The sequence below is a fragment of the Schistocerca nitens genome, chromosome 4, assembly GCF_023898315.1.
Source record: "Schistocerca nitens isolate TAMUIC-IGC-003100 chromosome 4, iqSchNite1.1, whole genome shotgun sequence".
Lineage (NCBI taxonomy): Eukaryota > Metazoa > Arthropoda > Insecta > Orthoptera > Acrididae > Schistocerca > Schistocerca nitens.
Genome location: NC_064617.1, coordinates 363,973,823 through 364,262,180, shown reverse-complemented (window position 1 = coordinate 364,262,180; position 288,358 = coordinate 363,973,823). Strand labels below are relative to the sequence as shown.

The 288,358-nt window shown below is 42.5% G+C and overlaps 1 non-coding gene across 1 annotated transcript; it reads left to right on the top strand.

Moving 5' to 3' along the window:
* Positions 1–167,031: 167,031 nt before the first annotated feature.
* Positions 167,032–167,106, top strand: Trnap-ugg (transfer RNA proline (anticodon UGG)). Its single transcript has one exon. It is a non-coding gene; the product is annotated as a tRNA-Pro (tRNA).
* Positions 167,107–288,358: the final 121,252 nt, after the last annotated feature.

Here is a 288,358-nt window from a genome sequence, read left to right as displayed (position 1 = left end):
TTCGCAGGGGGTTCCTCATTCTCCATTTACTGTCATTTTGCGTATGTGAGAGCAAGTACTGTGTTGCACCGCTATCGTTAGAACGCACTCTCTCAGAAATTCAACAGTGAACCTCATCGTGATGCACAGTGCCTCTCTGCGAGCGTATACTACTGCAGTATGATAGGCGACTCATAGATGCTAGCCCGAGACGAAATGCGCCGCTGTTTTTCGGATTTTCAATCTATTCCGTGTGGTAATGTTTCCGGACTAAAAGCACTTAACGAGAATCGGATCAACGAGACTTTTTGTAACATACGTCTGTTGTAGACGAATTACATTTCTTCAACATTCTTCTAATGAATCTAATGTATTCTTTTCCTACAACCATGTTTATTGTTTTAAGTCGTTTCGGAAGCAAACTACTGGTTAATTTACTGTTGTTACAGCGTCTCGTTATCGGTTTCATGTATTTCGACTCCCTCATACACTACTTTATTACATATTTGCGAACGGCCTTATAGGCTGGCTCTGAGCACTATGGGACTCAACATCTGAGGTCATCAGTCCCCTTGAACTTAGAACTTCTTAAACCTAACTAACCTAAGGACATCACACACATCCATGCCCGAGGCATGATTCGAACCTGCGACCGTAGCAGTCACGCGGTTCCTGACTGAAGTGCCCAGAACCGCACGGTCACCGCGGCCGGTCCGGTCTTACAGATCTTAAAAGCTATCCACCTCATTGTGTACATATATTTTGAATAGTAACAGTTCTGCAGCACTCGTTTGTTGTACACCTGAAGTTACCTTTACGAGGTGACGATGCATTCCATTTAATGACGACATACTGAGTACTGTCAACTAACAGATCTGAATCCATCACAAATCTCGTCTGATATTTCGTAATCTCGTCCTGTGTTCAAGAGTCTCACTCCCTCCCCAACCACTGCTTCCCTTTCATACCCCTTGACTCTTATAACTACCATCAGGTTTCTGTACAAATTGTAAATAGACTCTCGCTCCCAGTATTTTACCCCTGCCACTTTCAGAATTTGAAAGAGAGTATTCCAGTCAACATTGTCGAAAACTGTCTCTAAGTCTACAAATGATAGAAACATAGGTTTGCCTTTCCTTAATCTATCTTCTAAGATAAGTCTTAGGGTCAGTATTGCCTCACGTGTTCCAACATTTCCACGGAATCCAAACTGATTTTGGCCGAGGTCGTTTCTACCAGTTTTCCATTCGTCTGTAATGAATTCACGTTAGTATTTTGCAGCCGTGACTTATTAAACTGATAGTTCGGTAATTTTCACATCTGTTAACACTTGCTTTCTTTGGATTGGAATTATTATATTCTTCTTGAAGTGTGGGGGTATTTCGCCTGTCTCATACATCTTGCTCACCAGATGGGAGAGTTTTGTCAGGGCTGGCTCTTCCAAGGCTATCAGTAGTTATAATGGAATGTTGTCTACCCCCGCGGCCTTTTTTCTACTTAGGTCTTTCAGTGCTCTGTCAAGCTATTCGCGCACTAACATATCTCGCATTTCATCTTCACCTACATTCTCTTCTCTGTCCGTAATGTTGTCATCAAATACATCCCACTTGTATAGACTCTCTATATACTCCTTCCACCATTTTGCTTTCCCTTCTTTGCTTAGTACTGGGTTTCCATCTGAGCTCTTCATATTCATACAAATGGCTGTCCTTTCTCCAAAGGTCTCTTTAATTTTCCCGTGTGCAGTATCTATCTTACTCCTAATGAGATAAGCCTCTACATCCTTACATTTGTCCTCCAACCATTACTGCTTAGCCATTTTGCACTTCCTGTCTACCTCATCTTTGAGACGTTTGTATTCGTTTTTGCCTGCTTCATTTACTGTATTTTTATATTTTTTCCTTTCATCAATTAAATTTAACATATCTTCTGTTACCCAAGGATTTCTACTAGCCCTCGTCCTTTACCTACTTGATCCTCTGCTGCCTTCACTATTTCATTCCTCAAAGCTACCCATTCTTCTTCTACTGTATTTCTTTCCCCAATTCCTGTCAATCGTTCCCTAGTGCTCTTCCTGAAACTCTCTACAATCTCTGGTTCTGTCAGTTTATACAGGTCCCATCTCCTTAAATTACCACCTTTTTGCTGTTTCTTAAGTTTTAATCTACAGTTCATAACCAATTGACTGTGGTCAGAGTCCACATCTGCCCCTGAAAATGTCTTAGAATTTAAAACCTGGTTCCTAAATCTCTGTCTTCCCATTCTTTGATGATAACAGTCCAAAACTAATAATTTAATCCGTTTGACCGAAAACACACAATACGACTACTTGACGTACACAAAATTGTCCCTACAAAAGGGAAATGCCGAGGCTGTGTTTACCGTCCTTCATGTCTTCCTGGACCCGCGTTTATAGACGTAGAACTTTTCTATAATAACGAAAGCACGTATGTGATGTTGCTCACAGTATCTGCTTTGATACACAATAATTCATTTCTATGGGGAAACTTGAGAACTTACCGACTGCTTCAGAGATGGTTCAGAACTCCAATTAAAGTAATGTTCTTCTGGAATTTCGAATGTATGTAGTTCTAACGCCATGTTAATATTGGTAGCAATGTTATTACATGTAGTTCCTAGCGAAAGAAAAGGCACTGTAAGGTTTAGCTACTATGAAATGACCCATTCCACACGATATGTGGTGAACTACATAGGCCATGTTGTATCATACATCAGAGAGATTTTGTAACTCCAGACGACGCCGGGCATCAGGCTACACCAGCCACTTGTAATATTTCTGGCTCTCGGAGTCTTAATGAGGACTCCCAAGAGTCATCTCATTATTGAGAAAGGCGTTGTTAGCTGAGATATAATATAAGAAGTAGAGTGAGGTCTGGGTAAAGTTTTATTTGTTAAAATTTCTTTAATATATACTTTTAATCATAATTCAAACGAACATGATAGTTCTCATAACCTTATTTCTTTAACAATTTTAATATTAAGACACACAGAGCAAGCATTTCGTGTGTTTTTTATGTTGCTAAGCAACAGTCATACATTACTTTTTAAAGGAACACAGAGCCATTGGACTGTTTCATTGTGTATTTAAAAACAAAAAATGGTTCAAATGGCTCTGAGCACTATGGGACTTAACAGCTATGGTCATCAGTCCCCTAGAACTTAGAACTACTTAAACCTAACTAACCTAAGGACATCACACAACACCCAGCCATCACGAGGCAGAGAAAATCCCTGACCCCGCCGGGAATCGAACCCGGGAACCCGGGCGTGGGAAGCGAGAACGCTACCGCACGACCACGAGATGCGGGCATTTAAGAACAACCCAAGGTTTCGCCTTTTATGCCATTTCCTAGTATATTATTTTATGTCTCTAATATATATTGCAGAGCACTTCACATGTTGTCAACTTCGAACGTGGCAACATGTTAAGTGCCCTGCAATATATGTTAAAGACATAAAATAATATACTTGAAAATGGCATAAAAGCCGGAACCTGGGTGGTACTTAAACAATAAACCTGTCGAATGTTATTAAAAAAACGCTTCATGTGTCTTCGGCTCGCGCAAACGATGTATGTGTTTACTGGGTTAGGTCTTTTGAGGTGACCAGTCAAGTTTGGAGTTGAGTGTAAATGCCTGTGTCCTACAGCTGTATGGTACTAGGCGGGAGGCCACAGGATTTACAACTTAATTGCATCCTTTATATGAAATAGAGTCGATGAATCGTGACACTTGGTGCAATGCAGAACGGAGCAGTGTATACAGGAAGTCCTTTCTGTATGCAATGTAACTTCCGTAAATTACATTATGTACAAAGGTTATCATTGTTATGTACTTTAACTGTGTTACCTGTGACATTTAAGCATATATTATATAATTATTTAGCAGTTTATGGCTTTTTCTGTTACATGATGCGTTACTTATAAGGCATAGGTATATTTTACGCAATCCAAACACTCATTTAGTAGCATAGCGAGCCTTCGCCTACTCAGTAGAAGGCTTCTTACAGCGTCACATCAAAGAAAAGTGCTACGTCAGCATGTGGACGTCTGAAGAAGACACCACATGGGCGTAAAATCTCAGAATCTCTGAGCTCTGCCTTGATGTGGCAGTGCAGGTGTACATGCTTCACACCTTCTGCATTCAGAGAACAAATGTACAAATGTGCGCTTCCGTGGGCAGTCTAGGGTAATAGAGTAGGAAATAGACTGGACGCAAATTACTTTGGACACAGACTCACGAATCAGCATGAAAATCTATTCCTTTGTCGTGTTTTATTGTCGTAAGATGCAATCTAATGCCAGTAGTAAGGTACATTTAAATTGAAAATTGATTAATATAGTCGTAACTAAACATTGCATCATGATAAAACATCACAGGGAGCTTTGTAATGCCAGAAACGACTTTAACATATGTAATACAAGTAAATGATTGGCTCATATAAACTACTTTAATAGTTACATTTTTCAAAGAAAGAAGTTTCCACCAGTTGACTGCAAATTACTATTTATTAATTTGACACAATCATCATTTCTCTTTTACGTCCATTGCCGGCCGGAGTGGCCGTGCGGTTTTAGGCGCTACAGTCTGGAACCGAGCGACCGCTACGGTCGCAGGTTCGAATCCTGCCTCGGGCATGGATGTGTGTGATCTCCTTAGGTTATTTAGATTTAAGTAGTTCTAAGTCCTAGGGGACTGATGACCTCAGATGTTAAATCGCATAGTGCTCAGAGCCATTTTTTTATGTCCATCCTCAAGCGTAAGTTCGAAAGCCACAAAAAGTCCAACCTGCGTAAATCATTTCTTCGTCAAAATAACATTTATCTGGTATTATACATCAATCGTAGATTACAACGTCCCCCGTGAATTATATTTCACTCTTAAGTTCGTTCATTCTAAGGCACAAGCTGTTCAAACTTTTGAGCAGACTGTGTACACGTACTCAAATGGAATAAGGAATCACTTACTCACTAAAACAGTCTTACGTGAATCGCCGTTGAGGATGCAGCACACGCTTCTGTGCACTGTGCCGTTAAGGAACTGAACCTCTGTAGCTACTTACATTCTCATGAATTTCATTGTTAACTATTATCACAAAAAACCGTGATAGTTTTCGTCAAACAAAGAACATTTCAAGGTAAACCATTATGTACGGTTATTTTGTCTGAAGGTTGTTTTTAACCCAAAAGCTCAGACGTGTCTACAGGTCATTGTTTGCAGGCACCACCGTTGTCGACCTGACGCCTTGTATTGGTATTCAGTAATGAAGCGAGACTTTTCCATTACATGTCACCCCTCGAAGGAACTTATGCATTTAAATAAGGTGCAATGTCACATTGAGTTACCAGCTCTGTGTGTCTGGGATCTCCGTATTACGTGATGTGTTTTCGGCAGTCTCCCCAAGTCGGAGGTAACACCTCCCGAGTTCTACACCATGGGCTATTCAACAGTCTGTTTCTTTTCTCTTTCTTAGATGTTTCCAGTGCGTGACTGGTGTGAAAGATTTGTAACATTCCAGATGCGCCAGATATGCATTTAACATGGTACAGGATAATTCAAATTCATACGTAGAAACCGAAATAGCCGCTAATGAGGCAGTAATCCAACTCCGTTTAGGCAGCCTTTTGTTAAAACTGTGCATTACCAAACCCTGAGAGGTATCGGAAATCAAATATAATGCACTAATTTGCCTTTATTGTTTTACCCAATTCGTCCAAACCTACTTTTCATTATATTCAGGAAATGGGGGGGAATAATAATCAGTGTGGTCATGAGAGCTATTTCAGTTTGTCAGTCCTACAGTCCTGCTATTGTACGGAAATTGCATAAGACGTCACTTGAAACATGCGTATAGTCATTTGTATTAACCTTGAAGTCGCATTGCCCCGCAGTCAGGTTTTGTGTGGTTTTGAGAGCCTCTGATCTAAGGTAAGTTCTGACTTCATGTAATTAAAAATTCACGTAACAAACTCGGTTTCTGTGAAACAGGAGTGCAGGAAGAGTGATTCCTTAGCGACAAATACCCAAAACGACGATTACTTCCTTCTGGAAATAAATCTACATGATCGCAAAGGACAGGTAAGGCCAGTATATAACCCTTGAATTAAAATTTTTCTTCCATCTTTAGAGCCATTATATAGGAAAAATGTTAAATACTGACAGAAAGAAGATATTAGGACGGTTTCTGTCATTTTTTGCCCGGGACAAGTATAAGGAAATTTCCGAGCATCTGCTATTTTTGGAGACTAGAGTTTTCGGCATGACGGTTGAGGATAGGAACCGTGCAGTATTTGAACTGTGCGGTACGAATAAACGTACGCACGGTTTTAATAAGGAAAAGCAGAATGGTTTGAGCCGGGGCTGGATTGTTGGTTTCCAGGAAAGGCTTCCTACATTGAGATTGTGGCCAGCTGGCGAGGACATATGATATGGGCACATAACCAGTGCGTGATATTCGTAAGCACAAAAATGAGGGTTTGTGCGAAAACTGTGTTTAAAATATTTTTAATCACTTCACTTTATGTTTTCTCGACAATAATAATGAATTTTTCTTGAAACAAATATATCAGTTAATTAATTTTCTGCTCTCAATATACAAAACTGTTCTAAATGGTTTCCTTCACAAGAAATCTGGTTAGATATTCTAGTGCATGTCGTTACACTGAATTCGGATATGCAGTCAGAATTTTTCCACCAGGCACAGCTACTTTTAAAAACTTGATTTTAGCATTCTCTTTCACCTGTAATAGGAACGTTTACCTCAAATGTAGCGATTCTATTCCCGCCGTATTTAAGGAAACGACGTGTAACATCATTCCGAAGCACTAAACGACAAGACTGTGCAGCCTCATTCAAGTTTTGACATGCGCAGACCTGTTTATCTGGCATTGTGACGTTTCATTATTGAGTTTATTGTGAGCTTGTTAGCACGAATATCACAACCGAAAGATTATGTCCTTCATTTCTGTGTAGAGTGTATTGCATATGTTGTATTTGGTATTTTGTTGCTTCACCATGGTAAGAAAGTGCATAAATAATGCACATAACGTCAGTATATTTGTTGAGATCTGACCTTCAAGTCTAAAAGGCGACATTTAACACGACTCGTGAAAGAGTGTTTCGAACTTTACTTTAGCTGTCATGTGGGTAATTTGAATTCATCTGCACCCCAGATATATGCTGTGTTTCGCTTGTTAAACTCTTGGCTGGGCTTAAAAATGGTGTACATCATTAGCCATTAGCTATTCCCATGATTTGGGGGAAACCTATGAATCATGTAAGGGAAAGTTATTTTTGTTTAACGTAGATTAAATTCATCATATCTAAATCAAAACATACCTTAAGTATCCGAACTTGTCACAGGTAATGAGCCCCGCGGTCTAGGGGTAGCGCCTTTGATTAATAATCAAAATATTCTCGGGCCCGGATTTGAAACCTGTCGCTGCTTTAAATTTTGAATAATAACCAGCATTGGTGCCCAAATACATCCGGCATTAGAAGTCACCTTCATTCTGCCAACGGCCTTGTGAAAGAGGGCGGAGGAACGGACAGAGGCTCGGGGCCCTCTTGTTCTAAGGGTGGGAAGCTGCCCCTTAAGTCGGAAGAATCAGCAATGATCAACGGCATGGGGATGCAGAAGGCAATGGAAACCACTGTATTAACGACATGTAAAGTGTAACCACGTGACACGTGGCCTGTAACTAAAGAAGTGTCACGATGATCTCTACATTGTCAAAAGATTCCGGAGTACACCCCCGTTCGGATCTGCGGGAGAGACTGCCATTGGGAGGGGATCATGAAAAAAAATTAAACAATCAACGGAAGGATAACGTTCTGAGAATCAGGATGTGGAATGTCCGAAGCTTGAACGTGGTAGGGAAACTAGAAATTCTGAAAAGGGAAATGCAAAGGCTCACTTTAGATATAGAAGGGGTCAGTGCAGTGTAATGGGAAGAAGACAAGGATTTCTGGTCAGATGAGTGCAGAGTAATATCAGCAGTAGCAGAAAATGGTATACCGGCAGTAGCGCTTGTTATGAATAGGAAGGTAGAACAAAGGGTCTGTTACAGTGAGAGTTCAGTGATAGAGTTGTTAACGTAATCGAAAGCAAACAAATACCGACAACGATAGTTCATGTATACATTCCGACGTCTCAAGCTGAAGATGAAGAGATAGAGAAAGTAGACGTGGATATTGAAAAGATAATACAGTACGCAAAGGGAGACGAAAATCTAACAGTCATGGGGGACTGACATTCAGTTATAGAGGAAGGAACAGATGAAAATGTTACAGGAGAAAATTAGCTTGGGAAAGGAATGAGAGAGGACAAAGACGAATTGATTTCTGTAAAGAACTTCAGCTAGTAATAGCGAATACTATGTTCAAGAATCACAACAGAAGGAGGTAAACTTGGAAAAGGCCGAGTGATAGGGAAGATTTCATTTAGATTACATCATGGTCACCCAGAGGTTCCGAAGTCAGACACTTGATAAGGAGCAGATTTAGACCCACATCACAATATAGTTGTGATGAAGAGGAGGTTGAAATTTAACACATTAATGAAGATGAATCAGTACGCAGAGAAGTGGGATGCAGAGGTGCTAAGGAGTGACAAGATACGCTTGGAGTTCTTTAAGGCTGTAGATACAGAAATAACGAATAGCACAGTAGGCAATACAGTTGAAGAGGAATGGACATGTCTGAAAACGGCCATCACAGAAGTTGGAAACATTAACAGACGTACAAAGGAGTTAACTGCGAAGAAACTATGGGTAACAGAGGAGATACTCCAGTTGATCGATGAAAGGAAGAAGTACAAAACTGATACGGAAAACTCAGGAATACAGAAATACAAGTCACTGAGGAATGGAATAAATAGGAAGTGCTGGGAAGCTAAGACGAAATGGCTGCGTGAAAAATGTGAATTAGCCAAAAAGAAACGATTGTCGGAGGGACAGACTCAGCATACAGGAAGGTCAAAACAACCTTCGAAGACATTAAAATCAAGGGTGGTAAAATTGAGAGTGCAACCGGAATTCACTGTTAAATGCAGAGGACCGAGCGAGGTGGCGCAGTGGTTAGACACTGGACTCGCATTCGGGAGGACGACGGTTCAATCCCGCGTCCGGCCATCCAGATTTAGGTTTTCCGTGATTTCCCTAAATCACTCCAGGTAAATGCCGGGATGGTTCCTCTGAAAGGGCACGGCCGACTTCCTTCCCCATCCTTCCCTAATCCGATGAGACCGATGACCACGCTGTCTGGTCTCCTTCCCCAAAACCAACCAACCAAATGCAGGGGAGGGACCGGATAGGTGGAAAAAGGCACTGAATACCTCTATGAGAGGGAAGATTTGTCTGCTGTGATAAGAGAAGAAACAGAAGTTGATTGAGAAGAAACGATTTTATATCCCGGCCAACCGCAGCTGTTGAAAGGCTTAATGTCAGGAAGAGGTATCAGAAATTAAAATAGCTTTGGAGGACTTAAGATCAAATGAGGCGTAAGGGATAAATTACATACTATCAGAATTTCTGAAGTAATGGGGGAAAGCGGCAACAAAACGACTATTCGTGTTATGTGTAGAATGTATGAGTCTGGCAACATACCATCTGATTTTAGGAAAAATATCATCCGCACCATTCCGAACACTGCAAGAGCTGACAAGTGCGAGAATTATCGCACAATCAGCTTAACAGCTCATGCATCCAAGTTCCTGACAAGAATAACATACAGAAGAATGGAGAAGAAATTTGAGGATGTGCTATATGACGATCAGTTTGACTTTGGAGATGATAAAGGCACCAGAGAGGCAACGTCGACGTTCTTGTTGATAATGGAAGCAAGACTAAAGAAAATCAAGAAACGTCAAAGGATTTGTCGACCTGGAAAAAGTGTTCGACAATATGAAATGGTGCATGACATTTGAAATTCTTACAAAAGTAGGGGTAAATTATAAGGATAGATGGTAATACACAGTATGTACTAGAGCCAAGAGGGAATAATAAGAGTGGACGACGAAGAACGACGTACTCGTCGTAAAAAGGTTATAAGACAGGGACGTAGTCTTTCGCCTCCACTGTTTAATATGTACTTCGAAGAAGCAATGATGGAAATAAAAGAAAGATTCAACAGTGGATTTAAAATTCAAGGTGAAATGATATCAATGGTACGATTCGCTGAAGTCATTGCCATCCTGAGTGAAAGTGAAGAAGAATTATATGATCTGCTGAGCGGAATATACAATGTAATGTGTACAGAATATGGATTGAGAGTACATCGAAGAGAGACGAATGTAATGAGAAGTAGCAGAGTGAGAACAGGGTGAAACATAACATGAGACTGGTGATCACGAAGTAGATGAAGTTAAGGAATTCTGCTACCTATGCAGCAAAATAACCAATGACGGATAGAGCAAGGAGGACATCAAAAACAGACCGGCACTGGCGAAAAGGGCATTATTTGTAAAGAGAAGTCTACTAGTATCAAATATAGGTCTTAATTTGAGGAGTAAATTTCTGAGAATGTACATTTGGAGTACAGTACTGTATGATAGTGAAACATGGACTGTGTGAAAACTGGAACAGAAGGGAATCGAAGATTTCAAATGTGGTGCTACAGACAAATGTTGAAAACTATGTGTACTGATAAGGTAAGGAATGAGGAGGTTCTGCGAGGAATCGGAGAGGAAAGGAATATGTGGAAATCACTGACAAGGAGAAGGGTCAGGATGACAGGGCTTTTGTTAAGATATGAGGGAATGACCCCCATGGTACTAGAGGGAGCTGTAGAGGGAAAATCTGTTGAGGAAGACACAGACTGGAATACATCCAGCAAATAATTGAGGATGTAGGTTGTAAGTGCTACTGTGAGAGGAATTTGTGGCGAGCCACATCAAACCAAACAGAAGACTGATGACCCCTAGGAAAAAATTAGGTCTGTACTACACAATTAGGAGTTCACGTAGACTACTAGTATATGCAGATACGACGTTAGTCTATAATTCTGATTCTGACCTGTCTCAAAATCAAAATAATCCAGATGAAAATAAAAATCATTCTACATATGACGGCAGTAGCTCTTCGCCAGAAGCATACTTCCCAATCAGTAAGACCTTAATTACCTGATTTGGGACTTAAACTTTTATAAAGAGCAGGCTGAAGTCTTAACTTCCAGACTCAAAGGCTGGAATCTACTCCATCAAGATGCACGAATATGTAGTTGTCGCTGCTGCCATAGTGATTTCAAAGACTGCTTCTCTGAAGTAAACGATATTGTGTTTTGCAATGATACTTGTTCTGTCGTAGAAATTCATGGGCATCAGCACCGGCTAGATGATTGGCGATTGCTCATAGACTCTTCTAAATTTAGTTTGAAGGCTGTGCTGCTACGTATTGGCAATGAACTTCCACCAATACCTGCACCGCATGTCATTTATATGTAAGGGACATCTGCCGATAAGAAACTAGTTTTGGGGAAAATCCAGTGTGATAAACACAAATGCGATATCTTTGGTGACTTAAATGCCATTACTTTAATGGTCGGTTTGCAACTTCATTTCACCAAGTTATGCTGTTTTTTGTGTGAATGGGGCAGCAGAAGTAAGAAGTCTGACTACGTCATAAAACCATTGCCTAAACGTGAGTCTCTATTCATCTAATCGAAAAATGTATCACATTTGCCTTTAGTGAACCCTGAATCCTGTTTTTAACCTCCTTTGCATGTTAAATTAGGGGTAATGAAAAATTTCGTCAAAGCCATGATTAAACTTTCTTACAGGGTCTAGCATGTGTAATCGAAATTACCCTAAGTCAGAAAGAGGGAAGTTTTATCGGACGACAAACAAGGTCATTGGCACCTGATGGACATTTTGAAGGACTGTTACAGATACTGGGAAAACCTGTCTGTTGGTCCGTCAAACCCGTATGCTGCAGTTTCCTTGGAAGCCATAAAGCAGAAAACTATCGTTACATCGTGGCTGATCTGCATTCTATAAAGCTATGGGACGCAATATATCCTTAAAACTCGCTTCTAGGGCTCATACTTCTCCCGAGAAAATATTGGGGCTGTCAGCGATGAGAACGGTGAGTGTTTTAATCAGCAAAAGAATGGGAAAGAGGTACAAAGGCAATTAAAGTACTAATATGCTGGCTGACTACCTCTGGACAAAGAAGAGAAATGTTCCAAAATTAAAATATGTGCGAAAGTCGCTATCTACCACATATTCTAGGTGTCAGAAAGAGTAGTATGGCATTTTGAGCTGGATAGCTACTTATTTATTGTATTACAAATTACCAAAATCTCAAATGAATGTCACACAAAACTCCTGCGCGATGGGGAAGATTTTAAATTATATTTTTCAGATTATCGTTTATCAAGAGGCCTCAGCTTTTGCAACTAGAATGAAATAAAACAGGCAGGTAAGAGGATAGTATGAATGTACATACATCATTTTTAAATGTATGCATACTATGTTTGAAAAGTTGTCTAATCTTAGGGTGGTGGTAATACACGTCCTTCTCCTACACCTGTCTCTTGTAGAATTTACTAGGCCAATATTGGGTACTGTAAAAACTGATGTGAAGTCGCTTAGAGATGATGCTTCACTATGTAATATTGTTTGCAAATCCAGAAACTGGTAATGAAACTTTGAGTGACGTAGAGTGCTGTTGGCATCAGAGACTGGCAGTCAACCCTCAGCATTAGGAAATGGAACGCTTCCATGCAGACAGCATTAAGGACCAATTATACAATCCACGATTACTCATCAAGACTTATAAAGCTAGTTTATTGATTGGTGTGAGTACAGAGCGTCCTACAGTGACACAGTCACTTAAAACCAGTTGTAGAAAAGGTAGATGCCAGACTGACATCACTGAATAAACCCCAGACTATGTGATTCACTAACGAAACAGACCTGTTAATTTTGTTTTTTATTTTATTTATTTTCCTGATCAGCAACACGTGGATCCAGTGTCCATAATTTTTGTCGTGTGTACTCCACTTTTTGTCTTCCCTGACAATTTTGTACTTCTAGAGCTCCCTAAAGTACCAAGTAAGTTATTCCTTGAAGAACTGTTGAGCGGTCAACAGTTCGAGTCGCGTCTCCTGGAACACAATCTTTGGCGTGAAGGAGGGGTGGCACGTTTGCCGTGAATGCCGTTGAGACCATAATTCCAGGAGAGCAATGTGCGTGAAGTTACGTCACTCCTGCGTAAAATCGGGAAAAAATACTTTCACTGTTTTGCTGCTACCATTTACCACAGAATGTCCTTGGTATTTCGAAACCGTCTGCATAGTAAACAAAAAGGGAGAATTTAATCTCTGAAGAAAAAAAAATACATCTATGTTAAGCAGTTCCTTTCAATGTGATGGACAAATTACATGACCTCGTCCCTCGCGTTCCAATGAATGCCCATGCACGTGCACATTATAAACATTTCAGACACGTGAAATAACATTACAGAATGCAGCCTGTCGCACCATTTGCTTTCTAGATGACAAGAAGCTACAGTTCACGGGGACTGTGCTGTTTTGTACACTATGGCAGGTTCTGTTTCAGTAATGCGATGCTACATCACACTGGTATTTACGTAACCACTCGAGAGTACCTGCCTTTTAACACAGCCTCCTATAATTGTCGTGAAAAAAATAGCCTGCACTCGTAATAACCGGATCATAAAGCAGCTGATGTATGGAGGAAAATCGCGTTCCAAAAGATTGCATATGGACAGGGGTTGAACCTGCGTTCTCCTCGATTTTACGTCCAAAAACAAGTTATACTTCAAGAGGACATTTTTGTTTTGTACACTTTTGCAAGTCCCGTTTTACCAATGTGATTCTTGAACACACTGGCGTTTACGAAACAAAGTGTAGAAGCCTTTGTTTTAAATAGGAGCTCCATATAAGATTTTACTACATCTGTCTCTTCTAATACATCGAAACAAGTTACCATGTGCATGCTTACATTTAACATTAAAGGCAATCGATCTCAACAGCAGCAGATCCTTGTGTTCTAGTTTTGTAATCAATTTGATCTCAATCTGTATATTGAGTAGCAGTAATGGAAAAAATAAAAATTTGGATTAGGTAGTAAAATCCACGGTGAAGAAATAAAAACTTTGAGGTTTGTAGATGACAATGTAATTCTGTCGGAGACAGCAAAGGACCTGAAAGGGCAATTGAACAGAACGGACAGTGTCTTGAAAGGGGGATATAAGATGAACATCAACAAAAGCAAAATGAGTATAATGGATTGTAGTCGAACTAAATCAGTTGATGATGAGGAAATTAGATTAGGAATTGAAGTAGTAGATGAGTTTTGCTATTTGGAGAGCAAAATAACTGCTGATGGTAGAAGTAGAGGGGATATAAATTGTAGACTGGCAATGGCAAATAAAGCATATCTGAAGAAGTGAAATTTGTTAACATCCAGTATAGATTTTAGTGTCAGGAAGTCTCTTGTAATAGCATTTGTATGGAGTGCAGACATGTATGGAAGTGAAACATTGATGAGAAATAATTTAGACAAGAAGAGGATAGAAGCTTTCGAAATGTGGTTCTAAGAACAATGCTGAAGAATAGTTGGGTATATCACGTGACTAATGAGGAGGTACCGAGTAGAATTGGGGAGAACAGCAATTTGTGGCACAACTTGACATGAAGAAGGGATCAGTTGATGGGATACGTCCTGAGGCATCAAGGGATCACCAATTTTGCACTGGAGGGGAACGTGGAGGGTAAAAATTGTAGCGGGAGACCAAGAGATAAATACGCTGACTAGATTCAGAAAGATGTAGTTTGCAGTTGTTATTCAGAGATGAAGAGGCCTGCACGGGATACAGTAGCATGGAGAGGTGTATCAAACCAGTCCCTAGACTCAAGACCACGGTAACAACAGCAACAACAAGCAATTTGATCGTAGCCCGTTTCTCTCTATCTACTCACATGTTGGGAAAAACACTACCATTTCCAGGGTTCCACAGTGAGCTATAATTAAAGTGGTGTCTACTTGACAGTTACAGCTACTTTAATCACGAAATTGTGATGATAATAATAACAATAGAAATGATTCTATGGGAATAGATACATTATATTTTTATTAGTTTTGTGAGAGAAATTGGCAGAGTTTTGAGAGGACTTATTGCATCAAAACTTTAACCGTTAAGACGACCATGTAATAGAACCTCCTATAAGATTTGACCACATCCCTCTCTCTTCTGATGTATCAAAAAACAAATATCTTCTGCATGTTGACGTAGAACATAAAACATATACACGTACTGCTCCAATTGGAGTTTGAAGCCAAAGATCGATGTCACTTGCACAGATCTGTTTGAAGTTTTGTCAACTGTACTGGAGGAAGACCATATCTAACAGACTACCAATCACAATAGGGGGTTCCTGTATTGTTCCTTCACAAGCAGTTCATTACATTGTATTTTGTGCTGTAATAATCCAAGAAGTGTATGACTACAGCTTTGTACACCACCATACACTTTGTTTTTCTAACATGACTTTGTGTTCTGTGTCAGGTCCTAAACTGACATTAATAATTGTGCAGTATGCCCATTCTGTCATATACAGTACATACTCGATTGTACATACATTTGCTATACACAGAAGAGCATATCAGTTGTTACACAATTTCGAAGCCAGCCAATGACACAGCAGAATGTCTCCCAATCTCTGTGTCATTGCTAAATCACTCCTCCATTATTTTGCAGGTACTATATACTAGACTGCGAATGAAGATGGATTCGGCCATACACACGAAAATATACCAGACAGAGTCCTATACCGATACAATTAGGTTATCTACATATTTCCAGCCGATATACCATAATGCAGAACTTACATTACGACTGACTGTCCTTCCCTTTGTGGACGGACGTCACAGAGTATTCTTGCATTCGTAGGATGAAGTCAGAAACGGGCAGATCCCTCCCACATTGTAACTGACCAATCCCTCTGCCTTCGCGCAACATGTTTGCCAGTTTAATCTGCAAAAGACCAGAAGTAAGAGAGTCCTACACCCACTATATCCCACCTCTCATAAAGGAACAGGACGAACTGTGTCCGTAGCTGCTGTTCATCAGAGACTGTTCTTCACCAGTCTTACCCACAGCATCCATCCAAATGATCAAGTTGTCTCCAGAAGCATGCATGTCGAGGAGGGTAGCACCTCTCATCGGTGTATAGTAGACATACTAGTGTTGAGGTGATGTTACAGATGGTTAAGAAGAAACACGTGGTTTATACATGATGGAGCTCCAGAATGATGGGTTTTGAAATATTTCACATAAATCAACCGTGCTATGAATTCTGAAACATTATTTCACTCCAGAGTCAGTACCAGGAGAGAAACACGGTTCTGCACCTAAAAATACTGTTAAAGCCATATAGTTTCTCAAGTATTAGTAGTGCAGAATGCAGCATTCTTAATATTCCAATGCAGGATATACTTATCCAACATCAGACATACAGCCACTGCACAAGCTTCCAACCACAGTCACTATGATGACAAACTTAACTATTCGGGTTTCGTAGGAAAGCATCGTCAGTTTATATCTAGCTGCTTATAAAACAATTAAAACGAAGTCAGGAGACTGCTGTACTGTCTCTTAGGATATTAATGGATTTTGTATGTCTTTTTAAGTCGGAAACGTACGAAACCTCAATCACACTTCCCGCGTCAGTAGTGCTTATCATTAGTAGTAGTAGAAGCAGCAGCAGTTTTGATAGATGCAGCTGAGTATCATTGGGAAATAGAGCGAGGAAAAGCTGACAATATTTTCGATACATGATATATTGAGGTACCGCCCATACCCTGCTGCTCGAAAATGCACACAAAGAAGCAGCAACTTCTTACAAGGGAGTAAGTACCATGAATAGTAGCCAAAGGAGATGTAACAGTCTTATTTCTGTCTACAGTAGCATCACCATAGCTCTGGTAGCATTCCTCTTGCACAAAGAAGTCTTGGTCTGATGTTAGGTAGTTTTGCTCATGTGTAGGATAACAGTTTCATCTTACTACTATGTCTGTCAGGTACAACCCCTCGCACTATTAACAGTGATATATATGGCATCGCCGGCCGTTGTGGCCGAGCGGTTCTAGGCGCGTCAGTCCGGAACCGCGCTGCTGCTACGGTCGCAGGTTCGAATCCTGCCTCGGGCATGGATGTGTGTGCTGTCCTTAGGTTAGTTTGGTTTAAGTAACTCTAAGTGTAGGGGACTGATGACATCAGATGTTAAGTTCCATAGTGCTCAGGGCCATTTGAACCATATATGGCATCGGTTCACTCTTGTACAAAACACTCTAGGGAATGACTTCAATGTGATAAACACATTGATTCTTCTCCGTAAAAATTAAAGAATAACATTTTCTGTGAGAACCAACTGTAATTAGGTAATATCGATATTCGACTGCATGTGTGAGAACACAGTTATGGAATGGGTTACTTATGTTTCGCCTGTTTTATTATAGCACCCCTGTGTAATATTTATGTTAACTTTGTTGAAATGTGTTTCGGAAAGGTTCATAGTTTACAGGAGGATGGTTAATAGTTAATGCCGCCAGAGCCTAATTTTGTAAAAAATTTTCTCGTTCTTGAGTGCCCAGGTACATCCAACTAAGTTAACGCATTTCACGGTACTTTTCTCTAACTATATGTATTCTCAGTCAATTTACCTAGTTTTGGAAGTTTTTTCGCGGTTTTACATATTTCTCAATTTCACGTACTTCCCGTCAATTTGTCGTACTTATACCAGGTTTTCTTAGATTTTTACCTATTTTATGTCACTTTTCCATTTTTATCACATTTTTCCGTATGTACATGGTCACACTGCCGGCATACCCATGTGTTGTTTTGATTTTAAATAAGGATATTGACGTGTCCCATACGCCAGCCTACTGAAAATTTCAAAGTATTCCTCTTCCTCACGATCTGCATGCATACATTTTGGATAGGGAGAACATAAAACGTATAAAAACACTCGTCTTGTACCTCTATGAAAATCGACGGGTCGTGCAGATTGGAAATATTTTTTTTTATTCAGAGGTTAAATTATCCCTATTTGTTTACTATGTAGACGGTTTCGAAATACCAAGGACATTCTGTGGTAACTGGTAGTTTTTGCAGTAAAACAGTGAAAGTATTTTTTCCCGATTTTACGCAGGAGTGACATGTATACACCTCTGCGATTTGATCATTTGTCATCGCCGGTGGTGTTGTAGCTTTTTTTCACTTTCTTGGATGTCGCAAAATAACGAGACGTGAATTGTATTCTATATTCGAACGTAAAAACTATACAGATTTTGCTCATAAAACTAATAGAAATAGGACTGCACCTGTTTTTGTGGGAGGAGGACATTAATTATCGTCGTTATTGTGTTTTCATTTGTTACAGATGCTCGTTTGTAAGAGATGCATTTATGTTAAATACAATTGCTGTAGTGCAATGTTTTAATATTCACAACGGCGAGCAGTTGCGGGTGCGATGTTTGTGGTCGCCAGGGGCAACTGTACTCTGACAAGGGGCTGGCGTGTGGGACAGTTCAGATGGCAGCAGAAGAATGGCGATGCGCTCAGTATCAATTGAATGTTCGGAAAGGAAGGGAAGGAGGAAGGGAGGGGGACAGATGAGGGGAGCTAGGAGTGCCTACAATCCCATTAGTTCTCAGTTGTACCTCAAGGGGAACACACGTTCCACGGTCTCCCATCTGCAGTCTTTTGGGATGAAGATTTTCCTCAGTACATGTCTTACATTATGATCCGTCCATTACAAGTGCTGGTCTTTTTTGACGACAAGTTCGATGTGTAATTAGAGGAGTGAAGCATTTTGCATCAGTTGTGGTAGCATGATATGGCTACAGTTGGCTACAGGCTGAGACACCTGTGGTGAACTCTGACATCTAACAGCATCACTGAGCTTACAGATAATTCACTTCTTAAACTCTTCTCTGTCTAACACCAACATCTCATCAGTTGAATCCATTCTCCATCAATAAGATAAAGATAGTATCTCTGACTCCAGCCTTTTTCCCACCAGCTTGTAGGTGAGGGGTAGAGTCTGAGTACGTCTACCACTAGTTTCGAGTCGTTTTGCGGATATTTTTCGCAGCAGGAAAACATCAGTTGTTTCACATCGTCAATTTTGGAGCTGTATTGCGATTTAGGCACTCTATCTGTAGCGCTATGCGTATATTATGTAATTAGGACCGACCTTTATGATTAGTTATATAATTATTACCCATATTCCCATCAAATTCCCTGCCAAAACAGAGTACACTAACATAACCTTCCTCTTTTGCACCTGGGCAGTTTCCATTTGTCACGTTGTGCACTCTGCTTTTCTCTCGAGAAGAACTAAGGTTCGAGTCCCACAATGGGCTATGCCATTTTTAATTACCCGCCAGTTCTCTGGGGGTAGGTGGGGTGAGACGTCAGCGCATCCCTGGGACAAATAAATTCCCACAATTTTTGAAATCCCCTTCAAAATTCGAAATTCCTGCCAAAATTTCAAAATCCCATCAATGTGGTTGGTGAAAGTGGGGAGGGGTCTGGGTTCCAAATGCTGGCAGAGGAAAACACATGTTAGTTGGAGGGTAGCTGGGGGTGGGGTAGCGATGGGTGGTGGTAACTAATTGGAGCCCCAGTACCTGACTACTCCAGAAGTGGCCATAAAGGGAACCCGCAATCCAGTTTTGCTTAATTACCTAATCCCTTTTTGAATGTGTTGCTTGGGATAGAATGCTTTGCTATCGATACTCAACAGGAGCTGTTTAAATTTTAATTGTTACTAATCCCTTAGAACAACAAGTTGAGGTTTTTAAAATGCCTTGGGAAATCGTTTTTCGTTTGATGTATTTCTTGTGCCAAGGTTCCTTAGGCGAAATGGCTATTGGGGTTTTAGCAAGGATGGGCTGTTTAAGGGAATTGTTCACCTACATATTAAGAGAGAGCGTGTCTGCCAGTCTGAAGAGCGACCTCGTAAATCAATATTTATTTAATATCCAACAACATTACAATATTTGATTACGTAGGCTTTCCCGGTGTAATAAGTCTTGAAAGTCTCTTAGGGTTTGCTGCCGGATTCTAAAATCAACTTGACTCATTACAGTAACCTAGTTGAGTATATTCTTGAAGTACACACGGCAGACATAGCCTTTAATCTAGGTTGAGCACGAGAGTGTTGCCATCATTTCGTAAGGGATTAAAACGGATGATCGATCGAAATTCTTGTTTGTCGACAGGCTAACCACCTAACGTGACTTCCGTAATTTAGTGACGCTTGTGAGCGGCTTAAACAAGTCGATCAAAGGAGGGGCTGTGAAAGGGCATCAGCTCAATCCTATGCCAAACCCACCTCTGGCACAGTTCCCTCTAGAAAGATGAGGTTCTAAGATATGGTTATAGCATTCTACCGACCTGTACGATTTCAACGGCAAAAATGAGTTGCGATAGCTCACGCGAAGTCAGCGACGCCTCGGTAATTTTTCACGTTGCCGAGAGCATGTAATGAAGTAAAACACGTGGCCCAAAGTCCTCTTCCGTTTGTGTACACGATCGTGATTCATGAGCTGCTCTGTTGGTTATTAGATTCCAGAAGCTGCCCTTCTTTAATGAGTCATAATTTGTAAGCATCCAAATGTAAAGGACATGTACAGAACTTGTAGAACTGCTACTGGTCAAACTCTTCGTTGAAAGGAGCCACGCACATTTCTCTTTGGATCAGTGAATTTTCTTGGCCCATGGAGATATAGGTGGCGTAGGGCTTCAGCACCGACTTCCTCTTGGGGTATGAATTTGTAAATAAAATGCGATTAGTTTTGCATTACGCCCTCGGGAAATTCTGTTTTGAGGTTTGGCTTGAAGTGAAGTTTCACTCGTGCCACCATTCAAGGAGGGCAGGTCTATGTAATACCAACTTTAGTAGGACGTAGTTCGACGCTTCTCACTTACCTTCTGATCAGGCTGAAGCACTGTTTCCGATATTGCGCAGTTTCCCGGAATTGTTGACCAAGAAATAAAGTGTGACTAACTCTACTGAATTTCTGACTTTACTTTCCGGCCATATACCAAATCACGCAGTGACCCTACCGCCTCTCTCCACCTATAATGAAAATATTGCATGGGTTGATAGGTGAGATGCTCGCCGTATTCGTCGCCTGTACTTTTGGCGCCTAAGAATAAAGGGAGAATTGCACACCCATTGTGGACTATTGTGTCTAATCATAAAATAATCTTGGAGTATGCCCTTTTTTCTGATTTACAAGGGTGGTTTTCATGGTTTTCCGGCATCCAATACTTTTCCGTCTTCATTCTCAACACAGGTGTACTACCAGATTCCCCTTCCCGAACAATCCAAGTTGGCCACTGCCTTTTGCACTGACTGGAACTTACATGAATTGAAGCAGGTGCCTCTCGATTTTCTACCGCGGCGGCAGTTCTTTCTAGGTATATGATTCCGTGCTTGGAGATCTGAAGCTATGGTGTGTGTATGACTAACTGGACGACGTAATTTACAGAGTCACCTTCTCGAGCATTTGTGGCACTTATGACTGGTTTTGGAGTGTCTCAGACAAACGGGGCTACCTATCACACCGTCTAAAGCTACCTTAGCTCGTCGTGAAATATCTTTCCTCGAGCATGTACTCTCGGCCGAGGCTATCAGGATCGATCAGTCTAGGACCCGAGACATTTACTTTCCACTCTCCTAATACTAAAAAAGGGGTATCTCGTTTCATAGGAATGAATAACATCTTCCGAAAATTACTAACCTAGCAGCTCCATTAACCTGTTGCAAAAGAAAGGGCAGCTGTCTGACTGGGCCGGCAGCCAGCAGACTGCGTTTGATGCACTTCAGATTGCTTTGAGTTATGCCCCTGTTCTGGATGTTCCTGACTTCAATCAACTGGTCATGGTCCAAATTGACTCTTCTAACTAAGGGGTTGCCACCGTGTTGCTTCAGGAAGGAAGCGAGTGGAGGCTCTTGGCCTACATCTCCTGGTGCTCGTCTGGAGCTGGGAAGAAGTACTCTGCTTAACAGATGGAAGCGCTGGCTGCCCTCTCCGCTCTAGAGAAATTTAAATACCACCTTGAACATCAGGAATTTACACTGGAGACAAAGAATCATGCCTTTAGATGGGTTATAGCTCGGTCAAGTAAAATTGGTCGTGTTTCGTTGTGGACTGATCAAATTTCCGCCTTCTCCTTCAACGTATGCCACATTAGGGGGTGCGATAACGTTGTAGCGGATATTTTGAGCAGAATGTTCGAAGAAGAGGAGGAGGGTTCTTCCTTCCATAATGCCGTGGTTCCGATATTGTCTGCTAACCTTACATAACAACAAGAGCGGGTCCCCAAGTTGGGCTCCATGAAGAAGCAGTTAAGAGCCAGTCAGCAAGTACCAGGTATCAACTGCAGAATGACATTCTCTGCCAACACGAGCGCCGCAATGAATCATTTAGCCTACTATGCTTGTTCCAATTGTTTCCAAATATTATTGAAACTCTGCTACAGCGGGGGTGTTGGGGAGGGGGGTGGGGCGCACGACATCTCTGCGTATATAAAACCATTCGCAACATCCATGAGTCTCTAACGTGCTCTACTCTGTATAGTTATGTTAGAAAAATGGCTCGTCAGCGTTGAGAATGCAGATGGATAAGCTGAATTCCGACGGATGTCTTTTTAGTGATTATGCCGGTACCCTTCCGCAAATCCAAGATGGGCAGCGCTATATATTTGTGGTGGTTCATGGTATAATTTGGTTTAGCTGGTTGCTTACCAGGACCGCTTTTACAGTCACACAGAGTATTAGGCATGTGAGTAAACTTATCTTTTGGTTCGATCTTCCGAAGGTCATTGTAGCGATAATGCGCCTTGTTCTTTTCTACGAAATTTCGGAACTTCTTTTTGGGATCAAGGGTTAAACACGCCACCACGATACCTTATTACCCCAACCTTCGTTTGCGGGGAGGGTTAATCATAACTCAAAGCACCCTAAGTGTTTTCCACTCTGAGGCTCAAAGAAATTGGGATCTCTCCTTACCATGAGACCCACAGATCTGTCATTACCATGAGACGCATAGAGCTACTCCTGCTATTCTCATGCTTGCCTGTCCCCTTACTTGTCCTCTACGTCATATCTATTCCATGCTTGATTAGTTGCCAAAGAATATTAGTCCCCTAATCAAGGATAACTAGCGCAGAGGCAGAGCAATATTTAGAGCGCCCATAAAAAGGAAGCGGTACAACACAACCAGAGACGACGTCCAAGGAAAATTCAGGTCAGAGGTTTAGTCTATGTGAGACATTATAGGGGTGAAGACTGTGAGCGTAACACGTCCGGAAAACAGTTCCCCTACTTTGTGGGTCCGTGTAAGTCGTTGGAAATACCCACTCTGGTTACGCTTAGATTCCTTAACGAAGGGAGTCGACATGTGTTGCACCAGAACCATGTTAAGAGGAATAATATCAATTAAGATGTCTCTGTGTGCCTGACCCGGCCCCCATAGGGTTCCAGCTTTTGGGGGCGGGGAACGGAAGATGCACCATTGTGCGCCCGACAGCTCACACCATGTCTCCTGGAACACAATCTTTGGCATCAAGGGGGCGTCGCGCGTTTGCCGCGATTGCAGTTGAGGCCGTGATTCCAGGGGAGGCAGCAACATGGACAGCACAGGTCTACGGCGCTACTGGCCGGATATTTGTTCGACCACCCGTGTTACTTCCGAGTAGGTCTGGCCGAGCGTCTCCCGGGTACGAGGGACCTTCACCAGGGTCGGGAGTCCACACATTATTCCCTTGGCCGATCAGGTATGGAGGAGAGTGGTAGGCCGTAGTCATGCACACGTCATCTGGCAGCTACAAGTTTTGTCACTGTTTGCCGTCGTACAGTGGCTTAGTATGCTCAGTGAGCTACTTTCGTTAGTGGCTTCGGTGCTAAGACAACGCGGCGTTCGTAAAGACAGGTCTTGTTCTCCTCTGTGAACGTGATAAATGTGACTGGTTCGCTTCCTCCGCTTGTTCGTTTCTTTCTGATTCTGCGTCCAACTCGGTTTAGCCTCAAATTGTTGTTGTTCCCTATTTCTGTTTCTGACCATGCGACTAGAGGCGCATTTCGCTCGTTTCAAACATAAAGGCTTCTATTTGGTAATGGTCCTAGAGTTGTGATTTGATGGAGCGTTATATATTATTGGATTTCCTAAATTGCTTTAATGTTTAATTCGTCACTATTTAGGGCATTAAAAGTATTTCTTTTTCGTCTGGTACGTTGTGCGCTAAATCGCCAAGTCGCTTTCTTTAGTGATTTGGACCCGGATATCTTATGCGCCTTACTGCGGCGCATCTTGCTGCATGTATCTTGGTGGGTTATATTTCCAAGCCAAGTTTGTGTTTAAATATGTGAGGTTCATCAGACAACCGAAAGCGTCTACCTTCTCGTGGGTTGGTTTGAAGCTGAATGTCAGTTTGCCACTGAATTTCTTCACTGTCGAGTGTAAGTGATTGTTGTCGTCTTCGTAACTTACCTTATTATCGACTCTCCACGAATGTTTTGTATATGCTACGAGCGTGTACTATGATGACTTGTGCTTTTACTCGTCATATGTTTGTGCCTTGGGCCGTTTTCCCACTGGCTGGTTAGAAAAGGAGTTCAGTGACCAAGCTATCGGTCCCTTCGTCCGGACCACATTGACCAACGTGTGGTGGATTAGTATTAAGGAGTTTTTAAGCTCTTTTTGTTCCCTTTTAATGAACTCCTTTTCAGATAAAACTGTCGCGTTTTACTCAAACACACTCTATTGATATTTGTGGCCTGTCTGTTTTACATACATTTCTTAGAACCTCTGAAGAGATTGTTATGTAACTGTGAAATATTATCTTGCTACTCTTATTGAAACTGGCTGTAAATTTGTTTAAGAATAGTAACCAACGGCAAATAAAAATTATATATTTTGAAAAAAGAATAACATTTGTTAACATCAGTTGCAACTTTAAATTTTCATATTTCGTGTTCCTATCAATGACTTTTTGAGAGTTGAGAGCAAGAATTTGAATTAACATTACAATCTTTTTTCATTAATCTCATGAAATATTTAACATTGTTGATCGATTATCAGTAATTTAAAAAAAAATTGTTTTGACGAATTACACTGTTTTGTCTTAATACGTCAAGGTCCTTTTGACCTAATTTTTAAAGCTATATAAACTGAGAAGTGTTAATTAATATCTTGATACGAGTGATGTTCAATCGTTTATTTGCCCAGTCTTCCTAGGCAGCCTTACGCCTGTAGTGCGTACCACTTGACATCTTCAACACACGTCCTACCGTCATATTTTTCTTTCGTGTCAATGTTTTCCACAAGTTTCTCCAGTCACTGACTGCGCATAACCTCCTCAATTCGTACACTATTAGTCCTAATTTTGAATACCCTTCCGCTGCAATACATCTCACACTCCTCAATTCCTTTTTTTCTTAGGTTTTCTCTCAGAAAATAATTCATTTCCATACAATGTAGTGTTCCAAATGTAAATTCTCAGAAATCTCTGTCTTTAAGATCGGTATTTGTCTCTAATGATTTTGTTATGGCGGGGAATGCTTGAGGTAGTTTGCTTTTTATGTCCTTGTTATCACCTGTCAATTTTTTTTTCTTTCTTGGTAGCAGGATTCCGTCTCTTGCTCTTCTTTGTGGTGTCTAACATTAATGTCAAATTTATTGCTAATCTCGTAGTATTCGTTCTTCTTTTCTTCCTGCGGTTTAGTCTCAGTCGTTATACAGTAGTCATTAGATTGCTCAATCTCTTTAGGATGTCCTGCAATTTATCTTTAAAGTCACTGAAGATAGCAATGTCGTCAGCAAACCGTATCATTTATCCCCTTTCAGCCTGCATTTTAATTACACTCCTAAAGCTTCCTTTTATTTTCTTAATTGCTTCTAATATTTAGACTGAACAGCAGTGATTAAAGACTACACCCCCCCCTCCCCCCCCCGTTATAACCTTTCTAATCCATGCAATGTTTTCTTGTTATTCCATTCTTATTGTTCAATTTGGTTTCTGTCCATACTGCGTAGTATCAGTCTTGTAATGTTTTCCCATGAATTTAGAATACTTTTCACCATTCTATATTGTCGAATGGGTCTTAGTGGACAAATGCAACACCTGATCTGTCTCTGTGGTGTCTTTACGTGTCTTAAAGATAAATTGAGCGTCATTTATCAGATTCTTAATTTCCTTTTCCGTCTGTCAATAGGCTCGTATGATTGTTTGTAGCTTTTAACCAAGACCTGCTGTGCTGACTCTGTTATATGTCTCGCACTTAACTGTCCATGCTGCCTTCAGAGTCGTGTAGATGACATTGTCCTGAAAGTCAGATGATATTTCTCCAGACTCATAGGTTCTACGAACTAACTTCAGTAGTAGTCGTTTGGTTGCCACTTCTCAACAATTTCAGAAATTCCGAAAGAATGATATTTTTGCCACTATTCGACATGCTTATTATCATTCACATCCTATCAACCTCAACCCGCACGTGTTGCGAGCTGGGAAGAGGGCAGAGTTTGTGACACTTGCAAAGTGTGGCACTTATGTGGAGAGCGAAAGCATTGACATTGCACGGAGCCCAGGACACTGTAGGTAGTGGACAGACTGTTCTAGTAGTAGGATACACTGGCCTGTCCGTCGCCACCTGCGACGTATTCTGGAGAAGGATAAAGATTCTTCCTGTACAAAGTTCCCTGTTCCCGCACCAGCTCGTAGTGTGCCTGGTTTTCTCCCAGAGTTCAGTACTTCAGCTGACCTCTGACTGGCAAGTAGTGTTCCGTGTTTTAGTGCTGAGATAACCGAGTTCACCAAGACTACAAAAGGGAAGCATTTACTGATTTACAACGGGGATCAGTATATAGTGGACTATACAAAGAAACAGGAAGTGACTTAATGGAGTTGCGTAAACTTTAAAAATAACAAACTAAAAGAAAAGCTATCCACAAAAAGTGATAACGGTTTAGTGGAAGGTAGCTACGGTTGTATTCCAGATGAAGTAGCAAGTGAAGTGGATTTTTTCAGCGCAAAGAAGCGAGCAAAAGAAACACACGCAACAGGTTCATCAGTTTTCGTTGAAGAACTAGGGCTGCTGTTCAATCGAGGCTATGAGTTAATAGCATCGTTACAATCACACAGACGAGCGAAACAATTATTACATTGCAATAGGCGAAAATATGTGGAAACTACAGAAGATCCCACTTTGGATGAATATCCTTCCAAGAAAATAATTTACTGATGAATGATGGTAGCAATTATTTACTTGCAGGTGACATCAGGAGACCGAATGGCAATACTGGCGTTTGCCAGGGAAAAGGGAAAGGCGTGTTTATCAAACTACAAATCATTATTCTGGACGGAATGTTCCAGATTTCTGGTAATCAGTTTCGACAGTTGTTTATACACCTCGCCGATGTTAATAGTCTCATGGAGGAATTAAACACCATTCCAGCTATTTACGCTTTGCTGCCAAATAAAAAGCGGGACACACATGATCGTTTTTAAAGCTATTAAAACTTACATGCGCGGATGGAACACAGCATTTCTAGTGATGGACTTTTGAAGTGGCATCGTCAAAGCAGCTGACAGTTTGTTTTCTGGACCAGAGGTTAGTGGTTGCAATTACCATTTCAATCAATGTTTGTGGAAGCAAGTTCACTGTTGTGGCTTCGTTCCTGTCTATAAGCGAAACGACGAAATACATCATCACATAAGAATTTGTTCTGCTCTAGCACATCATCTCTGGAAACGCTATACGATGGTTGGCTGTGTATTCAGGACAGCACAGCTGGAAAACAGAAGCTACAGGACGTTTATGTCTATTTTTTGAACCAGTGGACCAAATGGCTGAAATGGCTCTGAGCACTATGGGACTTAACATCTGGGGTCATCAGTCCCCTAGAATTTAGAGCTATTTAAGCCTAACTAACCTAAGGACATCACACACATCCATGCCCGAGGCAGGATTCGAACATGGGACCGTAACGGTTGCGCGGTTCCAGACTGTAGCGCCTAGAACCGCTCGGCCACCCCGGACAGCACCAGTGGATCGATAATGAACATATTCCAAGAGAGATGTGAAACTGCAGTGCAAGGCGCCATCTCACCTATAACGTCTCATAAGGATGGAAACGAAGAATGAATACATTAATATCAAAACTTCATCCGAATGTTTGCATCTTTTCGAAGATTTATCACTAATGAGCAAAGTTGCAAGGAGGCCAGTTTCACTGACTAATTTTTATCTTTCATGGTAAAAAGAAGTTACCAATGAAGACTGACGAAACGGTTGCAAGGGCTTTTAATAAACTCAAAACTGATGGAAACTTAATATTATATCTGACTCTTGTAATCTACGTACCGAAGTTACAATGACGAAGAAATCGTCAGCAGCATTAAAAAGTTAGTAAATTGCGAATACTATTTCAATGTAATCATTGGCAATCACATAAATATTGTAAAAAAATTTAATGAGGGACTGAAAGAGACCAGCTCTTCCTGATGTTTCCTGGAAACGACAAACAATGTGGGCTAAATGTCTCTTGAAATAAGCGTGATATTCCCTGATGAATACTAACGAGACTATTTCAAAGGCCAAGCATTTTCTAGGGAATACTGACAGCATTCTCCTTGAGAGGTTCTTACAACCAAAATCTGTTTGGATGGACACCAAATACAGAAACTTTGCAGGTGAAATGAAGGCAATGACATCTAATTAAATCCACACTTTCTCTCTCCGTTAGAATATGAGCAAACCAGCATGAAACTGGTAAAGACATAATAAATTATCGTAAAAGAGTGGACTGTTCGCAGTTTTGCAACGTAATTCCAGGTAACACATGTCATATACTTCAGCAGGCCTGCTGAGAATGCGGCTAGACGAGGAAGAACGCTCACACTCGCTCGCCGCCTGGGTTGTGAGCGCTCACAGTAAAATGGAACGGTCAGACGTCGTTACATAGAGCAGCACGGTCGACTGGTATAGCGGAGGAAAAGTGCAAAGAAGGTACTGCCTTCAGAGTAATGAACAAAAATAGATTCGGCGTAGCCTCAGATAGGAGCATACAGTATATACCACGCAATACTCTAGGGAAGTTTCCATCAAAATCTTTAAATTTATTCTACTTTTCTGATAGCAACAAAACTTTAAAATAGTGTCCGTTATGTAAAGATGTAGCAATACCCAAGTTTTTAACCTCGATGATTTTAGTGTTTCTAATTTGCAATATGATTTTAATGCTATTATTGAAAACCAACTTTTGATACACTACAATTTTCAAATGCCAGATTTTGTAAGTACATTCAGCAGATATAGTTCTACGGTTCAGTGTATTCATTTTATAAGAAATAACAGTAATTTGTTTTCAGCGTTTATTTAAAATTTCAGCTTTAATTATCGGTTCATGACTGTGATGGTAAATGAACAAATTATATTTTCAATAATCTTAATGCACTGAAGTATGAAAACACATCGAGACTACACTTTGCAAAAGCTTCATTCAGGTTGATTAATGTTTACGTTGAAAAAGTTAGCACTGACCTTAGAAAAGCAAACCTTTGGTAAAACGATTTTTAACATTTTATCAATAAATAAAAGTTAGTACAAGACACACACACATTAAAATTCACGGGCACCATAAAGCTTTCCTTCTTGCTTATACGAGGCTACTTCTTGTAATTTCAAGATCAGGGTATTCTTTTTCTTGAATTTTTTAAACAAAAATCTCAGTCTTGTCGAGGAGGTGCAGTGATAGGGATCTCTCATTGTGAGTCCATGACTGTTTCCTTGGAACTTGTTGACTGTACTGAACAGGACTTAAGTGTATTCCCTAAATTTGTATTTATGCAGTAAATATGCAAAGAAATTGGTTTCAGTGACTAGCTGCCAATCGTTTAGCTTCAGTTCTCATGAAAATCTTGCAACCTGTTTCTTTCCGGTTTGAGTTTATGCCTAGTTCGGAGTAAGGACGTTTCTGTCTGATGGTGATAGATATCAAAGATTATCTTTGGCATCTTTCGGTGTGCCGCATCAAATTACGTAATCCGTATTTCAAACATTTCTTATACGTACATGTAATTAGAATACAGCCAAATCGTTTTGGGTTCTAATTATAAACACTCTAAAGATGTGAGCTAGCAATTAATTTTTTGAAAGAGAAATTGGAGTTTTCGGGTGGAGTCTCCCCTTAAAATGGAAAGTAGCTGTTTCGAAATAGATGAAAAGCGCATGACGTTCGGGTTAGGGGCTCAAAAGCGTTGAGACACATCAACTTCAACGTATCAGAGCAGGATAACTGGTCTATATGTTTATTGTATGTGATGGTGTCTTGATACGCTTAGTGCTCTGTTAATGTGCTTCTAACCTTTGAACACAACGAAAAAATTCGGTTAACAACAACATTAAAATAAATTCCATGCAAAAAATTATGGTAACTTGGCAGACGAACAGCGTGAACTTAGTGTGCTGAAAAATAACTATGAAAATGTATTTTTGGTTTCAGGAGGAGCACTTAAAAAATTAATCTGCAGATATCTCAGGTTACCGTATTAGTTTTCAGGTTGAAAAAAGCTGTGCAGTTCCATAGATTCCCTGGTTATGTTGGAACTGTGGAAATTCGGCTACAGTTACAAATTATACACCTAGACTGTATTTGTTTCATAGCAAAATTAGTCCCTCGGACTTCTGTTCCCACAATGTAAAATTTCACTACTTTATAAGTCTGCAGCTACGATTACGCCAATGTTTAGCTTTACATGTACATGCTACTTTTCTTTTGTAATGAAGCGAACCAAATCCATTCACAGAAGCTCGTTGTCAGATTTAAAATTAATAGTTTGTCTTCGAATAAGCATTAATCGAAAAATGGTACCAAACATTGATCCTTTAGTGAAAAGGATAAGTAATATTTATTGACATTCTGTGCTGTTTGTTTAACTTTTAAATAAAGTGGTAACGAAATATAAATTAGTCAATTTACATTTCGTCCTAAAACAGCAGCCATCATAATGCAGCAGCAGTCGTAAGAAATACGATGTTTCTTACTTATCTGGCCCCGTTCCTTGCAAAATCAAAATATTAAAACAGATATTGAATTTTACTGTCAGTTCTCATTAAGTTAAATTTCAATGCAACTTCCCATTTAATACAACAGTCTTCAAAATAAATTTGCCACCCTGAAGCGATGTGTGGTTGCCCACTGCTTTAGTGTGAGCGCGAGGCAGATCACACTAGCAGCTAGGCTGGGCTGCTCGATTTATTGGTATGCCTGTACCAACAAAAAGCCGGCTAGCCCGGCAAGAGATCTTCCCTCAGTGCAAGTCTCGCTCCCTGCAAATGTTACTACGTACAAGTGTCCCAACCCCAAATGGCCGTATCTCTTCCTCGGGGAGTAGACAGCGGTGCGCTGGCGAGAGTGGGAGTGTATTTCTGGCCGGTGCAGTAACAACTATATGTTGGCTCCCATGGTCTGGGCCGACTAAGCAGCTACGACTTAGCGGACGACTGGGGTGTGCTTTGGGTCTGCGTAGGACGGTCGCGCGGAGTAAATGCGAATGGTTCCATCCCGGACAGTGTAGATGGCCTATCGGTTATCACTCGCTACGATGTGTGAGTGGCTGATACCAACCGTCATTCGCACAGTGAAAGTACAGTTGATTCCAACCCGTTTTAGATATATCCTGGTTTATTGTGTTCTTGCTAGATCCTTTCTGGCACCATTTAATTTTATTGCCGCCCCCAAGTATTTGCTAATGTTTATATTGTGATCGGTATTTCTTGTAAATAAAGTTGTCGAATTGCTCACCGAATGTGCTTGGTCATATCTGAACCCAGCCTTCCACTCGCCGTCGTAGCTACATTAAGAGCCAAAACTGCAGGTACACCCTTCTGATATCGTGTAGGGCACACGCTAACGCACAAAAGTGCCACAACACGAATTGGCACGGACTCGACTAATGTTTGAAGTAGTGCTTGAGGGATTTGACACCATGAATCATCCAGAGCTGTCCATAAACCCGTAAGAATATGACGGGGTGAGGATCTCCTCTCAACAGCACGTTGCAAGGCAACCCAGATACGGTCAATAATGTTCACATCTGGGGAGTTTGGTGGCCAGCGGAAAGTTAAACTCAGAAGAGTGTTCCTGGAGCTACTCTGTAGCAATTGTGGACGAGTGGGGTGTCACATTGTCCTGCTGTAATTGCCCGATTCCGTCTGAATGCAGAATGGACATCAATGGACGGGTTCACAGGTAGATGCCGTGTTTCTTGACTTCCGCAAGGCGTTCGATACAGTTCCTCACAGTCGTTTAATGAACAAAGTAAGAGTATATGGACTATCAGACCAATTGTGTGATTGGATTGAGGAGTTCCTAGATAACAGGACGCAGCATGTCATTCTCAATGGAGAGAAGTCTTCCGAAGTAAGAGTGATTTCAGGTGTGCCGCAGGGGAGTGTCGTAGGGCCGTTGCTATTCACAATAGACATAAATGACCTAGTGGATGACATCGGAAGTTCACTGAGGTTTTTTGCAGATGATGCTGTGGTGTGTCGGGAGGTTGTAACAATGGAAAATTGTACTGAAATGCAGGAGGATCTGCAGTGAATTGACGCATGGTGCAGGGAATGGCAATTGAATCTCAATGTAGACAAGTGTAATGTGCTGCGAATACACAGAAAGATAGATCCTTTATCATTTAGCTACAAAATAGCAGGTCAGCAACTGGAAGCAGTTAATACCATAAATTATCTGGGAGTACGCATTAGGAGTGAATTAAAATGGAATGATCATATAATGTTGATCGTCGGTAAAGCGGATGCCAGACTGAGATTCATTGGAAGCATCCTAAGGAAATGCAATCCGAAAACAAAGGAAGCAGGTTACAGTACGCTTGTTCGCCCACTGCTTGAATACTGCTCAACAGTGTGGGATCCGTACCAGATAGGGTTGATAGAAGATATAGAGAACATCCAACGGAGAGCAGCGCTCTTCGTTACAGGATCATTTAGTAATCGCGAAAGCGTTACGAAGATGATAGATAAACTCCAGTGGAAGACTCTGCAGGAGAGACGCTCAGTAGCTCGGTACGGGCTTTTGTCAAAGTTTCGAGAACATACCTTCACCGAAGAGTCAAGAAGTATACTGCTCCCTCCTACGTATATCTCGCGAAGAGACCATGAGGATAAAATCAGAGAGATTAGAGCCCACACAGAGGCATACCGACTATCTTTCTTTCCACGAACAATACGAGACTGGAATAGAAGGGAGAACCGATAGAGGTACTCAAGGTACCCTCCGCCACACACCGTTAGGTGGCTTGCGGAGTATGGATGTAGATGAATGGTTGCAGGTGATGAGATAGGATGCTTACGTACGTGTCGCCCGGCAGAGTCGTATCCAAACGTATCAGGGGTCTGATATCACTCCAACTCCACGGGCCCCACACCATTACAGAGCCTCCAACAGCTTACTTAGTCCCCTGCCGACATGCAGGGTCCACGGATTCATGGGGGTCATCTCCATACGAGTACACGTCCATTTGCTCGATACAATTTGAAACGAGACTCGTCCTACCAGGCAACTTGTATCCGGTCATCAACAGTCCAATGTCGGTGTTGACGGGTCCAGGCGAAGCGTGAAGCTTTGTGTTGTGAAATCATGAAGAGTACACAAGTACGCCTTCGGCCCATAAGTCCATATTGATGTTGTTTCGTTGCATGGTTCGCACGCTGACACTTGTTGATAGCCCAGCACTGGAATCTGCTGCGATTTGCAGAAGGGTTGCACTTCTGTCACGTTGAACGATTCTCTTCCGTCGCCGTTGGTCCCGTTCCAGCAGGATCTATTCCGGCCGCAGAGATGTCGGAGATTTTATGATTTACCGGATGCCTGATAGTCACGGCACACACGGGAAACAGTCGCACGAAAAAAAAAAGCCATTCATCGCCACCTCGGAGTTGCTGTTTCCCACCGCTCGTGCGCCGTCTATAAGACCACGTTCAAACTCATTTAAATCTTGGGAACCTGAATTGTAGCATCAGTATCCGATCTAACAATTGCGCCAGACAGTTCTTGTCTTCTACAGGCGTTGCCGACCGCAGCGTGGTATTCTGCCTTTTTTACATACAGGTACCTCTGTATCCGAATACGCATGCCTATACCAGTTTCTTTGGCGCGTCAGTGTAGTTGCCCTGTTAAACACTGGTAAATATTTCTGGTAGTCCTGCAGACCAGTTAGAGTACCAATACATTTTGCCTTATTAGATCACAAATCTTCCAGTACTCTGTTAGACTGACTCCAATACTCGATCCATAAGAATTCGATAGCCACCAGACACTTCCACGCAATGTAGAGGCCTTATGTGTATTTTCCCATCTACACGCTCTCTTCTCCGTATTTAACAGTGCAGTTTCTCTTGCTCTCTTAAGCTTGACACCTTTGCTTTTAATTTCACAGAATGTTTTTGGATTTGCTATCTGTTGAATCAGTCCTTCCGAGGACCATTTCTTTTCCCATTTCTTTATATTTTTACTGCAGTCATTCTGCTTGGCTTCTCTTCATATCCTATTTACTTCATCTAAACTGTCTAGCATGGCATTCACTATCGTTGCTTCTGCAGTCTTAGAGAACTTCCAATACATCTCGCCATTCTACAGATTTTCACGATTGAGTCTTATGGATGATTATCTTAAACTTCAGTCTACCATTCATCATTAATAAACTCTTGACTGATCCTATATCTATTCCAGGGTACTTGCAATCCTACACCTCATTTTAGAATCTCTATCTGACCCTGATGAGCCGACCGGTGTGGCCGTGCAGTTCTAGGCGCTTCAGTCTGGAACCGCGTGACCGCTACGTTCGCAGGTTCGAATGGTGCCTCGGGCATGGATGTGTGTGATGTCCTTAGGTTAATTAGGTTTAAGTAGTTCTAAGTTCTAGAGGACTGATGACCACAGATGTTAAGTCCCATTGTGCTCAGAGCCATTTGAACCATTTGACTCTGATGAAGTCCATTGGACTGTTCCCGTAGCACCCTGCTTTTACCAAATATACCTGCACCTCTTATGATTCTTGAGCGGTATATTCCCTACTACTAGCTGATTTCATTTTATTTACATTATTTCTTTGCCCTCTGACCAATTGTTCTCTTGTAACTCTGTTTCCTAATCCTTCCTCTCCTGCATAGTTTCAGACACCCACGCTTCCTACATTTTCATCTCATTTTACGTCTTGAATAGGAAGGCAGGGCAGTGAGTGAGAGTGTACTGCACTTGAATAGAGAAATATTAGTATGCCTTTATCACAATATAGAAGAAGTTTATACATGTTATTGACACAGTGTTTATATCGGTACAGTAAACAATATAGCAAACGTCGAAATTTCCTATTTAAAGATTTTGTTCTAGATTTCTACTGCGTTTTATCGCCTTTATGGTGAAACTCTTCTGCCACATACCTGAAACTAAACAGCATTCTTTTTTAATAATAAGTTATCAACACTTCGTTGTGTATGGGTACTATTACAACGTTTAAAATTTTATATTTGTGGGTGTCCAAGGCCTCAACGTGTTTTGAGAATGGAAAACGTTATCCGTGTAAGCAGTATTCCTTTTACTGATCGTGCAGCTGGCCTTTTGAAACCATTGGTCATTTTTAGGTACATATCTTAAGCTTTCAGCTCCGTTACACATTCCATTACTGTGCTGGCGTAAGCTGTTGCTAGCGCGCCGGTCGGTAGAGATGTAGCAACAAGATCGATAGTAGGCGCTGGATCAAGAGCACCTATCAGAAGAGAGGTTGAATACAGACTCATGAGCAATCTAAAGTCAACGCCCTCTCGACCGCAAGTACTTAGAACGCCGCCGATGGCAGAAGGGCTCCGTCTGAGACAGTATCCGCTTCAGACGTCTGTCAGGCCACATCACTGGCTACGAGAGTGTACAGCAACCAGTGTAGTGTTTATAGCGCGACTTTTACTTCACCAGCAGCGAGGCTAACGTGGATTAATATCGAAGAGCTTGTACCACAACCCATGGCCTCAGTTTAAGATAATTAGCCTCCTATTCTTGTAAATAAAGAACCCTGTTAATACATGTGTGCAGTTGTGTTGTAGAAAGAGGATATTGGCCACCAAGCAACATCCTCTTCCTTGATTCCTATGGTACAAGAATCTACAGTGGCAACGAGGATGCTACAATTATATCGCTAGTGCTGGTGGATATGTGGATGAAAATGATTCACAGTTGAAACTGGTCAGTTTAAAAGATAATAAAAGTAATACAGTCTACTTGGGCCACGTTCTCATTCTCAAATCTATTACGAATGTTTAGTTAAATTTTTGGAAATAGTGGTAACTAAATACAGTTTTCTGTAACGGAGAAAGAAAATGCGGATTTATATTCTAGAAGCTGAATAACACAATATTGAACGATGGTGTGCCTCAGGCTACAGAAAAAGAAATAGTAAAAGGTATAAAGGTATTGCTAAGAGTCTCAGTTTTTGAACGCAGTCATAATGTCCATTACTCAGCTGCTTTGTAAGAAATTACAATCGACCAGTGCTGATAATAACGAACATACGGATGAAAATTGTTGCAGGTGATAGAGTTTCTGGGTGTCCTTTGTGGACGACTGCGGTGTTTGGTGAGTGAGGAAGGATTTTGACAACATTTAAATTCCAGTAACTTATTGTTTGGAACCTAATGTTAGTGTAGATACTCGCAATATCTTCATTGTGCATAGCGGGACAAACTTTTTTAGTATCACTGCTATAAATTGCTTCTCCCGCGTTGTTCAATACGACTGTGAAATTTGGTTGGTTAGTTGATTTGGGGGAGGGGACCAAACAGCGAGGTCATCGGTCCCGTCGCAATAGGGAAGGATGGGGAAGGGGCTCGGACGTGCCATTTAAAAGGAACCGTCTCGGCATTAACCTGATGCTATTTAGGGAGAATCACGGGAAACCTAAATCAAGGCCGGCCGCTGGTGGCCGAGCGGTTCTGGCGCTACAGTCTGGAACCGAGCGACCGCTACGGTCGCAAGTTCGAATCCTGCCTCGGGCACGGATGTGTGTGTTGTCCTTAGGTTAGTTAGGTTTAAGTAGTTCTAAGTTCTAGGGGACTTATGACCTCAGCAGTTTAGTCCCATAGTGCTCAGAGCCATTTGAACCATTTGAACCTAAATCAGGATGACAGGACGCGGGTCTGAACCGTCATACTCCCGAATGTGAGTCCAGTGTGCTAACCAATGCGCCACCTCACTTGCTTCTGAATTCTGTATCTACACGTCACGTACACCGAAAAACCTACTTCAAAAGTTGTAGTTCGGATTGTGTTTGTAGTATAGCTTTTGAGATGTTAGGGCACTGTGATCCCGATGAAGTCTGTTGAGATAGTCATCTCGCATCAGGTATTGATTGTAGTAACACCAGTTGTTACTCTTATTCACATTGCTACTAGTTTATGATGTTGTGTTATTTAACAACCGCCGGCCGGGGTGGCCGAGCGGTTCTAGGCGCTACAGTCTGGAACCGCGCGACCGCTACGGTCGCAGGCTCGAATCCTGCCTCGGGCATGGATGTGTGTGATGTCCTTAGGTTAGGTGGGTTTAAGTAGTTCTAAGTTCTAGGGGACTGATGACCTCAGAAGTCCCATAGTGCTCAGAGCCATTTGAGCCATTTACCAATCAACGACAAGAAAATGCATGCTTATTGGACATTTATTCATAGCATTCAGTGTAATGAGGATTTTGGTGCATATATCTGAACGTGTTTAAAATAGCACTGAATCTCTGGAGCGAAGTTCGCTCTAAGATTTACGCTAATTCACGAATGAACCAAATGCGGTATATTCACTCAGCAAGAAGAAGCGATCGAGTTTGTTGGTATACGCGAGGAAAGCGGTGTAATGGGTTTAACGTAGTTGCGCAGTTCGGTATAACGCTGCTGCAACTTCGGCAAAGAGAATTCACTGCCGACGCCGCTGCGAGTTGGCGAAGAGCCGGTAAGCGAGCCTCAGATAAGTGTGAGCCGGAAATTAACAGCACACACACCGCGGCAGCTCCTCAAACTAAGTGGCCACGTATTGGATTCCTGTTCCCAGTACTCCGAGAATATCTGTGAAAGGCTGCAGGTAATTCATTGGAGGTAGGCGGAATTCCTAGTCGCACCTTTTTGCAACTTCGTGAATCGAATCAATTGCGTGTTTAACATTCAGTCGTCAGAGATTTGTTTAGAGAAAAGTTTAGCATATGTGTAGAAGGAAACGATAATAAACACCTCGAAATTATTCAAGGCGAAAAGTGCAGCTTACAGAACTGATTTCAGTTTTAATACTCACTTTCATCACCTCTGAAGCGGAATGCCCAGTGCCTTTACTAACAACAGGTTGGATTGCTGGTAGTGTAAAACACATTTTCTTGATACAAAGACTAAACTGGGGTGGCTTCAACTTCACGAGGACAACTTAAGTACACTAAGGTGAAATAGAGGTTCCGATTTGCAAAAGTCGATGTGCGCACCACACATCACTTTTTTGCTGAGCGAAATGCAGACATAGGATGACATGGCCGGTGGTCAGCATGAGGAGTTTTCAGATGACCACCGTAATTTCAGTTGATTTCACGGCTTACCCTATACACATCTAAACAGACAAATTCAAAAATCTTTTTATGTATTCCCAGTAATATTAATATCCTCTCTGTGATGGAGCGACGTAACATAAAACTGGATAAGGCTTCAAATCCCATCAAGCGCTCCGATTTAAGTTTCCTAAGTTTTTGTCAAATCAATTACGGTAAATACTGTGTTGTTTCCTCTGGATAGGACATGTCCTACTTCACGAATATGATCTTCTGCTTTGTCGATAATGATCTTGCCATTCCTAAGCCAAAACCTAGAAGGTTCTGCAGTCCATGGCCCAGGTTGTTTGTCACTAATGTTAAGAGCCCTTAGCCCAGTTTCTTTCGGCTATAGAGCGATCAAATCGAGACATACTTCATGCATCAGGACATGCCTCAAACTCTTACCTACATAGGCAAATAAAAGGCAAGATTTCTCGATTTACGACGTTTTGAAGCAGTTATCAGTTTAATAATAAACGAAGAGCTTAGTGACAGTTGTCGAGCAGTTACCGTGTTCTTACGTTCGGATAGACCACAGTAACATTTTATGACCTGCACAGCCCAAGGAAAAACTGTGGATATTGTGTTTTGGCTAATGGTAGTGGTGATTGTGGACTCAAAAATGTTTTGCTCTGAGGACGACTACTACCATTTCATCGTATAGGGTATATAGAAAGACATCGTGCATCAATCTAGTTTCTTTTATATGACAGATTTTTCTCTTGAGTTGATCAATTTGGATGAACTGTGGCACCGCGCAGTGAGGCAGTTCAGCGTCAAAGATCAGTTGCCCACTTATACGTCCAGCCATATAGCCCATGGAGTAAGTGGACAGCTTGCGCGGTTTTAGAAATCCCGCTACCTATTTGGCTGGAAAAAGAGAAGTCAACAGCACTCGATGTCTCTTCACTCTTGCTCAATGGTTGCAGGCTTCTTATGCACCTGAACGTGGCCCCCTTTCGTATTAATCGTAGAAAAGTTGATTCGTTCTCTTTAAGTCTTTTAATACGTGGCACCATGAGCAGAGCATCATATATAAATATTTATCACACTTATCCACACGATGGATACAGAACAATCACCAGCTGGAGGAAAGCTTTAATGAATAACTTCGCATAACGTCGCATATTCTATAAAAATTTACGCCAGTCACCTCTCATGGAAACGGAGGAATAATATCAAATTCCTCTTTATCTCTGCTAACGTCTGAACTCCTAGAGCACTATTTTTTTCCTCGATGATATTGCGAGTTGCTTGAATCGTTCAACCAGAATACTATGCAACAAGATGAGAAAAGTGCTCCACTGCAGACACTTTTATCAACATACAATCTCCAGAAGCGTTATTTAGACAAGAGCGCGCAAACATCTCTTATAGTAAGGTCTATTAATTTTTTACTATGAAAGCAAACATCCTCATTGGAAATGAAGTGACACTGTTTCAGGGACTATATTGATCTCGTTCATATATGATTTTATGCACATATTCGTAGACTGAAACGGTGAGTCAATATTTGTGACATGGCCGCTAATCGAAACCGGATTTCCCGCTTGCTAGACATGTGCCTGGACCTAGCGGATCACAAAACTACACCTATTACCCTGGCATGCCTTCCTCCTCAATCAAAATTCTCACTGCCATCCCAGTCTACATTAAATTCCCTCTTACACACGAACAGAATTGCTGAGGCTCTCCATGTTGTGGAATAGCACCTCGGCGTCGAACGTAAACGAGGATCCAGTCTGAAACCCAGGTGCAGGTACTTATACAAATGAAATGACGGGGACAACAGTACGAATTTGTGTCGAGAAGCGAGGCGTGCAGGGTAATCTGTGCAGTTGTGTGAACCGCTGTGCAAAAGTGACTTGATGTCTAACCCACCTGTCTAGTGAACAGGTGACCCACATTCCATTACCGGCCTTGGTACAAAGTTTCACTCACGACTTCAGTCTATACATACATATAACCAGATCTGTATGAGACAAGTAACGCCTCTCAAATTGTCATTGTACCTGCACCTGTGTTTAAGGCGGGACCCACATTTACAATCGATGCTCAGGTGCTTTTCCAGAACACGGAGAGCCTCAGCAATTCGGTTCGTATGTAAGGGTGAATTTGAAGTAAACTGGGGCGGCAGTGAGAATTTGGATTGAGGAAGGTGGCAGGGCAAGGTAATCCGAGCAGCTGTGTGAACCGCTGTGCCAAGATAGCTCAGTGGCTAACACGCCTGCCAAGTGACCAGGAGACCGCTGTTCGATTCCATGCCTTGATACAAATTTTCACCCATCCCTTCAGTCTCATTGTATAAAATCATCAGTGGAGTTTTGATATGACATGTGATATCAAACAGTGAAACTCGTCTCATTAATTAACATCGTCATGTCATATTAGTTACAGACTCAGGATTAACTTGAGTGATGTGACTAACGAAAATTGTACGCAGCAGCTGAAAGTGAATGACTGCTGTATGTTTACCAGGACCAACAGAGTTTCAATACTTGAATGAAACCGATTATCGCTGCTAGAATTTAAAATTACACTGCAATCACTTCGCAGTGAAGCAATGAATTCTTTCTAAGTCTCAGGAAACAAACACTCGAGCAAAGAGCCACAAAGTGCTAACAATATCTTAAGATACCGTTGCAATCTACACAGGCAACATGTCTAAAATACATGATAACAGTAAGTAAGCAGATATAGCTCTCTTCCAAATACTGCGCAGGATATTAGAATGCTATAGCCAAGTACACAGATTCATAGGAAGAATCTTAATAAAATATTACTCATGCACGATGGAAGTGGGTTAAAATGCGCTTTCTCGACCCATTCGTGAGTTTTGTTCATCATTCTGTGACCCTTACCAATTAAGAGCGAGGGGAGGGATAAGGAGGAATAAACGACGAGCAGCGCGTTGCGTCACAAGGTCGTTTACTCCGTGCGAGATGATTACAGATATCCTCAACAAATTGCAGTGGCAGACGCTACAAGAAAGGCGTTGTGCATCACGGAGTGGTCCAGTAGCGAAATTTATAGAGAACTTTCCGGGAAGAGTCGGACAACACATTACTTACTCCCACACACATCTCGCCAAATGACTACGACGAGAAAATCCAAGAAATTAGATCAAAGTAAATGGCTGCTCGCGACGGGTGGGGGTACGGGGGGGGGGGTGGAGTGGGGGGGAGTAGGGGTGGGGGAGGAATTAGTGATACCACTTGTAACCTCCGTCACAGATCGTTATGTGGCTCAGGGAGTATGATGTAGATGTTGCAACAACCAAATCTAATAAAAATATTTCGTTTACACAGACGTCAGATAAGTGCCAGAGACGCTCTTCAGATACCAGAAGATGTGAAATCAGGTGTCGAAATTACCATTAACACTCATAAACTTGTTAAATAGAAAGGAAAAAAGAGTCAGGCCTACAGAAACTGAAAATCTTAACAGAGCTACAAAAATTAGAGACTCTGAAGCAGCACTTGATCTTTTGGAAACACTGTAAATATGCATGAATCACATTTCGAAAGTTATGACTCTTATTACTCATTGTTGATAATATTACTGGTGATGGAATTGCAGTCGAATCTATTGGTTTAGTTCCTGGAAACATGAATCTCAAAAATGAGAATGCGTTACACGTTGAAAACGCCTATAGACATTATCAAAATCCAAGAACATAGTTTCCATTATCTCTTCTCACTGTAGTAGAGAAAATAGCTGGTTGTTATGAATCCCGCCTTAAAATGATAGTAGCTAATGTGTGTGGTGCCTGCACAGAATTAACAGGATTCTCTAGCTGTTTCTTTATTCATGAAGTGTTCAAATAGCGACAGAAATCGTACGTACATATAGCCTAAGAAACATGTAATTGAAGAAAGTGAAAGTGTTCCTCAGAGGAACATACGTCTCATTTCCTTACCCACGAACGTTCTTCCTCGCTAATATATCTCTGTATACATAATGGAAGGACACGCGATATTTCGTGTGCAGAATGTGAACGTGATCTATGCTACTTACTTAGTGTGCGGTTGTAAGGTTTGTGGACCCACTAAAGTAGGTTCCGTGCAAGCTGTAGAAGGTGATCGAGGAATCGAAGTACAACGCCTTTGGAACAGGGACTTGTGGACTTTGAAGTAATGCTGAATTTGTGGAAGTTTTGTAATGTCAGAAGCAACAAGAACAATCAACACACAGACACCTTAAATTTGGCAAAGATAATGTAAAGTTTACAACGTTAAACATTAAACAAGGGGTTAAAAATGGTGACTACCACATTCAGTCTTAACAACCACCACATCTTGATTGTATGTTCTGGCACACTACCAAGTACAATAGGCATCCAGGCATGGCGCGAACACCTGCACTATGTATCCTGGAGAGAAGATGGGAACGTTGTCACGTAAAACACGGCTCTGGATTTGGCTCAAATGGCTCTGAGCACTATGGGACTCAACATCTGAGGTCATCAGTCCCCTAGAACTTAGAACTACTTAAACCTAACTAACCTAAGAACATCACACACATCCATGCCCGAGGCAGGATTCGAACCTGCGACCATAGCAGTCGCGCGGTTCCGGACTGAGCGCCTAGAACCGCTAGTCTTGATTTGGCCTCACAAATCTTTCTCGACCCATTCGTGAGTTTTGTTCATCATTCTGTGACCCTTACCAATTAAGAGCGAGGGGAGAGATAAGGAGGAATCAACGACGAGCAGCGCGTTGCGTCACAAGGTCGTTTACTCCGTGCGAGATGATTACAGATATCCTCAACAAATTGCAGTGGCAGACGCTACAAGAAAGGCGTTGTGCATCACGGAGAGGTCCAGTAGCGAAATTTATAGAGAACTTTCCGGGAAGAGTCGGACAACACATTACTTACTCCCACACACATCTCGCCAAATGACTACGACGAGAAAATCCAAGAAATTAGATCAAAGTAAATGGCTGCTCGCGACGGGTGGGGGTACGGGGGGGGGGTGGAGTGGGGGGGAGTAGGGGGGGGGGAGGAATTAGTGATACCACTTGTAACCTCCGTCACAGATCGTTATGTGGCTCAGGGAGTATGATGTAGATGTTGCAACAACCAAATCTAATAAAAATATTTCGTTTACACAGACGTCAGATAAGTGCCAGAGACGCTCTTCAGATACCAGAAGATGTGAAATCAGGTGTCGAAATTACCATTAACACTCATAAACTTGTTAAATAGAAAGGAAAAAAGAGTCAGGCCTACAGAAACTGAAAATCTCAACAGAGCTACAAAAATTAGAGACTCTGAAGCAGCACTTGATCTTTTGGAAACACTGTAAATATGCATGAATCACATTTCGAAAGTTATGACTCTTATTACTCATTGTTGATAATATTACTGGTGATGGAATTGCAGTCGAATCTATTGGTTTAGTTCCTGGAAACATGAATCTCAAAAATGAGAATGCGTTACACGTTGAAAACGCCTATAGACATTATCAAAATCCAAGAACATAGTTTCCATTATCTCTTCTCACTGTAGTAGAGAAAATAGCTGGTTGTTATGAATCCCGCCTTAAAATGATAGTAGCTAATGTGTGTGGTGCCTGCACAGAATTAACAGGATTCTCTAGCTGTTTCTTTATTCATGAAGTGTTCAAATAGCGACAGAAATCGTACGTACATATAGCCTAAGAAACATGTAATTGAAGAAAGTGAAAGTGTTCCTCAGAGGAACATACGTCTCATTTCCTTACCCACGAACGTTCTTCCTCGCTAATATATCTCTGTATACATAATGGAAGGACACGCGATATTTCGTGTGCAGAATGTGAACGTGATCTATGCTACTTACTTAGTGTGCGGTTGTAAGGTTTGTGGACCCACTAAAGTAGGTTCCGTGCAAGCTGTAGAAGGTGATCGAGGAATCGAAGTACAACGCCTTTGGAACAGGGACTTGTGGACTTTGAAGTAATGCTGAATTTGTGGAAGTTTTGTAATGTCAGAAGCAACAAGAACAATCAACACACAGACACCTTAAATTTGGCAAAGATAATGTAAAGTTTACAACGTTAAACATTAAACAAGGGGTTAAAAATGGTGACTACCACATTCAGTCTTAACAACCACCACATCTTGATTGTATGTTCTGGCACACTACCAAGTACAATAGGCATCCAGGCATGGCGCGAACACCTGCACTATGTATCCTGGAGAGAAGATGGGAACGTTGTCACGTAAAACACGGCTCTGGATTTGGCTCAAATGGCTCTGAGCACTATGGGACTCAACATCTGAGGTCATCAGTCCCCTAGAACTTAGAACTACTTAAACCTAACTAACCTAAGAACATCACACACATCCATGTCCGAGGCAGGATTCGAACCTGCGACCATAGCAGTCGCGCGGTTTCGGACTGAGCGCCTAGAACCGCTAGTCTTGATTTGGCCTCACAAAATAAGAAAAAATTGGAGAGAGAGAGAGAGAGTGAGAGAGAGAGAAGGAGAGACAGAAGGGTCATGTAATTTATAAGCGGACCGCCCTGACCGATCCAAGTGCTTTTGGTATTGAGTACGTCTCGTACTTGCAATTGCTCCATCTAGTTGCAACCTCGTCGCATTTTTATACTAAGAATAGGTTAGACGCCAAAAGTTTCGGGGTATTTGTCGCAGAAAAGTGTTTAATAATATCTACTGAGGTTATCATCAGTTCCGAATGTGAATTAATACGGGCGAAGTTAAGCATCAAAGGTGGGTCAAAAAAGGTAATGAGGTGCTTTTATAGACCGCTTACACCAGGAGCCGTAGCGGCAGAGCGATTCCAAGTTAACATGCAGAATTTCTTGAACTGGTGTTCTGATCATGATACTGTAACAGGCGGTTCCTTCAACTAGCCAGTTACGGAACTGAATGCGTTAAAAGCTGGTGCCAGAGACAGGCATTCGTGTGATATTATTCTGAGCATCGTCAAAAATTAACTTCGAGCAGACAGGAATCGTGCTCATGAAGATAACATCTGAAGCTACCTAGCAAAAACTAGACGTTAACATTTCGAATCAATGTAGTGGGGCTGTCAATGGTCATAAGGTAGTGGAAGCATCTGTGACTACGGATATTACAACATAGATTAAGAAAAGTAGGAAAATATTTTGCTTAGCGTGGCTGACACATAGGAATCGTTCGGTATCTGAGTAGTCAGCGTCACATATTCAGTGCCGAGGACAAAGTAACAGAGCACTAAAGGAAAAAATTCAGTAGCATCCTTCAGTACGCCTTGGAAAAGATGTTCCGAGCACGGTAGATTAAATACGAGGGTCGGTATGCCAGCCGACTACAATCTAGTTTTCAGGCTGTTACCGACATCATTCTAGGTGAATACCGGGCTGTTCCTTAAGCACCGCCTACGTTGCACAACTCACAATCAGTTACAACACTTTCGCTCACTTTCAAATGACTCACTGCACGCCGACTGTTGGGATACAGGAAAGAAATCTGGCCTCCCCTTACATTAACTGGGCGATGCTGGTCTTCTTGTGATGCAGTACAAAGGCACAAGAGAAAGAAGATGGTCGTAAAGTATGGAAAAGCTCATCGTGTTTTAATAACCATGTTGGAAATTTGCCACATAAACAACGAGAGCTAAGTCACAGATTCGAGGGAAATGGAAGCTTAGCTCACCAAAAAAATTGAAAGAAAGGAAAACAAGCGTAAGAAGAGAAATGAGAAAATCATCCAGTGACTTTGAAGCCAAAATTTTGTCAAATAATCTGTCTAAAACCTCTAAGAGGATTTGGTCTTACGTAAAGTCAGTAAGGGGATCAAAATAATTTACTCAGGGACCTTAGTGGCACCGAAACGGAAGGTGACAGAGAGAGGCCCGAAATACTGAATTCGTTCTTTCGAATTTGTTTCGACGCTGAAGATCGTAATATGTTCCCTCCCTTCAGTCATCGTAATAACATCAAAATGGTTGACATAAGTGATCGCGGATTAAAAGAGCATCAAGAATGACTTAGTAGTAGAGAGGCATCGCGACCAGAGGAGATACTACAGAGTTTATGTGAGTGAACTTGCTCCCCCTTCAAGCAGCGGTTTATCACAGGACGGTGGAGCAAAGATGAGTACAAAGCGTCTGGAAAAAAGTGCAGGTCATTCCCGTGGCCGTGAAAGGTTGCACAACATATTTGCACATAATGACAGACTTATACGGCAGACGTCAATATTTTTTGGAATAATGGAACTAGCTTTATGCTCAGCTGTTATGACATCTCTGGAGAACGAAAATCCCCTGTCTACAGAATCTGTATTGATTTTTAAACACGGATCTTGCGAAAATATGCTCGCTCTGTCCACCCATGAGTTCCGCAGTGCCGCAGACATCTGCGATCAGACTGATGCCGCGTTGCGAGACTTTAGGAAGGCATTTGACACCTTTACGCATTGCCGTTTAGAGAAAAGTTACGAGCTTACTGACTATCAACCCAAGATGTCCGACTAGATTTAAAACTTTGTTACAGAGATAGCACGTCTCTCGTAATAGAATACAATTGCCAGACGTAAAGGTAACTTGAGGAATACCTAAACAAAGTGCTATAAGTCCAAGACTTTTTAAATGTATATAAATGCTGTAGTAGAAGAACCCAGAAGCTCCATTAAGCTATTCTCAAATCATGTGGTTGTCTATGAGGAGGTAACAACGCGAGATGACTGTAACAATTAGGAAAAGGACCTGTAGAGACTGATGAATGATATAGGGACTGGCAGTTCTCGTTGTGCTTAAAAAATGTAAGATAATGCTCATTCATAGGTGGAGAAATCCGTTACTTTAATACAACACCGCTGACGACAAATTGCTAACAACAGTGCAGTGACGTGACGTGACAAAAGCCGTGAGGAAGCCATATACACGTAGTTAGATGGCGGGCGTACACAAGGCACATAACTGCAGTGCATTGGCGGGGCAGTGATTTCCGGCTTGATTATAGGAGTACGATGGCAATTAATAGACTTTGAACGCGGAATGGCAGTTGAAGCTAGACTCGGTGGACATTCTATATCGGAAATTTTTAGGGCCGAGAATAGCAGATTTCTGGCACTACCTCTCACCAAGGGCATCGCAGTGGCCGACGGCCTTTACTTACCGACCGAGAGCAGCGGCGTTTGCTTAGAGTTGTCAGTGCGAACTTGCAAGCAACAATGCATGAAATAACCGCAGAAATCAATGTGGGACGGACGACGAACTCATTCGTTAGGACAGTGTGACGAAGTTTGGCTTTAATGGGCTGTGGGAGCAGATGACTGACGACAGTGTCGTTGCTAACAGCACGACGTCGAAGACAGCGTCTTGCCTGCGCTCGTGATCGCGTAGGATAGACCTTATACGACAAGAAAACTTTTGTCTGGTCATATGGGTTCCGATTAAAGTTAGTAAGAGGTGACGGTAGGAATTGAGTGGGGGCGCAGAACCCATGAAGTCATTGACCCAAGTTGTCGACAAGGCACTGAGCAAGATGGTGGCTGTTTCATAATGCCTTGGCTTTTGTTTCCAGGGAATGCACTAAGTCCATTGGTCCTGCTGAATCTGTCATTGACTGGAAATGAAACCATGCTCCCATACCACGAAGGAATTTTTTTATGGATGAGAATGTTCCATGTCACAAGGCCACAGTGGCTCAAAAAAAATGGCTCTGAGCACTATGGGACTTAACTTCTGAGGTCATCAGTTCCCTAGACTTAGAACTACTTAAACCTAACTAACTAAAGGACATCACACACCCCCATGCCCGAGGCAGGATTCGAAACTTCGACCGTAGCGGTCGCGCGGCTCCAGACTGTAGCGCCCAGAACCGCTCGGCCACTCCGACCGGCCACAGTGGTTCGCGTTTCGTCTCAAGAACATTCTGGACAATTCAAATACCGTCTAACATTTGTGAGATATAATCGAGACGTCGGTTCGTGCACAAAATCTGCACCGGAAACGATTTCGAAATTGTGTACAGCTAGAGACGCAACATGGCTCAATATTTCTGCACTGGACCTCCAACGTTTGTTTAGTTGCTGCACTACATCGGGCAAAAGGAGATCCGACACTATTTTAGGAGGTATCCCATGACTTTTTCATCTGAGTGTATCTAGCGTAAACGGTTCTAGGCGCTTCACCCCGAAAGTACGCGGCTGCTACTGTCGCAGTTTCGAATCCTGCCTCGGGCACGGATGTGTGTGATGCCTTAGTTAGGTTTAAGTGGTTCTAAGTCTAGGGGACTGATGACCTCAAATGTTAAGCCCCAAAGTGCTTAGAGCCATTTCAAACATTTTGATTTATCTAGCGTGAACTACCTAGGAGTGATCATCCGGAGCGACCTTAACTACAAATCCTCGTTGATCCATTATGGGTCGTGGGACGACGGCTGGCATGAACTTCTTGATGCAATGATTTACCAACAGCCGTATGATTTTTAGAAGTTTATTTTATTTTATGAACTTCTATGTGCTACCAGTTTCGGCATTACATTGATGCCGTCTTCAGGCCCCACTCGACATAGTCGTAAAATCGATTGATTCACGGATCCAGTTATATGGCTCCTTCCGTGTATAGCGATTTTACGACTCTGACGAGTGGGGCCTGAAGATGGCATCAATGTAATGCCGAAACTGGTAGCACGTAGAAGTTCATAAAATAAGATAAACTTCTACAGATTATACGGCTGTTGGTAAATTATTGCATCAAGAAGTTTTAAGTACAAATAGTAGGAAAGTTAGAGCTAGAGGAGAATCTGAAGTAAATGTAGCTCATCCAAGAAAGAAGTGACTTAGGAAACATTTGTTCGACCCATTGTTGAGTACTGCGTACCACTGTGGGACCCTTACCAGGTAGATGAAGAAATCGAAGGAAGACCAGTTCGTATTGTCACAGGGTCGTTTAGTCAAAGCGCGAGATTTACAGAGATGCCTAACAAACTCCACTGCCAGACGCTACAAGAGAGAAAGTGTTTTACTATTTAAATATCGAAAGAGCGTGTTCCAGGAGGTGTCGGAAAACATATTTCTTCCTGTCTCTTACGTCTCGCAAACTGAAAAAGACGAGAAAATTCGAGAAATTGGTGCTCGTACAGTGGTTTGCCGAGAGTCAATCTTTCCACCGGCCATTCGGGAATGGGACAAGGAACGGGGATCATTTAGTCGTATCAGGAGTAAACTTCGCCACACGCCATCAGGCGGCTTCCAGAGTACTGATGTAGACATAGTTCTTAAAGAACTTGTTCTGTGTTGACCTTGTATCACACTCTCGCTCACTCCATTTCACTGGCTGAAGATTACTTCCGAGAGGTCCGTCCCCGGTAGCTGAGTGGTCAGTGTCATAAAATGTCAATCCTCAGGGCCCGGGTTCGATTCCCGGCTGGGCCTGGGATTTTCTGCGCTCAGGGACTGGGTGTTGTGTTGTCCTACTCATCATCATTTCATCCCCACCGACGCGCAAGTCGTCGAAGTGGTGTCCAATCGAAAGACTTGCACCCGGCGAACGGTCTACCCAACGGAAGGCCCTAGTCACACGACAGTTACTTCCGAGAGTATAAGTTTTTATTCAGACGTATTTCGACTCATCTGTTAGCTCATTCAATTTCTGAGCACTCATTTTAATTACTCTGTTTACAAGTACATAACGTTTTCTTGAAATTTTTATTTTCATGTATTTATCGATGCGAGTGCTTGTCCATACTGACATGTCGTGGCATGTCCTTTCCGTACAAAACCGGTAAGAGTGTGAATATTACACGCTTACTAGGAGACATGCTATACGAAATAACGTCATGATTTACGTTACATTACATTGCAGTTACACGAGTGACAGGGTGCTCTTGTAATAAGAACTGATCTACGATAGCATACAGCTCTCTATGATTCAATCGAACAATATTGTTAAGGTTTCCAAGGCCAGTTAAGTTATTGCCTGTATCCTTTGCTATCAGAACATTCGGCTGACATATTTTATTGATTGTTCCGACGTCTCACCCGCACTACTGGCTGGTATTGTCAAACAGTCACCCTCCATATCAGCCACGTGCGATGGAAGGTGAACCTTCCGCAATGGCAGACGCTGGTGCTGGTGAAACATCAGAAAAAGCGTTAAACAAACATCCGTCGCAGTTCCCGTGAAGACAGCCAATAAGTATTACGTTATATTGACCTAACTCTCAATATTAAAAAAAAAGGGCGAGGTGTGTTGTAAAAACTGTGTATGGAAATGCTTGTCTCACAGTCAAAGCAACGAAGTACTTGTAGTAAGTGGTCCCATTTAATTCCTGGTGCTAAAGATGATTTCGATTACGCTAACATCTTACGTTCGTTAATGCTTGAACGTATAGGACGAAAGATCGTTACTTGTATTACTATGTAACTGTTGTCGGAGTACATTAGTACGCATCGGTTTTTCGATCCTTAACTGTCTTCTTATGATATGACAAGCTTTAACTTCCTTAGTCAGCCAGCATGCCTCAGCGATACTGATAGCCGTACCGTAGGTGCAACCACAACGGAGGGGTGCGAACGGCTGAAAGTTAGGGGAAACTAAAGCCGTAATTTGTCCCCATGGCCTGCAGCTTTACTGTATCATGGAGAGCTGCATCAAACCAGTCTCTGGACTGAAGACCACCGCAACAATAACAACAACAGTCTACTAGTGACAGTCGGTAAGTATCTCACTACAGATGAGTTCTTGTGCTTCACCGGGTGACAAAAATGGAACAGCTCTAACGGTGCTTTGCAGAAAACGAAATTTGGGAATGTTACAATCTGTGGAAGTAAGGGTTGTGTGCGGATTCCGACAAGTCCAGTTGAATGCGGTGATCACTACTGAACCATATTTGGTAACCAAACATTTTGGCCGCAACAGTCCTCATTTTGTATAAAATTCGTGAACGTGTTTTTCTATCTGAAAAGTGATTGTAACCGAAAACTAGGTCGTGTAAAATTAAGTATACTTTTGAGAAACATAGTTAAAAGTATTTCCTTGCCTGATTATTTACTATGTTTCACCAAAACCCTACGGCAGAAAAGTTTACATAAGGTAATATGGTACAATTTTCGCATCCACAGCTCCTAGATCAAAATAGACTCTCTTTCAGTCACACTGTATCCTCATAATAACATATGGCTAGACACCTGATCATATACCCAGCAGGTCGATAGAATAATGCAAGCCGCAGAAATGAAATTCTTACGTACTATGGACCCGAAAATTGAAGGATAGGGTTAGAAATAAAACCAAAGGGAGGAAGAAGAAATAAATCAAAATGGCCGTAGAAAATGGCAGTAGAGTACATATTCTTGAAGAAAAAAAAAGTGACTAGGGAGAGCTTGGGATGTACACTGTATAACTGAGGGAAGGATACGAAACGAGAGGTACGCAGAGATGTGATTGGTAGAAGACCCGTAGGAAGACCAAGGATGAGATGGCAATACCAAATGAAGGAATATATAGGAACAATGGGAGTCAGCGAGAATACAATCCTGATAGAAGAAAGGTGCGACGAGGAGAGACACACATAGAAAGTGTCGTAAGCCAAATCTGGGTAACTCGAGTGGAAACACGGCGACGATGATGACGCCTCCGAGAGTGTGGGCGCTTCTCTATTTTTGAACTAGTAGTCATAAATTCACAGATGTTAGTTGTTACTTAAAATTTTGGTAGTGCAGCGTTGGGATGACGTTTTCCGTGACCTCATTCTGCACTATCAGGCATTAGAATACGCTGCGGTACGTGTACAACTTTAAAAAATGATGTGTGGCTGCGAAGCCAACTCTAATACTTTCTCTTTCAACACAAACTAAATATTTATTTCCAATGTTTCTCTTACGGTCAGTTTTACTAATTACAAAGGATAGACAGCGAATGATAAATTTAAACGGAGCAATTATGCTCGTCACAGGGTTCGAACCTGCAATGTCGATTTCACAGCAGTACAGTATTCCCTAATGGTCGGAATTAGCCACTTCTCAGGCAATAACGTAGGCAGTAACCAATGAAAAGGAATAATCAATCATAATTTTTTTGTAGATATCTAAACTTTGTGAAGAAGAATATCGGTGTGTATAGTTGAATGTCACCTATTTAATTTAGTATGGCGCGCACAGAGAGCGAAACATAGCCTTCGGCAAATGACACCAAGAGAAAAGATGGCTATTGTGATGTACGTTTGTTATTTTTTGTTATTTTCTTGTTGAAATAGCTAAATTTTAATTGATAGGTACACACCTTCAACGACTAGCTCGCCTGAAAAAGCGGTAGACACGTATTCGTTGATTTTATAGTTTTGCACGTAATCGCTTCGTTAAATATTTTGGGGTGCTATAATTTCATCAATAACTAAACTTCGTATAACGGGCCTGGAAATATGTTCGCGTCCTTTGTAAACAGTCTTTAAACCACCATTAACAAGCGTCTTATAAAGTGGCTGAAATCAGGGTATCATAGTAGCCTGCGCTTCAGATTTAGCGTGTTCCCCAGGTTCATTTACAAATGTTTACCCGTTAAGTTTACAAGCGTAGCGCCACACACTCATTTTTTCAGACTTCTGTATTTTCACTACGAAACTGTGACCTTTCAGCAACATTACGTACTTAATTAGACATCTCTATACCACAAATACGGAAAACGAGATCACTGACCGTGTCGGAAAGATCTGCCCACAAACGTGCTGACATTGTCGCAGTATTTCACATTTGACTCAAAACGCATGTAGTTATAAATAACGTTATCTTGGCATGTGTTATTTTTCGAAATCGTTTTGTTCACATGACATCAAGTACAACACCAACAACGTTCCCCATGGTTACTGTTTTCTTAATACTTTCCATATAAGATGATTTGGGGTACGTACCTGCCTATTTCACATCCTTCACGGTCGTCTCTCCATCAACTGGAACGGAGGCCTACAGAGCAAAGCGCAACCACGTGTGGCGCAGAGGCTGAGGCGCCCGGTCGCGGTCACACGCACGATCACGATCGCACACAACTCGCGGGAGAGTCGGGTCGCCGGCTCGGCCGCGCTCGCAAGCGGAGTTGGCGGTACGGTTCGGTACGGGACGTCAGCCGCGCGGGATCGCACTGCCGCCTCGGTGGCCGCGCAGATCGCCGCCGCCCGCCGCCGCGGCGCCACCGCCGCCAGGCAGCCCGGCCGCCGTGGGCCGGCGCGGCCCGGCTGGAACACTGTACGTCGCTGTCTGTGCGGTGGTACACTTACAGAATGTACGAGCAATGACGTTAAGTCAACTTTTCTTGATAAATACTTCGCTATTATACTCATACATTGCTCGGAAGAATCAGGGGAACACATGTATCAACATACGGTACGTTGAATCTGTTTCGATACAGAAGGCACCTGTGGTCTCATTTCACAGCTGGAGATGTTATTTTTCAATGTATAGAATAATTGAAGACATTCCCCGCCTATCGGTTGTGTTATATCAGATGACATCTCAGAAGGAAGTGAGACTTGTATCACAGTGCCCTCTAGTGAGGTAAACAGACAGCAGTTGTCGGTTGGTACGTTGTATTCAACCACGCACATGGAATGCGGCATGACAGCGCAGTGAAAGTTACAACGGCAGCCTTTTCGACCTAAGAAAGATGGATTTTTCCTCGCGTTGCTGCAGTTTCGTACCCCCATCTGTCATCCAGAGGTTGTCAATACGCTACAGTGTGACACGTCAACACACAAAACGATTTGGACAAAGAACATCTTACGAGGAAGGACCTTAAAGTGAGGTAAACACGTGAGAGTTCCTCACTCACAGTCAGCTACTGCAAGTAACACTTGCGTGGACAGAGCCGCACATCAGCTCGCCAGCACCGACAGAGTGGGGCAAGTTTTGAGGTACTCGCACTGTGCCAGTTTAACACTCTCGTACAGATAGCAACCACCAACTCTCGATTGCTGCTCTCCGTAGCTCTGAGGCAAGAAAAACTCTACTGGCATTTTCGGCACAGCTGGAAGTTAGTGGAAAGTGCTGAGCCCCCATATTGTGTCCCAGATTTTTGCCGCATTTCATAGTCTGCGTAATTCCAGAGCTTGGTAATATGTTTTGTCGTGGTTCTACGTTAAAATGTTCGCACTTGAGTAGCAAATGACGATTCTGGTGGAGCGGAGGCAAAATGGGGCAGCGAGTTGATAAATCGAAATATCGTCCGGTTCTTCGATTTTGACAGCATCTGATACTTAGCAACTCTGTTAGGATTATCTAGATGACTTGTCTAGCAGTCTGGATTGACCTAACATTGCTGTACTGTGAGGTGACGGAAGTCAGGGGATAGCGATTTGCAACCATGCACATGGCGGTGGTATAGGTTGCACGAAGTTTAAAAGGGTAGTGTATTGGTTATTTATGCGAAAAGATTTCCGAAATTATTATGGCCGCAGGACAGGGACTAACAAATTTTGAATGTGGAATGATAGTTGGAGCTAGACACATAGGGACGCTCCATTTCTTAAATCTTCAGGGAATTCTATTTTCTGAGATCCACAGTGTCAAGAGTGTGTCGACAGTACCAAATTTCCAGCACCACGGACATCGCAGTGACCGACAACCTACACTTAACGACCGAGAGCAGCAGCGTCTGCCTAGAGTTGCCAGTGCTAAGAGACAAGCAAACTGCCTGAAATAACCGCAGAAATCAATGAGGGGCATACGACGACCGTATCCGTTATTAAAGTGCGGCGAAATTTTGCGTTAACAGGAAATGGCAGCAGACGCCCAAAGCGAGTGCCTTTGCTGACAGTACGGCATCATCATCACTGTATCTCCTGGAGTCGTCACTATATCGGTTGGACCCTAGGTGAGTGGAAGACTGTGGCCTGATCAGAAGAGTCCCAATTTCAGTTGGTAAGAGCTGATAGTAGGGTTCAAATGTGGCGCAGACCCCATGAAGTTAAGAACCCTAGTTGTAAACAGGGCACTGTGCAAGCTGGTGGTCGGTCCATGACATTGTGGACTGTGTTTACTCTGGTTCAGCTGAACCGAACATAGACTGAAAATATTTATGTTCTGCTATTTGGAGACCAAACAATGACGGACTTTTTATCGGTGTGAATTCGCCATGTCACCAGGCAACAGTTGTTTGGAATTGGTTTGGAGAACACTTGACATTCCGAGCGAATGATTTGCCCACTCAGATCGCCCGACATGAACCACATCGAACAGTTGTGAGGCCTAATCGACAGGACATTTCGCGTACAAAATCATGCACCGGCAACACTTTCGCAATTATGGACAACTGTAGAGGCTGCTTGCCTCAGTATTTCTGCAGGGGACTTCCAGCGTATTTTGAGCAGCTACCACGTCGAGTGGCTGCACTACGCCAGACACGATATTACGAAGTATCCCATGACTTTTGTCACCTCAGCGTACATCCGATGCAATTTAAGCAGACGTGACACATGATATTCCACTTCATAAACTGTGCGCTCCTTATTGTTTTGGGTTTTCCTTCGGCGTTTACGGTATGTGCAAAGGGGATTTCAAGGTGTACCATTTTGCAAACAAGTCACAAAAAAGAAAATTACTACGCCACTTTACCTTTTCAGGACGATAATTAAAACTTGATAACTGTACAGCTATCCAAGTTAACTGTTTCGTAAGATCCCCTTTTGCGTACTCGGTATGAGTTCATCTGGACGGATCTAAGATTACAGACGAGATGTAGGAGCACTACACACAACACCAAGGAAAGTATTCATCATTTTCTTTTAAGTGGGCCCCACAGCCTCAATAAATTTGAAAAAGTTAGTACCTCACCAGGCTGTGTTTTACAATATTTGATTTTCACTATTTGTTTCGGATACTGCCCATTCTCAAGTGCACCTAAGAAACTCACCATCATAGAAGAAAAGTGCGAAATTATGAAAGTCACATACCTAGATTCGATGTAGCGTTAATCCAACGTAGTATTTAACAATGGCAACAGATGCGGGTACATGGTTGTCACTTCGTTAAAAAATCGCGATCTATGAATATTTCTGCACAGCATGACTGACAGCTTTCATCTTCCCAGAACAATCACATTACTACGCTATTAAAGTATCACGTCTAGGAGAGTAGCTTCAGTTCCTTAGACTTAAGAAAAGCGAACAGGCATCATAGGCAACAGCTCAGCACGAACTGTATACCAACAACCAACACGATTATCCACAAAACTTAATGTCATCCAGAATTACATTAACAGGCCTTTCTTCCACTCAATGTCAGATAGGCTGATTAAGATGCCAATATGACTGAACAAGCGGAAGATAAAGAATGATCAGTGATTTGAGATAAAGAAAGGGACAACGGATCAGAAAGTGAAATTGTTAACAAAGTTCACCCAAAATATGCAATAAAATAACACGTTTCCAACTGAAATCACACTGGAGAAATGAAATGTAAGCGAGAGGTCGAGATATGCAGTGATGTCGTATATATTGACAATATCAGACAAATCAGCAACAATGTTCAGAAAGATAGCATTCAGATAAGCTTTAGGACTGGTTATTATCTGGAGAAAACATCCAGCCTACTACCAATAGTTCCCTACCACTTTCAATGTTATATATAATTAACTGTAATAGATTCTACAAAGGACAAAGTGGACGGAACTTTGACTTACGATTTCAGGAACAATCAGGGCAGCAATTATTGAACTATATGGAAAACAGATGGAAATAAGTCACAAACTGCGGCGTGCACACACTTTATTTAACGTGTAAATGTCACTACAGATATTAGGATTTAGGTTGTGACATGTTCGATATGCCTGCCATCATTGGCGATGATGTGGCACAGTTTTAACAGGGGATATTCTGCATGACCCGCTGAAGTGTCGGAACATCGATGCTGTCGATGACTTCCTGAATGGCTATTTTCAGCTCAGCAATGGTTTGTGGTTATTGCTTTGCACATGGTCTTTAACATAGCCCCTCAAAAAGGAGTCGCATGTGTTCAGATCCGGAGAATATGGCGGGCAATCGAAGCCCATGCCAGTGGCCTCTGGTAAACCAGAGAGAGAATGAGGTGCCCAGAGTTCTCCTCCAGGACATAAAACACTCTCCTACATCGAGGAGGTCGACCTCCGTCTTGCATAAACCACATCTTGTCGAAATCAGGATCAATTGGAATAGTGGTATGAAATTATTTTCCAAAACGTTCACGTACCATTCGGTAGTCACAGTGCCATCAAGGAATACAGACGGGTTATTCCGCGGCTGGTCGTTGCACACCACACGATCACCGCTTGAGTGTGAAGAAACTTCTCGATCACGAAATACAGATTCTCAGTCCCCCGAATTTGCCAGTTCCGCTTATTTACGAGCCCATCCAAATGCAAGTGGGCTTCGTCGCTAAAACAAACCATACTATTTCTCATTATGTCCCGCGGCCAGCCGTGCAGTTTATACGTCCTAACGCAAACCGTTCAGAAGTTATGACGATTCTACTTCATACAGTTCAATAATTGTCACACTATACTACCCTTAGTTACAATAAAGCATCCGGTTTTAGTGCTCACCTGCACGCTGAAAATCTTATCCCACGTGTCATTAATAGTACACTTTATGTTTTACACAAAATAAGTAAGAGCAGAGTAACGAGTATACTGGAGGGGATCCAGATATGCGGAAATTGACGTAAACATCCTGATAATGTTATTGATGAGGAAACAGCAATAGAGGACAGAAGGTCTACAGAAAACTGATCAAACCCTTTGATCTCAATCCCGTTGGTGCTGATGGTGCTGAGTTTTGTATTCTTACGCTGTGGCACCACATGCGATGATTCCATAGAGTCTGAAATCTCGTATTCTGTGCTCTACACCAGCCACATGTTGAGAGCTAACGTATAAAACCCCAGTAATGTATTTGTCTCTTTTCTTTTAACCTGATGTTTTCTACAGCTCATACTGTATACCCCCTGTGAGCATTTTAACTGTTGATGTGTTACTTCTGGTTTTCACATATTTATCCTGCCCACTATATTTCTTTTTATCTTTTCACTTCTGCACCAGATTATACTATACGAAATAATGTTTTGTTTTCTCATATGAAAGTATTTGTCAGGTGGGAGGCTTCCTGCTCGACGTATAGGTTTATGCTGTTTCCAAGAATAATTCTGAATTGTTTAACAGATTTTCAAAGAACAGTTGTATTGTGCGAGGTGGTTTGTGCTGTGCTATCATCTACACATACCTGCCCATAGACATATACTATGCAGTATAAAGATGTATATCATACATAGCGCCGGCCGAAGTGGCCGTGCGGTTAAAGGCGCTGCAGTCTGGAACCGCAGGACCACTACGGTCGCAGGTTCGAATCCTGCCTCGGGCATGGATGTTTGTGATGTCCTTAGGTTAGTTAGGTTTAACTAGTTCTAAGTTCTAGGGGACTAATGACCTCAGCAGTTGAGTCCCATAGTGCTCAGAGCCATTTGAACCATTTTTTTCATACATAGCATTGTGTACATATTGACTCGGTGATCCACTGTTACTATTTTAACTGAGTTATTTTTTGTGCGGACATTTGATGTATATGAGGCCTAACAAGTTTCTTTTGCTTGTACTTTAATTATAAAGTCTGTTCTCCGTGTTTTGATGTGCTACATTTGTGAACACTTTTGATTTTACAAGAACTTAGGTTTAACTCCACACATTCTTAAACTTAACATCCTTAGATATTTTTTGGGAGGTTGGACACTATATTTCTCACCTATTAGTATTTTACCAAACGTATATGCCACTAATATTTATGCTTTGTACATGAAATACTTCTTGACAATTGTACTAAAAACTTGCACCAGAGCGTATATATGACAACGATTTGTTTTTGTAAGTATCCATGTATCCCACAGACAGCGATATACTCTGAAATCGTATCGATAATACAGGAAGGCTTTTGTATTTTTATTCTCTTGCTTACAATTAACGCAGGTATGCACATGTAACAGTTTCATGAAGAAATGTATGTAGGGTTATTTCACGCAAATATTAGGAGGTTTGGTTTCTTGGTGCTTTTGACTAGATGTGACATTTTAATAGCGTAGTAATGTTACCGTACTCGAAAACACTTCCATATCATGCACCACATATTTGCGAAGATGACGGTTGACTACCATGTTGACCTGTAATAGGCAAGGCACGCAGTTCTTTTGACGATCTGACAACGATGTATCAACATCTGTTACTACAGGTAACTATAATGTTAGTTTAACTCCACATCAACGGTAGCCACATGACTTTCATGTTTTTGCTCCTTTCTCTTATTCTGGCGTGTTATGTTTTTAGATGCACTTGAGAAGCGACAGATTCCGGAACCAGCAGTGGAAATAAAATGTTTTAAAACTAAGATTGGTGGAATAACATCCTCCTCCAGAAAATACTTAGGTTCGATATCGATGACGGAATTATGCTATTAAAACGTATCAAAGTTGAATTCTCAAGTTTGTTAGTACATTACATACACTCGTGGAAATGGAAAAAAGAACACAATGACACCGGTGTGTCAGACCCACCATACTTGCTCCGGACACTGCGAGAGGGCTGTACAAGCAATGATCACACGCACGGCACAGCGGACACACCAGGAACCGCGGTGTTGGCCGTCGAATGGCGCTAGCTGCGCAGCATTTGTGCACCGCCGCCGTCAGTGTCAGCCAGTTTGCCGTGGCATACGGAGCTCCATCGCAGTCTTTAACACTGGTAGCATGCCGCGACAGCGTGGACGTCAACCGTATGTGCAGTTGACGGACTTTGAGCGAGGGCGTATAGTGGGCGTGCGGGAGGCCGGGTGGACGTACCGCCGAATTGCTCAACACGTGGGGCGTGAGGTCTCCACAGTACATCGATGTTGTCGCCAGTGGTCGGCGGAAGGTGCACGTGTCCGTCGACCTGGGACCGGACCGCAGCGACGCACGGATGCACGCCAAGACCGTAGGATCCTACGCAGTGCCGTAGGGGACCGCACCGCCACTTCACAGCAAATTAGGGACACTGTTGCTCCGGGGGTATCGGCGAGGACCATTCGCAACCGTCTCCATGAAGCTGGGCTACGGTCCCGCACACCGTTAGGTCGTCTTCCGCTCACGCCCCAACATCGTGCAGCCCGCCTCCAGTGGTGTCGCGACAGGCGTGAATGGAGGGACGAATGGAGACGTGTCGTCTTCAGCGATGAGAGTCGCTTCTGCCTTGGTGCCAATGATGGTCGTATGCGTGTTTGGCGCCGTGCAGGTGAGCGCCACAATCAGGACTGCATACGACCGAGGCACACAGGGCCAACACCCGGCATCATGGTGTGGGGAGCGATCTCCTACACTGGCCGTACACCACTGGTGATCGTCGAGGGGACACTGAATAGTGCACGGTACATCCAAACCGTCATCGAACCCATCGTTCTACCATTCCTAGACCGGCAAGGGAACTTGCTGTTCCAACAGGACAATGCACGTCCGCATGTATCCCGTGCCACCCAACGTGCTCTAGAAGGTGTAAGTCAACTACCCTGGCCAGCAAGATCTCCGGATCTGTCCCCCATTGAGCATGTTTGGGACTGGATGAAGCGTCGTCTCACGCGGTCTGCACGTCCAGCACGAACGCTGGTCCAACTGAGGCGCCAGGTGGAAATGGCATGGCAAGCCGTTCCACAGGACTACATCCAGCATCTCTACGATCGTCTCCATGGGAGAATAGCAGCCTGCATTGCTGCGAAAGGTGGATATACACTGTACTAGTGCCGACATTGTGCATGCTCTGTTGCCTGTGTCTATGTGCCTGTGGTTCTGTCAATGTGATCATGTGATGTATCTGACCCCAGGAATGTGTCAATAAAGTTTCCCCTTCCTGGGACAATGAATTCACGGTGTTCTTATTTCAATTTCCAAGAGTGTAGCAGGATCAAATTCTAATATCGAACTTCACGAACAGAATATTTCACCGGAAAGAAACACATTTATAATCGTAATTTTCAGTTATGTATGTATTTTCAGAATACTAGGTGGTATAAAGACAGAAGCCAACTAACAAAGTTGCGTGTCTGATTGCGAAGGGGTATCCACCATTAGTGTGTGTGAAAGCTTCCGAGGCCGACGGTGTCAGCCATAAACCGGTAACTACGCATAAGTGCCTGAAACCATTAATTCCTTCGGACTGATTTTATCTTACGTTTTTTCTCCAAAGGGTTACCTGTATAATTCAACATAGCGACGATATACATACGACGTTAAATCTGATTTAAAAATGAAATTTACTGCAGAATGGATGGTGATGACGTAAAAGACAGAGTTAATTTATATCAGTAATCTCGTGTCAATAAAAATATTTGCTCGAAACTCTTACAAGGTAGCAGAAATCGGATTTTTATCTTACCTCTAGCCTTATTTTCACTTGCGACAGAATAGTCGATTTATATCTACAGAGGAGAGAAGAAGGCAGCTTAACTATCACTCTAAAAAGGAAGTCAATTAGATAAATGATATCAGCATTTTTTATTTGTATACATGACATTACGTCCGCTCTCTTATGAACACAACAGCGACAAAGGGTATAGATAAAGTAATTCAAGACAGAAATACGTTCCCCAGGTCTTTCTACAGACGAAGTTGCATTTTTGGTGTACTACAGTCCACCAAGGAAAAGACGTCCCTAATAACGAACAGAACCCAAAACAAAAAGCAGTTCAACCAGTGAGCCTTATAAAAGGAAAGAGTAGTGTTGAAATAGCCAGACATGAACCTAGCAAAATAACGCAGTGGTTAGCACTCAGGATTGGCTTTCGGAAGGACGACGGTTCAGATCGCGGCTGCCATCTAGATTTCCGTGATTTCAGTAAATCGTTCCAGACAAATACCGCGATGGATCCTTTGAAAAGAACACGCCCTTTTTCGTTCCTAATCCCTTCGTAATCCGCTCTTGTGTTCCGTTTCTAGCGACCGTGACCCGACAGGAGGTAGTAAATTTCTGTAATCCACTCACAAACGTACTGCATTACATTACTCAGCTCAGAGTTTAAGTGAGCGATCCTGGCTGACAACGGATCTGCACTAAGTGATAACGGCATAATAATAGTCACGCATATGGAAGAGTCCAGCGAAATCAACATTCCAACTATGTGAAACATACAGGAGAATGTAGATTAGCGTGTAACACAAAAATCTGATGTCCGCTCTGTTCTACGCAAGGAGTCAAATTCTGCAGATCCGTGGAAAAAGAACCGAGCCATATGCCAGACTTTTTCGATGGATGACATAATAGGGCAGTCAATAAATCAAGCAGGCAGAGGTACCAACTGTTTTACGAAAAAGGCTTGTGCTTTTGTTGCTACACCTGACAAGCCATTATCCTGCTTAGAAATCGCCCAAAAAGTAGCCTCAAGTGGTGAAGTTGTAAGGTGTCAGGCAAATCCAACACCTTCCATGAAAACCCTGACATGATAAGCAAATCCAGTAGTATGTCACATAGCTCCGAATAAATCGTGACATTAAATTAACCAAAGTAATACGAGTAACGAGTGAGCAAATGGAATACCACAGACTAACACAAGAATGGCTAAATGCATGTCATACCTTCCCACCGTGAGACGGACGCAGTTCCGAGGGGAGAAACGAGAACAGAAGCCGAGAGGAGAACCGTGTTAAGCTAGAAGGCCCTACGATAAGGGACAGACACCCACGTCGCCAGCTAACTGCTAGGACCACCCCCCCAGCCGATGTTAAAAGCTAGAGCCCTCCAGAAGAACAGTATAGATCATACGATAACACAAAAAGAGCCACACCAGCCGCAAGTTTTAGCGTGAGACTTTTTCGCGTCTCTGTTACGTTGCAAACGTTAAAAACATTGCCCCACCACGAAAAGTAACCGACAGGACCACCCCCCAGCCCATGTTAAAAGATAGAGCCCTCCAGAAGAACAGTATAGATCTGATGATAACACTAAAAGGGCCACACCAGCTGCAAGTTTTAGCGTGAGACTTTTACGCGTCTCTGTTACATTGCAAACTTTAAAAAACATTGCCCCACCACGAAAAGTATAACGTTTCTCATTGGATGGACAGAATTTTTGTAGGCGGAGCTTAAGGTTAACATTGAGACCCTGACTGATCAGATGGAAACACAGCCAGATAGTTTTTCTAAACCAACTTCGGTAAATTGTAGTAAGGAGAAGTTGGAAAAGAGTTGCTTTGGAGACGGCGAGCTGTATGAAGCTGCGCCGGCCGCTGCCCCCTGGCGAACACCGACAAGGTAATAAACGCACGCGATGCCACATTTTTGAGCGCATAAGGCTTCACTCAGAACTGCAGAAGTCTCATCTGTTACATCCCGTTTTTACGTAATACTAGTGTCGATCGTCAATTAAAACTCATGGTATTCACATTTGCTACATAAGTTAAAATCTGAAATGCGATGATTTTTCTGTTATATAATTATTGAGAAGCCACATCAGCCACTGTAATTTACGATAAGTTAGATAAGTAATTAAAGATAATTGAGGGTAACTGTAGACCATTTTGATAGTTTTCTCTTTTGTGAAACTTAATTTAAACCTAGATTATAGATGTGATATGGCATAGGTCATCTTTCGATCCATTGTAGAACTTGGAAACCCATTCAGGGTTATTCGTTCACATTTTTGTTGAACGCAGTTGGTTTTTACCATCCTGTATTAAAACATTTCCTTTTATCAATAGTGCAATTTATATACAATGTTTTGTGAGTAGAATAAAATTTCCAATGGTAAACTTAACTGCTTTTTTGACGTTATTTTACCAGCTAACTAAAAATAGGAAAGCCTTGAACTCCTTCCACTAAATTTAGTTAGTATTAAGATTCTTTTACAGGGAGTGTAATGGAGCTGACGCTGAAATCATTAAGTATTTGGTTATATCATCGCTAGTTGTAGTGTAACGACGTAAGTTTCTTATAAATGATTTTCTTTCCACATATGGCCATGTGTAGACTTCGTCACCTACGTCAGGTACAACCCACTTCAAAAGTATTTATATTCTTTTTAAATTGTCTCAGAATGGTTCTTGACCGAAACTGTAAAACATCATTTGAGTCGTATGCGCAGAATTACGTCACTCGGGCCAATTGGTTTGCGTAAACTTTTTCAATTTTAGATGTCGTTTGTTTCTCTTCAGAAATTATATTGATACACGTTATCTGATTTAATCGATATTAGGACCACATTGAATAAACTTTTTGAGATTCAAAGTCGCGATGAACGCTGTCAAAATTCAATAATCTTGTCAAATATATTATCAATTCATTCACATAATTCTTCATAAATAAATCCTCGGAACACGTATTTCAACTTTAATAGCATCCACTACTTTATTGTCTTCCTACATACAGACGTGAACCTGAGCCTTGACGAGACAAAACTAACATTTTCAATAAGATTAAACTTCCTATGATAACATTGTTGTACAAAACACTACAAATTCTCAATTATTTTATTTTTAGAAGCACGACGCAACAACTCGGTTTCAGGATCTTCTGTTGCTCTTTGGCTGTCGACCCGCGACGTATAGTGGCCAGCAATTTTCTCTCTGGTCCCGGCAGCGAAGATGCTGTCTCCGTTCGTTGCGTCGCCCTCTCCGTACATGAAACATAAAAAATAAATACAAAAACTTTAGACAATTCACAACCATTGCAAATATTACAAAAATACATAAACAAAACTAAATTAAACTATTATTCATCTGCAAACTGGGCTGACACTGGTGGATGGGTGACGCTTCAATTTCGTCACACTACATAGTCTCACTCAACTCTTCTGAACTCTACATGTCATGTGTGTTCTGGCGTCTCCTTACCAGCAACAGGTCCCAGGTTCAAACTAGTCAATTCCCTAAAAAACACGCTCAGAGCGTCGTTGCGCGAAAGTGGTAGGGAGACACGACTTAGAACAAACAGACACCACGCAGAATGTTAGAAAGTACATCACTTTCTGATATCTTTTTATGTAATGGAAGCTGTTCAGATTTTCCTCAGAGCAAAGCTTGACATCTGACATTGGTTAACGACGCTATTCAACAACATAGTCCGATTGATTTCCCTCCCCAATCTAGGGTGCATCACGGACGTGACCATCTATGCAAGAAAGCTTTGAAGTGGGACTGGTTCATGAACACCGCATCGTGTTAGTCAATAAGTATGTGCAAACTGCAGTTGGAGGCATTTTCGGTTTTTAGACGATGGAAACAGACGCAACAACGTGCGAAATCTAACCTCCAACATACGTAGATTCATATCCCATGGAACCTTCTGCATTCGAGGCGACATTCTTACAAAGGCACTCAATAATTATAAGTAACCAAAAAAGCTGCATTAGCGGAAATAGTACCTCAACAATCGAAACTTTCTGCGAGTTAAATTCATAACCTTGTGGGATAAATTTTGTCTGCTGTTCGGGAAAAATACCCTTTGTTCACTGTAAGCTGTCAGGTCCCTTAGAAATGTGTAGTCCAGAAGAACAACTCACAATGATAAAGATGTAGTTGGCGATGTTGGAAATCAAGTTGAATGTTACTCGAAATTACTGAATTAGTCTGATGTAAAAGCGTTTAAAGAAAGTGCGTCAAAATTATGCGAAAAGTCTGAATCATGGGGTGTAAGCGGCACGGAGATTGACCATAAAAACTGTCGGAACTTGCGTTTTTCTCAAAGATAAATATGTTCTTAATTTGTATGATATTAGTGCGGTAATTGTGCATTTAAGCATTTATACAAGGTTTTAAGATTGTTGACACGTTGATAAGGAAGTTAAAAATGGTATTTTAGCTTAACCAGAACAATGGTGCTTATCGGAAGGTAATGACATCATAGGCTGAAAAAAAAAAAGATGGCAGTAAAACATTACTCACTACTGGAATGCAGTAAAATATTGGCACCTTTGACTTGTAGCTACAAGATGATATTAACCGTAATTTGAACTTACAAGACGATTATCTTTGTTAATATTTAAAAGAACAACGTCCTGCGAAAAGTTAATACACACATGAGACGTAACTTTGTGACCGTCTGCTTAGGAGCGTAATGGACTATCTTTGGAAGTAACGTAGTAAAATTTCTGCATCTAATGGATTCGGCAAAGTTTTACGAGATACACGGCCCCAGATGTCTATGGGTAGGTGAGGCATTTCCTACAAATTATGGGCAGGTGATTAATGCGTTCGGAGCTGGAGCTCTATAGCGTCCCAGATGTGTTCCATTGCGTACAGATCAGACATTTGTTGGCCAAGACATCAATACAAGTTCATTGTCCCGCTCCTCAAACTACTGACCACCTGACATGGATAGATATCGCGCTGGAAGGTACCATCGTCGTCGGGGATGAATCAAGCAAGAAGGGACACAGTGTTCACTTAGTCCTCATCTGTTATAGTGTCTTCGACTACTACCAAAGGTCCATGCATGCAGATTTCAAACGACTGTTCACTTGCATAATATTGTATCCAGCCACCATCTGGTGTTGCGAGCAACGCCATTCATCCGAACGAGTGTCATTTTGACATGTATCTACGATCCCTTGTCTATGATCTCGTGCCTACTGATACGTTAATTTACTAAGTTATTCAGTCAAAACGCTAATACATAGCTTTGGTCTGCCCTGTGTTCGATAATGTGTGCTTAATGGCGAACTCTGATATACTTATTCATGCACCAGCATTGTACTCTCTCGTCAGATCTGCGACAGTTAGGCCCATATCCTTCTTCACACAACAGATTAACCTTTGAATTTCACGTTCTGTGATGAGATGTGTTTGTCCAACATCATGTCGTTTACATGGATTCAGGATCGTTCAAGCACATTCCATTGATTCTCACAATAGTATCACATGAACAGCCGACCAGCTTCGGCACTTCCAAGACGCTCGTTCCCAGGAACTGGGCATTCACTATTTTCCACTCGTGAAAGTTAGTTATGTAAGTTTATGTCCATACTTGTAGATCGTATCAACGCTATAGTATTTCCTATTCCTCCATGCCCTACTTACATACTTTCCTTACCGCATCACGTGCCCACGGCGACACCAGGTGGCATACAGTACGCCGATGGGTAGTTGGCATAGGGTTTTGGTGAAAACGTTTACATGCTTCATATCAATGAAGCATGACGTAAGAATCAAATGGGAAGTTAATCTACCAAAATCTGACACGGAAGTGCAACGCTCTCCCCAATACGTCCCAAAGAACATGAGAGAAGATCTACATTCTTGGTTGGGAATTGTTGTTATACGTTTCTCTATATCTTCCAAACTCTCGCTCTTCCCCGTTCTTTTGTTTAACCTATACATATTTTTTACATGACGCTATGTTCAAGGACAACAACATAATCAAGAAGACCGATCAAGAGGATCTCGTTTCACGAATGTCAAGAAATCTTCACCACCAACGGGATTATGATGATGGAATGAATTCATAAATGTTTTTGGAGACTGAAAGAAATTAAAAAAACTTGCGTTACTTTCACAATCAGAATTCTTTGTGGTGTACACATGGCTACACTCCAGCATATTCGGCCACCATACTTATGGTTGTACATCGCAGGCCACGCACGGCCTCCGAATCCTCAGAGCATGTTTATCTGCAGAAGAGTCGTTAAGCCGTTGACGGTGAAACCTCCTGCAGCCGTCACTGCGTCTGAGTGTACAAACCGCGTCACTATATAAGGTGCAATTCGAAGTACATAGTGCGGCAGTCACCATCTGCTCCTGTCCTTGCAGTCACATGTCCACATGGCACCGTGCATGTACTCTCTCACGGACGCCTACGTAGGTGCGCGCTACCCCATCGAGAGCCTCGACTCTCTGACACGGATACAACACCTACCACTGCTGCTGCCCGCCAGGGCGTCTCCTCACCCTCGCTGTAAGCCCCTTATGTCACTGCACTTCCATCAGTCGCTCCCAAGTATGCAGTATCTGCTTATGACTGTCCACCAACTCATCGCTTGCCGAGACCGTGTCGTAATGACACTGTGTTGCTCATCAGTGGACTTACTATGAGTTCCCAGCCTCTTGGGACTTTGTCATTACTTATCCTCCCTACTCCACGCCACTTCAACGTTTCTGGGATTCATCTTAGTGTGAGCTTCGTAGGCACTGTCAAAGATCGACGGTTCTCTTATACAGTTGTGTGGACATTGATTCCCAGAAACTGTACATAGCAATCAGGTTAATACATAGTTGTTTTTGCAAAGTGCGTATATCAGTACTGTCAGTCACACGTCTTGGCTAAAGAAAACCTCACTATTTATCACAGCAAATAGTCTGGATAAGTATTGAACTATGCCTGTGAAACATCTGGCAATGCCTTGGGGCAATACAGTGATCATTTCATGTTGTGATCACATTTCAGTATCTAATATTTGTTTTATTCTGTGCAGCACTGTCGTAACAGAACACCCTACGCCAAGTACAATATCACTCTATGCGAACACATCTAATGTATCCTCCTCAGTTGTGAACTTAAATATTAAGAATACAATGAATTTTATGATATATTGCTGGTGAATGTTCTGGGACGAAGTACGTTTGGAATATTAAATCAATAAAATTGAGATGATTCACTGAAACGTTAGAGCATTTTGAAAATGAATACTATTTGTCTTAGGAAGTAACAAATATGAGAAATACCCAGAAAAATTCAGTATTAAACACTTAAAAATTCGAAAACTTTTATACTGGAATGAGAAAGTGTAGGTTATAGCTGAATGTAGTCCCATTTATACATGAAATAGCAACCCCTTAGTTAAGGGATAGTTTGTATTTTCCACCTTGGCCGTTATATAATTACTGTTATCTACATAACCATGAGTTGATTTTGGCCATTATCCATTTTCTAGTGAATACTCCTATGTTCTTAAAAACACAGTCGAGAACAATCTTCTACGCTTGTCAGCACATTAAGATAGCTAGGTACTGCTGCAACAGCATACATACGAAAAAATGAAACTCATCATACTAGTCTCATATACCATCATCCTCCCTGGGCTAATCGACACAGGCCATTTGCAAGTAAAACATTTGTTCAAGATGTAGGGACATACAGTCAGCATTGTCCAGTTGATCACAGGTATCGATATTTTTTATGCCAGGGATATTGTGCCTCACTGCTATATCCTTTGTCGATATTCTGAAAATTATTGTATGTATGTATTTCATATCGTATATACAAATTCGTTCAAACTTAACATTCTGTTCTATAGTAAGTGATCATAAAACACAGCCCAACTTTGAAATAGACATTATAAAGCACTGAATTTTGGAAAAGCGTCACAATTAACGAAAATGTCAATTGGCAATTTAAGAGGCAGAATCCAGATTAATCAGTTATCATTTACAGCCTGTCAGTAGATGAAAGCAATGCAGAAGAGGACGAAAAGCACACTAAGCACAACAAAAGAGACAGATTTAACTCAAACTATTGAATCCCCCTACTATTTAAAATTAGCAGGTCAGCGTCCCAAACATGTAGATTTGTTGTCATTCTTCAGAGTTGGGGGAAGATCACTACGTCTGTATCAAATAAACGCTCCACCTGTTTTCCAGCCAGTTATCAAAATATATCAGAGCAAAGCATTTTTGTCATAGGTATATCTAATATAATGAGAGGCGATCTAGAAAAGCACCTGATTGATTGCTCTAACCAGGAAGTGATATGTATTGAAATGCCTATCAAAGCAAACAAGTTTATAACAATTTTAAAATGTCCGCCACCAATACCGTTGCCACTTTATCATATAGGCAGATTTCAAATCGCTATTGGCTCCTGTGGCGACTTGTGAAGATGACCCCACTGCCTTTCATACTACATTCACAGAATGACAAGAACCTTATCAGCAGCATATAAAGTTGTTTGCTCATATGGCTCCAACCTCAGTCAATTCGAATCACATGTCAGGGCTAATCCTGCGAGAAGGTTCCTCCCTGCGCTCGAATAGTTTGTGTGTAGTGTTCATTCAACTTATAGAAAACAACGTCCAGTGACTAGCTTACGCGGGAATGATGCCTTATAAAAGCTGGCAGTACACTGTCGTATTTGTGGATAGCCTTTGGACAAATAAACAGAAACTTCAAGTAGAAACCACTGTCAGCTGTAGCTGAAGTTCTGTGGTGCAACTCACAATGCATGAAACTCTAAATACTAAGAAATGCGACATAATTTGAGTGTTCACATTCCTATTGGTCACTTGGATGATTTCAGTTTGAAACGTAAGCCCAGTGTCATACCTGACCATGTTGAAAACTACATTTCACTATCCAAGTAAATCATGCCAAGCGCAGTGCTCTGCTTCCTGAATTCATACACGAGTCTCTTCTTCTAGTTTCTGAGGCAATTCTCAGAATGTTAAGCACGCCACCAGAATTTTATATCCCAATGATGCAAAATTTAAGCTTGTATCAAAGAAGAGGGCGTTTCTTTACAAATTCCTAGATTCAAGGGAAAGCCTCAAAGAATCCACTTTGCGCAACATAACTGCATTAACCAGTAAACTCACAGGCCCTGCCACAACAGGTGATATGGGCATGTAGTGAACTTTTAGCAAGAGTTCAACGTCCTAATTTAAGCGAATACGCTACGTTATACATGAACAACGTCGTGTTGCTGCTCAAAAACATTTTTCAGAAATTGAAGAGTGAATGCATTGATAAATACACTCTGGAACATGCCTTCGGTTTCACCACAGCAACGCTTTTCATTTTTAATTTTTTTGTTTTGGAACCTGTCAGCATAAAAATGTTGACTGACATGGGCATGATGCTCTCTCTGAAACTTGGAATTTATAGCGTACTTCACCAGTGCGTGAATAGTTAAACCAAGAAAAATAACCTGCGAATAATTGTGGAGGAGTACAGGCCAACTGACAGTTTGAGCTACATCCCTTACTTTGATTTAAACAACTTCAGTGATCACACTATGCAACTATATCTGCTAAATGGAAATCACCAGAATGGATAAGTTCTACCATACGACTGCAGATTCTGGGGGAGGATATTTCGTGGAGTCAGACCTGGAATATCCTATTAAATTGCATGACGTGCACAGTGTCTTGCTACTGTCTCTGAAGCACCTAGTCCTACACTAAGGTTCCATCCCGAATCTGATGATGACGCTAGGGAACAAACACAGATTCATTCTGCAATACAGAAATCTCCTACAGTGTCTCAATATGAAGATGAAATACAGAGGTCTCCTGAAGAATTTCCTTCAAACAGTCACGCTGGATGACGTAAATTCATTTAAATACTGAAAAAGTCACGACATGTGGTTTTGAAAAGGATTTTGTAAATTAATGACTAATCCTACTTTTGGCAAAACCATGGAAAAGTACGAAACCACCACGAAATTCATTCAGTTACCCATTATTATGAGCGTTAGGCCGCAAAAGTTTAAAGCGCCAGTCTAAATTGTAAAAATGCCACAATCTCAAATCAAGGACCACTCACTGTGGAGATGGCTACAGTTTGTTGCAGTTCATGAAGCTAGTCTATGTCTGTATGTGCATTTTGGTTCTTCCGAAGTCCATTCTGATTTCAGTGTATGCGTAACCAAGTTCAATGCCGTTCCCAAGTTGGTATAGATGGTTACAGATAGTTTCACGTACTGCATGACTCAGTAAACATAAACGCTCATTCTTTCACGAGCGGGAACAGTTTGATGTTTGCTCTATGCTCCCTCTATTGCTAAGAACTTCAAGTGAGTTAGTAGCTTGGGACGCTGCCAGGGAACAATATACCACACAAGCAGATTACGAGATCGTGATTTGCTTGGAATCAGCAATCTCTTACGAAATCCCACCTATCCAGAGCAGAATGTATTTCGGGTGTGCGTCTCACTTCGGTAATGACGGAATTTTGGCAATACGAGGCGCGCCGCACTTCAGTTCCCCGATTTAAACTTAGTCTACTTTAACAGACTTCAACATTTGTAGTCCTGTCTTCCTCAGCTGCGTGTAATATTACGGTATATTGATAATTTTTACTTATGGACAGTCTGACAGCAACTGAATAAAACACAATTTTAGTGACATACGCGTTTCGCCTTTATTTTCTGCAAGGCATCATCAGTGGCCTGGAATATGTACATATGTTAGCTATTTTATTACATTTTTGTCAATGTGCCTATAGGTTATATACAGTTCTGGTGGTTGGTATTTCCTATTACGTAGTAATGTTTTGAACTGTACTTACAGGTTGCGTGGATAGTTTCTTACATATTACGCTCCTGTTGCATTTTTGGTGTTGTTGTTCTTCTTATGAACGCCAATTTGCTGTTTTTTCCACATTCCACAGCACTATGCGCTGAACGCTTGTTTTAACGCAATGTTTTGGTTTCTGTTGCCGACTGTCAAATGTTTTTGCCAAAGATCGAATGTTATTGCCAAACTTATGAGTGTAACTATTGAAGTATCTGTGGTCTGTTCGTGTATGCATTTGTGTGTGTGTGTGTGTGTGTGTATGTTTTGGTGTGATATTTTTTTTTTTTTGGTGTGTGTGTGTGTGTGTGTGTGTGTGTGTGTGTGTGTCCAGATGGTGTGGGGAAGAGTTTTTTTGTTTTATGTTATCATTTCCTTTATTAACTGTAGTAGGGAGCCTGTGCCGATGTGTGTTTGTTCATTTATCACATGTTTGTTTTCTGCTATGGCTTTCTGGATGTGGAACTTTTCTTGCGTTTGTATAAGATGTTTGTCATGGTTGCTTATTCTCATTATTTTCATTTCTTGTTCCATGTTTGTAGGATGATGGTTGTAGTGTTTTAAATGCTCTGCAAATGTGTAATGGTTTGTTTCATACTTCCAACATCTGATATGTTCTTTGTATCTTGTTTCAAAATTCCTGCATGTCATGCCTATGTATACTGCATCACAACTTTGACTTAGAGAAAGCTTTTGACAATGTTGACTGGAATACTCTCTTTCAAATTCTAAAGGTGGTAGGGGTAAAATACAGGGAGCGAAAGGCTATATACAATTTGTACAGAAACCAGATGACAGTTATAAGAGTCGTGGGACATGAAAGGGAAGCAGTGGTTGGGAAGGGAGTAAGACAGGGATGTAGCCTCTCCCCGATGTTATTCAATCTGTATATTGAGCAAGCAGAGAAGGAAACAAAAGAAAAATTCGGAGTAAGTATTAAAATCCATGCAGAAGAAATAAAAAGTTTGAGGTTCGCCGATGACATTGTAATTCTGTCAGAGACAGCAAATGACTTGGAAGAGCAGTTGAATGGAATGGACAGTGTCTTGAAAGGAGGATATAATATGAACATCAACAAAAGCAAAACGAGGATAATGGAATGTAGTCGAATTAAGTCGGGTGATGCTGAGGGAATTAGATTAGGAAATGAGACACTTAAAGTAGTAAAGGAGTTTTGCTATTTGGGGAGCAAAATAACTGATGATGGTCGAAGTAGAGAGGAAATAAAATGTAGACTGGCAATGGCAAGGAAAGCGTTTCTGAAGAAGAGAAATTTGTTAACATCGAGTATAGACTTAAGTGTCAGGAAGTCATTTCTGAAAGTATTTGTATGGAGTGTAGCCATGTATGGAAGTGAAACATGGACGATAAATAGTTTGGACAAGAAGAGAATAGAAGCTTTAGAAATGTGGTGCTACAGAAGAATGCTGAAGATTAGATGGGTAGATCACATAACTAATGAGGAAGTACTGAATAGGATTAGGGAGAAGAGAAGTTTGTGGCACAACTTGACCAGAAGACGGGATCGGTTGGTAAGACATGTTCTGAGGCATCAAGGGATCACCAATTTAGTATTGGAGGGCAGCGTGGAGGGTAAAAATCGTAGAGGGAGACCAAGAGATGAATACACTAAGCAGATTCAGAAGGATGAAGGTTGCAGTAGGTACTGGGAGATGAAGAAGCTTGCACAGGATAGAGTAGCATGGAGAGCTGCATCAAACCAGTCTCAGGACTGAAGACCACAACAACAACAACAACTTTGACATTCAAGTTTATATATTCCTGATTGTTGGAAATTGTTCCTCTTGGTAGCTGGCTGGCTTAGGTTTGATTGAAGGGTTTGCCCAGGCTTATATGCTGTTTTGAAGCCCTGTCTCTTTAGGATGTTTGCAACTCTGTGTGTTAGTTTATGTGTGTAGGTCATGGTGTACCATCTGGTTCTTTTCTGTGTGGTGTTGTCATTGTGTGTGTTTGTTGAGTGTGTTCGTAATTTTTCAGCTTGTGAGTTCTTTTGTATTCTGGAAATGTTGTGTTTGTTTTTTATTTGTGTTTTTATTTTTTTGATTGAGCATGTGCACCACATGTGTGTCATACCCGTTGTTCTTAGCTATTTGTATGATTGTACTCATTTTTAGTTCATAGTTTCTCTTGCTGAGTGGGATTCTGTTTAATCTATGTACCATGTGTCTTAGTGCTGCACGTTTCTGGCTGTGGGGGTGGTTGGATGTGGAATGTATTATTGTGTCTGTGGCTGTTGGTTTTCTAAAGATGTTAAATGTATGTTTGCCATTTTCTTTTTTAATTGTAATGTCAAGAAAATTTATTTGATTTTTTTTTCTTTTTCAAGTGTGAATTTTATGTTCTGATGAGCTTTGTTATTTCTGAATGGAGTTCATCTATTTTTTCACTTGGCTCATCTACCAGACAAATAATGTCATCCACGTATCTGTACCAATATATGATTTTGAAACTTTCATTTGTGGTTATCTTTTCAAATATCTGATTTTCTAGGTGACTGATGAAAATGTTTGCTAGTGTTCCTGATATTGGGGATCCCATGGGCAGTCCATCAGTTTGTAGATAATATTCTTTCTCAAACTGAAAGTAGTTTTGTTCAGTTGTCAGTCTGAGCATATCTGTTATTTCTTTAATTGCGTCTGTGGTGAGGTTGTTGTGGGATGAGAGATTTTCTTCTATGATTTCTATTGTTTCTGTGATAGGGATGGAGGTATACATATTTTCTATATCGAATGAAATCAGTGATGCTGTGTGTGGTACCTGTATGTTCTGTATGATTTCTATTAGGTTTCGTGTGTTTATCACTGAGTCTGTTGTTTTCTACTTTATAGTGTTTTGTAACTAACTTTTGGAGGTGTTTGGCTATGCGGTATGTTGGGGCTTTCTTGAACTTGATAACAGCTCTAATTGGCATTCCGTCTGTATGTACTTTCGGTTGGCTGTCAGACGGTCCATATGTAAAAATTATCAATATACCTTAACTTTAACATATTTTTTTTTAATTTCACGTAAACTGAGTATATCTGTAGAACGAAATTAGTCTGAATGATGTAATACTCCTCCTCTAGGAAGAGTGAACAGGGTTCAAATGTCAGGTCCGCCACCATCAATAAGGCGGCCAAGTCTCGGAAGGCTGATTATGCGCCTTTCCAATTACCGGCTGCAGAGCGCTCATTCAGCAGTATCGAATAGGACCTGGCTCCAGCTTAATGCCTCTCTCCATCGAAAAGATATACTCAGAGTGAATTTTAGCGGAGTATTACCAACTCTTTCCACAGCGTGAGGTCATACGATGACATGTTGTGACCAGTTGTTGGTCATTTAGTTTGCCGCGCTTTGAAGACTCCAATGAAATCACAAGTCATCGACAAATTGATATAGCCTTTGACTGTCCTGTAAGGGGTCTCCTGCTTCATATTTAACTGTCACGAAGCTGGTGGCTAGCTACTCAGTTGAAATGCGCCTCTTCGTCTTGTAGAAGACCATCTACGTGAGAGACGCGTCAAAAATATAACCAGATACAACGTCGAATATTGGATGATATATTTTTAAAAATCCATTAAGTAGTGACACCATAAGAGCGTCAGAAAAAAAGGAACAACATGCTTTAAATGAAGAATTTACTCCAGAATGAGATTTTCACTCTGCAGCGGAGTGTGTGCAGATATGAAACTTCTTGGCAGATTAAAACTGTGTCCCAGACCGAGACTCGAACTCGGGACCTTTGCCTTTCGCGGGCAAGTGCTCTACCATATGAGCTACCCAAGCACGACTCACGCCAGTCCTCACAGCTCTACTTCCACCAGTACCTCGTCTCCTACTTTCCAAACTTCACAGAAGCTCTCCTGCGATGGTAGAGCACTTGCCCGCGAAAGGCAAAGGTCCCGAGTTCGAGAATCGGTCCAGCACACAGTTTTAATCTGCCAGGAAGTTTCAAGAATTTACTATTAGACAAGTAAGTGTTGCTTTTGTGCAACGCTGAGCAAATGCGCAAACAAAATACCACAGCGATCTTCAAACCATTTTAATAAGTTTCTCAATGTAACAACATGTTATGGTAAATGAGATTTGGTGCATTTCGTAATCCCAGAACGTAAACAGTAGTCCATTTGTGAGCGGAAGCCATTGGTAGTGAACAAAAATGTCGAATATGATTTCTATTTGCTAGAAATCTTTTGGTTTAGGCTGAAAGCATCCTTTTCAGTTATTACTTCGCAAAGCGAATAATTATATCAGAATACTAAGAACGTATTCTACCACTAGTTGATGAAAAATACGTGAGAAGAGACTTGGTTTATATTTAATTAGTACAACGCGACTTCACGCTACGAGGATTTGGAAATTCATTAGTTGTCGAAATTAATACCATATTCATCATATTAGACTTTCTCTATCTTTCAGTGGTAGGGGTGGTGACATCACACAGTGGCTGTTGAAAGCCTAAATTTATTACCATAGCTAAACATTTGATGGTTACCCTTCAAAAACTTGCTTAATTCGTTATTTTGTAGTTAAAAGAGCATAGCTATTATCACCTTCACATTACAAGTTAAAAACGACACCAGTACGCCACCCAGTAATTGGCTATTTTATCATGAATAGGAGGTGAAACAAACAAACCTAAGTTATCTGCCAATTGGTAATGGTGCATGAGGTTTGGGTGAGCTTCATAATAATGTGCCTAAAGGTTAAATATTATACACTCCTAGTTCTACTGCTGAAGGGAGTAGGTCGGTGGGGCTGGAGGGAGTGGCGAGAGCAACGCACAGAATGCTCCCTGTTGTGGATACCTATGGTGTTAGATTGGGCCACAAAGTCTACTGAAAAACTTCATATACACAAAGAAATGTATTGAGAGCGGCATTCAAATCACAATCAGCTTAAGATGCATGGGATTATAAGCCCTATAGCAGATAGAACGGGAAGTTTTTCTAAGAAGACAGAAACCTCACCAACATTTCATTCGGAAGAAAACTCGACGTTTTAATTAGCGTCACAGATAAATCAAAGATGTGTACAACCGCCTGCAAATTCTAAAGTTTCTCTTCCGTTTTTTAAGATTTGATTGGCTGTGTACAAATCATATGGAAGAAACAATGTATCACGGCGGTTTATAGACCCACAAACAAGATTTACGAGTGATGTAGGTCGGCCAGCTGCAAAAGGGCGGATTGTGCAGAGTGCATGTACTCGCAGAAAGACGTACGTCGTTACTAGACCAAAAAGACGAAAAGGAGTAAAAAAGACAGTTTTCCAAGAGGAGAATGTAGATTATCTGTGGTTGAACAATGAATTTGTCTTTGTTACTGGCAGCAGCCACCTGTCGATAAATAGCTGCAGCGGGGACGTAAACCATTCTGTGGATTTTACGAGATCCTAACCAGGAGCAAATTATGTAGTTACATCTTTGTGCTTCTATAGTTTAGTTTTGAATCTCTGCGTGTTCATCTATTAGACACACGTCTTGCATTTTCATCAGTGTCTGCAGTAGAGTTCCACAGAGCGTGTCGGTAGTCCTTTGCTTGTTGGTGTTGCGTAGTTTTCCACGGCCATTAGTACAGATATTGATAGTGATTGCTATTTGCGGAAGCTATCGGAGTTGGTGACACTTCGCTTTCACCTCCAATCTATATTGGGCTCGGTTACACAGCTTGAAGCTCCAGTGGATGTACGTAACTGTTGTGGGCCGTCCGTGGGGTGCTAACAGGCGTCCAGCACCTCTGAATGCGTCGATCGCTCCGCCCAGTTCAAAAATGGTTCAAATGGCTCTGAGCACTATGGGACTTAACTTCTAAGGTCATCAGTCCCCTAGAACATAGAACTACTTAAACGTAACTAACCTAAGGACATCACACACATCCATGCCCGAGGCAGGATTCGAACCTGCGACCGCAGCGGTCGCGCGGTTCCAGACTGTAGCGCCTTTAAACGCTTGGCCACCCCGGCCGGCTCCGCCCAGTTACTGCTCGCACTGAGGTTGACACCTCACCTGGGGTCGAGTGTGAGGTTGCCTTGGGGAGTGGCGAGCTGCGGAAGACTTCCCAGGCAACCGCACGTAGGACCTACCCGGTTAGCTGGCAAACAGATTCCAGGTGCTGCCTGTGGTTGACACTGCTCCTCAGGCAGATGCAGTACCTTGTAATGTTTGAGAGCAAACCTCTCAGCGTGCAAGATCTGGACATTTTCACATTGTGGGATTATTGGTAGCTCGGACCTCCTGTGTTAGGCCCCTGTGGGGCATGCCTGCCAAGGAGGGGAAGAAAGCCAATGTGCACTCCGTGTGCATATCGGGTGGAATCATTCGAGCGTGGAACGGGTATTTCCGGCTGCAATGAAAAGAACAGGGTGCAGCTAACTGCTGGTGGTGGCTTACATTGGTACCAATGGTGTCTGTCGTTTTGCATCGGAAGAGATTATCTGGTTTCGAGCGGCTATTAGAAGTGTTAAAGGCTGCCAGTCTTGCTTGCGAGATAAAAGCAGAGCTCACCTTTTCCAGCATAATCGACAGGACCTGTTTGAATGAGAGGCTGACACGGTTCTTCGACCGTGCGCGCCGTAGATTTGTCGACTAGTGCTATAAGGTGGCGGGGTTTTTGAATCTGCTAAATGGGTCAGGGGTGTATTACATGAAAGTGGCGGCTACACGGGTAGCGGAGGCTGTGTGGAATGGATTAGGCGCGTTTTAGGGTGCGTCGAAAACAGGAAGAACGTAGATCTACAAACCATCGGTATAATAGCTGTAAAGTGTGGTACCTATGTTGGGAAAGTACCAGAGCTCCAAGGGCTAATAGAAAGTACTAATGCTCAAATCGTTGTAGGTACTGAAAGCCGGCTTCATCCGTAGATAAGTTCAGCTGAAACCTTTGAGAAGGATCTAACACTGTTCAGGAAGGACAGACTAAACACAGTTGCAGTGGCGTGTTTGTTGCTGTCAGAAGTAGCGAAATAGAGGTATATGCCATTAACGACCTCGCAACTCACATGACAAAATTGCTGAAAGCTTCAAAGAAAACTGGTTGATAGTGAGTTCGATTTACCTCGATCTGTTGGCGAAAATGCATTTTTAAATACGGAGGTATCCACAAAACACCATCCAAAATTGTGCTAAACGCATTCTCTGAAGATTATTTCTAGCAGTTATTTCATGATACCACTCGAATAGTTAACGGCTGTGAGAACACACTTGGCCTCTTAGCAGTGAATAATCCCGAGCTAATAACAAGAACCAAATGGATACTGGGACCAGTGAATACAGGGTTGTCGTAGAGAGACTGAATACCGTAACTGCGAAATCCTCCAAAAATAAACGAAAAATCAATCTATTAAAAAAATTATATAAAAATTAGCTTGACGCCTACACTCCTTCCAAGTTAACAGTGTAAGTGTAGACCAGATGGGGCTTGAGTTCAAAGAAGTAGTATCAACAGCAATTGACAGATTTATACCAAAAAATTTTGACAAGCGACGGAGCGGATCCCCCATGGTACACAAAACGGATCAGAACACTGTTGCAGAAACAAAGGAAAAAGCATGTCAAATTTAAACGACCTTAAAATCCTTGGGATTTAAGATCTTTTGCAGAAGCTTCAAATTTAGCGCTAACTTAAGAGCGGGATGCTTAAAATACGTAGTTTCCACACTAAAACATTGTCACTAAACCTGACAAAAAATCCAAAGAGTTTCTAGTCGTATGCAAAGTATGCTAGCGGCAAGACACAGTCAATGCCTTCTCTGCGCGATGGCAATGGAAATACTGTCGATGACTGTGATGCGAAAGCAGAGTTACTAAATACAGCCATCCGACATTTCTTCGTCAAAGAAGACGAGATAAGTAAATCCAGAATTCATATGAACAACAGTTCCTTACATGAGAAACTTTGAAATAAATATCCTCAGGGTAGTGAGGCAAATTAAATCGATTAATAGAAGTCCAGAATGTATACTAATTAGGTACCTTTCAGAGTACTTAATAATCATATACAACCGCCCGCACGACGAACTATCTTTACCTAAAGGCTGGAAAGTTGTACAGGTCACAGCATTATTCAAGAATGGCAAAAGGAATAATCCACTAAATTACTGGCCCATATCGTTAACGGCGATATGCAGCAGGAGTTTGGAACATATATTGTGTTCGAACAGAATGAATCACTTCGAAGAGAATGGCCTGTTGACGCACAGTCAACACTGATATAGAAAATATCGTTCTTGTGAAACACAAATAGCTCTTTACTCACATGAATTACTGACTACTATCGACAAGGGATTTCTAATTGATTCTGTATTTCATTATTTCCAGAGGGCTTCTGACACTATACCTTACAAGTGGCCTGTAATAAAATTGCATGCTTATGGAATATCGTCTCAGTTATGCGACTGGACTGTCGCATTCCGTAATAACTGACGGAAAGTAATCTAGTAAAACACAAGCGATAATTGGCGTTAACCAAGGTAGAGTTATAGGCCTTCTGCGGTTTCTTAACTATTTAGGAGACAATCTCAGCACCCGTCTGAGGTTGTTTACAGATGATGATGAGGTCATCAGAAGATCGAAACAGATTACAAAAGGATTTAGAAAAGATATCTATATGGTTGTAAAATCGGCAGTTGACCCAAAATAACGAGAAGTGTGAGGTCATCCACATGAGTGCTAAATGGGATCCGTTAAACTTCGGTTACGCGATAAATGTATCAACTCTAATGGCAGTAGATCATGTGCCAGATCTACTAGAAGTACTACTGTATGGGGTGAGATCCTTACCAGAAAGGTTTAACGGAGTACATTAAGGAAAATCAAAGCAGAGCAGCACGTTTTGCACTATCGAGAAATAGTGGTGAGAGTGTGACATATGATACAAGATTTGGATCGGATATCATTAAAAGGAAAGCGTTTCTCGTTGGTGCAGGAGCTTCTCACGAAATTTTAATCACCAACTTTCTTCCAGTAATACGAAAATATTTTACTAACGAAGACCTACATAGGTAGAAACGGTCATCAAATAAAGTACTGGTAGTCAGAGCTATCACGTAATTGTTCAGGTTTTCCGCGCGCAATCAGACAGTGGAGTAATGGTGAATTATTGTGAACTTGTTTCGATGAACTTTCTGCCACGCACTTGAGTGTGGTCTGCAGAGTATCGATATTGATGCAGATGTAGTATAATAAACGCGTCATCTCTATAGTTATAGTTTATACGAGGTGTGGCTAGAAAAAAACCGGACTAGTACTGGTGAAACAATAAAACGAATGCAATAAGGCTGAAAGTCGCGTGGCCTATCACGTGAATCTCGCTCCGCCTACTGCTCGAGTTTCATCTGCCTCCTGCACTCAGTCTGCCCGTGGCGTCTGTTTTAAGTAGTTGACGTTTTGTCTGTGCGTCGGAAAATGTTGAGTGTACAGAAAGAACAGCGTGTTAACATCAAATTTTGTTTCAAACTAGGAAAATCTGCAAGTGAAACGTTTGTAATGTTACAACAAGTGTACGGCGATGATTGTTTATCGCGAACACAAGCGTTTGAGTGGTTTAAACGATTTAAAGATGGCCGCGAAGACACCAGTGATGACACTCGCACTGGCAGACCATTGTCAGCAAAAACTGATGCAAACATTGAAAAAATCGGTAAACTTGTTCGACAAGATCGCCGTTTAACAATCAGAGCAGTGTCTGAGTTAACAGGAGTTGACAAGGAAAGTGTCGAACAAGTTTACCGATTTTTTCAATGTTTGCATCAGTTTTTGCTGACAATGGTCTGCCAGTGCGAGTGTCATCACTGGTGTCTTCGCGGCCATCTTTAAATCGTTTAAACCACTCAAACACTTGTGTTCGCGATAAACAATCATCGCCGTACACTTGTTGCAACATTACAAACGTTTCACTTGCAGATTTTCCTAGTTTGAAACAAAATTTGATGTTTACACGCTGTTCTTTCTGTACACTCAACATTTTCCGACGCACAGACAAAACGTCAACTACTTAAAACAGACGCCACGGGCAGACTGAGTGCAGGAGGCAGATGAAACTCGAGCAGTAGGCGGAGCGAGATTCACGTGATAGGCCACGCGACTTTCAGCCTTATTGCATTCGTTTTATTGTTTCACCAGTACTAATCCGGTTTTTTCCTAGCCACACCTCGTACACTGAAGCGCCAAAGAAACTGGTATAGGCATGAGTATTCGGATACCGAGATATGTAAAGAGGCAGAATACGGCGGTCTGCAACGCCTTATATAAGACAATTTTCTGTCGCAGTTGTAAGATCGGTTACTGCTGCTACAATGATAGGTAACCAAGATTTAAGTGAGTTTGAACGTGGTGTTAATAGTCAGCGCACGAGCGATGGGACATCGCATCTCCGAGGTAGCGATGAAGTGGGGATTTTTCCGTACGACCATTTCACGACTGTACCGTGAATGTCAGTAATCCGGTAAAACATCAAATCTCAGACATCGGTGCGGTTGGAAAAAGATCCTGTAAGAACGGGACTGACGACGACAGAAGAGAAACGTTCAGCGTGACAGAAGTGCATCCCTTTGTAGTGCCACTCCCTCGGACGAGAAATGAAAATCAAAAATTAGCCCCATAATTCCCACAGATCTCCCCACAACAAGTTCCAAATTCCATGAAAAATGAACAAGAAAACAAATTTCCAGTTAACACTATTATTAGGATATTAACCAGTAGTTGAATTAAAAATCTATTACTTAGTAATTTATTAACATACGAAAGAAAGTTAGGATTCCAGTAAAATCAGACTCAAAATTCAAACTCATAGTAAATCGCAAAATCAATATGATTAAAATTCGCAAAGTAGAACCAACGTTCCCAAAGAGTACTCCGTGCGAGTACTCTTTGAGATTCGTGAGTAATGGCTAAGGATGATTCAATCCATTGTCACTACGTTACGAGAGTCAGCCGAAGCAGGTCATACTGCCGAATGCTCGTATATCTAGGGGCAATTAGATTGTTTTTTCAGTATAGATTATTGCGATCTACTATGACGCAGTGAAACGATACTTTGACTTCAAATATTACGTTATATTGAATTCAGATAGAGGATTTGCATATATTAGACAGAAGTGACTTTTAATTAGATAACCTGAAGTTAACGCTATTTAGGAAGTGAACACAGATAGACAATTTCATTCGTAATAACTAATGGACTACGGAACTTGGCGATAGTTACGAAGCATATAATTTATAATTGCCCCTAACACCTGGAAAGCTTCTTCTTCGCGGATCAGTTAGGAAGTGACTAATATTGTGTAATAAACCAGCATATCGTGTCAATTCAAGCATTTATCATTCAAGTTTTACAATATTATTTATAGAGATAACGTGCTGCGATATTATTTGACTGAAGCGCTCGGCGCTTATACAGGGTGGCCCATTGATCGTGACCGGGCCAAATATCTCACGAAATAAGCGTCAAACGAATAAACTACAAAGAACGAAACTTGTCTAGCTTGAAGAGGGAAACCAGATGGTGCTATGGCTGGCCGGCTAGATGGCGCTGCCATAGGTCAGTAGGATATCAACTGTGTTTTATAAATAGGAACCACCATTTTTTAATTACATATTCGTGTATTACATAAAGAAATATGAATGTTTTAATTGCATCACTTTTTTCGCTTTGTGATAGATGGTGCTGTAATAGTCACAAACATATGGCTCACAATTTTAGACGAACAGTTGGTAACAGGTAGGTTTTTTAAATTAAAATGACAGAACGTAGGTACGTTTGAACACTTTATTTCGGTTGTTCCAATGTGATACATGTACTTTTGTGAACTTATCATTTCTGAGAACGCATGCTGTTACATTGTGATTACCTGTAAATACCACATTAATGCAATAAAGGCTCAAAATCATGTCCGTCAACTTCAATGCATTTGGCGATATGTGTAACGACATTCATCTCAACTGCGAGTAGTTCGCCTTCCGTAATGTTCGCACATGTATTGACAATGCGCTGACGCATGTTGTCAGCCGTTGTCGTTGGATCACGATAGCAAATATCCTTCAACTTTCCCCACAGAAAGAAATCCGGGGACGTCAGATCCGGTGAATGTGCGGGCTTCGACGATCAAGCCACCTGTAATGAAATATGCTACTCAATACCGCTTCAACCGCACGCGAGCTATGTGCCGGACATCCATAATGTTCGAAGTACATCGCCATTCTGTCATGCAGAGAAACATGTTGTAGTAACATCGGTAGAACATTACGTAGGAAATCAGCATACATTGCACCATTTAGATTGCAATCGATAAAATGGGGGCCAATTATCCTTCTTCCCAAAATGCCGCACCATACATAACCCGCCAAGGTCGCTGATGTTCCACTTGTCGCAGCTATCGTTGATTTTCCGTTGCTCAGTAGTGCATATTATGCCGGTTTACGTTACCGCTGTTGGTGATTGACGCTTCGTCGCTAAATAGAACGCGTGCAAAAAATCTGTCATCGTCCTGTAATTTCCCTTGTGCCCAGTGGCAGAACTGTACATGACGTTCAAAGTCATCGCCATGCAATTCCTGGTGCATAGAAATATGGTACGGGTGCAATCGATGTTGATGTAGCATTCTCAACACCGACGTTTTTGAGATTCCCGATTCTCGCGCAATTTGTCTGCTACTGATGTGCGGATTAGCCGCGACAGCACCTAAAACACCTACTTGGGCATCATCATTTGTTGCAGGTCGTGGTTGACGTTTTACATGTGGCTGACAACTTCCTGTTTCCTTAAGTGACGTAACTATCCGGCGACCTGTCCGGACACTTGGATGATGTCGTCCAGGATACCGAGCTGCATACATAGCACACGCCCGTTGGGCGTTGATCACAATAGCCGTACATCAATAAGATATCGACCTTTTCCGCAGTTGGTAAACGGTCCATTTTTACATGGGTAATGTATCACGAAACAAATACCGTCCGCACTGGCGGAATGTTACGTGATACCACGTACTTATACGTTTGTAACTATTACAGTGCCATCTCTCACAAAGCGAAAAAAGTGATCCAACTAAAACATTCATATTTCTTTACGTACTACACGAATAAGTAATAAAAATGGGGGTTCCTATTTAAAAAATCGCAGTTGATATCCGTTTCATCTATGGCAGCGCCATCTAGCGGGCCGACCATAGCGCCATCTGGTTTCCCCCTTCAAGCTAGACAAGTTTCGTTCTTTGTAGTTTTTTTTTTTCGTTTGGTGCTTATTTCGTGAGATATTAGGCCCGGTCACTGTCAATGGACCACCCTGTATAAAAACTCCTTGACGTTAGGGATTAATAACACTGTTACGACTGATTATAGATTTGAGATTACAACCTATGGGGAATTTGGTGTCGCTGGAACTAATTTGAACTTATCATTAATATTTAAATAGCAACTGATAAATCATCGATTTTAAACGATTTAATTACGATATTTGGTGAAGTAAATATCTCGCATAAGTCGCGAGTTCAGTTCATCAATGGTCTGTTTGTAACGTCGATACCGGTACATAAGAAATAACAATCTCATTGCTCAACCGCTGAGTGTTAGCGAAGACCAAAGATATCAAGGACGTTACACCTGCCGCAAATTGCTGTAGATTTCAATGCTGCGCCATCAACAAGTTCAGCGTGCGAACCATTCAACTAAACATCATCGCTATGGGCTTCCGGAGCCGAATGCCCACTCGTGTACGCTTGATTACTACACGACATAATGCCTTATGCCTCGCCTGGGCCCGTCAACACCGTCATTGGACTGTTGATGACGGGAAACATGTTGTCTGGTCGGACGAGCCACTTTCAGTTTGTATCGAGCGGATGGACGTGTACTGGTATGGAGACAGCCTAATGAATCCATGGACCCTGCATGTCAGCAGCGGACTGTTCAAGCTGGTGGAGGCTCTGTAGTGGTGTGGGGCGTGTGCAGATGTCTCAATGACATTTCATCGATAGTAAGTTTGTTTTGTTTGCAGATAATACCAGGATTGTGATAAAAAACATATCTAGAAAAGTTTTAGGAATATCGGTTGGATAAATTTTCATGGACATTAAATACGTCTCTGACAGGTGACATGTACGTAAGCATCCTGTTTCGGCACGACATTGTGAAACCCCATTTGTCCAGAATTGCTACAGACTTGCTTCCAAAACACTCTTGTGGGTTCAAACACTTTCGCTGGCCACCAAATTCCCAAACCAAGAACGTTATTGAGCATATCTGCGTTGCCTTCAAACGTGCTCTTCAGAAGATACCGCCAACACGTGGTACTCTTACGGATTTATGGACGGCGCTACAGGATTCATGGTGTCAATTTGCCTCCAACATAAGTTGAGACATTAGTTGAGTCCATCACACATGGGACACTTCTGCGTGCTCGCGGGGCCCCTACACATTATTAGGCAGGTGTATCAGTTTCTTTGGCTCTTCAGTATAGTTCATATCTGCACTTTTACGAACGGACCACTGCGGGAAGTTCATGAGTTCACATCACAAATAATTAGTATTACATGTTACTGGACACGGAAATTTTTAACCCGTGTGAATGAGTTTCCTTAAATGAACTGATGCCGTATTATAGTAGAATGAAAATAAACGAAGAATTCCAGCTCCTTTACTTTGCATGTCAACTATGTCTGACAACTTCTGCATTGCAAAGAAATAATTGTTTAGGTGCCTTAGCTGTTATACGGACTGCTCCTCTCAACTGAATTTACTGTCGTATAATAATCCCAATAATTTAACACTATCAACCTCTTATATCTGTTTGTCGTCATACTGTAGACATATAATATTGGGAAACCTATGACAAATTTTGAACTGCAAGTAGTTTATTTTTCACAGTTATATAACAAAAAGTTTTCTAATGTCCATGAAAATTTATCCAACCGATATTCCTATAACTTTTCTAGATCTGTTATTTGTTACAATCTTGGTATCATCTGAAAAAAAATACTTACTATCGATAAAATGTCATTGAGATACACAAGACAAACTGAAGGCTCAAAGACTCACCCTTGTGCGACTCCACATGTAATTAGTTTTTAGTTCAATGATGCCTGATACCTCAGCGCAGGGCTCTTCTCTATTGAGATTCTTTGTTTCATGTCAGGGAGATACGATATCAAGAGTTTGGCAGAAATCCCGTTACATTGTAATATTCTACTTCAATTATCAGGATATTGTGATTTACGTAACCAAATACCTTTGTCAGAAAACATGATAGCCTGCAGTTTATTGTGTGAGATTTTAGTACACTCTCACTGTCTGTGTAAATAGCCTTCTCAAGATCGGAACCCTTTACAGGTCCAAACTATGAACTTGACGGTATATATCATTTGTAGTCAGATGGGTAACAAGCCGATTGTATACTGCCTTTCCTAAAAATAAAAAGGTTGCTGAAAATAGTGAAATTTCGGCGGAGATTAATTGGTATTTCATTATATCCTCATTTTATGCAAAGGCCCAACTTCTGAATAGTTCAGTCATTCGGAAAATGATTCACTGCAAATTATTTAATACGTTTTCAGACTCTGAAGAACTTTATCAACCTCGTCTATATTTTATCAAAACAACAATATTCTTTATCCATTTTGCTGAAGTTATGGTAGAGATTACTTCTGCCAGTATAGTGAGTGCCAAATTCATATAATTGAAGTTACTGGTTCTGGCTTGTCTGAAATACACTCCTGGAAATGGAAAAAAGAACACATTGACACCGGTGTGTCAGACCCACCATACTTGCTCCGGACACTGCGAGAGGGCTGTACAAGCAATGATCACACGCACGGCACAGCGGACACACCAGGAACCGCGGTGTTGGCCGTCGAATGGCGCTAGCTGCGCAGCATTTGTGCACCGCCGCCGTCAGTGTCAGCCAGTTTGCCGTGGCATATGGAGCTCCATCGCAGTCTTTAACACTGGTAGCATGCCGCGACAGCGTGGACGTGAACCGTATGTGCAGTTGACGGACTTTGAGCGAGGGCGTATAGTGGGCATGCGGGAGGCCGGGTGGACGTACCACCGAATTGCTCAACACGTGGGGCGTGAGGTCACCACAGTACATCGATGTTGTCGCCAGTGGTCGGCGGAAGGTACACGTGCCCGTCGACCTGGGACCGGACCGCAGCAACGCACGGATGCACGCCAAGACCGTAGGATCCTACGCAGTGCCGTAGGGGACCGCACCGCCACTTCCCAGCAAATTAGGGACACTGTTGCTCCAGGGGTATCGGCGAGGACCATTCGCAACCGTCTCCATGAAGCTGGGCTACGGTCCCGCACACCGTTAGGCCGTCTTCCGCTCACGCCCCAACATCGTGCAGCCCGCCTCCAGTGGTGTCGCGACAGGCGTGAATGGAGGGACGAATGGAGACGTGTCGTCTTCAGCGATGAGAGTCGCTTCTGCCTTGGTGCCAATGATTGTCGTATGCGTGTTTGGCGCCGTGCAGGTGAGCGCCACAATCAGGACTACATACGACCGAGGCACACAGGGCCAACACCCGGCATCATGGTGTGGGGAGCGATCTCCTACACTGGCCGTACACCACTGGTGGTCGTCGAGGGGACACTGAATAGTGCACGGTACATCCAAACCGTCATCGAACCCATCGTTCTACCATTCCTAGACCGGCAAGGGAACTTGCTGTTCCAACAGGACAATGCACGTCCGCATGTATCCCGTGCCACCCAACGTGCTCTAGAAGGTGTAAGTCAACTACCCTGGCCAGCAAGATCTCCGGATCTGTCCCCCATTGAGCATGTTTGGGACTGGATGAAGCGTCGTCTCACGCGGTCTGCACGTCCAGCACGAACGCTGGTCCAACTGAGGCGCCAGGTGGAAATGGCATGGCAAGCCGTTCCACAGGACTACATCCAGCATCTCTACGATCGTCTCCATGGGAGAATAGCAGCCTGCATTGCTGCGAAAGGTGGATATACACTGTACTAGTGCCGACATTGTGCATGCTCTGTTGCCTGTGTCTATGTGCCTGTGGTTCTGTCAGTGTGATCATGTGATGTATCTGACCCCAGGAATGTGTCAATAAAGTTTCCCCTTCCTGGGACAATGAATTCACGGTGTTCTTATTTCAATTTCCAGGAGTGTATGTCTTTCTACTTACGCTGATAATCGCGTATTTTCACTATCAGTTACGAACTGCTTATTAAAAAGCTTTGTAAAAATAGACAAATCCTTTACCACTTAATGCTATCTGCTACCCTTAATCTCTGGTTCTACCTGCCTCCCCCTCGGGTTATCTCATGTTGTCCATTGGGTGATGTCGCTGTCTTTGCCTCGCAATGTTTTTGCTTAAATGTTTGTATTACTTTCTTCACTATTAAGCAGTACCTCTTGTAACGAGCTATAACAGCAACATGAGACCTGCTTCTAACTAAGCTATACAGTTTGCCTTTTGCCTTACGAGACGCTTGCTCTAATCGGTATTAATTTTGAGGGAAACTGATTTCGCCGGCCGAAGTGGCCGTGCGGTTAAAGGCGCTGCAGTCTGGAACCGCGAGACCGCTACGGTCGCAGGTTCGAATCCTGCCTCGGGCATGGATGTTTGTGATGTCCTTAGGTTAGTTAGGTTTAACTAGTTCTAGGGGACTAATGACCTCAGCAGTTGAGTCCCATAGTGCTCAGAGCCATTTGAACCATTTTTGGAAACTGTTTTCAAATAAAATAGAAAACTTTCTTGCGTGATTGTAGATACCACTGTTTGGATTCACATGACATAACATAAAATGGTCTCAACATGACGGGCAGGAGATTGTGTAATTTAGACAGCAGGAAGATGAAAGTCTTGATGCAGTTGCAGAACTAGGCAAAATTAAAGAACACCATTCCCAAAGAGACGAGTAGCGTGTCTGAAGATGGTTTATTTCTATGGCGCAGCTACTGAAGGAATACCATTGAAATATGGCCACATGCGCTGCACAAACCCGAATGCATTCATGCAAGGACTTGAAAATTATTTCCGAATAGAAATAATACCTGAAGTAGATAAGCATCTGATAGTTCAACCAACGCTTGACGTAGAGGAAATCGTGTGGCCGGTAATTTCGTGGCCATAGAAGACGATGGGAATCAAGTTTAGTTAAAGGATATCAGAAACCATTAGGACAAGCCTGAGCTATCGAAAGTAAGCCAAAATATTCAGGGGGGGAATCCATACAGTCATTGATAATGTACGGCACTGGCGTAGCCATTCTGGCTGCTTACTTGGACGTTAAGATGCCAGGAAGTGAATGATCTGGTGCAACGTGAACGCACTTTCTTACAGACGCCCAAAGATTGCTGATAGGGGATTCAGCGAATGAATGCATATGCATTCGCAGTTCCGAATCTCAACTACCATCAGCTGCATACTGGAATGACGACAGTGAAAATTTGCGCTGTACCGTATTTCCCGCTTGTCGTGAGTGGTCTTCTTACTATTATGCTATCCATGCTTTATAGATCTAGAAAAGGCATATGACCGGGTTCCTAGGAGAAAGTTATTGTCTGTTCTACGAGATTATGGAATACGAGGCAAACTTTTGCAAGCAATTAAAGGTCTTTACATAGATAGTCAGGCAGCAGTTAGAGTTGACGGTAAACTGAGTTCATGGTTCAGAGTAGTTTCAGGGGTAAGACAAGGCTGCAACCTGTCTCCACTGTTGTTCATATTATTTGTGGATCATATGTTGAAAACAATAGATTGGCTGGGTGGGATTAAGATATGTGAACACAAAATATGTAGTCTCACATATGCGGATGATTTAGTTGTGATGTTAGATTTGATTGAAAGTTTGCAAAGTAATATTTCAGAGCTAGATCAGAAATGTAAGGACTATGGTATGAAGATTAGCATCTCCAAAACGAAAGTAATGTCAGTGGGAAAGAGATATAAACGGATTGAGTGCCAAATAGGAGGAACGAAGTTAGAACAGGTGGACGGTTTCAAGTACTTAGGATGCATATTCTCACAGGATGGCAACATAGTGAAAGAACTGGAAGCGATTTGTAGCAAAGCCAATGCAGTGAGTGCTCAGCTACGATCTACTACTCTCTTCTGGAAGAAGGAAGTCAGTACCAAGACTATCTGTGCACCGTTCAATCTTTCGACCAACTTTGTTGTATGGGAGCGAAATCTGGGTGGATTCAGGTTATCTTATCAACAAGGTTGAGGTTACGGATATGAAAGTAGCTAGAATGATTGCAGGTACTAATAGATGGGAACAACGGCAGAATGGCAGGAGGGTGTCCACAATGAGGAAATCAAAGAAAAACTGGGAATGAACTCTATAGATGTAGCAGTCAGGGCGAACAGGCTTACATGGTGGGGTCATGTTACACGCATGGGAGAAGAAAGGTTACCCAAGAGACTCATGGGTTCAGCAGTAGAGGGTAGGAGGAGTCGGGGTAGACCAAGTAGAAGGTACCTGGATTCGGTTAAGAATGATTTTGAAGTAATAGGCTTAACGTCAGAAGAGGAACCAATGTAAGCATTGAATAGGGGATCATGGAGGAATTTTATAAGGGGGACTATGCTCCAGACTGAACGCTGAAAGGCATAATCAGTCTTATATGATGATGATGATGATGATGATGACCGTCTTTCCCGCTTGTCGTGAACGTTCGCCTTACCACTACGCTATCCAAACACGACTCACGGCCAGACACAAGCTTCGATATGTCGTCAACGGGTTGTTTACAAACTTATTAGCACATCCATTGAGTACATTCCCGTACAAGCGAGACATTTAGACATTTTACATGGAAGTCGCTTGCCCAGTGTCGGCAGATAAAAGCGATATTGCAGTACCGGTGTTATTCCGAATTACGAAGCAATGTTCAAAAATGGTTGAAATGGCTCTGAGCACTATGGGAATTAACTGCTGCGGTCATCATTCCCCTAGAACTTAGAACTACTTAAACCTAACTAACCTAAGGACATCACAAACACCCATGTTCGAGGCAGGATTCGAACCTGCGACCGCAGCAGTCGCGCGGTTCCAGACTGTAGCGCGTAGAACCGCTCGGCCACTCCGGCCGGCACGAAGCAATGTTCCTAGCATGAACGTCAGAGGAAACATTCCATCGTAATTCGGAATAACAAACACTGTAATATCGTATCAACGAAGGAAATTCGTATTTCAATCTTGACAACGTTAGATGTCGTGGAATGATCCCAAAAAGAAGCCAGGCTAAGTCATGGTTCACACAGTAGTGGTTATGTGCTATTTGAAACGCCTGCACGACACACAGAAAACTCTAGGAGGAGCATGGAATAAAGTAGTTACTAGAGGACTCAGAGGATCTTTCGGTAGTAGAAATTATCTCCCGTAGCGGCATAATATAAGTAGATAATGGGAACTAAATGTTCAGTTAAGTGCACATGTGCGGAGAGATATTAGGACAATGATCAACCCCATTAATACTGAATCAAGAGGAAAAGGTAGTTGTAGCTATTTTGTCGAAGCAGATTTTTCATTCTTCTCCAGGAAATTTTTAATACTGATAACCATAGGAAGATTACATGAACCCTGGATGATGTATTACCGAACCAGCCGGAAGTATAGAGACGGTTCATGCTGTACATTAGTTGCTATGTGAAATGTCCATAACTGCAACCGGGAATTCGCAACCATTCAAGTTTCAAGTAATATACAGGTGAGTCTCAGCTGTAGCTACTAACTTTGTTGCTGGATGTTGCAATAGTTTTGGTGTAAGCTACTATCAGGGCAGCACAAATCAGAAAACGCTGCGTATCTCTCATTGCTGGATCGCCATATTGCTACATATTATAGCTGAACGCTGCATTTGAACAGTCTAATGCGTAACAGAGGCCAGCAAAAATCACAAAACGCTGCGTATCTGTCATTGCTCGATCGCCGTTTTGCTACATGTTATGGCTCAACGCTGCATTTGAACAGTCGAGTTCATGACGAGAGTCGCTTCCTGTGACAAAGCACAAGACTGGACGGGGTTGTCATGACAACAACAACAGAACAGATCTCACAACCGGTCGAGGCGCGCGCTGAGGATCCCGCTACATAGTCCTGTCATCTTGTGCCAAAATACTGTTAGCACGGCATGGCGCCGTATTGGCTAGCTGGCTATCCGTGTAACGTGGTGCAGCGCTGCACTCCCATAGTCACCTGTGTGACTGGAGTCGGGCTCTTGCGTCAATGTAGCTGGCCTAAACGACTGTACTTTGAAGTGCTAAATGCCGTGAGATCCCTTCTAAAATCATGTGCAACAATTTAATGTGGCATGGAGCCAGTAAGTCGTTGGATGTTGCCCGCCGAAATATTGCGCTACACTGCCTCTGTAGTCGCCCATAATTGCGAAAGTGTTGCTGGTGCAGGATTTTGTGCACGAACTGGCCTCTCGATTATGACCATTAATGTTCGATGGGATTCCTGTCGAGTGATCTGGGTGGCCTATCCATCCGCTCGATTTCTCCACAACCGATCGCGAACAATTGCGGCCTGGAGACATGGGTCATTGTCAACTATAAAAATTCCTTCGTTGTTTGAGAACATGGTCTTCAGTGGTTAGAAACGGCCTCTAAGTAGCCAGCCTAACCATTTCCAGTCAATGATCCATTCAGTTCGACCACACGACACAGTACATTCCATGTAAAGCCAGCCCACACTATTATGGAGCCATTCCCAGTTTACATAGTGTTTTATTGGCCACTTGGTGCCATGGCTTCCTGAGTTTTTGCCACACTCGAACGCTAGCATCAGATCTTACCAACTGAAATCGGGGCTCATCTGACTAGGCCATGGTTTCATAGTCGTCTGTGGTCGGACCGATATGATAATGAGCCCGAGAGAGACGTTGCAGGTAAAGTCGTTCTATTAGCAAAGGCACTCACGTCGCTCGTTTGCTGCCATTGCCCATTAACGTCTAATTTTGCCTCGCTGTCCTAACGGATACGTCCGTCGTTGATTTCTGCCCTCATTTCAAGCAATGTAGCTTGTCTATTGTTACTGACACTTGTACGCAAACCCCACTGCTCTCGGTCGTTTGAGTGAATTCCGTCGGAGACTGCCATGTACGTGATGATAGATAGCGCCAAATAATCTCTGCACACTCATGACACTGTGGATATCGGAAAACTGATCTCGGTAACCAATTCCGAAATGGAATGCCCCGTGTGTCTAGCTCCATCTGCCTTTCCGCGTTCAGTCTCTCTTAGTTCCCGTAGTGCAGCCATAATTACGTCGACAACCTTTCAAAATGAATCAATTGAGTACAAACGACAGCTCTGTCAATATGCTGCAGTTTTATACCTTGTGTATATGATACTACCGCCTTCTACGTATGTGCATATCGCTATTCTATGGCTTTTGTCACCTCATTTTCTGTACTTGCTGCTCAGCCATTAACAGCACTTGTACTGAGACTGGTTCCAGCACTTCTGATTACAGCCGACGCTGAGACAGTCTCCACTCAAGCCATCAATGGGCCCAAGCAGTAGAATTTCACCTAGCATCCACAACCTCCGCTAGCTGCCACAACTTCGCTCAGCAGCCCTACCGTCGTCTAGCAGCCTCAACCTCGCCTAGGAGCATCATAAGCTACCTGATGTCCTAAATGCTACTACCAGACGTGATGGTTCTGTGTCTTGAGTCAGTGCCAGGACGTGAAGACCTCCAGCATGCATTCTGGGCAAATCTTAGGATTTTGGGTTCGGTGCAGAGCATCTGTGTACGTAACCTGCTGTTCACATCCGCACCACAATAAGCTTACTCGTTGCCACGGATGCTTTCCTCGTCTAGTGTGTACACCTTACAGTAGAAGGCTGTTCCACTGAGGTTGCACCCCTGCTTAGCGTATACGTGCTCTGCAACAGTGCCAAGCCCGCTGGTTGGACTTATGTTGAGCTACCACTCATCAGGTGGATGGCCACATCAGCCAATTAGACACCTACAAAACCTCTTGTATAGAGTGTTTGTGCAGAAAGACAACTTCTTGTATGGAGTAGTAGTGCAGATGGACATGGTAATCCAAGTTCACGATGGAAAGCGAATTATCACTGACGGAAATAATTTTTATGCATGTGAATGGTGAACCACATACGGAGGTGATGCTGTGAACCACACTACAGCAAACGCTAGTGAACAGGACATCTGGAACGAGTGTTCAGACAAACATCTACCAGAAGCTGTGAAATAAAGGATGCGGGTGGGAGTAACATCCCACCATCGCAGTGTCGCGTGTCGCTCATCTTGAATATAAATACAGTCAAAACATGTGTAGTGGGGGACTTTCGCTTAGATAGTTTAGTGGGCGGAAAGAAACATGTTTGTATACGACGGATGATCGCAGGTCTACGTGGAAGGTTATTTTATGAATTAAGTCATCTAGATTGCTTAATATATTTATTTATTTACATTGACGTCAGATCAATACTTAGAAGTGGTGAAACAACATTAGGCGTCACTATCAATAAAACATATACCTCAAAGAAGTAAAAATTCTTCAAATGGTGGTAGTCACAGTAGATATCTAGAGATGAAGAGACTTTCACAGTAGAGTAGACTAGTATGAAGAAGTGTATCAAATCAATTTCGGACATCTCTGGGTCAATAGCAACACACTGTCGGTAAATTTTACTTGGATTAGGTCATGGTCATTACCATACTGCTGAGGTGAGTCGGCACCTGTTGATATTCAATGGGGCTATTCTCTGACTGTTGCTAGGCAACGACTTAGTACATATCACAACAGAGCGGGTGCACGTCGAGTTACGCATACGGATGTACCAGAATCGAAACTGGAGTCTTGGTCTGGTGGTCAAGAGGCAAGTTTCCGGCTGTCAGCTAGGGGGCCATCTCCACACCTGGCGAACAAGCTCAGCGTTCGCCTACAGACGAGGGCGTGGCTGAGTCCATAGCACACCACCAGTGTCAGTGTGATCTCGCGCACACAAGCCAAGTGGAGAACACATCGGGCGAGAAAATTGCTGCGTCACGGGAGGCAGCCAGAGGACGACTGGTGTACCAGTGGCCACTTGACATAGCACTCGTGCAACCGAAAGAACTATACTCGGGGAGTATGTTTCAGAACTTCGCATGTCGCAGTGAGGTTATGCCACGAAGATGACTTCAATATACTGTAGAGTCTGTTCAGTACAGTTCGCTATATGTTATTTCTTTTAAGCGTAGTCACTTGAAAGAAAAATACTATTTTTCATGTTGAATGGTTTCCGCTCGTTATTTGATCTTGCCATTGCGGATTGGAATTACATGTTTTGTCTTGTGGTTCAAATTGGCCATTTATCAGTTATGTCCCGAGCTAGTCGGTGAGAATAGTTTGATAAAGCTGGTCTGACATTGCTTAGTGAGCACATTCGGCCCGAAGTTTTGGCCATGTGATTTTGGTAAGTTTTATTATTTTACGCTCTTTCAGATTAAATGGAAATTCTTAAGCACCCCGGTGCCGAATAAGGTAGATTACTGAATGATGATAATTCGTTAGCATAAACCAATTTATTTATGATACCCACTATAGTAACGCATTAGTAGTTCTTTATTTTGAATGTGGCATTAGCTTATTCATTCCTTTATCTTCCAAGTAGATTCTTTGTTCTGACTTGTTATGCTTTACTCCCATTTTAACTTTTATTCTTTTATTATGTTTTAATCTCTTTTTAAGTTTCATTCTTTTGTGATGTTTTAATCTCATTTTAAGTTTTATTCTTAGGTAGGGGCCATTTTACCGCTAAACAGACTGTGTCTTTCCACTTATAATATCACTATCCATACTTTCACCTAATGTTACTAATTTTACTGTTTACCTAATTTATTGTTTCCCACATGTATAATTTAGCTGTGTAGACGCTTTTCTTAAGTACGTTGCTTAACCATCACCACCTACCCTCAACGTCTGTTACTATTGTTGTATAGTATTGCATTTACGGCTCTATGTTCGCGTTGCTGGCTGCGAGGTCTAACACATCTTACGTTCTCGACAGCATTATATTTACATTTCGGCCGTTGCACACTACGCCCCATGCTGTGTTTACCGGAACGCTGTTGGCTCCCTATTATGTAAGCACCTTTACACTCTTCTCTTGCTTTGTCATAGATGCTGTAGTTATATTTTGGTATTTTATTCCCGTTTTCAAGTTTCTTATGCTTTTATTTGCCCAATGACGATAGGAGAGTGTGGCCTTGTAAATTTTAACTTAAAGCCATATGCTAGCTTTCAAGGAAGGATTACTTCTTAAATAAGTTTAGTTCTTGTTAGTTGAAGAGAATTCTACACAGCAGAAACTTTGCTTCATGCTACGCCCATTCCCCCATTTTTAATGTCCTAAACATCAAAATGTTATTTTAAACCCCTAGGTTATACTGAAGATGCTGCCTAAAGACGAAAATCACCATTACCAATAAACAAATAAAACTATTTGCAACTATGGCTGACTTGTTTCAAGAAATTCCCATCCGGTTGCTGTACCAAACGCCTAGTGTGATACGGAACGAAATTCAGCTGTATTACCCTTGTACTAGATTTAACGGACTCCTGTTTTTAGTATTCGAGATCTTAAAGCCCCTGCTGTATGTTGTGGCTACCAGTGCTTCAACTTGTTCTTTTTATACATCATCGGTTCAAGTTACTCAAGGAATTGCTTTCATATACAAACGTTGTTTCCATTTGTTCTTGTCTCAATTTGTGGGATTTCAATTATTGAAGAACTTGTTGTTCCTGCTTGACCCTTCAGTGGTTAATAGCTACTCCTTATAACACACAAGCAGTGTTGTTTTAATTTGCTTGTTTTATGCATGGGGGTTAAATTATTTATTAGTACCTTGAAAGAGTACTCTAAAATATTTCTAGCTAGAGGCAATATAATCCATAATTAAACCGAAATTCCCTGTGCAAACTGTGAGCTCCATTAAATTTCGGGTGTGTAGCCGCATAAATTCTATATCTTCCTCTAATTTTTCGCCTTATATCTTCCAGCCATCTTGAGAGTGAACCGAAAGAAATAAAAGCTGAATTTATGCGGCTGCACACTCGAACTCTCATGTAGCAGTCATTGCATCGCGGAAGCATGAGGATGATTCTGTTTATTTGTTAATTGTATATCTATTTTACGTTTTAAAAGTACCAATAACTGCGCTACTTGGCCAGATCCCGTAATACCACATGTTCAGTCTGAGTTCTGCACACATTTCCATTATTGTAAAATGTAATTTATTGGGCATATGCTTGCATTTGATTGCATTGTCATTTATTGTTCTGCGTAGTGCTCGAAACGTAAATAAAATATTCTATTATTGTGCGAACGATGTTTATTTTAGAGCATCGCCCTACCATGTCCCAATCACCTTCCTCTACGCCCTTTTCAGCTAACTTTACTGTTGTTGTTGTTCTTGTTGTGGTCTTCAGTCCTGAGACTGGTTTGATGCATCTCTCCATGCTACTCTATCCTGTGCAAGCTTCTTCATCTCCCAGTACCTACTGCAACCTACATCCTTCTGAATCTGTTTAGTGTATTCATCTCTTGGTCTCCCTCTACGATTTTTACCCTCCACGCTGCCCTCAAATACTAAATTGGTGATCCCTTGATGGCTCAGAACATGTCCTACCAATCGATCACTTCTTCTAGTCAAGTTGTGCCACAAACTTCTCTTTTCCCCAATCCTATTCAATACCTCCTCATTAGTTATATGATCTACCCATCTAATCTTCAGCATTCTTCTGTAGCACCGCATTTCGAAAGCTTCTATTCTCTTCATGTCCAAACTATTTATAGTCCATGTTTCACATTCATACATGGCGACACTCCATACAAATACTTTCAGAAACGACTTCCTGACACTTAAATCTATACTCGATGTTAACAAATTTCTATTCTTCAGAAACGCTTTCCTTGCCAATGCCAGTCTAAATTTGACATACTGTCTACTTCGATCATCATCAGTTATTTTGCTCCCCAAATAGCAAAACTCCTATACTACTTTAAGTGTCTTATTTCCTAATCTAATTCCCTCAGCATCACCTGACTTAATTTGACTACATTCCATTATCCTCGTTTTGCATTTGTTGATGTTCATCTTATATCCTCCTTTCAAGACACTGTCCATTCCGATCAACTGCTCTTCCAAGTCCTTTACTGTCTCTGACAGAATTACAATGTCATCGGCGAACCTCAAAGTTTTTATTTCTTCTGCATGGATTTTAATACCTACTCCGAATTTTTCTTTTGTTTCCTTTACTGCTTGCTCAATATACAGATTGAATAACATCGGGGAGAGGCTCCAACCCTGTCTCACTCCCTTCCCAATCACTGCATTCCTTTCATGCCCGTCGACTCATATAACTGCCATCTGGTTTCTGTACAAATTGTAAATAGCCTTTCGCTCCCTGTATTTTACCCCTGTCACCTTCAGAATTTGAAAGAGGGTATTCCAGTCAACATTGTCAAAAGCTTTCTCTACGTCTACAAATGCTTGAAACGTAGGTTTGCCTATCCTAAACTAGCTTCTAAGAGAAGTCGTAGGGTCAGTATTGCCTCACGTGTTCCAACATTTCTACAGAATCTAAACTGATCTTCCCCAAGGTCGGCTTCTACTAGTTTTTCCATTCGTCTGTAAAAAATTCGCGTTAGTATTTTGCATCCGTGACTTATTAAACTGATAGTTCGGTGATTTTCACATCTGTCAGCACCTGCTTTCTTTGGATTGGAATTATTATATTCTTTTTGAAGTCTGAGGGTATTTCGCCTGTGTCATTAATCTTGCTCACCAGATGGTAGAGTTTTGTCAGGACTGGCTCTCCCATGGCCGTCAGTAGTTCCAATGGAATGTTGTCTACTCCTGGGGCTTGTTTCGACTCAGGTCTTTCAGTGCTCTGCCAAACTCTTCACGCAGTATTGTATCTCCCATTTCTTCTTCATCTACATCCTCTTCCATTTCCATAATATAGTCCTCAAGTACATCGCCCTTGTATAGAACTTCTATATACTCCTTCCACCTTTCTGCTTTCCCTTCTTTGCTTAAAACTGGGTTTCCATCTGAGCTCTTGATATTGATACAATGGTTCTCTTATCTCCAAAGGTCTCTTTAATTTTCCTGTAGGCAGTATCTATCTTACCCCTAGTGAGATAAGCCTCTACATCCTTACATTTGTCCTCTAGCCAACCCTGCTTAGCCATTTTGCACTTCCTGTCGATTTAATTTTTGAGACGTTGGTATTCCTTTTTGGCTGCTTCATTTACTGCATTTTTATATTTTCTCCTTTCATCAATTAAGTTCAATATTTCTTCTGTTACCCAAGGACTTCCACTAGCCCTCGTCTTTTGACCTACTAGATCCTCTGCTGCCTTCACTACTTCATCTCTCAAAGCTACCCATACTTCTTCTACTGTATTCCTGTCAATTGTTCCCTTATGCTCTCCCTGAAACTCTCTACAACCTCTGGTTTAGTCTGTTTATCCAGGTCCCATCTCCCTAAATTACCACCTTTTTGCAGTTTCTTCAGTTTAAATTTACAGTTCATAACCAATAGATTGTGGTCAGAATCCACATCTGCCCCTGGAAATGTCTTACAATTTAAAACCTGGTTCCTAAATCTCCGTCTTACCATTATATAATTTATCTGAAATCTGTCAGTATCTCCAGGATTCTTCCGTGTTTACAACCTTCTTTTATGATTCTTGAACCAAGTGTTAGCTATGATTAAGTTGTGCTCTGTGCAAAATTCTATCAGGCGGCTTCCTCTTTCATTTCTTAGCCCAATCCATATTCACCTACTACCTTTCCATCTCTCCCTTTTCCTACTACCGAATTCCAGTCACCCATGGCTATTAAATTTTAGTCTCCCTTCACTATCTGAATAATTTCTTTTATTTCATCATACATTTCTTCAATTTCTTCGTCATCTGCAGAGCTAGTTGACATATAAACTTGTACTACTGTAGTAGGCATGGGCTTCGTGTCTATCTTGGCCACAATATTGCGTTCACTATGCTGTTTGTAGTAGCTTACCCGCACTCCTATTTTTTTATTCATTATTAAACCGACTCCTGCATTACCCGTATTTGATTCTGTATTTATAACCCTGTATTCGCCTGACCAAAAGTCTCTTTCCTCCTGCCAGCGAACTCCACTAATTCCTACTATTCCCTTTTTAAATTTTCTAACCTACCTGCTCGATTAAGGGATCTACAAATTTTTGGAAATTCAAAGACAGCTAATGTCATCTTTCATCTTCAAGGGACGCCCCCTCTGTAATTAATCAACACTTGAGGCTCTACCCTTTGACACAGAACGAGCAGTTCCAGTCACTATTTCGGTTTTGATAAGAATTTTGGAAACATTGGTTCAATCGTAAATAAGTGGCCTTTCGTGCAACTAAAAACGCTTTGTTGAAACAAACTCAGTTACAGTTAAAGTAGACCACCGTGGTCAAGAAATAAATAGTAATTCTGTTACATGACAAATAGTCTTCTCGTTATTTTTGTTTGTACTATATGAGTAACTGCAAAGTGAGAAAATGGGGCAAGTCGCCATAAACCGGTGAATCGCTGTTCTTCCTGACGGCAACGGATACAAACACAACAAAAGTAAAAATATTTTCCTAACAAGTTCATGTTACAGCAAAGTATATTCCGAAAATTCCTAACAGCCGTTAAAATTGCAGCAAAATACCACTTAAGAAATATATAAAACTTCTCGTACAGCTCACTGAAAGCCATTTATTTGCTAATAAAACAGTTTCAATTAATAAAGGTAAGGCCTCCGGTCCAGGTATACCAGTTAGGTTCCCGTCAGACCTTGCTGGTACAATAGCCCCATACTTAATAACAATACACAATCGCTCGAACAACAAAAGAACCGTAGAACCATACGGAAAAATTGAGAAGCTGCACACATGAAAGCAAATACTGAATTACAGACCCTGATAATTATAGTCGTTTTTCAGTAGGATTTTGGGACATATACTGTCTTCGAACGTTATGAATTATCTCGAAGAAAACGATTTATTAACAGACATCGAACACGGATCCCGAAATGGTCGTTCTTGTTAAACAGAACTAGCTCTTTATTCTCACGAAGTATGCAGTGCTACCGACAGACGATGTCAAATTGATTTGAAAATTTTAAATTTCCGGAAGGCTTTTGGAACCTTTCCTCACAAGCGACTTCTAATTAAACTGCATGCCTACGGAGTATAATCTCAGTAGTGCGACTGCATTTGTGATTTCCTGTCATAAATGTTACACCTCATACTAACTGACGACAAGTCGTCGAGTAAGACTGAAGTAATTACTAGTGTTCCCAAACGAAGTATTGTAGGCCCTGTGCAGTTTTAGCTACATGGAAGATTTGGGAGTCAATCTGAGCAGTCGTCTTCGATTCTTTGCAGATTATGCTGTCATTTAGCATTTTTGAAACTTATCGGGAGTGCACCCGTGGTCTAGGGAGAGCGCCTTTGCTTGGTAATCAAAAGTCTTTGAACCATAGTTCGGTCCCCCCAACGCTTAAATTTTAATTAAAAAGTAAAAATCACCATCAATGGCGATCGAAGGCTTCCAGCATAGGAAGTCACCCTCTGCCAACAGCCTTGTCAAAGACGGCGGAGGAGCAGATAGAGGTCCAGGGCCCTCTCTTGCCCATTCGGTAAGAAACTGCCCCTAAAGGTGGAAGAATAAGCCGTGATCAACTGCAAGACGATGCAGAAGGCAATGTAAACCATTGGATTAAAGCATACAATGGAAAACTAAAATACTAGTGGCCTGTTATTGAAAAGTGACATGATGATCTCACCATTGGCAAAAGATTCCGCAATAGTCCCCTATTTGGGCCTGCGGGAGGGGAATGCTAAGAGTGCGGTGACCATGAGAGAAACTGATGAAAGGGTAATGTTCTACGAGTCGGAACATGGAATTTCAGGAGTTTTAACGTCGTAGGGAAGCAATAAAATCTTAAAAGGGAAATCTAGATACAGTGGGGCTCAGTGTAGTGAAATGGAAACAATGATTCCTGGTCAGATGAGAGTAGTACGGTAATATCAACAGCAGCAGAGAATGCTATAACTGGAGTAGGATTCGGTATGAGTAGGAAAGTAGGTCACAGAGTGAGTTACTGGGAACATCACTGGGATGAGGTTGCTCTCAACAGAATCGACAGCATACACACACGAACAACAATTCTTCGAGTACACATTCCAACGTCGCAAGCTGAAGATGAGGACACAGAAAAGTATACATGAGGATGTTGAACGGGTTGTTCAATACGTAAAGGGAGATGAAAACCTAATGGTCATGGGGACTTTAATGCAGTTGTCAGGGAAAGAGGGAAGGAAATGGGAGAATATGGGCTTCGTGTTAGGGATGTGAGGGGACAAACAGTAATTGAGTTCTCCAATAAATATCATCTAGTAATAGCGAATACTCTGTTCAGGAATCACAAGAGGTGGTGCCATACTTAGAAAAAGGTCGGGAGATAGGGAAAGCCTTTAGTTAGATTTCGTGATACTCAGATAGAAATTCCGAAATCAGGAACTGGATTGTAAGGCCTACCCGGGGGCAGAGATAGATTGAGATTACAACGTAGTAGTGATGAATAGTAGGCTGAAGGTTGAGAGACCAGTCAGGGTGAATCATTACGCAAAGAAGTGGAATGAGGAAGTAGTAAGGAATGACGAGCTAAGCTTAAAGTTCTCTAAGACTGTAGATCCTGCGATAAGGTATAGTTCAGTAGACCGTTCAGTTGAAGAGGAATGGACTCTCTAAAAAGGACGGTAACAGAAGTTGGAAAGAAAACTATAGATACAAACAAGGTAACTGAAGAAATGATAGGTATGAGAAAAAATACTTCAGTTGGTCGATGAAAGAAGGATGTATAAAAATATTCAGAGAAAGTCAGAAATACAGAAAAACAAATTGCTTATAAATGAAATAAACAGGAGTGCAGGGAAGCTAAGACGAAATTGCTGAATAATGTGAAGAAATAGAAAAAAAAAGGAATGATATCGGAATATACTGTAGGAAAGACATAACAGCCTTCGGTAAAATCAAAAGCAAGGGCGGTAACATTAAGAGTGCAATGGCAATTCCACTGTTAAATACAGAGGAGTGAACGGATAGGGGAAAAGCGTACATGGCAAACCTCTATACGGTGAAAGACTTGTCTGATGTGACAGAAGAAGAAACATAATTCCATATGGAAGAGATAGGATATTCCGATATTAGAATCAGAATTTAAAAGTGGTTTGGAAAACCTAAGATCAAATAAGGCAAAAGGGGTACATGGCATTCCATCAGACTTTCTAAAATCGTTGGGAGATGTTGCAACAAAACGACTATATACGTTGGTGTGTAGAACCTTTGACTCTGACGATATACTATCTGACTTTCGGAAAACTGTCATTCACACAATACCAGAGACTGCAACAGGTGACAGGTGCTAGAAATATGGCACAGTCAACTTAACAGCTGATGCATCCAAGCTGCTGACAATAATAGCATTTAGAAGAATGGAAAAACAAAATGATTATGTTTTCGGTGAGGAAAAGGATTGGTATGCATTCACATGGAATGCTACTCCCATTGAACGATACAAAAATTAATTTTCACTACGTTAATTAAAACAGAGCATTGGTAACAACACAACGACTAATTAGCATTTTTAAATTGCGGTGATCTTCACCGATTATTCAATTGTATAAAAGCAATGAGAATAATTCAAAAAGTTTTGATAGAAAAACATCCGTATGGCCTCAACTTTAAATTAATCAAAAAATTACTTTACACAAATATAACTTTATCATAACTGCAGATCTGAGCTCACTAGTTGCGAAATTAAGTCAATTATCACGCCTTGTGAATATGAAAAATAACATTTTATGAAAGCTATTAGGTTTAAAAAAATAATCAAACAGCAATATCTCACAAATACGTGAATTAATTACTATGGAAAACATTCGGCAATATGATATTATGATAGCCTGAAAGATCTACACAGCAATCAGAACATTCTCGACGTTTGGCGTTCACATCGGCCGAGCACAATTTCTGAATCCTGTGCTCGAGAACTCAAGTGACAACAAGAGGCAGTGTGACATGAGCACACCAATAACGGCTTCTAGAACACAAAATCCACGTTTTAATACACAGTTCACTGAAATACTAAAACCAACAGCCATGCACTGCGTAGCGCCAACTGTAGGAAGAGATGTTAAACCTTCTAGTGTGACAACCGCAGTTTATATTAAAGCAGTAATGCATTAAACAATCTCCAATGACGTGAAATTTCGCTAGGTAAATTTATAAGCCACAGATAGCTCACGATTATAATGACCAGACAATCCGCAGACAGCCTTAAATACCAAAGCACCGTTTGACGGCGCAAAATTGTTACTACTATAGTTGTCAACAAGGAACAGGTTTGCAATTCCATTTTAAATTAGTGGCTGAAGTTGTATACAGAAAATACACTTTGATTCATAGAACTGGCCACTTAAGGTATTAACAATAACAATAAAAAAAGGAATCGTCAAATATCTACCACACTTGTAATTCAAGATAAATGCAGCGTAACCATTGCACAGCGCAGTTACATGGACTTGCAATACCAAGTATCCCTGACCTACGTCCAAGTGGTTTAAGGAATTACTTGCGAAAATCAAAGTGGCTACACGGAGCAATCACATCCAACATTTACATCACAAAATGACTCATCATTTAAAGTTAGTCCAGGAGCTCGCAGCTAACATGCACGCCGAGCTAAACTTCCGCGCTCTCCTCGGGATTCGAGATAGACACGACTCGAAAACAGGGCCTATGTTGACCGGTAACTCCTTCCGCACTCCAGTTCTGCTCGCCGCCAGACCCAGACGCCGGAATGTCAACACCGTGCGTCCTCGCAGTACACCAAGCGCCCACTGACTACTCGCAATGCTCCGTGCGCTGTTTTCCCTCTGTTACTGCTGCTTACATCTATTACTTTCCCCTCTTTGGGGAAGTGTGAGGGGGAGTTTGTAGCCTTTCGGCTTTTACTCCCCTGTGAACGTGTGTGTGTGTGATTTTTTTTTTCTATAGTTTTTTTGGTGTCTGTGACTTGAGATGTTTGTTGTGAGTGAGTCTGGTACTTGCCTGAGGTAGGCGAAAAGATTGGTGTTATGTGGGAAGGAACTGGATTAGGGATTGGGTTTTGGGATTTTCTCTTCGACTTAATCGTCGAAGATCGTCATAGGGCGCTTATGCTTATCGCGGGACATGTCATACCGACCTAGGGAGTGGATGAGCGCGTTACCGGATCTGGAAGAACCCTCATAGAATCCCTCTGTTAGTGCCGCCGACCGAGTCTCTGTAACTGCCCCCGACTGAGTCTCACCTCGCGAGCCACGGCCGTCCTAAATAGAGTGTGCTAGCCTACCAGGACGCCGCAAAGCGTGTAACTCCGACAGAGAAACTAATCTGCCAAGAGCATCGCAGGAAGGCATGGCTCAGTATTAGATGACGATCAGTTTGGTTTTAGGAATGGTAAAGGCACCAGAGAGGCATTTCTGATGTTATGGCTGATAATGGAAGCAACACTAAATGAAAATAAAGACACGTCTATGGGATTTGTCGACTTGGAAAAAGCGTTCGTCAGTGTCAACTGGTGCAATCTGTTTGAAATTGTACAGACGAATGTAGAAAATTAGGTAGATTTATAAGGTAAGGAATGAGAATGTTCTCCAGAGAATCGGCTAAGAAAGGAATATAGGGAAAACACTGACAAAAAGTAGGGAGAGGATGATAGGGCGTCTGTTAAGACTACAGGGGAAACTTCCATCGTAATCGAGGGAGCTGTAGAAGATAAAAACTATAGAGGAAGACAGAGACTGGAAAACATCCTGGAAATAATTGAGGATGTAGGTTGCAAGTGCTGCTCTGAAATGAAAAGGTTGGCACAGGAGAGGAATTCATGGCGGCCGCATCAAACGAGTCAGAAGACTAATGATTTATACAAAATGGGTCATCAGATGATCAGAACCCATTGCAGAGTGTTTTAGACAAGATATCTGAATACGATATTGTAGGGCCTATGTTATGCCGAGCCGGCCGCTGAGGCCCAGCGGTTCTAGGCGCTTCAGTCTGGAACAGCGCAACCTCTACGGTCGCTGGTTCGAATCCTGCCTCGGGCATGGATGAGTGTGATGTCCTTAGGTTAGTTACGTTTAAGTAGTTCTAAGTTCCAGGGGACTGATGACCTTAGATGTTAAGTCCCATAGTGATCAGAACCGTTGGAACCATTATTTTTTTTTTTTTTTTGTTATTCCGAAATACGATGCAGTATTTCCTGTCCGAAGATATAGGCACTGCGTCGAATATAGCCGTTTTCTTTAATATGATACACCGATAGAAACCATTCTAATAATTAAGATACTGGTGTTAGGCATTAAATTGAATGTGAATTTGTGATTCAAATCCTGCAGATATTAACTTTAAATTGTAGAATTACGAATAAGAACTGTTGTCAATAATGTAGAAATAACGGTTCATTGTTATCTACTGTCATTTTGGAACTGCTGACAATGAATGTAAACTGAAACTTAGTATGGGTATGTAAATAACACAGCTGGCGTGAATACATGATGAACCTTCTCGGCAGAAAATTATCGCAGTAGCGAATAGTAGCACCGTTCACATTATGACTTTAGGAGCACTGTGGCCCTTTCGACGTCCTAGCAGATTTTGTTTATATCTCTTGACCATGTAGATTTGACTTTATTTTTATATTAAATTATATTAGAAGCAGACGAAATTAAGGATTTCCGCTATCTTGGTAGCAAAATAAAACACAACAGACACAGCGAGGAGCACATAAAAAGCAGCCAAACAAGGGCAAAAACTCATTTCTGTCCAAATTAAGACTGTTCGTATAAAAAGTTGGATTTCGATTGAGGTAGAAGTTTTTGAGAATCTATGTCTGCAGCACGCCTATATATGGTAGCCAATCATGGCGTGTTGGGAAACAATAAAAGAGGAGAATCGAAGAGTTTGAGAAGAACGCCGAAAGAATGGGAGAAAGAATAATGGGACATGGTGCTAAGATTTCAAGAGCTAACTTCTATGGAACTACAGTAGTGGAAATCAGTATAAAATCTGCGTTCCCACGAAAGTAATAGTACAATGTCTGTAGCATACGGTATCTAATTTATTATTAAAGTAGTAGATAAATTTGATCTACCAATCATGACGGAATGTACATATTTTCTTTCATAACACGAGTATTCAGCTAAGGCGTTTGTAGTTCATTTGTGGAAAATTATATAAAGGCATTGTTAAAAATTTTTCCAACCTCCTTTCTTCCTAATTATCTAAAATATTTTCTTCGGCATTGATTTTGTTAGGCTTATGGTTCTTGCAGTGAAAGTGTCGTCCACACATCTCGTACCGCATTTTCAGCTCTAATGTGGGCTTAAATTGCTATCCATTGTGACAAGCACACCTTGTAAGTGTTCCCCAACGGTTTTCCACAGGTTTTATATCAGTGCTACGTGCAGGTCAGGACAAAACATCATTGTTTTTATCTTCAAACGGCTTCTGGTTGCAGCGCAAACATGCAAAAAATACGTAATCTTGTTCAAAATTATGCTTTCATTTCCTGTATCCTCGTACACTCTAATCATTTCTGTCTCTAGTATCTCAGTGTACATGTTAGACATCATAGAGATCATTGTAGTGTTCAGCCAAGAAATGCATGACTTATCTTTAGCGGGAAGTTTGCCCGAATCGTAACATGTACATCACCAAAAATTCTGCTCATTCTTACCAACTGTTCTGCTCTCAGATTATAAAAACAGTGTTAACATCCAGCCCGCCCATTTAAATTAAACATCTTCTCATCACTGATGATCACTTTATCCCATTCTGAAGGCTAAGACATATGTTTCTCAGCGAACTCTAACCCAACCTCTTTATGTTTGGGTGTTAGAGCACGTTTCTGCAGTCGTTTCTTGAATGCAAGATGTTTCCCATTTTAAAAAACTTGCTTTACAGGTCTGGCAGCTACTGGCAGCTGTAGACAAGCAACAAGTAGAGAAGAATAACTGTATGCGTCCGTCGCTTTCTGCAAAAGGAACAGTTTCAACGACTCAAATAATGTTTCACTCGCCAATATTTTAGGTTCTGTCCATATCGTGCACCCAATGTAACGAAATCGCTGTACTTGAAGGGTTCAACGTCTTCGTAATTTGCTGGTTACAGAGTCCCATTCCCTTGTACGCACAAAGTTTTGCGTTTTCATACCTTGATAACTGTTTTCCCGTGACAATGTCACTAATGGGTGTCTGTTTCCAATCTACAGTAGATGCAAATACGAACAGGCTAACACCACACAGAGCCGTCTGCCTTTGTACTGAGTCCCATCCTCTCCCACCTGAGTAGGTGAAAAAAAAACGGCTCTGAGCACTATGGGACTTAACATCTATGGTCATTAGTCCCCTAGAACTTAGAACTACTTAAACCTAACTAACCTAAGGACAGCACACAACACCCAGCCATCACGAGGCAGAGAAAATCACTGACCCCGCCGGGAATCGAACTCGGGAACCCGGGCGTGGGAAGCGAGAACACTACCGCACGACCACGAGATGCGGGCTGAGTAGGTGATTTCCTATATATTGTACTACTGACATAAAATGAGATAACATTTGTCTGTGAATTTGTCAGCAAATTGGATCACATACTACTGTAAATACACTGTTCATAACTATTCCAGCCGACAATGTTAATTGCCCTACAAATATCCATGCCTTTATACCGATTTTCACTACTGTACATGGAACCACAAGGGATACAAATTTTAGAGGAAGACAGAGATAGGAGTATATCCTACAAGTTATTGAGAACGTTGGTCGCAAGTGCTACAACGAGACGAAGAGCTTAGCATAATTTAATAGAGTTCACGATCTGTTACAAAATGATTAAAATGGTGGAAGTAAATCTGAATTTCTGGAATCAAGAGAACAGTGAAGGAAATATTAGTCGCAAAGTTGAGCGTTGTGTCAGCTATGTGAGGATCGTACCTCATTCGAACGAGAATTATTGAAAGTGTGACTTCGTTGAGTAGCGAGATATTATCCATCTGAATGCAGAGCTTTTTCACACATTGTATCGTACTCTACTAAAATTAACTGCATCTACGCTGGATCGCAACAACGAAATTGCTACAGTCAATGAGCATACTGTGGTTTCTGGCAGTAGGTAAATTAGGAAAATAGTTGGAACTGTTTGTAGTTAGGGACCACAACATAAGTTATATTGTCTCTTGGTGCGATTACGTGTTATTATTGGCAAAACGTACTCTATAAAAGCATTCACTAGTTTCTTTAAGTACCTTTACTTCCCGCTACATGTTCTTGGTATAAGAGGCGAGGGAGCTGTTGCAACTTTTCTGTTCGGAACACATCCGGAAACGCGCTTCCCCACCTCGTGCCTTCTCTTCTGTCCCTCCTTCTTTCTGTCTCTGTCTCTCTCTCTCTCTCTCTCTGTCTCTATCTCTCTGTCTCTGAGACTCTTTTCCTGTTTTGCAGAAGCCATTTCTTTTCTTGCTATTACTTTGTTGAAAGTTAAGTGTGATGTATGAAGTCAAAGTTTTATACAGTTTAGCTCCGAGTAAGAAGTCTAAACTCCTCCCTGATGAAGTGAAACAATAATTCAATATAAAGAGCGTATCATTTTTCTTCGCCAGAACTTCAGAAATTAAACAAGTGCACACTTTTCTCTGTTCGTTTTGCTCGCAACTGAAAGTCTGAGCAGAGTACTTGCCACAAATACTTGGACTCATTTCTTAAATAAGTAGGTGTTTAGGTTTTATGTTAAAACCAAGCATGCAAGGAGATCCTTCAACTGTGTGTGTATTTGTGTGTGTGTGTGTGTGTGAGAGAGAGAGAGAGAGAGAGAGAGAGAGAGAGAGAGAGAGAGAGTGTAGCGTTCCCTGGCAAACTCACACTATTAATAAACTAAAATCTAATTGTACCATATACGCCGCTCTGAGCAATTTGTATATACTGTAACTATTTAACAAAAAATATTATTGAATTTTGTGTAAAAGACATTTGTTTGTAATATTTTTTGTAGTAATATTCTCTCTGTATTTAGGATGGTAATATTTCTATATTAATAATGTGATTGCGAAATGTGTCAATATCTGCGATAACAGAGATGTGAAATTCAGCCAGTGGAAAATAATGTCGTGAGATTACAAAGAAATGTTAATAGTCAGCAATACTATAAATACACAATGCACTATGTATTCTTTGGTCTTCCTCCTGTAGAGCTGAAAGCGATAGGAAGCTGTGTCGAAGTATTTGATGAATGGGTAGACGTCATTTGTCTGTATCTAGATTTAGCCGCCATTGAAGGAGAAATTACGAACTAATGTGAGTTGAATATTTGTTGTGGTAAAAATATATTGAAATTTATAAAAAGTGTGTATTATTAATGTAAATTAGCTTGCCCATGTCATCTATAATATTTCTTTAAAGAATTTTCAGCATTTTTAGCGGTGTTGCTGGGCTGTGCCGCGACCGATCGATTTGCAGCGGCGGCACATTTAAAATATTGCTCCGCTAAAGAAAAATTAACCAAACCCGTAAATCGGGAACAGATAAAAAATTAACAGTGAATTGAGAGAATGTTCTTCTTTTACAGCGATCCTGAGACTGACGGATTTTAAAAATAGTTACACATTTGTGCATTCTTAGACGGATAGTTAATGTTGAAATTTAACAATTTTGGTTCTTTCAAATAACTTAAAGGTATAGCGATGTGTGTTTTGTCAGTGATAATTAAACGTCGGCTTGGCAATATTTAACCATTTTCTGCTAATAGAGACAGTCTTGTGTTCCATAGCTAACGCCGGGAAAAAATTCAGTAAATATTATTTAAAAAAACCCACTGCATTTAGAAAATGTGTGCCAAGGCCGAATTATGTAAAGGATTTAATTCTCAGATAAATATTCTTAGTCAGTTAATATGAGCTCACGTAATTTTAAATGTACGTAAATTCTTTTGAAAATGCATTTTTGTATTACCACACGTAAATAAGAGTTAGTGGTTCAACAACAAAGTTCGTTCGTTCGTACGTACAGAAAAGAAAAGAAGGGCAAATTAATTAACTTAAAAGCAAATTTATTCTTTAATGAAATTTCGTTATAATTGTTTTTTAGAAATTTCATTAATCGTTCGTACGTACAGACAGAAGGTAAAGAAAAGAAAATTAACTAAAACCAAAATTAACTAAAAAACAAATTTTTCTTTTTTAATGAAATTTCATTTTAATTAGAAACTTCATTAAAAGAGAGAGAGAGACAGACAGACAGACAGAGAGAGAGAGAGAGGTATCATGTAGCAATTCGCTAACAGTGTACTTCGTAAACCTTGGTACAAAGAAATTTACCACTATGTACAAATAAAAGGCTCATAATGTATTAGACAAAGCATCCACTATTTAATGAAAGGAAAGTTGTGCTCCCTCAATATTTGTGTGAAATCTGTTGCGTGAGCAATGTTTTTTTGGTATACGTGTAGTGTCCCACTTCATTTAAAAACTAGCGAACCCGGAGGCTTTGCAGGTGCTAAATATATGTGTAAGTGGATATATGTCCTAATCCCTTCTTCCCCCTCCCCTGGGCATCTTCTCTTCCCCATTTCTTTTTCCATGTCCTCATCTAAGGAGGTATTGAATAGGATTGGGGAGAAGAGACGTTTGTGGCACAACTTGACTAGAAGAAGGGATCGGTTGGTAGGACATATCCTGAGGCATCAAGGGATCATTAATTTAGCATTGGAGGGCAGTGTGGAGGGTAAAAATCGTAGAGGGAGACCAAGAGATCAGTACACTAAGCAGATTCAGAAGGATGTAGGTTGCAATAGGTACTGGGAGATGAAGGAGCTTGCACAGGATATATTAGCATGGAGAGCTGCATCAAACAAGTCTCAGGACTGAAGACCACAACAACAACAACGACAACATCTACCCACTCTATCTGTGCATCATCACCTCAACCCTCTCTCTGTTCACCTCCTCCTTCCTCTCTATCCGTTTCCTCTTCCGCCTCCCTCTGTCCATCTCCACCATCATCCTCTCTATGTACATTTTCTAACCCTCCCCTCCTCTGTCCATCTACTCATTCCCCTCTCTCTGACCTTGAGATTCGTTTATTGTTACTACAAGGGAAAAATAATTTTTGGAATGGATTAAATTCCCTACTATCGGAGTTTAAACTGCTGTCTGGAAACAAAACAAAGCTACACATATGCACTGCAGAGCAGTTCACAGCATTTTTCTCTCTCACAACACTTTTAACAGGTAACCAGTACGCTTTTATTTTACACAAAAACATGTTAGCTATGAGCATATGAATGCCTATTAGAGTATCCTCTGAAAATATTGAAAAAGTGTTGGTCAATTACGTTTCGAAATATTTTCTAATAACATTTCATTATCATACATTACATAGGTTTAAAAAATGGTTCAAATGGCTCTGAGCGCTATGGGACTAAACGTTTATTAGAGCCATGGGTAAAAAGTTAAAAGTGGTCAAAACTTTTCGAAAAATTATTGGAACAGCGTTTTTCCTTTCTTCATTTAACTTGTATTTGTATATTATAATATGGTGCTCCAGTAGGTACAGAAAACACGCCCATATTCAATTGCAATTTTTTGTCAAAATATCAAAGCAATCGTTGAGAAACTTCCACAAATTTAAGTTTTGAACTGAGGAAGATTATTTATGTAGATACACTTTCCTGTAATACATAGTTCTTTTCAAATATTGGAAACCATATATGCAGGGCATATGCTAGAAAGTTGGTTTTAGAAGCATTTACTGCACATGCTTTAAAGGAAAAAGTTAAGCAGTTATCGATCCGGAACCTGAGTTGGACACCAAAGTGCCTTAATAGGCATGGTCCTGTTGGAGGTGATGCGCCATTGCCTTTCTCCTATTACGTTACTACTCGGCATTTTTTTAATATCAATAAAGGATTATAGTGGTGGAAGAAGTGATGAACGACAGGTAAAAATCCTGTCCAGGAATTGTGCCCAAGAATTCTGGATTTGTAGTCTGGCACTTTACCAAGGATCCACACTACACTTATGTAGTTAAAATGAGTGAAATTTTCGTTTCTTGAATCGCCTGGAATCATAGAAATAGCAACAAAATAAATTGTTCCATTTGTTGCTATATCATTGAACTATTTAACTCATTTCTTATATCTAGGTGATGAACGGGAATCATTAATACTATAGCTGGAAATGAGCCTGCTAAGTATGTAGCGTTCATCTGTTAAGTTATGTATCATTTATCAAGATGTTGAAACTAATATCATTATTCTCATTTCACTTTGTGGTTTGATATCATTCATAGACAAGTGGGATATATTAAAATCTGACTATAAGGATTATCCAAGGATTTCACTCTCCTGCTCGTCGAGATTTTGGTTGCCAGTACCATACATACCTGATTAAAAGACATTGTCTTGTTATTAATTAGATGTAAAATTATAATTGAAAATTTTTTTAGATGTTCTGTCATGTAATTGTGGATATCGTTAACAGCCCCAGCTTCCATTTAAGTGTTTACTTCATCAATCACTCCTAGAATTCTTGATCAATGAAGGAAATAAATATTTCCTATTATTGATCTTAAACTACAAATGGGACCATCTCTCCACCGCCTCCCCTCTCTGCCGCACGAGCAATTGCGGTGATTGAGCCACCGACTGATTTTTGTGTTACTGAACGTTCTCAGGAGATATAGAGTTCTCCGTTGCCATCCCTACAGCACCACTGTCCGTCCTTTCATCATCCCCACCAGTCAATAGTTGAGGATGTATGAATGACAACAGTGTTATATTTAATTTCACAAAAATAATGACAAGTTTTATTACCTTATATATTACTACAATGAGCTGATAAATCTTGAACAAAAACGTGACAAACAAAAATCACAAAAGGGATGGAGCGTAATTTGCAAAGTATTCATTGAGGTTGTAGTTATACGAATACTCCCCTGAATTAACCCCTTTTCCAATACAATCTGACTTTGGTTACCTGAATACACCGTGAGGACCGACTCTGTTCAAAGGGAATCAACTTCCGGCAAGTATACCACAAACTATGGTCCACCAGGAACAGAGTTTGTCAGTAACATTTACGAACCCTATGCGAGTGGAGCAATATTTTGCGCTTTTACATTCTTTCCGGAGACAGTAGATAACGGCGCGCCTGTGGGTGAGAAGCAACGCGATGCGGTATCTGTAATGTTCTGACGCATCGACGAAAAATTTGAAGCTTTGTGGAATGGAGCTCTGATTATCAAACCGTGCGAAACTTCCCTATCAGAGTCCTGAAAACCCAGCAGATTTCAGTGTGCACACGTTCACTGGTCTCCCCAAACCAATCTGACTCACATGCACGATGGTGCGTGGTGGAATTGTCAAACGTCAGACAGTCAACTCATCATTAATAAGTTTACCCTCGTGACACACGATATCTCCGAGATGATAGCCAGTTCCATTGTCGGTACAGTACGAAACTGACACTTCAAACGGCACATTAACAGACTACAAGGTATCATACACGATAAAATACAAACACATAGAACACAACAGTGGAACCAAAAACTCGAAGGGCTGGACACCGCACGACCTGGCGTGTGGCAACTAGCCCGACACTTCACCAGGGAGAAAATATACACTCCAACGCTTCAAGGGCCTGACGGACCTGCATACTCAGCGGAAGAGAAAGCGGAACTAATGGCCCGAACACTCGCAGCGTCATTCACACCGAACCTGGTACCATCAGATCCAGTGTTCACACTTGCTACTGACCAAGAGGTTACACGCATTCTAGCCCAACCATCGCGCGACGACATTCGACATGCTAGCACAGCCGAAGTCTCCTGGGCTATAATGCATTCCGCTGCTAGGAAAGCCCCTGGTCATGATGGCATTCAAAACCGTGTCTTCCAGGAGTTCACGGATAAAGCAACTGAGTACCTAACACACATAACGAATGCCATACTAAAACACCAACACTTCCTCGCCTTTTAGAAGACGGCCAAGGTCCTGATGTTCAGGAAGCCGGGGAAAGATCACAGCCTCCCACAAAATTACCGACCCATCAGCCTTCTGAGCTCGCTCAGTAAGATTGTTGAGAAGGTGATTCTCAAACGCATCACTAGGCACTGCATAACAAATGACATCCTGAGACCGGAGCAATTCGGCTTCAGGAAGAACCACTCCACAACACAACAACTCCTACGGGTCGTTGAACATATAACACATGGCTTCAACATAAACAAAGTTACAGGGGCAGTGTTCCTGGACATCGAAAAGGCTTTCGACCGTCTATGGCACAACGGCCTCATCCGCAAACTCTGCGACGCGGGATTCCCCGACGGGCTGCTGCGTCTAATACACTCATACCTCACAGACAGGAGTTTCAACACTGACGTGCAGGGAAAACAATCAACACGACACGGTATACACGCGGGAGTACCCCAGGGAAGCATCCTAGGGCCCCTACTGTTTAACCTCTACATAAACAATCTCCCAACCACACACAACACAATGATGGAAATCTACGCGGACGACACAGCCATCCTTGCGCAAGATTGGAAACCATCAAACATTACGTCACGCCTACAGACTGCACTCAGAGTGGCCGAGCCTTGGTTGGAGAAATGGCGTGTTAGAGTAAACGTCGACAAGTGCGAAGCCGTTCTGTTCACTAGAAGACCGAAGCAACTGCGCAAACACCACTACTGCAGACCAATAACTCTACATGCACGTCCAATACGTTTCCGCGAGAAAGTCAAATACCTCGGTGTCTGGCTGGACCGGAAATTACTCTGGGGGGACCACATACAACACATGACCAACCGAGCTAGCGCGAGGCTCAAACAGCTCTATCCTATGCTCAACAGGCGTAGCACACTGAACAGAAGGGTGTCGAGGTCCATGTACATGACACTTATCCGACCCCTGATGACGTACGCAGCTCCTGTCTGGGGATACGCTGCGCCTACACGCCTGCGCCGTCTGCAGCTCATACAAAACAAAGGACTCAAAATCATAAGCAATGCTCCACGATACACACGCATCACGGACCTTCACCGGGAATACCGACTTGAGACTGTCACGGAGGTAATCCACAAACTCACCACAAGACTATACAGAAACTCCAGACATTCGCAGAACCCGTTTACTCTGAATCTGGGGAACTACGACCACAACCATAGATGGAAACATAAAAGACCAAAAGACATACTTGTCAGGACATAACATCTATGGCCAAGCATACGCCAACATAACGGCACAGGCGAGCCCCTGTTAATCAGACGCCATTACTGGATATCCAGCTGAAATACACTGCCGAATAACTGGCACCACACAGGGAAGCCGTACCGTAAACTGCATGCAAACAAGCTCCACACATCCCCCACACAGTGAGATGATCTATGGCCGATCTCCCACTACTGTATAACGATCTTGATTGTTCCAGGAATGTAGCAGCTGCAGCAACTGGGACACATCGCCATCGCTTGTCACGGTAATGATGCATGATATCTATACTAACAAATCCAACCTAGCATGAGCTATCGCAGCTAGTAAGCCACTACTGCTCTTACTACCCATCCCACTGTCGCAGAGGTTTTTTTCCCACCGCACGAGCCATGGCACTTTTTTCCCTGTTCTCTCCAAATCGCTACCCTCACTCGCGTTTCGTCCACTATCTATCACCTGATGGACCGTGTTAATGCGTAGCCTTACCCAGACGCACGGACAACATCACAGACCAGCATCCTGTGATCCACTTACTAGATAACTAACATGTTTACGGAGGTGACAGTAGAACTTTTGGTTTGGTCACCACGTTGGTGCGGGCGTGGAGGGGCCCCATCTCTTATACCCACTCTTAGTCCACTACAAGGTACAGAACACAAGTCTCACCCATCAGGGAAACACCTGATGTTCTACATCAAGGGAGGACCAGAAATCAAGAATGCATGAAGCTTCGGTACGGGAGCCAAATTAGCAAAAATGAAATCGCCCCACATTGTACAAACCAATCGAACTATCCTCTACTCTTTGACTCTCCCCTCTTGACTGTTCTGTTAGCATGGTAGCCAATTCAGTCACAGCACTGGGGTTCCGCTCGGGGAGCAAGCCTCCACTTTACAGTCCTGAGAGGAGCCAATCAGCTACTCAAAATTTCTCTTGTCGAAAAAAGAAGATTTCAGATAGGGAGGCGTCGTTCTCTTGGTGAGCATGGCCATGTTTCGGTAAAAAACGTCTGCCTAGATGAGACCACAGTCCTCCATTTACAGAGAGATCTAATCTTTTCAGACCAAACATTTTTCAGTTTCTGGAAGGCGGCTGTTAAGCTTCCCAGACTGTCGTTCCCATGAAATATATTTGTTTTTGCTGCTCGCTGAAAGAACCTAGCGCTTTCTGGCGTCAGGAGAGTTACAGTCTGATCTCCACTAAACACATGCAACAGCCGTTCTATCCATGTTGTCCCAGTTGGTAACATGAGAAAGCACAGAGTTTTATGTTCTTCCCACCATTGGCAAAAAAGCTCAGTTTACCGTTAAATGTAGCACTGGGCAACACCGAGATGGTGATATGAAATATGAATCCGACTGACAATGTCATTAAAGTGAGAGTGCGGCGTGCCGTTTCTCAATCTCACTAGGTGATATAAATAAGTCACCAGCATAACAGAAAGAACTCTGACATAGAGCCGCATTATATTTCAGTGCACTTTCGTTTACTTGTAACTTTCTGTTATAATTGAAGAGGTCTAAGTTGTATACATCTGTTTCTGTCCACACATTTCCTTCATCTAAATACACTCCTATCCAGTATTCATTCAGTTATTCCTTTGCTTTACATCTACTTTATTACAAGTAACATACAATCATGAAATAGCGGAAATTTTCTCGGACCAAAGTAAGGACAATTGCGTTGATATAATAAATGGACTACCTTCAACTTCAAACTATAGTTTGGTGCCAAAAAATACTGCAGCAGGTACACGGGATAGACATGAATATCGACAGCAAATGTGAACATAATCTGTGGGTCGAGGTGCCACATGGGATTTTTCAAAAAGAATAGTGAATAGCTACGCAGTGTCATCTCCTAAATACATGACATATCCTTACTCATTCACTCCAAATTATGTGGGGGTATCGACCTGAGACGCATCAGAATGAAGCAACACAGTTTCATAAAATTATTATGCAAACCAAGGAGTGAAATTAACGAATATAGATGGAATAGTTTTGAAAAGATTTGATGCCTCGATTTGTTTTGGGTCTTCTGAGGGCGTATGGCACAAGGAGTGATGTACAGTACATGAATACAGACGAAACAGTTTTGAAAAGATTTAGTTTGCCGGTTTGTTTTGGCTCTGCTAAAGTCGTCTTACCGTAATATGGCGCGAGCATTTTAAAGTTTAAGATGACTGTAGACGTATACCTCCTGCCAGACAAATGACATAAGTTTCATTTTTCGTGGTGACAATGAAAACCGTATAACTACCCCACATGTGCAGAGGCTTTCGCATGTAGAGGCAAAATGCATGCAAAGGAACAAAGTAACTCTACCAAATGGAAGTGGATGAAGCTCACAGTAGCTATTGACTTAATAGTAGATCATCATCATCAGTTATCTGCTATATTAGCAGGTCCTTTGCCTCTCCATTTTCTGCGGTCCATTGCTTCCTTCTTAAGGCTGCTGTATGCTGTACCGTCCATCATGTCATCCAGTATCTGAAATCTCTTCCTTCCTCGCTTCCTTTTCCCTTCTACATAACCTTCTAAAACTGTTTTTATCAGTCCGTCATTCTTTCTTAATATATGCCCAATCCAATTTCTTTTTCTTCTCTTTATTACATCTAGTAACTGTCTTTTCTCTCCAATTCTTCTCACTACCTCTTCATTTTTTACTCTGTCCATCCAACTTATTCTTTCCATCTTCCGCCATGTCCAGATCTCAAAAGCCTCCAGCCTTTCTCTGTCTTTTTTCCTCATAGTCCATGTTTCAGCGCCATATAGAAGAACACTCCATACAAGACATTTTGTGAGTCTCTTTCTGAGTTCTCTGTCCAGACCGCTGCAGAAGATTCTCCTTTTCTTATAAAACGCCTCTTTTGCCGTTGCTATCCTTGTTTTAATTTCTGTGGTGCACTTCCAGTCGGTGTCTATCCTGCTTCCAAGATACTTAAAATTTTGCACCTGTTCTAGTGTTTCTCCATTCAGCACAATTTTTATTTCCTTATTTCCTCCTATTGCCAATACTTTTGTTTTATTTGTGTTAATTTTCATTCCATATTTTTTCCGTTAGTTGCAATGGTGTCCACCAAATCCTGTAATTCTTTTTCCCCTGTGGCTAGAAGGACCATGTCATCAGCAAATCTCAAGCATCCTACTCTTCTTCCTCCAATTTCTACTCCTTTGTCATCTAATGAGCATTGGTCAATCATATTTTCCAGGTACAGGTTGAAAAGAGTAGGTGATTAACAGCATCCTTGTCTTACTCCTTCCCTAGTCTGATCCAGTTTGTACTTTCTCCTCTCACTTTAACTGTAACTTTTTGATTAAGGTATAATGAGTTTATGAGTGGATACGATTTATTTAATTTTCTTTTTCAAAACTATTACATCGCTCTGCTGTTCTCCATATTTCATTCATATATTTCAGTTTCTCACTTCCAACACAATGTCTAATTATTTATGAACCTTAGGAATAAATTAAATGGTGATATTTCCATTGAAAATAATTGAAACAACTCTAGTATGCAGTACTAAATGGATTTATTTTACAAACATGCTTCATATCGATACACCCTTGTTGCAAGTAAAGGAAATACGTTATAATACAATAAGCGAATAGATGTGCAGTAAGTGTAATGTCTGACTGGGACTCACGAGAACAACACTAACACCATTGACGTACGGCAAGTAATGGTTCTACATACGTATGGCTAACATCTCTAATAGTCAGCCACGCGGGATTAGCCGAGCGGTCTTAGGCGCTGCAGTCATGGACTGTGCGGCTGGTCCAGGCGGAGGTTCGAGTCCTATCTCTGGCATGGGTGTGTGTGTTTGTCCTTAGGATAATTTAGGTTAGGTAGTGTGTAAGCTTAGGGACTGATGACCTTAGCAGTTAAGTCCCATAAGATTTCAGACACATTTGAAATTTTTTTTCTAATTGTCAGAAATATCTGAAATGCAACTCGTCACTGTTATAATATCATCAAATGGTAAGTCTTTGGAAGATATACCTTAGTTTGCCTAAGGTGTGCTTGTTTGTAATTGGCATTAATGTCTTCCTTCTGAAGTCTGTGATCGAAATCTGCTACTTCGAAATACATTTCTCAAGGGAGTTCTGCTTCACCTGCACATCTGCGAACGTCTGAGGGTTAAGATTAAAATGGTACAAAGAATGAATACTAAAATATCCTTTGAAAAGCTCTACAGTTAATAAAAACAATGGCTTAAACGAAACAGGAGCAATCTCTTTCAAAGTTTACACCTTGGCATTTTTGTGTAATAAAACTGTGATGCACCTGAGGTTATCAATTGTATGAGAGGGTTCCGGCGAAGACGTACAGTGTATTTGTACTGGGCCCAAGTGTACTCAGTCCGATTCATGTTAGCAGGAAGCGAAGGTACTTTCATTTCGTTGACCGCTGCATTCAAGAGTACAGCGTTTACGGAGTGGGTGCTTGCACTAGTGCAATATCTTGAAATACAAACCCAAAACCGGGATGTCGACTGCATGCCTGGGCAGTAGTTCTAATTTTCTTGTCCTGTTACTGTACTTTCCTCAAGTTACCGGTTATAACCGTGAGGAGCAGTGTGCATGAATCCCGCCCAAAACCCAACCGCCCGAACTCAATGCCGAACCTGTGGGACAAGAGCCAATAGCGCTCGCCACCACATTCATCTACTACGAGGGACGTTCAACAAGCAATGGAGCACATTTTTTCTGAAAGCAGGTTGGTTGTATTCAGGATTGCTTTACATCGTATTGCAAAACCCTATTTTCTAATACAATCTGCGTTGAGGGCAGCCGCCTTACTCCACGACACTAGGAGGGCCTGTATACCCGCATGGTACCACCCTACTGCTCACGTCAGAGCCTATGTCTTGCATTAATAATACCCCAACCATCCATGTACTGCTTCCCGCAAAGTGTATTCTTCATTGGGAAAAACAGATTGATGTCGGAAGATGCAAGACACTGACTTTAGGGCGATGAGAGAAAATAGACTAATGAAATTTGGTGAGCTGCTGTCGGGTGCGCAGACTTCTGTGAGGCCTAGCGAAGGAGAAGTTCGTTCGCACTTTTTTGGTGAGGGACACTCTGAGCTCACTTCCTCAATTTTCTGAGGATAGCGCATAACACTTCCGACTTGATCGTTGCCACATGTGGGAGGACATCCCCAGAATAACCCCTTCAGAGTCCCAGAAGACCGTCGTCATGACTTTAGCGGCTGAGGGTGTGCAGCTTTTAACTTTTCCTTCGGAGGAGATGTGGCGTGGCACCACTGCGTGTCTTAATGGTGGCTATTTTTTATTTATTATTCGGTTTTGAAATTATTATTTAACTTTATATAATTCTGATTTTTAAAATGTTTACATTCAAATGCAAGTCTGAATCAAGTTAAAATTATCTTTGGCTAAATGAGTCGTCAGTTAATGGAAGAAAATTACGTACTTGAAAAATCATGTAAAAATATTTTGAAATATTGTAGTTTGAATGCAGTTACAACCATAATAATTAATGATTGATATTATTTAGCTAGGCTCCTCTACCGGGGTTGTCTGTTGGCGAGTATAATTTTGAGACGTGATTTACGCCTAAAAGTTATGGGACTTTGTTTTCTGAAAAGTTAAACATTAAATGCAGGTTCTGTCCTGAAAGCAAACCAAACGTATTACACTGATTGGTGCCGTTAATACGCGATCATTCACTAACAGACATCCCCACACAAAGTAGGCCACATTTAATTATCAAATTCATAAAAAAAAGAAAACTGAGGAAAAAAGGTATGATTTGGTGTAACAGCAAACATGATGAGATTAAACAGTTATTATTATGCTAAATCATCACATATAACAAAATCCGTATGTAACGTAGACCGAGCAATATATTTTTTGACCATACCAGACAATGGCTGAAAAGGAAGAGTGCGAACCAAAAGTTTCGAGTCGTTGTTCGCTTAAATTACATAGATAATCCAATTACAGAGGCATTATTTTCATTATATTCTCAGTGTCTATTATCAGCTATAAAATCGTCTCAACACTACTGCTCGAAAACACAGTCACGAAACACTTGGGCAAACATTACACAGACCGCTAAATTTTTAAAAGTTAGTCAAGTCTTTGTAAAAATTTTTAAAAATTTACATCGCTTGATTAACTTTTCGTCTTCCGATTGTCCTTTTTTCGTAATTTTATTTGTTTGAGCTAGAGCCTGTTTTAACTTTGCCAGAAGTGTAATTTGACTTCCCATTCGGGTGCGATCCTGCCGGAACCTGACGAAACGATATGAAAGACATAGGCATCCAGTTACTTTTTCCGCATGCAAAGTTTTCTCATAAAATTTACAAACATTACACATTGACAAACTCAAATTATTTAATACATTAATCAGAATGAAAAAAATTACATCGTTAGAAAAAACATCAAGGTAGGAAATTGCGTTTTTGACAGTTATTTGTCATTTTGACTTGAGTTTGAGTTTTGAAATGTTGATATTGAACATTAAGGAATTATCGTATGATTTTTGATATAAAAATACATTTGGTTTTTGAAACAGTTTACAATAATCACTCAGTTGAATATTATTCATTCTTGCTCGAAGGTTGTAAAGGCGACGCGTTGTAGGCGAAGTCAGTCGTGCAGCAGCATTCGCCGTTGCTGTTGTGTAGAGCGGTGACGGCGGCCTGATCTTGGCAAACATGTTTCTTCGAGTATATAATGTTGTGACAGTTATACACTCACTATGTCGACACAACTTTCAGAGTGGGCTCCAAAATCGCAACGCACAGTTCTGTTACGGTCATCTCGAGGACCTAATAGTCACCAAAGAGCTGATTAACGTTACCCATTGTCATCTGGTGCTGTTGACATAAGGGGTCACTACCAGCCACAGCTACCGTGTTTTGTGTTTCACAATTGAGGTCGGGTGATCGAATGGCGTTACAGCGGTGGACACCAAACTGGAGGGTAAAAGAAGAATGTCCGCAAGATTAGTCATATAGTGCGTTGTACAGAAGAGCAATGAGCATACAGGCTTATTTTTATCTACGCTGCAAGTAACTGTACGTTGAGATCAAAAGATAATTAAGAAAGATGATTCAAAACAAAACGTTTGCCATGCAAATGATAAGGTACACACACACATTAATAAATACACAGATATTTTCTTTTATTTTTGTCTGGGACCAATGGTACTAAGTTACTGTATTAAATTCAGAACGTGTGCAGTCCAAGCGGTTGCGATCGACATTTCGTGAATTCAGCAGACGAATGGAAATGATCTCTTAAATATTCAGTTTCCCACCTGGAACCCTCTCTGCCCTATTCCCAACCAGTGGGCTATTTAGCTGAAAAGAACTGAATTTATTCTACAACAGCTCACCCAATTTGCAGCAAAAGAGCAGGAAATATGTTCAAAAATTTAAAAAATAAGTAAATAAGCGGTGAATAATATTTTTAACCGCATGCTGTGGAAAATCGTCTTAGTCTCTTCGTATAATCACAAATGGAATTATTATAATGGAATAGTAGTTACAGAGCTCTGAAATCCCTTACTGCAGTTGTTAAAATCACCGGATGCAAAACTGTACCCGCGGCTTCAATGCTCCAACAATTTCAGCATTACCTTCGCCTTCGCTCCAACTGGACATAGGGTAAGGGTATTTCTCTGCAGACAATCAAGTAATCACCAATCTTCTAGATCTTCATATGAGATGCAACACAAAATGCCAGTAAGAATTGATATTAATACACGAAATTTACAACAAATTAAACCGTTTTACATAACATTTAATTCATGCGTGAAACGCTCTTGGATGTCACGTGCTTGCAAATGTTGATCCAGGCCTGTTTGTGAAAGAGAAATTAAAACTCATGCCTGTCAAATGTCATTATTTGTATTTTCTGCAGCTAATAATTTAGTATGTTTCGCACCGGTCCTCACACTCAATATCATTTTTAAGTTGAAAGCTTAAAATGTAACTCAATCAGTAAGAATAACATCGCAGTTGATTGAATAATTGTAGTGCAAGGCACACAAAATTTCACAACTGAGTTGTTAAACGATTACTTTTGTGATGATAAGGAGCTGTAGCCTGTAATACGGCGGTATGGCTTATTATCGATGTAGCTTCGACTTTACAATGTTAACCCTCTTAATCCCAATAATATAAAACAATTGATTTTAAAATTCCTCATATAATAGACATTTATCATTGTAGTAGGCAACGGATACTAGAACTAATTGGCAAAGGAAAGGCACTGAATTATTTTAAAAATTGGAATAAAATATGCAATTAAAAGAAATATTTCTTATATGTATAATAATATTGGAAGCACTGGGACATGTTTTCAACCACCCATCTTTCCATGAGATATATTTTCCCATTTTTTTTATTTTTTTTATTTTTTTTTTATTTTTTTTTATTTTTATTTTTTTTTTTTGAGTGATCAGTCATGTGGCTAATTAAATGTGGCCTTCCATGGACACGTCTCCTGTGCCAATCTCATCGTCTCAGAGTAGCACGTGCGACATACGTCCTCAATTATTTGCTGCTTGTATTCCGATCTCTGTCTTCCTCTATAGTTTTAACCTTCTACCGCACCGTTTAGTATCATGAAAGTTATACCGTAATGTCTTAACGGATGTCCTACAACCTGTTCCTTCTTCTTGTCAGTGTTTGCCATATATTCCTTTCCTCGCCAAGTCTGCGGAGACCCTTTTGATTGCATTCTCTATCAGTCCACCTAGTTTTCAACATTCTTCTATAGTTACACATCCCAAATGCCTCGATTCTCTTCTCTTCCGATTTTTTCTCAGTCCATGTTTCACTTTCACACAAGGCTTGCTCCTAACACACATTTTTTGATACTTCATCCTCAAGTCCCACGTTTGATAGTAGTAGACTTCTCTTTGCCAGGATTGCCCTTTCATCACTGCTACTCTGCTATGTCCTCCTTGCTCCGTCTGTCATGGGTTATTTTGCTGCGTAAGTAGCAGAACCCCTTAAGTTGGTCTTCTTCGTGATCACCAATTTCGATGTTAAACTTCTTACTATAATCATTTCTGATACTTCTCATTACTCTTTCTTTGAATTACTCTCAATCGCCGACCATTGTGACCGAGCGGTTCTAGGCGCTTGTCTGAAGAAAACTGATCGTCATCTGAAACATCTTGAGTTTCCTTTTCTATATCACCTAAGGTAAGTTATAGTCCTAAATAATAAGCAAAAATAGGAAAAAGTGTTATAAATATATACTGTAAATACATACTGTCTCAATACTTTCATTCGGATCTATTCATAAAAGCAGTAGTATAAATCAAATGTACGTTATAATAACATTAAACATGCTTGCTTCTATTGGCAACGATTTCCTCTCAAAGTGTTGGAAGTGTTAATCTAGAATAACCAACAGCTGTAAAAAGCTTCACAGATTTCTTCAGTTCGTTTCTGCCCCACTGCAATCTCGCCCATTATGCCTAAAAGTAGCAGTGGCGAAATTATTGAGTACTGATTGCCGCCCTCGCTTCAAAGCCTCCGAGAGAATTTAGCTTCCCACCATTGAGAGAGAAACCAGCGACAACATAATGTGTTCTGAATATAGCGTATAGCTTCTGCCGTGTGAAAACCCTATCTATTTACCGTTACGCGCACACACACACGAGCGTGCGCCCGCGGTGGGTAGAGAACAACGCCAGCCACCACGCGGCTGTGAACAGATCCCGTGGAGTGGAGGGAACGCGATAGCAGGCGCGGGATTTGAATGGAAATAGGCTGCTTGTTTCTGCGATTACCGCCCAATCAGGAGATGGAGCGCGCGCGGCTGGGTTTCGGCCAACGGCGGCTGGCGGGCTCTGAATGGGGAGCCAGCAGATAAGCCGGCGAAAACACAAAGCGCGCCGCGCGACAGCGGCAGCGGGCGTTCCGCGGCCAGGCCGCCGCCTCCTCGCGCCGTCTGCAGGCTGGCAGCCGCCGATGTGGCAGCGACTGCACAGTGGCGGATACGTAACCCGCGTGGGCGCATCTAGTTCCGTGAGGTAAATGGCGTGTAGTGAGCAGAAATCTTTCCAACTTATGTAGCTTCAACTTGAAACGGTACAGTAGTTTCCGCTCTACAAGCAGCAAGTTTCGCTGCTCACTCGCACCGGGAAATAGAAACAGAGGCGGCTCCGCAGCCAATTTTATTACACGACGCGGCCGGCCGCGGGTGCAACAGAACCCATGTGGACGGGTGTCAAGAAATGTGTCAGGCTTCATAATACATGTTTACATGTGTCGTGTATTATGCATTTCTTGTACGTGGATGTGAATCTGCACATGAACTTTCCTAATCCTCCTCACACCTTTCCGTAAAGCGTGGCCAAATCTTTGTTGGGAAGTAGTTCTGTAGTATAGTAGTGCCAACCTTACTCCTGGCTAGGGGATCAGAGAGACAGCACAGGCAGGTAAAAGTCAAAGACTTTCCAGTGTCACAAGATTTGGGGTGCAGAGGTTGGTCACGGCCAAGTGGTTCGACCACCCCCTCCACCGGGGCCCAGGAAGACCTCCGGGTGCCCCCCATATTCTGGGAGTGTTACAGAAGACGGGTAAGTGAGCAGACGTGCCCTCAGTGCGTCTGTCTCAATGTTCACGCATGGAAGAGAGGTATTTGAATATTTGTACTAATTCTTTTCTTTCCAGCTTCGGATTGTGTAAGGAAATGAATGATTTCGTTAAATTAGGAAATTTGACCCCCTGTGTTAATGTATCTGGTCCCCAGTTTGCCCGTTATCTTCCTCACATAGTGGATGTCCTATGTAAAATATTGGGAGACTTTGGTGGTATACATCTGGCCAATGCAATTCCGTCTTACCCGTAGAAATGTGCGTGCAGATTAGTATATAATACACCCGAGCTATAAGTTGTAAAATTGTAATATCTGTAAACCGAAACAATTGCTGCAATCGCTGTATAGTAGAGTGATAATGTTTAAAATAAAGAGGTAAAAAAAACCGAAACAATTGCTGCAATCGCTGTATAGTAGAGTGATAATGTTTAAAATAAAGAGGTAATCAACTGTCTTCAATCTTTAACATACCTTAAAAAACACAAAGAAGTCGAGTTAAAGGAATTTATTCAAAATAAAAGCTATAGAATGCAGGGACCCACACATCAGCGTGTGAGCCCTTCCAGCCCCTTGCCTAGTATCGTACAGAAAGGGCACGCTCTCTAGGTAGCGCTCTCAAGCTCCACTCCCCAGTTATCCATTGCACAATTTTCATTCAGGGCTTGACGACATCAACTTTCATCTGGCGTCCCTAGGCAAGGAGGTTAGACGGTAAACTTTCAAACTACCCACGCATTTATTTTGCTGTTCAGTATTTCAAGCAACAACTTACCAGCTACTTGAGGCTCAGCAAAACCCGTAAGTGTGACACATTCAGCGGAGAGAAAGGAATCAGTTAGGTTCCCCAGCTCAGAAATGTGTATGGGGCCGACACATGAAAACGTAACAGATGTACAAAAAATAGGCCACGTGCTAGTATGGTTCAAATGGCTCTGAGCACTATGGGACTCAACTGCTGAGGTTATTAGTCCCCTACAACTTAGAACTAGTTAAACCTAACTAACCTAAGGACATCACAAACATCCATGCCCGAGGCAGGATTCGAACCTGCGACCGTAGCGGTCTTGCGGTTCCAGACTGCAGCGCCTTTAACCGCACGGCCACTTCGGCCGGCCCACGTGCTAGTAGGGTTCGTTCTCTGAGAGTTCTGTTTTAAAAACTTTATACGGGGTGTTCAAAAAGTATCTCCGCAGTGCCGTATGATTGTTAGCCGCGCGTGCCGTATGATGTTCGCCTGCCTGTGTTACTTTCCTTCAAGTGAACTCTTCCAAAATTCAACTGTTTCGTTTATCTCAGCCAGCATCAGTAGTATCGTTTGTGTGTGTCGTTACGTGTTGACGTGAACGTTTAAGTTTAGTTCCTTTGTTCGTTTGTTTCGTTTTTGTCACTGTTCAACTGCAAACCGTTGGAGAAGGCGTGTTTTTAGTCAAGCAAATGCTCAACTTTGGCGGTAAATACACAGTTTCAGTTCGTCAAACATTTAATTCAGTTTTCCCGCAGACAACACTCCCACATCGCGATACTGTGCGATATTGATTAACAAATTTCGAAATAGGGGTTTAGTGACAGATGCACCGAGAAGTGATTGTCCTAGCGTTTTGTCTGAGGATAAACTACTGGTAATTTCCGATAAAATGTCCACGAGTCCGAAAAAGTCAGTAAGAAAACTCGATGTTAGTGTCGGAATGGCCCACACAGCTGTAAGGGAAAAATTAGAAATTTTCCCATAGAAAGTGACAGTCGACCAAGAACTGAAAAATACCGATCATGGCAGGAGACTGCATTATTGTCAATGGCTCAAAAATTTCTTTCAACAAAATGCAAGGGATATTCTTAATGAAACTTTTTTTCACTGATGAGGCGTGGTTTTATTTATCCGGGTACATGAACTCGCTAAATTCTCGGATATGGAGTACAGCAAATCCATTGTGTATTCATGAGGAACCAATTCATTCTTTGAAAATATTCAACAACAGGGGGACACTTTCTACGTTTAATGTGAAAATTTTTAAGTAAAAATGAATATTCAGTAAATTAATAGCTTCTATTTCACTGAGTTTCATTTCGGTATATTCACTGCGGCATACGGCACGCGCGGCTAACAACCATACGGCACTGCGGAGAGACTTTTTGAACACCCCGTATACATGAAGAAGAGCATCTGTTCCTTTTGTTTTCATACAAATCTACAAGTTTTTTCCGATCTTGATAAAATTTTGCACGCTTTACCATCAAGACAAGTGGAATATCACTCTCTCTGTACGATTTCGTAAACTGACTTGGAACATATGTGTATGTAATACATATATAGAGGGGAAAGTGTGTTACTCAAAAACGCTGAAAGTTCTAGGTCGATTTACTTCAAATTTCTACATGGGCCCTTAACGAACATTTTGGCGAACACTGCCAATGTATTTTTAATATATGTTTTTCCATTTATTGTTATTTAATTCCTTTGTCCCATATGAGCGAGGGTGGGCTGTCAGGTGTACAGTATTTTTTCTTTAAAATAATGACAATTATTAATTAAAAATCCAAGACAAACAATTTTTAAAACGGTAAATGTATACATTTTATAAATACATTGCATGAAGTTGAAATTCTTCTCACAAAAAATCACTGTAGGACTGCATTTTCACTTAAAATCCAAGGGACCTGCATAGGGTGAAAAGTATTGTCAGAGGACAGAGTATGTTCCATAGGGTTCAGGGATTTGTGTAAAAACATAGGAGTCTGTTAGGCAGGAAAATTATGGAGGTGATAGGTAGGTGTTGAGATTGATAATGGGAAATATAGTTGGTGGGAGAGACAGGGAAGTAATGTGGTGTGTGGTTAGGGTGGTAGTTACAAGAGGAAAGAAATGAGAGTAGAATGAGAGGGAAGGAGAGATGAGCCCTGATGAGGGGTGGCATTTGTAAGGGAAGAGTTAAAGTTAGTAGGAAGGACAAATATCATGCACATCTCATTGTCTGGGAGAGGGAGTTGGCTGAAGTTGCGTTGGGATAAGATATGATGTGTGTGTAGATGCAGGGATGGAGGGATGTGTTTATGGAGGCGTGGCAGCAGCATTGGCGCTGCTCTTCAGCCAAGAGAAATTACAAGTAGACAGGAAGACATTTAAAACTATATAAAGAAGAAAACGTGATGGAATATAGAAAAAAGGCGGAACATAAGAGAAGAAAGCAAACAAAAAGGGAAGAGTGTAAAACGGAGTTAAGGATCTACAAAAGCCTTTTACACAAAACAACACACTATAAGTATTAAAAGGCACCGGGATAAGTATTGCCGGAGCATTAAGTGTCGGAGAACGATTAAAACAGCCACACGACAGATGGTATAGCATGGAATAATCATGAACAGCAAACTGTATACAGGTCGAGCACAGAATTAAAACCACATCACTTGGTGACACTATAATAGCACTGAACACAACACTGACGCAGCATACTTGATGATGAATAAAAATGTGGGAGGAGATGCCAGGGGTGGGGGACAAGGGAGAAGGGAAAAGGTTGCGATAAAGATAGGAGACAAAGGGGTATTAGGTGGGTGGTGCACTGAAGGGGACCGGGGAGGGAAGGGCAGGAGAAGAAGATCTGGGAGAAGGAGGGGAGAGGAAAAGGGAGCCCTGAGGAGGGTGGGGGAAATGAGACTAGGCTACAGTTGGTATTAAAGGTAGATGTCATGGTGAATTTCAACATCCAGAAGGGGGAGCTGCTGGAAATTGCCTTGATAAAGGAGATGGAGAGTGTGGAAGTGGAGAGAGGGAGGGATACAGCGGTAGAGGTGCAGCAACAGGTGTGGGGTGGAGAGGAAGGAGGAAAAGAATGGTTCAAATGGCTCTGAACACTATGGGACTTAACATCTATGGTCATCAGTCCCCTAGAACTTAGTACTTAAACCTAACTAACCTAAGGACATAACATACATCCATGCCCGAGGCAGGATTCGAACCTGCGACCGTAGCGGTCACGCGGTTCCAGACTGAGGCGCCTAGAACCGCATGGCCCCACCTGCTGGCGAAGGAGGAAACCACAGAAACCAGGGGGTGGGGGGAAATCAAGCATGAAGACGGTGTAAAGCATGCAGAGATGTTAGAGGGAAAGGAGGAGGTGGGGGAAGGGGATGAGGTCATACAGGAGTCATGTGGGGGAAGGAAGGCAGATATAGAAGGCAAGGCAGTGTGCATGGCATTCTAAGATTTGGTGTGCCTTTTAAAAGGGGGAGAGGGGATGGAGATCCAGGCAATGCTGGCATAAGAAAGGATCGGATGGATGAGGGATTTGTGGGTGTGGAGGATGGTGGAATGATGCAATCAACATGTCCAGCCAGACACGAGTTTCAGGAAGTGCAGGCGGAGTGGGGAATGTACTTTCTGCTGAATAGTCAGAAGATAAGGGGTCCAGGTGAGATAATGGTCGAGGGTGAGGCCAAGGTATCTCAGGGTGGGGGTGAGCTGGATGGGACGACCATAAGTGGTTAGGTGGAAACCATCGTGATGGAAGGAGCAGGTGGTGTGGCCTATGATGATCATCAGTGATCTGTAGGGGGTTGATATGAACGAATCACTGGTTACAACTGGTGAACTGGTCAATGTGGGTTTGGAGGATGCTTTGGGACCATTGAAGGGTGGGATAGAGAGCCAAGAGAGTGGTGTCATTAGCATACAGGAGGATGTGGACAGATAGGGGTGGCTTGGGCGTATCTGCAGTGTACAGGACATAGAGAAGAGGGGAGAGGACGGAGCCCTGGGGGACACCAGCAATGGGATGATAGAGATGGGAGTTGGTGTCGTTGAGGGTGATATAGGAAGGACAGTGTGAGAGGAAGGAAGCGACCAGATGGACAAAATTGATAGGCAGGGCGTAGGTTTAGATTTTAAAGAGCAGACTGGGATGCCATATGTGGTCGTAGGGATTTTGGAGGTCAGGGGGAACGAAAATGGCGAAGCAATGGGAGTTTGAGGGAGAGAAGGTGGACAAGGTTAAGGAGTTGGTCTTCAGTGGAGAAGGAGGATGGGAAGCAACACTGGTAAAGGGGGAAGAGGTGGTGGTGATTGAGATTGTGATGGACTGGAAAACCTTACTGAAGATGGAGGTGAGGCAGATGGGACGACAAGAAGAGGTGACAGAAGGTGATTGGTTGGGTAGGAGGAATAAGAGGATGTGGGAAGTCTTCCACATGTTGGGGTACAAACCAGTAGAGAGGATGACGTTTTATAAATTGGCAAGGACAGTCAGGAAGGAGAAGGGGCATTCTCTGAGGTGGCAGTAGGTGACACAGTCATGACCAAGGACTGTGTCGCATTTCAGCCAAAGGTTTAATGTCCTGTGCTGTGAATGGAGTCTTTATGTCGGAGGTGGCAACTGCCCCAAGTATAAGGCAGGGAGCAAGTGGAGTGGCCAGGGTGTCAGCACATTCCATGATGGTGGGGAAAAGGGAATAATCAATCTGGAGATCATCAGGGATGGAGAAGACTTTGGAAATGTGGGAAGAGAAGAGATTGGAATTAGTGGGGTTTTGAGGAAGGGGGTGATCATTATGGAGAAAGGGATAATGAGGTGCAGAATGGGAAACAGTAAGGTGATGGAGAGCTGACCAGCACTTGCAGGAGTTGATAGGGAGGGTGGCGTTGAGTTGTGTAAAGGCCTGGCGCCAGTCCTGGCGTTTTTCTGCTGTAATGAGATTTTGAAGGTGTCACTATATTTGCCAGCAGTGTTGTGGTGTATCCCTGTCATGATTGCACAGGAAGGAGCGCTAGAGGCGGCGAGATTCATGGATGAGGAGACTAGCCCGCTGAGGGAGAGTAGGATGGTGGGGCTGGATGGTTCTAGTATGAACATGAGCCTCAACGGTGTCAGTAATGGCCTTCTGATGGAAGGATGAGGCATTGATGATGTCATCTGGATCGTGTTGTGGTAAGAGGGTGGCTTTCGACCTGGGTGACGGATTCCCAGTAGGCGTCCCAGTTGTAGGGATGGTAGTCATGGACTGCTTTGGGGTGGGGTGAAGGAAGGGGAGCCGGAAGGTGGTGGTGAGCAGACATTATGGTGAGGAGAACAGGGAGATGGTCGCTACCTGTGGGGTCAACGATGTCGATGGTGATACGCCCAAGGAGGATGGCAGAGGCAATGACAACATTGGGGGTGGTGTTGCTTACAGGACATGTGTGCTGTGGAAGGGGAACAAGGTCACCTTGGACCGTGAGGAGGGCCTGATGCTACACCAAAGGGCGGCAGCAGAGTGGCAATAGATATTGATGTCAGCAGCTATCATATAGATGGAGAAGGTGGTGTCAATGTGGGAGATGAAATCATAGGGAATGGGAGCAGTGAAGTGGATATAGATGATGGCACAGGTAATGGTGAGGGAGGGAAAGAAGACGCTGAGGATAAGGTGTTTGGTGGCGTCATTGAGGAAGGGTTGTGGCAGGACAGGGATGTGCTTAAGGCAGCCGATGACGACTCAACCCTGTGCTCCAGGACAAGGAGTATCAGTTCCGTGGAGGATATAGGGTGAGGGGAGGATAGTATGGTGGGGCTGGAGAAAGGTTTCATTCAGGAGTAAGGTGTCGAGCCGGTGGTGGGAGAGGGTGTTTATGAGTAGGTATTTGTTGATGTGGAAGGACTCTGCCACGCCATGACGGGAAGACAGGGAGGGGGGCGAAGAGAGGGGGTGAAGAGAGCGAAGAGAGGAGGTTTAAACTAGGGTGTCGAGGTGGGTGATGGGAAGTGGGCTTGGTTGTGGAAGTAAGTGGCAAAGGTTTTGAGGTGAGAGACTGAGTGGGCAGCGAGGGAGGTATAAGGACGATGTAGGGGCGTTGGAAAGGGTGAATGTTTAGGATGACTGTTAGTATCCACTCTACCCCTTTTTGCTTGTGATGGGGTTCATTTGACTTCAGTAGGAAAGATAGGAAAGAAGTATGAGCTGTGATTTTCCACTAAAACTACATTCCTGGAAATGGAAAAAAGAACACATTGACACCGGTGTGTCAGACCCACCATACTTGCTCCGGACACTGCGAGAGGGCTGTACAAGCAATGATCACACGCACGGCACAGCGGACACACCAGGAACCGCGGTGTTGGCCGTCGAATGGCGCTAGCTGCGCAGCATTTGTGCACCGCCGCCGTCAGTGTCAGCCAGTTTGCCGTGGCATACAGAGCTCCATCGCAGTCTTTAACGCTGGTAGCATACCGCGACAGCGTGGACGTGAACCGTATGTGCAGTTGACGGACTTTGAGCGAGGGCGTATAGTGGGCATGCGGGAGGCCGGGTGGACGTACCGCCGAATTGCTCAACACGTGGGGCGTGAGGTCTCCACAGTACATCGATGTTGTCGCCAGTGGTCGGCGGAAGGTGCACGTGCCCGTCGACCTGGGACCGGACCGCAGCGACGCACAGATGCACGCCAAGACCGTAGGATCCTACGCAGTGCCGTAGGGGACCGCACCACCACTTCCCAGCAAATTAGGGACACTGTTGCTCCTGGGGTATCGGCGAGGACCATTCGCAACCGTCTCCATGAAGCTGGGCTACGGTCCCGTACACCGTTAGGCCGTCTTCCGCTCACTCCCCAACATCGTGCAGCCCGCCTCCAGTGGTGTCGCGACAGGCGTGAATGGAGGGACGAATGGAGACGTGTCGTCTTCAGCGATGAGAGTCGCTTCTGCCTTGGTGCCAATGATGGTCGTATGCGTGTTTGGCGCCGTGCAGGTGAGCGCCACAATCAGGACTGCATACGACCGAGGCACACAGGGCCAACACCCGGCATCATGGTGTGGGGAGCGATCTCCTACACTGGCCGTACACCACTGGTGATCGTCGAGGGGACACTGAATAGTGCACGGTACATCCAAACCGTCATCGAACCCATCGTTCTACCATTCCTAGACCGGCAAGGGAAGTTGCTGGTCCAACAGGACAATGCACGTCCGCATGTATCCCGTGCCACCCAACGTGCTCTAGAAGGTGTAAGTCAACTACCCTGGCCAGCAAGATCTCCGGATCTGTCCCCCATTGACCATGTGTGGGACTGGATGAAGCGTCGTCTCACGCGGTCTGCACGTCCGGCACGAACGCTGGTCCAACTGAGGCGCCAGGTGGAAATGGCATGGCAAGCCGTTCCACAGGACTACATCCAGCATCTCTACGATCGTCTCCATGGGAGAATAGCAGCCTGCATTGCTGCGAAAGGTGGATATACACTGTACTAGTGCCGACATTATGCATGCTCTGTTGCCTGTGTCTATGTGCCTGTGGTTCTGTCAGTGTGATCATGTGATGTATCTGACCCCAGGAATGTGTCAATAAAGTTTCCCCTTCCTGGGACAATGAATTCACGGTGTTCTTATTTCAATTTCCAGGAGTGTATTTAATTTTGTCTTTAAAAGTAATGTTATCCATTTATATGCGTAATTAGGCTGGCGACCGTATTCTATTTCGTTTGAGCAAGTTCAGTTAGTTAAAATAGTTTCTAAATTGGATCAGTTACCTTCAGTATATTTATGTAATTTCAGTTTCATGTCCGATAAGAAAGACCCATTAGGCATTTCACGGTCAATTCAGCAAAAATCCTTACAGAAGGTAACATTATACTGCATCTAAATACCATAATTGCTTACAATTATAGTATCAATACACACACAGTGCAGTGTATAGCGTTATACGTAGCTTTTCCCGTGACAGGACTAGTTGCTCTGTTGGGGCATAGTGCGTAGTAAACCAAATTTGGTAATTGATAGGAAACACGCGTAGGCAGTTAAAGTTATAAGTTTACTGACTTTTTTCCATCTGACTGCCAGTTAATGGTCATCATCGTCACCGCCGTCATCATCGCCATCCGATTCAGTCACCTGGTCACGTGGCTTTTTGAGTGGGCTTGCAACATGAGGTTCCAGCAAAGTCTTCCATTTTTTGCCCATTTTGGGCTTGCAGTTGCCAATAGAATCCTGCTGTATTTCGTAAGTCTGTGTACTATCTGTCTCGTTGTCTTCCCCGCGGTACCATTTGGCAGTTAAATGTAATTCCACACAACTAATGTTCTCAGCGTCAGAAATTTTTTTTTGTATTTACTTGATAACTTATTCTGAAACAATAGTTTCGTACTGTATATTGATTCTATAAACAATGCAGCGAAATGGCCACTGAATTACAGAATGGATCTAAGGCGTAGGTTATTAGCTGCAAATTTTAACATCTACATCATAGTTCGCAAGCCACTTAACGGTGTGTGGCAGAGGGTACTTCTGGTACCAGTACCTGTTTCCCCATTTCCTGTTCCACTCGAAAATAGCGCGTGCGGAGAACGAGTGACTCTGTATTAGCTCTAATTTATCGAATTTTCTCGTCGGGGTCTTTTCACGAAATGTATTTAGGGGTAGTAATATGCTGTCAGACTTTCCCTCTCGAAATTTTGGTAGTAAATCTCTTCATAATGCCCAGTCCCTCTCTTGTGAAGTCTGCCGCTGGAATTTATTGATGATGTCTGTAACGGTATCGCGCCAACTAAGCGACCCCGTGACGAGACGCACAGCGCTTCGTTGGATCTTCTCTATCTCTTCAGTCAGTCCTGCCTGGTAAGGGAAGATAGATAAGCAATACTCAAGAATAGTTCGGACAAGCGCGCTGTGTGCTTTTTCCTTCGTCGATGAGTTACATTTCAAGAAAATTCTTCCTACGAATCTCAGCCGGCCATGTGCTTTTTCGATAATTTGTTCAATATTGTCATTCCACTTTAGGTCGTTATGGACAGTTACGCTCAGATATTTCACGGTAGATACTGTTTCCAGCAGTTTCTCATCAGTTGTGTAGCTGTACAGTAGTGACTTTATTTTCCTACGTATCCGCAGTATAGTACACTTATTTACCTTCAGAGCCAGCTGCCGGAGCCTGTACCTTTCATCAGGCGTCTGCAGCTCAGCCTGCAAACCGATAACGTCTTCTGCCTTTGCGACTTCCTTATAGAAAACCGCACCATCTGCTAGAAATCTTAAAGCGCTTCCAACTATTTCTCAATGATTATTTAAGCTCATTGTAAAAATTAACGGTCCCCATTAAGGGTGTCTTCTTGAGTTCTATCCTCAAGGAAGCTTTGAATCCAGTTGCCACTGTGACCCGATACGCGATTAGCTCCTGTGTTTATTTTTTCCTTTTTCTGTTGTTGTTAATCCTTAGTTTGGGATGATACCAAATGTCTTCTTGGAGTCAAGGTTTGTTTCGGACGTCATCGATCACGCACTTATTCTTCTCGGATAACTCACTCAGCCGGCTGGTGTGGCTGAGCGGTTCTAGGAGCTTCAGTTTAGAATCGCGCGACCGCTACGGTCGCAGGTTCGAATTCTGCCTCGCGTATGGATGTGTGTGATGTCCTTAGGTTAGTTAGGTTTAAGTAGTTCTAAGTTCTAGGGGATTGATGATCTCAGGTGTTAAGCCGCATAGTGCACAGAGCCATTTGAACCACATTTTCGACAATTCACTCAGTTCTATTGTTGATATTTCCCGCTCGTTATTGAACAACCATCAATAAAATTCCTTCGCCACGGCGGCGGCCGCCCAGTGGCCAGATTTTGTGTCTAATACTATATCTTACAGAATCATATGTTGTTCGATAGGTATGGAAAAAGCGAGGTTAGGATTCGAAGTTCCCTCGACGTAGAGGTCATTACAGATGGAGCATAAACTCGTATACTTTCAAGGACAGGGAAATAAATCTGAAATGTCCTTTGTTAAAGAAATAATCCCTGCCTTTGGGTGCAGCTGTTTAGCGAAGCCATTCATTTTCATTTTACTTTTATTTTAAAACACACATTAGTTCAGTCAAGGTGACACAACTTCTAAATTCCTTGTACACTGCTGGCCACCGTAAATGCAACACCAAGAAAGACAAGAGGTAGCACAACAAAATTTATTTTGTAGATAACATGTTGACCAAGTATCAAATGATTACGTTTACAGACGTCTGTGACATGTGGTTCCTGCCAGAATCAGTAGCCAGAGTAGCCGCCATTGTTGGAGATCACCGCTGCCACACGTCTCGGCATTGAGTCAAAGAGACGTTGGATGTGTTCCTGGGGTACAGCAGCCCAAGCAGCTTCCTCACGTTGCCAAAGATCATCTGGTGTGGCAGCTGGGGATGTAATCTGGGTCACTCGTTTAGCAACCATGGACCACATGTTTTCTATCGGCGAAAGATCCGGAGAGCGAGCCGGCCAGGGAAGCAATTCAATCTGGTTATTGACGAAGAACCTTTGGACAATGCGTGCCACGTGTGGTCGCGCATTTTCCTGTTGAAATATGGCTGTGGCCGAGCACTGAAGGTAAGGAAGGACAACTGGCTCCAGCACCTCGGATATGTAGTGCCGGCTATTTAAAGTACCGGCAATGCGTACTAGAGGCGTGCAAGAGTAATATCCAATACCGCCCCATGCCATACTACCCGGTGCAAGACCAGTGTGGCGGTGCATAATGCAGCTGTCCAGCATCCTCTCCCCACGGTGTCTCCACACTCGAATCCGACCATCGTGGTGCTGCAGACAGAAGCGTGCCTCGTCAGTAAAGACAACGGCATTCCATTCTGCCGTCCACATCCGTCTGTCATCACACCATTGGCGACGGAGACGTCTGTGGTTCTGCGTCAATGGTAGACGAAGCAATGGACGTCTTGCGGACAGACCACTCTGCTGTAAACGGCGTCGAATGGTACGCGCAGACACTGGATGATGCGTTACAGACGCTATGTGCTGTGCTATGGTTCGGGATGTCACTGAGCGATCCGTCACTGCCATGCGCACAATTTGCCTATCAGCACGTGCAGTGGTGCACCGAGGTGAATGCGATCGACCACGTCGGTCCGTCGTACCCTCCTGCATCCAACGGTCACATATCCGCATTACAGTTGTTTGGTTTCGTCCAACACGACTAGCGATTTCTCTGTATGATAATCCACAATCTCGGTAAGCCACTATCCTTCCTCTGTCGAACTCGGATACTTGATCAAAAGATGTTGTCTACGAGGCATAACTGATCGTCTTGTGAAACAACCACAAGGTAAACACACGTACCGAACGTACACTCGTCGAAATCGCCAAGCCTTAAATGGCGCTATGAGGTGGCGCCACAGGCGCGCGTGATGTGCGTCTGCGCTGAAATTCTAATCAGTTGCATATCTCATCGCTGCAAACTCATGGTGTAAATTTCACTCGATTCGGATGCTTCCTTCAGGGTGTTGCATTTACGGTGGCCAGCAGTGTATATAATCTTATGCTTGTTTTCCATAGTACTTTATGACTATTCGGTCATAACAAAAGATTTTGTGATTGGATTAGACAGAAAATAAAATAAATTATGTTGTGTACGAATTACACACAATGGTAAAGAGGGGTAGGCTACAGTGTGGTCTTTCAACTGTCGTCGTAGGTAAGCCTGAGACGAGCAGAAATGACTAGAGAACAAGTTAATACAACAAACAGAAGATTTTATAGCTTGTTTTTCTCGAAGTGTGCGAAGACTCATTATAAATGGTTCAAATTGCTCTAAGCACTATGGTACTCAACATCTGAGGCCATCAGTCCCCTAGACTTAGAACTACTTAAAACTAATTTAACCTAAGGACATCACACACATCCATGACCGAGGCAGGATTCGAACCAGCGACCGTAGGAACAGCGCGATTCCGGACTGACGCGCCTAGAACCGCTCGGCCACAACGGCCGGCATTACAAATAACGCAGCAAGAATTAGAGTTCAGCTCATACAATAGCAACTACAATGACGCTCGCTAATGACGAACAATGATGTCGTAGCCATGAGGTTCATATTGAATGTGGGTTATGTGGCTGCCGCCGGCCATCTTACACCGTGGCGGCAGACGACACTCGTGGTACAGAGCCGCTGGAGCCGTGGCTCAGCAGGCGCACGCCATTGGCTCCACGATATCCTGCATGACCGCTATGGGTGTCAAACGGAAACTTGAAATTCCATCGCGGCCTCCGTGGGGTGGTATCGATACCTGATACTAGAAATTCGGATAACTTTAGAGTGTAAAAGTAATGACATTATAGTTCTTCTTCGAGCATCTCCAATTCTCTTCATCAGTAGTAATGAACTATGTAAGAGCCCTCCGGTCTTCTTCCTGGGGGATGGGGGCAGGAAACGGAGTTTAGGTTAGAGGGTTTGAAGACCTTTCCTCGATTCCCTCTGGGCACAGTTTACTGAACACCGACATTATTTTCTTCAACATAAGGAATATCTCTCCTCTCTCTCTCTCTCCCTCCCTCCCTTTCTCTCTCTACCTCCCTCCCCCCCCCTCTCTCTCTCTCTATCTATCTGCCTCTCTATCTATCTCTATCTCTCTCCCTCGCTGGATCCCTATTCGCCTTTTCGCGTAGCGGGTTCACGAAGCTGCCATCACCGAGAGCCCGAAGGTGATACATTACGAATTTTAGGTGACGCTCCTGTGCGGATGCTCTTGGCGCTCAACGGAATCGATGAGGGATCGCTCGCAGCGGACGGCTCGGTGGGGGCGCTGGCTGCCGGCCAAGGCGCGTGTCCTCTGGCCACGAAACCTGAGCGGCCATGTCGATAGCCGCCTGGCCCTGCGGTTATGAATGGCGAGGCTTAAATAGCGCGCCCCGCATTTATCAGCTTCCATGTCCGGCGGCGGCGGCCGTTATCCCAGATAGCGGAGCCCGCGCCGCGCCTGTTTACCCGCGATCGGCAACCGGCCTCGAAAAATAGCGCACCGCTTGCGGCCTCTCGAATCACATTGTGGAACAGGAGAGGATGCCACGTCCAACGTTGTGCTCAGAGGAATATGTCAAACAAACCTTGAGTTTTACCTCATGCGTGACGTTAGTATTTGCATTGCTGTCCATGCGCGGAGCCGGACTGAGAGGAGAATTAAAAATAGATTTTGTGCTGTTGGTATCACACAGCTCGTAATATTTGAAGAAATACTTAATTAAGAGCGACCAACTGTTCATTATGTACACCTATATTCACTACCTCCCTTTCAGGTAATATAAATTTTCTGCTCTAAAGCTTCTTATCAGATGAACCCATAGCACGCATTAGGTCACTGATAGACGTACTAAGTAATTTTCATAGGTGAGAGAATTAAAATGGGGTGGCAGAACTTTTTTTACAGTAAGAATTTTACAGGCTGATGGAAATAAAGTGACATTACCTCAGGAAGATCGACTGATAGAGACACTGCACATACAACTGCATTTCATCAGCGACTCCTAGTGCTTTATAAACGGTGGCGCAAAAAAGGTGTCTACTGTGATTTAATTGCAAGCAGTAAATAATTCTTATTCTAGTGTTGTTGTATTCTACCGATGAAAATTCTATAGATCACTAACCGATCTGTCAGCTCATATATCACCGATCGAGGTGGCGCAGTGGTATGCACACTAGACTCGCCTTCGGAAGGACGACGTGTCAAACCCGCGTCCGGCCATCGCTATTTAGGTTTCCTGTGATTTCCTTAAATCGCTCCAGGCTAATCCCGAGATGGTTCCTTTGAAAGGGCACGGCCAATTTCGTTCCCCATCCGTCCCTAATTCGAGCTTTTGCTCCGTCTCTAACATCGTTGTCGACGGGTCGTTATACTTTAGTTTCCTCCAGTTCACATTTCAGGATGGGATGGAAACATAAACAACGGAAGAGCGCTCACTAATCGTAAATACATTTGACGCATTTTCTGGACATACCTTTGTGTTGAGACTCGCATGCAGCCGCACTTTGGTCCCACAGTACAATGATACATTCGTCGGGAATGAGCACTTCTCGCTGACGTTCAGTGCAGAGTTGAAGTCAAATTGTGATGACGAATTTTAAGCATTCAGAGATCGAGACTTTGTCTAGTATTTCCCTCTTTTAAATCGGTTGATGAATTGTTTTGAAACTACAGGATTGCTACATGATTCCTGGAAGGGACAGTTAGGACAACCTGCCTCAGTTGTAACCCTGTGAAATGTGGGACGAGTGCCGAACCTTATTGATGAGGAGCCTGCTACATCAAACAGACATGCATCGCAGCAGCTCAGGATGTACGACCATAACTCTACAACATAATAAACGAGAAACTTAATCTGTTCCTTCATAAAAACTCAACGGTGGCAATCTTTGAAGGACAGGGATGTGGACTGGCAATACTCTTTAGGTAATGAGATGACTGATCCCTTTGAAAGTGGAACAGTCGATACGAGTCTGATCTGGTTTGGTGATGAGGCATACTCCTATCTCCATGGGTACGTCAACGAACAGAACTGGCTCCATTAGACTACTGGGAATCCCCACGTTCAAGCAGCTGCTCCTCCTCATCAACAAAAACCCACTCTTCGTGTCGCAATGAGCGCACAGTTCGTTATTGGGCCTATTTGTACTGAGGTACCTCTCACGGCAGACATATACAGGCACACGAATTTTTACCGGCTATAGGACGCTGCCGAATGCTCCGAAACTGCTGGATCATGCACGATGGGGAACGTCCACAACGCAATTTGGTCGTTTTCGTATTTTTCAAGAGATGTTCAGTGATCAAATGGTTCAAATGGCTCTGAGCACTATGGTACTTAACATCTGAGGTCATCAGTTCCTACTCAAACCTAACCAACCTAAGGACATCACACACATCCATGCCCGAGGCAGGATTCCAACCTGCGACCGTAAAAGTAGCTCGGTTCCGGACTGAAGCGCCTAGAACCGCTCGGCCACCGCGGCCGGCGTTCAGTGATCAGATCGTTGCCCTGGATACCTTAGAGTTCACTGAAAGTGGTTGGAATGGCTCACTTATAGTCCTGAACTCAACCTGTGTGATTATCTCCAAAGGGGTAAACTGAAGGACAGGGTCTTCAAAGATGCATCTGGAATACTCGAAAATGTTGGTACTACAGCATCCATAGGTAATCCTTCAGTTTAAATTAATTTTCTTCAGAAATTAATCATGAAATTCAGTTGAAGGCTGTAGACACTCATTGATGCAGAAGGAAAGCACTTCGAAAACCTTCCATATTAAATTTCAAATGGTCTTCTGTAGGACGAATATGATAACAAGAATATCTCACCCCATGTTATGTTGCAGTAAACGGAAACTTTCTAACAATTATTTTGTATTACCGTGTAATATAACTCTCTGAAAAATTTGTCCTAAAATGTAATTTTATAGCTTCATTTTCTGTATCCATAATAATAGCAACGAGGGTGGAGTCAAACCAGAAGACCATTGAAACAAAGCATCCAGCATTTCATAAGCTATTGCATCTGCATTATGTCTCGGAACATCTTGCTGTTTGAATAATTGAAGGCCAATTTAACGCTGAGTTTTTCTCTAAGTCCTTGCACAGGTTCTATAACGTCGAGCTGGACGTATATCGTATTTTATTTGGATGTCCCAAGACGACATGCCCTTACGACAGTTCTTTTACAAGAACATGTGGTTAGCCATAAGGGCTTCGAAGTTTACGAAGAAACTGTTTGGAGAGGTTGGTGTCAGGTTGTAGTTGTCTTTGGCTTAGTGCTCCCCCCCCCCCCCCCCCCTCACTGGCTTACTGAATGTAAGCTGGCCAGTCGAATCACTAAACACCCGTTCGAGCTCTTGGTAAGTTGTCTGTTGCAGTCACTCAGAAATGTGGATACAGGTAGCGGAATGATCTTGGAATATCTTAATTGTTTCATACTGAGATTTGAGACTTGGACTGGTAGAAGAAAATGTATTTTATTCCTCTACAGTGCAACTTCGTATTTTATTTTTTTCCTCTACAGTGCAACTTCGTATTTGTGCGAGTGTTTCTGATTTTTATGTAAGTAGTACTTGGCCTATAGGTTTTTTTCCTACTATGTGGGGTGGTAAGGCACAGGTACCACGATCAGTTAGAACTTTTATCAAGCTGCTTCATCCTACATGCTTCAGATAAAAAAATGGACTCTGTTTGCTCTTAACAAGCTTTTAGAATTCTAAATTTCTCGACTTCTAACAGACTTCATAATGTCATTTTTCTTTCAGCCTCGTTTCCGTATGATACTGACATTGGATCGATGTCTTTTGCTTTGGTACTCTTTCATATGTGCTTGCACATTCATTGCTTGTCTGAAATGTGCCTGATTTTTCATAAATGTGTGGTGATGAGGTTAAATAATCGGCTTTCATACTTCGAGTACTCATCAGTGCTCTACCACATGTTCACTAGATTATGCTGAGGTGCCTATACTTATTCTCCATTGTATTGTGCGAAATTCTCTTCATTATATAAATTCCTGTTCCTGAATGTAAGCTGATATCAAATTTCTAGTCGTTTCATGATTTTCTTACGTGATTGTTCACTGTTGACTTAAGTGTTCTTCTAGTTATGTTGTAAGCTATAACTTCCAACATTTGATTGTTCTGTCTGTCTTTCATAGAATGAATGTCTGTTTTTGCAGCAAAATTTTATCTACTTTTCTGATTTCAGATTTAATGACTTTTCGTGATTTCTTTATGCAGTTGTTTCTATCCTCACACGTGTCAACAGATTGTTCTGAGGCGTGCTATAGCTTTCTGCAATCGATTTCTCTCTTTTCTTTTTTTCCGAACAAGTATCTATAGTTGCAACAGTATTTAAATATTTTTTGCTTTTCTTGATTTAATATACTTTCACAGTTTTTGTAGATCTCTGTTTATTGTAATAACCTGCTTATCAGCCCAGTCTGAAGTAGGTTCAGTACGTATAGTAGTGTAGTAGCTTTTCTCTTGCCAAATCTATTTTTGTATGAATGATAGAGTGTTTGAGTCCATGTTTCATAGTTTTGGTCATTAATCCAATTGCCTATTTCCCCACCCTCAAATTATGTGGTATTTGTCCCAGCTTCTATTTGAAGTACAGGTGAGTATGTTTTCCGTACTTGCATGTATATGATTAATCTTTTCATCAGGACTGATTATACTCTCACGTAGAGTGTTTACTACGTCATGTCGAATTTGTTTTTGTTGAAATTGAAATGAAATTAGATTTGGGAAGACTTAAACAAACTCTATTTTGCAAACCACGTCCAGTTCGGATCCAGTCAATTTCTTTTAATGTGCATGGAGTAGTAACGTGTGGTATAAAAGAACAGAAGTGGTGTCTGTGCATTGGCGGAGCTATCATTTGCAGTCGGGTGATTCATGTGAAAAGGTGTCCGCCACCGGTAGCTGAGTGGTCAGCGCGACAGAATCACAATCCTAAGGGCCCGGGGGTCGGGGATATTCCCCGCTCAGTGACTGGGTGTTGTGTTGTCCTAATCATCATCATTTCATCCCAATCGACGCGCAAATCTCCGAAGTGGCGTCAGATCGAAAGACTTGCACCCGGAGAACGGTCTACCCGACGGGAGGCCGTAGTCACACGACATTTACATTATTTTATGTGAAAAGGTTTCAGGAGTGACTTTGAACGCGGAATGATACTTGGAGCTAGACGCATGGGACATTCGATTTCGGAAATCGTTACAGAATTCAGTATTCCGAGATCGACAGTGTCAAGACTGTGCGAGAACACCAAATTTTAGCCATTACCTATCACCATGAACAACGCAGTAGCCGACGACCTGCATTTACCGACCGAGAGCAGCGAAGTTTGCGTGGGATTGTCAGCGCCAATAGACAAGCAACACTGACAAGGGAACCTCCCCATCGCACCCCCCTCAGATTTAGTTATAAGTTGGTACAGTGGATAGGCCTTGAAAAACTGAACACAGATCAATCGAGAAAACAGGAAGAAGTTATGTGCAACTATGAAAAAAAAGCAAAATATAGAAACTGAGTAGTCCATGTGCAAGATAGGCAATATTATGGAAGCGTGAGCTCAGGAGCACCATGGTCACAGTTCCGTTTCAGCCGCGCTCGCGAGTGGCCGCTGTTAACTGCTGCGCTGCACTTCCGTCTTTACATCGCTGTACTTGTGCTCCGCCGAGTGCCGTCCGTCCGTTAAACTCCGTGTTCGTTCCTGTTCCTTGTGATCTGATCACTCTTTCTGGTCTTGCTGCTGCTACTTGGAATTTCGGTTGTTTAACCGAAATTGCTTCGCTGGATTAACCATGGCTACAAACCTCAGGAAGAATACTCTGGTATTTGCTTTTGACAAGGAATCCCGTCCTGTTCAGCCGACATCCCTGGAAATAGATGACTGGATTACACAGGTAATTGGTCTAAATTCTGAAACCGTTCATACCTGGCAACTGGATCAGGAAAAATACTGTGTTTTTGTCAAGTTAATCAGTGCTTCGACTGTTGATAAAGTGTTACGAAAGTGGGGCTATGAAGTAGATTTTGTGCATAGAAATGGTTATAAAAGTAAGGTTTCCATCTATAGAACGGACATTCATTACAAAACCGTTCGTGTCTTGAATCTTCCCATTGAAATTGAAAATGATAAGATTAAGGAAGCTCTTTCAAACTACGGAGACGTTAAATCAATTGCAAATGAAAGATGGTCGCCTCGCTTTAAACTGCAATGTTTTAACGGGGTCCGCTGTGTAGAGATGGACGTTAAGACGAATATTCCGTCTCACATAACTGTTTGTGGGTATAAGGCACAAATTGTTTATACAGGTCAGGAAGCTACATGTCATATATGTAACGAAACCGGCCACTTCAGACAGGAATGTCCGCGGCGAACTGTTGTTCTTAAAAGTAATTTGATACAGCGTCAGAAGCTTACCTTAAATGATCTGTTACCAAAGAATAGCCCGGAACAACTGGTTGAGGATGTTAACGCAGCGGGCCAAGCTGATGTCTCCCTTCACGATAACAGTCAGTTTCCCCCGTTAACAACAAAAGGAAACCCTGTTGCCACTACTCGTGAAACTGAAACGCAACCGAAAAAACGACCTCTGGAGATAACTGATAGTTGTTCAGAGGACGAGCTGTCTTGTCCCACTCCCTCACTTCGCAAGCAAAAACAGTGCGATGAGGAGGCAGAGGAACCTGAAGGCAAAATGCGAATGGAAACTAATGAACAGAAAGATAATACACATACGGTACCAGAAAATGAAGGGGGTGTAAGCAGCATTAATTTGCAAGAAACATCAGGTGCAGTAGCCGATTGCAAAGATCAGAATCTATCTGTTAATAAACAGATTCAGGGAGAGGTTGCAAAACTTCAGTCTCCACTTGTTTCCCTCGATCAGAAAGTGGGTGAAATTAATAAAGACAGAGGAAGTGGTGGCCAAACTGAAATCACGGTCAACACCTCAGGGCAGGCGCCGCCGGCAACCGAAATTGCGAAAGCGTCTGCTGCTGCTCCAGATAAGCCGCGAAGTAAAATACCAACACAACCAAATGAGAATGTAGTTCGTAACCAAGGGAAGGGAAAATCCGGTAGGGGCGACCCAAGCCCAAAGAATGTTCAGTCCGAAACGGTCGTACACGAATCACTGGAGGAAAAATCAGAAAGTTTACCAGGAAATCAGTCTGCTTGCGTTACAAGAGAAAACATTAGAAGCAGAAAAAAACGGGACAGTAACTAATAAACTGACTGAAGTGTTATTCCATGTTCAGCCTTCCGAGAAAGCTGTTACAGCTTAACTGAACCCTGAACCACATAAAACTATATTAGTTCATCAAAACAACTACATAGTGACAGCACAATGACGCAATCTTATTCTGTCACCACTATAAACATAAATAAAATCACGACCGGTTTGAAATTATCGGCCCTTAAGGAATTTTGGTACGAATCCGCGACTGATATTGCCCTGTTACAAGAAGTTCTAATTTCGGATTTGGTAATTCCCGGTTTTGTCAGTTACATAAATGTGTCTCCCGAAACAAGTGTTGGAACAGCTATTTTGGTGAGGGAAGGGATTGCAGTAAGCGAGGTGGAACGACTGGAATCCGGAAGAGGAATAGGACTAAATATCTATGATGTGACTATCGTCAACTTGTACGCCCCTTCAGGAAGTTCTCATCGAGCTGACAGGGCACGTTTCTTCAAAGATGACCTGATATACTTGTTAAGGAAATCGCCAAGACAGTTATTACTTGGAGGTGATTTTAATTGTGTTTTAAATCGAAAAGATCAGTTACCTAATTTTAATTTCTCAAGTGAACTAAAACAACTAGTTACTGGTTTAGAATTAAAGGATGTATGGGAAATCAAATACCCCTCCAGTGTTGAGTTCACTTATGTCACGGCAATATCACGCAGCAGGATTGATAGACTATATATTTCTAAAAATCTTGAAACTTCCGTGACAAAAGTAGAAACCATTCCTACGTACTTTTCAGACCATTCAAGTGTCTTAGCTTGCATAAATCTAACAAGACAGCCGGTTCGCCGATTCAAGAATCAGTGGAATTTTAACATTTCCTTGTTAGTAAATCATGATTTAGAAGATCTGATTAAAGAAACATGGGCAATATGCCTGCGAGCCCGTAGTAGATATGCCACTGCTATTGACTGGTGGGTTAAAATGGCAAAGCCAAAGTTGAGGAAAGTTCTTATTCAATACAGTGCCCAGAGCGCAAGGGAAATGAAATGCACTATAGAGTATTACTATTCCGTTTTGAGAGATCTATATGATCAAGTGACAGCAGGTTCCTCACTTCGGATAGCAGACATAAAAAAAGTCAAAGCCAAGTTACTTAATATCAAGAGAAGTCAAATGGAAGGGTTGAAAATAAAATCGAAGGCAAATTCGGTGTCAGAAGATGAAACTACTTCCCTATATCATTTAGTGAAGCATACGAAAAACGGGAGAAGGACTTTTATTGATGAAATTCGAACAAAACACGGTACGATTCTCAGAACCCAGCAGGATATCATGGACGAGATTTATCGCTATTATTGCGAGCTATATTCTGTACATCAAAGTAGAGATGCTTCCTTGGAAGAATTCCTTGACATCCTAGCCCCACAGCTGACAGATGATGACAACGAAAATTTTCTCGAGGTTGTCACTGAAGAAGACGTGTATGAGACTCTGTGCGCCTCACCACCAAAAAAATCCCCAGGACCGGATGGTCTGCCAGCAGAGTTTTACATCCGTTGCTGGCCAATAGTAGGTGCAAAAATCACGGACATTGTAAATGAGGTTATTCAGGGGAAAATGATTCCGGCTGAGTTTAAGGAGAGTAAAATTGTTTTGGTGCCAAAAAATAATGGAAACAAAGATTTAAATAATTTTCGTCCAATTTCACTGCTGAATTCTGATTATAAATTAATAGCTAGAATAATAAACAAGAGAATTTCATGCCTTACAGATAAAATTATTAGTCAACATCAGAACTGTGCACAAGGCAGAAAAATTTTTCAAAATCTAGCGGAATTCAGGGATATCATTGCAATAACTTCTGTAACAAACATAAAGTGTGCTTTATTGTTTTTAGATTTTTATAAAGCGTTCGATGTAGTAAATCATGAATATCTTCTACAGACATTGAAGAAAATAGGTTTCAACGATAGGGTCATAAAGTTGATTAAGAACATAGCAACTGGAATAAATGCTAAAATAGCGGTGAATTGTCAACAATCCAGGCCGATGCAAATACAACGAGGTGTTCCTCAAGGAAGTCCTCTCTGTCCATGTCGCTCTTCGCAATTTCGCTGGAACCTTTCCTCCGACATGTCCATGCTACATTAAAAGGCTTAACATTATCAGGAAATAAAACAGTTATAGGAGCCTATGCTGACGATGTAGGGGTCATTATAAGGAATAATGACGAGGTAACCACGCTAGCAACGGTGATTGATTCGTACTGTAGAGCATCTGGAGCCAATGCAAACGAAAAAAAAAGTAAGATGTTAAATCTCAGAGGTTTTGATAATATCAACGTCGAGTGGGCAAAAATAGTCCGACAACATAAAACACTTGGGATCACCCTGACAGCATGTCCTATGAAAATGACGGCTTTAAATTGGAAAGTTGCAGCAGATAAAGTGCAAGGAGCCATTGTAGAGAATTTAACTCGATATATGAACCAAGTTCAAAGAACACAGTATATCAACTCATGCATCCTTGCTAAGGCTTATTATACTGCCCAGCTGTTTCCAATACCGAGAATGATAGCGAGGAGAATAATGTCCAAAATCACCAACTTTTTGTGGAGAGGTGAAGTGTTCAGAGTACCTGCTAAAGTAGCCACTTTAGATCCTAAAAATGGTGGACTAGGATTAACTGATATAACGGATAAAGCCTCTGCTCTTTTTATCAAAAGGCAAGTTAATTTAATAAGAGACTCGCGAGAAAGCATAACCAGCCAACTTTTCGAGATCATTAAACCTCCAAGCCTGCTTCCCCCGATTGACGTGCAGAATATCAACAGTCGCTTACAGCACGTGAGGATTTTCTATGTTGAGTTTAGTTATGTCAGTGTCGAACTCAGGCAGTCACGACACTTAACATCGAGAGCCATAATGCGGGAACGAAAGAAAAGCGAAGGAAGAAACAAAATAGAACGACAGTTTCCAAACGTTGAGTGGACTGAGATTTGGAAAAACATTAGTTCTAATGTGCTCACGTCTAACATAAAAACGGCATGGTACAAGACAGTTAACAACATAGTTAGCACCAATGAAAGACTGTACGCAATCGGACTCTGTGAAACAAATTTATGTCAACAATGCCATCTAGTTGACACAGTAATTCACAGATATACTTGCAGTGGTCACATGAATAGTTGGAAGTGGGTCCGAGAGCAAATAGCTCTGATTACAAGAACATCTCCTGAGTATATATCGCTGTCATTGATACACAGGCCTGACGCACGCTATTTCCCAGAAGCAAAAAATAACGCTGTGCACTGGTTGCTGGGAAATTTTGTTAACTACGTCCTTAACAAATTAGGATCCGATAGCATCATAGAGTTCAAGGTACACATGCTGTGTGAGTTTCACAAAATTAGAAGCTATTCGAATCACAAGAAAAAGTTCGGTAATATGTTAAAAATTGTATTTGAAAGAATAGGCATTGGTTAATATAAAAAAGAAGACTGTGTTGACAGTGATGTATTGTAGTTACCTTAAGGATACTATTTAAGATTTACAGTATATTAATGATGTGTACTTTTTCTACTTTAGAGAGTAGTTTTTGCAACTTATAAGCTAATGTACAGAACTTATGTGACATTGAGATTGTGTGTCGAAATAGTGTCAAAACACAAAACATTAAAGGTGCATTATTGGCTTATACTAGAAATTTGTAAATAGACAGTTTTTATAGAAATGTCCTTATCGATTGTTTAAAACCATAAGATTCTATCTGATAAATGTAATATTCAATGGCTGGCACATTGCCCTGTTCATTTTTGCACTGTGATGTGTAAGTCAGTTTCTCAGTGAAAGACTGATTATACAGATCTGATCCAGTGAAAGACTGATTATATAGATCTGATCACTTCAGATTCAATTAATGTCCAGAAAGTGTAGTTGGAAGGCTAGTCAAATTATTATATATCTCCTTTCCGCCATTCTCAAGTATTTCAGAAATTGTCTAATATGATTAAAAAAAAAAAAATGGTCCCGTGGTTAGCGTGAACAACTACGGAACGAGAGGTCCTTGGTTCAAATCTTTCCTCGTGTGAAAATTTTAATTTTTTATTTTCAGACAATTACTATCCGTCACTCCGATGCGAAGTAGCTGCGCCGTAGTATGGGGACGCTTCACCTAAACAAGAAAACCTAAATCGGGCAAGGTAGAAGAATCTTTTTACCCATTCGCCAAGTTAGGTGGGTCGACAACATATTCCTGTCATGTGACGCACATGCCGTCACCAGTGTCGTATATAATATATCAGACGTGTTTTCCTTTGAAGGAATCGGTTGACCTATGACCTTGCGATCAAATGTTTTCGGTTGCCATTGGAGAGGCACGTCCTTTCGTCTACTAATCGCACGGTTTTGCGGTGCGGTCGGAAAACACATACACTAAACTTCTTACACTGAACAGAGACGTCAATGAACGAACGGACAGATCATAACTTTGCCAAAATAAAGAAAGTAAAATTCTCATGCGATGGGAGACTCTCGTTCCGCAGCTGCTCACGCCAACCACGGGACCACGCTGCTCCTCAGCTCACAGTTCCTTAATGTTGCCTATCTTGCGCATGGACTACTCAGTTTGTATATTTTGCCTTTTTCCCATAGTTGCACACAACTTCTTCCTGTTTTCTCGATTGATCTGTGTTCAGTTTTTCAAGGCCTATCCACTGTGACAACTTATAAGTAAATCTGAGGGGGGTGCGATGGGGAGGTTCCCTTGTGAGTCCAATAACCGCAGAAATCAGTGTGGGGCATTTGACGAACGTATGCAGTAGGACAATGCAGGGAAGTTTGGCGTTAGTGGGCTATGGCAGCAAATCACCGACCTGAGTACCTGTGCTAACAGCATGACATCGCCTGCTGCGACTCTCCTGGACTTTTGACCATATCGGTTGGGCCTCACACGACTGAAAAACCGTGGCCTAGACAGACGAGTCCCAGTTCCAGTTGGTAAGAGCTGATGGCGGAGTTTGCGTGTGGCGTGGACACCACAAAGCAATGGACATAAGTTGACAACAAGACACTATGCAAACTGGCACCTTCCTGAGAGATAATCTCCACTCATTCCAAATTAATAAAATAAGTGAAGACCATATGTGGCTTGAATTCAAAGAAATAGTATCGGCAGCGACTGAGAGATTTATACCAAATAAATTAACAAACGATGGAGCTGATACTCCTCGGTACACAAAACGGGTTAGAACACTGTTGCAAAAACAACGAAACAAACTTGCGAAATTCAAACGAAATCAAAATTCCCAAGAATGGCGATCTTTGGCCGTAGTGGCCGAGCGGTTAAAGGCGCTACACTCTGGAACCGCACGACCGCTACGGTCGCAGGTTCGAATCCTGCCTCGGGCATGGATGTGTGTGATGTCCTTAGGTTAGTTAGGTTTAAGTAGTTCTAAGTTCTAGGGGACTTATGACCACAGCAGTTGAGTCCCATAGTGCTCAGAGCCATTTTTTATTTGAACCAATGGCGATCTTTTACTGAAGCTCAAAACTTAGTGCGGACTTCAATGCGAGATGCTTATAACAGTTTCAACTACGAAACTTTGTGTCAAAACCCGGCAGAAAATCCAAAAAGATTCTGGTCGTATGTGAAGTATGTTAGCGGCAAGAAACAATCAATGCCTTCTCTGCACGATAGCAATTTTGATACTACCGAAGACAGTTCTGCCAAAGTAGAGTTACTAAACATGGCCTTCCGAAATGCCTTCACAAAAAAAGACGAAGTAAATACACTCCTGGAAATGGAAAAAAGAACACATTGACACCGGTGTGTCAGACCCACCATACTTGCTCCGGACACTGCGAGAGGGCTGTACAAGCAATGATCACACGCACGGCACAGCGGACACACCAGGAACCGCGGTGTTGGCCGTCGAATGGCGCTAGCTGCGCAGCAGTTGTGCACCGCCGCCGTCAGTGTCAGCCAGTTTGCCGTGGCATACGGAGCTCCATCGCAGTCTTTAACACTGGTAGCATGCCGCGACAGCGTGGACGTGAACCGTATGTGCAGTTGACGGACTTTGAGCGAGGGCGTATAGTGGGCATGCGGGAGGCCGGGTGGACGTACCGCCGAATTGCTCAACACGTGGGGCGTGAGGTCTCCACAGTACATCGATGTTGTCGCCAGTGGTCGGCGGAAGGTGCACGTGCCCGTCGACCTGGGACCGGACCGCAGCGACGCACGGATGCACGCCAAGACCGTAGGATCCTACGCAGTGCCGTAGGGGACCACACCGCCACTTCCCAGCAAATTAGGGACACTGTTGCTCCTGGGGTATCGGCGAGGACCATTCGCAACCGTCTCCATGAAGCTGGGCTACGGTCCCGCACACCGTTAGGCCGTCTTCCGCTCACGCCCCAACATCGTGCAGCCCGCCTCCAGTGGTGTCGCGACAGGCGTGAATGGAGGGACGAATGGAGACGTGTCGTCTTCAGCGATGAGAGTCGCTTCTGCCTTGGTGCCAATGATGGTCGTATGCGTGTTTGGCGCCGTGCAGGTGAGCGCCACAATCAGGACTGCATACGACCGAGGCACACAGGGCCAACACCCGGCATCATGGTGTGGGGAGCGATCTCCTACACTGGCCGTACACCACTGGTGATCGTCGAGGGGACACTGAATAGTGCACGGTACATCCAAACCGTCATCGAACCCATCGTTCTACCATTCCTAGACCGGCAAGGGAACTTGCTGTTCCAACAGGACAAAGCACGTCCGCATGTATCCCGTGCCACCCAACGTGCTCTAGAAGGTGTAAGTCAACTACCCTGGCCAGCAAAATCTCCGGATCTGTCCCCCATTGAGCATGTTTGGGACTGGATAAAGCGTCGTCTGACGCGGTCTGCACGTCCAGCACGAACGCTGGTCCAACTGAGGCGCCAGGTGGAAATGGCATGGCAAGCCGTTCCACAGGACTACATCCAGCATCTCTACGATCGTCTCCATGGGAGAATAGCAGCCTGCATTGCTGCGAAAGGTGGATATACACTGTACTAGTGCCGACATTGTGCATGCTCTGTTGCCTGTGTCTATGTGCCTGTGGTTCTGTCAGTGTGATCATGTGATGTACCTGACCCCAGGAATGTGTCAATAAAGTTTCCCCTTCCTGGGACAATGAATTCACGGTGTTCTTATTTCAATTTCCAGGAGTGTATTCCAGAATTCGAATCGAGAACAGCTGCCAACATGAGTAACGTATATGTACATATCCTCGGAGAAGTGAAGCAACTTAAATCATTTAATAAAAGCAAGTCTTCTGGTCCAGACTGTATACCACTTAGGTACCTTTCGGAGCATGCTGATGCATTAGCTCCTTACTTAACATTGATATACAGCCGTTAGCCCGACGAAAGATCCGTACCCAAAGACTGGAAAGTTTCACAGGTCACGCCAATATTCAAGAAGATAGTACGAGTAATCCACTAAATTACAGGCCCATATCGTTAACGTCGATATGCAGCAGGATTTGGGAACAAATTGTTTTCGAACATCATGAATTACCTCGAAGAAAACGGTCTACTGACACACAGTCAACATGAGTATAGAAAATATCGTTCCTGTAAAACACCACTTGCTCTTATTCATATGAAGTTTTCAGTGATTTTGACAAGGGATTTCAGATTGATTCCGTATTTCTGGATTTCCGGAAGGCATTTGACACGGTTCCACACAAGCGGCTCGCAGTGAAATTGCGTGCTTATGGAATATATCTCAGTTATGTGACTAGATTTGCCATTTCCTGTCAGAGAGGTCACAGTTCGTAGTAACTGACGGAAAGTCATCGAGTAAAACAGAAGTTACTTCTGGCATCCCCCAAGGTAGTGCTATAGGCCCTTTGTGTGCCTTATCTATATAAACGATATGGGAGATAATCTGGGCAGTTGTCTCGGTTGCTTACAGATGACGTTGTCATCGGAAGATCAAAATAAACTGCAAAACGATTTAGATAAGATGTTAGTAGACCCTAAACAACGAAAAGTATGAGGTCATCCACATGAGTGCTAAGAGGAAGTCGTCAAACTTCGGTTACACGATAGATCAGTCTAATCTAAAAGCCGTAAATTCAACTGAATACCTTGGTATTACATTTAAGAACAACTTACATTGAAAGGAACACACAGAAAACTTTGGGGGGAAGGCTAACCAAAGGCTGCGTTTTATTGGCAGAACATTTAGAAAATGTAACAGACCTACTAAGGAGACTGTCTACACTACGCTTGTCCGTCCTCTTTCAGAATACTGCTGAGGGGTGGGATCCTTACCAGATAGGACTGACGGAGTACATCGAAAAAGTTCAAATAAAGGCAACACGTTTTGTAGTATAGCGAAATGTTGGACACAGTGTCACAGATATGATACAGAATTTGGGCTGGACATCATTAAAAGTCCGCAGCTCGTGGTCGTGCGGTAGCGTTCTCGCTTCCCACGCCCGGGTTCCCGGGTTCGATTCCCGGCGGGGTCAGGGATTTTCTCTGCCTCGTGATTACTGGGTGTTGTGTGATGTCCCTAGGTTAGTTCGGTTTAAGTAGTTCTAAGTTCTAGGGGACTGATGACCATAGATGTTAAGTGCCATAGTGCTCAGAGCCATTTGAGCCATTTGAACCATCGTTAAAAGAAAGGCGTTTTTCGTTGCGACGGAATCTCCTCACGAAATTCCAATCACCGATTTTCTCCTCCCAATGCGAAAATATTTTGTTGACACCGACCATCTTAGGGAGGAACAACCACCACAATAAAATAAGTGAAATCACAGTTCGTACGGAAAGATATAGGTGTACTTTCTTTCCGCGTCCTACACGAGATTGGAACAATAGAGAATTGTGAAGGTGGTTCGATACACCCTCTCCCAGGCACTTAAATGTGATTTGCGGAGTATCCATGCAGATGTAGATAGGCACTGGTCACATAATCGTGTGAGCTGTGTTTGTATAAAACTGGACTGGTTCCTCTGGTCTAAGTGAACCGTTCATTGACTGGAAATGGTGAATTGCGACTACTTAGAGACAGACCATTTGCAGCCATTCATGGACTTTCCGCGCGGAGAGGTCGTGCGGTTTAAAGCGCCATGTCATGGATTGAGCGGCCCCTTCCGCCCGAGATTCGAGTCCTCCCTCGGTCGTGGATATCCGTGTTGTTCTTAGAATAAGTTAGTTTAAGCCGTGTGTAAGTCTAGCGACCGATGACATCAGCAGTTTGGTCCCTTAGAAATTCACACATACATGCTCGTGGACTTCATGTTCCCAAACAACGATGGACTTTTTATGGATGACAATGCGCCATGTCACCAGGCCACCATTGTTCGCGACTGGTTTGAAGAACAGTCTGGACAATTCGTGCCAATGATTTGGCCACCGATGTCGTCCGACGTGAATCCCATCCAACATTTATGAGACATAATCGAGAGGCCAGCTCGTGCACAAAATCCTGCACCGACAACAATTAGGCTATTACGGACCGCTGAGGAGACAGCATGGATCAATATTTCTGCAGGGGGACGTCTAACGACTTGTTGACTCCATGCTACGTCGAGTTCTACAATGGGCAAAAGGAGGTTCGACACGATATTAGTAAATATGCCATGACGTTTGTCACCTGATGGTCTAAATACTTGCTCTACATTTAAATATAAATATTCATCATTTCGATCTGTTGCTCCTGCATTTGCCATGCTTGCAGTTAAAATTAATGTCGCAAGGTCCATTTGTGTTCACTAGCCGCGCGGGATTAGCCGAGCGGTCTAGGGCGCTACAGTCACGGACTGTGCGACTGGTCCCGGCGTAGGTTCGAGTCCTCCCTCGGGCACGGGTGTGTGTGTTAGTCCTTAGGATAATTTAGATTAAGTAGTGTGTAAGTTTACGGACTGATGACCTTAGCAGTTAAAAAAAGCACTCCATCGTGAGGCCCAAGTGGCCCATCGGGATCATCCGACCGCCGTGTCATCCTCAGAGGAGGATGCGGATAGGAGGGGCGTGTGGTCAACACACCGCTCTTCCGGTCGTTATGATGGTTTTCTTTGACCGAAGCCGCTACTATTCGGTCGAGTAGCTCCTCAGTTGGCATCACAAGGCTGAGTGCACCCCGAAAAATGGCAACAGCTCTTGGCGGCCCGGATGGTCACCCATCCAAGTGCCGGTCACGCCCGACAGCGCTTAACTTCGCTGATTTGACGGGAACCGGCGTATCCACTGCGGCAAGGCCGTTGCCACACCTTAGCAGTTAAGTCCCATAAGATTTCACACACATTTTTTTGTGTTCACTAATTAGTGGCGTCGTAGCCAACATAAACATGACGACCTTAGGGAATAAGGTTTTCATGAACATATGTGTGCTGTGCGAGTGGCGGCTGTTCGATATCGATACTTCAACCACGTAGTTCTTGATTTGTTTGCGCGGTGCCTTTCACCTACTCCTGGAAAGTGTAGCGATGGTCGGTGAGAATCGTATTTAGTGGCGTGGCGTGTGCTAGATATGGAGGACGTCGACCCCTGGGTATAGTAGTTGTCGTGGCTCGTGGACGGAGTGTGTTGGAGGACGGTGTTTATACCGAGCAGGCTGGGTTTGTCGAGGAACGGGGCGGCACTGCTGTAAAACGCCTCACGGCCGGAGCCAATGGGTAGTTAGTTGAGGTTCATACAGCAGGACGTAAACCTCTGTGGAATATATTCTTTGTTTAATATCGAGAACACGGTGATAATACTGGTGATTTAAGATGCATCTGTTCGTGAACGAGCATCCCTGCTGTTTTGGTTCTGGCTGCGTGCCGCTCAATTGCGGTAGGGAGTGTGACCGGTGTATTTCAATTAAGATGAAGTCGTTTGTGTAATTGTATCGGCCTACGTGTGTTTACAAGAAGTGCAGCAGATAAATCAGGCCGAATAGTCAATTCAGCTGGTTTTGTTAAGCATGGTTTCTCTAGCTAAGACTGGTAAGTTAATGTCAGCATCATTAAGCTCACGGTTGTAAGCATTGCATTATGGAGCTGAACTTCTAGCAGTCACAGCCGCTTTGGCTGAACCGTCTGGTGCCGGATATCATTTCTTAAGTTATAGTTTTATATAACACTACACTCTTTTGATGCTAGATTCACTTGTAAGGACACATCTTGTATGGCGGATCGTGGACTGTTGCTTCCCATTTTGTGCACGCAGATATAGGTTTCCTTACTGGCTAGTGCGTCGTACTTCTGAAGTGCTCCTGGATCATGATCTCTCACGCCATTTGGTTATGTAAATACTTCGCATGGCATTAGCGATAATACAAGCTCACATAACGGATTCTGAGCTGTGTTACAGCTTTAAAGTACTGGTGCGACGACGATTATTATAGTTATTAGAGTGATTTCATTTGTTTGTCGCCGTTCCTTGATGTGTGTTGTAGTGTTACTGTTTGTGTAATTTTTTTTGTTTCTAATATCTTCTAATTGTCTGTGTAGCTGTCTTGACAGTGCTCTTGATTTTGTTCAATACATTGTTGTTGTTCAGTCAGTTCTTACAACAGTATTTCCCAGAGGAATTTGTTCGGGGTCACTGAAAGCATGATTTTTAACAATTCTGAACAGTTGAAAGTAGCAGGTAATTGTTAATTTTTAAATTATTGAGCTGAGAAACCATGTACAGTCTAAGAAAAAAAGAAGACGCTATCCTAATAGGATGAAAATCGGTAGGTATGGTTTGCATGTACTGAAAAACAAATCATTACAATTACTATATATATGACGGTAGTATCTGTTCCCAAAAGAACAGTTACCGTGGACGACCATGCAGCTTTGCTAGAAATGAAATGATAATTAAATGGACACCCTAGCTGCAAACAGGCGTTGATCTACTTCATTGGGGACATGTTGCAAATGTGTGCCCCGACCGGGACTCAAACCCGGGATCTCCTGCTTACATGGCAGACCCTCTACCCATTTTTTTTTAATCTCATTTTGTTCGTTATTGTTCGTTTCAATTGTTCGTGGCGGACGTCTCCTGACGCCCGTTGAAGTTCGTTATTGATCCATTCACTCAGTTTTTTTATTACAGAGGGCAGCGAACCCTCTGACCGAACACGCTGAGCTACCGTACCGGCTATTTTTTTTCACTCAGTTTATTTATTTTTTTTTTTTTTGTTACAGAGGGTAGCTAACCCTCTGACCGAACACGCTGAGCCACCGTGCCGGCACGATCCATCTGAGCCACCGCGGGCACAGAGGATAGTGCGTCTGCAGGAACTTATCCCTTGCACGTTACCCGTGAGATCCACATTCCCAACATGTCCACACCACTACATTCGTAGTGCGCCTAACAGATGTTTGCCCATCATACTCATTACTCGTGGCAGATTAATCTACCAAGTCCCGTACGAGTTCGGGCATAGCGTGTGCGTTCGGACAAGAAGGTCAATGGCCGGGAAGCCATATTTTTAATTATATATATGACGGTAGTATCTGTTCCCGAAAGAACAGTTACCGTGGATGACCATGCAGCTTTGTTAGAAATGAAATGATAATTAAATGGACACCCTAGCTGCAAACAGGCGTTGATCTACTTCATTGGGGACATGTTGAAAATGTGTGCCCCGACCGCGACTCGAACATGTCCCCAATGAAGTAGATCAACGCCTGTTTGCAGCTAGGGTGTCCATTTAATTATCATTTGATTACAATTACATAAAAATTAAATGATGTATTTCAGAGGAAGAGGTTCACAAATTGAGCAGCTCAATGACTGGCCATTATGCAAGCTATCATTCGGCTCGGCATTCATTGATGGAATTCCCCCTGAGCGATATGGTGCCAATATCTGTGCATTGAGATCATCAAAATCCCGAGCTGTTCACAAGTGGGCTAGATCCGGTAACTTTGTAGGCCAAGGTAGGGTTTGTCCAGCACGGAGACTAGCAGTAGAAACTTTCACCGTGTGGGGGCAGACATAGTCAGGGCTGAAATGTAAATCCAGAATGGCTTGCCTTGAATGGCAGCTAAACGGAGCATAGAATATCGTCGACTCACCACTGTTCTCTAAGGATGCAGTGGATGACGACCAAAGGGGTCCTACTATGAAATTAAAATGAGCACCAGGCTATCACTCGAGGGTGTCGGGCCGCATGGCGTGTGATAATCAGAGCGGTGTCAGACAGATGTCCTGTGCGTCTACTGACACGTCTTCCGCCTGAAACTTCATTGACTGAAGCAGAATTACCACCAGTAACGAGTCACAATTTACTTCTGAGAAGTAATGGATGAATTTACATAATATGCATGTATGTTTTTTTAAATCATGTATACTTTTTTATAACAGCACAACATGGCGTCTGTCCATTTCTAAGCATTGATCTAGAAGTTGGACAACAGCCCACAACTTACTCCGAAATATATATTGTGAAATAATAGACGCTTCAACACTGATTCCAGCTCTTAGATCCTAGAGAATCCTTAACTTCGCTTTGTACACCCATCACCTTATTTACCCCAAAACCAAGGAATCTATGTGTATCAAATCAGGTGAACACGATGGTTGAAGTCTTGATAAGTATCCGTCTACCAATATGTTCGCGAAATTTCAATCTAGGATCCCCATAGTCATGAGAGCAAGATGACTGTGTGCTCCATTCTACAAAATCGCAACAGACCCAGCAATGCCTTTATCCGAAACCTGTGGTTCCAGGAATTTCTCCAGCATGTCAAGGTAAATGTAAGACGTATCTCTATCTCAGACAGAAATGAAGGTTCCATGTGCTACGGTCTCTGTGAATCCAAGTCACCCATTCAGCTCTCGTGCCGTACTGACGTGACCTGTTACACAGTAAGTGGCAATTACTCGTACATTTATAGCTTTTCCGCAGGTGTAAAATATGGCGTCATCAGCAAACAAACTGCCGTGCCTGAGCTGTTCGTTATGTGCAACTTCTGTCAAATTATAACACACAGAATGCGAGTTGCGTGATGTCGGTCATCTAATTTGTGAAGCAACTCAACGTAGTACGCATTTTTATGTAGCGCTGGCTACATTATTTCTTAGAAATTGATCAGGATTTCACTCTGCATAACAGTTTAAATTCTGTAAAATTATCACAAACACAAAATGCTGTATGAGATTTTGCGAGTGTCTACCCTAATGAAATACTATGACGAAACTCTTCACGCATTATGGGCACTCAAAAGGCGGATCTACCGTCTTTTGCTTCAGCTGAAAGCGACTCGAATATCCGTTATCACAAATTGAGAGGTTATAGCCTCACCTATTCAACATTCACCTCTTGCGATAAATATACTCTGCAGCTAGTTGCTCAATAAATTAAACGAGTAAGGAGGATCAAATATTTCAATTGCATTCTGTTAAGGAGAAAATTTATTTGCAAGGTTCTGACGTATCACATAGGTACCGGAGATCTCGGTGGGATCACTAACTGAGAGAAGCCTGGTTTTCTGACTCACGTTTACACGGTTTTCACAATGTCGGTCAGGTATAACATGCGCAGACTCTGACTTGGACTCACTTCGATGATGCGTTGTTTTAGGGAAAGACTCTTTGATTTTCTGCACCGTGATTTAAGAGAGAAATTGTAACTCAAGCTTTCATTCGACCCGATTGCATTTGGCTTCTGTTATTACGTCATACTTTTATGGATCTGCTCTTTCACCAGTTTACCAAACGAACGTTTGTTCTCATGTACTAAGTAGTAAACGGAGACTACATTTTAGAGTCGGAGCAACGTCTACCGAGGACCGCCGCGCTTTATCAACCTATCAGTCTTGTGACCGAGCTGGATGCCGCGCGATATGCGACAACGCCATCTGGAAAAACGAGCATTATCGCAACTAAACGTTACATACACACGGGTGGACAATGAACAAAGCGACCCGTTATAATCGATTCCGACATGGCTTGCAATATCGGAGTAATGAGGAAAATTCCAATTTAACAAACAAAAGCCTTTCATGCTAACCCTCGTATCGCTGCACAAACTGATCAGAACGGTGCGCAAACAATGTAATTAATACGATTAAAATATGATGTCTGATAAAGTAATCTACATTCGTTTTTATAATTAACGAATCCGTTAATGCTCTCAAATCCGATAAATACAAATGACATACTTGTTTTTAGATATCCAGCTTATGAGACGTTTGATGTATGATGCGAGTGTCACTGTTATAACTGTTGCAGATGCAACTATGTGAATTATTTGACGGAACAGAAATGTCACAGGAGTTTCAGGCAGCCACAAAATACGGATTACGACAGACGCTTTGAGTTACAAGTCACAAAATCACGGGAACTGACGGAGGAATTTCCCAAACTCGAATCTGTCCAGTAAAATAAATTGGAGCGTCCTATTCCACCACCTCGAGCCCAAATAATGCCTCCGCTGTCTGTTGTGTCGACGCAGCATACAGGAAAGTTGACAGCAATCAATCCTTTGGTAACTCAGCAGTGTGCCTCATTGCAACGAAGAGAGTACGCCGTGAATCGAACCACAATGTGATGTTTTTATGTTTCGACAGAGAGCCGTTCTGAAGCTCTTGAAAATAGTGTCTTTGTACGTACAGTTAGGTATGTACAGAAATTCATTACATTTTTGTTAGTTAATTTCCATGTCTTTGGGAATATCAAGTTGCATCAGGCTTAAACCACATAATGTGTCACGCGCCATTGCAGAGAAAAAATCATTTCATCACGTCCAATCTAAGAGTACAGCGCAATCACAATTGAACATTTACAAAACCTGCTTAATGACTCTGCTTTTTCGTCCCATATGTAGAACTTTACACCTGTGATTATTGTTTCCATGGCGATTATGGTTGTGTAAACAAAATTATACAAAGAATTTATTTCGAATAAAAAGCCATCTCAAGCAAAACAGTGTTACGTGTACCTATCCTATCTTGACGATGTAGAATATATGTTCAAGGCCTTGGAGCGCAGTCATTACATTTCCTCTCCACATGGCTAAGTACTTCTTTATATTAAGGTATTGACACTGTAGGCCTTAAAGTAAATCCTTAAGATATGAAGATTATGCATCCGACATATGCACTTCCGATGCCGAAAGCCCTCAAAGTCAATAAGACGAGATAATGCTCATAAGCAAAAGAAATATGTCGGTATTATCAGACTGAAGTAATAGTGATACATTTCTGAAGCCTCAATGTTACTTGAATGCAATAACAGATAAAATTCTCGTAACTAAAAATTAATTAATGGGGAGTGCTGATAGTCTGGGAATACATTTGTCTAGCTAACATATTTAAATAATTAAAAATGCAAGATCAGAGATCTATGTAACCGCAAGATAAGCCATTTCAAATGCCAAATCCTGGTGCATTAGCAACCAGTTTAATCATCAGAATGTTGAATGGTAGCTTGCAAACATGCGTGCATTGAATTCTACAGGTGACAGTGGTCAGTTCATGGAATAGGGTTCCATGTCGGCTGCACTTTGTCGGTCGATACTGGAACGGTTAATACTGTTTGTGGATGAAAATGGTTGAAATGGCTCTGAGCGCTATGGGACTTAACTTCTGAGGTCATCAGTCCCCTAGAACTTAGAACTACTTAAACCTAACTAACCTAGGGACTTCACGCATATCCATGCCCACGGCAGGATTCGAACCTGCGACCGTAGCGGTCTCGCTGTTCCAGACTGTAGCGCCTAGAACCGCTCGGCCACTCCGACCAGCGTTTGTGGATGACCCTGGAGTTGTCGTCCGATGATGGCCCATTTGTTCTCGAGTAGAGACAGAGCTGTTTAACGAACAGACCAAGACATCATGTCCACACTCTGTTTAGCATTTGGATTACATCAGTGGTATGTGGGCGAGCCTTACCCTCTTGTAAAATGAGCTCTGGAATCGTGTTCATGAATGCCAGCACAACAGGTTTAATCACCGAATTGACGGACAAATTTTCTGTCAGGGTGCGTGGTATAAATAACCGCGACAGTGCTCGTGCTGTTCTACGAACAACTGACACTCCCCCCGCCCTCCCCCCGTCCGCGATCCTAACTCCTGTAGCAGGTGCAGTGTGGTAGCACGGAGACAGGTTGTTTGCAGTCCCTGAACTGGCCTCTTATAGTCAGCACACGGCCATCACCGGCACCGAAACAAAAGCAGTTTTCATCAAAACACACAGCAGACCGGCACCCTGCCCTCCGAGGAGCTCTCGCATGACACCTCTGAAGTCGTAAATGGCGGTGGTTTGAGGTGAGTGGAATGCAGGCTACAGGACGTCAGGCTGGGAGCCGTCCTTGAAGTAGCTGATTTCTGACAGTCTGTTGTGTGACTGTGGTGCCAACTGCTGTTTAAATTGGTGCAGCAGATGTAGAACGATGCGCCACAACCATACGTCAGCTACGGTGGTCTTCCCTCTCGGTGCGGACACGTGCCAGTCCGGAGCCCGGTCTTCTTGAGGCAGCACATCCTCGTGACCACCGCTGCCGGCAATCACGTACAGTGGCTACACTCCTGCCCAGTCTTCCTGCTACATCGCACAAGGAGCAGTCAGCTTCTCGTAGCCCTACTACACGGCTCCATTCTGACTCCGTGAGGCGCTGATAATGACGTCTTTGTCGGTTTAACGTCATTCTTGACTAGCCTCAGCTCAACCCGTCGAGTCTCAAAGGTAACTAACGCCCACGACCGTTACAGCTGTGTTTAAAGCAAACTGATTTGAATCCTCATAGTGCCTCTCTTATTCGGCTGTCACAAAATCTGAGGAGACATCATCTTTCAGATGTAGACACACGCCTGCCACCTGTGGTATATGTCGCTCAACTCCTTTGCCTGCCTGAGTGGCCGAGCGGTTCTAGGCGCTACAGTCTGGAACCGCGCGGTCGCAGGTTCGAATCCTGCCTCGGGCATGGATGTGTGTGATGTCCTTAGGTTAGTTAGGTTTAAGTAGTTCTAGGTTATAGGGACTGATGACCTCGAAGTTAAGTTCCATAGTTCTCAGAGCCATTTGAACCATTCAGCTCCTTCCTGGTGCAACGATTTTTGTTCCGTGACTGTATGTCAAGTTAAGCGACGAATCAATTTGAAATGGAAGCAATACGTTTGAGGGAACACAACGAAAAGTCAGTACATCGGCAAATGAAGTATTACACAAGAATAACGTAGGCGTCTTTAATATCTGCTGTCCATATTAGGGGAGCAGAGGGCTCCGCACTTTTGGAAGTGTATCTGATGGTTATAAAGCATACAGAAAGGTAACATAGGTCCTCGGCAAACATAAATTGAAACTCTGGTTAGAAATACAACGTTGTTGTCTCGCTTTCTTTGGTAAATCTCCACTAACGACCTAAAACGTCACTACTACGGTTGACTGCGTGACCGAATGGCGTATTTACGGGCAAATGTGTCGGTAAGCAAAACATATAAGTAAAGCAGAGACCAACAGGGAATTATTATAGTGGCTGTAATGGCCGCAGTGGAGTCCAACTACTGACATAAGGCACTTCGATTGTTATCGCCTTGCGTCTGTGACCAGCATGTCGAAAACGACGTAACTCCTTCGTTGCTTGCGTGCTACTGACGTGACTATGTATGGAGAGTGGTTGAAGGTCTGTGAAACCACGAAAAGACCACAAAGATTTGGGCCTTCTCACCCCAACGAGGAACGTGAACGCCAGAGGCTAGTCCCTTCTGTAAAGCTGGGTGTATGGTACATGTGATGACAGAGACCATTGCTGGCGCAGGCAAAAGTACTCCGTAACACACATTTCAGCGCACACCGTTGAACATGGGGCTCCACAGCACACGACCTCTAAGTGTTCCCATGTTGAACCAATGATATCGCCAGTTACGATTGCTGTGGACGTGAGATCATCAAGATTGAACGGTGGATCAACGAAAAGACTGATATGGTGAAGGATATTAACGATGGTTTGCAACTGCATGCGGCAGGCAAGCGGTAGGGACTAGGTTCCAGTATAGTAAGGTTTTAATGCGATAAACGCTTTTATTTTATACAGTGCTCCACAAAGGAAATTTAGCACAATCTTTAAAAAAAACATATTCCAGATAAATTAATACAGTTTAAAGGAAGCACTCTGAACCAGCCATCAACTGAAATAAAGTAAGAGTATTTTTTTTAAGTTCTTGACTATTACGCTTACAGCTTGAATTAGAGCAGTTGTAAAATCAAAAAATGAATAAAGTCACTCACTTCAATTACAGCTTCAAATACTTTGACAGTATCAATAATGACAGACAAAGAGATTTCAAAAGGAATTATCTCCGCTGTATGCTCGGCTGGGCGCAGTATGTGTGTCTGTGTGCGTGTATGTGTGTGCCTTACAAGTTACGAATACTGTCAGGGCCAAGGTGCCACTTGACTACAACATACAGAATGAAGAGGTACACAAATGCTATACACTAGAATACATAAAAATTTGAAAAGCTCGATGGACAACGGAACATGAAATGTTCACAGAGCTGTGCTAGGCAGTACACAGGATTAAAAATAAGAACGCAGAAAACAGCGTGGTCAGAAATAATCTGAAGGCTTTTACGGATGTTGCACGATAGGTTCTGCTCAGAGATAATGGTGAAGGAGAAAATTCGATACGTTGCGCCGTCAAGTTATCCAATCAGGCCGTCTCACATGCAATTTTATGCAGCCCCCAAGAGAGGGTGTCTCAAAACGTGTTCTCCGTTTGGTTTCCCAAAATCGAGCAAGAGAGCGATACATATATGGGTCCAGGGGCGGTAGTACGCATCGAACCAGAGCCAAATTCTGAGTAGTCTCGTGCTGTATCATCTACGCTGTGAGAACAAATGAGAGTAACTATGTGGCGGGCCACTTGAATTTGCACGCACTGCGGCCTGATTGACTAACTTGAATGTTAATTAACTTGGGACTGGGGCAACTTATCGAGTTTTTTCTTAACATTTCTTTCTCAGCACAAACTGTCCTGCAATAACCTTACACGCTTTTCAGACTTTATAATCACCACACATAATTAGTTTGTGTAACATCAGTGCCTAGCTGGCTCGTGCTTTACGTTAACAGACTTCTGGAAACTAACCAGAATACTAACTGGTTTCAGCAAAGAAACTTAAAACAGTGTTCAACGGAAATACTTCTAATATCATCAAAGTGCGATCACCTGTGTTACAATGAAACAGGTCTCTCACAAAACAAGATGCACTAGCTTAAATTAACAAATGGAAGCTCACCATATCCAACACACAACTACTGCGCAGATAGGATGGTTTTAAATTACCAGTGAGAATGAAACTTCCTGGACCGAGACTCTAGCTCGGGAACTTTGCCTTTCGCGGGCAAGTGCTCTACATCTGAGCTACGCAGGCACGACTCACGCCCCGTCCTCACGGATTTCTTCCGCCAGTACGTCGTCTCCTACTTTCCAAACCTCACAGAAGCCTCTCCTGCGAACCTTGCAGAACTAACACTCCTGGAAGAAATGATATTGCGGAGACATTGCTTAGCCACAGCCTGTGGGATGTTTCCAGAAAGAGATTTTCACTCTGCAGCGAGTGTGCGCTGATATGAAACTTCCTGGCAGATTAAAACTGTGTGCCAGACCTAGACTCGATCTCGGGGCCTTTGCCTTTCGCGGGCAAGTACTCTACCATCTGAGCCACCCAACCACGACTCACGCCCCATCCTCACTGCTTTATTTTTCTTCCGCCAGTACCTCTTGCCCGCGAAAGGCAAAGGCCCCGAGTTCGAGTCTCGGTCCAGCACAATGTTTTAATTTGCCAGGAAGTTTCATATCAGCGCACACTCCGCTGCAGAGTGAAAATGTCATTCTGTTAGCAGTGAGAATGTCTAAGTAACCTGCAGCCAAACGACACTGAACCCTAACACCGTCCCCCCTGGTACACTGCACCTCGATAAACAGCCAGTACAACCAGTACACTACAATACGCGGCTCCTCTGCACTCTTCCACACTAGGCGGCGTACCAAACAAGGACTTTGGAGACAAGACAGGCGAGCAGGACTTCTTTCCCTTTGCCGTGCGGCGTAAAATCCTCACTTTTATTCTTCGTACGCCTCCAATAGGGGCACGGTGAAAACCGTAGAACCACGATGCAGCAGCAGGGTCTTTGACCGCTCTCGTCAGGTATTATTAAGCTCCAGCGAACGGCTCAAAGGTATCAGCTGGTTGAGTCAAACACATTTCTTTTATACCAGGTCGATGGTCGTCTCCGGATACGCCATCCAGGCGAAACGCTCCTCTTAACATGCACTCTCCCATGCTTGCATCGCGGTAACCGCGGTGTTATTCAATGGGGCTGATTCACCTTGGAGTCCGTGGGACATGTGGTTATAATAGAAGGCACCGAGACAGCTGAGCACTACGTGAATGTTATTGGTGTTGATCTGTTTTTAGTTGCGGTTCTAGGCGCTTTAGTCCGGAACTGCGCTGCTGCTACGGTCATAGGTTCGAAACCTGCCTCGGGCAGGAATGTGTGTGATGTCCTTAGGTTAGTTAGGTTTAAGTAGTTCTAATTCAAGGGGACTGATGACCTCAGATATTAAGTCCCATAATGCTCAGAGGCATTTGAACCATTTTGTATTTCGTTGATGCTGCCTGTCTTCCACGACAGAGATGCATCTTCTGGGAGGATAACTGTCGATGTAACAAGGCAGGAATCTGCAGTAATTTGAGGAGCGAAATGGTGTACTCACGATGAGATCTTGACCACAAAATTGGACAGATCAGAATCCGAACCTATACTTCTACGATGCAACGATGCAATCGGGCGACAGCTTTTCACCATCAAAGCATCGATCCTTAATTTACTGGAGTTAAGTGACCTGTGCGTAAACAGTTGGGGACAGACACCACCAGGATGCACCAAGCATTTGTCGAATCCTTGCCACACTGAATCGCTACCGTACGGAGTTGACTGGGTGGTACAATACGTACTTAACTAGGTGTTACTACTGTTTTGGCTTATCAGTGTTGTAACAAAGTAGCATGGTAAAATTTCCAACAATTTTTCTGGGTCTAACCTGTGAATCATAAGACATGCTTGTGATTGGGTGGCCCACGGAGATATATGCATCTAATTTTTCCCTCGATACGTAAGTGAACGGGAAGGGATGGTGACTGTCTTTGTCTACATCCATACTCCACAGAACACCTTGCAGGGCGTAGAAAAGGGTTCTTTGGAAACCCGCAGTAGTGTGTTTGTTTCATCCATAAATTGTTCTCGACAAGAACGACTGTTGGTGAATGGAAAGGTCATAGGACGAGATGTATGTGGGATAATGTGATATCTCAGTCGAATCTTCGAGCGACCTGTGTCAGAATTTCAGCAGTAAAACAGCCAGTGATGAACACGGTTTCTCTTGTGGCTCCATCGTAAACTGACAAGAAAACACCGTGGTTTTCTGGCGCTTACTAGATGCATTCGGGGTGAAACGTGCTGCTCTGGTCTGGAATTTTATCTACGCTAACTTACCAAACGTATACGGAGACGCTTATTAATGTGGCACTAATCACTAAATATCACAAGTGGCAGAGCTGCAGTATAAAACAAGGGTGGAGGGGAGAGGGAAGTACATTCTTGCCAAAACAGATGCAATAACAGCAGCACGGTTCGGTCAAGTGGGCTCAATGATTAGTCACTGGATGCCAACTGAGTAACAAGTCCGTGAGGGACGTTTCAGTCCTTCTAAAGCATGACAAAGCGACCGTTGGTAAAATAAGTGTGAAGTGGAAACGCGATATAACAACTACAGATAAACCGGAACCAGTCATGCGTCGTGTACTGACGGCCAGGGACCGTCGAGCATTCCGGAGGGTGGTTGTAAAAAATCACATGAAATCTCGAGAAGGAATCACTCGTGAGTTTCAAAGTGTTTTCAGATATCCAGCTAGCACAATCACAATGGGTAGATAGTTAAAAGATGGGGTACAATCGCAATGATTTCATCAAAAGTTGCACATTTTAGAAGCCAATGCTAAGCGACACTTAAGTTAGTGTAAAGGGTGATACCACTGGAAACGAATGAGTTGGTGACGAACCTCGCTATCCCATGTGCTATCCAGTAGAATGATTTGCTTTGGGAAATGCCTGGAGAACTTTACCTACCATAATATGTAGGGTCAACAGAGACGTATGGAGGACAATGTGTTGCGGGATGAGCGTGTTCTTCGTGGTTAGAGTGTGGTCCCCTTATTGCGTTTAATGAAACGGTAAATGCAGAGGGATATGAACACATTTTACAGCAGCGAGTTCTGTGTCTAATGTAAATTGGAGACGATAAGTGTTCATAATTTTCCATTCGGTTTCTAAACTCACACTTGTATCAGTTTGGTTTAGGTATATATTCAGTCTAATTTGGTATAGACGTTTTATGCTCTCATCCTGTAATAGCTAGACCTCAAAACGTTCTTCCCATCTTGTTTAAACCACTAGTTAATGGTCGGAGTAAATGCCACTACCTCTGGGAACACGAAGATTCTGAACTTGCTTGCTTATTTTGCTGTTGGCCATCATACAATCAATTAGTGATATATGTCCCCTTTCACGCTAAGTGTATTTATGTATACTTCTCTACTTAAAAATGATTAGTTATTTAAAAAGCATTAGTAATTTTCAGTCCATTTCTTAAGGCAAAATTTATAAGACAATTTCCATTATCGTTTGAGTATTGTTCGCTAAAAGTAGCCAAAGGACGCAAATGAGTCACTTCAAAAATAGAATTAGAGGACAAGTAAGAGGGGACTTCAAGTGTGGAACGAAGATATCACAATAGCAGTCGAGGGAAGAAAACGAGCATATCAGAAGTGCTTACAGGCGAAAACAAAATCTAAGGAACAAGAACACAAGGAGAAAAGAAGTAAATTAGTGACTATTGTCAGGAAAACAAATAAAGACTTGTGAAACAATTTTGTAAGCAGAATTGTACACGATATCCATGCAAAAGACTCTGTAGCTTACAAGTACCCGCCAGGATAGTCGAGAGCACTAACGCGCTGCTTCCTGGACTCGGGTAGGCACGCCGGCCCCGGATCGAATCCGCTTGGCGGATTAACGACGGCGGCCGGTGTGCCGGCCAGCCTGGATGTGGATTTTAGGCAGATTTCCACATCCTAATAGGTGAATACCAGGCTGGTCCCCACGTCCCACCTCAGTTACACGACTCGCAGACATCTGAAACACATTCACACTATTTCCGATTTACACTAGACGCAGACAGCTGGGGTACTCTTATTCCGTCCCGGGGGGTATAGGGTGGTGGCAGGAAGGGCATCCGGCCACCCCATAACTTAACCACGCCAACTTCGTACTTAACCCTGCCGACCGTGAACCCAATGCGGGATAAAGGCAGTAGCGAAAGAAAGAAAGAAAGACTCTGTAGCTTACAAGACGATAAATCATTTAAACGAAACTGAAAAGGTACATCAAACCTACATATAATACCAGAATGTAAATGGATTGCGCATTATATAGAGGGTGACCCACCAGAAACGAAGCCCTGAATAAAACATAAACGACAAAGGAATGGGATCTAGCGGCTTAAACACAGACTTATTAAATCTGCGGAGCTAGTTTTGAAGCTTAGACTTAATCATTTATACACCATATGTGTGACAAAAAGTGCCAAATCCCGAAACTACCGATGGTTGAAGATGTCATAGCAATACACGAGACTGACCCCAGACCCTTGCAGTCATCAGGAGAGAGCCAAATGGGATGTGGTGAGGAGAACCTAGCTACGCTTGAGAGCGCCAAGAAAGCATCATTGAAAATAACACATTTCTTAGACAGGAATACAGGATTTTCTCCAAAATAGCTGCTCCACAGTCAGGCCAGCAGAGCAGTGGCCACGTCAGCAGCGAAATGGCGGCCTCAGCTCGACTAGTAGTTTCGTCAGCGCAGGGAAGCATTGGAAGGCAGCTGTTACACCACGGGGGGGGGGGGGGGGGACGCCGACTTGTGGACGATGGCAGCCTCCAGTTCAACATATCGATTTTCAAAGTGCTGTCATTGATGTCGAAGATTTGCAGTTAGGAATCACACCTACAAGTCCACCCGAAGTATTCACTGGCTCGCTGGGGTCAGCTCTCACTCCCCCGAGTAGGACACAAGAGCCGCCAGCATCGTTGTCTGATGTACGAATGGGATGAGCTGCAGCAGTGGCCGCATCCAGGTCACTCAGGTCCAGCCTCCAGCAGACCTGCAGGGTGATGGTGGCCTTAGCGCCCTATCAACGGTGCCTCGGACGTTGTCAGTGCAGCTGGCAGTAGCAGCGTCCTACCAGCCAGACTCGTGGTTCCATAGTCGATAGGAGACACCTTGATGTGCCGAGGGTCGACCTCCGTAGACTTCTCTCTCACTTGACAGCTGAAGTTGACACATGGGCTGAGACTACGCACTGGGCAGTCGGCAATCAGCACTCAACTATCACATATTTGTTAAGAACGATGAGGTACGTTTGTTGGCAGGCGGCAGTTCCTGTGTACTTGGCGGCAGTGGGGATGGCTACAGAATATGACATAATGTGTCTTGGTCGTCCCTCACTGTCAGCTCTCCTAGTGACTTCAGACATCCGAAAAATTCACCTTTCAGAGGCTCTTTCCTGCTGGTTCAGCATCTGAATACCTATTATTGCGTTGCACATAGTCTTTCTTACAACACTCTGCTTTTTCACTAGTATGACGGTATGTCTCGGATTCCGTGATGTCATTATGCTTCGCTTGCAAACTTGGGCATTCGGTCCTTGCCACGTGCTCCAATAGCTTCCATGTTTGCCGTAACTCCCTCAGCGTTTACCCCTAGCTCGCTGTCTCCTGCTCATTAACATAGACTGTTCATTTTTAGTGAGCGGCCAAGGTGGAACTTGGATGAATTTTTAGTGTCCGCCAGTTACACTTTCCTCGGCACAACAGCAATCCATAAAAAAGGTAAACTCAATGAATGCATTAATAACCATGGTACATCAAAACCATCCATAGCGTATAAGATCCACGCCAAGACAACTAATCAACATCTACAAGTTACTGCCGAAAATCTACTGTCTTACGAACTAAATGGTTTCAGAGAGGAGCTAGAAGTGGTAACGTTTTCACGCTTAAACATATTAACGAAAAACAAAGAGAGTTCACTAGGGAAACTTACATCGTATTTATAAACTTGAAGAAAACCTTCGCCATGTAGATAGGAAAATTTTATGGAACAAATTACACTAGAAAGTATGTGCTCAGCAAATAATAAAGGTGACAAACAGCCTACATAGAGGAGGTTTTAAAAAATCAGCCAACCAGATGCAAAACAAATGCTTATTAGTCCTTGACCTAGGCTTCCATATTTCTAAAACTACCTTCTTCAGAAGGAATTGGCCTTGTTATATTACGTGGTACATTAGAAAGGTGAAGCCGAGCGGCTGTTGTCATATGAACCATGTACCATCATGTGATGTAATAAGACCCACTCCTTCTGACGAAGATATTCTTAGAAATATCGAAACCTATTTCAAGGGCTAATAAACCTTTGTTTAGCAACTGGTAGGCTGACTTTCTTCAACCTCTTCAGATTTACACAGTTGCTAATTCGCAGCCATATTTAAGATTTTGTCCTATATAGAGATACTAAAATAAGAATGAAGACTAACCATGGTATATCAGAAGACATACTTACAAACCAAGACGTCTAACGAGGGTACAGCTTATTACCCACATTTTCTGACATATATAAAGTGTGGCAGTTGAGCTATACCATTGTTAGACCCATTTCAGTCATACGTCAATATATTACATACACCACATGTTCTTTAATCACAAGCTGCCACATGGTCGCGAATCGAGCAGTGTTCCTGAAAGCGTACAATAAATTTCTTTCTTTCAGTCTATGATCACAAACTAATTAGGTCCTTAGAGTAACGGTTTCGATAAGTAGTGACCATTCTCAGTCCTGTAAAATCTTCAAAAAATAAACACAAAGCCAGCTCAACATCGTCACACATGACGATGTCGAGCTGGCTTTGTGTTTATCTTCTGACGATGTCACTATGGCCCATTACATTAGGACATGTATTTAAAACAGATCTGAAGACGGTCATTGCTGACCGAAATCGGTAGTCTGACAACCTACACGTTTGTGATCGTAGATGGATAAAGAAATTTGTTCTACATTTTTTTTAATATCGTGATTACTGCAGAGGACGCTGTAGTTGTACAGGGTAGGGAAACTTAGCTAAAAAAGTCCATCTATAAACTTAACCAAATTTCCAAAGAGTATAATACGAAAATAACCATTCCGAAAAGAAAGGTGATGGTTTTGAAAGGGACAAAACCGATAAAATATGATTCATAATAGTAAGGAAAACCACTAGGCAAGTTGCTCATTTCAGTTACAGGGAATATTACATGCTACCAGAATGAACTCAACATTGAAAACAAATCCTTAAACACCAAATGATATGTGGAACAATGAATAGAAACTGGGAAAAGAGACATCAATAGAGTTGCATAAGCTAATGGCCGCCCCACATTGATATTTGGAAGTGAAACGAGGACAACAATTAAAAAACTAGGTAGTGGATTCCAGGAAGCAGAAATGAAATTTCTAAGAGGAGTGACGGGCTGCAGAAGATTAGGTAAACTATGAAACGAGGACGTAAGATCAGAGCTTCTGATGTATGTGGTAGATGAGAAGGTGAAGTCTGTTCGACAACACTAGGTAGAACATCTACAAAGAATGGCGGATTCTAGTCTACCAAAATAAGCCTAAAACGCCGACTGTTGGGTACAAGATCCGTAGGAATACCAAGAAAAAGGTGACTGAATATTTATAAGACGGAAAAGTCCTATGGCCTAGACCATGATTGTAGAAGAAGATTACTGCTTGTACCAACATGACAGTACACCTCATTAAGCAGCATCTGTGAGACGATGCTTGGTGGACGATAGTATTCCTGGAATGGACTCCCCTGTACAGAGTCTGGACCCTAACCCAGTGGAACACCATAGGGGTAATTTAGAATGTCCACCTCGCTCCAAACCTCAGCGTCCAGCATCACTGCTTCCTCCGGTTTAGACCTAAGGAATTATGCACTACCTTTCCCCCACAGACATTCAGATACCTCACTGAAGGTGTCCCCAGCAGAGTTCAAACCATCATGAAGGCGAAGGGCTTACACACCCCATATTAATGGCCATTAATAGGCATCCGGAGAATTTGATCAGATAACGTATCTCCTCCACTACCACTATAAGGAAACGCTCCGAGGCTCACGAACAATACTTATGAATCCTACATTTATCTCTTTCGCAGGTAAATTACATTTCCATACGACCCTTCAGAGTAATCTTTTGGACGTCTTACTTTCCTGCAGATAATTTTATTTGGTCTTTCCACATTACGTCCTTGCGCATATTTGCTCCTAGATATTTTCCGGATGCTTTTGTTTCTAGCAGCTAATACGAATAGAGTAATCGAGAACTAATGGTCCCTACAACTAATGTATGTGGACTTCATCACTTTCTTCCCATACAGAATAAACTACCATTCCTTGCTCTTCTATTTAATGTATGTCTTGCTTGGTTTTGCCAATCTTTTGGCGTTACGATTTTTTAATGGAAAACAAAACTTGGTGAAAGAGCGGAACTGTATTGAATGCCTTCGAGAATTGAAGGTACACGCCAACATCCATAGCACCGTTACCTACGCCCCTCTGAATCTCAAGGATAAGCAGAGTCAACTGCCCTTCTAAGAACGAGGTTTATGGAATTTATATTGATCGCTACGAGGATAATTCCTGTCTTCAAACAAGTCGTAACACGCAAACCCAAAATGTGTTCCGTGATTCCTACGATATAGGCCAAAACGTATGCACGCCCTTTCATACTACTTTTCTTTAACACTGGGATAACCTATTCCATTATCCAAAAGCTTGAAATAAGTCGTTGTTACTATAGTCTGCGATAATTTGCTATTTCGATAGAGAAAATTTTCTCGCGTGACTTGCGTGGAATAGTATATGTGTCCGAAGAGATCCAAATATCTTTTCTCTGTTGACTGATCTCAATTGTACCCCGTGATCAGTGAATTAATTATCTATATTTTCAACGATTTTGTGATGACTGGAAATAAGAATGGTTCAAATGACTCTGAGCACTATGGGACTCAACATCTGATGTGATCAGTCCCCTAGAACTTAGAACTACTCAAACCTAACTAGCCAAAGAGAATGGTTCAAATGACTCTGAGCACTAGGGGACTCAACATCTGATGTGATCAGTCCCCTAGAACTTAGAACTACTTAAACCTAACTAGCCAAAGGACATCACACACATCCATGCCCGAGGCAGGATTCGAACCTGCGACCGTAGCAGTTGTTCGGTTCCGGACTGAAGCGCCTAGAACCGTTCGGCCACCGCGGACGGCTTGGAAATAAGAAGCAAGTAAATTTATTCCGCAGTACACAATTCGAAAGACAGAACTGAGCATTTCGACCTCCTTTGTCACCCTTCGTTGAACTACAAGAATGCATAATAAAGACTATTTTTACCAATTTACTGACTTAAAATATGACAAAATCTCTATACAGTAATGCAGGTTGATTAACAGCACAGAGGTGCTGAAACATGATTGGGAACTTTGAAAAAACGGTGTTTAGTATAACTGGCGAACCTTACATCCAAGAATTTTAACTGCAATCACGGCAAATACAAGATCTGCAATATAAATGATGAATATCTCGTCGCCCAGCCAGTCATTCCCCAGCGACCTCAGCAACAAATACAGGAACGCCTTATGAACCTTCAGAAGACATCCTTCAGTTCAATAAAAATTGCCTACCTCATAATGTAATTTCAGACTGTATAAAAACGTCTGTGAGTAGAATGTCGTATACACCAAAGAAAGTGAAAAAGTATCTGGAGATTATGTTGTTAAAGCAAGAAATTAGGTAATTATACGTTAAAAAGCAGATGCTCAACTTTACCAAACATATTCAGAATTGGCAAACAAATTTACAATTTCAGCTCACTTCAAGGAAATAACGGAGAGAGAAAAAGCATACATACAGAAAGTAATGCAGAAAAACAGAAGAAACAAAACAGAAAACTCAACAGAATAATTAACAGCACAAGAGCATCCACTGAAAACAGTCACAACCAACAATATAAATTCCATGACAGAATCACTAACCGAACTGACATAAATCTTACCATACAAGAAAAATGCGTACAATAAAAAAAAAACTCACTGTTAACACAAATGTATCACACAAAACAATAGAAAATCTCATAACAGAATCTGAAAACATTCTAAAGGAACAAGAAAGACTGAGCACACCAAATTTTATTGCAAACTTCACAACCGAATTAGTAGCTGCGGGAATAATACAGATAATCAGAACACACAAATCCACCATTATCTCTAATAATAGAACAACAGAGGAAATCGCAGCCAACAAGCTAAACAAAAATGAAAACAGGACAATCCCATATTAACAAGAGCAGGCAAAGGGAATATTACTGTAATTATGGATTAAAAGTAATACATAGATAAAACACTAGATTTTCTAAAAGACAACAACATCATTAAACCGACCAGTGAACTAACAGCAAGATACCAGAAAAACAGTCAACAGACACTGAAAACATACAAAATACATTCTCAGAAGATCGGATAAAAAGGATGTAAAGTAGTAATTCGCACGGAGACCCGGAATCAAAGATGAACTGAAACCAGCAGAAAAGACTTCAGTTGAAAATTTGTAATGCAGGTTGCTTTAACCTCACGTAATGAGAGCGGTGTACATATTTTCTGAATATTTTATTCAGATTAAAAGCTCCGTGGTGAACTACGTTTCTTATTCACACAACCAGTTTCGATTAAATTTAGAAAATTTTCAAGTTTACTATTTCTAGTAAGGACAGCGCGGTCACATGAAAAATGTAGAAGGCACAAATTCGGATGAAATTGCGTGCATATGAATATATTAGCAGAAATTTCGTTTCATAGGTACGCTATAATTCCGTTGCAAGCATCTCGTAAACGGCTAACATGTGTGTGCACGTATTCTCGGAAGTGTGTACATTCGTTTGTGCGTGCTTGTGAGTGTGTGTGTGTGTGTGTGTGTGTGTGTGTGTGTGTGTGTGTGTGTGTGTGTTTGTGTGTATGTGCTTTTTTAAATGAAGCTGAACAGGTACTGCACGGGGTTAAGCAGATCTTGTGCAGGGAAACGAATAAAGACATTAATTAGGAGCTGAGTAAATTTTGTTACAATTGTCTTCATGATACGCCATCATGGCTCTACTACAAAGAAGGAAATTTTCTACTTAACTGTCCACATCTGTAATTAGAGACGTAACGACAAGGCATCTGTAGAAGGACAGAAAACTAGTGTTTCTTTGAGACTAGAATCACCTGAAATTTTCTAGAAGTAATTTGGAGAAATCAAGATCAAATATGTTCATGAAATGCTTTCTAATATAAAACACAATATTCCATCTTCGCTACTGTCCCGCCTCGCTCGGTAAGTAAGAATGCTTGTATAGTCAAACGAAGGAGGGAAACATTTTGCATGGCAGCTGAAGAATTGCAGACATATAGGTATGGTATATTTCACGACCTCTGACTGAAGAGTCATAATTAAGTGACAATTGAGAACATTTCACGTAACAAATAACAGGTAATGTACACAGTTATTTTTGGAGAAGAAGTAAGCCTTGTAGCCATTACGGTTACAGTTTAAGAGAGAATAGGTTTAATTATGAACATATTTTCGACCCCCTAAGGAGAACTATCAAAAACATTTGTCTATCAGATGGTTGCTCTGTATCTAAAATAGCAGAAAATATGAACTGTAGAGTAACAACGTTCATATTCACACGATACCTATAACTAGAATTTGGCTAAACTGGACTTTCTGAACAAGAGAAGCTCTGCAATACAAATAAAACTATACATTTACGAGTCAACATACTCTTCTAAAACTTCACCGGCGAAACAAAATAGAAATCAATAAATTAAAGGTGGGCGTCGTGGGGAAAAAATGAAACCATGACAAATCTTAGAATGTGAAGTGCCTTGTGTAGGCCCTAATGGTCCTAGGATGGAAAGCACTGTTAATAACTTCTACGCTTCAAGTCAACACGATCATTCGGCGGCTCAAAACTTCTACTGCCGTTTTCGGTAGCAGCGGCTTGCGTGCCATTCTGACCGATGGGACGACTAAAACCCCTCCTGGGTTGACGAAGCGGCTAATCCGAAAGTCTCAGGGACCCGCCGTTATTCTGATCTTTATAGCCGGAACATAGCCTCGCGAACGGTGTCTCGGCGATCAAACGCATAACAATAGCCCCGTAAAGGCACCTCTTCACTGCTCGTGCCTCCTTAAACACGGGGTTATGGAAGTGTGGAGTACACCTTTACGCTTTTATCCGTGAGAAATATCTCGCCTGAAGCTAATACGCGTGGCTAACACCGCTGTAGTCTTGAGACGTAATCGTAAATATCTACGAAATCCTCAGGCGCCCTCTATTTGCAGCCGACCGGAGTGGCCGTGCGGTTCTAGGCGCGTTAGTTTGGAACCGCGTGACCGCTACGGTCGCAGGTTCGAATCCTGCCTCGGGCATGGATGTGTGTGATGTCCTTAAGTTAGTTTGGTTTAAGTAGTTCTAAGTTCTAGGGGACTGATGACCTCAGATGTTAAGTCCCATAGTGCTCAGAGCTATTTGAACACTCTATTTGCACGAAATACGTAAACTGAACTTAGCCTCGAACTTCAGTCGAAACTGTGCAAGAGAGAAGCATAAATGTTCCGGCAGAAAACTCAGATGATGATTTTCCTCAACAATTTGCCAGATAGTGTCTCGTTTACTGGTTTCCTTAGTTTCCACGGAATTTTGTTGCATTTTTGTGACAGCAAAAAAACTGCATTTCATTTTAATGCTACATGTTTCTAACTGTTCCAAAAAAATTGAATCATGATCAATAGCTTGACATGTTATCTCTTAGGTTTTCTCTGCGCTATCGCTTATCAGTGTGTTTCCGAGTGTCTTGGCAACTATTGTTTCTATTTAATGCACAATATTTTCACAACCGACACAGTCATCTTATTCAGGTTCCGCGAACTTCGTTATTATGTGTACAAGTTGCCTGAATTCCAACCAGACTGTCAAATACTGTTGGCCTCACGCCGCTATTTATGACAAGAGTTCCATTCCCGACACCCACTACGCCATTTCAAAAAATGGTTAGAATGGCTCTGAGCACTATGGGACTTAACATCTGAGGTCATCAGTCTCCTAGAACTTAGAACTACTTAAACCTAACTAACCTAAGGACATCACACACATCCATGCCCGAGGCAGGATTCGAACCTGCGACCGTAGCGGTCGCGCGGTTCCAGACTGAAGCGCCTAGAACCGCTCGGCCACTCCGGCCGTCCACTACGCCATTTGATGCTCTTTTGTTCTTCAGAGCTCGTACTGATATTCCGTGAAACGAAAATTCCCTCAGTAATTTCCAGTTCTGGTGGATGTGTTGACGTGCGAGATTTAATCAAATTGACTATCGTTCGTACAAGAGTTAATTAAATTGAAACTTTCGTCCGTGTTTTAATTTCGATGGACTACTTAATTGTCCTGTCTCAGAAACTTCGCGTGAGCACAATAATCCTCGGTTCATCGAATTTCATTTTATGATCTTTTTCAAGGCAGCGCTCGACGACAGCTGATTTGCTAGGTGGCTTTAGTCGGAAGTAAGGAAGATAGGCTCTAATGTCCCGTCGACATGAAGGTCATTAGAGACGAGTTTTAGTCGGTTATGTCTCCGATGTTCCTTACATCTCTCATCGACTGTTCTGCCCCACGAAAGACGTGCCATATTCGCATGGAATGTAACACACACCCTTCTTTCGGAGACCTAGACAGTCTTTAACATGAGAAAGAATGCTTTTACCTTACGAGGACAAAATGGCAAATTCCATAGCCCGATTTCCCAGAAACTTCGATCAGCGGAAGAGAAGTAAAAATAAGCGAACACGTATTTCGGTTTATCCGTAGATAGTCGACCGTCTCTGACAAAACGAAACTTAAAGTTTGCGACGTATTTTAGACGTCTTTCAGCAGCCGGAAGGAGTGGCCGAGCGGTTCTGGACACTTCAGTCCGGAACCGCGCGACCGCTACGTTCGCAAGTTCGAACCCTTCACCGGTCATGGATGTGTGTGATGTCCTTAGGTTAGTTAGGTTTAAGTAGTTCTAAGTTCTAGGGGACTGATGACCTCCGATGTTAAGTCCCATAGTGCTCAGAGCAATTTGAACCCTTTGTTTCAGCACAAGATAATCTCGGCCAAAATAATGGCACAATGGCTAGCGTCGCACACTCTAACATTTGCGTCCGTGTTTGAAAATCGATGATTGCTGGTAGCGGTGATCACGACCATGTACGGCCTCGAGATGATCCGTCTTTGGGCGCCCACATTGCACTACCGAGAAGGAAGACCACTGTGTTCGACGTATGGCTCCGGCACATCGTATTGCACGTGCAGCAGCATTTTGAGCAGCATTTTGAGCAGAAATTGGCACCACAGTCACACGACTAACTGTTACAAATCGCTTATTTCGAGGAGAGTTCCGAGCCAGACGCCCTGCAGCGTGTATTGCACCGAACTTACACGACCGCAATTTGAGATTTCAGTGGTGTCAAGTGCGAGCTCATTGGAGGGCAGTGTGGAGGTCCGTTGTGTTTTCTGATGAAAGCTAGTTCGGCCTCAGTGCAGTGGCAGCCATGCTTTGATTAGAAGGAGGCCAGTTGAGTTCCTGCAGTCAACATTTCGGCCTACTAGATGCACCTTCACCTGGAGTTGTGGTCTGCGGTGCGATTTCGTATGCCAGTAAGAGCACTCTCATGGCTATCCCACGCACCGTAGTTGCAAATTTTTACGTCAGCGTGGTGGTTGGACTGCCATACATGAACAGCATTACCGTGGATGCTTTCTAACAGCATAACGCTCGGCCACACACCGCTGCCACACACCGCTGTTGTAGCGAAACATGATCTGCGGAGTGTCGACAAGTTGCAGGTGCCTGATCGATCACCAGATCTGTCTCCAATCGAGTATATATGAGACATCATGGGATGACAACTCCAGTGTCATCCACAATCAGAATCAACCGTCCCTGTATTCACCGACCAAATCTACAAGCATGCATTCAACATTTTGACAGTTACATAGGTCATTAATGTACCGGCATTTTAAACTTCCAGGGCTTATGTCACGCTAACGTGAACCAGTGGTGTTGCAATGCGCTGAAATATGACACCTAGACAAATGAATTCCCGAAATTTCAATACTCTACAGTAATCACGTTTTGATGTTGCGATTTTTTTTCCATCAGTGTATGTGTCTCATCTCAGATGTTTTCCCAGTCTCTACCATCATCAGGAAGTTCTCTCCTAGCTTTCTCAGCACCTCCTCATTTCTCACACTGGTTATGAGTTTCGATGTGTGTATTTTTCCCCACAATCATATTTCAAAACTTTGTAAGTGTTTGAGTTCTTCCTGTCTGAGTCTTCACGCTTCAGAACCATAAGACCCCACACTCCACACCAAACGTTTGGCGGACCTCCTCCTATGTGTTATTGGGACGCTTCTGGCGGCCAGCTGCCCTTTCACTCTCCCCAAAACTCTTTGTCCTACGGAGATACTGCGCCTCGCTTCCTCTGTACGATTTCCACTGGAATTTATGAAGCTCCCCAAATACTGGATTGATAGATCCTATTCTCGTACATTCCATGTAGTGATATGTTAATCGTCTTCTTTTCCGATTGTTATCACTTTGGTCTTGTTAAAGTTCAGTGATATTCATACTCTTTACTCTCACTTACACTCCATCATTGCCTGGAACCCATCCTATCTTTCTGCTTGCAAAGTCGTATCACCAGGGTGCTTGATGGTTTTAATTCTTTCCTCTCCCATCGCAAGTGTTCTTGATTTTTCCAAGGTGCTATTGATTAACTTTTCAGAATATGTATTGAGAAGTGTTGGTGACGAACAGTCACTCTGTCTCACGCTTCTGCCAATATCGACCTCTTCAGTTACATCTTCTTCTACTAGTTCTGCCACTGTGTGTCCCATATAGAGTTGCTTCATCAAACTTCTATCTTTCCATTCTATATTAGTGTCTTTCAGAATCTTCAACAATGCCACATAACATCAAATTCTTCCAATCGCTCGTTATCAGTTTCTTTATTCGTTTTCAAAAGTATTTCTGCCACCATCCTCAGATGTCCAGTTGCATCCCTGGTCGATCTCTCTTTTCTAAACTGAACTCACCGTCTCCTACATTTTTCTTTCTTTTCCTTTCTGTTCTTCTCAGTGCTATAATTATCACGGCCTTGTTATCATGACAAACAAAACTAATTGTCCTATGCTCTGAACACTGATTGACATTGCATTTCTTTGTTAAAGGAACCATTACGGTCTTAAGGAGATCTTCTGGCCAGATACCTGTGTCACATATTCTGTTGTTCGTATATGTAATTCTAGCTATAGCTTCATTCTCTAAGGCCGTCAGTGCCTCAGATGGCAAATGATCACAGCCCATCGCTTTCCTTTTCTTAAGATCCTGGAATTTTTAACCGCCTCCCATCACTTTTTACTAGTCACCTTAAATCTCAACAATGACGTCACTTCCTCAGTCTCTAACACATGCATGCACAGTACCACTTGAACTCTGTTGTGCATTTACAGCTAACTGTGCAGCTATATCTTTTAACTGCCTACTTGACTCACCCACAACTTTCTGCACCCGGCCACACCTCTACAGCAGACTAACGAGTCTGTCATCAACTGTAAGGATCCTCTCATTAAATTCACGAGGCAAATGCGAAGAGTACTCCACAGCATTGGCTTCTTACCGACGTTGCATTAACCGTGGATTCCTCACCCTTCGCAAAGTCTCAATCGACTGGAAAAAAGCGTAAGTATATAAGAAGGGCAAAAGAACGGACTCGCAAAATTATAGACCAATATCCCCAGTGTTAGTTTGCTACAGAATCGTTGAACGCATTCTCAGTGTGAATATAATAATGTTTCCTGAGATCGAGAATCTTATGTTCACGAATCAGCATACTTTTAGAAAGCAAGGCTCATGCGAAACTCAGCTTTCCCTTTCTTCACATGATATACAGCAAACTGTGGATGAAAGTCAACTGGCTGTTTCCATAATTCTAGATTTTCGGAAAGCATTTGACATGGTGCCCCACTGCAGGCTGTTAAAGGAGGTACTAGCATATGGAACAGGTTCACAGGTACGTAAGAGACTCGAAGACTTCTCAAGTTGTAGAAACCAGTATGTTGTCATCGACGACGACTGTTTTTCAGAGACAATCGTATCGTCTATATACATAAATGATTTCGCAGACAGAGTAGGCAGCTATCTGCGGTTGTTTGCTGATTGTGCTGTAGTGCATGGTAAGTTATTGAAGTTGAGTGACTGCAGGAGGATTTAGACAAAATTTCTAGATGGTGTGATGAGTGATAACTAGTTCTAAGTGTAGAAAAATGTAAGTTAATGAGGATGAGTGGGGATACAGCATGAATAGTATCCTTCTTTACACAGTCACGTCGTTTAAATATCTGGACCTAACGTTGCAAAGCGATATGTGTGAAATGGTAGGAAAGGCAAATAGTCGACTTCGGTTCATTGGGAAAATTCTAGGAAATTATGGTTCACATGCATAGGAGACCACACAAACGACGCTAGTGCGACCTATTCTCGAGTACTGCTCGAGGTTTCGGGATCTATATCATATCGGATTTAAGGAAGATATCGAAGCAATTCAGAGGCGAGCTCCTACATTTGTTACTGGTAGGTTAGAAGTAAATTCAAGTGTTACAGAGAGGTTTCGGGAACTGAGATGGGAGTCCCTGGTGGGAAGTCGACTCTCTATTCGACGGACTCTAATGAGAAAATTTTAGAGAACCGGCATTTGAAACAGACTGCAGACTATTCTACTGCTTGTGACATACATTGTGCGTCGGGACTACGAAGATAAGATAAGAGAAGTTAGGGCTCATACGGAGTCATGTAGACAGTCTTTTTCCCTCGCTCTCTATGCGAATGGAACAGGAAAGGAAATGCCTAGCACTGGAACGTGTACCCTCCACCTGGCGCCCTTCTGTGGAGTGCGGACTACGTATGTAGACGTAAATGTCAATGTAGACTTAACCGAATGGTAAGTACGCATATCAGCCTCAAACATTTTCCGCAGTGGGCTTCAGTATGTGTTCTACACTCCTGGAAATAGAAAAAAGAACACATTGACACCGGTGTGTCAGACCCACCATACTTGCTCCGGACACTGCGAGAGGGCTGTACAAGCAATGATCACACGCACGGCACAGCGGACACACCAGGAACCGCGGTGTTGGCCGTCGAATGGCGCTAGCTGCGCAGCATTTGTGCACCGCCGCCGTCAGTGTCAGCCAGTTTGCCGTGGCATACGGAGCTCCATCGCAGTCTTTAACACTGGTAGCATGCCGCGACAGCGTGGACGTGAACCGTATGTGCAGTTGACGGACTTTGAGCGAGGGCGTATAGTGGGCATGCGGGAGGCCGGGTGGACGTACCGCCGAATTGCTCAACACGTGGGGCGTGAGGTCTCCACAGTACATCGATGTTGTCGCCAGTGGTCGGCGGAAGGTGCACGTGCCCGTCGACCTGGGACCGGACCGCAGCGACGCACGGATGCACGCCAAGACCGTAGGATCCTACGCAGTGCCATAGGGGACCGCACCGCCACTTCCCAGCAAATTAGGGACACTGTTGCTCCTGGGGTATCGGCGAGGACCATTCGCAACCGTCTCCATGAAGCTGGGCTACGGTCCCGCACACCGTTAGGCCGTCTTCCGCTCACGCCCCAACATCGTGCAGCCCGCCTGCAGTGGTGTCGCGACAGGCGTGAATGGAGGGACGAATGGAGACGTGTCGTCTTCAGCGATGAGAGTCGCTTCTGCCTTGGTGCCAATGATGGTCGTATGCGTGTTTGGCGCCGTGCAGGTGAGCGCCACAATCAGGACTGCATACGACCGAGGCACACAGGGCCAACACCCGGCATCATGGTGTGGGGAGCGATCTCCTACACTGGCCGTACACCACTGGTGATCGTCGAGGGGACACTGAATAGTGCACGGTACATCCAAACCGTCATCGAACCCATCGTTCTACCATTCCTAGACCGGCAAGGGAACTTGCTGTTCCAACAGGACAATGCACGTCCGCATGTATCCCGTGCCACCCAACGTGCTCTAGAAGGTGTAAGTCAACTACCCTGGCCAGCAAGATCTCCGGATCTGTCCCCCATTGAGCATGTTTGGGACTGGATGAAGCGTCGTCTCACGCGGTCTGCACGTCCAGCACGAACGCTGGTCCAACTGAGGCGCCAGGTGGAAATGGCATGGCAAGCCGTTCCACAGGACTGCATCCAGCATCTCTACGATCGTTTCCATGGGAGAATAGCAGCCTGCATTGCTGCGAAAGGTGAATATACACTGTACTAGTGCCGACATTGTGCATGCTCTGTTGCCTGTGTCTATGTGCCTGTGGTTCTGTCAGTGTGATCATGTGATGTATCTGACCCCAGGAATGTGTCAATAAAGTTTCCCCTTCCTGGGACAATGAATTCACGGTGTTCTTATTTCAATTTCCAGGAGTGTATATTACGTATTTGTCTCTGTGAAGTAATAACATGATCTTATTGCTCTCTTAACCTAGCTGCTATTCTGCCAGTCTATTCTCCGGCACTAGTTCCATTCTTTCTCCTAACCTCTCATCTAGTTTTCTGGCTTCAACTCATCTACCACCCTTGATCTGATCCCGTAGTTCTTTAGCATTGGTTCCTTGAACTGCCATGAACGTTTGCAGAAGTGGAATTAAATTAGTCTCCTGTGTATCCTGTGAAGTACGTCTTAATGGTGGACCACAGTCCTGTTTACTCACTTGAGAGTTTCAGCTCAACTGTGGAAAGGGAAAGTGATGGAACATACTGTCAATCAGTTTGAACATTACAACCAGTATGAGTACAGAATCAACCACTAAAACATCATTCACATCACCGTTATTAATCCCTTGAGTTGCAACATCTACACTGCTAATTTCAACGCCCTCCGCTTGACTAACTAACAGACTAGATGAATTACTGCGCTCCACGTATGCATCACCTAAAGTAGCAACAAGAGACAGCACATCATTAGAACCAGACTCCATCCATGATCAAGATTTCTCTCCTCTTTCTAAATTTCTATCAAAACAGCTGCTCCTTGCCACTCTTTCATTTACAGTGGTTTTCTCAGTTATGTGATCAATAATAAAACAACCTTTGAATAAGCAGGCTTCTTAAAACAACACATCAAAATCCACAGCTTCCCAAAAGAATTATAAATCCTAACGCTTGCTAAAAATACAACATTCCTCCAATAAATCTACAGAACTCCTCAGTAGGCCACACTATCTAAAAAGAAATCTAGAAGTTGATCACAAATAAGATGTCATGCGACTAGTGAATGTTCTGTGCAAAAAAATGTGGTACTCATCCGCAAAGGCGTGTTAATATTTATGGACGCACAGGAAGTCTCAGCTCACAGGCTATGATGTCATTACCACCACGCCAGTTCCTGACACTAAATTGTCCAAGACACACCTCAATTTCAGTTATATAAATAACGGAAATAGCCTAATTCTGTTTATTCGCATGAACGAAACGCCTTTTAAGCACCTAAAAATGACTCCACACTCAACCTCCCTCCAAATCTCAACCTGTTCCACCATACTAGTGTGGAGGGAGAGAGGAAAGAGGAGGGTGTTATGGGGTGTTCACTCTACATACCAAGTTCGAAACACTGAATTATGAAGCAAAATGATTCCACTTTCCATACTTAACTGAAGTCATTTGTTGAAGCATAACGTATAAACTCCAGATACAGCTCTCAATAAATGCATTTGCGTCACTGACTTCTATCAAATGTATAACAGAACCACAGCTGTTAAGAGAAACAGCAAATCCAGCTCCTATAGGAAAGAAATAGTATATTGACTTTTAAACAGAAAATAATTAAAACTTATACTTACAGCAAAAATGTTGTTCTTCAGAAGAATAAACAACCCATAATGACAAAATGCTCATACAAACACTCCAACAAACATTTAAAAGAAGCCCTTTTACACTTAACATTGCCTGAAAATCAATGAAAACAATATTTTCTCTATGCAGTAACCTGACATTGAAACACCCCCGCCACCCCCCACCCCCCCACCCCGTCCCCACCGACCCTCCACAGACACACACACACTTTGTATCATAAATCAAACTACAAGCATATGTTTTCATAAAAGAGGAAACATTTCACTGCCCCAGAAAATGTCAACATAATCTTAATCAGTACCAGTTCAGAATCAAATCAGTAGCCCTGAAACACTAAATACCTTCTCCCTTCAATATTCCAGCATAACGTCGCCCACAATATTTCACTGTATTTTCGTATGGCTAATAAGACATAAGCTCTTCTCCCAGAATGGCGAAAAAGAAAGTTTCTGTCACTCCTAATTCAGGAGTAGACCTATAGAACGTTCTTCATGAGTTTTGAGCATATCAGTAAGATAGCCAGACAACAAAATGAAGTTCAGCACAATCCGTTTAACATTTTACTCAGTGGTCAACACCTTTACATCCCCTAAGATATTGATCAACTTTCGTCATCAGCTGCACGGTATCATATGGTACTGGCATACTTTAAAAAATGTATGTGTGGTGGTGTAGGGTGGATTTGGGTGGAGTGGGGTTTAAGCTAGGTGCTGTGCTGGTGTGGCCTTATTTTATAACAGAATTTATTAACAACATAAGTATTTTCACACGAACATAGTGACAGAGTGTGACGCAGCTAATAAGCGAAAATATTTTGCTCGGAGCCAACGCATATAAGAGATGGGCAATAACCCAAAAATAAAAATTTCTTACAGAGTGAAAGATATTTACAGACAACTGAAATATCATCTCATCCCTGCGATACACATATGGGCACCAACTAAGAACAAATAGAAAAACAACATGCACACTACCCATCAACAGCGTGTTAAAATTCGGTAATCACTGCATAAATGCATAAAATCGAAGAGTCCCTAACTCATCTAATAGGACTCGCACCAATAGTAACTTCTACTACAGGCGACAGACCTACAAATTCTACCAAGCCTACAGGAACACGAAGTGCAAGAATTAGAGCTATGTTTATGGTGAACACCCATTCAGCCTCATTTAAAATGGATTGCATAACCTTCTTTTGTACCTCAGTAGGTCTCACCCTCGGTATTGAGGTAAGAAAAAATAAGTACTTCCGTCCCCCAGACCCCATCCGCAAGGACCACACTGTGTAACATCAGACTTTTAACTTTTAATCACTCTTCGCATTCAAAAGAACACGTATACCAGAAACAAGCTGTCGTTACTAAACACAATGCGTGCCGTGTGCTACTCTCACTAACATCGTGCCACTCATCCGCCAACCAGTTGGACGCAAAATTACACTCATAGTGCTCATATGTTCCATAAACAATAAACAACTGTTCTCCATGTGGTGTTGCTGTTACCATCTTTTCTCGCCACCAAGGAAAGACACGTTGGCCCTCCAGGTAGGCTTGGCCACACTCTGCAGTGACCACTGACCGTCCGGCCATTCCAGTTGGACTTCTTTCTCATTGCTGGCCACCAACTGGCCCTCTGCCATCTCCAACTGCTGCCCACTGAAACATCTTAAGACTGCCACACCACATCCAAAGTAGTTTAGCCTACGCACTGCACAGTTCGGCACCGATCAGTAGCTCATGAGCTTGTAGGTAACGCGGCTTCCGGCAGAAGCTGAAGATGTTGATACCTTATAATCCTGTATCCTTTCGAACACCTTCGGCCCAGGCTACTCTCAACGGCAATCTCGCCCGTCGGCGCAAGGCCTGACCACAGGCGGTGCGAAGCATGCTTACCTGCTGCACTGCGGTGTCTGTTGCACAGTCCTTCAGGCTATGTAGATAGTTCGAAGTGGAGCAGACGACTGACCTCTACTGCCTCGCCCTGCCCCAGTACTGCTCAGAGCGTTGCTGATGTAGCTCAAAACGCTGCCAACAGCACCCTCTGGCCAAATACAGCGCCCTATGACCAAATTTCAAGTGCCAGAACAGCGCGTCCGCAGTTAGCTGGATGGGGAAGAAGAGCAACGTACAGCAAAATTCAAATTCATGTCACAGTCTGATAAATGCGGACTTTAGTACAAGGTAGCCTAGAACTGTAAATAAATCATACGAATGAAATAGTAAAAGATGTACACTGAGGTGACAAAAGTCATGTGATGCCGCCTAATATCGAATCTGGCCTACTTTTCTCCGGTGTAGTGGCATGGACTCAAATAATCGTTGGAAGTCCCGTGCAGAAATATTGAGCCATGCTGTCTCTATAGCTTCCCATAACTGCAAAAGGGAAGGTGGCCATGGGAAAAAGATTGAATAGCCTACGAAAGGATAACGTTCTACTAATCGGGATTCGGTTGTCAGACGCTTCAACATGGTAGGGAAACTAACGATCTGAAATTGGAAATGCAAAGGCTCAATCTAGATGTAGAAGGGCTCAGTGAAGTGAAATGGAACGAAGATAAGGATTTCTGGTCAGATGAGTATAGGATAATATCAACAGCATCAGGAAATTGTATTATTGGAGTAGGATTCATTATCAATAGGAAGGTAGAGCAGACGGTGTCACTGAGAACAGTTCAGAAAGAGGGTTTTCCTCATCACAGTCGATAGTAGTCCAACACCGACAACGATAATTCAGGTATAGTTGCTGACACCGCAAGCTGAAGATGAAAATCTAATAGTCATGGGGGATTGAAATATAGGTAGGGAAAGGAGTAGAAGAAAACGTTACAGGAGAATATGGGCTTGGGACAAGGAATGAGAGAGCAGAAATATTGAGTTTTGCGATAAATTTCAGCTAGTAATAGCGGATATTGAGTGCACGAATAACAAGAGGAGGGGTATACTTGAAAAAAAAAAACAATTTTGGTGGTCTAAGACGTTTGAAATACTGAGTACAATAGGGGTAAGCTGTAAGGAGATAAGGGTAATATGCAATATGTACAAAAGCCAAAAGGGAATAATAAGAGTGGGCAACCAAGAACGAAGTCCTCAATTAAAAAGGGTATAAGAGAGGGATGTAGTATTTCACCCCTACTTTTCAATCTACACATCGAAGAAGTAAAGATGGAAATAAAAGAAGGTATCAAGAGTGGAATTAAAATTCAAGGTGGAGGATAACAGTGATACGATTCACTAATGACATTGCTTTCCTGAGTGAAAGGCAAGAAGAATTACATGATCTTCTGAATGGAATGAACAGTCTAATGAGTACAGAATACGGATTAAGAGTAAATTGAAGAAAGGCGAATGTAATGAGAAGTAGCATGAATGAGAACAGCGAGAAGAACTGATGGTTACTAAGTAGATACAGTTAACGAATTCTACCATCTAAGCTGCAAAACAAGCTATGACGGACGGGGCAAGAAGATGAAAACCAGACTAACACTGCCAAAAAAGGTATTTCCTGTCCAAGAGAAGTCTACTAGTAGCAAACATGGACCTTAGTTGAGAAAGAAATATCTGAGAATGTACGTTTGGAGCACAGCATTGTATGGTAGTGGAACATGGACTACGGTAACGTAGGAACAGAAGAGAATCGAAGCATTTGAGATGTGGTGCTATAGACGAAAATTTGGTGGACTGATAAGGAATGGAGACATTCTGCGCAGAATGTCGCGAATACTAGAAGATAGAATTAAAATCATGTAGGCTGTAGGCTGGAAAATTACTGCTACAGATCAAGCGAGGTGGACGTGACCAGACTACCTCATGTGTAATGTGCACTCGACTAACAAGAGCGGAGTATGGAGTATCACGAGGCTCAAGCACAGTTAGTGGCAACCTTTGGACACAGCAAACAGTGGAGAATGGCTAGTTCATCACGTAGGCATCACATGCTGCCGCGTAACTAGCCTACTAAGGGCTCAAAGTTGGCGGGTGCTAGAACCTTCTAGAACAAGTGGTGCCGGGTGCACTACCCCCTATAAAAGCGGATAGCCGCTAGATCGAAGGACAGTGATGGAGTGAGGTACCTAGGACGCCGGTCCACGTTAGTCTGCGTCGGGATGCTGCAAGACTTGCAGGAGAGTATTGAGCACAGCAACAAGTAGGGACTTAGGCTAAATCGACACAGCTGACACTTAGTCTGGTGCGCTCGCCTCTGCTGTATTAGGACTTAGGTCTGGGAAGTTAGGAATGGCAACTGCATAGCCAGACAGACAATCATTAGAGACTGTATATATAATCTTATTTAAATCACAAGTGCCAGGGGTACTTCCAGGATAATCGTTCTATACATCGAGTGTTCATACATGAAAGCTTCCCTAAGATCCTATCCGAGTTCCGTACTCTAGCTCACCTTGCAGCCTTCACTACAACGGAGCAGTGAGGAGTTGGCGGCCCACACCACCGAGACCTCATGCCAAGTAAGTTCTCTGACGCGCACCAACGCAGTCCTTCCACTCCCTCTCAGAACACGTCAGTGGGACACGACAAGAATCTGAGAGGAAAAGAAGAGAAGGGACAGGATGATAGCACATTTATTAAGACATCACGGAATGACTTCCACGATACTAGAGGGAGCAGTAGAGGTCAAAAACTTTAGACGTACGCAGACAATGCGAATACATTTAGCAAATATTTGAGAATGTAGGTTGCATGCCTCTCTGAGGTGCAGAGGTTGGCACGGGAGAGGAATTCGTGGCGGACCTCATCAGACCAGCCAGAAGACCAAAGACTCAAATAAAAATAAGAGAAAGTGCTTCCGATACAGGATGTTTTGAACTGGCCTCTCGATTATGTCCCATAAATATTCATTCCCATAAATGTTCATGTTGGGTGATCTGAGCGGCCAAACCATTCCCTCGAACTGTCAATAATGTTCTTCAAACCAAATCATCCGTAATTATTCCATCATTATTTGGGAACATGAAGTCCAGTAATGACTGCAAATGATGTTTCTATAAGTTGTTGTTGTTGTGGTCTTCAGTCATGAGACTGGTTTGATGCAGCTCTGCATGCTACTCTACCCTGTGCAAGCTTCTTCATCTCCCAGTACCTACTGCAACCTACATCCTTCTGAATCTGCTTAGTGTATTCATCTCTTGTTCTCCCTCTACGATTTTTACCCTCCACGCTGCCCTTCAATACTACAAGTAGCAAAACATAATCATTTTCAGCCAATGGACCAGAGGACGCCGTCCATTGCATGTAGCACAGCTCACACTTTATGGAACCACCACCAACAAGCACAGTGGCTTCTTGACAACTTGGGTCCATGGCTTCGTGCGGTCGGCACCACACTCGAGCACTATCTCAGCTCTCACCAACTGAAATTGGTTCTTAATAGGCCACGGTTTTCCAGTGGTCTTGAGTCCGACCAATGTGGTCATGAGCTCAGAAGGGGCGCGGCAGGTGTTGTCGTGCTGTTAGCACAGTCACTCCTGTTGGTCATTTGCTGCCATAGTCCATTAACGCCAAATTTCGCCGCAAATTTCGGCTAGCGGATACGTTCATCGTACATCCCACATACATTTCTGGGATTATTTGCAGCAGTGTTGCTTGTCTGTTAGCACTGTCACTCCTACCCAAAAGCCGCTGCTCTCGGTCATTATGTGAAGGCCGTCGGAAATTGCGTTCTCCGTGGTGAGAAGTAATGCCTGAAATATTATATTCTTAGCACACTCTTGACACTATGGATCTCGGAGTACTAAATTCCCTACCGATATCCTAAATTGAATGTTCCATCTGTCTGTCTCCTACGACTCAAAAAATGGTTCAAATGGCTCTGAGCACGATGGGACTTAACACCTGAGGTCATCAGTCGCCTAGAAGTTAGAACTACTTAAACCTAACTAACCTAAGGACATCACACACATCCATGCCCGAGGCAGGATTCGAACCTGCGACCGTAGCGGTCGCGCGGTTCCAGACTGAAGCGCCTAGAAACGCTCGGCCACACCGGCCGGCTCTCCTACTTCTATTTCGCACTCAAGAGTTTGTAAATTCCTCCTGTGCGGCCTGAATCACGTCGAAAACCTTTTCAGATGAGTACAAAGTGACAGCTCCGCCAACGCATTGTCCTTTGATACCTTCTGTACTCGATACCACCATCACCTATATATTTGCATGTCGCTATCGCATGACCTTTGCCACCTCAGTGTATGACTCCCAGTGTAAAAAGACGCTCCATTAAAGCACAACGTCCACAAAATTTATTTTTCAGTAGTAAATTAATGACAAAATGTTACTGACAATACACTCAGATTATCTCGCAAACATCCAGAAAACAAAAGGCGTACCAATTTGAGCAAGTAAAATACTATTTGTCCATAGCGTCTCATGTAACAAGGATAGTCTTATAAACAGGTAAGAATCGTAGCCCACTGACGTACAGAAAGAGTAGAATGGTAGTTCAAACACAATAGAATCACTTTCTAAACATCGTAATAATGAGGAATGTAATGACACTGTTCTTTCCAAAATGTCTCAACTGTTAGTAGTAGTAACCGATATATTCTTTGCACGGCGAGCGATTCACAGAACACCAAAATATTATACAAAACTGATAAATTATGACACAGTTTTATATGCTGAAAGATATTTAAAACTTTAAACAGAACAGCAATCAAAAGAATCGTAGTTCTAGATCAAGGCCGCGATCTACAAAAATATAAGTGTCTTACTGTGTAAAGAATGGTCACCTAAGTGAATAGTTCGACTTAATTCTGATTTATTGATGATATGCATTATGATACGTACATATTGATTTCCCAGTAATCAATTTTGTAAGGCAATCATATTTAGATAACAAAAAAGAGTAATAATCACAGTATATCATACTTATAATAAAACACACACCTGGTAACTAACTGAAATACATTGCATAATCGAAAACCAAACCGTGAGAAAATCACTCTTAAGGCCTATCAGTGCTACAGAGTGCAGAAGTGTAAACTTAAGCCAAACACAGCGAAAGATGACAGAACCACTGACTTGTTACCACACTATCTCAGTTTGAAAAACACTAAATTATTGTTGATATCTTACCAAAGCAACTGAATAACAATGTGGTACGATAGACTAGCTTCCCATAGACTGTTAAGGACTGCTAATGGCGTTAATACCATCCTATGCGCAAGTTATCTCCTGGAGACGTGTAAACAGATACAGTATAGAAAATTCGCAACAGCCTGAAAACTAAGATTGAAAGGAAACGGGATATTTATCACTTCTAATGTGGGAGAACTTTGTACAGAGCAAGTTGGTCCCTTACTGCACTGTTTAGTCCCCCTTAAACATCCCAACAACCACCACCACCTTACTGCACACTGTGGAATCATTGGCAAGACAAAAGGGACTGATCACGCTAGGTGTGGCAAGTTGGTGCCACACAAAGAATGAATCACAATAATTTTCGAAAAATTCAATAAACGATTTAGGAAAGCAGACAAGTTTAACGGCAAATATAAACTGATACTCCACATTGAATTCAAATTCGACAGGAATGGTCTAACCAGTAAAACAGACCAAATGGTGATTTTATTATTAACTGATGCTTACACGCGTCCCCCATGAACCATGGACCTTGCCGTTGGTGGGGAGGCTTGCGTGCCTCAGCGATACAGATGTCCGTACCGTAGGTGCAACCACAACGGAGGGGTATCTGTTGAGAGGCCAGACAAACATGTGGTTCCTGAAGAGGGGCAGCAGCCTTTTCAGTAGTTGCAGGGGCAACAGTCTGGATGATTGACTGATCTGGCCTTGTAACATTAACCAAAACGGCCTTGCTGTGCTGGTACTGTGAACGGCTGAAAGCAAGGGGAAACTACAGCCGTAATTTTTCCCGAGGACATGCAGCTTTACTTTATGATTAAATGATGATGGCGTGCTCTTGGGTAAAATATTCCGGAGGTAAAATAGTCCCCCATTCGGATCTCCGGGCGGGGACTACTCATCAGGACGTCGTTATCAGGAGAAAGAAAACTGGCGTTCTACGGATCGGAGCGTGGAATGTCAGATCCCTTAATCGGGCAGGTAGGTTAGAAAATTTAAAAAGGGAAATGGATAGGTTAAAGTTAGATATAGTGGGAATTAGTGAAGTTCGGTGGCAGGAGGAACAAGACTTTTGGTCAGGTGATTACAGGGTTATAATTACAAAATCAAATAGGGGTAATGCAGGAGTAGGTTTAATAATGAATAAAAAATAGGAGTGCGGGTTAGCTACTACAAACAGCATAGTGAACGCATTATTGTGGCCAAGATAGACACAAAGCCCATGCCTAATACAGTAGTAAAAGTTTATATGCCAACTAGCTCTGCAGATGATGAAGAAATTGATGAAATGTATGACGAGATAAAAGAAATTATTCAGGTAGTGAAGGGAGACGAAAATTTAATAGTCATGGGTGACTGGAATTCGTCAGTAGGAAAAGGGAGAGAAGGAAACATAGTAGGTGAATATGGATTGGGGGGAAGAAATGAAAGAGGAAGCCGCCTTGTAGAATTTTGCACAGAGCATAACTTAATCTTAGCTAACACTTGGTTCAAGAATCATAAAAGAAGGTTGTATACCTGGAAGAATCCTGGCGATACTAATAGGTATCAGATTATATAATGGCAAGACAGAGATTTAGGAACCAGGTTTTAAATTGTAAGACATTTCCAGGGGCAGATGTGGATTCTGACCACAATCTATTGGTTATGAACTGCAGATTGAAACTGAAGAAACTGCAAAAAGGTGGGAATTTAAGGAGATGGGACCTGGATAAACTGAAAGAACCAGAGGTTGTAGAGAGTTTGAGGGAGAGCATAAGGGAACAATTGACAGGAATGGGGGAAAGAAATACAGTAGAAGAAGAATGGGTAGCTCAGAGGGATGAAGTAGTGAAGGCAGCAGAGGATCAAGTAGGTAAAAAGACGAGGGCTAATAGAAATCCTTGGGTAACAGAAGAAATATTGAATTCAATTGATGAAAGGAGAAAATATAAAAATGCAGTAAATGAAGCAGGCAAAAGGGAATACAAACGTCTCAAAAATGAGATCGACAGAAAGTGCAAAATGGCTAAGCAGGGATGGCTAGAGGACAAATGTAAGGATGTAGAGGCTTATCTCACTAGGGGTAAGATAGATACTGCCTACAGGAAAATTAAAGAGACCTTTGGAGAGAAGAGAACCACTTGTATGAATATCAAGAGCTCAGATGGCAACCCAGTTCTAAGCAAAGAAGGGAAGGCAGAAAGGTGGAAGGAGTATATAGAGGGTTTATACAAGGGCGATGTACTTGAGGACAGTATTATCGAAATGGAAGAGGATGTAGATGAAGATGAAATGGGAGATAAGATACTGCGTGAAGAGTTTGACAAAGCACTGAAAGACCTGAGTCGAAACAAGGGCCCGGGAGTAGACAACATTCCATTAGAACTGCTGACGGCCTTGGGAGATCCAGTCATGACAAAACTCTACCATCTGGTGAGCAAGATGTATGAGACAGGCGAAATACCCACAGACTTCAAGAAGAATATAATAATTTCAATACCAAAGAAAGCAGGTGTTGACAGATGTGAAAATTACCGAACTGTCAGTTTAATAAGTCACAGCTGCAGAATACTAACGCGAAATCTTTACAGGCGAATGGAAAAACTGGTAGAAGCGGACCTCGGGGAAGATCAGTTTGGATTCCGTAGAAATGTTGGAACACGTGAGGCAATACTAACCTTACGACTTATCTTAGAAGAAAGATTAAGAAAAGGCAAACCTACGTTTCTAGAATTTGTAGACATAGAGAAAGCTTTTGACAACGTTAACTGGAATACTCTCATTCAAATTCTGAAGGTGGCAGGGGTAAAATACAGGGAGCGAAAGGCTATTTACAATTTGTACAGAAACCAGATGGCAGTTATAAGAGTCGAGGGGCATGAAAGGGAAGCAGTGGTTGGGAAAGAAGTGAGACAGGGTTGTAGCCTCTCCCCGACGTTATTCAATCTGTATATTGAGCAAGCAGTAAAGGAAACAAAAGAAAAATTCGGAGTAGGTATTAAAATTCATGGAGAAGAAGTAAAAATTTTGAGGTTCGCCGATGACATTGTAATTCTGTCAGAGACAGCAAAGGACTTGGAAGAGCAGTTGAACGGAATGGACAGTGTCTTGAAAGGAGGATATAAGATGAACATCAACAAAAGCAAATGGAATGTAGTCAAATTAAATCGGGTGATGCTGAGGGGATTAGATTAGGAAATGAGAAACTTAAAGTAGTAAAGGAGCATTGCTATTTAGGGAGTAAAATAACTGATGATGGTCGAAGTAGAGAGGATATAAAATGTAGACTGGCAATGGCAAGTAAATCGTTTCTGAAGAAGAGAAATTTGTTAACATCGAGTAAAGATTTAAGTGTCAGGAAGTCGTTTCTGAAAGTATTTGTATGGAGTGTAGCCATGTATGGAAGTGAAACATGGACGATAACCAGTTTGGACAAGAAGAGAATAGAAGCTTTCGAAATGTGGTGCTACAGAAGAATGCTGAAGATGATGTGGGTAGATCACGTAACTAATGAGGAGGTATTGAATAGGATTGGGGAGAAGAGAAGTTTGTTGCACAACTTGACTAGAAGAAGGGATCGGTTGGTAGGACATGTTTTGAGGCATCAAGGGATCACAAATTTAGCATTGGAGGGCAGCGTGGAGGGTAAAAATCGTAGAGGGAGACCAAGAGATCAATACACTAAGCAGATTCAGAAGGATGTAGGTTGCAGTAGGTACTGGGAGATGAAGAAGCTTGCACAGGATAGAGTAGCATGGAGAGCTGCATCAAACCAGTCTCAGGACTGAAGACCACAACAACAACAACAACATTACACGCTTTGTTCACTATGTACGCGAAGGAACTTGCCCCACTTCTTGCAGCGGTATACCGTAGGTCTCTAGAAGAGCGTAGCGTTCCAAAGGATTGTAAAAGGGCACAGGTCATCCCAGTTTTCAAGAAGGAACGTCGAACAGATGTGCAGAACTATAGACCTATATCTCTAACGTCGATCAGTTGTAGAATTTTGGAACACGTATTATGTTCGAGTATAATGACTTTTGTGGAGACTAGAAATCTTATCTGTAGGAATCAGCATGGGTTTCGAAAAAGACGATAGTGTGAAACCCAGCTCGCGCTATTCGTCCACGAGACTCAGAGGGCCATAGACACAGGTTCCCAGGTAGATGCCGTGTTTCTTGACTTCCGCAAGGCGTTCGATACAGTTCCCCACAGTCGTTTAATGCACAAAGTAAGAGCATATGGACTATCAGAGCAATTGTGTGGTTGAACTGCAGAGTTCCTAGATAACAGAACGCAGCATGTCATTCTCAATGGAAAGAAGTCTTCCGAAGTAGGAGCGATTTCAGGTGTGCCGCAGGGGAGTGTCGTAGGGCCGTTGCTATTCACAATATACATTAATGACCTGGGTGATATCGGAAGTTCACTGAGGCTTTTTGCGGATGATGCTGTGGTGTATCGAGAGGTTGTAACAATGGAAAATTGTACTGAAATGCAGGAGGATCTGCAGCGAATTGACGCATGGTGCAGGGAATGACAATTGAATCTCAATGTAGTCAAGTGTAATATGCTGCGAATACATAGAAAGAAAGATCCCTTATCATTTGGCTACAATATAGCAGGTCAGCAATTGGAAGCAGTTAATTCCATAAATTATCTGAGAGTACGCATTAGGAGTGATTTAAAATGGAATGATCATATAAAGTTGATCGTCGGTAAAGCAGATGCCAGACTGAGATTCATTGGAAGAATCCTAAGGAAAGGCAATCCGAAAACAAAGGAAGTAGGTTACAGTACGCTTGTTCGCCCACTGCTTGAATACTGCTCAGCAGTGTGGGATCCGTACCAGATAGTGTTGATAGGCGAGATAGAGAAGATCCAACGGAGAGCAGCGCGCTTCGTTACAGGATCATTTAGTAATCGCGAAAGCGTTACGGAGATGATACATAAACTCCAGTGGCAGACTCTGCAGGAGAGACGCTCAGTAGCTCGGTACGGGCTTTTGGTGAAGTTTCGAGAACATACCTTGACCGAGGAGTCAAGCAGTATATTGCTCCCTCGTACGTTATCTCGCGAAGAGACCATGAGGATAAAATCAGAGAGTTTAGAGCCCACACAGAGGCATACCGACAATCCTTCTTTCCACGAACAATACGAGACAGGAATAGAAGGGAAAACCGATAGAGGTACTCAAGGTACCCTCCGCCACACACCGTCAGGTGGCATGCGGAGTATGGATGTAGATGTAGATGAGATGCTTCAGAGACGTCAGTGAGATGGCATACAGCGCGCCAGATTTGCACCTGGTGGCCGATATTGGAACTAATTTCTTTTCTCCAGTGCAAAGCATTTCCACATTAACGCATTATTATATCTACCAAGTTCCGCTGCCATACAGTATATTACAGGCCATACTAGATCTCCTGCGAATAGCTGCGCTCTAATCATAACCACGTAGTATTTTCCGAATAATTTACGTCGTGTCTTTTAGTGACGTAGAAGAACCTTGCATTAGGCAACACTGTTGGAACTATAGCCACAATCGTCTACAATAGTGGTGAAACAGTCGACGCTTCCACGCTCTACGGTGAGAGCGGAGAGTCCAGAGAGCGCACGCCGCATGGAGTGCCGGCTTCCTTATGGATGAGGGCCTAACTCGCCGCGAAGGCGGCGGGCACCGGTTTTATTGCGGCCTCGCAGCGCCGCTCAGCGCGGCCCCGGGGTAAACGGGCGCCTTATACGTCCCTCCCGCCTTCCGCCGCCGCTGCGTCCCGTCCTTTTTATGGAGGCGATCTTCCGCATGCCAAACCGGTCGCCGGCCGCCAGCCACCAACGCAGACCGGCACTTGGGTGTCGTGCAGTCGCTGCGGCATCGCGCGTCACACTGCGCCGCTACGATGTCCAATGCGTCGCAAGCCCTTCAAACCGGACAGTCACATACGTACGTCATAGCAGAGTGGAATTCTGTAGGTTTGGCAATACGATGGCCGAGTTCCCAAGAAGGGGCTGTTACAGTCACACATTCAGTTGGGAACGTAATATTACGTAAGGTGGTTCGTACGTCTGAAGAATTATAATTTGCTTAGAACGATCTGGACAATGGTTGGAATTCATGCTTTATAGTCACATGTCATGGATGTGAAACTTAATTTCGTTTATCACATACTTTTCCTGCACGAGCAAAGACATTTTGTTTGATCGGAACGATAAAGACGTACGAATGAGTTGAAAGTCTGAGAGTAGAAGTGATGCCAGTATCTACAGAGTTATGTGATTATTTGTAAATTAGATGAAGATGATATCTGTTCTTTCGGACATGTCCGAAAGAAAAGATACCATTTTCATATAGATAAGGCTTACCGGCCAATGATCTTCTTCAGTGTGGATGTACACACATTGCTCAAACTCTTATGGGAATCGGTAGATTGACTGCCGCGAGTAATGAGCGTAGTCGTTGGGGCACTACAAATGTATCATGTGGACAGGAGGTTTGGAAATGTGGGCCTCTCGGGGAGCGTGCCAGAGGTAAGTCCCTTCGGTTGCACTATCGTGCCGGCCAGTGTAGCCGAGCGGTGCCGGCACGGTTAGCTCGGCGTGTTCGGTCAGAGGGTAACGTGCCCTCTGTAATAAAGAAACTGAGTTAGCAGATGAAAAACTAACATAAATGGATGTCTTACGACGTCCGCCCCAAACAGATGCAACGAACTAAAGCGAACAAAACGAAAATAAAAAAATTAAACAAAAAAAGAAGCGTTTTTAGGCGCTTTAGTCTGGAACCGCGCGACCGCTACGGTCGCAGGTTCGAATCCTGCTCGGGCATGGATGTGTGTGACGTCCTTAGGTCACTTAGGTTTAACTAGTTCTAAGTTCTAGGGGACTGATGACCTCAGATGTTAAGTCCCATAGTGCTCAGAGCCATTTGAACCATTTTTGCACTATCGTCTGTTTCCTCGATGGCTGACACCGGCACAGTAGCTCAGCGTATTCGGTCAGAGGGTTAGCTGCCCTGTGTAATAATACACTGAGTGAATGGATCAACACTGAACCTGAACAAGGGTCATAAGACGTCCGCCTCGAACAAATACAACGATCAATTACGAAAAAAAGAATGAGATAAAAAAAATGTCGGGTAGAGCGTCTGCCATGTAAGCAGGTGATCCCGGGCTCGAGTCCTGGTCGGGGCACACATTTTCAACTGTCCCCGTTGACATTTATCGTCGCCTGCAAGCAGCTTCTGGTCTGTATTTCATTGCAATTTCATTTGTAAATTATGTCAGTTATATGGAAACATTAAATATATATATATTTTTTTTAAACCGACAAGGAAGGATATTAGTGTGGTTGCAGCACATGCGAGAGATTGTTTGTAGTCAATTTCTATTATACCCTTACAGCCAGTGTCTATAGAATCATAATCATTTATTTCTGTGGTATCTCTTGAAGAATGTTCTTCCTGGGCAACGGTTGTAATCCTGCTCCATTGTGTTGTGCGCTTTTTAGTCTTACTCGTCCCCTTCTCTGACTACGTCCTCTTCTGTCTCAACTCCCTCTTCTTACACCCATGGTAAGTGCTCTCTAAGAATGGAATACATCGTTATAGAACTCATAGTAAAGTGGAAGGATGTAGTTCTTCGTCTAAGGAAGATTTTTCTATTTCTATAAGTTTATTTAAAACTCATTTTTATTCAAAGGCTGCAGAGCAGGTATTGGGCATCGTAAAGTATGCTTCTATAAACTCATTATCTCAGTTTACTGAATACCTGTACTGCATTGTTAGAGGAGCTTCTTAGTTGATTCAGATCCACAAGGTATTCCTCTGTTATATGTTATTTCCTTCAGTGTTTTTAGCAATTTCATCTTCTGCAATGGCATCCATGGCTTTAATGAAAAGGAAGCTTCCGGTTTCCGTTCCACTGCAGAAAACTTTCTGCTGACGTTCTTTACTGTCTTTATGCTATTTTGGGGAATGAATATATGTGCGAAGGGTTTCTTCGCATTTTCACACAGACCAAAATCTTTATCACCTTACATACATATATGGCTAGCATGCTTACGATCGATTGTATCAAGGTGCTGAACAAGCAGTATTTCAAAATATGCCCTATTTAAATGTGCATTAAATAACACTGGAAATACTCTTAAAAGCGCACACACTAGGCTATTGCTGAACTTACATAAAAATTCGTAACTGAGCGTTCATTAGAGATAGTAGCAATTGTGCTTCTGTCCACCACTTCATTTACACTACCTGTATTCAAAATTCAGTCTAGGTATTGGCTTACAGCTTAAAATTTATCATCACAGAGTGCAGTACTACGCAGGAAATCGCTTGTAGTTCTTTTACTGAGAAGGGATCCAAATTTTAGCTTACCAAATATGCTCCACCTACATTTTATGAGTGTCCTGGATATCCATGACTGTGTTAACGACGTGATGCCAATTATCTTCAATGAAACAGAGTTGGTGAGTGTAGTGCGTAAGCTAACTCGTGGATACTTTATGTAAAACCAACCCAACACACACGTAGATCTCATATCGGAATGCAGAAATTCCGTCGTTATAGCGTATTATTTTGCTGTTCCAGTGAAGAAGACCAGAGAAGGCAATGTAACGGAGACTCATGGAAGTATTGACATAAGCGAGCTTTGACACAGATGTCGACCAAGAAGTGTTGGACAGCTGTTAACGACGACTAGTCAGCTGAAATCGGTGTTACCCTTAAACACGTTATGTAATCATTACTTGATATAATATTCATAGTTAAAACTCAAGTGCTACTGAAATCCCTTACCAATAAGACGGTAAATGCGGGCGAGAGTATTGTGTCACACTGTCACTGAAGTTAACTATTTAGACATCGCATCAAGTTCTTAAAAGCGCCAACGGACACAAGCGTTAGCTTGAATGCGAGAGGTCTTCCAGCAGCACTTGCGCGCTGTAGTTGGTTTATAGACGGTAGCAAACAGCTGATCGTAGTCAGTATCGGACGTTTATAAATTAGTTATACAAAAGTAATCTTTAAAGGTAAATGACATACAGATATATTTGCTACAGCACTGTATGCATATTTCATTTACAACATGTTCAGTGTGGCTACATTTTGTAATCAGACGAATGTCCCATATGTAATCAATTTCCAGCAAAATCCTATCAAGCAAGTATCACTCTATGGTGCCACTGCTTATGTTATCCATTGTCGAAGCGCGTCGTCGTTTCCTGGAAACGGAGGAACAAACATTCTGTCTTTCATGAAACCGCCATACCGAGAAGTCCATTTGGATCAAATCAAATGATCCTGCTGGCCAGTACATGGTTCCACCAGGACTAGTCCAAGATGACACGTTCCTACGGAAATGCGCAACAGTTTCTCGATGATAATGGAGTAGCGCGGCATCTTGCAGAAAATAAATTCTGTGCCCATACCGCAATACCTTCCACATTGTATCACTAGGCATATTCATTTCTAAGCTGGCGAGTCTCGTTGATTTACTCGGACAACGATTGTAAGACCGCCGAACTTGTACCATAGCTGCGTCGGAGATTGCTGGCCGTCCCAGACCCGTGATACACATCCAGTTTCAGGGAAACGATTGTACCAATTAATAACATTATTTCTGAGGAGGTGGCCGTAGATATATAGTTCTGAATCGTCTCTGCACTGTAATACGGAATCTAAATTCATGAAATCATAAAGAACACTGCGCATACTCTGCACCGATATACGGCTACATAATGACTCATTCGTGAATGTCATCTAGCAGGAAACCAGCAACGAACAGCGTTAGGCGTGAATAAAAGTTGAAGATGTACTACATTCAGTGCTGTATCAAACATTTCTGTAAATTATTTAACTTTTTCACAGTTAAAGATTTGTATGTAGGCAGTATAGGTTTTCTTATTGGTAACGCCACGTAGCGCTCTGTATGAAAATCACTGCCTGTGCTGTGTGCTGTCTGTGGCTAGTTTGCATTTTTGCCTGCCATTGTAGTGTTGGGCAGCTGGATGTCAACAGCGCGTAGCGTTGCGCAGTTGGAGGTGAGCCGCCAGCAGAGGTGGATGTGTGGAAGTGAGATGGCGGATTTTTGAGAGCGGATGATCTGGACGTGTGTCCATCAGAAACAGTACATTTGTAAGAATGGATGTCATGAACTGCTATATATATATTATGACTTTGGAACACTATTAAGTAAATACATTATCTGTTCTCTATCAAAATCTTTCATTTGCTAACTATGCCTATCAGTAGTTAGTGCCTTCAGTAGTTTGAATCTTTTATTTAGCTGTATTGCAATACTTCGAGTAACGAAGATTTTGTGAGGTAAGTGATATGTGAAAGGTATAGGTTAATGTTAGTCAGGGCCATTCTTTTGTAGGGATTATTGAAAGTCAGATTGTGTTGCGCTAAAAAATATTGTGTGTCAGTTTAGTGTTGATCAGAATAGGTAAAGAGCGAAATGTGTGAGTACGTTCAGTTTTGCTCAGCTGTTTGAAAACCAAATAATGTAAGAGGTTTATCAGCACAGTCATTCATTAATTTTTCTAAGGGGACGTTTCAGATTACTTTTGTGTAACAAAATTATAAACGGCTTGTATTTTTTCACTAGAGGTTCTGTCAACGATACGACAAAATTATACCGCCAGGCGTATCATTCGCTGTTTATATATTTGGAGCGTTGCGATAACGGGAAATGAATTCTCTGGTCATAGATCATAATCAGCTTTTCTACCTGGAAGTGGTGAACGAATGCTTACTTCATCGCGTGGAGGCAAGTATGATAAGGTCGTTCCTTGTTTCTCTAGTCTACGAATCACTAACGAAACGTTAGAGTATTGAACAGCAATATTTGAAACCACAACTAAATTGTGAGCAGGCAGTGCCTTTTGAGATGCAGAGGTTGTTCTGCGGTAGTTTTTCGTGAACTTTCAGTGATCATAAGTGGTATCCGCTACAGTCTGATACTTTCGATTCTCGATCGTGCGTTGACAATAAACGCCTTATAGCACGATGAAGCATTGCCTCAGACTGCTCGTGTCAGAGTGATAAAACGAGAACATTTGGGTGGGAAAGTCTTCCACCACATCTCCGCAGACCCTCGTAGGTACCCTCTATCCTTCCAGAAAGGATAGATATAACGCTGTGAGGTACTGGGTAACATCGAGAACGCTGTGTACGTTTTGACAGCCAGAAGAGAATTGTACAGCAACAGAACTTTCCAATTTTGTGAAAAATGCATATACTATTTGAAAAAAGTGGAAACTGTGTTTCAAAGTACCATAACAGTATAAACACTGTGACGAAGTTCTTGGTAAATTTGAAAAGTAAAAATAAATATTCATGATCATGTCTTTACTTCACTATGACTTTCATATTCTGTCAACGAAACCAAAAGAAAATTTAAATTTTCCAATATATATCGGCTTTATGCTATGACAACAACGAATTTATACCTTTTTTTTTTTTTTTTTTTGTCAAGCATACTGTGAAACAATGCTGTTATCGAACACTGTTGCTGTGGGAAAATATGTAGAGGAGCTCATCATTTTGAACCGTACTATAGTTTTTCCTCGAACGATAGGTATAACATTACGTCAAGTCTTTTACTGTAAAGGGTAGTGACGTGACGTTTTTTACTTAATGACCATCTCAGTTTTCAAAGAAATGTTTGGTGATAACTGTTTCAGCCTTAACACCGTTTACGATGTGCCTGTTTCGTTTGATGTAATGCTCTAGGATTCTCAGAACACCAAAATATTTTAATTTGTATGGTGTTGCACTTTTAACATGAAAATAAGCGTCGTAACTTATTCACAAATCTTTCTGTTTTTTGTGTACCTGGTTATGTTAACCGAATAGCGCAATGAAGACACTGCTGAGTGCCACGAGAGATTCAGGATTTTATTTTCTAAGGAAACATTTTGAAATCTAAGTTCAGACTGTTTTGAAGTTACGTTCTTGCAGAACCTTACAGAACACAGCGTCGGCTGTGTAGAAGCTGAATATTATGAAGCACACTTTACCGTATAGGTTTTACGGATTTGTCAGTGCGTAAAGTATTCTGAAGCATGGACCAGGAAAATTGCTCGTAGAGACCCCCCAAGAGGTCCCGAATAAGCTCACTAACCCATGATTAAAGTAAAGAACTAGTTCCAAAACATGAGTTGTACGTGCCTGGATGCATTACGTGTTCCCAACTCTTACCATGTGAGGGTTCGTCCGGCATTGTCGAACATGATCGTTTATGTGACTCAGATGATATTGTGAGGGGAGGCATAATGCTGCATGGGCATAGTGGCTTTCAAATATTTGAACACGGCACACTCACCTGTGAACGGTAGCATAAGCCCGTATTCTTTCCCCAAGTGCGTCTCCTCAGGTATGCAGTTGGTACCGAGTGGAATTAAAATTCAGGTCGAAAGGACATCAGTGATAAGATTCGCTAATAATATTGTAATCCTCAGTGAAAGTGAAGAAGAATTACAGTATCTGTTGAAGCGAATGAACATTCTAATGAGTATAGATATGGGTTGAGAATAAATCAAAGAAAGACGAAAAAAGTTCAAAGTAGGAGAAATCAGAACATCGAGAAACTTGACATCATAATCGGTGATCACAAAGGAGATGAAGTGGAGAAATTCTGTTACTTAGGCAGCAAAATAACCTATGACAGACGGCGCAAGGGGAGCATAAAAGGCAGACTAGAGACTTACCCCGATTGTGTCTTCTTGGAACTCACCGTGCCCATGCAACATTGTGCCTCCCTTCAAAATATCACCTGGGTAAGATAAACGATCATGTTCGACAATGCTCGACGAACCCTCACATGGTAAGAGTTGGGGACACGTAATGCATCCAGGGACATACAACTCATTTTTCAATAACTAGTTCCTTATTTTAATCATGGGTCAATCAGCTTTTTCGGAAACTCTTGGCCCTGTCAAAGAGAAGTTAATTAGCCTCAAACATAGGCCTTAATTCGCTGAAGAAATCTCTGAAAATGTAGACTTGGAGCACAGTATAGTCTGCTAGTGAAGCATGGACTGTGGGAAAACCGAAACGGAAGAGAATCGACGCGTTTGAGGTGTGGTGCTATAGAAGAATGATGAAAATTAGATGGACTGATAAGGTAAGGTGGAGGTTCTCTACAGAATCGGAGGGGGAAGGGAATATATAGAAAACACTGAGAAGAAGGAGGCACAGGATGGTGAGACATCTGTTAAGCCATTGGGGAATTACTGTAATGGTACTGGATGAAGCTGCAGAGTGTAAAAAAAAAAATGGAAAACAGATATTGGAATACATTCAGCAAATAATTGAGGAGTAGGGTTGCAATTGATACTGTGAGATATAAGGAACGGCATATGAGAGAAATTCGTGGTGGGCCGCATCAAACCAGTCAGAAGACTATGTCACAAAGAACAAATAAACAAACCGAAAAAAAGTGAGCTAATTTTTATGGACGACAACGCAAGACCGCATTGAACTGTTCATGAAGGAGCTCTTCGAACGAGAAGATATCTTGGGAAAGGACTGCCATGCCCGTTAACTGTTAAATATCATCGAGCACGTGTGGGATACTTAGGAGAAAAATATTCCAGCACGTCTACGTGCACCACTACCCTCCAGCAGTTACGTACCGCCGGCCGGTGTGGCTGTGCGGTTCTAGGCGCTTCAGTCTGGAACCGCGTGACCGCTACGGTCGCAGGTTCGAATCCTGTCTCGGGCATGGATGTGTGTGATGTCCTTAGGTTAGTCAGGTGTAAGTAGTTCTAGGGGACTGATGGCCACAGATGCTCAGAACCATTTTTTTTTTTTTAGTTACGTACTACGATGGCGGAAGAATGGAACGCTCTACCACAAGGACTCCCTGCGAACCTCGTGGCCAGTGTTGGGTCACACTGCAAAGCAAGCACTGCCGTCTGCCCTGGTCACACACCTTATTAATAATCTGCCGTCCGGCGACAACACAGTGGTGTCGTGCGCGAAATAGCTGTCAATAGCTGGCGACACCACCGTGTCTGCATAGTATCGCTCAGAGGCCAGAGACACCACAGTGGTGTCGTGAGCATAGTATTGCGCAGTGGCTGGCGACAGCACTTTAGTATCTTTTGCATTCTGTTGATGTTTCGTTTAAGTAACAATAAGTTACACACGTCAACAAGTTTTTGTTTTTATAAGTACTTGTGCCCTTTCATCATGAATGCTCGGACGTCTTTTCTGACGTTCCGGACGACGTGGCCGATTGAGAAGAAGACATTGGATATCAAAAAAATGAAAGTGAAGCAGAATCGTCGGAAGATAGTGAAATACGTCAAAGAAGAATTCGGCGAAAGCTGCGGTTGCCAAATGACTCCGATGAATCAGACGAAGAAGATAGTGCACAGTGGTCAGTCTTTGATTTACCAATAATACATTTGAAGGATCTCCGTGTCCTAACATATTTCCCAAAGATACACAGAGCGTCGAGGATATCGTAGAATTATATACTGGGAACGATGTATATATATATTAGTAACGAAACCAACAAGTACTACAGTCGAAATTGCAATAGAACGAAAGTGGATTTTAAAAATGCCAAATTTGTCGACGTTACTGGACCCGAACTTAGAAAATGGTTTGGTCTTGCTACCCTTATGGGAACTGTAAAAAAAGCAAGGATCGATGGTAATAGGCCAACGAATCCGTTGATAGACACTCCGATATTTCGCAAAACGATGTCCCGCAACCGAAGCGACAAATATTGTCATTTTTACATTTTTCCGACAGCAACAATAAAGCGCATAATGCTGTCTGGCTTTGAAAAGCAATTCGTAATGGATTATTTTTCCAAAAATTTTAAATAAATATTTAATCTAAGTTAAAACATCTCAATTGGTGAAGGAATGATACCGTGGCGTGGATGGTTAAATTTCAAAGTTAACAATCCGTCGAAAATTACGAAATACGGCATACTCATTCCGATGCTGTGTGATTCGGGTACGGGATACATTTCCTCATTCAAGATGTATTCCGGCGCTGGAAACTCCTTAGCAAATACAGTGATGGAACTATTGACACATGGAAAGTGGCATCAACTCAGCATGGACAGTTATTATAACAGTGTAGAAATTGCAGAGAAGTTACTTGAAAAGAAAATTCGAGTTTCTGGAACGATGCACCAAAACACATGATTTCTGGAAAATTAAGGCGTGCAAAAGTCAATGTGTTTGAAGCTTGTCATCAACGGAAAGGTGACAAGCGGCCGGCGACAAGCCAAGTAATCCAAATTAGCGCTGGCGGCAGCAAGCGAATAAATTTGTACGAGACGTGCGGACGGCAAAGTGTTAAGAACCGCCGGCCGAAGTGGCCGTGCGGTTAAAGGCGCTGCAGTCTGGAACCGCAAGACCGCTACGGTCGCAGGTTCGAATCCTGCCTGGGGCATGGATGTTTGTGATGTCCTTAGGTTAGTTAGGTTTAACTAGTTCTAAGTTCTAGGGGACTAATGACCTCAGCAGTTGAGACCCATAGTGCTCAGAGCCATTTGAACCATTTTTTTTTTTTTTTTTTTGTTAAGAACCGTGTCTCGCCTTTTGTAATGTCCAGGGGGCTATCGTAAATCATGGTGAGTTCAGTGTAACTATTCTCTTTGAGTAAAAGTTTCGTTTCTATTAGTCTCTTTAGGCATTTCTTTGAGTTTCTTTCAGTGTGCTGTACAATGCTGTACCAGTTCTTTCTACGTAAGATACAAGTTTATAGAATTATGTAAAATATTTGTGGCACATCTAGCGAAACCTACATCGAAACCTTAAGCTTTGCACCCCAGTGAATGTACACTACTGGCCATTAAAATTCCTACACCAAGAAGAAATCCAGATGATAAACGGGTATTCATTGGACAAATATATTATACTAGAACTGACATGTGATTACATCAGCACGCAATTTGGGTGCATGGATCCTGAGAAATCAGTACCCGGAACAACCACCTCTGACCGTAATAACGACCTTGATACGCCTGGGCATTGAGTCAAACAGAGCTTGGATGGCGCGTACAGGTACAGCTGTCCATGAGGCTTCAACACGATACCACAGTTCATCAAGAGTAGTGACTGGCGTATTGTGACGAGCCAGTTGCTCGGCAACCATTGACCAAACGTTTTAAATTGGTGACAGATCTGGAGAATGTACTGGCCAGGGCAGCAGTCGAACATTATCTGTATCCAGAAAGGCCCGTACTGGACGTGCAACATGCGGTCGTGCATTATCCTGCTGAAATGCAGGGTTTCGCAGGGATCGAATGAAGGGTAGAGCCACGGGTCGTAACACATCTGAAATGTAATGTCCACTGTTCGAAGTGCCTTCAATGCGAACATGAGGTTGCGGTGTTCGTCACACAGTACTCGTGAAAGCCTGTGCTATGGTAAGCGAGCGGGATCCACCTTATGAGAAAGGATTTTCGCATAAATATCGACCGTGTGTACCTGAATGGTGACAAATCAGACTTGCATCCACTCTGTAATAACAATGATCCGTCAAGTAAGTTCGAAATGCAATTACGCGTCAGGATGGATCAAAAGCAACCCAGAAGATGCTACCAATGTGATAATAATACGATCGCCAGCCTAATTAGGCATTAACTGAGTTTCTTCCCCGTACAAGTTAGTATATATTCATGCAAAACCACAAGTTGTAACACTGCATAATATAGTAGAATTTTAGAACCAGAAAATCTATTGAACTGATAGTTTCACGATTTGTACTGATATGGAAAACCATTAATACATAACACTACACTATAATGTTTACTACAAAACTTTATACTGTCTATCAATCTGATTAAAATCGGACATAGGCTACCCTAGAAATTGTACTTTCATGTCACACACAAAATGTCAATTTTGATAAAGATAAACACTGATAAATTTTGACTTTTATATTGACTTTAACTTTCGCTGGTCAAACCAATTTAGAACACTTCAAAATTCAAGTGAATTAGGGGGGGGGGGGGGACGCTGAATCTGTTATGATCGCTGTATTTAAAAAAATGATTATTGAATTTATTATTCGTTCAAGATTTCCAGTATATAAGTTATTACTCTTTTCATCTTATTTACTGCTCATTTAAATGCCTTTAAATCTGTCTCGAAATAGCAAACTTCATTACTATATCAATACTAAAGTTATCTTTCGACTTCGTTAGACCTTCGCTATTGATTTACTGGTTCATTTCAAAACATTTCTTTAAACACCATTCTAATATAGCTAGGTCTGCAAATAATTATTAGTAACGCAATTTTAAATTTTCATTTCGGGACATTGCATAACGTTTGGAAAGGACCCTGTCTAGGTTAGTTGTGAGGATAATGAAATGATGGAAAAGTTCTGGTAAAATTTAGGTTATTATTGCACCAAACAAACACACTTCACTCTCTGATCCACACGAATACAGCACTAAAAGTTTCAACCTGCTGGTATCGATGCGGCGGTTGGCGGGCGGCACGATGGCGAAGCACAGAGCACACATACAACCACACCTATGGCTCTTGACGTATCGGCACTTTAATTCTCCTTAGCGTCGCAATACTTTTCCATTTAGTTCCTATGGAATTTTGCCATTCTGTGTGGGCGTTGGAACGGAATACCCGAGGCTCAGTGAAGCTATGTCTTCCAGGAGAGCCTCCTCGCTCCTGAAGGTGTTGCTCAAACCAGTGCCAAACTCCAACTATTACTGAGCCCGTTGTGCCGTGCAGTGGCGGTGCGCATTTTCCCGCGTTCGCCTGCCATCCACCTTTTACCGCTCCCTGACAGATCGGGTATTCACCCGAGGTTTTGCATTCTACATATCCTAACACATTGCCTACGTATGGACTAGACTCACAGTTACAATTTTAAACATCTTCCAACAGTTTCAACATTTGTTGCATTTCAATTTAATTGCAGTATTACTTGACATTTGACATAAACATTAATATTCACATTGAAACTTATTTACAGTTTTCTTAACATAACGGCATGAAACAAAAAGAAGTGAAATCAGAACATCAATGACACGTGTTTACCGTAAAATCAGATGAACAGAATTACTTATATGTACAATAGTACAGAGTCGTTGTTGTTACAAGGTGACCGAGACGTGTAACCAATGGCACCCCATACCATCAAGCCGGATGATACGCCAGCATGACGATGACGAAAACACGCCTCCAATGTACGTTCACCGCGAAGTAGCCAAACACGGATGCGACCATCGTGATGCTGTAAACAGAACCTGGATTCATCCGAAAAACTGGCGTTTTGCCATTCGTGCACCCAGGTTCGTCGTTGAGTACACCATCGCAGGCGCTCCTGCCTGTGATGCGGCGTCAAGGGTAACCGCAGTCATGGTCTCCGAGCTGATAGTCGATGCTGCTGCAAACGTCGTCGAACTGTTCGTGCAGATGGTTATTGTCTTACAAACGTCCCCATCTGTTGACTCAGGGATCGAGGCGTGGCTGCACGATCCGTTACAGCCATGCGTATAAGATGTCTGTCATCTCAACTGCTAGCGATACGAGGCCGTTGGGATCCAGCACGGCGTTCCGTATTGCCCTCTTGAACCAACCGATTTCATATTCTGCTAACAGTCATTGGATCTCGACCAACGCGAGCAGCGATGTCGCGTTACGATAAACCGCAATCGCGTTAGGCTACAATTCGACATTTATCAAAGTCGAAAACATGATGGTACGCATTTCTCCTCCTTACACGAGGCATCACAACAACATTTCACCAGGCAACGCCGGTCAACTGCTGTTTGTGTACGAGAAATCGTTTGGAAACTTTCCTCATGTCAGCACGTTGTAGGTGTCGCCATTGGTGGCAACCGTGTGTGAATGCTCTGAAAAGCTAATAATTTGCATATCACAGCATCTCCTTTCTGTCCGTTAAATTTCGCGTCTGTAGCACGTCATCTTCGTGGTGTGGCAATTTTAATGGCCAGTAGTGTAAATGAGTAGGGCGATGTACAAATTCCAGTAACAAAAAGCCAAATAAACCAAGGTTGTGTGACCGTGGCCCATGAAACATTTATCTTAGTGACGTTTAGCCTAGCGCTGCTCTGGACGAAATTTTAGAAACGGGAATGTTTCATGGACCAGGGCCTCGTAACTCGAAAAGACTCAGCAGCACCCTATACATCCGGTCGTGAAAGCCTTGATTGTACGAGTAAAAGAATGCTTCTCCGTTAAAGCATATATCATATTTTAGCGTAAAAGTGCCGGTAACACAACAAATCTGAACTACCCTAAAAATAAAAATAAATATATAAAGCAAATCACTAAAAGATTAGTTTATTTTGCTGGCCACAGGAAATATCAAAATTAGCAAATGCATAAAAAATGTTAATTGCAGTTGCTGATTTTTATGTACCACATATGTCAATAGCATGAAAGATTGATTATTAAAGCTAATAATTTAAATGGTAATAATAATAATAATAGTAATAATATAGTCTAGCGTAATCAATAATCACGTTGTTACAATTTATGTATTCTATTAGTTGACCCTCCTCTAGCAGCATAACGGTACCTTCATATGAATCTATACTGCAGTATACCCTCATGCCTTGCAGTGACCTGGTAAAACTGGGTCACGTCGTAGTAATTGCATCGTAATTCACACACAATATTTCTTCGGAGTATCTTTTGAAATTTTTTCATTAGCATTCAGATTAAATATCGCAGCTATATGATAAAGGGCCCAATTTAAAAACACAATTTTTGCGCAACAGTACGTGCATTTCATTGGACATTGGAAGTTATGATTGCCATCCGTATCTGTGGTTTCAGTACTTCTGCTACGCACGCGATGCTGTTATGTTATGCATAACATGTTTCTACATTAAAATACAATTACGCTTAATGGGAAAAGCGCCCGCAAATAATTCATGGCCAGCCTGCAGACATTAATTAAAGTTATTGATTTTGTTTGCCGCGTACGGCACGTTTCAAAAACATACAGTCACATCCTCAGAACGAATCTAACGTGCTCTGTACAACATCTTTTACACCCAAGAATACAATTTCGTCCAGTTGTGGCACAATGCGACGTACTAATGTGTGCCCTGGAGGAGTGTTACGACAGTCGCTAGCACACTCACATCCACCATTATTGTGATTATAATCTACTGCTACAGAAAAACGAAAAACAAAAATAAAAGGCTTCGAAATCCCACCTTAGAGCCTTCAGATTTATGCAGTGTGCCGGCCGCGGTAGTCTAGCGGTTCTAGGCGCTCAGTCCGGAACCGCGCGACTGCTACGGTCGCAGGTTCGAATCCTGCCTCGGGCATGGATGTGTGTGATGTCCTTAGGTTAGTTAGGTTTAAGTAGTTCTAAGTTCTAGGGGACTGATGACCACAGATGTTAAGTCCCATAGTGCTCAGAGCCATTTGAACCATTTATGCAGTGTGTATGTAGTGCTAGTATGAAAATTTGTCAGCGTGTGTTCTGGAAGGGTTTAGATTAGGATGATTCACCTAGAAACATGCTTCTCCCAAAAAATGTTTCGTCATTCATGTTTGCCACGCGGGATTAGCCGAGCGGTCTTTGGCGCTGCAGTGATGGACTGTGCGGCTGGTCCCGGCGGAGGTTCGAGTCCTCCCTCGGGTTTGGGTGCGTGGATTTGTCCTTAGGATAATTTAGGTTAAGTAGTGTGTAAGCTTAGGGACTGATGACCCTAGCAGTTAAGTCCCATAAGATTTCACACACTTTTGAACGTTTTTGAAAATTCATTTTCTTGGGTACATGCCTGGGATGCTTTCTTCTCACTTCCATTAATCACTTTAACATTATTTACACGTCTTCCTGTTAGTTCTGGAAAATTCTGACTATCTTTCTCTTCCATATCGGAGTACTCTGAGTATAGTCACGTTTGTGAATTTATCGTCCGAAAATTACAAACGTAATTTAGAGCTGTAAGGCCGTATTCATTACAGACCTTACATCCCTCATTCATGTAAAACTGATAGTGAAGAAGATTCATAAAACAACCCGAGTATTATTTTCGAAATATACTAGGTCACATAAGAATTACATAGATTTTAATCGGATCAGTTATGAAAAAATAAAATAATGCAACAATTAATATCAGTGGTTTGCAGTTTCCAGAGAAGTGTTGTTAGCTAAAAAAGAAAGTGGCCGAAGGGAGCACTGCAGTTTAAGTGAAAAGCTAATCAGTCGAAAGCGTATCAGAATTTGAAAGTACGTGCACCAGCGAAGTCGTGGGGAATCTAATAATTCCCTCAAGACACAGAAAGCAGTTGATACAGGCTGCCAGGTGGATGACGCGTTCCTTGACTTCTGAAGGGCATTCGATACAGTTTCGCACTGCCGTCTAGTAAGCAAAATACGAGTAAATGGAATATCAGACCAACTATGTGACTGGATGAATAATTTCTAGGAATCACAACACAGCATATCATTCTGAACGGAGAGATGTCTACTGACGTAAAAGCACCTTCCGGTGTGCCCAAGGTGAGTGTTTCAGAACAATTATTTTTAACAATCTACGTAAATGACCTAGTAGATAAAGGAAGTTCCATGAGCCTTTTCTTGCGTGGTGCTGTGTACAGAGAAGTCACGACGTTAGAAAATTGTAACGAAGTGCAAGAAGACCTGCGGACGATCGACTCTTGGTGCAGAGAGTGGTAACTGGCCCTCAATATAAACAAATGTAACGTATTTCGAATACAAACACAGAAAGATTCTTTCTTGTCTGATTACAAAATTGCAGAAAAATCATTGGAAGCAGCTGCTTCTATAAAATATCTATGAGTATGTATAGGGAGCTGTTAGATGTGGAACGATCACATATAATTAACCAAGAATAAGGCAGGTGACACACAGATTCATTGGAGGAACCCTTCCATGCCTTCTCGCCATTCACCTTGTCAGTGTTGTAGGAGTGATGACTATTTTAAATCTTGTGATTCTTGAGTTTCTCCCGGCGTATTTGATAATCAAAATATCCACGGGTGTACTGCCGGTCTACAGTGTCCAACGGGCACAATATTTCGGCGATCGTACATGTCGCCAACATCAGGTGAACTGACGGACTGAGCTCCTGTGAACGTGCCGGCACGGAGATCCGTACACTATGGCTGCTCAGGTGGAACTGGGTTCGGTCGCGGCGGCGGCGGATTTAAATACCCTCCGCCCGCGGCGCGCTCACTCCGCCGTCCGCGCCCCGCGCCACGGTCGCGCGGTGGAACAGATTGCGACGGCGTCTGAGATGACGTCGGTGTGATGCCTCCGTCCGCCGTGGTCGTCACAACTATACATTTGCTCGATTTACTCTGCAGCAGCTAAGAGAATCAAGAAACGAGCCAGCCTCGCATTGGTACGTGAGAGAGTGCATTTCACCCGCCGGAGCCTTGAGTTTATCTCACAGGAATTACTCAAACTACATTTGCAACTGGCTAGTAATTTCACTTCTTTTTCCTGGGATTGGATTGATGGTGTCACCTGGGTTGCAGCTGATTCCGCCCATAAGAAGGCAACGGGACGTCAAACAGCTAAGTTCTCACGTCTCCTTGACAAACCATCTCTGCAGGTTCCGGGCAAGACTGTCATCAATTTGAGTGGCATGGTGTTGAGTGATGATGCGGTCTCGGTTTTGCAGAAAGGTCTCAACTTCGCTCCCACCCCCAAGTTCACTCCGGTCGCAGAAATTGTTAGTGCTGTTGAACAGGTTGCAGCTCGACTTCCGCCTGAATCAGCTGAGGAAATACGTCGTGAAACTTGTCGTGCGTTGACGAAATCCAAGCCGATGAAGTCAAATATCACTAGTAAAGTGAGGGCGGCCATTCGTGATCTGAGGGAGCGCTCTGAAATTGTTGTCTTACCGGCTGACAAAGGCAATGCTACAGTTGTTGTCTCCCATAAGGACTACACTGATAAGATGCAGAGCCTGCTAAACGACGATTCCTACCGGAAGATCAGCGTTGACCCTACAAAGAAGGTGGACAACAAGACGAGGTCGCTTCTCAAGGACGCAGAATTACCGGAGGGTGACGCTAAGAAATTGTTACCCCAAGGTCCGGTACCGCCTAGACTATATGGACTCCCGAAGGTTCACAAAGAGGGGGTACCATTACGCCCCATTGTCAGCAACATCAGGGCACCTACATATTTGTTGGCCAAATACCTGACGGGAATATTAAGTCCTTACGTGGGTAAATGCCCTCATCACATCCGTAATTCCGTGGATTTTGTTAAACGCCTTGATAGCTTCACGTTGGGTGAGTCAGATATCATGGTGAGTTTTGACGTCGTTTCCTTGTTCACGAGGGTACCCCTGCGAGAGTCACTAGAATTGATTAGTCAGAAGTTTGACGAGAAGACCACTGAACTTTTTAGGCATGTCTTGACTTCCACGTATTTTCTTTTTAATGGAGAATACTACGAACAGACGGAGGGAGTCGCCATGGGTAGCCCACTCTCACCGGTGGTAGCGATTTTGTACATGGAGAACTTCGAGGAGGAAGCCCTGTCGTCATCCGAATGGAAACCTACTTGCTTTTTCCGTTACGTGGACGACACTTTCGTCATCTGGCCACATGGTATGGATAAACTCCTTGACTTCCTTACACATCTAAACTCCATACACCCCAACATCAAATTCACTATGGAGACTGAAACGGAGGGTAAACTACCTTTCCTTGACGTCTTGGTCAAGAGAAGGCCTGACGGCACCCTAGGTCATGGGGTGTATCGGAAGACAACGCACACTGATCTGATTTGCACGCAGGCAGCTGCCACCACCCTTCACAGAGGAATGGGGTACTTAAAACTCTAGTACATAGGGCGCGCACTATCTCTGACGCAGAGAGTCTACCCCAGGAATTGGAACATCTGAGAACTGTATTTCGAAAAAATGGGTACTCAGAGTGGCAGATTCAACGTGCTCTCCGCCCAACCACTGCAGCACAACCTGTGGATATGGATGAAATCACGAGGGAGGAGGTAGGCACTGCGTTTATCCCATATACAGGCGCACTCTCGGGAAAGATCGCCCGCATTTTGAAGAAACACCGGGTCGGAACGGTGTTTTGTCCTCCGAATAAAACTCGTGCACTGGTGGGGAGCGCCAAAGATGACCTCGGGTTGAGGAAGGCCGGCGTGTACCAGATTCCGTGTCAATGTGGCAAGTCGTATATTGGTCAGACGATGCGTACCGTCGAGGATCGATGCCGTGAACACCAGAGGCACACTCGACTGATGTATCCGAGCAAGTCGGCGGTCGCTGAACATTGTTTGTCGGAAAATCACGCTATGGAGTATGAACGCACGAGGATTCTGGTACAGACGTCGAGATACTGGGACAGCGTTGTTAGAGAGGCCATCGAAATTCGCACCAATGACGACCTCATAAATCGTGACTGTGGCTATAATCTTAGCAAGGCTTGGGAACCAGCGATTGGGTTAATCAAGAGTAAATCGAGCAAATGTACAGTTGTGACGACCACGGCGGACGGAGCCATCACACCGACGTCATCTCAGACGCCGTCGCAATCTGTTCCACCGCGCGACCGTGGCGCGGGGCGCGGACGGCGGAGTGAGCGCGCCGCGGGCGGAGGGTATTTAAATCCGCCGCCGCCGCGACCGAACCCAGTTCCACCTGAGCAGCCATAGTGTACGGATCTCCGTGCCGGCTCGTTCACAGGAGCTCAGTCCGTCAGTTCACCTGATGATGGCGACATGTACGATCGCCGAAATATTGTGCCCGTTGGACACTGTAGACCGGCAGTACACCCGTGGATATTTTGATTTTAAATCTTGTTTCGGGAGTAAAAGCGAGGTTGGCAATACTATTAAGGCCGTTTGACAAATGCCACGCTGCAAAGAATTGGTGTCGGTTAGGCGATAAACATTTATTTAACTAGTCAGCGATAAATTTGGTCGCATAATTTAGCTGGTACATTGCGCGTCATCAGGAGCTCGCGATTTCGAGTTCTACTCCACGTGTGTCTTTGCACTACTCGTAGTGTGTACATTACAAGAAACTAGGGCTCCAATAAAACCGGCAAGAACGGATCACGGCAGCAGAACTTTGTTTGAAAATGCTTCGTCTTGGTTATGAAAATTTTAGTCACTCATTTCTCCTCATTCTGAAATGCTGATCACGTAGGAAGACTAAAGTGGCGTATAACAGAAAGAAGAATGATATTTTTCTTCTACTGGTGTTTTATTATTACAAAGACGTTCTGACGGTTTTCTGCTGGGCGATGTAAAGCAGATAGTCCTGGAAGGGATATTCAGTGAGTTCAGTTTGTAGCACTTCTGTGCTACCATGGCAGATTTTACGTATTTCATCATATTAGACTCAAAACCTAAGGTATTAAATGGTAAAGCACTTGTCTTGAACGAGAAATTAATTTCATTTATCATCACGTGCTTCTCGATCCAATCAAACAGATCTGTCTCTTGAAATGTAACATATTAGACAAAAACGTAGCACATTGGAGAACATGTATACTGAAATCAATAACGGAGTATCTTGTCACTTACCACCTGGTGAGACCACCAGTACCTAGTTGGCATAGGCAGTTCGACAATGTGCAAGGGAAACGATATTACCAGTACGTGGCATTAGTGACAGTGATACCTATGACTTCAGACATACTCGTCACATGACAAAAATTTCTTAAAAATGTATTCACAATTTAGTGTGGATATAAAAGAAAAGAATTATCTACAAAAAGGAAGAAATCTGTACTAACAACGCCGTAGCTATAGACTCCAAGCGGCTAGATTTTAGATGTTTGATAGTAGTGAGCATGAAAACAGCTCACTACATAAACTGCAAAAAAAATTAGAAACAATAATGCGCATCAAAATGAAGGCTATAAAAATCGATAATTACACATCTTCAAAAATGTGGTAGGAAGCAGTTTTCGTTACGACTGAGGGGAAGAACTGATATTTATGACCAATAGCGCGTTACATATTTAACCCTGAGATCATCAGACACTGCATACAAAATACATGTGGGACGGCGTATCCGAACTGCAAGCGAAATGAGTTAGAGCCAAAGCTGTGACTTTACAAAAATCGCAGGTTGTTAAGACCGCAGGGTCGAATATGAAATGTAGATATCTGAAGAAATAATTTAAATAACTTTTCAAGCCATTGTAAGACACACGTGTTATTGGTGGCCTGTCCGGCCCCGGTAGCTGAGTGGTCAGCGTGACGGAATGTCATTCCTAAGGCCCCGGGTTCGATTCACGGCTGGGTCGGAGATTTTCTCCGCTCAGGGACTGGGTGTTGTGTTGTCCTAATCATCATCATTTCATCCCCATCGACGCGCAGGTCGCCGAGGTGACGTCAACTCGAAAGACCTGCACCAGGCGAACGGTCTACCCGACAGGAGGCCCTAGCCACACGACATTTCATTTTTTTCATTGGTGGCCTCGCTCTATGACAAGCGGGTAGTTCATTATGATGTTGTTTACTTTACAGAGGACGAGAGCAGTTCCCTAATCGGCCACCTTTCAGAGTACCTGTGGTCCTCATGTCATACATAAATGACATATTTTACTACACATGTACAGTGTCAAAATGTCAATGTCAGTTGTGCACTGGTGGTGTTCTCAGTCGTAAGTGACAAGGCCGTACTGTTTCAATAGGTACATTGTCCACTGTACTCCGATTTTTCGATTAATTTTGCCCTGTATCCATTATTCAATCCCACATTCTTGTTTAAAGAGTTCCTACAGAAACGCGTCATCTGATGGTAATTGCAGTTAATTGGCGATCAACGGAAATTTGTGCTATATAGAAATTTTTTATGTGGTGGAAAATGTGAGTGCAATGTGAATTAGTAATCGGGTGATTCCATTTACGTCTGATTTGTTTTCAGTGAATGCTGTAGGCACGCTATATGATTCCATAACGACAGTTCATGAGAAAGCACGCGTACCTCTAAGTAACGAAGAGGTCTTCTTGAAGGTGCTCTCAGCCTAATGCCGGCCGGAGAACCAGTGTTTTTCCAGCTGTACTGTGGGTGCTTCCTGTTTGCGGACTGTGAGCGCAGGCTTTTCTTGTTAATCATAGAGATTCCGAAGATGAAATGCTTTTGCAGGTAATGACCTCTTCGACGGAGACTGTAGCTATTTATACAAACATCGAATATTATAGAATGTTGATATTTATACAAACATCGAATAATACAGAATATGCATACATAACAAACGTAAGATTATCGAGAACCTTCCAGAAACTAAAATTTCAAAAAAAAAAAAAACTTGTTGGTAGTCTAATCTTATCTGGTGACTCCTCCACTGCATTTATAAAGTGAAGTCGTGTTATGTACGAAATTTGGCCGTAAGTATACGTCCAATCACTCAGATGTAACAGATCGTCCATGCAATTAGAAAACATACCAAGACCCCACGGGGAAGCGAGGTAAGTCCATTTAATTAGAAAATGAGTTTATGGGAAATTCTGGTGGCAAGCAGTTGTTACTACAAGTCAGTTAAAATGATTTGCAAGTAATGTAGCTGGCCACCGAGATACAAAGGGATTTACTTGCAGTGTTAAGGGAAAGAATGCTCTAAGTTTTTCTCACGGAAAGACTGGGGCAGGTCAAACCTATACTTCAACTGTTCGCAATACACTTATTAGGACATCTCGGTTGCGACTGCAAACATAATCGGTTAAGTTTCTTGCTCTGTGTTGTTTCCTTATAGTGTGATAGCTGGGTGGTCCTCTTAGGATCTTTAAAATGTTGGATCACAACAAGATGAAGGCGAGATGCAATCTGTTTATCAGGTAAAAAGGGAAAAAGTTATGACAAAATTATTAATCTTTGTAGGCACCTTAGAGCAATGTCTCATTAATTAACTAGTGACTGTGAATATTCATTCCTTGCGTGTTTCAAACAAATAAATCCCACGAAATAGGACAGCTTATCAAGTTAGTAGGTGACTGAAATGACAAATCTTCCTATTTAACCAGCTTAATTGCTCGTAGAAGAATTAGGCACGATGATACCATTGCCACCATTGCCACACCATTGTACGACACATTGTACGAAGCAACCAAATGACAATATGAGTGAAATTCCTGTTTGTCAACAGGTCTTCATTGCTTTGCAAGAAATTATGGTTTTGCTGTTGCATTTTTCATCAAATGTTCAACAATGGCGCAATATTTCGTACTTATCAGATTTAGGGACTAAAGGAGACAATGAAGATTTCCTTTCTTTTTTTTTCCCACTATGTGAGTGAAGTCGTTGATCCAAAACTAAGGGTTCTAGTAATATTCTGTGATTCGTGCTCAGGACAGAATAATAACTATGCGTTATACATATACCGTCAGTATCTCTTTCAAACCGTTAAGAGATTAGACAGTGTCAGAATTTCTAATAAAAGAACAATCTGACATGGAATATGAGAAAACCTTTGGTTTGCTGGAAAATTATTTCAGAGTTTCCAGAATCCTTTTTAAAACGCAATAGTGGGTCCAAGGCCTTACAAAGTCATTCCTGTTCAGCAAGAAAGTATACTAAACAGAGCAACCTTACAAACCGAAGTGTTTTTTCAAGATACAACTGCTCAAAGGAGCTCTGATTGTGTTGAAATACAGGTTTACTTACAATGGGGCCGGAACACCAGGATGTTTCGAACATTCTATCGGTCTACGTGCAGACGTCGAACCCTGAGTATAGACCTCGGGGATCTGAAAAATTCTTATGGCCTCATCGAGCATACGAAAATACCTGAAAGCTAAATCACGGATGTTTTGCAAAAAACTAATTCTGGGGTTATATTGTCAGAGCTACTGCCAATAACTTAGAAAAATTAGCAGAGTTTCATGACCTTCAACAGTTTTGCGATAAAAAGTCTATCACATAACGAACCAAAATTCAAGACCAACAAATAGAAACGTCCGATGCTAAACAACACAAATAAGGACGAAAGCTTAGCAAGAAGTGATGGACCTACCACGTACGTTTCTTGTTAAAGATGCACGTCTTTTGCATATATTGTCTTTTTTCTCATATAATTTTTATTGCCATTTTTTCCAACGTAAATCCTCTACGACCACTAAATTTGGACTCACAATTGTATTGGTTATACTCGGTTACAGTTTTTTTTTTAATCCCGGAAGTTTAAATCTCCTCTCCTGAACAAAACGCGACTTACCCCGTTTTCTCCTTGGGCTCCTCATATGTGAGTTGGGTAATACAGTCGCACAGATTACTAATGTACGCAAAGCATACCACCACTGGGTTCCATATTTTTCGCTCACCTGCTTGGTTCTTTCACACGAAGAGGTGGCTGATGAATGCTAAAATGGTTAAGCCCGTCTCACACGGAGCAAGGTTCGCCGCAAGTTTGCGAAAGGGCGTGCATGCCTGCCGGCTTACAGGGAAAGGAGCCGGCTATCTTCCCTGCCGAAGCTCTCCCACGGTGCAAGATCGGCAGCTACTTGTGTTGTGATCGGCTGCATGTTGTATCGAACGAAGATGGCTGCTTCAGGTACAGATGTTCATAGGAAACTGGCGTTATTAGCTGTTTTGGTGCTAAACGATGCAGAAATGCATGCTAATGAGGGAAGAAGAAAGAAAGAATGGACGAAAAACTGGATTAAGAAGAGAAACGCTGGAAAAGGTGTGCTCTCCATGCTTCATAAAGAGCTGAGGTTAATTCGCATAACACCTACTTTTGTTTGAAAAGTACCACCATTTCATTACTGTTTGATTTTATAAATATACCAATAATGACTGTTATATAAGACTTTATCTTATAGGACAGAAGATCGTACATCCTTTGCAAATTTTATACGAATGGATGTGTTAGTATTTGCAACTCTTTCGAGTGCCTCTGCACGCAAGTGTTTATTACAATAGTTTGCGCTTTTCACGACGTACAGACACTGTTCTTCCCTATAAGTACATATCAATGTTTCAATCGCTTCCTTGGACCACTGCGGTGCCATTATTTAATAATTATAAGAACTACCTACCGCACCTCACAACAGCAGAAAAGCGATTATCAACGAAGGCTTCCCGCCCAAGCTTTCCGCGTCTGACGTCACAAACGAAACGCCTCACGATAGGCCAACTCAGGTAGCACGCAGGGAACCTTGCAAGAAAAATAGCACCGGACCTATCTTGGAAATCTTACAAGGTTCCCAGCAAGGTAGCCCGCTAGCAGACGACGGAGCCCGCAAGGTAGCCGCCGCGCGAGCCAGCGAGGAAACTTACAGCGAATCTTGCTCCGTGTGAGACGGGCTTTGTAATCTACCGGCCTGCTTAAATGACTTGGGAATAGCACTGTAGCTGTAACTGCATGGGTATGGATGTTGACTAGTGGTATCTAACGTAGCCGTTTTGATATGAGATACTAAACTATCGCCCTTCAAAATAATGAACAAGGGTTCGTAATCCTCAAAATTAAAGAGGAATCAGAGTTAACATAGTTTATTGCACGAAAAATGCATAATACGTCTACTGACCATTGACAGAGGTAGACTGATATCTTGGCAAGTCTGATTAAGACATCTGGGGTCTGAGTCCGATAAACGTGAATCAGTCAGTAGAAAACAATTATATTTGCGATGTCTTACGCTGATTGCCCAAATGTTACTAATAAAAGGTAGCTAAGCTTCAGAAGAGTATACATTTGCGCCTATGGTCGGAGTTAAAAGGTCGTTGAGAGTAAAAACGGCAAATAAGTCTTCAGAATGAAGCATGAAATTATTGAAACTCAGTAAAATTATTTGGCTCTCTGTACAACTCACCTGGTTGTTGCAGCTCGAACTCACTATGTCACCCTGCAGGTGGAGGCTGAGGTGGTTGCTAAATAAGTCATTGGTTTCGTATGAATAACTTGTATCTGAGGCTAAGCCAAAATTTTCTGAGTGTCCCATTCATCTGGTCGAAGAGGCCGGTAGCTGTAGAGACGATCGGCTGATGACGTGCGGAGATGAAATCTGGTGGAGTACGACCTTGGCGGAGAAGAACTGTTTTTCTGTACTGCCTCCTTCCTAAAAGAAAGACTCGTGTTTTCACGGTTTCCATAGGTCACATTATTTCGAACTGCTGAATAGTGGATATTCCGAGTGCCTTCCATTAAAAATAAAAGAGGGTGATTCTCTTCCTGGCCCTTGCTTCAGATGGTTAATCAGCAACATGCTTCCTAACAGCTGCTGCTGAAAATCTTTGTTCTCCTCTCTTTCTGTCTCTGGTTATGGTAGATGAGGTTGGACTTACATAGCATAGTCCAGTTTCTCTCTCCAGCTTCTAAATTATTTATGCTACGCAGCCTTGGCTGTTCTTGCACTGGTTGAACATTTGGTTTTTGAAGTGCCTGAGTTCGGACGCATCCACCGCCTTCAGAGGCGTTCTAATTCCCGGATCCTAGCCCCACTTTCTGATGTTTCGTATATTAGTCGGCGTATTTCGAAGAAGCTCTGTTTTCTACATTCCGTTCACAAAAACGTTCTTCCGGGCGTCACCAGAAGCAGCACACCGCGTCCTTCGACATACAGTTCGTTAAAACAGTCTCTGCCAGCGGCTGTGAACTACGGGAGATTGTTTCTGCATTTTATGACCCCTAGCGAGTTGCGCTCAGGGTTGGCTCTTCGAAGCAAAGGCCGATCTGACCAAGTGTCATTGGCCTCCACAGCTGCCGTGAGTCCATCCAGCAGTTCTCCTAGATTAGCCTCTCCTTGCCACCTATTGTAGCCTCCTTTATGCCTGCTGGCTTGTAGGGCAGTTCAACATCTTACATAGTCACCTCTTATTTAGATGAACCATGCAATTCTGTATGAAAATGTAACCCGCAATAGCTGCCACCATTACACACCTTATTTATCGATGGGGATTATTTATTGTAATTTGATTGGTATTTTCATTCAGGTTATACATCAGTTAAAGGACAGTTTTGCGAAAAATGGACCCATTAAATAGTGTACTTTAATAAATGGAGAGTGTCTGAATGTCGTTCTATTACGAATACAGATAAATTTAGGAGCGACTTACAGACTGTGACCTGACACTGTCAACATCCACAGTTGAACTGCTATTCACATGTTTGTTAGCGTTTCATCAGAGTAGATAGGTACTAAACAAATGATTTGTCTAAATTTGATCATGGCATATCTTCACTCTACCCTTGGTAATATCACATGATATAATTCTACATACACATGAATATCAATCTTACACAGAACAAATACAAAAATAAAACTATAGTAATACTGAAGGAATTAATTAGACGGTTATGTTACACATCGATTTAGAAAGAAGAACTGTGTGTCGATGTCGTTAAAATGAGTTTTATTGTCTAAAATTCAGAATGTCGCACCTGTTGGACATTAACTCAATAAATTCCATATGGGTTTTACCGATCTGCCAAATATTCGACTGTATGCGAGACTCTCTATTTGAATGTAGCTAATATCTTTAAAATTATAATTATTATGATTACAATGTAAAAGCTGATTTGATCACAACATTCATATTTGAAACCTTTCTTTAATTGAATCTGGCTGCGTAATATTTAGTTTGATGACAAATATTCAGTGATGTGCAGCAAGATGTCTGTCAAGGGAAATACGAATGATTACTCGCCCAAGATGTAGTTTCTGCGGCGAGCGACAATCGCCACATTTGTAGAGCATCAGATGTTCTCTTCTCAGAAGGAAGAAGTACAAACGTTACGTTCTATCACGTAAATAACAAGTTAATTAAAAATATAATAAACCCAACCGCCACGTCTGTACACTGTCTTGTAGTCGAAACTTCTTTAAGTGTTTCGGATGATATATGAAAATAGAATATGTTGGATCAACAGATCTACACAGTATTTTAATCACAAAATGACCACATAATGATTTATTTGAGAAACACACTTATATTTAATACACGCTTTTATTTATCAGAATAAGGGCTTCTAGCAGTCGATCATCAATTTGTCCACAGTCCACGCTCTCAACACAAACCCAACAGACAGTCGCCTTCCATAACAAACGACATGCCTCCACTGCAATTCACAGTCTGTCTCCTTTCGCTTAAAAGGATTAATACTGCTGTCTCCTTAAAACACACTGCTTTCCATTATGAAACTGAACATTCCCTGATGCCTCGTGATATGTGTATCAATTGCACTTCTGTTCGTCAAGCTGCGCAATGAATTTCTATTTTCCAAAGTTGTATTCAATAGTTTATTGCCAACTTAATCTACTCATCTAATCTTCCGCAGAATAACATTTCAAAAACTTTTATTTTCTTCTTGTCGGTACAGCTTGTGGTATAAGATTAATATCCAGAGAAAACTAAAGCCCCAAAAATTTCTTCAGAAATGGCTTCTTAATACTTCAATTTGTATTAGACTTTACCATATTCTTCTTATTGAGAAATGTTCCCTTGATACAGCATATCTGCATTTTACGTCCTCTTTACTTCGACCACTGTAAGTTATTTTGCCGTCCAAATAGCAAATGTTATCTGCTACTTTCAATGCCTCATTTGCTAATCTAATTCCCTCTGCATCATTTAATTTAATTCGACTACATTCATTCACACTTGTTTTACTTTGATTAATGCTCGTCCTATAATATCTTTTCAAGAGAATATAAATTGGTTTCACTGTTGTTCGTAGTACTATGCCGTCTCTGAAAAAAATTACAATGCCATCAGCAAGACTCAGACTCCTTTTTCTTCTTGTTGAACTTTGTTCCTTCTGCCAATTTCATCTAGTTCCTTTCACAGCTTCCTCAGTGTAGAGATTAGATAACATCACAGATAATTTACAAACCTGCCCCACTCCCTTTTCACCCACCGCTTCCATTTCATGTTCATCAACACCTGAACTTGGGCTTCTATCCATGTTCTAAATACCCTTTTGCTTTCTGTATTTCTTCCTGCTACATTTAGAATTTCAAAGAGTGTACTCCACTAAACGTTGTAAAAAGCTATCTCTATATCTACAAATGCACGGCAGGTGGAATAGTTCCGTCTGAACTGGTCTCCCAAGCATTTCAATAATTTTGACCCATTCTCGTTTACTCCAGGACCCTTGTTGCGACTTAGGTCTCTCTCTGCCCTGTGAAATTGCTCTCGCACGATCACACATCCCACTTCATGTGAGTCTGCTTCCTCTTGTCTTCCTACAGTTTCTTCATTCCTCTTTTACAACTGATTTATATAATCCTTCGACCTTTCAAATTTCCCTTCTTTGCATTTCTTTCCCTTTCTTGCCGTAAGACCTCTTTATATTCAAACAGTTGCTTCGCTTTTTTCCGAAAGTACTTTCGGCTTCCCCTTACCCTACCCCATGCATGTTTTCAGAGCTATGCATGTGTCTTCTGTCCACTCTTGTGTACCCATTTTGTATTTTCTGCCACTATCGTTTTTTTAGACGTCTGTATTCCCTATAGGCTGCTTCAGTCGCGAGCATTTTTGAGTTTGCTATATCCATCAGTTAAATTTAGTATGTTGTGTTTTATTCAGGTATTTCGACCAGGCTTTATAATATTGAATCCTCTGCGTCCTTCCCTATTTCTTGCCTCAAAGTGCTCCATTCGCCTTCTATTCTATTGTTTTCCGCTGCTTCAAAACAAAGTTTCCTAATGTTCCATCTGAAACATTCAAGAGACTATTTGTCATTCACTTTTTTCACGTCACATCTCTTTAGTTTCCAAAATTCTGGCGATTTCTTCAGTTTTAATTTGCAGTTCATAACCAATAAATTGTGGTTCAAAAATGGCTCTGAGCACTATGGGACTCAACTGCTGAGGTCATAAGTCCCCTAGAACTTAGAACTACTTAAACCTAACTAACCAAAGGACAACAAACACATCCATGCCCGAGGCAGGATTCGAACCTGCGACCGTAGCGGTCGCGCGGTTCCAGACTGTAGCGCCAGAACCGCTCGGCCACCAGCGGCCGGCAATAAATTGTGGATAGAACCCACATCTGCCTCTGGAAATGTCTTAAAGTTTAAAATCCAGTTTGATATCTCTGGTTTTCCATAGCAAGCACACAATGCCACGGAAAGGCGAACGTTATAGCGTAGAGCATATTAAAAATCTATTAGAAATCTCTTGGTGGTAACTGCGTCTTCAACATTACGTCAACGTGTGGTTCTCCCTTTTAGAAACTCCGTGTCATCGAACGTAAAGCATTTCTTTCCCTAAATGGGTAGAGAAAACTCTCTTTAAATGATACAAAACTTCTCAAACCCAGGAGAGGGAAAATCCGAGAATCATTCATAACTCGTTCATAATCAGCTCTAGTATCGTGATTGCTGAAATTATGTATTAATGTTATTAAATATTAGTTTTAGGAAAGTAATTTTGGAAAACTCGTTATACAACCGTTCCTACGGAACATATACCTTTTCTATATGTGAATCAACTAGGTTTGACGTGAAATCAGCCACTGCCTGCCGCTGGATCCCCTCATACAATAAAAGAAATAAGTAAATTTGTGTGTACATGATCATGACATCTGTGCGTTGGTTGAGTTTGTACAGTAGCTATATAAGATGGGTTTCATGATGCATAAAATGTTTCAGCGAAATTAGCACAGATACGTACTAAGCGCTAAAGTGAGTGTTCGGCCCTGACGTCGATAATGAGGAAAATTTTTGCTCTTCGAAACGCTACAAAGTTGAAATCAAGTTTGAAACGAAAAAGAGAGTGAAATTAAAAATTAAACCTCGTTAGCCAAGTTCCTGGAAGTCAGTTTTATGCTGCTTCGTTTCCACGGACTGCTTAATTCCTGTTCTCTCGCAAGTTACTCCTATGACCGGGGTTGATTTCTAACAAGAACGATAGAAAATTAACATAGAGTCTTAACTGACCTTACATCACACTTTTTCCTCGCGGAGCGGAATAGCAATTTTCTGTCGTCCCTGCAAATCAAGTTCCACTGTTCAATTGAAACGTAAATAGGGTATTAAACGGTTTTATTCCAATACGTATGACAAAAATTAGTTAAGGCTTTACGTGATTCCGTAGCGTCTAGTGATTACTTACCGAAAGTATGGTTCGGGTCCTTTTTGTAAATATTCTAATTCAGTTTCACGAAGTTCTTGGGCAAAAGTGGCAATTAATTAGAAATGGCAGCTATAATGTTGCATATTTACTGTGTAAAAAGGTGACACTAACGGTGACAGGATACCAACAAAAGCATAAGAACAGGCCGTGGCTTCACTACTGTAAAACTGCTCAGTTCCCCGGACACGCTCGCCCAAGCTATTGCTACTTGCTAACCGCCCGCCTTTTGGGGACAAGCACGAACTTGAGACCACACTGGTGCCGAGTCTTCTCTACGAGAAATGCGATAACTTTCTTCCAAAGCAAACATTTCCTGCAGTCTCCATAAAATAACCATGAAACTGTGTCAGAAAATGAAACAATGTAACACACCAATATGTGGTAGCCATGTTATAGTGTATCCATTGTGACAATCAAGCGAAATAAATTGAATGTCTGATGGTCAGAGGAAGGGTTGCCATATTTACAAATATGCTGGGAATGACCACCGTCTGTTACTGCTACACGTTGCATGTGGCGCGAGCATAGACACGATATCTGATCCGTCCATTACTGATTTATGTGTGCCAAACTTGGCAGTATGTCATGAGTTAATCGACTTTGGACATGGGGTAACAACCTGTATTCACGGGTGGGTCATAACACATCGGATATTACGCGATTATTCGAGTTTTCGAAGTCAACAGAGTCAAGTGTTAAGCTGCAGAATGGCGTAGAGAATGTTTCTGCGTGGGTAAAGCGCCTCACAGGATGACGACAGGTGTTTGTTGGACGGACGACACATCAACACCACTGAGTTCGCGGCCCATCGGCGGTGTGTCACATCACCGCCGATGTAAATGTTGGGCGTCGCAAAGGACTCAGCAGCCGCTAGTATCTCAAGAATATGGAGTGTAGCCTACTACGGATTGCGTCAGTATCGATAAATCTCAGCGTTGCATTTGTATCTCTTCTGAGCCACCATAATCCTTCTAACCTTCTTATTCAGGAGAGTAAATTTAGGATGAAATCTGCCACTTACATATGATGCAAATCACACATAGATGTATTTCCTGTTTGCTAAGTGTGACCTTCACCTCATCGGGAAAGATAAGAAAAACTGACGAGACCCACAGACGAAAATTGAAAGGCAGAGTCACTGTCACGAATAGTGGGATAATATTAGGTATAGCCTTCACCTCGACTGGGAAGAGGAACTAGCTGGACTTATAGCAGAAGAAAGACACACTGTCATGACTAGTAAGGTAGCCGTCGTTTTAGATGTCAGAACGATGCATTATTAATGCAGGAAAGACAATAATATTAAAATACATTGAGATTGAAACAAGCATTCGATCTGAAGAAGTATCTAAACATTGCAATTACAACACACAGAACCATATAATATTTCTGCTTTTTCTTAAATTTTTGCAATCGCTAGAATATATTTTTATATTCCCTTATATGTCGGTCACTGTACACTGATAATTATCATTATTTCATCAGAATGTTGGAGCACAGACGGGTAAAATTAATGAACTACGTATTAGCATCAGTGGACCAAGAGACGTCAACTCAGCTGACATTGCCTGCTGTCTGAACTTCGGGCGACCAACGGTACAGCGAGACATGATAGACAGGCGCTAGTAAACGTACGACAGTCTGACAGTTGACGAGATGCATGCGGTTCCCAATACAGGCAGACGCAGCTCATGAGGAGGTATTGGCTGAAACAGTCGGCTTGTCCAGCAGATGACACTTCAGCCTTGGCAGATGGAGAAATGAGAATGCCATGAAAGAAGTCGGTTGTCAGAAGGGCAGCGGTTAGAATGAAGGGTTAGTACGAGCGTTTTATTTGCCTTAGTGCGGCCGATGCTGGGCCGCTTGTGGTATGACGTGCGGACACATCCCAAACTCAGAGGCCGCAAATCGCCTCACGGCCACAGCACAAGTAAAATCCATACCATTGAAGACACAGAATAAGCAATGATACCACAAGAGAGAAAAAAGTGAGGCGACAAATTACGTCGAAGCATTCACTCTTTGGTTCTAATAGTGTCGGGTATATTGAGGACGAAAGAATTTATGTACAGCTCTAATAGTACTTGTGATATTGAGGAGGTAAGAAGAGAATGTACAGAACAAGTTTCAAAAATTAATATCTTCTAACACTTTAAGCGATCATAAAGAATAACGTGTCCACAGGCTGCACTGCAAACGAATGTTTATTAATGTAATAAAATTTGCGTTGTGAGCCATAATGGTGGTTCAGGCTTTAAAAAAGTACGCATTGTAGTGGAAAAATAAATTGCAAAACAATAAATGTGCAGACTGTATTAGAAAGTAAACTGCCATAGCTACCTGTATACGTTTAATTTTCATTATCTTTAATATCAGACAATGGTAATGTTGACTACCTCACCGACAAATGTTGCTAAAACAAAGGGACGCAGCAAAAAGTCGGCGTAGGATACCTGGTGAAGTTTTAAAAAAATTCGAATGTAATACGTTTGGTAGCAGTAAACATTCAACGTAAATTTTATTCTCTGTAAGTACCAGTTGTCCCTAGTAAAAGACATTACTCAGTAAATTTTGATGAATAGGAAAGGAATTTAAAGTCTTTTAGCAATTCAAAGGAATCAACACTCAACTGCAAATGATAGAAAGCATTGGTGCATTTAGATTTCATCATTTATAGAAAAAAAAGTAGATTTATGATTTAATCGACAGTGGGTAATAAAGATAATTAATCCTCCCAGTGTTGTAGTCATGGATTTCATTGTTCTTCTCAAATTGTGAAGGCCTATTTATGAAGAATTTCATTAGCGAAGACATATAATGTGACAGTATAATTATAATGAATAGCTCCTTGAAGAGGTGCCTACATCATGTTCTTCGTTGAATACAGCATATTATTCTTAGTGCTCGCTTTGGTGCGACCAACACATTCTTTGTAAGCGATGAATTACCCAGAAAATCATTCCATAAGGCAGTATTGAGTGTAAGTATATAAATTATGTCAGCAGATTAATGCAGGCGAACTTTTTTGTTTGAGAGGCTCAGCAATACACTTCTTCCAGTTCAAGTTTTCGCAATCTTACTTTCAAAAATCCCTACAAAAGAATGGCCCTGACTAACAATAACCTATACCTTTCATGAATCACTTACCTCACAAAAATCTGCGTTACTCGAACTACTGCAATACAGCGAGCGCCACTACTGCCAGCTAAATAAAAGATTCTAACTACTGAAGGCACTAACTACTGATAGGCATAGTTAGCAAATGAAAGATTTTGATAAAGAACAAACAATGTATTTACCTTAACAGTGTTCAAAAGTCATAATATATATATCAGTGCATGATCTCCAGTCTTACAAATTTACTCTCTCTGATTGACACACGTCCAGATCATCCGCTCTCAAAACTCCGCCATCTCACTCACCACATCCACCACTGCTGGCGGCTCACCTCCAACTGCGCAAAGCTACGCGCTGTTCGCATCCAGCTGCCCAACACTACAATGGCGAATATTCCAACAATGCCAACCAGCCACAGACTGCGCACAGCACAGCCAGAGATTTTCATACAGAGCGCTAGGTGACGTTAGCAACATAAAAACCTAAACAACCTACTTACACAGTCACTTCTTTTTTTTGCTGTGATTTTTAAAGAAATACACCTTCGACTGTTAAACTAAGGTGTTGCACAAGCAGAGAAAGTGAACGAGCGCCTTATCCGGTCGTGAATGAGGACAATCATTGGCTGCCTACACGATATTTTCCCGACCTTTCTGACCTGGTGTTATTCGACTGTGCCACAGCACAACCACAGCAGCGAAGACCCACAAGAGTACTGTTATCCGCTAACACATACAGTGCACCTGTCAGTGATTCTACACTTGAAAATGTATATTTAGCAGCGGACAGTGACGGTAAAGTAGTTGTAGAGGCAGAAAAAGCAGAATGTGGTGGTGATGAGGTGCAGTACTCTTGGTAGGAGTGGGACAGTCTATGCAGTTGATGGAATATCTTGATAGAGAGATGACAGATGACTATGACACACCTACCACACCCCAATTCTCGTTCTCATGTTTGGTCGTAAAATGTCTGTAGTGGAATTTTATGGTGGGACAATGCTATATTTAATCTCATGGGACACAAATATATACCTGACACATCAGAGTGTGGTTCACCTGAAATACTTGTATTGTGCATGCCAATTGCCACTGATATCGTCTGACACTGGCATCAACATCACCAAGAGTATACTACGAATTTGTTGAGTATTTGTACAATAACAGTGTAAATTTTGATCAAGCTGAGCAATGCATCAGTGTCTGTACTCATCTTGTAAAAAAGGGTTTAAGTGTTGAGACTGTAACACATCAGTGAAGGCTGAATTTATTGATTGAATGCCTATATATGTAATTGCACTTCTAGGCTTGAATAAGAGTCAGGCTGAATTCAAAGCAAACAATTAGCAATAATTTTAATCTTCCTGTAAACCTGAATGATTCTGTGTAAAGTAAGAAAAATAGTTCTATAAAGTTGTTCTTATTTACTTCCACCCTATAACAACTTTGACGGTGAACGGATCAAATAATAATAATAATATTAATAATTATAATAATAACACGGATATGGCCGATTAACTCATGATTTATTACACATTTCCTGAAAAAGAGTTTGCATCAGTGCAGAATGACGATTTTCACATAATAGCTACTGATCAGCTACAGAACAAATTTTACAACACTAGATATAGTGCAGCAGTATGAATACTTCTGTCTTTCAAAAAGGAGATTACATAAACACAAAATAATTTTATTTACACAACAGTGACTGATCAACTGGCGGAGACATATCATACTCGAACAATTTTTATTAATTAATTATAACATTTACAGTGTACAGTGACTTGCACGAGCAGATGACAACCTACATATGTACACACAAACACAAGCAAAATTTAGGTGCATATCATAATACACACACACACACACACACCCAAACATATACACATAACTATAACAAATGCATTGTCTATCTATTCCACACACACACACACACGCGTACAAATGTGCAATCTCTTGAGCGACACAACGGAAATACTACTTGTTACACTAAATTAGGAGATTCGTCATCAGCAAATTGACACTCCTTATAGTCTCTGATCATGAGCACCTGTGAGGCCGCACAATGCTCGCTCCAAGCCCTGGTGGCACCTGCATCTACATCCTCGATCTGAACCCTACAATCTCCACAATCTGCCCACTATTTGCTTTGTCCGTCATTAGGCCTATAACCATCTTGTCCTGAATTGTTATGCCTTAAGGATTATCAGCTGTAAACCCAGATATGTCACATTTCTCGGGATTGCATCTAATTACTTTACATGAATCACAGTCTTTTACGCAGAATTCAATTATTAATGGCGGATGTACAATCCAATTGCATGTATGTGTGTGTGATACTAATCAGTTTCGATTCTCCTTCTACTGCAGAAGGAGATGGGCTCACAATGCTGTTGACAAATCCTTCTGAGCTGTTACGTCATAAGGTCAGTGCGTCATAGATCGAGGGTGTCAAATTCCTCAGTACTAAAAATAATTACTTCATTGGGTCATTTCCTTTCAACCAGAACCTCGATATAAGTAGCACAATTTAATTATGAATGGTGGAGGTACATACCTGTTGTTGCATCTGTGTGTGATACTAATCAATTCGTATCTTCTTCTGTTGCAGAAGCACATGGGAAAAGAACACTGTGGCCAGACTCTTCATTGATGTGGCTGTCACTGGCTACATTCGTAAAATGGTAGCAGGGCAGTTCTGTTGAAGTCAATGCCATCTCTGCAGAGACCATGAGGCTACCACCCCAAACCTATCAGTAGTGGAGTAGTACTCTTGATGCCATCAGCATCATCTCAGACAGGGCCTTCAGTTTATTGCCCCCACCCTAGCGGTAGCAGGATGGTGCTGTCAATGTCATCACCATCGCCCCATCCACCGCCTACCTGAGCTACTCCAGCAGCAGCAGGTAAATGAGACTGACACACTAGACTGCTCTGTGGCTACTGGACTTTCAGGGGTAGGATCTGTAAGTCCCACACTGATAATGCCATACTGGATTTCATGATTTCCTTCACGCCTCATCACTGCCCAGCAGTATCCTGTCATCAGATGCAAAGCAATTTTTTTGTGTGAGCTGTTGCAACCCCTAAAGTAGGAAGCAATGATGCTACAGAGACAGTTACCATCACACTGTTAGTGAATGATGGCATGATATCACAGGTCATGTCATTGCAGAGTGTTACTGAAAATTGATCAAGAGTGTCATATCCAAACGTTTGTCTCATATGAAGGGAAAAGTTCAAAATGGTTCAAATGGCTCTGAGCACTATGGGACTTAACTTCTAAGGTCATCAGTCCCCTATAACTTAGAACTAATTAAACCTAACTAACCTAAGGCAGGATTCGAACCTGCGACGATAGCGGTCGCACGGTCCCAGACTGTAGCGCCTAGAACCGCTCGGCCACTCCGACCGGCAAGGGAAAAAGTGTCTGGTAAGGTGCAAGATGCGTACTAAAACATGATGTGTACTGGCACGATTTGGATCCATTTAAAGAGGATTCCAGTTTTATCCTACTCCAAAATGATACTGTCGCTGCAGAGGCATACATTTACCTCCAGAATTTAGATGAGAAAGATGAATACTGTTTCAGATGGTCACTTCTGAATTGTGACAGAAATTACCCAAAAGATACATGTCATACAGATAAATAAAGGAAGTCTAATGTCTTCGGACATTATAACTTTGGAAGACATCTAGTTCTTCCAGCCACCTGTCAAAATTCCAGAGGCTGAACCCTAATTACTCGGTTCACACTGATTATCTACTTGTATATGAGAAGAAAAGCAAGTCAGGAGATGTGAAGCATACGGTAGTTGGGACCATCTGCCTTTCCAAAGTAGCAGGTAGGCATTTCATGCACATAAATCTACTGCTATTCTCCAAAGATGAGAAGCAACATTACGTTTGGATCAAAAATATGTCCCACTACCTTCCATCCAAATCAGTAAATACGAGCATAGATGGCATTTTTCCCATAGATACCTCAACTCTTTTGCTAACTGTGAGTATGTAGAAAGTCATCTGATTTATTGCTTGAGCCAGGAACTGGTATGTGTGGAAATTCGTGGTGAGGAAAAAAGGTTCTTAAAATTTATGAACACCCATCACCACAAACGAAGTCTCTTCATTTTATGCTCTGACTGACTGTTTACAACTTCCTGTGGCACATTGTGAAGGTGAGCCCAACGCCTCTAACACATTTTCCACCCACCGACATGTACTGTATGCGGCGGAGTATCGGATCATATGCTCGTATGATTACAGTCTTAACAAATATGACTAATATTGCAGGGAAAACCTTTCAAGGTTTTGCGCTGAGAGCCTGAAATATTTGCGCTGGATGATGATGGCCTTTATACCAAAAATATTCTAGTGAGTAGCCTGCAGGAGAGTGATGTCTCACACAAGCAGGCAGTTAAGGGGCATATTTTTGAACTGTCTTTATACAGAAAAGCGGATACTTCACATAGAGACCGCTGTAATGTAAAGGGGAATACACACAGTGCAGCGTCCAACACAGGCAACCAGAGGTACTAAAAAATGGTTCAAATGGCTCTGAGCACTATGGGACTTAACATCTGTGGTTATCAGTCCCCTAGAACTTAGAACTACTTAAACCTAACTAACCTAAGGACATCACACACATCCATGCCCGAGGCAGGATTCGAACCTGCGACCGTAGCGGTCACGTGGTTCCAGACTGAAGCGCCTTTAACCGCACGGCCACACCGGCCGGCTCAACCAGAGGTACTAACAGTCGTGGTATATACCCGTCCTTTTCATTAATTTGAGGGGATTTAATACTTATTCTCTAGTCGAACACTTTTGTGATTTTGTGTTGGAGAATCTGATTTAGAGAATTATGCTATATTATTTATGTAGACATATTTGCAACTTCCCACAGACGTTTTTGAGAAATTCCAAAGTGTATGCCTGAGTACATGCACTCTGGATCCTGTCTTCTATTACACCATGCCATGGTTTCAGGAGGCAGAATGTTAAAAAAGACACGCAATAATTTGAAACTGCTTACTGATGTTCATATGTGCTTTTTCTCCGAACGCAGGACTCGCAGGGGACCTTTCCAGTGCATCCACAGGTGGACCCAGCTGAATAACCGACGACTCAGGGGTGTAGAGGGCCATCTGGGTGTTTGAGTAACATAGTTTACTAGGATGTGAAAAATTTCTACAAACAGGTCATGCAATGATCTTCAAGGCCCAGGTGTTTCTGCTGGCTCTTCATAGATGAAATTGACAAATTGGACAGGTGTCTCAATATGACTGCTGATGGTGTAGGGTATATATCCTGAAGGCAGACTTGGAAATACCCATCGATTTACATGATGCTCACAGTGATCCGGCATTGTGTCCTGAACGCCTAGTCCCGCAAAATAATTCTGCATACAAGCTCATGACAACGCTAGGCAATAAGCAGATATACATTCTACAGTTTAGAAACATTCAGAAATATCTCGCATATGGGGTGCAACTTCTGAAAATCAGGTGTGTCATCTCCTTCAAGCAGTGCCCCTGGTTGAAGGGGTGTATTGGATTAGACACTGAATATACGACTTTCGTGACGTGTGATTTTCAAAAATATTTTTATAAATTGATGAATAATTCCATTTTTTTTTCAAAAGCATGGAGAATGTCAGAAACCATCACGATATGTACAGGGTGTCCAGAAAAGGACTCCCTGATTTCAAAATTAAATATCTCGAAAAGAAAGATCGAGATAGGAATGCACTAAACGGTATGTTTATTGTGAAAGCTGTAAGAAGTTTATACAGCAGTTTGAAATAATAGTTACAAAAGCTGCTAACAGATGGCGTTGTAATCGCCATTTGTAATGCCTAGTATAAATAGTGATCCGAAGCCCAGAGCGATCAGTTCCACTATTGAAATGTGGAAGGAGGTTAGCGTACCGAAGGAAGAGATTAAAACCATGTACTCCATTTAACAACGCGTTTTTCTGGTGCTAGAGTACCACAGGTTAGAAGAGAGTCCTACGGCAACAAGGCGAAGTTTTCAAGCACGATTTAATGTTCCAAAAGGACCCGATGCGAAAACCATTCGAACGCTCTTCGGAAAATTTCAACGAACAGGCAGCGTAACTGATGATCTAGTGGGGCATGCTGGCCGCAAGCAAACCGCAGTTAGGGATGAAAATATCGCCACAGTTTCTGGAATTATTCAGCGAAATCCAATGTCATCCGTCCGTAGAATTGCATCTGAGACTGGTTTGAAGCGTTCCAGCACGCAGAAAATACTGAGAAAGAGCCTACACATGTTTCCATTCAAAATTCAAACGCACCAGGCCATACCCGTACGAGCTTTGCAACAGAGGGTTGCCTTTGCTAATCAGATGCTCACAATGATTGATAGTGAAGGATTTGATGTTGGCTTCATCTGGTTTACAGATGAAGCACACTTCCACTTGAATGGATACGTGAATAAGCAGAACTGGCGATTTTGGGGTTCCGAAAAGCCATATTGGTGTGAAGCGAAACCCCTGTATTCTCCTAAAGTAACTGTGTGGGCTGCAGTGTGCAGCAGAGGCATTATTGGCCCTTTTTTCATTCGAGAAACGGTCACTGGTGCACGTTACGTAGCAATTTTGGAACAATTTGTCGCCACACAGCAAGCGTTAGAGGATCGACCAGGTACGGAATGGTTTGTGCAAGATGGAGCCCGACCACATCGGACCGAACAAGTGTTTCGCTTTCTTGAGGAATACTTCGGGAATCGAGTCATTGCTTTTGAATATCCAAAATTTACTGGTGCAGGCATAGATTGGCCTCCATATTCGCCGGATTTGACTCCCTGTGACTTTTTTTTGTGGGGCACAGTGAAAGACATAGTCTACCCGAAGCATCCCGCCACGCTGGACGAGCTTGAATCGGCGATCTCTGTGACATGTGAACCCATTTCGGTTGAGACACTACGAAATGTGATGGCGAACTTCATTCTTCGTTTGCGCCACCTCTGTAGTGCCAATGGTGAACATTTTGAAAACATTGTGATGTTATTGTTTGCAAAGTTTGTTTTCATACTATTATTTCACATACGTATGCTGATATGAGCTGTACAGCGTACAGCGCCATCTGTTAGCAGCTTTTGTAGCTATTATTTCAAACTGCTGTATAAATTTCTTACAGCTTTCACAATAAACATACCGTTTACTGCATTCCTCTCTCGATCTTTGTTTTCGAGATATTTAATTTTGAAATCAGGGAGTCCTTTTCTGGACCCCCTGTACTAGGTCTACCATTGTGATGGGGGTTGTGGTGCAAAAGATTACATGACTAGGCCAAATTTTAAGCGGGCCCCAATCTTCAATGAAGGACTAGTCACTGTAAAAATGGCTAAGGTATCAGTGGAGTTCACAAAACCTGTCTAGATCAGTATGTGTGTCCTTGACATCTCGATTCTTCATATGTACAGGTTTCATTACAAATGCGCAAAATCTAATTTCACTGAAGCTCAAATTACTTTATATGTTTCATGTACTGGATCCCTATGAAGAAATTAGATGGACTCCTAAGAAATTCCACATGTCTGGATTTATGGCTGATAGTCATCATGGCACAACAACTTATATCAACAAGGTTATGACATAGTCAAGGGCAATGCCAATAGTTTGCAGATTGTGGAGTTTGTATTGCTGAGATCACAGATGTGTGCATGTGCCACCCAGAGACAGGCTAAGGTACTGCGTCATGCAGCCTCACAGCCACTCACGATAGAGACTACGAGGAGTGTCTGTTTACTGATGATGAGTCTCCACGTGCGGTGCAGTAAGCAGTGTTTCGTTTATGGCGTCATGAGCTACATACTGCACTGGATCCGAAAGTCTGTCACGTTATGAAAAGAAAAGCTTTGTCTGTTCAGACGCGACGGGACCCTCCCATTCTCACACTTTTTGCTTGAGTGAATGTGTGGTTTTGTTTGTGTGTGTGTGTGTGTGTGTGTGTGTGTGTGTGTGTGTGTGTGTGTGTGTGTATGTGTGTGTGTGAGTATATGTGTGATTATGTGTACTGAGTGTGCTTGTAAAAGAAATTGTTTATAACTGGTGTGTGTTTGTGTGTGCAAAAATGTTAAGAAAGACATGCGTCAAACTCGATCTGTTGACCGATGTTGGTATGTTTCTTTCTTTCGAATGCAGGATTCGCAGGGAACTTTGCCAGTGCGCCTACAGGTACACTAATGTGAGTAACCTGCAACTGAGAAGAGGCCAACCTCACAGTGACGTCAAGAGAAGTAATGGCTCCCGTTCAATACAACAAGCTTATCAGTAGCCACGAGGCCGGCCAGATTGGCCGTGCCGTTCTAGGCGCTGCAGTCTGGAACCGAGCGACCGCTACGGTCGCAGGTTCGAATCATGCCTCGGGCAGGGATGTGTGTGATGTCCTTAGGTTAGTTAGGTTTGATTCGTTCTAAGTTCAAGGTGACTGATGACCTCAGAAGTCGCATAGTGCTCAGAGCCATTTTTGAAGTAGCCAGGAGTACTATTCCCACAAACCACTGACCCAGGAATATTAAATTATAATGATGACATACGAATCATTATTCTGCATCGAGATGGACTGATACTTCCAAATCCGCACGAGGTAGCGGCTCTGTCTAAGGCGTCTTGCCATGGTTAGCGCGGCTCCCTCTGTCGGAGGTTAGAGTCTTGTGTGTTGTCCTTAGCGTAAGTTAGTTTAAGTTAGATTAAGTAGCATGTAAGCCTAGGGACCGATGACCTCAGCAGTTTGGTCCCATAGGAACTTACCACATGTTTCGAAAAAATTTGATACTTTCAAGCAAGGGCTTCCTTTATTTGTAGAAGTTATTCAGCCAAAGAAAGGTAGTGCACAATCAGTAATGTCTTGCCATAAACATAATACATTCACGTTTTTCTTTCAAGAAATAAGATACACTCTCTAAGGGCGGGCCATGCAACAATCTCTCTCGTTTGTAGGGTTTTGATGGCTGTCCAAAGATAAAATCGTGATCTACAGTGTGAGTACTGATACCGGTAGGGGATATGCCCTGGACACAGCACTAAATTATCCCCCCGATTTATATGAGTCACACAGTGACCTGTCATTGTATCCTGTGGACTTTGTCCCACGAAATGGTTCCGTCCCCAACATGAGATATTACTGGAGGTTTCTATGATGCACAATCTACTCGTATCTCAGAAGCCGTAATGAAGGTTCTATCCTTCAATCTGACGATTTCATCATTGGACACAGATGACTGAGATTGCTGCGTGGCCTATCCATAGAGACTGTTATCTTATTTCTTGAAACAGAAAGGCGGATGCATTACGTGTAAGACGCTGTGTTACTGACTGCGCCACGTCTTTTTAGGTGTAAATACCATCTTCTAATATAGTAAGCTCTTGCTAGGAAGTGTCAATCCATTTTAGTGCTGAGCAATTAATCATACCTAATGATAATATTCTTCTCGGGCATGCAGCCGGATCATAACGTCTTCATGACACAATATTTCCGCGGACCATCTGGCCGCCATCTTCAGGTGAGAGTGCTGGTGCCAGCACTCTCACCTGAAGATGGCGGCCAGATGGACCGCGGAAATATTGTGTCATGAAGACGTTATGATCCGGCTGCATGCCCGAGAAGAATATTATCAATTATTACGCCGGGAAAGCCTTCGTAGCCAAATCATACCTAATCATTATTATTATACTTTGCTTGCAGAAATGATTTGTGAGAATAATATTCCTGGATAATGATGTGCTCATTGCATTGAAAATGAGGTGTTCTTCGATTGAAGTCACTATGAAGTTGGCGTGTACTGCCACTCACTCCGTTATGGGTTATACGCCTTAGTGTAGTTGTGGACACACTGGCAATGTTCCCCACGAAATCCGAGTTCTAAAAAGACAACATATTAACATCGGTCAGCTATTTGAGGTTCGCACATGTCTATTTTAATATTGTGTGTACACACAAACACAAACTGAATATATACAATTTGTCTTACAAGCACACACAGTGTGCAGTTATGTACACATTATACATAATAATATATACAGCTCTCTCCCTCTCGCTCTCTCTCTCCCCCCCCCCTCCCGTCTCTCTCTCTCTCTGACACACACACACACACACACACACACACAATCACTCTAGTGAATATTGAGAGAATGGAACTGTCCAATCTAGACAGATGAAGTATATGTTGTCATGACATGACAGACGAACTTCCAGTGCACTGCAGTATGTACATTGTGGCCCCATAAATGAAAGACTACTTGATGTAACACATAATGTGGCTCATCATGAGAAAAATACATGAAGCACTCCTTCAGCCCATCTCTGGTGACACCTGCAGATACGTGTTATGCATACATCTTCGACGGCGATCTCACAATGTGCGAGTCCTGTAAGTCACCTCCCTGAATCGAGGGCTGTTTGATTTGCTGTACCTGTGGAGGCCCTTGCATAGTCCAAAGTGAATCAAGTGTTTGAAAAAAGCAACATACCAACATAGGTCTACAGTTTGAGAGTGATATGTGCCTTATTGAATATTGTGTCCTACGAAAGCCCTGGCGTGGTGTAATAAAAGGCAGTATCTAGGGTGTATATGTCTCAGATAACGCTCCATAATTTCTCAGGAACAGCTGCGAGGAGGTGCAAATTGGCTCTAGGTACAATTTAGCATAACCCTCTAAATCACAGTTTCTGAACTTTTATCAAACTATGACAGTGTGACTATACTCCACATTTGTTATAGCGATGACTGTGAGTTTACTGGTGAATGTGGTTGGACATGGCATCGTTGTTTTGTGGATTCTCTCTATAGAATCCAGGTTCTTGTATGGAAAGAACCCCTTCTTTGATTCAAATTGAATCTATACATCATCGGGGTATGCAGATCAAGTGATAAGCATATCCTCCCAACACAGAGTCTCAGCAAGTTTCTGAAGAGGTGCTAGTATAAATTGTAGTGGATGAAGGAGATGGATAATCTTGGTCTCATTCACTTAGAGAATGAAGCGAATTTTTCCACATTGTCTGGTAAGATACTGAATTTATCATTCTCCGACGCGAAAGCACGAAAGTGCTCAACAAGAAGGTAAGCATGATACCCACTCACATTAGTGAAGAAGTCAGGTATGTGTCATGCCGCTGTGTACTTCAGGTCCATGTGTTGTGAGCTGGACTGTGAAACTTCCCCATTAGATGACAGTGGTCTCTACATGGAGTTTCCGCCTCCATATCAAAAAGCAATTCAGAAATATGACACTAACAGTCCAGCTGTAATAGGACACCACAGATAAGAGCGCAGACAGAGAATGAGTCAGCCTCCAGAACACTTCTTACCCTACTACTGACGGTCGTTTTTCTGTCGCAATATTTGCGAGTGGAACATTAGAGGAAATGGCCAGCAGTGGTACATCGTACACTCTATCACACACTATATGGTGGCTTGCGGAGCACGTATGTATATGTATAAACCATTTTCATATAATATATAAATAGTAGCAGACTTATTGACCGAATGTTGAATTATGCCTACCAGGAAGTTCAAAATTCATTCAAAAAGCTGGTACTATAATCCGTACAGTCGTGTTTTGCACAACTGGCTAGTGTGCAGAACCTTCTTAAACTACCTACCCGAATTAATTAACACGGCATCAATCTAGACACAGTTACGTGCTTCCCTTGCATCTCATAGACGAACAGAGCATATTTAATTAAACCAGAACATTATTTGCCAAATACTTTTTGATTCCTACTAAGAAAATTGTTAGTCTCGAATAAGATCATAAAAATCGAAAACAAAACGATTTCCACAGTTCTAAAACAGACAGATGCCAACGATACCGACCTGCATTTACGCGCATCTCTCTGACTAATCTTGAAAATGCTTCTTTATTCCTACTGGTTCCCTTCGCAACTCGTCTGACCTACCATAAACTGTAGTAAAAACGGCAGCAAGTTCTTTCATATGGTCTATGTACAGTTTCACAAATAACTCATTAGGCCCTCAGGATTAGGTGACTATCTGCTCTTCACGCACATATCTCAATACCTGTCACTTTTTCATCCGTGCAAAGAATTAAAGGAGATAACGTATTATGATCTTCTGTAGTTAAACATTTTCTAAAGGATAAATCAATATTTCAGTCATACGTGCAACATTTTCTGCTTTTAACGAGTATCCGAAGACACGAGATTTATTCAAACACGAAGTGGCAATGCCGTAATTAGACGTCAGCGCTCTGTCATGTTTCGTCCTACGTAATTCTCTGGAACTGATACTTCGCTGTCCAAAAATATTTTTAAGTCATTTTTAATACACGCTGTATTAATCAGAAAACTGGGGAACGTGTTATTCAATTTCGTTAATGTAAACGTAATAATAATTGCCTCTCTAAATCCTATATATGATTTTCAGACTTTCGCAGCTCACTATTTCACTGTAAATTGCAGAATCTGGGATGCAGTAAAATGGACAATATTTTAAATTATATCATGTTCCATCGTGTTGCGTATCAGTTACAGTATGGCTGCGATATGTTCATATTTCGTTGGAATTCTAGTTAATAATTCACTGGCTCCTGCAATACTGTACGGGAACAGAATACTATTTTCACGCCAGTACGCTAGATAATATGTTTATTAAAGTGGTGCAGATCCGTTATTGAAATTGCAATTTATGAAATAAGTACGCTTTTCAATTTTATGCAAATTAATAAACTCATAAACTCTGTACTTGTTTTTTGAACCTAAGAAAACAGTTACAAAATAGCTCACATATTATCTTCATCTATGGAAAGCTATTCATATATTTGCACAGCTGGAAAGTATTTAACCGAACTTTCGTGATAATCGTGAGTATAACTGTTAAATGAGTGGGTTTCACTTCCAGCTCCCGTTTTTATCAACGTACTGTGTTAGCATCCTGGCCCTTTAAATGCTTCGAAACATAGCTTGCTATTGAGTGTTACATGTTTTGTTTTCCCGACTACTTACGTTTTTCAAGGTTCCGATTTAGAGAATTAGCGCTGTTACTATGCTATTCTGCCATTTTCTGAATGCCTTTCTCATTACACTGGTTCAATAGTTATTTTCTAACCTACCTAAGAAGCCGACGATTTATATCAGGTACATATTTTTTAGAATTGTTCTTTGGTGTGGGGTGTTTTTGCGCTACAGTTATTATAACATACAGGAGTAAAAACAATTTTTATGTAATCTGTGGCACTGATTTGAAATATTAGTAAACAAGTAAGCCAGGCCTGGAACCGATAGCTTCACATTAAAAATTCGTACTAATACAAGGATACATTCTTGTACCAATTCCTAGTCGAATGAACAAACTTTAATGTGATATTAGTCTTTAATATTCCTTCTTTTATCTGATGGGTGCTTTTTATCTTCCCAACAGAAAATATAATATGTATAAGTGTAGCATTCACAATCAGTGTAACTTCCCAACAGTTTATTATTCCGTAACCTCGCAATAATAACGTGACTAACCTCTCAATAAAAAATTGTGGCTCATATATAACCTTTCAATAATATGTTGATTGTGAATCTAAACTGGTAAATTTGGACGTCAGCAGTTCTTCGTCATGCCCCTGAAAGATCATTCTGAATAAATTCAAAGTTATTACCTCAATGAAGTCGCCCGATAAAGCGTATATATAGAATTTTTTCTGGCACAGCCCAGTGCAATGCTGGCCGCTAGATTTATCATGTATAAAAGGAAACAACTGATTCTTCTTTACGATAACTGGGATGACCATGGATTGCAGAAATTAGTAAATTCTTTAAATTCAAATGAATGATTGTCAAAAAAGTTAATTTTATAAAAAGGATTGTTATTAAAAGATTTTTTGAAACATTTAAAGGGGACCTGATATAACAACAGTACAAATTTTGTTGTAACAAACTACATATGCGCACAGCTGATTTTACCTTATACTACACTCCTGGAAATGGAAAAAAGAACACATTGACACCGGTGTGTCAGACCCACCATACTTGCTCCGGACACTGCGAGAGGGCTGTACAAGCAATGATCACACGCACGGCACAGCGGACACACCAGGAACCGCGGTGTTGGCCGTCGAATGGCGCTAGCTGCGCAGCATTTGTGCACCGCCGCCGTCAGTGTCAGCCAGTTTGCCGTGGCATACGGAGCTCCATCGCAGTCTTTAACACTGGTAGCATTCCGCGACAGCGTGGACGTGAACCGTATGTGCAGTTGACGGACTTTGAGCGAGGGCGTATAGTGGGCATGCGGGAGGCCGGGTGGACGTACCGCCGAATTGCTCAACACGTGGGGCGTGAGGTCTCCATAGTACATCGATGTTGTCGCCAGTGGTCGGCGGAAGGTGCACGTGCCCGTCGACCTGGGACCGGACCGCAGCGACGCACGGATGCACGCCAAGACCGTAGGATCCTATGCAGTGCCGTAGGGGACCGCACCGCCACTTCCCAGCAAATTAGGGACACTGTTGCTCCAGGGGTATCGGCGAAGACCATTCGCAACCGTCTCCATGAAGCTGGGCTACGGTCCCGCACACCGTTAGGCCGTCTTCCGCTCACGCCCCAACATCGTGCAGCCCGCCTCCAGTGGTGTCGCGACAGGCGTGAATGGAGGGTCGAATGGAGACGTGTCGTCTTCAGCGATGAGAGTCGCTTCTGCCTTGGTGCCAATGATGGTCGTATGCGTGTTTGGCGCCGTGCAGGTGAGCGCCACAATCAGGACTGCATACGACCGAGGCACACAGGGCCAACACCCGGCATCATGGTGTGGGGAGCGATCTCCTACACTGGCCGTACACCACTGGTGATCGTCGAGGGGACACTGAATACTGCACGGTACATCCAAACCGTCATCGAACCCATCGTTCTACCATTCCTAGACCGGCAAGGGAACTTGCTGTTCCAACAGGACAATGCACGTCCGCATGTATCCCGTGCCACCCAACGTGCTCTAGAAGGTGTAAGTCAACTACCCTGGCCAGCAAGATCTCCGGATCTGTCCCCCATTGAGCATGTTTGGGACTGGATGAAGCGTCGTCTCACGCGGTCTGCACGTCCAGCACGAACGCTGGTCCAACTGAGGCGCCAGGTGGAAATGGCATGGCAAGCCGTTCCACAGGACTACATCCAGCATCTCTACGATCGTCTCCATGGGAGAATAGCAGCCTGCATTGCTGCGAAAGGTGGATATACACTGTACTAGTGCCGACATTGTGCATGCTCTGTTGCCTGTGTCTATGTGCCTGTGGTTCTGTCAGTGTGATCATGTGATGTATCTGACCCCAGGAATGTGTCAATAAAGTTTCCCCATCCTGGGACAATGAATTCACGGTGTTCTTATTTCAATTTCCAGGAGTGTATATCGCTCAGGCACCGGCATCGCTCCCTACGACCGGCCCATCCAACTCCATACACCAGACTGCTAGCTGCTGCTTACTCCTACTGCCACACAGTTTCTACTGCAGCCAATACTGCTCTCTGGTCTGAGATTCTCTTATAGCTTACATATCGCAGGCAGCCGGTGAGCAATCCATCGAAATTACATCTGATTAAGTGCGCTTGAAATAAATTCCTTGCCGGCCGAAGTGGCCGTGCGGTTCTAGGCTGGAGCCGCGAGACCGCTGCGGTCGCAGGTTCGAATCCTGCCTCGGGCATTGACGTGTGTGATGTCCTTAGGTTAGTTAGGTTTAACTAGTTCTAAGTTCTAGGGGACTAATGACCTCAGAAGTTGAGTCCCTTAGTGCTCAGAGCCATTTGAACCAATAAATTCCTCAGTCATGGACCTCCTACAGCTTGAATCAATTTTTTTTAGATTACTGAGCTTTTACGCGATGTAAGCTGATCAGTAGCAACTAGTGTTCATGGTACACACTGACTGGACATTAAACACTAATCTTTGATCCTTCCTTGCACTTGTTAACTGTCGAAATTAAGTGAGATAATTTTAATTCATTAACAGTATTTGTCCATTCCGTTAGGATTATTGGTATGAAAAACAAAAGGCATATATTCAAAATATTATTCCCCTGCACCGTGCAGTCCATTTTTGGAGTTGTATTTAGTACAGCAGTACAACTTTCTTGGATATCATTAGTTGCATCATAAAAGTGCTCTTTCATTGCCAGCTTCAATTTGCGAAACAGGCAGAAGTCAGCTGGAGGAAAATCCAGCGAATACTGTGGGTGATCCAGAACTGTGATTCGTTTGCTGCCCTAAAACTCGTGGACAATCTTCGCTTGGTGGGCTGGAGGATCGTGCCGGAGCAGCAGCACCTCTCGGTATTCGGTTCGAATTTTAGCCCTGATGTGACTACTGTGCTAGTGCTTTGACTTTCTACACAGCTGTTTTTGGAACTTCAGTAGTCGTAACGCCGCAGCTCGCTAAGAGATAGCATTGCAGTTTGGAATTTTACACAAGCAGTTCTAAAAATGTTCAAATGTGTGTGAATTCCTAAGGGATCAAACTGCTGAGGTCATCGGTCCCTAGACTTACACACTACTTAAACTAATTTAAACTAACTTATGCTAGGTACAACACACACACCCATGCCTAGCAGTCCTAAGGGAACTAGTACTGACTGTGTATTCGTCAACCACGAAAGATTTCTCATTAACCATGCAGACAAAATAAAATGAAAGATATTGTTACCTGTACTCCAGATGGTTTATTGGAACCGTAAACACATAATACGATCACTTTCAGTAGTGGTCACAAAACTAGTATGCTAATCAAGTTGACAAATACACTACTGGCCATTAAAATTGCTACACCAAGAAGAAATGCAGATGATGAACAGGCTATCATTGGACTAATATATTATACTAGAATTGACATGTGATTACACTTTCGACAATTTGGGTGCATAGATCCTGAGAAATCAGTACCCAGAACAACAGCCTCTAGCCGTAATAACGGCCTTGATTCGTCTGTGCATTGAGGCAAACAAGAGCTTGCATGGCGTGTACAGTTACAGCTGCCCATGCAGCTCCAACACGATACCACAGTTCATAAAGAGTAGTGACTGGCGTATTGTGACGAGCCAGTTGCTCGGCCACCATTGACGAGACGTTTTCAGTTGCTGAGAGACCTGGAGAATGTGCTGGCAAGTGCAGGAGTCGAACGTTTTGTGTATCCAGAAAGGCCTGTACAGGACCTTCAACATGCGGTCGTGCATTATCCTGCTGAAATGTAGGACTTCGCAGGGATCGAATGAAGGGTAGAGCCACGGGTCGTAACACATCTGGAATGTAACGTCCACTGTTCAAAGTGCCGTCAGTGCGAACAAGAGGTGACAGAGACGTGTAACCAATGGCACGCCATACCATCACGGAGGGTGATACGCGAGTATGGCGATGACGAATACACGCTTCCAATGTGCGTTCACCGCGATGTCGCCAAACACTGATGCGACCATCATGATGCTGTAAACAGAACCTGGATTCATCCGGAAAAATGACGTTTTGCCATTCGTGCACCCAGGTTCGTCGTTGAGTGCACCATTGCAGGCGCTCCTGTCTGTGATGCAGCGTCAAAGGTAACCGCAGCCATGGTCTCCGACCTGATAGTCCATGCTGCTGCAAACGTCGTCGAACTGTTCGTGCAGATGGTTGTTGTCTTTCAAACGTCCCCATCTGTTGACTTAGGAATCGAGACGTGGCTGCTCGATCCGTTACAGCCATGCGGATAAGATGCCTGTCATCTCGACTGCTTGTGATACGAGGCCGTTGGCATCCAGCACGGCGTTCCGTATCACCCTCCTGAACCCATTGATTCCATATTCTGCTAACAGTCACTGGGTCTCGACAGACGCGAGCAGCAATGTCGCTATACGATAATCCGCAATCGCGATAGGCTACAATTCGACCTTTACCGAAGTCGGAAACGTGATGGTACGCATTTCTCCTCCTTACTCGAGGCATCACAACAACGTTTCACCAGGCAACGCTGGTCAACTACTGTTTGTGTATGAGAAATCGGTTGGAATCTTTCCTCATGTCAGCACGTTGTAGGTGTCGCCACCGGCGCCAACCTTATGTGAATGCTGTGAAAAGCTAATCATTTGCATATCACAGCATTTTCTTCCTGTCGGTTAAATTTTGCGTTTGTAGCACGTCATCTTCGTGGTGTAGCAATTTTAATGGCCAGTAGTGTAGTTTCCTTGCGTTGCGGCATCACGTCTTGTATCCAACAACGAAGGTTTCACCTTTTCCCCGCACTAGCTGTTCTGTGTGGTCTCTGAAGCAAAGATTAGGACCGATGTCATTGATGCGTTACTTGATCATATTGTCATTTAGATTAGCACGTATTTGTTTAAAATTGCTGTTGCAGCAATGAATTAATATACTGGTGGGGAGGATGAGGTGTAACCCCCTACCCAGTTAGTTGGCAAACCTGCTTGACTCTGTTGGAAGAGTCCTTTATGTAAAGAGAGAGAGAGAGAGGGAGAGAGAGAGAGGGAGAGGGAGAGAGGCAGAGCTGTGTTATACAGTTGGAGCCACCTTTCAGCACTCTGTCAGGCAGACACCGCGCTGCTGTTCCGGCCGCGGCGCTCGGCTGTTTTCCGGTGGCAGATTGCCCTGCTGGCAGGCAGAGTTGGGTTGCCGGCGCGGCTCGGCGTGGCGGTCGACTCAACCAGCCGGGGTGCTGCGGGGAGACAAATGACGAGCGCGATAGCGCGGTTCACCGGCTCCATTAGTCTAGCGACAGCCATCTGCGGGATCGCTTCATCAGCGGTGCCCTGCGATGCTGCAGGCAGCAGGAACGCCCCGGCGCGCCGGACGGCAAAGTGATTCTGCTCTCTGCCCTCCGGCGACCACTGTCGTCGTCTCTCCCTGCTGTTCCGTGCCGTAACCACCCCGACAATCCCTCCAGTTCCACCAAAGAGGCTAGAGATCAAGTCGACTCCTAGTAACGCTCAGGGCACACGCACTGGTTTCCTGGTTAGTTCTGTAATAGGCCATTTAACGCCTAGGTTCTAATCTTAGACAAATGCGTTGTCGTCAATACAAGGATAATAAAAGATAGCTTTCACATTTTTATTCCTAAGCGAAATATGAGGAACTGTGGACGATTAATAGCTTCGTTGGTGGATATGTTGCGTAATTACTCAACTGCCTAAAGTGAGACGAAGATGTCCTACATGAGTGGACCGATCTCAGCCGAACTAGATACGCATATCACTTACTGTTTGGAAAGAATGGCTGTGGGGCTAAGGATCATAAGCCTGTCAATACGATGGGGGTAAGGGAAAAGAAGCAGTGTAGCCAATGGCGCGAAATACCCATAATTTAGTCATCAACTTTTTAAGAAACATTTCCGAAACTTTACCACGCATGAAGCACCACCTTTTATTTTATTACTTGTTTACTACCAATACGTGAAATCGTTCACGATACTTCTTGCAGACAGTATTCCCAAACAGTATTGAATGTGATAGGATTTTACGACAAATAATTCAAGAGATACATCATAAATAATGGGGCGAGGGAAAATTTGTCACATCATGCAAGATGTTTAAATTTATTACCTATTTACAATTAACTCTGTTCACAACACATTTCCCAGACAGTAGCCACGTATACCACAGGAGCCGGCTGCTGTGGCCGTGCGGTTCTAGGCGCTTCAGTCTGGAACCGCGTGACCGCTACGGCCGCAGGTTCGAATCCTATCTCTAGCATGGATGTGTGTGATGTCCTTAGTTAGGTTTAAGTAGTTCTAAGTTCTAGGGGACTGATGACCTCATGTTAAGTCGCATAGTCCTCAGAGCCATTTGAACCATATTTTATACCACTGGATGTACTTGCAAAATAGTACCACTCTACAGCTCATAATTCAGGAGATACGACGTCATAACCATTCAACTGTGTGATAATGAAACTGCAGGCGAAATTTGCTAGACATACAGGTGAGAAACGTGTTACAAACATGTGCGGTGTATGTTCAACCTATGTGAAACGCCTCTGACATGTGCGAAAAGGAGCAAAGTCACTCTTAAACTCCTGGAAGGATTTGAGGCAAATTTAAAATCACGTCAGTCCATGACTACCGCAGTGGTACTGTTGCAGCAACCGTATTAGATAGTTAGAACAGAGAAAAAGTATTAGATACAATAGATAGTTTATCTAATTCTCACATGTCCGCCTGTTCTAGGCATCATCAGACAATCTGGGGAAAGTACAAACAGGTATAAGTATAAATTGCTGGTAATGACAACAATTAATCAATAAATTAAAAATATCTAGAGGTGGCATACACCGACTGTACTATGGAGCACAGAGCCACATTCGTGTTTCAGAGAATGGTAAGGGGTATAAATTTCTACTCATGAAAAGTACTGCACTATAACTGAACTTATCAACAAAAATGCTTGCTAATTGTAATAGAATTGTAACACGTAATTGGAACTCTCATAGAACTGCGAGGTAACAGGCATATAGCCACTGTCCTTGCTTCGTTAGTACACCGATAAAAATCTTCCTACTCGGAACCACGGGTCAAAGATGATTAAGAGTACCAAAGAACTGTGACGCAACATCCAGATAGCCGATATCAATGCTTCATTACATCACCTAAAAGTACCATGGAAAAAGGTAATGAGAACAGGGAAAAGAATCTTACTAAAGCTCACAAGTGGTACCTAACGTAGGAAAATATTCATATTCAGTGCGCAGAAGAAAGTCATGAGTGCAAACTATAATCATATAATGACTGGGCTACGACACCTTTGCCAAATGATTGGACACTAATAAGAAAGAAGAAACACTTGAAATTTTCTAGTCAAATATGTAGCAACGAAGCCAGAAACAACGCTAAACCGGAAAACTAACTCTAACGATGATAACCTATCCATGAAGCAACCGCCCCAGGAACACAAATACAGTCTGTATATAATGCTCGAAGCACGCGCTGTCATATCGGAAACTAGACTTCCACGCAAGTGTTGACGCCCCCCGGAGCCATAGCGAGAAAAGGCTCGCAATGTGGTGCGCTGTAACTTAACTAACCGAGAACTAAGGCTATAAACAAAATAATCAATAAGTAATGTAGGTAGCACCCATCATTTAAAGATATGCATCAAATATCGAAAAATTTTTGATATTTTGAAAAGATTTGTTCATTTAATAGATGCGGATATTTGAAAAAGATATGTTTGGTAATTTCAAACTCTTCCAATAAATTCAGTTTCTTTCCCTTCTTGGCTACATGAAGGATTTTAAGATTTTCTAAATCTGGTTGCCGCTGGCCAGAACATTTGAGGTGCTGGGCAGAGGGGGAAAATTTCTTCATCTGACCTTTTTTTTTTGTAAGCAGATGCTCGCTAAACCTAACAGCGAAAGATCTCCCTGTTTGACCGATATATGACGAACGAAGAAACGCTGCAGTCTCCAATATTAATTCCACTTGCATCCGCAGCGTGCGAAAGCACACATATGGCTATCCCAGTTTTTGGGTCGTTTTCATACGACTTGGCTAAGATATGTCGGATACTAATATCCAAGTTGTTTTTTCTAAGGGCTCTCCAGTGTAATACACCTCCGCTTTAAGGAGCAAACTATCGGAAATTTATTCTCTAAAACAGGTTCTGCAAAATTATGTAGACCGAATGTTCCACTGAGCATATCGATCAAACAGGGTGATTTTTCGCTGTTAGGCTTAGCGAGGGTCTACTACAAGCAAGATCAGCTGATATAATTTTACCCCTTTGCCCAGAAAATCTTCTGAACATCGGCCCCAGATTTAACAAATCTGAAAGTCCTTCAAATCGCCAACAAATGGAAGAAACTGAATTTGTTATAAAAGTTTGAAATATCTAAATTCATCTTCTTTAAATTTCCGAGCCCATCAAATGAACAAGTCTTTTCGAAACATCAAACATTTTTCCATATTATGATGTGGAACTTCAAATGATGGTAGCCACCTGTATCGCGTATCGATGATTTTATTTAAGCCTTAGAAATCAGCTATTTATGTTGGAGCGCGCGATCCTGCGAGCCAGTTCTCGCTTTGGCTCCACGGAGCCATGACACTTGCTTGGCAGTCCAGTTGTCGGCATAACAGCATGTGTAAACAGCATTGTTAACAGACCGTATTTGTGTACCTGCGGCGGCTGCTTCATGGGTAAATTATCATTGCTACAGTTAGTTTCCTGGTTTAGCGTTGCTTCTAACTTCGTTTCTTCATTTTTTTTTTGTTTCTCCTTATTGTAATTATTGCCGAGTGATTTCCCGAAGGTGTAGTAGCATAGTCATTGTATGGGTTTATTTTGCACTCTTGTCATTCCTATTCATTGAATATGCCTATTTGCCTATGTTAGGTACGCTTGCATGCTATAGTTGCTTTCTCTCTTCCACTGTCATTAACTTTGTCCGTGTTGCTTCCACGTGATGTAAAGGTGCATTGACAATGATCATCTGGCTGTTACCTCTCAGTTCTTTGAGACTCTTAAACACTTTTGTTGCCCCTGTTACGAGTAGGAAGAATTTTATCAGTGTTTTAATGAAACCTTGACAATGGCTGTCTGGCTGTTACCTCCCAGTTCTATGAGACTCCCAATGACGTGTTACACTTCTATTGCAATGAAATGCGACGCCTTAACTACGATTAGCAAGAATTTTTATCGGTAAGCTCAGTTCTGGTGCAATATATTTTTATGAGTTGAAATTTATACCTCTTACCACCCTCTGAAACATAAATGTGGCCCCTTGCTCCATAGTCCGATCGGTGTATATATTCCCCTTGTTATTTTATTTTATTGATTTATTATTGTCATTAAGGGGAATTTATACTTATAAGAGCTTGTAATTTACCCAAATTGCTTGATGATACCTCCAACAGGTGAAACGCATCACATGTGAAGATTTAATAAACCATTCTCGGGCACCCAAGACAGTTTTTTCTGTTCTAAACATCAACCAGATTTGGTATACACGTTATTTAGTATCAGCAAAGAAATACTGTGAGCATAATAACTTGGAAAGAGAAGGGGGGAGGTTCAAAAAATTTTTCAAATGGCTCTGAGCACTACAGGATTTAACTGCTGTGGTCATCAGTCCCCTAGAACTTAGAACTACTTAAACCTAACTAACCTAAGGACATCACACACATCCATGCCCCAGGCAGGATTCGAACCTGCGACCGTAGCGAAGTGGGAGGGGGGGGGGGGGAAGTGGATATGGATAACCAGTAAGTGGGGCACAGGAGATTAACACGTAGAATGGAGCTGGATGTGATGGATAGAGAGGGCGAACTTCGCAGAGGGGACAGGAGAAAATGGACAGAGAAAGTAAATAGGAGTTGGACAGAGACCCGGTGGAGGAAGAGATATGCAGAGAGATAGGGAGGAAGAGATCAACAGAGAGTTTCGGTGGAGTAAATGGACTGAGAAAGGGAAAGCAGGGGATGTACGGTGAAGGGAAAGAGGAGGAAGTGAAGAGGGGGCGGGGGGATTAGCAGGTACACAGAGGAGGAAATAGACAAAGACACGGTGAAGGAGTAGGTAAAGAGGGAGGCAGTAGGAGGGGATGGAGAACGTGGACGGAGAAACTGGGTGGAAGATGTGGACAGAGAGGGATGAAGGAGGAGATGGACTGGGAGAGGGGAAGGAGGAACTGGGCTAGTAAAATATCGGAATAAATACATAGTTGGGCAATACCGCGTACTCAGCTAGCAGTAAAGGAAATAAATTTACCGAACGATTCTATGGTCATTGTGGATATTTGGTGCATAATGACGACTGGACTGCTTAATATATTATGTTTATTTGTAACGTCTTCTTCACTGCTGACATCATCAGATGGACTTTTAAAACAACGGTTAGCGAAAATATTAATAAGAGCTGTGCTTAAGTTAACACTCCGCTTAGGCCGAGATGTTATTGATACTGACACTAGCTCCAGTTTTACAAGTTGTAAGTTTTGATCTGGTAAGGGCAGACGCCGAAACGGTGGCTATATTCGAGAAGTAGTTGAATGAGGGGATGTAATTTGGCTATTTTTAGTCACGACGGGAAACATAAGAGGATTTCCAATCAGTTACCACTCCTTAAGTTGGTTCACTTCAATAATGCTAAGAATACCATCAAAGTCAAAGTTCCTACTCAATATAAAAATAAAAGTGCTCTTTCTCAAATAAGGATCGTGCAGAGCTATCGTATTTTGCTCAAGTCGTTGACGATTGACATTTCTCCTCCCGTTACCTCCGGATTAATGTTGCTGAAAATTTATGTCACCGCCACGATACGGTACTCCAGTAGTGTGGCTTAGTTGCCATAAGCCAGGCAGGGATATGAATGTATTATCCGTTAACGAACTGAATAGGGAACCAGGGAGCTGACACAAAATCTGGAAACACCACAGGTATATTACTATGCCTACTACGACGTATGAAAACTGCTTCCATTTAAAACAGCTTCCACTCGTTTCAAAATGGATAAATACAGGTTATGTAGAACTTTCAGGGAAACTTGCTGCAAAAAAGCGGCAAGTTCAGGAAACGATGATGGAGGTGTATAGCAATCACACATACTTCCCTCCAAATATGACCACAGTGGCTCAGTAATGTTGAGATCTGATAGCTGCAGTGGCCATGCGAGATGCGACACTTCATCCTCGTCCTGACGAACCCAGTTCTGGATGACGTGAGATGTGTGAAGGGGTACCTTGGCGTCTTGAAACACAGCATCGCCATAGGGGAACGAGCATTGTACCTTGTTTTGGGTCTGGTCAGCGAGAACGAACACATAATACTTGGCAGTAGTATGACATTGAAGAGTAACAATGAGACGTATGGAATACCACGGTACAACTGCCCAAATCCCGGCAGTGTTTCGCTCTTGAGACGTAAACTCAACCAGAACTTGGAAATAGTGTGTAGGAAGACCTCTCCAAAAAAATGGTTCAAATGGCTCTGAGCACTATGGGACTTGACATCTGAGGTCATCAGTCCCCTAGAACCTAGAACTACTTAAACCTAACTAACCTAAGGAGAGATGGTTCAGATGGCTCTGAGCACTATGGGACTCAACTGCTGAGGTCATTAGTCCCCTAGAACTTAGAACTAGTTAAACCTAACTAACCTAAGGACATCACAAACATCCATGCCCGAGGCAGGATTCGAACCTGCGACCGTAGCGGTCTTGCGGATCCAGACTGTAGCGCCTTTAACTCTTTGATGCACAGATTTTATGTTTAATTAATTTTTTAATAAAACATGCATTTTCTATGTCTGGTGGGGTTGCTAATAAAGGAAAACATGAATTAAAATTTTTTATTGTATTGATTTTGGTTTTAGATGGTGGTATATATAATATACCACCATGCCACTTAGGGCCGTACCTAAAGTTTTTGAGATATCTTGGTTTGTGCTTGTAACTCACCTTTAAATTCTACTCTAAGCAGTAATAATTAGTATAATTAATGTAAAATAATTTTATTTCTGGCAATTGGTCATTTACAATACAAAATCAAATTACAAACCTTACAAATAAAATATGTTTCTTATTCCTTTTTGTGAAAATCTTGAAAGCACCTTTTTGTTTTGCTAAGGCACAAAGGCACTTTGCATTCAGCGCACATCCAGAAAGTGCGCACTTGCTTCTTTTTTGTACTGCATTTCGCACAACGTCTGGCGGTAGTACGCTCTGGCTGGTGGGATGAATTGTCGAGACGCTGGCGTGAGGAAACATATGGCTTGTTTTTCTTTACGTGGACTTGACTCTCATGAAGTCTAGATGGCCTCAATGGTGTTTTCTGGGTTACTAAGCTTTGCAGGATACTCATCCTGAAGACTTTGGCAGTCATTTTTTCTCTATCGCCTAGTTCCTTCCAAATTATATAGCTGTTGACGATACTGACATCAAGCAGGTGAAAGAATATTCGGTGCCACCACTTTTTACTTCTCCGGCTTATTTCATATGATTTTTTCAGTTGGTCGAACTTGTCGACATTGTTCATGTGTGCATTGTAATCCATCACTGCTTGAGGACAAGGTAGCTCTATGCGTGAACCATCTCTTTCACGGCGAGTCACTGTAGTAACTTCAGGACTGTGAAAATTTGAAAGGAGATGAACAGCTCTCTTATCTTTCCACTTCAAGTAGAGGATGCCACAGTTGCTGACCCTCCAGTCAAATTCACCTCTGCTTAATTCTTTGTCTGTTTTTAATTTGGGTAAATGTTTCCTTGTTGGTTGAACTGTCCCACAGGCATATATGTTTCTCTGCTGTAAACCAGCCAACAAGTTATAGCTATTGAAATAGTTGTCGAAATAAAGATAATGGCCTTTATTTACGAGTTCAGAGGACAAACTCAGCACTACATGCTCCCCAAGGCCTGTTTGCACTGTGTCACCTACTTTTCCGGTGTAAATATCAAATTTCAAGTTGTAAGAGGTCTTGTCACACAGCATCCACACTTTGTAACCACGCTTTATGGGTTTATCTCTCATGTATTGTTTCATACTGTTGCGGCCTTTGAATTTGATCATTGACTCATCAATTGCTAGGTGTTTGCTGGGTTGGTAACACTTGGAAAAAGATTCAGATAGTATCTTGATCACTGGTCGCAGCTTGTACAGTTTGTCATAACCTGGGTGTCCTTTTTCTGGATGCAATGTGTTATCATTCAGATGAATGTTCCTCAGTAACCATCCAAACCGATTTACTGCCATCAGAGATGCAATATAACGATCATGAAGTTCTGGGGCACTAGACCAGTAGTCTCTGTATGCTGGCATACGCTTTATACCCATCAAAATGTTGATTCCCAGGAAAGTTCGTATTTCATTGTCAGTTGTTGGAGTGAAAGACTTGCCAGATTGCGTCGCATATAAATTTGTTTGGAAAACGATTAGCTCAACTAGCTCTTTTGGAAATATTTTTTCGAATATATCGATAGGTTCTGGATCATCAATGTCCCTAATAAAAGCACTTGGTCCTGATTCACTGTCGAACTGCATTCCTGAGGTAGCATTGAATTGTTGTCCCCAAGTTGGCGCTGTGTCAGCAGCGCGTTTTGGCGGAGTGGACTCACTTTCTTCCTCGCTCTCTGAAACTTCGCCTTCAGACGACACAATAGCCTCCGCAACAATGCTTGCTTCATAATCAGATTCGTCATCTGTGGTGTCAACAGTGGAATCCTCGTCTGATGGAATTTCACACAATAATCGTTCGATTTCTTCATCTCGTAAGCCTCTTCTTGACATTTTCATTTTCAAACAACAGCCTGAATCCAAGTAAAGAATACGTAAGCAAAACAAAATGGAGAAAGAGCTAAAATAAGTCACAACACAATTAAAAACTAAACTTTGTAGCGGAGGATTTCGAATTTTATACTAGGAAACGAAATGCAATAGAATACTGCTACATGCACGGTGGTACAAATAATATACCACCAAAATAAATTGTATATAAATAACGGAAGATTGTGCATATGAATGTATACATGGGTTCATACCGTAGCTGTGACGTCCAAGATATGGAAAAAACACAGGCGCAACAAGAAATTCGTTATAAACCACTATTCACACGCAAAAACCATGCACAACTCAGCACGCAGCTTTCACAGTTGTAATCTATGCAATTCTTGGCGGGAACTGATTCCTTATAGGCAGTGAGTGCCATCTGTCTGATAAGTAGAGAACTAGGTGAGCATATTAGAGTGGTGGTCGTGCAGTTAAACCACTGTGCAAAGAGCCAAGAAAATTTTCAAAAGGTGGTATACTATGTATACCACCGTGCTCCAAAGAGTTAACCTAAGGACATCACAGACATCCATGCCCGAGGTAGGATTCGAACCTGCGACCGCAGCGGTCACGCGGATCCAGACTGAAACGCCTAGAATCGCACGGCCACCACGGCCGGCTAAGACCTCTCCGATTACATGACTTTTCTTCCATTGCTCCACAGTCCAGGGCATGCGGCACCGGCATCGCCCTTTCCTGTTACAGCCATTTAAATCACCGATGAGTGGTTTTGGAATTTCAACTCGGCCTGTAATTCCCACCTCCTAAGCTCCCTGCGTGATGTTTCTGTACTGTCAGTGTACACGAGTGCTGCATTTAGTTCTGTATTTCCGTCCACTCCATGATACCTTTCCGCATTCCCTGTATGGGTTCAGATATGGAGCCTCATGAAACACCATACTTACGGAAGCATTGGTTATGGAATCACTCAGATACGGCCAAACTATTGTAATTGCTTTCTTTCTATCAACTATACCGAATCTAAATCTATTTCGATCAAAAGCTTAGTGTTTCTTTCCTTACTCTACCAATAAAGAGGTAACAATCTACTGACACGCAGTCAGCACCGATTCCGAAAATATCATTCTTGTGAGACACGACTGCCTCTTTATTCTCAAGAAGAAATTAGAGCTATCGATAGAGGATTTCAAATTGATTCCATATTTATAGTTTTCCAGAAGGCTTTGGACACCATTCTTCACAAGAGGCTTCTAATCAGACTGTGTGCCTGTGGAATATCGCTTGAGTTTTGGGACTAGATTCGTGATTTTCTGTCAGAAATGCCACAGTACGCACCAGTTGACGGAAAATTATGGACAAAAAAAACCATAGGTGATGTCCACCATTCCTCAAGGGAGTGTTATGGGCCATCTGCTCCTCCTACTCTACATAAAAGATTTAGGAGATAATCCGAGAAGCAATCTTACATTGTTTGCAGCTGATGCTATCATTTACTGTCTATTAAAGTCATCAGAAGGTCAAACTCAGTAACAAACTGACTCAGACACGATAGCTGTACGGTGCGAAAAGTAACAATTGTCTTGCAACAAGAAAAAGTTTTTAGGTCACCCACACGAGTTCAAAAAGGAAATCCGTTAAATTTCGGTTATATAATAAATTCCACAAATCTACAGGTTGTCTGTTCTACGAAGTACCCAGGAGTTACACTTACCAACAATTTTAATTGGAAGAATGACATAAATAAAGTTGTGGAGAGCGCTAATTAAAGAATACGTTCAATTCTCAGAGTGATTAGAAGACTGGCTACACGATGATTCTTCGTCCACTGCTAGTGTATCACTTTTCTGTATGCGATCCTTACCAGAAAGGATTGACGGAGGACATCGAAAAAGGTGTAAGAAGGGCAACACGGCTTGTATTTTTACGGAATAAGGGAGAGAGTGTCATGGATATCATATGTATTTTTCGTTGCAGCGAGATCTTTTCACGAAATTTCAATAACTCACTCCACTGAATAAAAAGAATTTTACTGTTTTCGAACTATATGGAGAAATCAAGATAAAATTTGATAAATCAAAGCTTGTACAGAATGATTTAAGTTGTCAGTTGTTCGCTCTTAGAGAGTGGAATGGTAGAGAAACAGTCAGAAGATGATTCCAATAAACCTCTACCAGGCACTTATGTATGAATTGCGGAGCTGTAATGTAGATGTAGATGGGGAAGTCTTCAATAACATGTATTGTAGAAGACATCTGTTGCTTGGTGCGTTTTCTTCTCTTTCCTTGTCAGTGACTGAAATTCTTCCACCTATAACACAAAACTTTCCACATAACTCCTGTGCAGTCACATTACTGTGGCCGTGGAGGTATTGCCATTCTCATCACTTACTGTGGGGGGATGCAGCTGAGCTTTCGACATACCCTTGTGGACGTCAGAATGACCCGTATCTGTGGCACTAGCCGATAGTCAGATCGTTCCCCGTTGACGCTAATGAATTTAATAAAAAGTGTTGTGCTACGGATAACTACTAGGAATGTTGCACCTGACAAAAGAAAACAAATTGCTGATCATCGATGAAATGAGACAGTGGTCCACATTAATCCATGTTTATTACCAAGTTCCCTGCTAACATATATACAAATAAGATAATAGTACGGGATCCATTCGATCTTAAGAAATGTAGAGAATACGAAAATCAAACTGACAGTTATTGCCGAGAGACAGTGTTAACCTAACATCGGAATGGCTCAGCAAGACTAACATACTTCTCTATAAAGAAAAATAGACATCTCTCCACAGCTTTCGGGAAATATTCGAAATTAATTTGCTGACAGCGAATTCTTTTACATCATTGGGTTACGAATAGATCTACTACCATCAGTGACACACGAAAATTTGTGTTTGACCAGAGTTTGAACACGGGTTTACCACTTATCGTTAGCAGTCACATTAACCACTTCAACAATCCATGTACTCTCCCGGCACTGGCCCCGACTTCCTCGTTGTCTCATCCTCCCTTTGGTGGAAGCCCAAGTAATGCCGAGAGCATTAGACGATAAATTCAGTGGACTACAATATAAGGATGTAGACAGACGCATGGAAGTTTGAGTCGGTCCGGTGAGCACATATGGACAGCCAAAGTGATTCCCACAAGTGGGAAATTTGGTCCCAAGTCCCATTCTCATACCAATTATTATTTGGCAGTGTTTTGTAGCAGATCTATACCCAATACAACTGATTCCAAGGATTTCATAGTTTCTGGTGGGTACACAGTGTTTACCAATACCCAGCAGAAAATTAAAAAACTAACACATGCAAGTAACATCACTGGTGGGGTCATTAATGAGCCTAACGTCAGGTGAAAAATAGTGTAAGATTCGGGGAATATGCTTTCTCCTAACTTGCATCTATAAGTGCTTGGTAATTCTCATTCACTGCTCGCACAAGACGCAATTTCCCCTCACACTCAGCACTCATTAGTGTAGAGGGTTGTGAGTGCTCTAATCTGCTGCACGCTGCAACACATCAGCTGCTGATCGTGAGAACGGCCTTTCTCTATATACAGGGTGGTCCATTGATCGTGACCGGACCAATATCTCACGAAATAAGCGTCAAACGAAAAAAACTACAAAGAACGAAACTTGTCTAGCTTGAAGGGGGAAACCAGATGGCGCTATGGTTGGCCATCTAGATTGTGCTGCCATAGCTCAAACGGACATCAACTGCGTTTGTTTAAAAATAGGAACCCCCATTTTTTCTTACATATTCCAGTAGTACGTAAAGAAATGTGAATGTTTTAGTTGGACCACATTTTTCGCTTTGTGATAGATGGCGATGTAATAGTCACAAACATATGGCTCACAATTTTAGAGGAACAGTTGGTATCAGGTAGGTTTTTTAAATTAAAATACAGAACGTTTTATTTCGGTTCTTCCGTCAACCTCAATGCATTTGGCAATACGAGTAACGACATTCCTCTCAACAGCGAGTATTTCGCCTTCCGTAATGTTCGCACACGCATTGACAATGCGCTTACGCATGTTGTCAGGCGTTGTCGGTGGATCACGATAGCAAATATCCTTCAACTTTCCCCACAGAAAGACATCCGGGGACGTCAGATCCGGTGAACGTGCGGGCCATGGTATGGTGCTTCGACGACCAATCCACCTATCATCAAATGTGCTATTCAATACAGCTTCAAACGCACGCGAGCTATGTGTCGGACATCCATCATGTTGGAAGTACAACACCATTCTGTCATGCAGTGAAACATCTTGTGGTAACATCGGTAGAACATTACGTAGGAAATCAGCATACATTGCACCATTTAGGTTGCCATCGATAAAATGGGGTCAATTATCCTTCCTCCCACAATGCCGCACAATACATTAACCCGCAAAGGTCGCTGATGTTCCACTTTTCGCAGCCATCGTGGATTTTCCGTTGTCCAATAGTGTATATTATACCAGTTTACGTTACCACTGTTAGTGAATGACGCTTCGTCGCTAAATACAAAGCGTGCAAAAAATCTGTCATCGTCCCGTTATTTCTCTTGTGCCCAGTTGCAGAACTGTACAGGACGTTCAAAGTCGTCGCCATGCAATTCCTGGTGCATAGAAATATGGTACGGTGCTATCGATGTTGATGTAGCATTCTTAACACCGACGTTTTTGAGATTCCCAATTCTCGCGCAATTTGTCTGCTACTGATGTGCGGATTAGCCGCGACAACAGCTAAAACACCTACTTGGGCATCATCATTTGTTACAGGTCGTGGTTGACGTTTAACATGTGGCTGAGCACATCCTGCTTCCTTAAATAACTTAACTATCTGGCGAACGGTCCGGACACTTGGATGATGTCGTCCAGGATACCGAGCAGCATACATACCACATGCCCTTTGTGCATTTTGATCACAATAGCCATACATCAACCCGATATCGACCTTTTCCGCAATTGGTGAACGGTCCATTTTAACACGGATAATGCATCACGAATCAAATACTGTCCGCACTGGCGGTATGTTATGTGATACCACGTACTTATATGTTTGTGACTATTAAAGCGCCATTTATCACTAAACGAGAAAAGTGGCCCCAGTAAATCATTCATATATCTTTACGTACTAAACGAATATGTAATAAAAAATAGGGGTTCCTATTATTAAAAAAACGCAGTTGATATCCGTTTGACCTACAGCTGCACCATCTAGCAGGCCAACCCAACCATAGCACCTTATGGTTTTCCCTTTCAAGCTAGACGAGTTTCCTTCTTTGTAGGGTTTTTCGTTTGATGCTTATTTCGTGAGATATTTGGCCCGGTCACGATCAATGGATCACCCTGTCTAAGCAGACAGTCCTCTCTGCCGTGTTGTCAACCACGTGCCTTGTTCTGGGACTCCAGTCAAACTGCATGTTGCCACACCTCCAGGAATGCTGTTTTCTACCGAAACAGAGCTACAAATCCGCGCAGTTCCTAGAAACCAACGACAAATGCGCTGGAAGAGGCTGAACAGCGTCATTTATATTTTTGCTACCGAGACGACAGTTTCACCTCCCAGCAAAAAATTTAGTCATATTCAATACTTCCATTCCCGTGTACGCTCTCCTTAATCATTCCGAATATCACTCCACTTCGTATTTCTTGGAAACTGGTTCCTGACTTCCCCTTCTCTGCTATTTTTAAGATTAATCAATGAGGAGCCCTCTTACAACTTTTTAGGTAAGAAGTTGTTCATCGCACGCAAAGTAATGGCAGAAAGACAGGCCATCGCTTCACAGAGAGAAGTGAACAGCGCAGCTCGGTCTCTTCGCACAGAATGTCAAGATCATTATTTCTTACGGAGTATCCCTAGCACAGAGTTCGCGGAAGGCGACTCGTTGCACAAAAAGGTTCCTTTGAAATTTATCTTTATCCTGATGGTGTTGCTCAGACTCCGCACGAGCACAGATGTCCTTTACGCTGTGTTATATGATTTCTGTTAATGTAGGGCCGGGCCCAGTATTGCGCAGGATGCATTATGTGACAAACTGTAGGAATGTGAATCCCAGCCACGAAATGATGCAATACTTCTATCTTAGAAGTAATATAAGGCATGACTGACTAATAAAGGAGAACAAATGGAGCAAACTTGCCTAGTCATAGGAAGCATTTCTCGCCAAAGCAGTATGTTAGGATTCTATGTGGCCCTGAATTAGAGAATGTGGTATCTGAGAATTTACTTGCAGCATTATACGGACAAGAATTTTGGAGAAACCGGAGGAGAATCGAAGTCTTCCCAATGTGGTGTCACACGGGAACACCGAGAATTAATTTGTCGCACAACAAAATAAATCAGGAATACTTTCACAGAATCGGCAAGAATAAAAAATGGCAGAATGAGAGGACTTGTAGTAAGGGTGAGTTACAAGAGCTAACCATAAAGAGCTAATTATGTAGACAAGAACAGAGATTTAACTGTGCACAACAAATATTTGAGGACGTTGTGTGTGAGTGCTGATTTGAGATGGAGAGATTCGTACACCAAATTACGGCTCCCAGCCTCAAACTTCAGAAGACTGATGACTAAAAAAGAATGTCAGTTCAAAATTCAGACGAAGGCGGGGGTACCTGCGATAAAGTCATGCCTAATAAACAACTGGAAGATTCAGAATACATTCATGTTGAGGGCAAATTTAATATTTCAGTTTTATGAAATTTCACTACCAGTATTTATGTTGCCATTTATTTCAACCATAACTTCAAGCTTCACTATGAGAACTTCTTGTAGATGAAACATTAGCTTTGTTGAACTTTCAAGAATGTAAGCCGTATGTCTGCTAAATAAATCAGCCAAGCAGTCGAATAAAGTCTCTACAGCCGTTACGCTGCATTATTTGATAAAATTATATGTGAAGCATGAAACAAAAGTCAACTTTTCGACGCCTCGAAGCAAGCCTTTTCAACTTAACATAACTGAAAAGACAGCTGCAGATCGATCGAAACGTCCATTTTTGATTGATTGTCACTGTTTAGTTTTAAAGAATGACACAGTATAACGGCGATATTAATCTTACTCCGACCGACATTGGCTAAAGAAGCGTATGCACATTTGCATTAGCACATGTAATTTGGATAAACCAGACGAAAACTAAATGATAAATGCCATCCGCTATTGAGAGAGCTACCTCTCCTCAGTGGTACATAGCAGAATATCTTAAGCACCGATTCAGGACATTACGTTCTGTTATCCATGAATTCCCATTATTACAAAAACTTTGAGGTTCGCCGATGACATTGTAATTCTGTCAGAGACAGCAAAGGACTGGCAAGAGCAGTTGAATGGAATGGATAGTGTCTTGAAAGGAGGGTATAAGACGAACATCAACAAAATCAAAACGAGGATAATGGAATGTAGTTGAATAAAGTCGGGTGATGCTGAGGGAATTAGATTAGAAAATGAGACACTTAATGTTGTAAAGGAATTTTGCTATTTGGGGAGCAAAATAACTGATGATGGTCGAAGTAGAGAGGATATAAAATGTAGACTGGCAATGGCAACGAAAGCGTTTCTGAAGAAGAGAAATTTGTTAACATCGAGTATAGATTTAAGTGTCAGGAAGTCGTTTCTGAAAGTATTTGTAAGGAGTGTAGCCATGTATGGAAGTGAAACATGGACGATAAATAGTTTGGACAAGAAGAGTATAGAAGCTTTCGAGATGTGGTGCTACAGAATAATGCTGAAGATTAGATGGGTAGATCACATAACTAATGTGGAAGTATTGAATAGGATTGGGGAGAAGAGAAGTTTGTGGCACAACTTGACTAGAAGAAGGGATCGGTTGGTAGGACATGTGTTGAGGCATCAAGGGATCACCAGTTTAGTATTGGAAGGCAGTGTGGAGGGTAAAAATCGTAGAGGGAGACCAAGAGATGAATACACTAAGCAAATTCAGAAGGATGTAGGTTGCAGTAGGTACTGGGAGATGAAGAAGCTTGCACAGGATAGAGTAGCGTGGAGAGCTGCATCAAACCAGTCTCAGGACTGAAGGCCACAACAACAACTAATATTCGAAGGTGTCCTTCTAGTAACTGTATGTAACTGGTAACGTACAGTGGTCAAAACAAATGTTGCATATTGCTGACAATTTAATACTGAATGTTGTGGTCCAGAAAAATGTTATGTTATCAATACACTGGGTTTCTTGTAATGAAATTCTAAGAAAAACACTCCATGTCCCCACCTGGAAGGGGCAGTAGGTCCGGAATATGGCAACCGTGTCGCCTCTGAATGTAGCAGTGTTCATTTGTGTGTCGTTGCGGGAACTGTGTTGCTTTAGGATGTTTCGGGCAACATCAACGTACGATCAGTAATCAGTCTAATGAAGAAGAGAACGAGACTAGTGGATGTCATAGTGAATATAATTAAGAGTGAAAGTGATGTCTCTAAAATATGGAACAAATTTCTAGTGACAGGGTCAGTTGAGGATCGTCACAGAAGTGGCCTCGGATGAAAAACGACAGTGTGCAGGATTGACAGCTACGTATAACAGCAAAATAAACCCTCAATGGGATGCTACATGTCTACTGCGGACTTCACAACCGCTACAGGAATGCAGGTATCTCTATAAACAGAACGTAATAGGCTGGATGAGGAGCGACTATGTGCAAAAAGACCTCTCAAGGGTCCTACTCTAAAACGGATTCAGAAAGGGGCCCTTGTCGCATAGGGATGAAGTCACTCTTTGTGGAACAGGCGACAGTGCGACATAACATTGTGTTCTGTTGATGCTCGTATTGGCATCCGCGTTGAAAGTAATCATATTCACGAGTCCGGGCAACGAGGACAACTTTTATACTGTAAATGTATTGTAGACACCCACCCTTATCAAGGCAGCTCAGTTATATTTTGGTGTGGAATCATGTATGGCAGCAGGACAGATCTTGTGATAACTCATGGGAGGTTGACTGGTGTGAATTATAGGGATGACATCTTTGCACTCACTGTGCCTGCATTTGGTGTGCATACTGGAGCGGGAATCACGCTGATGGACGAGAATGTACGCCCCCATCGTCACAATCTTGTTAACACCCTTCAAGTGGAGCGCAGACGCAGACAGTATGGCATCCATATTCTCCAGATCTCATCTGCACTCAGACTGCATGGGCCATGCTAAAAACAGCGGTTTACAATCTTACTGTCCCGCTAGAGACTTTACAGGGCATCATAGAGGCCGCTATGGAGGAATGAGACAATATCAGGTAGTCTTATTTATACGATTTGGTAAGGAGTATGCTTAACCCCATTCGAAAGCGTCTTGAATTTCGAAGAGGGCTAAATGGTTCATAAATAAAGTATTATGCGAGATGAAAGTGAGAAGGAAGCATTGTGCTTGCAGTGAATTCTTTTATAAGCATCTGTTCTTTTCTTTTTTTGTTTGTGTTTATGAAGAGTAAATGTGCTTATATTCTTTATTTTTGTTTTGTTATCACTGCAATCGATAGAAAACAATCAGTTTTCTTTCCTGTAAGTCTAGTATTGACAAAGAAGCAACAAGTAACATCCTGATTGACCTCTGTAAGCAGTAAACATGTGAATTGCTAAATGAAACTACGAATTACTGCCACGATTAGTATTTATTAGACTTTCCACGAGGCATTCCGTAGGTTTATACTTCCTTCATCAATTGGATTTGAGTCAGTGAATAAGGCACTTCTGTACTGTATTAACGATATTTAGCCAACCTTCCACACTGTGTAGCAGAAGGGAACAGAAACTATTTAAGTACAATGTTCAAATTTATGTTGGTGAAAACTGTACAGAACCTCCTAGGAAGAATTGTCAATATTCGGGGTTATGGCAGGAACGATTATTCGAAGCCAAAGATTCCAGTAATAATGGGATCGAAGATGCGAACACTAACAGCATCTAGCACTTCTTCATTTTCGATGCTTTGAAACAAATCTCTTCTATTGTAACCTCTTTGAATTCCAAATTTTGAGATGTGGTAGGTAGTACAGACCATAACAAGAAGAAGAGTTCATTGAGCATGGGCTCTGAAGTGGATACTTTAAGAGCTTTGAGCACTTGTTTATCTTTGCTACTGTGGAACACATCTCTTCTAATGAGCAAGTGTTCATAGCTCTTACGGTATGTTTGAGAGACCATGGTTAGCAGAAAATTTTTCTTCTTTCGATACGTACTACCTCTCTACAGAATATGCAAGGGATGGAGATTGCAGTAGAAGGGAATTGTTCCAGAGTACTGAAGATGAAGAAATGCTCATAGGTCGCCAGGGAAACATTTTAGAGCGCATGTTTGCTATGAGATCCTGCAGCTCTGATCTTGTTTTGTTATTTTAATATTTCAATATTTTCTTTTATTGTGTTTCAGATTAACTCCTGTCGGGAATGGCTGTTGAAGCTTGTAAGCTTACTGTTTTACTATTTGTTTCAGAAGTGTTTTATTTTCTGTTATTGTGTTCCAAACTATCTCCTGATAGAAAACATTGTTTCTGTGTAGTACAATAAACTTTATATTCATTTTATAACTCGGTATTATTTCTCTGTCACCTTCGGTGGTCATATTAGTTGGCAGGAGGCTATTATTATCGAATGAGTTCCCACCCGCTTTCTCCGACCCAGGTAGACAATGTTTTGGTTTGAGTTATTAGCCTTTCTAGATACAGCGTTTAGCGGTATGCAGAATGACAGAACCGGTGGATATCTCTACCCACGTGTTTTTACTGCTGCGTTGGTTGCAACACGCCAAAGAACTAAGGATGGAGTGGCTGGCGGCCATCTCCACGTCGCCTCTGGAGGTCTCCAACACTCCTCCCAGTTAGACACCATGATCGAAGTTTCTGGACACCACCCACGCCGCTCCAGCCGTTTGAGAAAGTGGACGATCCATGGGTGAAGTACGTTGCGGGCATGAACAGTTTTTCTCAGCCCATGGCATCACAGCTGATACCTATAAGCTCGCCTTATTTCTGACATACGTGGCCCTACCACCCCCTGCAACCACTTAACCCGAAAGTAGAACTCTGTGCTCTGCCGTATCACGGATTAGGTTTGTTAGAATACTTTGACTCCCATATGCATGTAGCAGCAGCCCAACATAAGTTCCTCAGCTACTATAAACTTAATTGACAGTCTTTCCACAAATGGGCCGACCAGCTATAGGGTTTCTCTTGCGACAGCCGTTTCCAGTGTAGTAATGCGAAGTAATTCTCAGTTTGTTTGAGACATGATTCTCGTGTAGTTCCCCAATGAACCACTATGCACGAAGCTCCTTAAATTAAAGTACTCTTCTGTAGAAATATCATTTGACCGCTCTCTCACATTGTCAGCCGTCCTGCAGGATCCATCAAAAGTGTTCGCTGCACGATGAACACGTCCGCTCAGCCTCAGTACCGCCCTCCACCCAGGTTTGTTTAAGATGGTACAGGAAAACTCTCAGCGGCCAGATGCCGCACTCAACAGCTTTCTTCTGCAGCAACAGTTTTGTTAGTCACCAGAGACACCAGCGTCACTACCAGCGCGCTAATCGCACCTCAAGCGACAAATCCAGAAGTAGAATAGAACTGTGCCAAGACGCACTCAAAATAAATGTCGAATGTGCATGTATGGGTTCCCCAGATGCAGGAGTAGACGACAGATAGGCCTGTTCCTGGAGATATTCTACATCCAGTTTGTGCTTCTCCACTCAGTGGACTCCTGCTGCTCACTGTAGCCATCAGCAATGTACCCATCGAGCTGTAGATAGACAAGGTGTCCTCCACGATCATTATAGTTTCATAGCTTCTAACCAAACGGATTCCCTCTCCTTGAGCTTTTTGACACTCTGCGGCAGATTTATAGCAATGACGTAATTGAAGACAATGGCAAGTTCACAGCACCAGATCAGTACCAGTTGTCCACCCTCGATGACGGATTCTATTCGTTGATGCTCCTGGATTCTTCAGTCAATTGGGCCAGTAGCTATTCAGCGCTCTTGCCTCAGAAGTGCCACTTACGCCCCATCTATGAAGTTGCTGGGTGCTGAGCCCTACATAAAAGTCCTCTGTTCCAAGTTTTGCTCAGTGTTCACACAACCTTGTTCGAGTGTCAACGATTTTACTCTTCTCTCATCAGTGACATTGGAGTTCTAAAAGCCAGATATGTTCCTGTTACGCTCAGAGACAAACTTCGGCAAGAGCTACAGCGGCTACAGGATGAGGGTATTCCCACTCATTTTCGCAATGGGCCAATGGACCTTCCACACGTTAAACATCGAAAAGCCAAATAACACATAGCGCATGATCAGGGATTTGAAGATATCCATTAAAGCATAATGTGTTATAAAAGTTTATTCTGATCCCAAAGTAGACGACACAATGACTCGTTTTACTGGTGTCAAAGTGTTTGCCAAGAAATACTTCTGTGATGTGTATCTTCAGCTTTTTTTGGCCAAGGATTCCCAGTGCTTTTTAGTGATCATTATTCCTTTTCAACTATTTCACTACAGCAGGCTACTGCACAGCCAGTGCTCCAGGTATTTTTCAGTGTCACCTCGAGCACACATCCATCACTGTACTGGCCATGGCGAACTATTTACATCTCTTCCAACTAAGTAAACACAGAACTTCACTAACAAATTGCATTTGCAGTTCAGTTACTACTGCAAATTTATTCCAGATTTAGCAACCATTCCGGATCCTATACTCCACTTCTTACTTAAAAATGATCGCTGGCAGTCGACACTGGTATGTAATGAAGCTTTCTGGAATTTTAGGCAGGCTCTCCTCCACCCAAATCCATTAGGGCGTACTACACAATTGAATCGTGTAGTATCTTATCGATATCTCTTCAGGACGAATGCGTGTGCTTGGTTTTTTTCTGATCGTCTGGTGACGCTGCCTCCGCGCCGCGGCCGGTGGGCCGAATTTTCGCGGTGGGCGAATCTCGTTTGGACAGTGCCGGGAGGAAGTTGGGGCTCCGAGCTGAAGCGCTCGGGATGACGGTTGGCCAGTTGTGCGGGAAGTGACCAAATACTCCGTTCAGTGAGAGGCGGATGGCTGTTGGTTTTCCAGCGAAACTGTGTTTCTGCCACTACCCATTGCGCTGCTGTCCATCAAAGTGACCTCTTGTTAAAAAGCCATCCGCTGGTGATTCACTTGCAACTTTTTCCCTTGCCTGTGATTTCATCGGGAATGACCGTTGGCTGGTCGGTTGGTCGTCTAAGTGGACGAAATGTATTGGGTCTTTGGCCACTTCTGGGTTCTGTGTGCCCCTGATTACTTGCAATTCGTTCATGTTGCTGCACAGTGCCTGGTTTCAGTATTGTTTGCGTTGCACATGGTATTGTTTTTTGATGGATCTGTGTAGGGGTCCAACTAACAGGACTCCTAATGGGGTAGGCAGGGCGATTACTGCACCGAGTTGTTAAACTCTTTTCTTTTAAATTGTGTTTTATAATTTCATTCGCTATCCAGCGGGGTGTCCGTTAGACCTAGCCGCACAGGGAGGTGGTTGCCAAGCAGCGGACACTATGTCACTGTGGACTGTTGATGAATGCCCTAAATTGGTAAAGTGCAGTATTTGTATGCAGTGAAATTTTTGAATGACCAGTAAATCATAACGTTGTCCAAATACTTTCTTTGATTATTTCTAAGGCTTATGTGCTATAATCTTACTTAAGGGATTTTCATTAAAAATTAGAATAAAGTTGCAGAAAATTCAAGTGGTGAATTATTCTAGTGTTTTATGTGGTTCCTATCCAAGTTGCTCTATCACTAATCTCAGGTTGTCAGTTCTGCAAGATGGGCTGGTTACGCACATCGTATGCTGACCCAGCTACTGGTTATCCAGCCGGCCAACAAGTTGTTCCCGTGTACCTCAAAAGCTGGTCAATCTCACGATGGGAGAGGAATCGGGTGTGATTCTGAGCAGGTGCAGGTTATATGACCTTGCTGGGACAGCTGTTCCATATCGAGCTGCGTCGCGGCTCGTCGGTCACATTCATTTCTTATGGTTGTTGCAACGCTCTGTCCCAGGGTTCCTCTTAATCTTCCGTTCCTGGTTAAATTTGCTGTTGCCTGCCTTGGTCTCCCGGAATCAAGCCTCAAAATTGTGCAAATAGGAAGGTTTCAAACCATCTGACAGCAATAAATTTCACCGCGCTAAACTCTATTGCAAGTTCGCCGTGGCTATATATACCTTTGGAATTGTTTCCATTTTCCAAACGTGTAAGCCCCTCAGACTTGCTTTCTGCCACTGTTTTTCTATATTTGTTGTATTCCAGATAACCACCATCGTGGCCTAGTTGTTTTGAAGTGGGGTATTTACTCTCTTAAATATACTGGAAGATTGTTAAATTTCTTAATCTCTTTCTCTTAAAGCATTCTTGTAATTTTTTTAAACGGGAATATTTCTAGGTCTGTACTGACTTGAACTGCCTGTAATATTTAAAAATTTCAAGGCAATTTTTCAGCCTGTTGGTGTTTGGTGATTACTGATTTTGATCTGATTAGAAATTTTTTAGAGAGAATTTTAAAGTAAATTCTATGCCTTGTGACCCTTTGTGATTATTGACGTTGATCTTGTATTCTTTTAAGGGATTCATTTCAAATCAAGTTTTTAAGCCCTTCTGGCGCTCTGTAATTATTGGTTGTTGTTAACTGGCTTTTCACTTCATTCCACTGTAGAGCAAAATTTTAAATGTTTTCGCGAAATAAATCTAGATTTGTGAACCACAGTTGATGGTGAACCTGAATTTCTGTCGCCTCTTGTGGAAGATCATTTCTACCACCAAGGCCATTATCTTGGTTGCCAATACTTTGGACAACGTGTTGAGGCAGTCCATTCATATGTGGTTTGATGAGGTAGAGAGACCAATCACATTTATGTCTAAAACTCTCCCTGCCTTCAGCTTACATAGACAAGTACAGAGAGAACTCTTTGTCACCATCTTTACCATAAAATAGTTTCATAACTATGTCTACAACTGTCACTTCCAGCTGTTATCAGACCGTAAACCCTTATACCCTGTTACCATGTGGCCATGACCAAACAATTCGACACGTTGTCTTTGTCTTCCAACTACCCAACATGCTAATTCTTTCCTCTAGCATCTGCCCCAGCGAAGGATCCTGCTGTCGTTGCAGATTATGAACTCTGCTTCCACTTGGATGTCACCGCCAATGATACCTTGACCAATCTTCCATTGGCAGCAATCTCCTCGTGCGCAATACCACCGAGGACCCAATGCTCCACCATGTACTCCATCTGATGCAACGTGGTTCGCCACAAGATTGCAAGCAGCTATAAGACCCGAAGGTCCAGGCGCACTGGTATCACTGGAACGAGCCCCTCTCCCGTAATACCATGCGCTTGCTCCAAGCGGATACTTGCAACGCCAGTGTAATGGATCTGGTAGGCCTACAGGAATGCCTCTTGGCTTTTTTGCTCGTCAGGCACTGGGGCAGTTTGCTCACCAAGTTCGTGGCCCACCAACATGTCGACTGAAGGGGAATCTACGCGGCGATCACCCACATGGTTCAAATGGCTCTGAGCACTATGCGACTTAACTTCTGAGGTCATCAGTCGCCCAGAACTTAGAACTAATGAAACCTAACTAACCTAAGGACATCACGCACATCCATGCCTGAGGCAGGATTCGAACCTGCGACCGTAGCGGTCGCTCGGCTCCAGACTGTAGTGCCTAGAACCGCACGACCACTCCTGCCAGCCCCACATGGTTACCTCCTACCCCATCTTCCGAGAGCAAGCAGGCTCCCCTCCCTTGGAAACACTCTTCTGCTCCCTGGGCTTCGTTGCAGCTGGATTTCGTATCGAAGGTCCTTTTCTGGGGAATTCCTGGTTAACAGCCTATGACGTTGGGTGTGGCTTTCTGTAAGTCTCTAAGTCTCCTGTACGTATACTACATCAGCAATGCAGGCCATTCAAATATTCTCCAATATTTTTTCAATTTTTGGTCTCCCAGGAAACACCGTCATGTATGACGGCCACCAGTTTTCTTCCGCAGAATTCTCCACTTTCTGAGAAGCAAATGATTCGCCTGATACATACTGCGGTCTTCCTCCTGGTTCTAACGATGTAGCTGACTATTTCATCTTTACCTTTAAATCCCAGCTATCCCAGTTACTGTGCCATCATACATTGAACGAGGTCTATACACACTTTATGGCTTCTTAGCATTCCACCTACCACGATGGGTCTGAAAAACTACATGGCCGATCACATTGATCGTACATCGCACCAGCGCCTGCTTCTCCTATCAGCAGCCCAGCCACCACTGTTTTAATCTCCAGAATCCCGTGTGGGTCCTGGTTTTCTCCAAAGGCTGTCAATATCGGTCTCCAGCAGTCATTTCAAATCTCCTGGGCAGGGACATGGGTAAAGGACCACAAACGTGATACTTCAACATTGCACAGTGTGTCATAGGCTCATTAACCAATTGTGACCTTAGAGTTGCCCTCTTCTGCATATATTAGTCCGCCATCATCTTTTGTTCCCGGGGCAGAGTCCTCAGAATGAACATCCCGGATAGTGAAGGCTCGCTACTACTCCAGCTTGCGTCAGCTCGCTGGAAGGACCCTCAGCTGCTCCACATGGCTAGAAAACACACCAGCACGGTTTCACATTCTGGAGCTCCTACTAGAACAACGTAGCCGTCCACGTCTAACTCCACCTGTTGGCGCAGCCAGCTTGACATCTAAACTGGCGGGACGTGATCTCCAATCGTACCTTGTAGTAGTTCATGTCATGTTGTCGTAGGAAATATGCCGAAATTTTGTGAGTCTTAGCAGTACTTTAACTTTTGTCAGGCCTTTCTGGCCTTCAACTGTGACACGTCCCTTCTGGACATCGATTGCGACACTCTTAGCGCAGGAACATTGGTTTGAGGAATTTACAAAGGACTGTGACATTTTGAGGTCCTTAGACTCTAATATAATTTTCTTAATTCAATATTGAAAAAGTGTTTCGATTTCTATTGCCATTTTTCAAACTACCTGCCTTTGTAGCACATTTTTGTTGTGTAGTGTAATCAACTTGATATTCATTGTATCCATAAGCCCGTTTATCAGTAAATTCAGTATATGGGAAGAGTACATAACACAAATATGGCTCGAGAAGTAGCCTTTTGCCACGGAAAGATACGCTGATGGACTGGAAAGTCATACTCCTTGACGGAACGCTTCTACACTCTTACTCCAGTATTTCCATGCCTGTGGAATACGTTAACTAAAGTTTCAACCTGTAACGTCTAGTAAGAAACAAAAACAACATATTATGTAGTAATTAGAAAATTAGATGTATCATATTGTGTCATTGTGTAAAATTATGTATTTTTTTTTATTATTTATTTTTGAGAACGTCTGCGTCGGCGAGTAATAAAACCGCCACAGAAGATAAATGTTGAACAGAGATTACAAAAGGAACTAGTAGATAATGCGTGATGTAAATTAAATTCTTTGTCTTCTTAATCTGGAAGTTGTGAGAGTAAGATCTCCTGTTGTTGTCGTGGAGAACGCGAATGTAGCATTCTTTTGTCGAGACTGTGAAATGTACGCCATTACGTGTGAATTCACACAGGTCTGTAATCAATGAGATATTTAAATGTTTTAATATAGTTGTTTAAATGAAAACTTGTATTATTAATTGTTAAAGCTTGCTTGCCTATTATCCCATCCTGTTGAGCTATTTTTCAGTTATATAAATATTATCTGTGGTGCTGAGCTGCGTGGAGAACGAAGAGCCGCTGCCGCGGCGTATTTAAACGACTTACAATATAGTCGAGCATACCGCAAGGAAGCGGTAAAATAATAGTAAAATAATATTATTTCTTTTAGCTCCCAGGCTGGCAGTGAAGATCAGCAGATTTTATGATGTGTTGCAGGTTGACGCGGGCTGCTGATAGGATATAATTTACAGTGCAAATAATTTAATGTACCTTCAAAATCTGATAGTAATCTTGCTGTGCTCCGTTCTGATCTGGCAAATGTTATAGTGATAACGTAATTTTTTTTGTGAGAGTCTCATGTTCTTGGGCTAGTCGTGGTATGAAATAGTATTTCACCAAGAAATAAAATCCACTGCGAACTTGTGTTTTTGAACGATCATACGAACTGTAACATCAGTGTTCATTAAAAGTAATTTCAACTTTTAATAACTATGAAGTAGGGAAGTTATATTGATCCTTAGCATGAGTTGCAGTTAAGAAAAATCGTTCTTTAAATTGTAGGCCAGATACAGAACAATAAGACTTCCATAGATACATTTTATTTTGCATAAAGGTAACGATGATAAAGAAATTCAAAGCACAGCATTGTTAAAAGTATTTCACGTAACTCTTTCCATATATGCGTTGTTACGCCAATAATCAAAAAATAAATAAATAAACCAAAGAGCAACAATTTAAAACAATTCGAGAGAGTAGTGACGCGAAAAACCTTACGTGGGAATCTCTTTTATACAAATGATGAACAGTGTGAATTCATGTTGGCTATCGGTGCGTCTGGCTTTCCTCGAAGTTTTAAGCTAGAATTCATAACACAGGTTGCTTTAACGATATAAACATGCAACTTATAGCCATTTTTACTAATCTCGGGAAGTTCGAAACCTTAGCAAGAAAGGCATCGGAGCATCATGTCGACAGACAACTGGTTATTGTGTAATGAGTAGAACGAATGGTGTCGACAAGGAGTCAGAACAAGAGTGTCGCAGAATGAGTAGACATGGGTAGTTTCAGGAGGACTCTATCACGAGAAAATCATAATTAGTTGATTGCATTGATGAACAGACGGTTGATAATAGCTGAAATCCTGACCTAGATTACAGGTAGAGTGGCGCCGCGAACCGTTGGGACAGACTACTCGAAGCTAGGTTGAGAAGTCGACTTACCATGCATTGTTAACCAAGGGAACCATACCATACGCAGAGAGAGAGGTAGGATCTGGAGTCAGAGCTACCTGACACACGTCCTGTGGTCGGATTAACACCATCGCGTCTGTAGACGACTACCTAAAATTTCACTGCTCTGATTTCTTCAATCGTGGTGTGCGCCGCTATTGAATATGATGATAGTACTGATTTGGTATATGTTGGTGGGATTCAAAAGGATCTTCAGTATATGGCAAGAATGATAACCCTTCTTGTCATGCCTTTCATAAGCAGCGTATCGAATGTATATGACAGCAGTGCGGTTAGTACCTCAAAGGCGTTGTCGAAACCACGGATCCTTTACTGCGCTACAGGGTTCCTTGATCTGTCATGCATAGAGCATACTTTGGACGTGATGCGAGTAAGTCCACTTTCATACAAGGCTCCAGCAGGCGATCTTCACAAAATGACACACAATTTGCTCCATGAATTTCAAGAGCCCTTTTGTTTCCTTGTCCTGACGAAGACCTCAGCGTATTCGTCGGGGACATATCTACTGTTGGTGACGAAAATGTATCAATAATAAATGAAATAAAAGTTTAGTGCATTAACATCCACTATATTATGAAGACCTCTATACCGAGCCAATGCTCTCTAGTGGAAAACTTTCCATTTCCATTTGTTTATTAGAATTTACTGTGTACATACAAAATTAGAAAAGTACATAACTGTGACCTTTGAATTACAATCTTTTGTCTTCTGCACCCATATGTTACCAAAAGTTAAATAAAAGTAGTGTCTGCAATAAATCTATGCTTTATTAATTGACGAAATTCCACCTTGTAACCTTCCGAAACGTTTAGTGGCAACTACAGGGTAATTATGATTAAACTTTCGCTACTTCAGCGGGCCCTCGTGAAAAACAAGTGATCGCAGGACAGTGAAACTTTGTGGATACATTTGTACTGAGATGAGGAAGAGAAATAAAGAATAAACGATTGAAAAAAACATACGAGGGCAGTTCAATAAGTAATGCAACACATTTTTTTCTGAAACAGGGGTTGTTTTATTCAGCATTGAAATACACCAGGTTATTCCCCAATCTTTTAGCTACAAAACACTATTTTTCAACGTAATCTCCATTCAATGCTACGGCCTTACGCCACCTTGAAATGAGGGCCTGTATGCCTGCACGGTACCATTCCACTGGTCGATGTCGGAGCCAACGTCGTACTGCATCAATAACTTTTTCATCGTCCGCGTAGTGCCTCCCACGGATTGCGTCCTTCATTGGGCCAAACATATGGAAATCCGACGGTGCGAGATCGGGGCTGTAGGGTGCATGAGGAAGAACAGTCCACTGAAGTTTTGTGAGCTCCTCTCGGGTGCGAAGACTTGTGTGAGGTCTTGCGTTGTCATGAAGAAGGAGAAGTTCGTTCAGATTTTTGTGCCTACGAACACGCTGAAGTTGTTTCTTCAATTTCTGAAGAGTAGCACAACACACTTCAGAGTTGATCGTTTGACCACGGGGAAGGACATCGAACAGAATAACCCCTTCAGCGTCCCAGAAGACTGTAACCATGACTTTACCGGCTGAGGGTATGGCTTTAAACTTTTTCTTGGTAGGGGAGTGGGTGTGGCGCCACTCCATTGATTGCCGTTTTGTTTCAGGTTCGAAGTGATGAACCCATGTTTCATCGCCTGTAACACTCTTTGACAAGAAATTGTCACACTCAGCCGCATGACGAGCAAGCAATTCCGCACAGATGGTTCTCCTTTGCTCTTTATGGTGTTCGGTTAGACAACGAGGGACCCAGCGGGAACAAACCTTTGAATATCCCAACTGGTGAACAATTGTGACAGCACTACCAACAGAGATGTCAAGTTGAGCACTGAGTTGTTTGATGGTGATCCGTCGATCATCTCGAACGAGTGTGTTCGCACGCTCCGCCATTGCAGGTGGCACAGCTGTGCACGGCCGGTCCGCACGCGGGAGATCAGACAGTCTTGCTTGACCTTGCGGCGATGATGAGACACGCTTTGCCCAACGACTCACCGTGCTTTTGTCCAGTGCCAGATCACCGTAGACATTCTGCAAGCGCCTATGAATATCTGAGATGCCCTGGTTTTCCGCCAAAAGAAACTCGATCACTGCCCATTGTTTGCGACGCACATCCGTTACAGACGCCATTTTAACAGCTCCGTACAGCGCTGCCACCTGTCGGAAGTCAATGAAACTATACGAGACGAAGCGGGAATGTTTGAAAATATTCCACAAGAAATTTCCGGTTTTTTCAACCAAAATTAGCCTAGAAAAAAAAATGTGTTGCATTACTTATTGAACTGCCCTCGTATTTTAATGTCCACAAAAGTGTGTAACATTTGTTAACTGTGTACCATGATTACGTTCCAGGCCACAAACGTTGCTCACAGTGAAGACCACCTGCATCCACGGCAGCCTGGAACCACCCTAGAGATTGCTGTACAATTGTATACAGCACTTTGCAAGCGGTTGACCATGGCATGTTCAGCTGTCAAGAGAAACCTCGTGCACTGCTCGCAGATCTTAAATTCAATCCAGCATTCTCAGGCATGACAGCAACGACTTCATTAACAATTTGTGGTGCAGTTGGCCTTCGGCACCAGCCAAGAGCAATTTCCAAATCACCAGTTCATTCAGTCTTCCGAATGATGTACTTCAACCTTTCCTTTAACGTGATTGAAGAGCTTGTCCAGACCCACGTTCACTGTCTACAACTGTAACGCACATCGGTTCTTGTGTTCCAGCCTTATGTCACCGTACCAGGATCGATACCTAAGGGCAAGGCATGCTACTAAGAACGTAAATCCTGCAGAACACTGATTGAACATCATTCCCTGAAAATTGGGTACCCATGCAGTTTTCCGTCTACAGTGGCTCAGATAGCGAAAATTTAATTATGAGAATCCTGTATAATAACTGTGATTTATTACAGAAATTTTAGTTTCAGTTAATGCTCATAACGCTTACTGTCAAAATGTTCACTTTTAAATATTCATTATCGTTCGTCCCGTAGTAAAGAACGCAAAAATTTTTTACCTAGATCATCGTTGCAAGGTGGCAGCTCATTTCGCAAAGACTTTCTCAAAAATTACACCATTTTATGCCAGCTGTGTTGCCAGAACTATTACCAGGAGACTGCTGAGTAGGGCCTCAAAAGCACAGAGAGTGCGTTGTACAGTTTGCTGGGACCACCGGCGTCGTCGTCGTCGTCGTCGTCGGCGGCGGCGGCGGCAGGTGGCGTCTGGGGACCCACTGCCAGTCCTCGGCGCCCGCCGGCGGCGCAAACGAATATCGACAGGCGGCGGCCGGCTGGCGCGCTGCTCTTAGGACGATTGCCGCCTGCGGCCGCTCATTCCGCCGCCCTGCCACGCTGCCGTCTGCCTGCGACTGCCGCTCTCCGGCTGATGGTTCACGCAGGGGGAGCGAAACGGCGTCAACTGACTGTAACATTGCTCGCTTTATCTCAGCCGTGGCTGCAGAAGCGGCGCACGCTAGTTAGGACCAGTAGGATCTGTAAAGTAAGTTATTAACAAATTACAAGTAAACGGTGCAGAAAGACGCAGACTATCGTTTGGATTATCCGATTTGTTCATTATCCGCGCATGGATTTGCAATAGTGAAAGACGAAACCTGAAGAATTATTCTATAATTGAAACGAATATTCGTTTTTAGATGAAGAATTCCCGGTTGTCATAACGCAGATGACAAAGACATAATTACAATGAACTGATTACCCTTAGCTGCATACAGGCGTTGATATAAGTGAACAGGGACAGCTGAAATTGTGTGCCCCAACCGGGCCTCGAACATGGTATCTCCTGCTTACATGGCAGACGCTCTATCCTTCTGAGCCACCGAGCACACATAGGATATTGCGACTGCAAGGACTTTTTTCTGGCAGGCCTACCGTGAGACATTCGCAACTTATTGCCCCGCACTATATTCACAGTGCCCCTGCCCATTATACTCATTAATCGCGGCTTTACCGCCGATTCCCGCAAGAGTTCGGGCACTGTTTGTGCATCTGTACAGAAGAAGATGGTCTAATGACCGGTGAGCCTTACTTTTATTTGGGGTGGTCCATTGATAGTGACCGGGCCAAATATCTCAAGAATAAGCATCAAACGAAAATCTACAAAAAACGAAACTCATCTAGCTTGAAGGGGAAAACCAGATGGCGCTATGGTTGGCCCGCTAGAAGGCGCTGCCATAGGTCAAACGGATATCAACTGCGTTTTTTAAAATAGGAACCCACATTTTTTATTACACATTCCTGTAGTACGCAAAGAAATATGAATGTTTTAGTTAGATCACTTTTGTCGCTTTGTGATAGATGGTGCTGTAATAGTCACAAACGTATAAGTACGTGGTATCACGTAACATTCCGCCAGTGCGGGCGGTATTTGCTTCGTGATACATTACCCGTGTTAAAATGGACCCTTTACCAATTGCGGGAAAGGTCGATATCGTGTTGATGTATGGCTATTGTGATCATGCCCAACGGGCATGTGCTATGTATGTTGCTCGGTATCCTCGACGACATCATCCAAGTGTCCGGACCGTTCGCCGGATAGTTACGTTATTTAAGGAAACAGGAGGTGTTCAGCCACGACCTGCAACAAATGATGATTCCCAAGTTGCTGTTTTAGCTGCTGTCATGGCTAATCCGCACATCAGTAGCAGACAAATTGCGCGAGAATCTGGAATCTCAAAAACGTCTTTGTTGAGAATGCTACATCAACATCGATTGCACCGTACCATATTTCTATGCACCAGGAATTGCACGGCGACGACTCTGAACGTCGTGTACAGTTCTGCACTGAACACAAGAGAAATTACGGGATGATAGATTTTTTGCACGCGTTCTATTTAGCGACGAATCGTCATTCACCAACAGCGGTAACGTAATCCGGTATAATATGCACTATTGGGCAACGGAAAATCCACGATGGCTGCGACAAGTGGAACATAAGCGACCTTGGCGGGTTAATGTATGGTGCGGCATTATGGGAGGCAGGATAATTGGCCCCCATTTTATCGATGGCAATCTAAATAGTGCAATGTATGTTGATTACCTACGTAATGTTCTACCGATGTTACTACAAGATGTTTCACTGCATGACAGAATGGTGTTGTACTTCCAAGATAATGGATATCCGACACATAGCTCGCGTGCGGTTGAAGAGGTATTGAATAGCACATTTGATGATACGTGGATTGGTCGTCGAAGCACCATACCATGGCCAGCACGTTCACCGGATCTGACGTCTCCCGATGTCTTTCTGTGGGGAAAGTTGAATGATATTTGCTATCGTGATCCACCGTCAACGCCTGACAACATGTGTCAGCGCATTGTCAATGCATGTGCGAACATTACGGAAGGCGAACTACTCGCTGTTGAGAGGAATGTCGTTACGCGTATTGCCAAATGAACTGAGGTTGACGGACATCATTTTGAGCACTTATTGTATTAATGTGGTATTTACAGGTAAACAAGCTGTAACAGCATGCGTTCTCAGAAGTGATAAGTTCATAAAGGTACATGTATCACATTGGAACAACCGAAATAAAATGTTGAAACGTACCAAGGTTCTGTATATTAATTTAAAAAACCTACCTGTTACCAACTGTTCGTCTAAAACTGTGAGCCATATATTTGTGACTATTACAGCGTCATCGATCACAAAGCGAAAAAAGTG